At 46.4% G+C, this 236843-nt stretch overlaps 2 protein-coding genes and 2 pseudogenes across 5 annotated transcripts; 3 read left to right on the forward strand and 1 right to left on the reverse strand.

Moving 5' to 3' along the window:
• The first annotated feature begins 6097 nt into the window (after window positions 1-6097).
• LOC134926333 (uncharacterized) lies at window positions 6098-54541 on the forward strand. The gene is made up of 3 exons (XM_063920980.1): window positions 6098-6367; window positions 13558-13677; window positions 51076-54541. Exon 3 carries the CDS (start codon window positions 51085-51087, stop codon window positions 53746-53748), a length of 2664 nt encoding a protein of 887 aa, XP_063777050.1. The 5' UTR covers window positions 6098-6367; window positions 13558-13677; window positions 51076-51084; the 3' UTR covers window positions 53749-54541.
• GUF1 (GTP binding elongation factor GUF1) lies at window positions 51108-229255 on the forward strand. Of its 4 annotated transcripts, XM_063920982.1 has the most exons (19): window positions 51111-51196; window positions 126555-126701; window positions 139694-139998; window positions 140354-140465; window positions 148402-148550; window positions 154365-154445; window positions 156283-156360; window positions 157667-157750; window positions 159641-159705; window positions 167173-167376; window positions 169683-169822; window positions 171148-171271; window positions 172605-172737; window positions 182178-182321; window positions 188400-188533; window positions 191715-191816; window positions 192624-192743; window positions 193764-193800; window positions 220473-229255. In XM_063920982.1, the coding sequence occupies exons 3-19, from the start codon at window positions 139822-139824 to the stop codon at window positions 220608-220610; spliced, it is 2022 nt and encodes a 673-aa protein (XP_063777052.1). In that variant the 5' UTR covers window positions 51111-51196; window positions 126555-126701; window positions 139694-139821; the 3' UTR covers window positions 220611-229255. The 4 variants fall into 4 exon arrangements, with proteins under 4 accessions (XP_063777053.1, XP_063777052.1, XP_063777051.1 ...); XM_063920983.1 differs by lacking the exon at window positions 126555-126701 and having other exon boundaries at window positions 51108-51196; XM_063920981.1 differs by lacking the exons at window positions 51111-51196; window positions 126555-126701 and adding an exon at window positions 132969-133027.
• Window positions 212226-212344, reverse strand: LOC134950700 (5S ribosomal RNA; annotated as a pseudogene).
• On the forward strand, window positions 213858-213976 carry LOC134950711 (5S ribosomal RNA; annotated as a pseudogene).
• Window positions 229256-236843: the final 7588 nt, after the last annotated feature.

Genomic DNA, 236843 nt, shown 5'->3' on the forward strand with positions numbered 1-236843 from the left:
CTCATTGCCTTGTTACATTGCTTACCTGCCTTTAAGTCATCTGAAATAGTGACTCCTAGATCCCTTTCCTCCTCAGTAGTTTCCAGTATAGTGCCATTAATACTGTATTTAGCTTTAGGATTTTTGAGACCCAAGTGCATGATTTTGCATTTTTTGGCATTAAACTGTAATTGTCAAACTCTTGACCATTCCTCTAATCTACCTAGATCCTCAATCATTTGTTTTACCCCACCTGGTGTGTCTACCCTGTTGCATACCTTTGTGTCATCTGCAAAAAGGCATACTTTCCCTTTAATGCCATTTGCAATGTCACCAATAAAGATATTAAAAAGCACTGGTCCAAGTACAGATCCCTGGGGTACTCCACTGGTAACATTTCCCTCCTGTGAATGCACTCCATTTACCACAACTCTCTGTTTTCTATCCTTCAACCAAGATCTTATCCATTCAATAATCCTAATATCCAATCCCAAACTTTCAAGTTTATTTAGCAGTCTGCGATGTGGAACTGTGTCAAAAGCCTTACTAAAGTCTAGATAAGCTATATCCATGGCTCCACCTTTATCCATCACTTTAGTCACACAATCAAAAAAGTCAATAAGATTTGTTTGACATGATCTCCCCCCAGTGAATCCATGCTGTTTGGGATCCAGTAAATTGCCGGATTTGAGATAATCTACAACTCTTTCTTTTAAGAGTGTTTCCATCAATTTCCCTACTACTGATGTAAGACTCACTGGTCTGTAGTTGTTTGCCTCTTCCTTGCTTTCACTTTTGTGCAGTAGGACTACGTTTGCTCTTTTCCAGTCCCCTGGAATTACTCCTGTAGCTAATGACTGGTTGAATAATTCTGTCAATGGTGCTACCAGCACCTCTTTAAGTTCTTTTAGTATCCTTGGATGTATCCCATCTGGCCCCATAGATTTGTCCACTTTCAGCTTTGAGAGTTCTGTTAGGACCTTCTCCTCTGTAAATGTACTTGTTTCATTTTCCTGAATATCCCTGCAACTTAACTGTGGCTCCTTACCCTCTCTTTCAGTAGTAAATACTGAGCAAAAATAATCATTAAGATGATCTGCTATTAAATTGTCTCCTTCAACAAGAATCCCAGTGTCCGTCTTTAGTTTTATAATTCCGCCTTTTGTTTTTCTCCTTTCGCTTATATACCTAAAAAAAGTTTTGCCTCCTTTACCCACTGACTGGGCCATTTTCTCCTCAGCTTGTGCCTTTGCACATCTGATTACCTTCTTTGTCTCCTTCTGTCTAACAAGATATATCTTTTTGTCTTCATTATTTTGTGTCTGCTTATATTTCCTAAAAGCCATCTTTTTTGCTCTCACAATATTTGCTACTTCTTTTGCAAACCACACTGGCTTCCTTTTCCTTGTGTTTTTCCTAACAGTTTTGATACAAAGGTCTGTTGCCTTCAATATTGCACATTTTAATGTTTCCCACCTCTCCTGCACTGTTTCCAAGTTCCTCCACTCTGCCAAAGAATCGCTTACACATTTTCCCATCCCTACAAAATCAGCCTTCCTAAAATCCACCACTTTTGTTTTTGTATGGGACGAGTCAGTCTCTGTCTTAATGCTGAACCATACTGCTTGATGATCACTGGATCCCAGGTTTTCACCCACTTTTAAATGTGCATACAATCCCCCGATTTCTCTCACAGATGTGGTCGAAATCGAAGGCTAGTACCGATAATCTCACAAGTGTATGGGCACCATAAGATGCCTAAGGAGAGCTGCCTGGTTATACCACTCTATATTGGGAAAATGTATGCCCACGTTAGTCTATGGCTGCTGCAATTTAACTAAACTAATTTGTGGCTTTTTATTTCTCCAAATAAAGGTTCAAAATAGTTTGTAAATTTCTAATACATCCCTATTAGCTAGCAATACTGGCAAAGTTTGAAGGGGGTAAAGTAGTCTAGGGAATGCCACCAATTATATTAGACTGGTTCTCCCCAGTGACATTTATAACAAAGTCAAACTGTAAAGAACAATATTATTCCCATTAATCCCACTGCCTTTTTTGGGGGGGGAGGGTGGGGGCACTTTTCAGAGGAATTCCAGGCCTGGGCTGACCAGTCTGGGGCTAGTTTTACGGAACTGCAGGGGGACCTCACGCTGTGTCCACCTGCTATAGCATAAGCTGGTAATTGAAAAACTCTAGGACCCCCCTTTCCAATTTTCCAGTACCAGATCAGGCTGAGATGTCTGGGGCAAGTTATGGTTTGGGGTGAAGGGGGGAAATGGGGACTCACATACAGATCACAGCAGTTTGAACAAGATTAACACATTTGTAATACCCCCACACATACATTTTTTTATATATATACAGGGGTCCCCTGGTTTTATATTGTCCCCTTACATATGGGGAAATACATAGAGCCCATAGAAGAACATGGGCTGTACTTTTGCTGACCCTGTCAGCTCAGGCTGGGAGAGTTTGGTGCCACTTTTGTTAGTCTGCCCCCCTCTTGGTTGGTAACCAGTTTGCCCGGGAAAAGAGGCCCCCTGCTTATTGGGTACCCCAGGTTGTATGGCAGAAGAACCATGGGGCGGGCTGTTGCCGGGGCCTGGGGACCAGTGACCACCAAGGACGGGGGTGGTCTTTCAGAGCCTGACCTTTATTAGGAGCACCCCAGCGTGGGAAAGGGGGGGAAGGAATGGGAATGAGCCTACCTGGGGAGTCCCGCTATGTAGTGCCCCACGGAAAGCAGTACTGCCCAGCCGCCGCAGTGAGGAGCCGCTTACTGGGAGCCAGAAGTCTGTGTGTGCCTGTTGGAGACCACCTGCTGTCCAGCCTCAGGGAGATGAGCCACTCCGGACCGTCCGGAGAGGGGAAGTGAGTGCACAGCTGATCGCCTTGGGAGAGCAGAGGACCTCTGTCAGAGAGAAGAAGAGCTGCTCGCATCGCTGCCTGCCATGGATAGAATGCCGGGGAGAGCCGCCGCTGGGGAGGAGACTGCACTGCCACACCAGAGTGTGAGTGCCAGACCAGCGAGGCTGTGGATGACCCCAGTTCCTAGGATCCAGAGGAGCGACAGCGGGCGGCCAGTGATGGGAGAGCACAGGCACCATGGAAGACGACCCCTGGAGAGAAGACCCCCGACGAGGAGCCCTGGTGACCCTGAAGATGACGGCGCAGACCGGCGGCAGGAGCAGGGAGGAAGACTCTTCACCGGAGCCCAGAGGATCAGCGCCAGCCGGCCAGAGTGGACACCTGGACAGCAGACCCTTGGACAGAGGCGCAGCCCGGTGAGGTGCTCAGCATCCTGGGCAGCGCTGAAGATGCGGAGGTGGCAGAAATGCCGCTGCATGTGGTGAGAACCCTGTAAAGCCTTTCCGCTTCATCACTGCACCTTAGATAACCCTTCTGCTGCCAGAACTCTGTAATCGGGGAAACAAAATATAGTAAAAGGGGTAGGCTCCCCTACAGTAATGCCCATCTGCAGTACTTAGATGGGGGTAGGTACCCCTTGTTAGTATGCAGCTCCCCTTACTTTCCAAGTGCCCCACTCATACAGTGAAGGGCTGTACTCTGCAATCGGGGAATATATATATATTTGTTATTAGGGGTTAGGCTCCCCTTGGGTATTTGTGCCCTATATTAATTATTAAGGTGGTAGGCTCCCCTCACTACAGTGCCTGTCAAAGCTAATATTACTGTGTGCTTATTCCTATTACAAAGGTGGGTTATTATTGACTGTGTTATGCAAGCTTCACCCAGCAGTGCCTGTTAAAGTTAATATACCTGTGTTCTTTTATTACCAAGGCAGATAATTATTGACTGTGTTATGCAAGCTCCACCCAGAAGTGCCTGTTCAAGTTAATATACCTGTGTGCTTGTTGCTATTACAAAGGCGGGTTATTATTGACTGTGTTATACAAGCTCCGCCCAGCAGAGTTGGTCAAAGCTAACATACCTGTGTGCTCATTAACTACAAAGGCGGGTTATTATTGACTATGTTATGCAAGCTCCGCCCAGCAGTGCCTGTTGAAGCTATTATACTTGCCTATTGCTATTGCTGGTTATATGAGACTGAGCTATTATGGAGACAACGCCAGCTTGCTTACTTGTTCCCGCAACTCACTTGCCTACTGTTATTGCTGGTTACACAAGACTGTGCTATTGATAGGATAATGCCAGCTTGCTTACCTGTTCCCGCAACTCACCTACTTACTGTTATTGCTGGTTATAAGAGACTGAGCTATTATAGACACAACGCCAGCTTATACTCAAGTTGTTTTTTTTTTGTGTATGTAAACAAAGAGTTCTCAACACAATTGTTACTTATTCTGTCACTGTCACCTCTAACATATAATAATAATAATAAAATGGAGTTGGATCCTGATCTTTGTATCGTCATTGTGTCTGAGGGGTAAAGCAGGTCTGCCTCTCTGATCTTAACTGAACCTGATATATCTTAGTACCCCACACTTAGTTTAAGTTCCGGCACCGGATTGTGTGCGTTACACATTTTCTCCCTATGAGAAATATACCCCTTTGGGGTAGATAAACTAAGATGTGGGTTTATAGAAGAGGAGATGTTTCCCATAGCAACCAATCAGATTCCAGCTATTATCTTCTAGAAGGTGCTAGATAAAAAAAAGTTGACTTTTATTGATCCCTATGGGCACTTCTAGAAACCTGCAGCTTAGTAAAAAAATCACCTTAGAGTCTGAGGACCTGCTACCCCCTGCAATCAACAGTGTGGGTGCAATATGTCACTGTTTTCGCCTGTATAATGCTTTAAAGTTAGAGAAGTCTGCAAAGGTTTGACTATTTTGATTTTGAAACAGTTATTTTTATTGTAAAAACAAGTCTATAAAGAAACAAGTCCAATGAAGAGACAAATGCAATGAAAACAAGGCCCATGGTCCTGGTAACATAGAGACAATGATGAGCATATATAAAATGTATTCAACAAATTCTCAAATATAAACCCTATAACAAAAAAAGAGAAAGAAGGGGATAGGGGAAGGAAAGGAAACAATAAGAGGGAAGAGAGGCGCAAGGAAGGGGACACCAAACGCTGTAAGGGAGGTCAGAAACCAATTCAGTGGAATATAATCTGGTCAGTAAGAGTACAACATTGAATATTAATGAGTGATAAACCATTCAAGCTTTCACCACTTTTATAATTTTTTAAATCACAAATAAAGTCACCCCCAAAATAAATTGTAAGCATCTTTCATGCTCCCATTCTTTATTGATAACACTATGCTCTGAAAGGGCATGGCATGTGGGGCGGACTAGCCCTGTGCCAGATTCCTATCGGCGGCCCTCCATGTGAGTTTTTGGTACATCCCACCGATCTGTTATTTATTGCAGCGATAAGCAGCAATAAGAAATAATAATTACTGAGTCTAAAACCCAATAAGAAATATTTATGCCCCTAAAATATTTATGCCCCTAGTTGTTTTAAGTGCCTTGGACCCCCAAAGCATTAATTCAGCTGCTGATGCATCCATAATCCCACTAGAAGCGGCTTCAGATATCATTATCCCATATGATTAAAATCGATAAATCCATCTTCCTAGCAAGGATTAAGCAATATAATGCATGGAAAATACCGGTAATATTAAAATAAAACATTATATATATATATATATATATATATATATATATAGGAATGGCTCGGATCGGCACTCTCCATAAAGATACAATAATGCTCTGGTGCCCTCTGGGGCATGCGTCCAGAAGTTTACAACAAATCAATCAGAGGCACTCAGAGACTGGGACAGCCATGAGTCTCTGAGTGCCGCTGATTGATTCGTTGTAAACTTATATATATATATATATATATATATATATAATTTATTTATTTTTACTTTTTTCCCATAGATCCATATTTAGTAATTAGCGTACAAATGCTGTACACTTTGAAAACAGAAAAATCAGTCACAGACTGATAACATCCCTAAAATATTGATTTTATTATAGACACATCTAGAGCCCTCTAATGGCAGAAATATGAATTGCAGGCACCCGATCACTTGCTTATCCCAGTATACTAATAGAACCTCTATCTCCCGAGGAGAACAATTAGTTTTGTAAACGCTGAACAGACATCACTGCGCTGGTAACCGCTGCACAAAGCCGTGGCTGCTGTCTAAGCGACACATCCCCCTAGCAGAGCCAAATGCAGCTTCTCACAGGTCCTTAGCACAAAGACAAACTAGACGCTACCATCTCCCTTTCCTACCGTTCTACGTCACTGCGGCGTTGCCGCTTTAACAACAGCTAGGCCGGAGCAGTGCATGCTGGGTAGTCAGTCCTGCGTGGAATGTTGGGAACTTGTTGTTCTCTGCGTGTTGAGGTGTGGAACTGTGTGAAGCGGGACACGTGAAGGGAGGTGAGTTAGTGTCCAGTACTGTAAGTGCTGCTGCCTGGTGCCATTGTCTGCAGAAGGTGGTGTTGATATCGAGGGGGCTGCCACCCGTGGGTGCAGGAGGTGTGGTTGGTACTGTACCACTGGGTAGAGGAAGTGGGGCTGATACCCGTGGGTGCAGGAGGTGGGGCTGGTACCCGTGGGTGCTGGAAGTGGGCTTCAGCTGCTGCAATGTCATTACTGTGTTACTTTATAGGAGGGAGGTGGGTAGGCAACCTGTGGCACTTCAGCTGCTGTGAAACTTCACACCCAGCGTATCCTGCCACAGTTATGCTGTTATGCATGGTAAAACGGAATACAAGTGTAATCCCAGAGGATGGGATGCTGGCTGTCAGTATCCCAATAGCGACATCCCAACCACCAGAAGGCCGGCAGCAGGGCAAGTGCTATGAGGCCCCTGCGGGCAGGGTGGCTCACTGTGCCCGCCACAGAATCTATTCCCACTCTGAGTGTCGTGGACACCCACGAGTGGGAATAGCCCCTGTGAGCTGGTATTCCGGCTGGCGGGATTCTGGCGTCGGTATCCTGACCGCCGGGATCCCTACAGTCGGCAAATTGATTGCCTCCCGGTAAAACTATGGCAGTGGTTGTTAGGATGTGTAGCTATACAGCGGCTGGAGTACCCCAGGCTGCATACCCCAGCTTTACAGGATGCACTTCAGCTCTACCAGTTTATGGGGGAAATTCAATTGCCGGCGAATCATTTGCTCAACTGAATCTGCACGGCACACGCTGCATTTTACGGTGATAGGATCTCGCACAGCAGTTTTTGCTACTCCATAGGGTAGCATGCACTTTACTGCAAATCGGGCATACGGCCAGCCGGGCGAAGGGTGAGAGAAGGGGTGCCACTGGCAGCATTTAAATCCCATGGCAGCGGGACAATTAAATTCCCCCCAATATGTGTGGTGTTTACCTCCTATGCTCATTCACTTTTCATAAATATGTCTGAGTTACCATGGTGGTGTCTTGCATATCATTAATTGTAATGTGGACAACTTTGTAGAATGATCAGGGGAGCACATTTGGGGTACAGGAGCATTTTGTTTTCTCCTTATGCTCTGTGCATCAAGAAAAGTTCAGCATTTTGTTTTTTTAAATCTGTAAATGCTGAAATGGTTTCTTTTGTGGTAATCATAAAGTTTCTAGTTCTCAATTTGCACTTTGAAATATAAAATACCATGCTGTTGATAGTTCTGGAATAATGTATCACTGTAAACTTCATAATTACTGAGGTTTATTAAGTAAGAAAGTGCAAATAATTGAAATATATTGCAGCCAACTGGACAGTGTGCTTTAAATACTCAACTTTTGATATACATTTGTTTAGGGTGTCTGCTCCCAAAAAAAGCGTTATTCATATTTAGTTGGGTGATGGGGAAGCTTTGGAGGGAGAAGTCAAAATTAGTAATACCCCTTTCACACCGCAAATATATCCCGGGATATTGCCGGGTCGAGCTGCTGTCTAAAAGAACCACTTTTGAATATCCCGGGTCGAGTAACCCTGCATTTCAACCCGGTATAAAAGCAGTGTTATACCCCTTTCACACTGCCAATGCCGGATCCCACCTGGGAATTGGAAACGGGTCCTTCCCGGGTGGGATCCGGCATTGACAGCTGCTGCAAGCTTTCCCGACCCTGCAATATGCCGGGCAGGTTGCCATAACAGCGGGGGGGGGGGCGGAGTCAGTGGTGGAGGCGGAGCTGGGAGATGAGCTCGTCTTCGCGCCGCCTCTCCCTATCTAGTAAACGGGTCCCGGGTCGCATTGACCCGGGAGCCCGCTTACGCAGCCACTGACCCGGTATTCAACCCGGGCATAATACTGCTTTATACCCGGGTTGAATTGCCGGGTAAGGATGCCCCTTTCATACCGCACGCCGACCCGTGTTGTCGGGTCGATACCGGGTTATTTGTGCGGTGTGAAAGGGGTATTATACACGGGTTGGACCCAGGTCAATGTGCACTCTAAAGAGTCCAACCCGGGTTATTCAACCCTGCATTCATGTAAACATGCTGATTGGCTGTTCTTTGTGTGCCTTGATGATGTCATCAGCCTGAGTCCTGCTACACAGGAGAGAACAGAGAGCATTAGAGCTATTAAGAATTAGGGGTGAGGCAGAGATTGCCAGGCAGCTTACTGTATACCTCCCAACTTATTAAAAGCACAAAGAGGGACCTTGGCGCGCGCTAAGTGCACCCAAAAAGGGTGTGTGACCTATATGAAAGGGGTGTGGCCTCGTGGCAAAGCCTCAATCGCGAGTCACACCCCCTTGTACCGTCACTGAGGGGGCATGCCCAGCGCTCTCTAAGCCCATTATCCCTCTGTCACCTGTGCATGCGCACAGCGTCTATTCACCGCTGCTCTGCAAAGCAGAGCAGCAGTGACAGGAGCCTCCCAACTACCCCCCACCCCACCCCCACCGCGGGACACTGCAGCTCTGGGGTGGGACAGTCCCCCCAAAAATCGTGAAAATCGGAACAGTTGGGAGGTAAGTTACTGGAACAGATGCAATTGTGTATAAAAACATAGCTCTGTCAGCCATGATTCCTGCAGTGATGTGAGCTGTCCCCACCCTCTCCTTTTGTCCCCTTCTGACACCTCATCTTTCTGAGCCAAAAAAAGTCCATTTAAAATGACATCCATGGTGTTTTAATTGCTGACCCGGGTTGAGTTAAAAGGAGCCAACCCTGCAATAACCCGGGTTGAAAGTGTAGTGTGAAAGCGTCTGACCCGTGTCCGACCCGGGTCGGACCCAGGTTCAAATTATACCCCTTTCACACCGCACAAATAACCCGGTATCGACCCGGCATATTGCCGGGTCGGCATGCGGTGTGAAACGGGCATTGCCGAAATCGCGGGTCGGCTGACCCGGCAATTCAACCCGGGAATAAAGCAGTGTTATACCCGGGTTGAATACCGGGTCAGTGGCTGTGTAAACGGGCTCCCGGGTCAATGCAACCCGGGACCCGTTTACTAGATGGGGAGAGGCGGCGCGGAGATGAGCTCATCTCCCAGCTCCGCCTTCACCACCGACTCTGCCCCCCCCCCTGCTGTTATGGCAACCCGCCCGGCATATTGCCGGATCGGGAACGCTTGCAGCAGCTGCCAATGCTGGATCCCACCCGGGAAGGACCCGTTTCCAATTCCCAGGTGGGATCCGGCATTGGCAGTGTGAAAGGGGTATAACACTGCTTTTATACCGGGTTGAAATGCAGGGTTACTCGACCCGGGATATTCAAAAGTGGTTCTTTTAGACAGCAGCTCGACCCGGCAATATCCCGGGATATATTTGCGGTGTGAAAGGGGTATTACTCATGACAGTGGTTATTATTTAGGAACAACTATATATAATAATAATAATAATAATAATAATAATTTTATTTATATAGCGCTCTTTCTCCAATAGGACTCGAGGCGCTTAACAGATACATAGCATAATATAGGGGGTAATTCCAAGTTGATCGCAGCAGGAAATTTTTTAGCACTTGGGCAAAACGATGTGCACTGCAGGGGGGCAGATATAACATTTGCAGAGAGAGTTAGATTTGGGTGGGTTATTTTGTTTCTGTGCAGGGTAAATACTGGCTGCTTTATTTTTACACTGCAATTTAGATTGCAGATTGAACACACCCCACCCAAATCTAACTCTCTCTGCACATGTTATATCTGCCTCCCCTTCAGTGCACGTGGTTTTGCCCAACTGCTACCAAAATTCCTGCTGCGATCAACTCAGAATTACCCCCATAGTACAGAAAAGCTTTTCATAAAATACAGAAGCATGTAGGTACTAAAGGGACAATTATGGGAATGCTTGAGTTGAATACCGGGTCAGTGGCTGCGTAAACGGGCTCTCGGGTCGATGCGACCCTGGACTCGTTTACTAGATAGGGAGAGGCGGCGCGGAGATGAGCTCATCTCCCAGTGCCACCTCCGCCCCCCGCTGCTATGGCAACCCGCCTGTCTTATTGCCGGGTCAGGAAAGCCTGCAGCAGCTGCCAATGCCGGATCCCACCCGGGAAGGACCCGTTATCAATTCCCGGGTGGGATCCGGCATTGGCAGTGTGAAAGGGGTAATACGGGGTCGAACCCAGGTTTTGCGGTGTGAAAGGGGTATACAGACACATTGGGGTCGATTCAATTCGGCAACTTATGAATAGCGCCGGGAATTAGCTCCCGACGCTATTCAATTCTGCTGCTAGTTACCTGCAATTGTCGGGAATTCTTCTCTCATCCCCGGGGGGGTGAGAGAAGAAAACCGACAAAAGTGCTGCCGCGCGGCCGGCGCAAGGCTGATTCTGTCGGGAATCAGCATCGCTGCGGGTAGTTAAGTCGGAGAATGCCCGTTCTCCCGACAAAACTACCTGTTAAGTCGGCGAGAATGGGCTTTCGCCGACTTAACTTTAGCTGAATTGAATAGCGTCGGGAGCTAATTCCCAGCCCTATTCATAAGTTGCCAAACTGAATCGACACCATTGTGATGATAAGGATCAAGTGCTGGTTAAATGTTTACTCTTCTGTTTTGTTTTGTTTTGTATTTAGCATACTTAATTTTCCAAGTAGGAAAAAATATTTTCAAAACTGAGATACCTTTTAGTAGGCTAGAAGGGCCACCATCCTTTCATGGTGAATGAAGCTAATTCTGTTTTACATATTCCATACCTTCCTTACCTGGAGTTTTTCTAAAACCTGAAAAGGTGAAGTTTGATTCTCTCTCTTTCCTGCTTGTGACCAGAAACGTGCAGGGGGGAAGTGCTGCCAATATGTGACGGCTATTGAACTACTAGAGTTCTTCTGGTTGGGGTTAGGGGTGATGTTTGGTAGAACATTTTACGTGTATGTGTATATATCACGTTAGAGAAAAAATACGTACCTGCTGTTGCAAAACAATACTATAAGAGGGTTGAGGCAAAGATGGCAACAAATAAATTAAAAATATAGGGGGCTGGGGTTTCAAAGAGAAAATGGTACAAATTAATAAAAAGTTATTAAAAAGTATATAAGGCGGAGGGTTTGACATATATATTATGGTACCAAATCTTTAAAATACCATCTGTAATTGCAGTCTGCATTGCCCGGCTTGTGGTATTTTTCACTCTGCACTGAGCCCATTCTTATTCTTCAGTGATGGGCAGCAGAGCCCCAAATATACTATATATGCCACAAATGTACAATAGTGTAATAAGTACAATAAAGATTATATATAGACCTCCCCTAGTTTATATACACACAGACACATACAGTGCATCCGGAAAGTATTCACAGCGCTTCACTTTTTCCACATTTTGTTATGTTACAGCCTTATTCCAAAATGGAATAAATTCATTTTTTCCCTCAAAATTCTACACACAATGCCCCATAATGACCATGTGAAAAAAAGTTTGCAAATTTTATTAAAATTAAAAAAAAAAAAAAAAAATCACATGTACATAAGTATTCACTGTCTTTGCTTAGTACTTTGTTGATGCACCTTTGGCAGCAATTACAGCCTCAAGTCTTTTTGAATATGATGCCACAAGCTTGGCACACCTATCTTTGGCCAGTTTCGCCCATTGCTCTTTGCAGCATCTCTCAAGCTCCATCAGGTTGGATGGGAAGCGTAGGTGCACAGCCATTTTCAGATCTCTCCAGAGATGTTCAATCGGATTCAAGTCTGGCCTCTGGCTGGGCCACTCAGGGACATTCACAGAGTTGTTCTGAAGCCACTCCTTTCATATATTGGCTGTGTGGTTAGGGTCATTGTCCTGCTAAAAGATGAACCGTCGCCCCAGTCTGAGGTCAAGAGCGCTCTGGAGCAGGTTTTCATCCAGGATGTCTCTGTACATTGCTGCATTAATCTTTCCCTCTATCCTGACAAGTCTCCCAGTTCCTGCCACTAAAAAACATCCCCAAAGCATGATGCTGCCACCACCACGCTTCACTGTAGGGATGGTATTGGCCTGGCGATGAGCGGTGCCTGGTTTCCTCCAAACATGACACCTGGCATTCACACCAAAGAGTTCAATCTTTGTCTCATCAGACCTGAGAATTTTGTTTCTCATGGTCTGAGAGTCCTTCAGGTGCATTTTTGCAAACTCCAGACGGGCTGCCATGTGCTTTTTACAAAGGAGTGGCTTCTGTCTGGCCACTCTACCATACAGGCCTGATTGGTGGATTGCTAAGGTTCTCCTCTCTCCACAGAGGAATGCTGTAGCTCTGACATCGGTCAGGGAGGTGACCATCGGGTTCTTGGTCACCTCCCTGACTAGGGCCCTTCTCTCCCAATCGCTCAGTTTAGATGGCCGGCCAGCTCTAGGAAGAATCCTGGTGGTTCCGAACTTCTTCCATTTACGAATGTTCGAGGCCATTGTGCTCATTGGGACCTTCAAAGCAGCAGATATTTTTCTGTACCCTTCCCCAGATTTGTGCCTCGAGACAATCCTGTCTCGAAGGTCTACAGACAATTCCTTTGACTTCTTGCTTGGTTTGTGCTCAGACATGCACTGTCAAGTGTGGGACCTTTATATAGACAGGTGTGTGCCTTTCCAAATCATGTCCAATTCACTGAATTTACCACAGGTGTACTACAATTAAGCTGTAGGAACATCTCAAGGATAATCAGTGGAAACAGGATGCACCTGAGCTCAATTTTGAGCTTCATGGCAAAGGCTGTGAATACTTATATACATGTGATTTCATAGTGTTTTTTATAATTTGCAAAAATCTCAAAACTTTTCACGTTGTCATTATGGGGCATTGTGTGTAGAATTTTGAGGACAAACATGAATTTATTAGTGATGAGCGGATTCGGTTTTACTCGGTTCTCAAAACCGAATCTTATTGGCTATCCAAAACACGTGACATCAGTGAGCCAATAAGATTCGGTTTTGAGAACCGAGTAAAACCGAGTAAAACCGAATCCGCTCATCACTAGAATTTATTCCATTTTGGAATGAGGCTGTAACATAATTGTAAATGAAGGTGTGGAAAGTGTCACCGAGTGTTGCTTCACATAGCAGCAGTGTCTTAAGATGCACCCGTTTTTTCTTTTTTTTACATTTTCTCTGTTTGTTTTCTTCTGTGACTATTAGCTCGCCACTCCTCACCTGACTTGTAATATTTGGTGGACAGTCTGAACATTAGCACAAGTTATAAGACTTTATTTTCCGTCCACAGAAAGGATATATTTCTGTCAACCACCATATGAAGTCTTCCTTGGAAGAACAAAGGCTGACCATTACTGACTGATCTGTCTCGGCACACATTGGACAGACCGCTTGTTTATTTGGCAGAACGGTAAGTCACTCTCATATGTATATTATCTTTTTAAATAATGTAAACAAATGTATATGAAACCTAAATACATTAGCCTAGCTTACACACATGGGTGTATTTAATGCATAGTGTGTATTGGTTTCCAATGTTTGTGCTGCAAGTTACAAGTTTTAACGCCTAAACCTAAAGTGGTAAATTTTTTTGTTGTATTTTTTTTTTTTGTATCTGCATATATGAGAGAAATGGTTTGATTTGCACGTGATAATTGCACTTTTGTATTATTGCATTATTCATGTACAGATGTGTCCTCATACATCTAGCCTTAAAATGCCATGCAACGTGAGACCCCTGGTTTGAATGAACCAGTCGGTGTAGCGTAGCAAATGATTCTTTAAATTTGCACCTTTTTCACCACAGACAATTCAATTCAGTGAGAGTTTGTCTTCAAATTCCTGACTTTACAAACTCCCGTGCATCACGGGAATTTGATTGTCAGGAATGTGTTTTTTAGTCGGCAGTTCAATTCAGAGAGGGATATTGTAATTAGTCTGACTTAAATATGAATGTCGGGAATTTGCAAACTCTCGGGAATTCAATTGTCAGGAATGTGTTTTTTTGTTTATTTAGTCTGCAATTCACTTCAGGGAGGGATATTGTAATTAGTCTGACTTAAATGTGGAAGGGACAGGGAGGAGACTTATTTTCCCTCCTTTTACTCCCAGGAATGCAATGTTAAGGCAAGACTTTGAAGTAGAAGCCACAACCATTTTGGTACTGACATGAAAGGAATGGTAGCAGCAGTGGGAAGCAGTATATTGTTCTGTGGAAGTGTGGAAAACATCAGTCATCGCTTTATAATGTGACTTAATTGTCGTTGGCACCAGTAGGGTAAGCTTGCTGGCACTATGACAGCCAAAGGCAGGGAATCTCTAATAATCACATGTAACTGGGACTGGTTTAGGGCGGCTTGCTTGGCATCATACATATGGAAGTGTAATGGTTGAAGATCTTGGGCAAATGACTTTAGCCATGTTTTCTTTAGCTTATCACGTGCTATTTTCCATTCCTCCAGAATGTGTTACAGTATTTAGGCACTGGTATGGTATCCTTTTAGGCAGACATGTCCAAACCACTTTTCTCTAACGTCCTAAGTGGATGCTGGGGACTCCGTAAGGACCATGGGGAATAGCGGCTCCGCAGGAGACTGGGCACAAAAGTAAAGCTTTAGAACTACCTGGTGTGCACTGGCTCCTCCCCCCATGACCCTCCTCCAAGCCCCAGTTAGATTTTTGTGCCCGAACGAGAAGGGTGCACACTAGGTGGCTCTCCTGAGCTGCTTAGTGAATAGTTTAGTTTTAGGTTTTTTATGTTCAGTGAGACCTGCTGGCAACAGGCTCACTGCATCGAGGGACTAAGGGGAGAAGAAGCGAACTCACCTGCGTGCAGAGTGGATTGGGCTTCTTAGGCTACTGGACATTCGCTCCAGAGGGACCGATCACAGGCCCAGCCATGGATAGGTCCCAGAGCCGCGCCGCCGGCCCCCTTACAGAGCCAGAAGACAGAAGAGGTCCGGAAAATCGGCGGCAGAAGACGTCCTGTCTTCAACAAGGTAGCGCACAGCACTGCAGCTGTGCGCCATTGCTCTCAGCACACTTCACACTCCGGTCACTGAGGGTGCAGGGCGCTGGGGGGGGGGGCGCCCTGAGACGCAATAAAAACACCTTGGATGGCAAAATAAATGCATCACATATAGCTCCTGGGCTATATGGATGAATTTAACCCCTGCCAGAATACAAGAAAAACGGGAGATAGGCTCCGCCCCCTTCTCGGCGGCCTTATCTCCTCAGCACACTGGCGCCATTTTCCCTCACAGCTCCGTTGGAGGGAAGCTCCCTGGCTCTCCCCTGCAGTCACTACACTACAGAAAGGGTTAAAAAAGAGAGGGGGGGCACTAATTACGTGCAGTATTAAAAATACAGCAGCTATAAGGGGAAAAACACTTATATAAGGTTATCCCTGTATATATATAGCGCTCTGGTGTGTGCTGGCAAACTCTCCCTCTGTCTCCCCAAAGGGCTAGTGGGGTCCTGTCCTCTATCAGAGCATTCCCTGTGTGTGTGCTGTGTGTCGGTACGTTTGTGTCGACATGTATGAGGAGAAAAATGATGTGGAGACGGAGCAGATTGCCTGTAATAGTGATGTCACCCCCTAGGGGGTCGACACCTGAGTGGATGAACTGTTGGAAGGAATTACGTAACAGTGTCAGCTCTGTATAAAAGACAGTGGTTGACATGAGACAGCCGGCTACTCAGCTTGTGCCTGTCCAGACGTCTCATAGGCCGTCAGGGGCTCTAAAGCGCCCGTTACCTCAGATGGCAGATATAGACGCCGACACGGATACTGACTCCAGTGTCGACGGTGAAGAGACAAATGTGACTTCCAGTAGGGCCACACGTTACATGATTGAGGCAATGAAAAATGTTTTACACATTTCTGATAATACGAGTACCACCAAAAAGGGGTATTATGTTCGGTGAGGAAAAACTACCTGTAGTTTTCCTGAATCTGAGAAATTAAATGAGGTGTGTGATGATGCGTGGGTTTCCCCCGATAACAACTGATAATTTCTAAAATGTTATTGGCATTATATCCTTTCCCGCCAGAGGTTAGGGTGCGTTGGGAAACACCCCCTAGGGTGGATAAAGCGCTCACACGCTTGTAAGAACAAGGGCTCTACCCTCTCCTGAGATGGCCGCCCTTAAGGATCCTGCTGATAGAAAGCAGGAGGGTATCCTAAAATGTATTTACACACATACTGGTGTTATACTGCGACCAGCAATCGCCTCAGCCTGGATGTGCAGTGCTGGGTTGGCGTGGTCGGATTCCCTGACTGAAAATATTGATACCCTAGATAGGGACAGTATATTATTGCCTATAGAGCATTTAAAAGATGCATTTCTATATATGCGTGATGCACAGCGGAATATTTGCCGACTGGCATCAAGTCTAAGTGCGTTGTCCATTTCTGCCAGTAGAGGGTTATGGACACGACAGTGGTCAGGTGATGCGGATTCCAAACGGCATTTGGAAGTATTGCCTTATTAAGGGGAGGAGTTATTTGGGGTCGGTCTTTCAGACCTGGTGGCCACGGCAACAGCTGGGAAATCCACGTTTGTACCCCAGGTCGCCTCTCAACATAAGAAGACGCCGTCTTTTCGTAGGCAAGCGGGCAAAAGGTTCCTCATTTCTGCCCCGTGACAGAGGGAGAGGAAAAAGGCTGCAGAAATCAGCCAGTTCCCAGGAACAGAAACCCTCTCCCGCCTCTGCCAAGCCCTCCGTATGACGCTGGGGCTTTACAAGCAGAATCAGGCATGGTGGGGGCCCGTCTCAATGAATTTCAGCGCGCAGTGGGCTCACTCGCAAGTAGACCCCTGGATCCTTCAGGTGATATCTCAGGGGGTACAAATTGGAATTCGAGACGTCTCCCCCTCGCCGTTTTCCTTAAGTCGGCTTGAACGATGTCTCCTTCTGACAGGGAGGCAGTTTTGGAAGCCATTCACAAGCTGTATTCCCAGCAGGTGATAATCAAGGTACCCCTCCTGCAACAGGGAACGGGGTATTATTCCACACTGTTGTGGTACCGAAGTCGGACGGCTCGGTGAGACCGATTCTAAATCTAAAATCTTGAACACTTACATACGGAGGTTCAAATTCAAGATTGAGTCACTCAGAGCAGTGATTGCGAACCTGGAAGAAGGGGACTACATGATGTCTCGGGACATCAAGGATGCTTACCTTCATGTCCCAATTTACCCTTCTCACCAAGGGTACCTCAGGTTTATGGTACAGAACTGTCACTATCAGTTTCAGACGCTGCCGTATGGATGGTCCACGGCACCCCGGGTCTTTACCAAGGTAATGGCCGAAATGATGATACTCCTTCGAAGGAAAGGAATTTTAGTTATCCCTTACTTGGATGATTCCCTGATAAGGGTAAGATCCAGGGAACAGTTGGAGGTCGGTATAGCACTATCTCAGGTAGTGTTGCGGCAGCACGATTGGATTCTCAATATTCCAAAATCGCAGCTGATTCCGACGACTCGTCTTCTGTTCTTAGGGATGATCCTGGACACAGTCCAGAAAAAGGTGTTTCTCCCGGAGGAGAAAGTCAGGGAGTTATCCGAGCTAGTCGGGAACCTCATATAACCGAGCCAAGTCTCAGTACATCAATGAAATGGTTCTGGGAAAAATGGTGGCTTCCTACGAAGCAATCCCATTCGGCAGATTCCACGCAAAAACTTTCCAGTGGGACCTGCTGGACAAATGGTCTGGGTCGCATCTTCAGATGCATCAGCGGATAACCCTGTCACCAAGCACAAGGGTGTCTCTCCTGTGGTGGTTGCAGAGTGCTCATCTTCTAGAGGGCCGCACATTCAGGACTGGGTCCTGGTGACCACGGATGCCAGCCTGCGAGGCTGGGGAGCAGTCACACAGGGAAGGAATTTCCAGAGCTTATGGTCAAGCCTGGAGACATCACTTCACATAAATATCCTGAAGCTAAGGGCCATTTACAATGCTCTAAGCTCAGCAAGACCTCTGCTTCAAGGTCACCCGGAGTTGATCCATTCGGACAACATCACGGCAGTCACCCACGTAAACAGACAGGGTGACACAAGAAGCAGGAGGGCAATGGCAGAAGCTGCAAGGATTCTTCGCTGGGCGGAAAATCATGTGATAGCACTGTCAGCAGTATTCATACCGGGAGTGGACAACTGGGAAGCAGACTTCCTCAGCAGACACGACTTCCACCCGGGAGAGTGGGGACTTCACCCAGAAGTCTTCCACATGTTTCTAAAACTCGACAAGTATTGCGCCAGGTCAAGGGACCCTCAGGCAATAGCTGTAGACGCTCTGGTAACACAGTGGGTGTACCAGTCAGTGTATGTGTTCCCTCCTCTGCCTCTCATACCCAAGGTACTGAGAATTATAAGATGGAGAGGAGTAAGCACTATATTCGTGCTCCGGATTGGCCAAGAAGGACTTGGTAACCGGAACTTCAAGAGATGCTCACGGAGGATCCGGGGCCTCTACCTCTAAGAAGGGACCTGCTCCAGCAAGGACCCTGTCTGTTCCAAGACTTACCGCGGCTGCGGTTGACAGCATGGCGGTTGAACGCCGGATCCTGAAGGAGAAAGGCATTCCGAATGAAGTCATTCCTATCCTGATCAAAGCCAGGAAAGATATAACCGCAAAACATTATCACCGCATTTGGCGAAAATATGTTGCGTGGTGCGAGGCCAGTAAGGCCCCGACGGAGGAATTTTCAACTAGGTCGATTCCTACATTTCCTGCAAACAGGAGTGTCTATGGGCCTGAAATGGGGGTCCATTAAGGTTCAAATTTCGGCCCTGTCAATTTTCTTCCAAAAAGAACTAGCTTCAGTCCCTGAAGTTCAGACGTTTGTGAAAGGGGTACTGTATATACAGCCTCCTTTTGTGCCTCCAGTGGCACCTTGGGATCTAAATGTAGTTTTTGGGTTCCAAAAGTCACATTGGTTTGAACCACTTAAATATGTGGAGTTAAATTATCTCACATGGAAAGTGGTCATGCTGTTGGCCCTGGCCTGGGCCAAGTGCGTGTCAGAATTGGCGGCTTTATCCTGTAAAAGCCCTCATCTGATTTTCCATTCGGACAGGGCGGAATTGAGGACTTGTCCTCAGTTTCTCCCTAAGGTGGTTTTCAGCGTTTCACCTGAATCAACCTATTGTGGTGCCTGCGGCTACTAGGGACTTGGAGGACTCCAAGTTGCTAGACGTTGTCAGAGCCCTGGAAATATAGGTTTCCAGGACGGCTGGAGTCAGAAAATCTGACTCGTTGTTTATTCTGTATGCACCCAACAAGCTGGGTGCTCCTGCTTCTAAGCAGACTATTGCTCGTTGGATTTGTAGTACAATTCAGCTTGCACATTCTGTGGCAGGCCTGCCACAGCCAAAATCTGTAAAAGCCCATTCCACAAGGAAGGTGGGCTCATCTTGGGCGGCTGCCCGAGGGGTCTCGGCTTTACAACTTTGCCGAGCAGCTACTTGGTCAGGAGCAAATACGTTTGTAAAATTCTACAAATTTGATACCCTGGCTGAGGAGGACCTGGAGTTCTCTCATTTGGTGCTGCAGAGTCATCCGCACTCTCCCGCCCGTTTGGGAGCTTTGGTATAATCCCCATGGTCCTTACGGAGTCCCCAGCATCCACTTAGGACGTTAGAGAAAATAAGAATTTACTTACCGATAATTCTATTTCTCGTAGTCCGTAGTGGATGCTGGGCGCCCATCCCAAGTGCGGATTGTCTGCAATACTGGTACATAGTTATTGTTACCAAAAAAAAATCGGGTTATTGCTGTAGTGAGCCATCTTTTCTAGAGGCTCCTCTGTTATCATGCTGTTAACTTGGTTTAGATCACAAGTTATATGGTGTGATTGGTGTGGCTGGTATGAGTCTTACCCGGGATTCAAAATCCTTCCTTATTGTGTACGCTCGTCCGGGCACAGTATCCTAACTGAGGCTTGGAGGAGGGTCATGGGGGGGAGGAGCCAGTGCACACCAGGTAGTTCTAAAGCTTTACTTTTGTGCCCAGTCTCCTGCGGAGCCGCTATTCCCCATGGTCCTTACGGAGTCCCCAGCATCCACTACGGACTACGAGAAATAGAATTATCGGTAAGTAAATTCTTATTTAAACGCTGTCTTTTAATATAGGATTCAACTGTGGGTTGGTCTTTGCATAGTTTTCGGATGTTTTAATTTCTCCGGTCCATTCGTTTTTCTGAAGTATATTTCCAAAGCACCTCATTTGGAAACATTCTAGCTTTGTTAGGTCGTTTTTAAGTATTGCCATTATTCTGAACCATAAAGTAAATTTGTTCTAACTGATATGTTGAATACCCTAATTTTTGTGGCAATGGTAATGTCCTTTTTGGTCCCAGGGGCCTTTTTTCAGAGATGCAAAGGCAGCTGTGGCACAACCTATGCGTCTCGTGATGTCACTTGTAGCGGCTATCTGTTGCCCGTTGATAGTTGAACCCAGGTATTTAAAGGTATCCACTTGTTCGGCAGTAGTATGCATGGGAGGGTGTGTACAGTGAGAAGTAGTGTAGTGTGTGCATGGAGAGGGTGCAGGGTAGCTGCAGTAGTGTTTGCGGGGAGGAGTATGCAGGGTGAGAGGTAGTGTACTGTGTGTGGGGAAGGGAGTGTTGGGGGGATGTATTCATGTGACCGGCATGCCTACCAACAGGGACTATTCCCATTTGTGGGTGTCCACGACACCCATAGAGTGGGAATAGAAGCTGTGGCGACCGCAGGGTGTACTCGCCCCCCGCCGGGATTCTGATGCCGGTATGCTGACCACCGGTCAGCCATTCCACACCTGAGTGTTGGTTGAGAGGTAGGCATGCACAGGTCAAACGTGGATATTTCACTATGCAAATGGGTATGTACCCAACTCCAAATTACTTCCAAAGCTACAAAAATACTGACCTGCAGTACATTTGTCCATGCATATGTGTTTGCCCTTTTCACTTTGGCAATTACCCCTGTGCAAATGTCTTGTGTTCTCATATAGTAAATACTCAGGGGTCTCTGTGCACTAAGAGTAGGTTACTAATATGGTAGCATGAACTGCCGATCAACCGATTGTCCGGCCTAGTGTACTGGGTGTGGGGAGTGGGGTGCAGGGTACTGGCTGTAGTTTAGTGTTTGTGGGGATGGGGGTGCAAGATAGTGTGTGCGGGAAGGGGGGTGCAGTGCAGGGTAGTGACGGATTATGCAGAGAAGGGAGTGAAGTAGTGTATTAGGGGGGTACACACGGAGAGATCAGTGCTTAAATTCTAAGCAACCTGACTAGATTGCTTAGACGTTAAGCACGGATCTCTCCATGTGTACCCCCACAGCTATAGCGATGCGCGGCCCCGCGCTTCACTATCGCCGGAGCTAGATTGAGCCTGCATGCAGGCTCAATCTAGCTCATCACTCATTTCATCGCTGGGTGACATGAGCGCCCCCCTTCCTCACTCAGCACACATCTCTGGGGAAATCTCCTTGTGTGTATGGGGCTGTAGTGTACTGTAGGTGGGGACGGGAGTAGAGATTAGCAGCAGTACTGTAGTGTGTGCAGGGTGAGTGGTGTAGAGTAGCAGCAGTAGTAAAGTCTTTTTCTCTGACATCCTAGTGGATGCTGGGAACTCCGTAAGGACCATGGGGAATAGACGGGCTCCGCAGGAGACTGGGCACTCTAAAAGAAAGATTAGGTACTATCTGGTGTGCACTGGCTCCTCCCTCTATGCCCCTCCTCCAGACCTCAGTTAGAATCTGTGCCCGGCCAGAGCTGGGTGCTCCTAGTGGGCTCTCCTGAGCGTGCTAGAAAAGAAAGTATTTGTTAGGTTTTTTATTTTCAGTGAGATCTGCTGGCAACAGACTCACTGCTACGTGGGACTGAGGGGAGCGAAGCAAACCTACCTGCTTGCAGCTAGCTTGTGCTTCTTGGGCTACTGGACACCATTAGCTCCAGAGGGTTCGAACACAGGGCCTGACCTCGATCGTCCGTTCCCGGAGCCGCGCTGCCGTCCCCCTTGCAGAGCCAGAAGACAGAAGAGAACGACGAAATCGGCGGCAGAAGACTCCTGTCTTCATTAAGGTAGCGCACAGCACCGCAGCTGTGCGCCATTGCTCCCAGCACACTTACACGCTACGGTCACTGTAGGGTGCAGGGCGCTGGGGAGGGGGGGGCGCCCTGGGCAGCAATTATTATACCTTTTGGCACTAAAAATACACATACATACACAGTCTGGCACTGTATATGTGTAAAAAACCCTGCCATTAATGTACACACAACGCGGGACAGAAGCCCGCCGCTGAGGGGGCGGGGCCTTCCTCAGCACACCAGCGCCATTTTCCCTTCACAGCTCCGCTGGAAGCAGCTCCCCAGGCTCTCCCCTGCAGTATCCAGGTGCAAGAAGGGTAAAAAAGAGAGGGGGGGCACATAAATTTAGGCGCAAATAATATAAGTAAGCAGCTATTGGGTAAATCACTTATTATAAGTGTAAATCCCTGTGTTATATAGCGCTGTGGTGTGTGCTGGCATGCTCTCTCTCTGTCTCCCCAAAGGACTTTGTGGGGTCCTGTCCTCAGTCAGAGCATTCCCTGTGTGTGTGCGGTGTGTCAGTACGGCTGTGTCGACATGTTTGATGAGGAGGGTTACGTGGAGGTGGAGCAAGGGCAGATAAGTGTGGTGTTGCCCCCGACAGGGCCGACACCTGATAGGATGGATATGTGGAAGGTCTTAACCGACAGTGTCAACTCCTTACATAAAAGGTTCGATGACGCAGCAGCCTTGGGACATCCGGGGTCTCAGCCCGCGCCTGCCCAGGCGACTCAGAAGCCGTCAGGGGCTCATAAACGCCCGCTAGCTCAGATGGTGGACACAGATGTCGACACGGAGTCTGACTCCAGTGTAGATGAGGATGAGACAAATGTACAGTCTACAAAGGCCATCCGATGCATGATTACTGCAATGAAAGATGTATTGCACATTTCTGACGTTAACCCAGTTACTACCAAGAGGGGTATTATGTTTGGGGAGAAAAAGCAGCCAGTGACTTTTCCCCCATCTGATGAATTAAATGAATTGTGTGAAGAAGCGTGGAGTTCCCCTGATAAGAAACTAGTGATTTCTAAGAGGTTACTGATGGCGTACCCTTTCCCGCCAACGGATAGGTTACGTTGGGAAACATCCCCTAGGGTGGACAAGGCGCTCACACGCTTATCTAAAAGGGTGGCACTGCCGTCTCAGGATACGGCCGCCCTAAAGGAGCCTGCGGATAGAAAGCAGGAAGCTATCCTGAAGTCTGTGTATACAAACTCTGGTACTCTACTGAGACCTGCTATTGCTTCAGCCTGGATGTGTAGTGCTGCAGCAGCATGGACTGATACCCTGTCAGACAACATTGATTCCCTCGACAGGGATACTATTTTGCTAACCCTAGAACATATAAAAGACGTCGTCTTATATATGCGGGATGCCCAGAGGGACATTTGCCTGCTGGCATCTAGAATTAATGCAATGTCCATTTCTGCCAGGAGAGTATTATGGACTCGGCAGTGGACAGGTGATGCTGATTCTAAAAAACACATGGAGGTTTTGCCTTTATAAGGGTGAGGAATTGTTTGGGGACGGTCTCTCGGACCTCGTATCCACAGCAACAGCTGGGAAGTCGACTTTTTTACCTCAGGTTCTCTCACAGCCTAAGAAAGCACCGTATTATCAAATGCAGTCCTTTCGGCCTCAGAAAGGCAAGCGGGTCAGAGGCGCATCCTTTCTGCCCAGAGGCAAGGGTAGAGGAAAGAAGCTGCACCAGGCAGCCAGTTCCCAGGAACAAAAATCCTCCCCTGCTTCCACTAAGTCCACCGCATGACGTTGGGGCTCCACAGGCGGAGCCAGGTGCGGTGGGGGCGCGTCTCCGAAACTTCAGCAACCAGTGGGTTCGCTCACAGGTGGATCTCTGGGCTGTACAAATTGTATCTCAGGGATACAAGCTGGAGTTCGAGGCGACTCCCCCTCGCCGTTACCTCAAATCAGCCTTGCCAGCTTCCCCCAGGGAAAGGGAGGTAGTACTGGCGGCAATTCACAAGCTGTACCTCCAGCAGGTGATCATCAAGGTCCCCCTCCTTCAACAGGGAAGGGGTTACTATTCCACAATGTTTGTGGTACCGAAACCGGACGGTTCAGTGAGACCCATTCTGAATTTAAAATCCTTGAACACTTATATAAAGAAATTAAAGTTCAAAATGGAATCGCTCAGAGCGGTTATTGCAAGCCTGGAAGAGGGGGATTTTATGGTGTCACTGGACATCAAGGATGCTTACTTGCATGTCCCCATTTACCCACCTCCCCAGGAATACCTCAGGTTTGTGGTACAGGACTGTCATTACCAATTCCAGACGTTGACGTTTGGTCTCTCCATGGCACCGAGAATATTTACCAAGGTAATGGCCGAAATGATGATACTCCTTCGGAAGAAGGGAGTTATAATTATCCCGTACTTGGACGATCTCCTCATAAAGGCGAGGTCCAGAGAGCAGTTGTTGGTCAGCGTAGCACTCTCTCAGGAAGTGTTGCAACAGCACGGCTGGATTCTGAATATCCCAAAGTTGCAGCTGATTCCTACGACACGTCTGCTTTTCCTGGGCATGATTCTGGACACAGAACAGAAGAAGGTGTTTCTCCCGGTGGAGAAGGCCCAGGAATTGTCATCTCTGGTCAGGGACCTTCTGAAACCAAAACAGGTGTCGGTGCATCACTGCACGCGAGTCCTAGGAAAGATGGTGGCTTCATACGAAGCAATTCCCTTCGGCAGGTTCCATGCAAGGATCTTTCAGTGGAATCTGTTGGACAAGTGGTCCGGATCGCATCTTCAGATGCATCGGCTGATCAACCTGTCCCCGAGGGCAAGGGTGTCTCTGCTGTGGTGGCTGCAGAGTGCTCATCTTCTCGAGGGCCGCAGGTTCGGCATACAGGACTGGGTCCTTGTGACCACGGATGCAAGCCTCCGAGGATGGGGGGCAGTCACTCAGGGAAGAAACTTCCAAGGGCAGTGGTCAAGTCTGGAGACTTCACTACACATAAATATACTGGAACTAAGGGCCATTTACAACGCCCTGAGTCAAGCAGAGCCCCTGCTTCAAAACCAACCAGTGCTGATTTAGTCAGACAACATCACGGCGGTCGCCCATGTAAACCGCCAGGGCGGCACAAGAAGCAGGATGGCAATGGCAGAAGCCACAAGGATTCTTCGATGGGCGGAGAATCACGTGCTAGCACTGTCAGCAGTGTTCATTCCGGGAGTGGACAACTGGGAAGCAGACTTCCTCAGCAGACACGACCTCCACCCGGGAGAGTGGGGACTTCATCAAGAAGTATTCACACAGATTACAAATCGTTGGGAAATGCCACAGGTGGACATGATGGCGTCCCGCCTCAACAAAAAGCTAAAAAGATATTGCGCCAGGTCAAGGGATCCTCAGGCGATAGCTGTGGACGCACTAGTGACACCGTGGGCGTACCAGTCAGTTTATGCGTTTCCTCCTCTTCCTCTCATACCCAAGGTACTGAGGATAGTAAGAAAGAGAGGAGTAAGAACTATACTCATCGTTCCGGATTGGCCAAGAAGAACTTGGTACCCAGAACTGCAAGAAATTATCTCAGAGGACCCATGGCCTCTGCCTCTCAGACGGGACCTGTTGCAGCAGGGGCCCTGTCTGTTCCAAGACTTACTGCGGCTGCGTTTGACGGCATGGCGGTTGAACGCCGGATCCTAACGGAAAAGGGCATTCCAGATGAAGTGATTCCTACGCTGATAAAAGCTAGGAAGGATGTGACGGCAAAGCATTATCACCGTATATGGCGGAAATATGTTGCTTGGTGTGAGGCCAGGAAGGCCCCAGCAGAGGAATTCCAGCTGGGTCGATTTCTGCACTTCCTACAGTCAGGGGTGACTATGGGCCTAAAATTGGGGTCCATAAAGGTTCAGATTTCGGCCCTATCTATTTTCTTTCAAAAAGAACTGGCTTCACTGCCTGAGGTTCAGACGTTTGTTAAGGGAGTGCTGCATATTCAGCCCCCTTTTGTGCCTCCAGTGGCACCTTGGGATCTTAACGTTGTGTTGGATTTCCTGAAATCCCACTGGTTTGAGCCACTTAAGACCGTGGAGCTAAAGTATCTCACGTGGAAGGTGGTCATGCTGTTGGCCTTAGCTTCAGCAAGGCGTGTGTCAGAATTGGCGGCTTTGTCATGTAAAAGCCCATATCTAATCTTCCATATGGACAGGGCAGAATTGAGGACTCATCCCCAATTTCTCCCAAAGGTGGTATCAGCGTTTCATTTGAACCAACCTATTGTGGTGCCTGCGGCTACTCGGGACTTGGAGGACTCCAAGTTACTTGATGTAGTCAGGGCTTTGAAGATTTATGTAGCCAGGACAGCTGGAGTCAGGAAAACTGACTCGCTATTTATCCTGCATGCACCCAACAAGCTGGGTGCTCCTGCTTCAAAGCAAACTATTGCTCGCTGGATCTGTAGCACGATTCAGCTGGCGCATTCTGCGGCTGGACTGCCGCATCCAAAATCGGCGAAAGCCCATTCCACAAGGAAGGTGGGCTCTTCCTGGGCGGCTGCCCGAGGGGTCTCGGCGTTACAGCTTTGCCGAGCTGCTACTTGGTCGGGATCAAACACATTTGCTAAGTTCTACAAGTTTGATACCCTGGCTGAGGAGGACCTTGAGTTTGCTCATTCGGTGCTGCAGAGTCATCCGCACTCTCCCGCCCGTTTGGGAGCTTTGGTATAATCCCCATGGTCCTTACGGAGTTCCCAACATCCACTAGGACGTCAGAGAAAATAAGAATTTACTCACCAGTAATTCTATTTCTCGTAGTCCGTAGTGGATGCTGGGCGCCCGTCCCAAGTGCGGACTCTCTGCAATACATGTATATAGTTATTGCTTAACTAAAGGGTTATTGTTATGAGCCATCCGTTGAATGAGGCTCAGTTGTTGTTCATACTGTTGACTGGGTATGGTTATCACAAGTTGTACGGTGTGATTGGTGTGGCTGGTATGAGTCTTACCCTGGATTCCAAATCCTTTCCTTGTAGTAGCAATAGAATTAATAGTCACCAGCGCTTTAAAAGAAAATGATAATAATAATAATAATAATAATACTCTGATTAAAAATGCATAAATAAATGAATATAAATTCAGGACGGTAGGTTTAAGTTTAAAAAGTATAGGATAAATTTAATGAAAAATAACATGAAATCACAGGTGCTTAAAAAACATGATTATGAATTAAAATGATCATATGAAAGAACACATCCACATATTTCCTCAACAGAGTCTACTTCATACCCCGGCTAGGACTTCCTCTGGAGTGATATCAATAAACTTGTTTGTTGGAGAATTATTATGGCAATGGAGTAAAGAATAGTCCCTTTTTAAGCATACCAATGCAGGTGTTTCAGGCGGATAGGGAAACCTCCAATTTTCTCCACAGATGAAAATGTCCAGGGAAATGCGGTCCAATTGGTGCCGTATGGGTAGTGATGATAATAAAATCCAGTAGTGTTTGAGGATGGTTTAAGGATGTGTCCTGCAGTCTCTAACTCAACGCGTTTCGCTGGTATTGACACCCAGCTTCTTCAGGAGTGAATGTTAGAGTGCTGTCCTGGGGCTCCTTATAAACCTTGAGCAATCTAATATCATCACAGACACCTGAGAAACTAATTATGCAACAAAAACCTAACCGTCCGAAAATATAAAAATAACACACAGTTCATATAGCAATTGGTCTCACGTGTATACAACAATTTATTTCTAAAAACGAGCAGTAGAAAGGATTGAAAAATACGTTTGATTACAGTGTAATTATCCTCCAGTCCGGTCATGTGACCACACCAGTCACATGATCTAATTGTTGTGAGTGATTGGCCATCATACGTCAGATGACTAGTCTGACGTGGGATGTTAATGTTCATTATTGGTGCGCATGCGTCAGACGTGCGCACTCCCGTATCCACCATAATTGTCCGGCGGCCCCCACCACGACGCGCGGCACGTGACGCCGGAACACGTGATTAGTCACGTGATCGGAGCCAGAGCGCCGCGTCATGGCAACGGGTCGCCAGGAGCAGAGTGAGCACGGACCGCCGCAGCCCGCGCATGCGCACTGGCCCATCTGAGCCGTAATTGTGTAACACATAAATGGAACAGAACAAATTAATTAATAAACAGTATCATCATGGGTCTGCCAATCTGGGATGTAGCTCTGTAGCGATAATTCTCCCATAGTTAAAGCACAAGTCCAAAGTATACTTATGGGGGACAGTGTTCTCCGAGACATGCAGTAAAGTTGATAATTCATTTGCTTACAAAATAACATAGTTATATTTATATATAATATGATGGTCGCTGGAAATAATAATCAGTTTCCCATTGTTGTAAATGACACAGGGGAATCGCACAGTAGAATCAATAAGAGGACAGTTTTATTCATATCAAATGGTCCTGCTGAAGTAGAGAACAAAGATCAGTAATAATATACGAGGGTCATTATTCGTATAGTGTCACCATATATATGAAGAGAGACAGGAGATAGAGGGAGAGATTGTACATTTTTCATTTTCATATTTTTTATATATCATTTGTTATTGTTTTTTATTATTTTTTATATATTTTATTATTTTTTATTATTAATTTTTATTTTTCATTATTTTATATTTGTTTTATTTTATTTTATTTTATTCTTTATTGCTATACGTTTATTATATTACAGAGTTGAGTTCTATTGTCTCATTGAGTCCGTCGGGATGTAAAGAGTTACATTTCAACATCCAAAAAACCTCCCTGTTACATAATTTTCTAAACCGATCACCCCCTCTAACTGTGGGTGCAATATATTCTAAGCACACAATAGAAAGGCTACTGGGGTTATTGGAGTGTACATCATTAAAGTGTCGAGAGACACTATGTGTGGTACAGTTCTTCAAAATATTACGACGGTGTTCCATAAACCTTGTGTGAAGTGGTCTCGTTGTTCTTCCCACATAACATAGGTTACAACCACACTTAAGGAGATAAATTACAAATTTTGAATCACAATTCGTAAACGATGGGAGTATGTATTCTTCATTATTACATGGTAATTATACAGATGTTGTTTTTCTTGGCATATAAGAACACATAGTGCATCTTGCCACATCTGTAGAAACCAGATGGTCTCTGTATCAGCCAACTTGGATTGGGAATTTTGTTATTTATTTTATTCGTTCTTAGATGGCTCGGTGCTAGAATCGTTTTTAATGTTTTGTTTTTCTTGTAAATCACTCGTGCATTGCTTGGTAATAGTTTTCCAAGGATATTATCCTGTCTAAGAACTTTGTAATTGCGAGTAATAATAGCTTTGATTTGTCCCGAGCATCTATTATATTTGCTGATAAAGGCACACTGTCTATCTTCTGTTTCATTTTGTTTTTGGGGGTTTTGAATAGATTTTTGGCCCTTTTGTTTAGTCAAAAGGTCATTTCTGTCCATGCTAGAGACTTCTTTTAGGGCTTGTGCTAAAATAGTTTCAGGGTAATCCCTTATTCTAAATGATTCAATCATCGTGTTAGCTTGTATATGAAAGGTTTCTGTTTCAGTACAATTGCGTCTCAACCTCATTAGTTGGCCCTTTGGAATATTGCGTTTCCAGGGAGCATAATGTGCACTATTGAAGTGCAGATATGAGTCAGTATTCACCGGTTTGGTGTAATTAGAAGTAGTTATCTTATCATTTACAGCTCTAAGGGTCACATCCAGGAAGTCAATACTTTCCTGACTGTAAGTGAAGGTGAAGGATAAATTGTGATGATTAGAGTTAAGAGAAGAAACAAAAGCAGATGCTGAAGAGGAATCCCCATCCCAAATAATAAAAAGATCATCTATATAACGGCCATAGAAAACCAGGTTCGCATCCCAGGTGCTGCCCCACACATGGTGATCTTCAAAGTCACCCATGTATAGGTTTGCATAACTGGGAGCGAACCTGGTCCCCATGGCCGTTCCCATTGTCTGCAGATAATATACATCCAGAAAAAGAAAATAGTTGTGATGAAGAATGAAGGAAATGCAATCCAGTAGAAATTGTCTATGTTCCACACTGAGGTCTCCATCCGAGGACAGACGTTTACGTATGGAATCAATGCCTTTATGGTGAGGAATATGGGTATAGAGTGCCTGGACATCAAGTGTCAAAAATGCATAACCTGATTTCCAGGAAATATTTTGAATTTTGTTGAGAAAATCTGTCGTGTCCCTCAGATGTGACCTCCGTGTGGAAACTAGTGGCTGAAGAAATGAGTCAATGTAATAAGATAGATTGGAGGTGAGTGAATCGATACCAGAAATTATAGGCCGCCCAGGTGGTGATGTGAGTGATATTTGTGAATTTTCGGAAGAAAATAAAAAGTGGGTGTGACAGGAAATGGGGGAAGTAGGAATCTGTATTCCTCCCTGGATATGACCCCCGAGCTGACCGCAGAATCCAGAAGAGTACGGAGTTCTTGTGAAAAGAGCAGGGTGGGATTCGTTCTAAGAGTTGAATAAAACTGAGTATTATGTAATTGTCTATACGCCTCATTAATATAGTCGTCTTGATTCATTATAACTAACCCCCCTCCCTTATCTGCTTCCTTAATGGTGATGGTGGTATCTTGAGTGAGCAGTTTAAGGGCCCTTCTCTCTTGTCGTGATAGATTGGACTGGTGGTGAGTACGTTTCTGTTGTTTCCCAACCAGTTCTTTGAAGTCCTCTAAGGTCATTTTATAAAAGGACTCAATACTACTGCTCTTTGCTGAAATGGGGAAGAACTCAGATTTTAATTTAAATGGGGGTTTGGGTTCCTGTACATTGTAAATCTTTTTATAGGTTGGGGTGGTATCCTCCTCAACGTGATTTTGTTCCCAGAGTTCTTCGAGGGTGGAAAGCATGACGTCATCATTTGAATCTAACACTATAGGTAGAGATTCATCTCCATGGCGCTCGAGATTTCTTTTGGCGAAATATCTCTTGCGACATAGAGCACGGATATAGCGGTTTAGTTCGACATATAGATCAAATATGTTTGGTTCGTCGGTTGGCGAGAATTTTAAACCTTTCTCCAACAGAGATATTTCTGATTGATTCAGAATTCTGTTGGACAGGTTAAAAATAGTTCTCTTACATTTTACGCCAGCTGAGGACCGAACTATACCCTTCTTGGATTTTTTCTGTTCATGCTTTCCTCCTCTCTTACCTCGGGGCTTAAATCCCTGCTTCTTTTTGGGGTGTTTCTCTGGTGATGATAAGGGTCTTTGATCTTTGGACGTGCCCCTAAAAAATCCCTTGTATTGGCATGTTGTGTCTGGATGTCTGTCTGAGCCTCCTCTCTATATTCCCCCCTTCCTTTATGTTGTTGTAATGAGCGGGTGTACTTGTTATCAGAATGATAATAGTCCCTCCTATCTCCTCTCTCAATTCTTGGATCCTCATTATAATGGGGAGAGTCTCTATATCTATTTCTATTGAATGGTTTAATTTTAGACCAGTCTCTCTCTCTGGGTGGTAGTGGTTGTTCTCTAGTTCTTTTTTGTTTTTCTGTATCTTTTCTATAAGATCGTACCATGTCATTCTCATAGTCAAACAGGTCCCGCCTGAACTTTTTTTGTTTTTGTTCCATAATATTCCGTTCGTATCTAATGACCTTTATCATTAACTACCTTATCTCTCTCACTAAAACTGTCCTCTCTATTAAATTTTTCCATTGACTTCTTCAAGACATCAATTTCCTTTTCAATGCTGTGAACTTTAGCAGATCTGTATCTTACAATTAATTTCATTAGTGCAAGTGAACATTCATCCAACAGTCTATCCCATTCAATTTGATAATCTTTGTTATCATGAAAGATAGAAGATTTAAACAAACGGAGGCCTCTTGGTACCATTTTTCCTTTGGGGAATTACCACCCCCTACACCAGCAGCTCTCTGACAGCGCACTCTATCTTTTGTATACTCATTTGTTTCTTTGGTAACCTGTAGTGCTGCAGTCATGAGTTGTTTTACTAATATAAGCGAACGTAATGATAGAAGACAAGCTTATTGGTCTCACATGGATGTATCTAAAACTGAAGAACCTGTGTCCGATAGATCTGACATGATACAGGATTTTCACAAACTGGAGGATCTCTTGAAAGCTGAATCTAGGAACTGGCTTGATAGTACCAATTTACAACAATATGTCGATAAAAAAATGGTACCAAGAGGCCTCCGTTTGTTTAAATCTTCTATCTTTCATGATAACAAAGATTATCAAATTGAATGGGATAGACTGTTGGATGAATGTTCACTTGCACTAATGAAATTAATTGTAAGATACAGATCTGCTAAAGTTCACAGCATTGAAAAGGAAATTGATGTCTTGAAGAAGTCAATGGAAAAATTTAATAGAGAGGACAGTTTTAGTGAGAGAGATAAGGTAGTTAATGATAAGGTCATTAGATACGAACGGAATATTATGGAACAAAAACAAAAAAGTTCAGGCGGGACCTGTTTGACTATGAGAATGACATGGTACGATCTTATAGAAAAGATACAGAAAAACAAAAAAGAACTAGAGAACAACCACTACCACCCAGAGAGAGAGACTGGTCTAAAATTAAACCATTCAATAGAAATAGATATAGAGACTCTCCCCATTATAATGAGGATCCAAGAATTGAGAGAGGAGATAGGAGGGACTATTATCATTCTGATAACAAGTACACCCGCTCATTACAACAACATAAAGGAAGGGGGGAATATAGAGAGGAGGCTCAGACAGACATCCAGACACAACATGCCAATACAAGGGATTTTTTAGGGGCACGTCCAAAGATCAAAGACCCTTATCATCACCAGAGAAACACCCCAAAAAGAAGCAGGGATTTAAGCCCCGAGGTAAGAGAGGAGGAAAGCATGAACAGAAAAAATCCAAGAAGGGTATAGTTCGGTCCTCAGCTGGCGTAAAATGTAAGAGAACTATTTTTAACCTGTCCAACAGAATTCTGAATCAATCAGAAATATCTCTGTTGGAGAAAGGTTTAAAATTCTCGCCAACCGACGAACCAAACATATTTGATCTATATGTCGAACTAAACCGCTATATCCGTGCTCTATGTCGCAAGAGATATTTCGCCAAAAGAAATCTCGAGCGCCATGGAGATGAATCTCTACCTATAGTGTTAGATTCAAATGATGACGTCATGCTTTCCACCCTCGAAGAACTCTGGGAACAAAATCACGTTGAGGAGGATACCACCCCAACCTATAAAAAGATTTACAATGTACAGGAACCCAAACCCCCATTTAAATTAAAATCTGAGTTCTTCCCCATTTCAGCAAAGAGCAGTAGTATTGAGTCCTTTTATAAAATGACCTTAGAGGACTTCAAAGAACTGGTTGGGAAACAACAGAAACGTACTCACCACCAGTCCAATCTATCACGACAAGAGAGAAGGGCCCTTAAACTGCTCACTCAAGATACCACCATCACCATTAAGGAAGCAGATAAGGGAGGGGGGTTAGTTATAATGAATCAAGACGACTATATTAATGAGGCGTATAGACAATGACATAATACTCAGTTTTATTCAACTCTTAGAACGAATCCCACCCTGCTCTTTTCACAAGAACTCCGTACTCTTCTGGATTCTGCGGTCAGCTCGGGGGTCATATCCAGGGAGGAATACAGATTCCTACTTCCCCCATTTCCTGTCACACCCACTTTTTATTTTCTTCCGAAAATTCACAAATATCACTCACATCACCACCTGGGCGGCCTATAATTTCTGGTATCGATTCACTCACCTCCAATCTATCTTATTACATTGACTCATTTCTTCAGCCACTAGTTTCCACACTGAGGTCACATCTGAGGGACACGACAGATTTTCTCAACAAAATTCAAAATATTTCCTGGAAATCAGGTTATGCATTTTTGACACTTGATGTCCAGGCACTCTATACCCATATTCCTCACCATAAAGGCATTGATTCCATACGTAAACGTCTGTCCTCGGATGGAGACCTCAGTGTGGAACATAGACAATTTCTACTGGATTGCATTTCCTTCATTCTTCATCACAACTATTTTCTTTTTCTGGATGTATATTATCTGCAGACAATGGGAACGGCCATGGGGACCAGGTTCGCTCCCAGTTATGCAAACCTATACATGGGTGACTTTGAAGATCACCATGTGTGGGGCAGCACCTGGGATGCGAACCTGGTTTTCTATGGCCGTTATATAGATGATCTTTTTATTATTTGGGATGGGGATTCCTCTTCAGCATCTGCTTTTGTTTCTTCTCTTAACTCTAATCATCACAATTTATCCTTCACCTTCACTTACAGTCAGGAAAGTATTGACTTCCTGGATGTGACCCTTAGAGCTGTAAATGATAAGATAACTACTTCTAATTACACCAAACCGGTGAATACTGACTCATATCTGCACTTCAATAGTGCACATTATGCTCCCTGGAAACGCAATATTCCAAAGGGCCAACTAATGAGGTTGAGACACAATTGTACTGAAACAGAAACCTTTCATATACAAGCTAACACGATGATTGAATCATTTAGAATAAGGGATTACCCTGAAACTATTTTAGCACAAGCCCTAAAAGAAGTCTCTAGCATGGACAGAAATGACCTTTTGACTAAACAAAAGGGCCAAAAATCTATTCAAAACCCCCAAAAACAAAATGAAACAGAAGATAGACAGTGTGCCTTTATCAGCAAATATAATAGATGCTCGGGACAAATCAAAGCTATTATTACTCGCAATTACAAAGTTCTTAGACAGGATAATATCCTTGGAAAACTATTACCAAGCAATGCACGAGTGATTTACAAGAAAAACAAAACATTAAAAACGATTCTAGCACCGAGCCATCTAAGAACGAATAAAATAAATAACAAAATTCCCAATCCAAGTTGGCTGATACAGAGACCATCTGGTTTCTACAGAAGTGGCAAAACAAGATGCACTATGTGTTCTTTCTTATATGCCAAGAAAAACAACATCTGTATAATTACCATGTAATAATGAAGAATACATACTCCCATCGTTTACGAATTGTGATTCAAAATTTGTAATTTATCTCCTTAAGTGTGGTTGTAACCTATGTTATGTGGGAAGAACAACGAGACCACTTCACACAAGGTTTATGGAACACCGTCGTAATATTTTGAAGAACTGTACCACACATAGTGTCTCTCGACACTTTAATGATGTACACTCCAATAACCCCAGTAGCCTTTCTATTGTGTGCTTAGAATATATTGCACCCACAGTTAGAGGGGGTGATCGGTTTAGAAAATTATGTAACAGGGAGGTTTTTTGGATGTTGAAATGTAACTCTTTACATCCCGACGGACTCAATGAGACAATAGAACTCAACTCTGTAATATAATAAACGTATAGCAATAAAGAATAAAATAAAATAAAACAAATATAAAATAATGAAAAAAAAAAAATGAAAAAAAAAATTAATAATAAAAAATAATAAAATATATAAAAAATAATAAAAAACAATAACAAATGATATATAAAAAATATGAAAATGAAAAATGTACAATCTCTCCCTCTATCTCCTGTCTCTCTTCATATATATGGTGACACTATACGAATAATGACCCTCGTATATTATTACTGATCTTTGTTCTCTACTTCAGCAGGACCATTTGATATGAATAAAACTGTCCTCTTATTGATTCTACTGTGCGATTCCCCTGTGTCATTTACAACAATGGGAAACTGATTATTATTTCCAGCGACCATCATATTATATATAAATATAACTATGTTATTTTGTAAGCAAATGAATTATCAACTTTACTGCATGTCTCGGAGAACACTGTCCCCCATAAGTATACTTTGGACTTGTGCTTTAACTATGGGAGAATTATCGCTACAGAGCTACATCCCAGATTGGCAGACCCATGATGATACTGTTTATTAATTAATTTGTTCTGTTCCATTTATGTGTTACACAATTACGGCTCAGATGGGCCAGTGCGCATGCGCGGGCTGCGGCGGTCCGTGCTCACTCTGCTCCTGGCGACCCGTTGCCATGACGCGGCGCTCTGGCTCCGATCACGTGACTAATCACGTGTTCCAGCGTCACGTGCCGCGCGTCGTGGTGGGGGCCGCCGGACAATTATGGTGGATACGGGAGTGCGCACGTCTGACGCATGCGCACCAATAATGAACATTAACATCCCACGTCAGACTAGTCATCTGACGTATGATGGCCAATCACTCACAACAATTAGATCATGTGACTGGTGTGGTCACATGACCGGACTGGAGGATAATTACACTGTAATCAAACGTATTTTTCAATCCTTTTTACTGCTCGTTTTTAGAAATAAAGTGTTGTATACACATGTGAGACCAATTGCTATATGAACTGTGTGTTATTTTTATATTTTCGGACGGTTAGGTTTTTGTTGCATAATTAGTTTCTCAGGTGTCTGTGATGGTATTAGATTGCTCAAGGTTTATAAGGAGCCCCAGGACAGCACTCTAACATTCACTCCTGAAGAAGCTGGGTGTCAATACCAGCGAAACGCGTTGAGTTAGAGACTGCAGGACACATCCTTAAACCATCCTCAAACACTACTGGATTTTATTATCATCACTACCCATACGGCACCAATTGGACCGCATTTCCCTGGACATTTTCATCGGTGGAGAAAATTGGAGGTTTCCCTATCCGCCTGAAACGCCTGCATTGGTATGCTTAAAAAGGGACTATTCTTTACTCCATTGCCATAATAATTCTCCAACAAACAAGTTTATTGATATCACTCCAGAGGAAGTCCTAGCCGGGGTATGAAGTAGACTCTGTTGAGGAAATATGTGGATGTGTTCTTTCATATGATCATTTTAATTCATAATCATGTTTTTTAAGCACCTGTGATTTCATGTTATTTTTCATTAAATTTATCCTATACTTTTTAAACTTAAACCTACCGTCCTGAATTTATATTCATTTATTTATGCATTTTTAATCAGAGTATTATTATTATTATTATTATTATTATTATTATTATTATTATTATTATTATTATTATCATTTTCTTTTAAAGCGCTGGTGACTATTAATTCTATTGCTTCTATATTCCTTTGGGGAATTACCACCCCCTACACCAGCAGCTCTCTGACAGCGCACTCTATCTTTTGTATACTCATTCCTTTCCTTGTAGTGTCAGCTCTTCCGGGCACAGTTTCCCTAACTGAGGTCTGGAGGAGGGGCATAGAGCGAGGAGCCAGTGCACACCAGATAGTACCTAATCTTTCTTTTAGAGTGCCCAGTCTCCTGCGGAGCCTGTCTATTCCCCATGGTCCTTACGGAGTTCCCAGCATCCACTACGGACTACGAGAAATAGAATTACCGGTGAGTAAATTCTTATTTTTTTTATTTTATTTAGTAGCGTAGTGCAGTGGTTTTCCAAACTTTTTTTGTATCACCGAGTATCAGATTTTTTTTTCCACGGCACCGTAAGTCCAAAAGTTTTTTATTTAAAAATTCTGAAAATAATATTAAATTAAGTAAAATGTTTCTCGTACGTCCTAGAGGATGCTGGGGACCACATCAAGACCATGGGGTATAGATGGGATCCGCAGGAGACATGGGCACTCTTAAGACTTTTCATTGGGTGCGAACTGGCTCCTCCCTCTATGCCCCTCCTCCAGACCTCAGTTTTAGAAATGTGCCCAAGCAGACTGGATGCACTCTGAGGAGCTCTACTGAGTTTCTCTGAAAAGACTTATGTTAGGTTTTTTTATTTTCAGGGAGAACTGCTGGCAACAGACTCCCTGCTTCGTGGGACTAAGGGGGCAGAAGGAGCACCAACTTCCTAAAGAGTTTCATGGCTCTGCTTCTGGCTGACAGGACACCATTAGCTCCTGAAGGGAACTGAATGCTAGCCGTGTCTAGATGCTCACTTCCACAGCACGCTGTCACCCCCCTCGCAGAGCTAGAAGTCAGAAGACAGGTGAGTATGAGAAGAATGAGCTTCTATCAAGTAAGTGACGGCTGAGGTACGGCGTGGCTGGCGGGAGCGCAGCGCGCCATTGCTGCCCCCACACACAGGCAATGCAGGGTGCGCGGGGGGGGGGCGCCCTGGGCAGCAAGAAATATACCTCAAACTGGCTGCCTCTGGCTCAGCCCTACACCCGCCAGTATAAATATCATGATGTATGCTGAGTGTTAGGGTGCGCCATTAAGGGGGCGGAGCTTCTTCCTCAGGCAGCCAGCACACTACTCGGCGCCATTTTCTCTCTCTCATCAGGCTGCAGAGAACACGCTGGCCCTCTCCTCCACTTCTGACAAGTACAGGGTGCTATTAAGGGGGGGGGCACAAAGCGATTGTGGTACAATTAATAGTGTGAATTACTGTTTAAAAGCGCTATTTGGCTGTGGGCATTCTGTGCTCACAGGCATAGCATACTGGCGCTGGGATTGTGAACTGGCTGCTCCTATACTGTGTCCCTCTGACAGATTTCACTGTGGGTCTGTCCCCAAATAAGTCCAAGTGTGTCTGTGAGTGTGCTGTACACGTGTGAGGCATGTCTGAGGCAGGGAGTTCCTCCCCGGAGGAAGCCATTTTAGGGACACAGAGTTGTAATGTGGTGGCTACCGGCACACCAAGAGCCTGCATGGGTGAAAGAGATACGTGACAGTATGCATCTGATTAACCGAAGATTAGATAAATCTGAATCTAAGGCTGCATGTTGGAGAAAATCTGTGGAAGATGTGATTTTTCAGGATGCTGTTATTCCATTTGCAGGCGGCCCCTCTGGGTCACATAAGAGACCATTTGCAAATGTTGTAAACACGGATACCGATACGGACTCTGATTCTTGTGTCGACGATAATGACTCCAGAGAGAGAGATCATAAATTGGCTAAAAGTATACAATATATGATTGTGGCTATAAGGGACGTGTTGGAGGTTACAGAAAGCACTCCTGGTACCTCAGGAGAAAGCTTATTTATTTAAGGAAAAGAAATCCAAAGTCACGTTCCCTCCTTCACACGAACTAAATGCTCTTTTTGAAGGAATGTGGGTGAATCCTGATAAGAAATTTCGTATTCCCAAGAGGATTCTGATAGCTTACCCTTTCCCGACTGAGGACAGGAAAAAATGGGAGTCATCCCCTGTGTTAGGCAGTGCGCTCTCCAGGTTGACAAAGAAGGTAATTCTCCCTGCACCTGGCACAGCTTCACTTAAGGAGCCGGCAGACCGCAAAATGGAAACGACATTGAAATCCATTTGTTACCACTATTGCCTGCGCATGGGTGAGTCGCGCTATTGAAAAATGGTCAGAATGCGTGTCATCAGAGATTGCACGATTGATAAAGATGAGATAGTCCTTAAGTTAGGGAATATCAAGGACGCTGCCGCCTACATGCTGGAAGCAATGAAGGATATTGGACTCTTGAGTTTACAAGCCACTACCATGGCAGTATCGGCTAGGCGGGCGCTGTAGATTCGCCAGTGGAACGCAGATGCAGGTTCCAAAAGAAACATTGAGGTGCTCCCATATAAAGGTGAGGTCTTATTTGGCGATGGCCTGAATGAGTTAGTCTCGGCGGCTACCGCAGGTAAGTCGACATTTTTGCCCTCTGCGCCTGCACCGGCAAAAAAGACCTATCACCCACAAATGCAGTCCTTTCGGCCCAATAAATACAAAAAGACGAGAGGTTCCCCCTTCTTTGCTGGTAGGGGAAGAGGAAGGGGAAAGAAGCCCACAGCGGCTCCAGGTTCCCAAGAGCAGAAATCTACCCCTACTTCTGCCAAATCCTCAGCATGACGCTGGAGCTCCCTTGCGGGAGGCCGCTCGGGTGGGGGCACGTCTCAAACTCTTCAGCCAGGGTTGGATTCTGTCTGGCCTGGATCCCTGGGTGTTGCAAATAGTATCCCAGGGATACAAACTGGAGTTTCAAGACGTTCCTCCATGCCGATTTTTCAAATCGACCTTGCCAGTTTCTCCGTCAGAAAGAGAAGCAGTAACAGCGGTAATCCAAAAATTATGTCAAGACCAGGTCATAGTCCTGGTACCGTTCTCACAACAAGGGCGGGGTTTTTATTCAAGCCTTTTTGTTGTTCCGAAGCCGGACGTCTCGGTCAGACCGATCCTAAATCTAAAAGACCTGAATTGCTACCTGAAAAGGTTCAAGTTCAAGATGGAATCACTTCGAGCGGTGATTGCCAGTCTGGAGGAGGGGGACTACTTGGTGTCGGTGGACATAAAGGATGCTTACCTGCATGTTCCCATTTATCCTCCTCACCCGGCTTATCTGAGATTTGCGGTTCAGGATTGCCATTACCAGTTCCAGACGTTACCTTTCGGTCTCTCCACGTCGCCGAGGGTATTCACCAAGGTGATGGCGGAGATGATGGTCCTCCGTCAGAAAGGAGTCAATATAATTCCTTATCTGGGCGATCTCCTGATAAAGGCGAGATCCAGGGAGCAGTTGTTACAAAATATATCACTCTCTCTGTCAATACTCCAACAACACGGGTGGATCATAAATTACCCAAAGTCACAATTGGAACCGACGACAAGGTTGTCTTTTTTCGGGATGATTCTGGACACAGAAGTTCAGAGAGTATTTCTTCCGGTGGAAAAGGCTCTGGAAATCCAGAAAATGGTAAAACAGATATTGAAACCATCAAGTGTGTCGATCCATCAGTGCATTCGGTTGTTGGGGGTAGATAGTGGCGGCCTACGAGGCCATACAGTTTGGCAGGTTCCATGCCAGAGTATTCCAGTGGAACCTGTTGGACAAGTGGTCGGGGTCACACCTACACATGCACCGAAAGATAATCCTGTCGTCAAAAACCAGGATTTCGCTCCTGTGGTGGTTACACAGCTCTCCCTGCTAGAGGGACGCAGGTTCGGGATTCAGGACTGGGTCCTAGTAACCACGGATGCAAGTCTCCGAGGCTGGGGAGCAGTCTCTCAGGAAGGTAACTTCCAGGGACGTTGGTCACATCAAGAAGCCTGCCTTCACATAAATGTGCTAGAGCTAAGAGCCATTTACAACGGCCTTGAACAAGCGGTACATCTTTTTCAAGACCGTCTTGTGCAAATCCAGGCGGACAATGTAACAGCAGTCACGTACATAAGCTGTCAGGGCGGAACGAAAAGCAGAGCGGCAATGGCAGAGGCGACAAAAACCCTCCGCTGTGCAGAAAAACATCTACAGGCTCTGTCGGCAATATTCATTCCGGTAGTAGACAACTGGGAAGCAGACTTCCTCAGCAGACACGATCTCCATCCAGGAGAGTGAGGCCTCCACCAAGAAGTCTTCGCAGAGGTGACAAGTCTTTGGGGAGTTCCTCAAATAGAAATGATGGCGTCTCGCCTCAACAAGAAGCTTCAGAGATACTGTTCTAGGTCGAGAGACCTTCAAGCAGCAGCAGTGGATGCATTGGTGACCCAGTGGGGTTTCCCGTCAGTGTATGTCTTCCCTCCACTTCCGCTGATCCCAAAAGTACTCAGGATTAAAAGAAAAACAAGGGTTCGAGCAATCTTCATTGCCCCAAACTGGCCGAGGAGGGCTTGGTACCCAGATCTTCAGCAGTTGCTCATAGAAGATCCTCGGCCTCTTCCTCCTCAAGAGGACCTGCTGCAGCAGGGGCCATGTGTGTACCAGGACTTATCGCGGCTACGTTTGATAGCATGGCTGTTGAGCGCCGTCTCCTAGCCAGGAAGGGTATTTCCAAGGAAGTCATCCCCAACCTTATTCAGGCCAGAAAAGGAGTAACGTCAAAACATTACCACCATATTTGGAGAAAATATGTGTCTTGGTGTGAATCCAAGAAATCTCCTATGGAAGAGTTTCACTTAGGGCGTTTCCTCCATTTTTTGCAAGATGGTGTGGAGGTGGGCCTCCGATTGGGATCAATCAAGGTTCAAATTTCGGCCTTGTCAGTGTTCTTCCAAAAACAATTGGCCTCTCTTCCAGAGGTTCAGACCTTCATGAAAGGGGTTCTGCACATCCAGCCTCCGTTCGTGCCTCCAGTGGCGCCATGGGACCTTAACGTGGTATTGCAGTTCCTTCAATCGGATTTGTTTGAGCCTCTAAAAAAGATAGAGTTGAAGTTTCTCACTTGGAAAGTGGTGATGCTTTTGGCTTTGGCATCTGCAAGACGGGTGTCTGAATTGGGGGCCTTGTCTCACAAGAGCCCTTACCTGATCTTCCATGAAGATAGGGCAGAGTTGAGAACTCGACAACATTTTCTTCCTAAGGTAGTTTCATCTTTTCACATAAACCAACCTATTGTAGTGCCAGTAATTACTGACACATTCACTGAATCAAAATTTCTAGATGTGGTTAGAGCTTTGAAAACCTATGTTGCTAGAACGGCTCGTATACGGAAAACAGAGGCCCAGTTTGTCCTGTATGCTCACAACAAGATTGGGTGTCATGCTTCCAAGCAGACTATTGCACGGTGGATCAGAAATACGATTCAGCAAGCTCATACTACGGCTGGGTTGCTGTTTCCGACGTCGGTGAAGGCCCATTCCACTAGGAAGGTGGGCTCATCCTGGGCGGCTGCCCGGGGGGTCTCGGCATTACAACTGTGCCGAGCAGCTACTTGGTCGGGGTCAAACACATTTGCTAAGTTCTACAAGTTTGACACCTTGGCCGATGAAGACCTAAAGTTTGGTCAAACGGTGCTGCAGAGTCGTCCGAACTCTCCCGCCCGCACTGGAGCTTTGGTATAAACCCCATGGTCTTGATGCGGTCTCCCGCATCCCCTAGGACGTATGAGAAAATAGGATTTTGATACCTACCGGTAAATCCTTTTCTCCTACTCCGTAGAGGATACTGGGCGCCCGTCCCAGTGCGTACTTTACCTGCAGTTTAGTTATTAGAGTTACACAAGTTGTGTTATCTTAGTTTTTCAGCATGTTGCTTCAATTGTTTCATGCCTGTTGGCATGTGTTATGTTGAAAGCCATGTGTGCGGCATGGTTGGGGGTGTGAGTTAGTATGTATCTCACCACTAGTATTAAAGTTAGTCCTTTCCTCGAAATGTCCGTCTCCCTGGGCACAGTTCCTATAACTGAGGTCTAGAGGAGGGGCATAGAGGGAGGAGCCAGCTCGCACCCAATGAAAAGTCTTAAGAGTGCCCATGTCTCCTGCGGATCCCGTCTATACCCCATGGTCTTGATGTGGTCCCCAGCATCCTCTACGGACTATTAGAAAAGGATTTACCGGTAGGTATCAAAATCCTATTTTTTTCTAAGGGGTAAATTCAATTCAGCACGGATTGAATAGTGCCAGTAGGGGGCTCCCGCAGCTAATCAATTTAGCGCTCCGTAAATCAGAGAATGCCGGTTCTCGCAACTTAAACCCTACAAAACAGAAGGAGAACCAGCATTCTCTGACATAACTGCCCCGCTGCAATGTTGTTTGCGCTGCGGCACAAAACACATCGCTGTCCTATTTGTATAATCATGTACTATACGATAAGATTTGATCTGCGTCGTCTTCAAACTCCAGTCCGGTGCATGCTGTCCTCCAGATGAAATCCTCTATTGCAGCAAGATATGTTAGTTGAAACAACTAAGAAGAGGGAAGGGACAAACCACTTGCTAAACTAGCCAGTGGGAATATAAATATGTTGGATTGAAAAATTAGACCTATTTACAGCATTTCTAATAGCTTAGTATTAAATTCAAAACAAAAATTTGTAAATCCTCGCCCCTTGGGGAGTGAGAGAAAAAAAGGGAGAGTTTAAGTCTAAAATTGTCGGGAATTCGAACTCTCTCCCCACCCTCGAGTTCATTGAATTGTTCTGACCATTATAACCTATAGGGAGAACAAATTGTCAGGAATTGTATATACATCGCCGACTACAACCGAACATCGCCGACTAAACAGTCACATTGGTGAGAATTGAATTAGTGGGAATTCCAATTGTCGACAAAACTTAAGTAAACTAGCGGAATTGGCAACTAGTCATCGAATTGAATTGACCCATAGTGTTGGCCAGTTAGCCTGTTGTGTGATCTGTAAGGTCCTTGATTGTACCTGAGCAAGTTTTCTCTAACGTCCTAGTGGATGCTGGGGACTCCGAAAGGACCATGGGGAATAGCGGCTCCGCAGGAGACTGGGCACAAAAGTAAAAAGCTTTAGGACTACCTGGTGTGCACTGGCTCCTCCCCCTATGACCCTCCTCCAAGCCTCAGTTAGATTTTTGTGCCCGAACGAGACGGGTGCAGGCTAAGGGGCTCTCCTGAGCTGCTTAGTGGAAAAGTTTAAAGTAGGTTTTTTTATTTTCAGTGAGACCTGCTGGCAACAGGCTCACTGCATCGAGGGACTAAGGGGAGAGAAGCGAACTCACCTGCGTGCAGAGTGGATTGGGCTTCTTAGGCTACTGGACATTAGCTCCAGAGGGACGATCACAGGCCCAGCCATGGATGGGTCCCGGAGCCGCGTCACCGGCCCCCTTACAGAGCCAGAAGACTGAAGAGGTCCGGAAAATCGGCGGCAGAAGACGTCCTTTCTTCTATAAGGTAGCGCACAGCACCGCAGCTGTGCGCCATTGCTCTCATGCACACTTCACACTCCGGTCACTGAGGGTGCAGGGCGCTGGGGGGGGCGCCCTGAGACGCAATAAAACACCTTTTTGTTGGCAAAAAAAATACATCACATATAGCTCCTGGGCTATATGGATGCATTTAACCCCTGCCAAATTTCCATAGAAAAGCGGGAGAAAGGCCGCCGTGAAGGGGGCGGAGCCTATCTCCTCAGCACACTGGCGCCATTTTTCCTCACAGCTCCGTTGGAGGAAGGCTCCCTGACTCTCCCCTGCAGTCCTGCACTACAGAAACAGGGTAAAACAAAGAGAGGGGGGCACTAAATTGGCATAGAAATATATACAGCAGCTATATTAGGGAAAAACACTTATATAAGGTTATCCCTGTATATATATAGCGCTCTGGTGTGTGCTGGCAAACTCTCCCTCTGTCTCCCCAAAGGGCTAGTGGGGTCCTGTCCTCTATCAGAGCATTCCCTGTGTGTGTGCTGTGTGTCGGTACGTTGTGTCGACATGTATGAGGAGGAAAATGGTGTGGAGGCGGAGCAATTGCCTGTGTTAGTGATGTCACCCCCTAGGGAGTCGACACCTGACTGGATGGTCTTATGGAAAGATTTACGTGATAGTGTCAGCACTTTACAAAAGACTGTTGACGACATGAGACAGCCGGCAAATCAGTTAATACCTGTACAGGCGTCTCAAACACCGTCAGGGGCTATAAAGCGCCCGTTACCTCAGGTCGATACAGACACAGACACGGTCACTGACTCCAGTGTCGACGGTGAGGAAACAAACGTATTTTCCAGTAGGGCCACACGTTACATGATCACGGTAATGAAGGAGGTTTTGAACATTTCTGATACTACAAGTACCACAAAAAAGGGTATTATGTGGGGTGTGAAAAAACTACCCGTAGTTTTTCCCGAATCAGATGAATTGAATGAGGTGTGTGATGAAGCGTGGGTTTCCCCCGATAAGAAACTGCTAATTTCTAAAAAATTATTGGCATTATACCCTTTCCCGCCAGAGGTTAGGGCGCGTTGGGAAACACCCCCTAGAGTGGATAAGGCGCTCACACGCTTATCAAAACAAGTGGCGTTACCGTCTCCTGATACGGCCGCCCTAAAGGAACCAGCTGATAGAAAGCTGGAAAATATCCTTAAGAGTATATACACACATACTGGTATTATACTACGACCAGCAATCGCCTCAGCCTGGATGTGCAGTGCTGGGATGGCTTGGTCGGATTCCCTGACTGAAAATATTGATACCCTGGACAGGGACAATATATTATTGACTATAGAGCATTTAAAGGATGCATTCCTATATATGCGAGATGCACAGAGAGACATTTGCACTCTGGCATCAAGAGTAAGTGCGATGTCCATTTCTGCCAGAAGAGGATTATGGACGCGACAGTGGTCAGGGGATGCGGATTCCAAACGGCATATGGAAGTATTGCCGTATAAAGGGGAGGAGTTATTTGGGGGCGGTCTATCGGACCTGGTGGCCACGGCAACGGCTGGGAAATCCACCTTTTTACCCCAAGTCACCTCGCAGCAGAAAAAGATACCGTCTTTTCAGGCTCAGTCCTTTCGTCCCCATAAGGGCAAGCGGGCAAAAGGCCACTCATATCTGCCCCGGGGCAGAGGAAGGGGAAAAAAGACTGCAACAGACAGCATCTTCCCACGAACAGAAGCCCTCCCCCGCTTCTGCCAAGTCCTCAGCATGACGCTGGGGCCTTACAAGCGGACTCAGGCACGGTGGGGGCCCGTCTCAAGATTTTCAGAGCGCAGTGGGCTCACTCGCAAGTGGACCCCTGGATCCTGCAGGTAGTATCTCAGGGGTACAAATTGGAATTCGAGACGTCTCCCCCTCGCCGGTTCCTGAAGTCTGCTTTACCAACGTCTACCCCCGACAGGGAGGCGGTATTGGAAGCCATTCACAAGCTGTATTCCCAGCAAGTGATAATCAAGGTACCCCTCCTACAACAGGGAAAGGGGTATTACTCCACGCTGTTTGTGGTACCGAAGCCGGACGGCTCGGTGAGACCCATTTTAAATCTGAAAGCCTTGAACACTTACATAAAAAGGTTCAAGTTCAAGATGGAGTCACTCAGAGCAGTGATAGCGAACCTGGAAGAAGGGGACTACATGGTGTCTCTGGACATCAAGGATGCTTACCTCCATGTCCCAATTTGCCCTTCTCACCAAGGGTACCTCAGGTTTGTGGTACAGAACTGTCACTATCAGTTTCAGACGCTGCCGTTTGGATTGTCCACGGCACCCCGGGTCTTTACCAAGGTAATGGCCGAAATGATGATTCTTCTTCGAAGAAAAGGCGTCTTAATTATCCCTTACTTGGACGATCTCCTGATAAGGGCAAGGTCCAGAGAACAGTTAGAGGTCGGAGTAGCACTATCTCAAATAGTACTACGACAGCACGGATGGATTCTAAATATTCCAAAATCGCAGCTGATTCCGACGACACGTCTGCTGTTCCTAGGGATGATTCTGGACACAGTACAGAAAAAGGTGTTTCTCCCGGAAGAGAAAGCCAAGGAGTTATCCGACCTAGTCAGGAAGCTCCTAAGACCAGGCCAGGTGTCAGTGCATCAGTGCACAAGGGTCCTGGGAAAGATGGTGGCTTCTTACGAAGCGATTCCATTCGGCAGATTCCACGCAAGAACTTTTCAGTTGGATCTGCTAGACAAATGGTCCGGATCGCATCTTCAAATGCATCAGCGGATAACCCTGTCTCCAAGGACAAGGGTGTCTCTCCTGTGGTGGTTACAGAGTGCTCATCTCCTAGAGGGCCGCAGATTCGGCATTCAGGATTGGGTCCTGGTGACCACGGATGCCAGCCTGAGAGGCTGGGGAGCAGTCACACAGGGAAAAAATTTCCAGGGCTTGTGGTCAAGCATGGAAACGTCACTTCACATAAATATCCTGGAACTAAGGGCCATTTACAATGCCCTAAGTCAGGCAAGGCCTCTGCTTCAGGGTCAGCCAGTATTGATCCAGTCGGACAACATCACGGCAGTCGCCCACGTAAACAGACAGGGCGGCACAAGAAGCAGGAGGGCAATGACGGAAGTGGCAAGGATTCTTCGCTGGGCGGAAAATCATGTGATAGCACTGTCAGCAGTGTTCATTCCGGGAGTGGACAACTGGGAAGCAGACTTCCTCAGCAGACACAATCTCCACCCGGGGGAGTGGGGACTTCACCCAGAAGTCTTCCACATGATTGTAAACCGTTAGGAAAAACCAAAGGTGGACATGATGGCGTCTCGCCTCAACAAAAAACTGGACAGATATTGCTCCAGGTCAAGGGACCCTCAGGCAATAGCTGTTGACGCTCTGGTAACACCGTGGGTGTACCGGTCAGTGTACGTGTTCCCTCCTCTTCCTCTCATACCAAAAGTACTGAGAATCATAAGAAGGAGAGGAGTAAAGACTATACTCGTGGCTCCGGATTGGCCAAGAAGGACTTGGTACCCGAAAATTCAAGAGATGCTCACGGAAGAACCGTGGCCTCTACCTCTAAGACAGGACCTGCTCCAGCAGGGACCATGTCTGTTCCAAGACTTACCGCGGCTGCGTTTGACGGCATGGCGGTTGAACGCCGGATTCTGAAGGAAAAAGGCATTCCGGATGAAGTCATCCCTACCCTGATCAAAGCCAGGAAGGATGTAACCGTACAACATTATCACCGTATTTGGCGTAAATATGTTGCGTGGTGCGAGGCCAGGAAGGCCCCTACAGAGGAATTTCAACTGGGTCGATTCCTGCATTTCCTGCAAACAGGACTGTCTATGGGCCTCAAATTAGGGTCCATTAAGGTTCAAATTTCGGCCCTGTCGATATTCTTCCAAAAAGAACTAGCTTCTGTTCCTGAAGTTCAGACGTTTGTCAAGGGAGTACTGCATATACAGCCTCCTTTTGTGCCTCCAGTGGCACCTTGGGATCTCAATGTAGTTTTGGGATTCCTAAAATCACATTGGTTTGAACCACTCACCACTGTGGACTTGAAATATCTCACATGGAAAGTGGTGATGCTGTTAGCCCTGGCTTCAGCCAGGCGTGTATCAGAATTGGCGGCTTTATCTTATAAAAGCCCGTACCTAATTTTTCATACGGACAGGGCAGAATTGAGGACTCGTCCTCAATTTCTACCTAAGGTGGTTTCAGCATTTCACTTAAACCAACCTATTGTGGTGCCTGCGGCTACTAGGGACTTGGAGGATTCCAAGTTGCTGGACGTAGTCAGGGCCCTGAAAATATATGTTTCCAGGACGGCTGGAGTCAGAAAATCTGACTCGCTGTTTATCCTGTATGCACCCAACAAGCTGGGTGCTCCTGCTTCTAAGCAGACGATTGCTCGTTGGATTTGTAGTACAATTCAGCTTGCACATTCTGTGGCAGGCCTGCCACAGCCAAAATCTACAAAAGCCCATTCCACAAGGAAAGTGGGCTCATCTTGGGCGGCTGCCCGAGGGGTCTCGGCTTTACAACTTTGCCGAGCAGCTACTTGGTCAGGGGCAAACACGTTTGCTAAATTCTACAAATTTGATACCCTGGCTGAGGAGGACCTGGAGTTCTCTCATTCGGTGCTGCAGAGTCATCCGCACTCTCCCGCCCGTTTGGGAGCTTTGGTATAATCCCCATGGTCCTTTCGGAGTCCCCAGCATCCACTAGGACGTTAGAGAAAATAAGAATTTACTTACCGATAATTCTATTTCTCATAGTCCGTAGTGGATGCTGGGCGCCCATCCCAAGTGCGGATTGTCTGCATTACTTGTACATAGTTATTGTTACAAAAATCGGGTTTTTGTTGTTGTGAGCCATCTTTTCAGAGGCTCCTTCTGTTATCATATTGTTAACTGGGTTCAGATCACAAGTTGTACGGTGTGATTGGTGTGGCTGGTATGAGTCTTACCCGGGATTCAAAATCCTTCCTTATTGTGTACGCTCGTCCGGGCACAGTATCTTAACTGAGGCTTGGAGGAGGGTCATAGGGGGAGGAGCCAGTGCACACCAGGTAGTCCTAAAGCTTTTTACTTTTGTGCCCAGTCTCCTGCGGAGCCGCTATTCCCCATGGTCCTTTCGGAGTCCCCAGCATCCACTACGGACTATGAGAAATAGAATTATCGGTAAGTAAATTCTTATTATTATTGGTTACTCTACGGCTGGGTACACACTTAATGATGTGTACCCAGCCCGACATCAGTGCCAACAAGACCTGGCATGTGGTAAGTGTATACACGCTTGCCAATGTTGGGTCAGATGGGAGGACTCGCATGACATGCAGCATTCTGCAGCGTGTCATCGCTAGCAACATCCCCCATCAACCCAGCTGCAGGGCCGATGGAGGATGTCGCTAGCGACCCATGGGAGTGCGCACCTCACGGGTACATACTAAATAATGTACCAGATATATCGCTACGATCTGTGGGATTGGACGACATATCGTCTAGTGTGTACCCAGCTTTAGGGTATGATCACTTATCCAAGGCAGGTATTTTAATAATTAAATTATATTGTTTGTGAAAATATTCCGTTCAATTTCGTGTTAAGTGTTAATGTATAAATCTGATAAAATGTTGCTTTTATTTTTTAAGGTGTAATGTTACAAAAAGGTAGGATTTTGACAGGGTGTGATGATTTTCAATAGGCACTGTAAATTTGACGTCTCAGAGTTACGATCTTTTGCTCATGTAACCACTGAACACATGCGTGGCATTCTTACTGCAATGGAAATCAAATATCGTTCAGGAAGTTCTCACAAATGTGTTGCTCTTGTAGATTGTGAGAGTCCCAGACCATCACGATTCCTCCACCATGTTTGACAGTTTGTGTCACAGTGGTTTATGTACTAAGCATCGTCTTGTAACTTCTTAGTATGTATAAGCCTGAAATTTAAAAGCGATGATTTAACAGGCAAAATAAGCTTATATTTAATAAATACACTCAACAGTGTACAAAAAAACCTGTGGTGAACAAAAGTGTTTGGTCTGTAATACCGTGGTCCAGTCCTCAGTAGTCAACTGGCGGTGCTACATTGCCTAGGCAAGCCTTTTTTTTTTTCATTTCTGCAGTATTGCAACCTCATTCTTCTTAAACTGTTTTAGTGGCTGAAGAGACCAACAAAATTTAGATTACCCCGTTAAAGTTACCATTTTGTGTTTTTCTTTTCTAGTAACACGCCATGCCCCCAAAGAAAAAACCGTCTGGTGCAGAATATCGAAAACGTAAGCGAGCAAGAGAGGAGGAAGCACGTAGGCTCTCCAATAACGATAAGAACTGGCTCACAACACCTGGTAATGATGCTGAAAGCTCTAACGTGGAGCCACCACTGCCAAAGATATCTAATATTAAGGAAGAACCTCATGACACCATTGAAACAGATAATGAGGGAATTTCTAATACTAAGCAAGAGATTAAGAAAGAACCTCATGACACCATTGAAACAGATAATGAGGGAATTTCTAATACTAAGCAAGAGATTAAGGAAGAACCTCATGACACCACTGAAACAGATAATGAGGGAATTTCTAATACTAAGCAAGAGATTAAGGAAGACCCTCATGACACCAGTGAAACTGAGGACGAGGGCTCCGATTTAGAAAATGATACAGACAGCACAACTATCCGTGTAGACAATAAAATGTTGGGACTTAAATTTGAAGATCCACAGACATGGCCTAACATAACCGATAAAGTGAGGTGCTATTTAGTAAAACATGGGCCAGAGCAACAAAAAGACGCAAATTTTGCTCTCTCGGCCAATAGTAACGGAAGGCGATTTAGCCGTGATTGGTTTTTTAAAACGCTACCTAATGGTGAAACGATGGAGCGTTCCTGGCTTATATATTCCACAGCACGGAGGGCTATCTTCTGTTTTCCCTGTATGCTTTTTGGAAAGAAATCACCTCTTACTCCAAACATTGCAAATCCTCAGAGAGGCTTCTCTAATTGGAGACATTTAAACCCCAGGCTAGTGGATCATGAAAAGTCTTCTGATCATTTTCAAAATTTTTTAAGTTGGCGGCTTTTGGAGAGGCAATTAACAAAGGGTTCTAGAATTTGCCAAGAATTTGAACCTGAAAAAGAGAAGTGGAACACAATTTTCAAAATACTTCTTGATGCAATTCTTTTCTGTGCCCAAAACAATCATGCTGTTCCTGGTTCATGTGACATTATGGAGGAACCCAATTCAGAAATAGTTTATGGTGTCATGAAACTCATTAGCCATTACAATTTTGAGTTAGCAGAACATATTGCAAAGTGTGAGAAGGACGGTGTTTCCTATTTTCCACCAGCCGTCCTAAATGAATTTGTTAACCTCCTTGGTAACACAGTGAGGAAGGAATTAATTAACAGAGTCAAAGAAGCCAAATACTATTCTATTATTTTCGACAGTTTTCCAGATACCACACACGAATACCAACTGTGTGAAATAATCCGGTATGTCCGGTTCTCTGATGGACAGTGCAGTGTAGAAGAGAGCTTCTTAGATTTTATTGGAATGGACGAGAAGACTAGCAGTGATTTCGCAACTGAAATAGGACTAAAGCTTAGCAAGGATGGATTAGATCCAGGTAATATGCGTGGACAGTGTTATGATAACTCGCCACATATGGCAGGCAAATACAGTAAAGTGCAGGCAAGACTGAAAAAAATGAACAATCTTGCTACAACTGTTCCAGGTTCTGCACGTTCGCTCAGCCAAGAAGTTGTCCATATAGCTAGTTCCCCTCTGGAAATGATAATGTTCTTTGGAGCTGTTCAGAGATTGTTTAATTTATTTGCTGTTTCAACAAGTAGATGGGAAACCTTAAACCGTATTCTCAAAATCACACTGCAAGCTCAGAGTGACACCAGATGGTCATCAGAAGCTTCTGCTGTCAGATCATTAAGTGACCAATTGCCAGGAGTTCTCGATGAACTGTACGAGATATATGAAAATTCAGGTTCATGCCCAGAAGCGGTTTCATGGGCCGATGAACTGATAGATCAAATTAATTTTAAATATGTTTGCTTCCTTATTATGTGGCGTCAAATTTTAAGTAGTGTTGACACTGTGAGCCAAGCTTTGCAACAGAAGGGAGTATCGGTTGATCAAGCTGCAAAACTGATAGGCAGACTTGTGAACGTACTACAACAAATGCGCGAAGAAGGGGTTGATCCTATAATGAAAGAGGCTGCAAATCTTGCTCAGTCCATGGACCTTCCTGTAGAATTTCCTGTTAAGAGGAAAATAACTATTCACAAAAATGAAGCGAAGGATGAAGATTTTGATACGACCAATGAGCAGGATTTCAGAAGACGATTCATTAATCTAATTGATGCTCTGATTGCGCGGTTCAAGTGGCGTTGCGAAATACTTACTGAGATCTCTTCAGACTTTGAGTTCCTTACTGGGCCTGCCCTCTCAAGCATGCCACTAAATGCCCTGAAGAAGTGTGCTTCTGACTTGGCCATAAAGTACTGTAATGATCTCAGTGCTTCTGAAATCGTGGCCGAGATCGAGAGTTTTAAATCTTGTGTGCCTTCCATCATCCCAGATTGCAGCACAGCAACTGCACAGGACATCTTGCAGCAGATACACAAGAGGGACCTGGTTTCTGTATATCCCTCTATTTATATTGCTCTGAGAATTTTCCTTAGTATCCCGGTTACCGTACCGTCTTGTGAAGAGAACATCAGTATTTTCAATTCAGTGGAGGAGTACTTGAGGTCTATGAGCGGACAAGAATGTTATTCAAACATGGCAATTCTCTCTATCGAACACAAATTAACAAGTTCTATTAACTTTGACTCTGTGATAGAAGAGTTTGCAAGTGTGATGGCTAGGAAGGCAATCCTTTAAATTCAACTGTCACGAGGGACCAATGTCTGCGAATCTGCCACATTAGATTGTAAAAGGGGCTCAGTAATAGTTGCAGAATAGCTTGCTAGGGATCCTTGCTAGTTGCAAAGGAAAGTCAAGTCTTGTTCATATGAATATGGAGAGTTGGATTCAATCCAGTGATTCAGGGTGACTCAAGGAGTACTTAATTTGTCCGTTGTCATTGTTCCAGAAGCCTGTTGTTGATATTGCTCTCCCTGCACTTTACCATATTGTAAGGAAAGTCCCTGAAGGACTGTTCTAGCCAGAAGTACCGACTTTCATTACCCAACATTGCTGGGACTTCTCCTCCCTCACTTTTCTCTAATGTACATTTAGTAGTGATTACCCCTGTTCACTACACTTAACCATTTTGTATAAGGAACATAACAGCCCTACTGATTGCTACAAAAGGAACATGACTCACACCAATATGATAGAGTGGCATTGGCACTATTGTGTTGCAGGAGGTATACCTGCCTACTTCTGTTGCATCCCCCCATCAAAGTCACCTGGTGATTGCAGTCTTAAAGTGCATATAGTTAATTATAGTGTGCTAGTGTTATAAACTTGCTCCTGTTATTAATATTTGTAAGCTACTCTTCCTTTATTTCAGTTGTATGCCTTTCTGTTCTTGGCTTTTAGGGACACTATTACAGCTGGCCTCGCTTGTTTGTAGAGAGAGACATTTATATACACTACCTACTTTTAGCCAAGTGTTAGGCCATAGGTTGTCAGGCCTATATTTTAATAAATAAGCGTTATTTCCTTTTAACTCTGTGTGTGTTTCTGAAAGAGTTTTTCCTTTGTAAGGAAGTATGGTGGAGTTTCCACCTAGAACTCCTGAGCAGGGTTGCAAGTAAATAGAGCATACCCTGCTCAAAAGAAGCGTGCATGTAAAAAGATGCATATATTCACCCATATGCAGAATTGTACCCATCACCTGATTCTACTGTACCTGCACATGCAAAAGCTGTTCCTCCAAATAGAAGTGTGTTCTCTCATGCCCAGGTCTGCACAGCCTGCATTTCAGTGGACATGTCCTCACTGAATTTTGCCTAGGCAAGTTCAACCCCAGATCTGTAAAAACCTGTAACCATCTTTGGAAATAAGGAAGAGCTAGTAGGATATAGTAGATTTATCCACAGAGAAATTCTCCAACAGAAAGTATTATTTAACTATTTAATAGGTGTCGCAAGAGAGCCACAGCACTATACAAAGGGAGGCACATAGCACCGTTGCAAAGTACACAGGTCTTCAGACTAAGGGGTCTATTTACTAGCCTCGGATGAAGATAAAGTACCAGGCAATCCGCTCCTAACTGTCATTTCTCTAACGTCCTAGTGGATGCTGGGGACTCCGTCAGGACCATGGGGAATAGCGGCTCCGCAGGAGACAGGGCACAAAAGCAAGCTTTTAGGATCACATGGTGTGTACTGGCTCCTCCCCCTATGACCCTCCTCCAAGCCTCAGTTAGGTTTTTGTGCCCGGCCGAGAAGGGTGCAATCTAGGTGGCTCTCTTAAAGAGTTACTTAGAAAAAGTTTTTAGGTTCTTTATTTTCAGTGAGTCCTGCTGGCAACAGGCTCACTGCATCGAGGGACTTAGGGGAGAGATTTTCAACTCACCTGCGTGCAGGATGGATTGGATTCTTAGGCTACTGGACATAGCTCCAGAGGGAGTCGGAACACAGGGCTCGCCCTGGGGTTCGTCCCGGAGCCGCGCCGCCGACCCCCCTTGCAGACGCTGAAGATGAAGAGGTCCGGAACCAGGCGGCAGAAGACTCTCAGTCTTCATCAGGTAGCGCACAGCACTGCAGCTGTGCGCCATTGTTGTCAGCACACTTCACACAGCGGTCACGGAGGGTGCAGGGCGCTGGAGGGGGGCGCCCTGAGCAGCAATGTATAATACCTGTATGGCGAAAAATACATCACATATAGCCCTTGAGGCTATATGGATGTATTTAACCCCTGCCAGATATCTAAAACTCCGGAGAAGAAGCCCGCCGAAAAGGGGGCGGGGCCTATTCTCCTCAGCACACAGCGCCATTTTCCCTCGCAGAAAGGCTGGTGGGAAGGCTCCCATGCTCTCCCCTGCACTGCACTACAGAAACAGGGTTAAAACAGAGAGGGGGGGCACTGATTTGGCGATATGTATATATATTAAAATGCTATAAGGGAGGAACACTTATATAAAGGTTGTCCCTGGATAATTATAGCGTTTTGGTGTGTGCTGGCAAACTCTCCCTCTGTCTCCCCAAAGGGCTAGTGGGTCCTGTCCTCTATCAGAGCATTCCCTATGTGTGTGCTGTATGTCGGTACGTGTGTGTCGACATGTATGAGGAAAATATTGGTGAGGAGGCGGAGCAAATTGCCTGTATGGTGATGTCACTCTCTAGGGAGTCGACACCGGAATGGATGGCTTATTTATGGAAATTACGTGACAATGTCAACACGCTGCAAGCCGGTTGACGACATGAGAGGGCCGGCGAACAAATTAGTATCTGTCCAGGCGTCTCAAACACCGTCAGGGGCTGTAAAATGCCCATTTACCTCAGTCGGTCGACACAGACCCAGACACGGACACTGATTTCAGTGTCGACGGTGAAGAAACAAACGTATTTTCTTTTAGGGCCACACGTTAAGGGCAATGAAGGAGGTGTTACATATTTCTGATACTCCAAGTACCACAAAAAAGGGTATTATGTGTGAGGTGAAAAAACTACCTGTAGTTTTTCCTGAATCAGATAAATTAAATGAAGTGTGTGATGATGCGTGGGTTTCCCCCGATAGAATATTATTGGCGGTATACCCTTTCCCGCCTGAAGTTAAGGCACGGTGGGAAACACCCCTCAGGGTGGATAAGGCGCTCGCACGCTTATCAGAACAAGTAGCGGTACCATCTACGGATAGGGCCGTACTTAAGGAGCCAGCTGATAGGAGGCTGAAAAATATCCTAAAAAGTATACACACACATGCTGGTGTTATACTGCGACCAGCGATCGCCTCAGCCTGGATGTGCAGAGCTGAGGTGGCTTGGTCGGATTCCCTGACTAAAAATATTGATACCTTTGACAGGGACAGTATTTTATTGACTATAGAGCATTTAAAGGATGCATTTCTATATATGCGAGATGCGCAGAGGGATATTTGCACTCTGGCATCAAGAGTAAATGCGATGTCCATATCTGCAAGAAGATGTTTATGGACACGACAGTGGTCAGGTGATGCAGATTCCAAACGGCACAAAGATGTATTGCCGTATAAAGGGGAGGAGTTATTTGGGGTCGGTCCATGGGACCTGGTGGCCAGGGCAACTGCTGGAAAATCCACAGTTTTTTACCCTAAGTCACATCTCTGCAGAAAAAGACACCGTCTTTTCAGCCTCAGTCCTTTCGTCCCTATAAGAGTCATATCTGCCCAGGGATAGAGGAAAGGGAAGAAGACTGCAGCAGGCAGCCCATTCCCAGGAACAGAAGCCTTCCACCGCTTCTACCAAGTTCTCAGCATGACGCTGGGACCGTACAGGACCCCTGGATCCTACAAGTAGTATCCAAGGGGTACAGATTGGAATGTCGAGAGGTTTCCCCCCTCGCAGGTTCCTGTAGTCTGCTGTACCAATGTCTCCCTCCGACAGGGAGGCAGTATTGAAAACAATTCACAAGCTGTATTCCCAGCAGGTGATAATAAAATTACCCCTCCGACAACAAGGAAAGGGGTATTACTCCACACTATATGGTGGTACTGAAGGCTAGGTGAGACCTATTCTAAATCTGAAAAATTTGAACACTTACAAGGGTTCAAATCCAGATGGAGTCACTCAGAGCAGTGATAGCAAAGAACAAGGGGACTAGATGGTGTCCCGGGACATCAGGGATGCTTACCTCCATGTCCCAAAATTTGCCTTTTCTCACCAAGCGTACCTCAGGTTCGTGGTACAGAACTGTCACTATCAGTTTCAAGACGATGCCGTTGGATTGTCCAAGGCACCCCGGGTCCTTACCAAGGTAATGACCGAAAGGAGGATTCGTCTTCAAAGAAAATGGACGACCTCCTGATAAGAACAAGGTCCAGAGAACAGTTGGAGGTCGGAGTAGCACTATCTCAAGTAGTTCTACGACAGCACGGGTGGATTCTAAATATTCCAAAACCGCAGTTGTTCCGACGACACGTCTGCTGGTCCTAGGGATGATTCTGGACACAGTCCAGGAAAAGGTGTTTCTCCCAGAGGAGAAAGCCAGGGAGTTATCCGAGCTAATCGGGATCCTCCTAAAACCAGGAAAAGTGTCAGTGCATCATTGCACAAGAGTCCTGGTAAAAATGGTGGCTTATTACGAAGCGCTTCCATTCGGCAGATTTCACGCAAGAACTCTTCAGTGGGATCTGCTGGACAAATGGTCCGGATCGCATCTTCAGATGCATCAGCGGATAACCCTATATCCAAGGACAAGGGTGTCTCTCCTGTGGTGATTACAGAGTGCTCATCTTCTAGAGGGCCGCAGATTCGGCATTCAGGATTGGATGCTCGTGACCACGGAGGCCAGCCTGAGAGGCTGGGGAGCAGTCACACAAGGAGTGTGATCAAGTCTGGAGAATTCTCTCCACATAAATATACTGGAGCTAAGAGCAAATTTATAATGCTCTAAGCTTAGCAAGACCTCTGCTTCAAGGTCAGCCGGTATTGATCCAGTGGGATAACATCACGGCAGTCGCCCACGTAAACAGAAAGGGCGGCACAAGAAGCAGGAGGGCAGTGGCAAAACTGCAAGGATTTTTCGCTAGGCGGAAAATCATGTGATAACACTGTCAGCAGTGTTCATTCCGGGAGTGGACGACTGGGAAGCAGACTTCCTCAGCAGGCACGACCTCCACCCGGGAGAGGGGGAACTTCATCGGGAAGTTTTCCGCATGATTGTGAACCGTTGGGAAAGACCAAAGGTGGACATGATGGCGTCCCGCCCGAACAAAAAATGGGACAGGTATTGCGCCAGGTCACGAGACCTTCAGGCGATAGCTGTGGACGTCCTGGTAACACCGTGGGTGTAACAGTCGGTGTATGTGTTCCCTCCTCTGCTTCTCATAACCAAGGTATTGAGAATTATAAGACATAGAGGAGTAAGAACTATACTCGTGGCTCCGGATTGGCCAAGAGGGACTTGGTAACCGGAACTTCAAGAGATGCTCACAGAGGACTAATGGCCTCGGGAGCTAAGAAGGGATTTGCTTTCAGCAAGTACCATGTCTGTTCCAAGAGGAACCGTGGCATCGGCCTTTAAGAAAGGACCTGCTCCAGCAGGGACCTTGTCTGTTCCAAGACTTACCGCGACTGCGTTTGACGGCATGGCGGTTTGAACGCCGGATCCTAAGGGAAAAGGCATTCCGGAAGAGGTCATACCTACCCTGGTCAAAGCCAGGAAGGAGGTGACCGCACAACGTTATCACCACATGTGGTAAAAATATGTTGCGTGGGTGAGGCCAGGAAGGCCCCACGAAAAAATTTCAACTAGGTCGATTTCTGCACTTCCTGCAAACAGGAGTGTCTATGAGCCTAAAATTGGGTCCATTACGGTTCAAGTTTCGGCCCTATAGATTTTCTTCCAGAAAGAATTGGCTTCAGTTCCTGAAGTCCAGACGTTTGTCAAGGGAGTATTGCATATACAGCCCTTGTGTGCCTCCAGTGGCACCGTGGGATCTCAACGTAGTGTTGGGATTCCTCAAATCATATTGGTTTGAACCACTCAAATCTGTGGATTTGAAATATCTCACATGGAAAGTGACCATGCTGTTGGCCCTGGCCTAGGCCAGGCGATTGTCAAAATTGGCGGCTTTGTCTTACAAAAGCCCATATTTGATTTTCCATTCGGACAGGGCATAACTGCGGACTCGTCCCCAGTTTCTTCCTAAGGTGGTGTCAGCGTTTCACCTGAAACAACCTATTGTGGTGCCTGCGGCTACTAGGGACTTGGAGGACTCCAAGTTGCTAGACGTTGTCAGGGCCCTGAAAATATATATATATATATATAATTCCAGGACGGCTGGAGTCAGAAAGTCTGACTTGCTGTTTATATTGTAGGCACCCAAAAAGCTGGGTGCTCCTGCTTCTAAGCAGACTATTGCTCGTTGGATTTGTAGTACAATTCAGCTTGCACATTCTGTGGCAGGCCTGCCACAGCCAAAATCTGTAAATGCCCATTCCACAAGGAAAGTGGGCTCATCTTGGGCGGCTGCCCGAGGGGTCTCGGCTTTACAACTTTGCCGAGCAGCTACTTAGTCAGGGGCAAAACACGTTTGCTAAATTCTAAAAATTTGATACCCTGGCTGAGGAGGACCTGGAGTTCTCTCATTTGGTGCTGCAGAGTCATCCGCGCACTCCCGCCCGTTTGGGAGCTTTGGTATAATCCCCATGGTCCTGACGGAGTCCCCAGCATCCACTAGGACGTTAGAGAAAATAAGATTTTACTTACCGATAAATCTATTTCTCATAGTCCGTAGTGGATGCTGGGCGCCCATCCCAAGTGCGGAGTGTCTGCATTACTTGTACATAGTTATTGTTACAAAAAAAATCGGGTTATTATTGTTGTGAGCCATCTTTTTTAGAGGCTACTTCATTGTTATCATACTGTTAACTGGGTTCAAATCACAAGTTGTACGGTGTGATTGGTGTGGCTGGTATGAGTCTTACCCGGGATTCAAGATCCTTCCTTATTGTGTACGCTCGTCCGGGCACAGTACCTAACTGAGGCTTGGAGGAGGGTCATAGGGGGAGGAGCCAGTACACACCATGTGATCCTAAAAGCTTGCTTTTGTGCCCTGTCTCCTGCGGAGCCGCTATTCCCCATGGTCCTGACGGAGTCCCCAGCATCCACTACGGACTATGAGAAATAGATTTATCGGTAAGTAAAATCTTATTTTTGCAAACAGTCTGTAACATGGCAGTTAGGATCCGATTGGTGCTTTATCTCCGTCGACTTTATCTCCATCCAAGGCTTAGTAAATAGACCCCATACAAGAGCACAAATGATAATGCTCTTACAATTCTATAGGGGGCAGTGGGCAGACACAAAAGAGGAGTGGGAGCAGAGGTTTTTTTTTTTTTTTTTTTTTTTTAGAGAACAGATAGGACAAGGAGTGGTAAGTTTGAGTAAAGCAGAGTTTTGAGGGCACATTTGAATACGAAGCAATACCACCGAGATGTATGATCATCTCGGATGCCAACCTCTCTGGCAATCTCTGCTCTAGCCGCACAGTGCATCAGCCTAGTGCTGATGCGCTGTGTCTCGCCCCCCTGCCGGCTCACTGAACACGTACAAGATCTTTCTATTATCGCGATAACTTACATGCATCCTGGAGACAGCAGCAACAGCAGCCAGGGACAGCGCTGGGCAACAGGTGCAGCTGTTGAAATCGATAGCTGCAGGTGTCAGAAAAGTCCGTGCAACTGACATACATACATTGCCTGCCACATCATTATGCTACCTTTTAGATAGCAACGCCAATATAAACAGGGGCACATAGCGCCCCTGTCACTAAGCACGCAACACCTCTGTTAAACATGGGGAAAATACAACTTCACCCCCATATCGACTGTTTTTATGGTGTGTACACACGGTGAGATTTTTTCTTTCAATTTTGACTATATAGTCAAAATCGCAAGAAAAGTTAGTGCAAATCGCAAGGTGTTATGCCACTTGCGATCCCGATGCGCGGTCCCGCCAGGTCAGTGTCGCAAGAAAAGATAGACTGTGCCGGCAAGTCAATCCTTGCTAGATTGGTGTACTATCTAGTTCATCTCACATGTCAATTAAATCTCACATAAGCCAAAGTCGTAAGCACACATAGTCCACATCTCAAGAAACGTTAGTCAAAATCGGTGGTGCTGGGCTCCGGGGAGTTCAGGGGAAATCGCAAAGTGAAAATCGGGCATAGCAAGGATCTCACCGTGTGTACACACCCTTAGATTTACCTGACAGTGAGTTTCGGACGTTATTTCATCAATGTGTCTTCAAGATTTAATGTGGCATTTTTTTAGAAAAATTTTAAGATGATCAGATGAAACACTAAATGAACCAGATACCACCCCAAAAAAACATTTCTGTGACCTTGGAGTGAAATGTTGAAGCACATGAGGAATGCTTGCCTTATTGTATGGAGGTTTTTTTCTGATGTCAGAAATAAAAAAGGAAAAGTTTGTCCTCTCCACATAGCGACACAGAAAAGAACCCTTTTATATATATATTACTCTTTTTTTCCTTTCCTCTCCTCTCCATAAATTGATAACCTGTCAATTCAAATCCATTTGACCATCTGTTCTAGCACACACATCTCTCCCTCTGGTTTGATAATACTGAAATCAGACCAACTGCCTTCAGGGGATTGGGAATGCACCATACTCTTTCAGCCAACTTAGTTTTGTTTGACTTGAACACGGTAGAGAGGGCCATTTTGGGCCCAAAATGAATAGCCCGTGGGTTGTTGAAAGTCTTGTGGTTTGGCGATTTACAGCAGTAGTTTTAAATAAATACAGGATGAAAGTCCATGGTATTTCCCTTCAACATCCATGCAAGCAAGAACCTAATATGGTAAACCCTTGTAATTGGCTGGCCAGTGAATGGTGTTTCCTGTTAGCCAATCAAGTTAATTGACCTAATAAATGTGTTCACTTATACTCCTTTCACACTGTCAATGCCGGATCCCACCCGGGAATTGATAACGGGTCCTTCCCGAGTGGGATCCGGCATTGGACGCTGCCGCTGGCTTCCCTGACCCGGCAATATGCCGGGCTAGTTGCCATAGCATGGGGGGCGGAGCTGGCAGCGTTTGGGAGCAAATGGTTGATTGTCATTGGCTCTCATCCATTACCACATTTTCATTCCATCCAGCCAGATCTGGCAGATAATCTGCCACATGATTATTTCTCTAACGTCCTAGTGGATGCTGGGGACTCCGAAAGGACCATGGGGAATAGCGGCTCCGCAGGAGACTGGGCACAAAGTAAAAGCTTTAGGACTAGCTGGTGTGCACTGGCTCCTCCCCCTATGACCCTCCTCCAAGCCTCAGTTAAGATTTTGTGCCCGAACGAGAAGGGTGCAATCTAGGTGGCTCTCCTGAGCTGCTTAGAGTAAAAGTTTAAATAGGTTTTTTATTTTCAGTGAGACCTGCTGGCAACAGGCTCACTGCATCGAGGGACTAAGGGGAGAAGAAGCGAACTCACCTGCGTGCAGAGTGGATTGGGCTTCTTAGGCTACTGGACATTAGCTCCAGAGGGACGATCACAGGCCCAGCCATGGATGGGTCCCGGAGCCGCGCCGCCGGCCCCCTTACAGATGCTGAAGCAAGAAGAGGTCCATAAATCCGCGGCAGAAGACTTTCCTGTCTTCATAAGGTAGCGCACAGCACTGCAGCTGTGCGCCATTGCTCTCAGCACACTTCACACTTCGGTCACTGAGGGTGCAGGACGCTGGGGGGGGGTGCCCTGGGAAGCAATGAATTTACCTTATTTGGCAAAAAATACATCACATATAGCTCCTGGGCTATATGGATGTATTTAACCCCTGCCAGTTTTCCAGAAAAAAGCGGGAGAAGAGCCCGCCGTGAAGGGGGCGGGGCCTATCTCCTCAGCACACAGCGCCATTTTTCCCACACAGCTCCGCTGGTAGGAAGGCTCCCAGAATCTCCCCTGCATCCTGCAACTACAGAAACAGGGTAAAAAAGAGAGGGGGGCACTTATTTGGCAAAATAACAGATATAAGCAGCTATAAGGGATAGACACTTATTGTAAGGTTGTCCCTATACATATATAGCGCTCTGGTGTGTGCTGGCAAACTCTCCCTCTGTCTCCCCAAGGGGCTAAGTGGGTCCTGTCCTCTATCAGAGCATTCCCTGTGTGTGTGCTGGGTGTCTGTACGTGTGTGTCGACATGTATGAGGAGGAAAATGATGTGGAGGCGGAGCAATTGCCTATAATGGTGATGTCACCCCCTAGGGAGTCGACACCTGAATGGATGGCCGTAATTAAGGAATTACGTGACAGTGTCGGTACGTTACAGAAAACTGTTGACGACATGAGACAGCCGGCAGCTCAGTTAGTGCCTGTCCAGGCGTCTCAAACACCGTCAGGGGCTATTAAACGCCCGTTACCTCAGTGGGTCGACACGGACCCAGACACAGACACTGACTCCAGTGTCGACGGTGAAGAAACAAACGTATTTTCCAGTAGGGCCACACGTTACATGATCACGGCAATGAAGGAGGTTTTGCACATCTCTGATACTGCAAGTACCACAAAAAGGGGTATTATGTGGGGTGTGAAAAAACTACCCGTAGTTTTTCCTGAATCAGATGAATTGAATGAAGTGTGTGATGAAGCGTGGGTTACCCCCGACAAAAAACTGCTAATTTCTAAAAAATTATTGGCACTATATCCCTTCCCACCAGAGGTTAGGGCTCGTTGGGAAACACCCCCTAGGGTGGATAAGGCGCTCACACGCTTATCAAAACAAGTGGCGTTACCGTCTCCAGAAACGGCCGCCCTTAAGGAGCCAGCAGATAGGAGGCTGGAAAATATCCTTAAAAGTATATACACACATACTGGTGTTATACTGCGACCAGCAATCGCCTCAGCCTGGATGTGCAGTGCTGGGGTGGCTTGGTCGGATTCCCTGACTGAAAATATTGATACCCTGGACAGGGACAATATATTATTGACTATAGAGCATTTAAAGGATGCCTTCCTATATATGCGAGATGCACAGAGAGACATTTGCACTCTGGCATCAAGAGTAAGTGCGATGTCCATTTCTGCCAGAAGAGGATTATGGACGCGACAGTGGTCAGGGGATGCGGATTCCAAACGGCATATGGAAGTATTGCCGTATAAAGGGGAGGAGTTATTTGGGGGCGGTCTATCGGACCTGGTGGCCACGGCAACGGCTGGGAAATCCACCTTTTTACCCCAAGTCACCTCGCAGCAGAAAAAGATACCGCCTTTTCAGGCTCAGTCCTTTCGTCCCCATAAGGGCAAGCGGGCAAAAGGCCACTCATATCTGCCCCGGGGCAGAGGAAGGGGAAAAAGACTGCAACAGACAGCTTCTTCCCACAACCAGAAGCCCTCCCCCGCTTCTGCCAAGTCCTCAGCATGACGCTGGGGCCTTACAAGCGGACTCAGGCACGGTGGGGGCCCGTCTCAAGAATTTCAGCGCGCAGTGGGCTCACTCGCAAGTGGACCCCTGGATCCTGCAGGTAGTATCTCAGGGGTACAAATTGGAATTCGAGACGTCTCCCCCTCGCCGGTTCCTGAAGTCTGCTTTACCAACGTCTACCCCCGACAGGGAGGCGGTATTGGAAGCCATTCACAAGCTGTATTCCCAGCAAGTGATAATCAAGGTACCCCTCCTACAACAGGGAAAGGGGTATTACTCCACGCTGTTTGTGGTACCGAAGCCGGACGGCTCGGTGAGACCCATTTTAAATCTGAAAGCCTTGAACACTTACATAAAAAGGTTCAAGTTCAAGATGGAGTCACTCAGAGCAGTGATAGCGAACCTGGAAGAAGGGGACTACATGGTGTCTCTGGACATCAAGGATGCTTACCTCCATGTCCCAATTTGCCCTTCTCACCAAGGGTACCTCAGGTTTGTGGTACAGAACTGTCACTATCAGTTTCAGACGCTGCCGTTTGGATTGTCCACGGCACCCCGGGTCTTTACCAAGGTAATGGCCGAAATGATGATTCTTCTTCGAAGAAAAGGCGTCTTAATTATCCCTTACTTGGACGATCTCCTGATAAGGGCACGGTCCAGAGAACAGTTAGAGGTCGGAGTAGCACTATCTCAAATAGTACTACGACAGCACGGATGGATTCTAAAACCAGGCCAGGTGTCGGTGCATCAGTGCACAAGGGTCCTGGGAAAGATGGTGGCTTCTTACGAAGCGATTCCATTCGGCAGATTCCACGCAAGAACTTTTCAGTTGGATCTGCTAGACAAATGGTCCGGATCGCATCTTCAAATGCATCAGCGGATAACCCTGTCTCCAAGGACAAGGGTGTCTCTCCTGTGGTGGTTACAGAGTGCTCATCTCCTAGAGGGCCGCAGATTCGGCATTCAGGATTGGGTCCTGGTGACCACGGATGCCAGCCTGAGAGGCTGGGGAGCAGTCACACAGGGAAAAAATTTCCAGGGCTTGTGGTCAAGCATGGAAACGTCACTTCACATAAATATCCTGGAACTAAGGGCCATTTACAATGCCCTAAGTCAGGCAAGGCCTCTGCTTCAGGGTCAGCCAGTATTGATCCAGTCGGACAACATCACGGCAGTCGCCCACGTAAACAGACAGGGCGGCACAAGAAGCAGGAGGGCAATGACGGAAGTGACAAGGATTCTTCGCTGGGCGGAAAATCATGTGATAGCACTGTCAGCAGTGTTCATTCCGGGAGTGGACAACTGGGAAGCAGACTTCCTCAGCAGACACGATCTCCACCCGGGGGAGTGGGGACTTCACACAGAAGTCTTCCACATGATTGTGAACCGTTGGGAAAAACCAAAGGTGGACATGATGGCGTCCCGCCTCAACAAAAAACTGGACAGATATTGCGCCAGGTCAAGGGACCCTCAGGCAATAGCTGTGGACGCTCTGGTAACACAGTGGGTGTACCGGTCAGTGTATGTGTTCCCTCCTCTTCCTCTCATACCAAAAGTACTGAGAATCATAAGAAGGAGAGGAGTAAAGACTATACTCGTGGCTCCGGATTGGCCAAGAAGGACTTGGTACCCGGAAATTCAAGAGATGCTCACGGAAGACCCGTAGCCTCTACCTCTAAGACAGGACCTGCTCCAGCAGGGACCATGTCTGTTCCAAGACTTACCGCGGCTGCGTTTGGCGGTTGAACGCCGGATCCTGAAGGAAAAAGGCATTCCGGATGAAGTCATCCCTACCCTGATCAAAGCCAGGAAGGATGTAACCGTACAACATTATCACCGTATTTGGCGTAAATATGTTGCGTGGTGCGAGGCCAGGAAGGCCCCTACGGAGGAATTTCAACTGGGTCGATTCCTGCATTTCCTGCAAACAGGACTGTCTATGGGCCTCAAATTAGGGTCCATTAAGGTTCAAATTTCGGCCCTGTCGATATTCTTCCAAAAAGAACTAGCTTCTGTTCCTGAAGTTCAGACGTTTGTCAAGGGAGTACTGCATATACAGCCTCCTTTTGTGCCTCCAGTGGCACCTTGGGATCTCAATGTAGTGTTGGGATTCCTAAAATCACATTGGTTTGAACCACTCACCACTGTGGACTTGAAATATCTCACATGGAAAGTGGTAATGCTGTTAGCCCTGGCTTCAGCCAGGCGTGTATCAGAATTGGCGGCTTTATCCTATAAAAGCCCTTACCTAATTTTTCATACGGACAGGGCAGAATTGAGGAATCGTCCTCAATTTCTCCCTAAGGTGGTTTCAGCATTTCACTTAAACCAACCTATTGTGGTGCCTACGGCTACTAGGGACTTGGAGGATTCCAAGTTGCTGGACGTAGTCAGGGCCCTGAAAATATATGTTTCCAGGACGGCTGGAGTCAGAAAATCTGACTCGCTGTTTATCCTGTATGCACCCAACAAGCTGGGTGCTCCTGCTTCTAAGCAGACGATTGCTCGTTGGATTTGTAGTACAATTCAGCTTGCACATTCTGTGGCAGGCCTGCCACAGCCAAAATCTGTAAAAGCCCATTCCACACGGAAAGTGGGCTCATCTTGGGCGGCTGCCCGAGGGGTCTCGGCTTTACAACTTTGCCGAGCAGCTACTTGGTCAGGGGCAAACACGTTTGCTAAATTCTACAAATTTGATACCCTGGCTGAGGAGGACCTGGAGTTCTCTCATTCGGTGCTGCAGAGTCATCCGCACTCTCCCGCCCGTTTGGGAGCTTTGGTATAATCCCCATGGTCCTTTCGGAGTCCCCAGCATCCACTAGGACGTTAGAGAAAATAAGAATTTACTTACCGATAATTCTATTTCTCATAGTCCGTAGTGGATGCTGGGCGCCCATCCCAAGTGCGGATTGTCTGCATTACTTGTACATAGTTATTGTTACAAAAATCGGGTTATTGTTGTTGTGAGCCATCTTTCAGAGGCTCCTTCTGTTATCATGCTGTTAACTGGGTTCAGATCACAAGTTGTACGGTGTGATTGGTGTGGCTGGTATGAGTCTTACCCGGGATTCAAAATCCTTCCTTATTGTGTACGCTCGTTCGGGCACAGTATCCTAACTGAGGCTTGGAGGAGGGTCATAGGGGGAGGAGCCAGTGCACACCAGCTAGTCCTAAAGCTTTTACTTTGTGCCCAGTCTCCTGCGGAGCCGCTATTCCCCATGGTCCTTTCGGAGTCCCCAGCATCCACTACGGACTATGAGAAATAGAATTATCGGTAAGTAAATTCTTATAATAGTGTATACTGAATTTTACACTAAGCAATTGGACTCAATTTTAACAGTTTTCAGTTTATTATGGTGGGTACACACAATGCGATGCGCTCTGAGTGATATCGCATAGTTTTCCCCTCCCGGGCTAGGCTGCTGATATAGTGCATACACACTGTGGTATTGCAAGCGATATTCCACAGTGACGTCATGCCACGGCTGGCCGTCAGATTGAACTGCATATATAGGCGACAGTGGGCATAGTTAACGACCCCCGGGAGCGCGCATCGGCCACCGCTGGCAGCATACACATTGGGCGATATTGTAAATAATATTGCTCAGAAGAGTAAAAATGAACAATATTGTTTACAAAATCGCCTAGTGTGTACGCACCATTAGTCTAATATTACAATTTTCAATATCTTTTACAGAAGACATGGGCCCAAATGTATTAAGCCTTAACAAGAGATAAAGTGGAGATGGATAAAGAGTGATAAATGACCAGCCAATCAGCTCCTGTCATTTTTCAAACACAGCTAGTTACATGGCCGTTAGAAAGCTCATTGGCTGGTCATTTCTCTCTCTTTTTCTGTCACCACTTTGGTGGTCTATTCATGAAGCAGTGAAAAGAGTGGAGAAATGAGCCTATGGAGAAGTTGCTCATGGCAACCAATCAGCTGCTCCGTACAACTGTATAGTATGCAAATTTTTTCTTACGTCCTAGAGGATGCTGGGGACTCCGTAAGGACCATGGGGTATAGACAGGCTCCGCAGGAGACATGGGCACTATAAAGAACTTTAGAATGGGTGTGCACTGGCTCCTCCCTCTATGCCCCTCCTCCAGACCTCAGTTAGATCCTGTGCCCTGGGTGCATTACAGGGGAGCTCTCCTGAGTTTCTCTGAAAAAGAATTTTGTTAGGTTTTTTATTTTCAGGGAGCACTGCTGGCAACAGGCTCCCTGCATCGTGGGACTGAGGAGAGAGAAGCAGACCTACTTAAGTGATAGGCTCTGCTTCTTAGGCTACTGGACACCATTAGCTCCAGAGGGAGTCGGAACGCAGGTCTCCCCTCGCCGTTCGTCCCAGAGCCGCGCCGCCGTCCTCCTCACAGAGCCGGGAGATAGAAGCCGGGTGAGTATAAGAAGAAAAGAAGACTTCTTAGGCGGCAGAAGACTTCAGATCTTCCCTGAGGTAAGCGCGCAGCGATAACGCTGCGCGCCATTGCTCCCACACACAACACACACTAGCAGGCACTGATGGGTGCAGGGCGCAGGGGGGGGCGCCCTGGGCAGCAATAAAAACCTCTAAGTCTGGCATTTATATGTATATGGGCTGCGGAGGCAGTCATTATAAAAATCCCCCGCCAGTTTTATACATTTGAGCGGGACCGAAGCCCGCCGCTGGAGGGGGCGGAGCTTGGTCCCTCAGCACTAACCAGCGCCATTTTCTCCACAGAGAACTGCAGAGAAGCTGGCTCCCCGGTCTCTCCCCTGCTGAACACAGTGACACAGGGCTGAAAAGAGGGGAGGGGGGGGGGGACACTTGTAAGGCGCAGTGAGTGTATTACACAGTTATTTATATATATAAAAGCGCTATATTATCTGGGAAATTGTTTCTAGTGTCAGTTGGCGCTGGGTGTGTGCTGGCATACTCTCTCTGTCTCTCCAAAGGGCCTTATTGGGGAACTGTCTCCTTTATAACTATATCCCTGTGTGTGTGGGGGTGTCGGTACGAGTGTGTCGGCATGTCTGATGCGGAAGGCTCATCTAAGGAGGAGGTGGAGCAGATGATTGGTGTCTCCGTCGACAACGCCGACTCATTGGTTGGACATGTGGAATGTTTTAAATGCAAATGTGACCTTATTACTTACGAGAATGGACAAAGCAGAGTCCAGGGGAAAAGCATGGAGTCAATCCACGGCTTCGACTGGGTCACAGGGCCCTTCTGTATCTCAAAAACGTCCCCTATCCCAAATAGCAGACACTGATACCGACACGGATTCTGACTCCAGTGTCGACTACGATGATGCGAGATTATACCCAAGGGTGGCCAAAAGTATTCATTATATGATTATTGCAATAAAAGATGTTTTGCATATCACAGATGACCCCTCTGTCCCTGACACGAGGGTGCGCATGTATAAGGAAAAGAAACCTGAGGTAACCTTTCCCCCATCTCATGAGCTGAACGAGTTGTTTGAAAAAGCTTGGGAAACTCCAGACAAAAAGCTGCAGATTCCCAAGAGGATTCTTATGGCGTATCCTTAACCTGCACAGGACAGGGTACGTTGGGAATCCTCACCCAGGGTGGACAAGGCTTTAACGCGCCTGTTCAAGAAGGTGGCGCTACCGTCTCCAGACACGGCAGCCCTTAAGGATCCAGCTGATCGCAGACTACTTTAAAATCTATTTATACGCATACGGGTGCTTTACTCAGACCGGCAATAGCATCGGCATGGGTATGTAGCGCAGTTGCAGCTTGGACAGATACCTTGTCAGCTGACCTTGATACCCTAGACAGGGATACCATTTTATTGACCTTAGGTCACATTAAAGACGCAGTCTTATATATGAGGGACGCTCAAAGAGACGTTGGGCTGCTAGGTTCGAGAGCCAACGCCATGGCGATTTCTGCTAGGCGAGCCCTGTGGACCCGCCAATGGACGGGTGATGCCGACTCAAAGAAGCATATGGAGGTTTTACCATACAAAGGTGAAGTTTTATTTGGGGAAGGTCTCGCGGACCTGGTTGCCACAGCTACCGCGGGTAAATCTACCTTTTTGCCTTTTGTTCCCCCACAGCAAAAGAAAACTCCACAATATCAGATGCAGTCCTTTCGGTCGCATAAGTCCAGAAGAGGTCGGGGCTCATCTTTCCTCGCCAGAGGTAAGGGTAGAGGGAAGAGAACACCTGCTCCGGCTAGTTCCCAGGAGCAGAAGTCCTCCCCGGCTTCTACTAAATCCACTGCATGACGCTGGGGCTCCACTGAGGGAGTCCGCACCGGTGGGGGCACGTCTTCGACTCTTCAGCCTGGTCAGGGTTCTGTCAGACGTGGATCCTTAGGCGATGGATATTGTATCCCAAGGCTACAAACTGGAATTCGAAGAGGTGCCCCCTCGCCGATTTTTCAAGTCGGCCTTGCCAGCTTCTCCCCCAGAGAGGGAAGTAGTGTTATCTGCAATTCAAAAGCTGTGTCAACAGCAAGTGGTTGTCAGGGTTCCCCTAGTCCAACAGGGGAAAGGGTACTATTCAACCCTGTTCGTGGTACCGAAGCCGGATGGTTCGGTCAGGCCCATTTTAAATCTAAAATCCCTAAACCTGTACTTGAAAAAGTTCAAATTCAAGATGGAATCGCTCCAGTCTGGAAGGGGGGTATTTTATGGTGTCACTCGACATAAAGGATGCATACCTTCATGTCCCCATATATCCTCCTCATCAGGCGTACCTGAGATTCGCTGTACAGGACTGTCATTACCAGTTTCAGACGTTGCCGTTTGGGCTTTCAACGGCCCCGAGGATTTTCACCAAGGTGATGGCGGAGATGATGGTGCTCCTGCGCAGGCAGGGAGTCACAATTATCCCATACTTGGACGATCTCCTGATAAAAGCAAGATCGAGAGATCAATTGCAGAGGAGCGTGTCGCTCTCCCTGAGAGTGCTACAACACCACGGTTGGATTCTCAATCTGCCAAAGTCACAATTGATTCCAACGACTCGACTGTCATTCCTAGGCATGATTCTGGACACGGATCAGAAGAGGGGTTTTCTCCCGATGGAAAATGCCCGGGACCTCAAGAACATGGTCAGAGACCTGCTAAAACCAAAAAGAGTGTCTGTTCATCAATGCACTCGTGCTCTGGGGAAAATGGTGGCAGCCTACGAGGCCATCCCCTTCGGCAGGTTTCATGCAAGGACATTTCAGTGGGACCTCCTGGACAAGTGGTCAGGGTCCCATCTACAAATACATCAGAAGATAAGCCTGTCCCCCAGGGCCAGGGTGTCTCTCCTGTGGTGGCTGCAAAGTGCTCACCTTCTAGAGGGTCGCAGGTTCGGCATTCAAGACTGGGTTCTGGTGACCACGGACGCGAGCCTCCGAGGATGGGGAGCAGTCACACAAGGAAGAAATTTTCAGGGGCTATGGTCAAGCCAGGAGGCTTGTCTACACATCAACGTCCTGGAGTTGAGGGCCATATACAACGGCCTACGACAAGCGGAGAATCTTCTTCGCGACCTACCGGTTCTGATTCAATCGGACAACGTCACAGCCGTGGCTCATGTAAACCGCCAAGGCGGGACAAGGAGCAGAGTGGCAATGGCGGAAGCCACCAGGATTCTTCGCTGGGCGGAAAATCACGTAAGCGCTCTGTCAGCGGTCTTTATTCCGGGAGTGGACAACTCCTCAGCAGACACGATCTCCATCCAGGAGAGTGGGGACTTCATCAAGAAGTTTTTACAGAGATAACAAGTCTTTGGGGAATGCCTCAACAAGAAGCTTCGGAGGTATTGTGCCAGGTCAAGGGACCCTCAGGCAGTAGCGGTGGACGCCCTGGTGACACCATGGGTGTTTCAGTCGGTCTATGTATTCCCCCCTCTTCCTCTCATCTCAAAAATATTGAGAATCATAAGACAAAAAAGAGTGAAAACAATACTCATTGTTCCAGATTGGCCTCGAAGGGCCTGGTATTCAGAACTTCAGGAGATGCTCACAGAAGATCCGTGGCCTCTTCCTCTCAGGGAGGACCTGTTGCGACAGGGGCCCTGCGTGTTCCAAGACTTACCGCGGTTACGTTTAACGGCATGGCGGTTGAACGCCGAATCCTAGCTGGGAAAGGTATTCCGGAGGAAGTCATCCCTACTCTGATAAAGGCTAGGAAGTAGGTGACGGCGAAACATTATCACCGTATCTGGATGAAGTACGTATCTTGGTGTGAAGCCATGAATGCTCCTACGGAAGATTTCCATCTGGGCCGTTTTCTCCACTTTCTACAGACAGGAGTGGATATGGGCCGAAAATTGGGCACCATTTAAGGTACAGATTTCTGCCCTGTCTATTTTCTTTTAGAAGGAATTGGCTTCTCTCCCAGAAGTCCAGATTTTTGTAAAGGGAGTGCTGCACATCCAGCCTCCTTTTGTGCCCCCAGTGGCACCATGGGACCTTAACGTGGTGTTACGGTTCCTGAAGTCTCACTGGTTTGAACCTCTTCAAACGGTTGAATTAACATTTCTCACTTGGAAGGTGGTCATGTTGTTGGCCTTGGCATCTGCAAGGCGGGTGTCCGAATTGGCGGCCTTGTCTCACAAGAGCACCTATTTGATTTTCCATGCGGATAGAGCAGAGTTGTGGACTCGTCCTCAATTTTTGCCTAAGGTGGTTTCTTCACTTCATATGAACCAACCTATTGTGGTGCCTGTGGCTACGGATGACTTGGAGGATTCCAAGTCCCTGGATGTAGTCAGGGCCTTAAAAATCTATGCAGCCAGGACGGCTCGGGTTAGGAAAACAGAAGCACTGTTGGTCCTGTATGCAGCCAACAAAGTTGGCGCTCCTTCTTCGAAGAAGACTATTGCTCGCTGGATCTGTAACACGATTCAGCAGGCTCATTCTACGGCAGAATTGCCGTTACCAAATTCGGTAAAGGCCCATTCCACTAGGAAGGTGGGCTCTTCTTGGGCGGCTGCCCGAGGCGTCTTGGCTTTACAGCTTTGCCGAGCAGCCACCTGGTCGGGTTCAAACACTTTTGCAAGGTTCTATAAGTTTGATACCCTGGCTGATGAAGACCTTGCGTTTGCTCAGTCGGTGCTGCAGAGTCGTCCTCACTCTCCCGCCAGGTCTGGAGCTTTGGTATAAACCCCACGGTCCTTACGGAGTCCCCAGTATCCTCTAGGACGTAAGAGAAAATAAGATTTTAAACCTAATGGTAAATCTTTTTCTCCTAGTCCGTAGAGGATGCTGGGCGCCCGTCCCAGTGTGGACAAAATCTGCAAGGCTTGTATATAGTTGTTGCTTACATAAGGGTTATGTTACAGTTGAGATCAGTCTTTAGCTGATACTGTTTTGTTCATACGGTTTACTGGTTGCGTATATACCAGGTTATATGGTGTGGGCTGGTATGAATCTTGCCCTTAGGTTAACAAAATCCTTTTCTCGTACTGTCCGTCTCCTCTGGGCACAGTTTCTCTAACTGATGTCTGGAGGAGGGGCATAGAGGGAAGAGCCAGTGCACACCCATTCTAAAGTTCTTTATAGTGCCCATGTCTCCTGCGGAGCCCGTCTATACCCCATGGTCCTTACGGAGACCCCAGCATCCTCTACGGACTAGGAGAAAAAGATTTACCGGTAGGTTTAAAATCTTATTATAAATGTTACTTCAGTGCTGATTGGTTGCATGAATAGCCCTACATCTCTTGTTAAGGCCCAATATTTGGCCCAGTCTTAAGCAAAATTTATTATGCTGGAAATCATCCTTCTCTCTCTCTCTCTCTCTCTCTCTCTCTCTCTCCTCTCGAAACAGGTGAAAACAATAAATCAGTTTTTTGTTTTATATCTCCCCTCTGCATACATACAATTATGGTACAATAACAGCCCTCACAAACTATTGCAGTCATTAGAACAATTAAATAAAATCTCATACAATATGGAGCTCCATAAAATATATAAACACAGTTCAACTGAGTATTCTTTAAAAATGATAAAGCTCCTAGGAATAGTGCCTGCATTTTTATTACTATATAGAGTTAATAATCATTAAAAGTGTGTACTGTAATGGGCCCTACACATTGGCCGACATCACTGCACAATATGAACGAGCTCGTTCATTAATGAACGAGATAACGTTCATATCTTTGAGTGTGGAGGCACCAGCGATGAACGATGCGCGGCCCCGCGCTCGTTCATCGCTGGTGCCCCGTCGGCTGTGCATACAGGCCAATATGGACGATCTCGTCCATATTTGCCTGCAGTTCTATGGAGCCGTGTGACGTGGGGAGTAAAGTTACCCGTCACCGCCGCCGAGTCTGCAGGGCCCATAAGTTGCTTCTCAGAGCTGATGTGTCCCTTTTTCAAATAGTAACAAGTTGTAGATCTTAGCCAGACAGAACTGTTACTTTACAACTTTCCAGGTAATTGGTGCAACAAAAGTATCTTGCTGAGCTCCAAAAGTATCTGTTCTTGACTATAGCGTTAACTCTTGGACTAACTTAGAATAAAGCTGGGTACACACCTTTACAATCGCTAGCTCGTTCTTTCATTTTCGAGCTCTTTATTCTTTGTACTTACATTCGATTATGTTTTGTTGGAAGAAAACTGGTCGAATCGGAGGAGCGGGTGGTCTTCAGTTTGCCGGCTGTCGGGATCCCAGCGCACAGTATATCGGTGCCGGAATCCCGACAGCCGGCATACTGACACTTTTTCTCCCTCTTGGGGGTCCACGAGCCCCCTGGAGGGAGAATAAATAGCGCGCCACCGTGCCCGCAGCGCTCATTTGCTCATTCAGGGCTCATTTGCGCTCGCCACGCTGTCTGTGTGCCGGAGGTCACAATCCTGGCACAGATATGCTGGTCGCCGGGAGCCCGGCCGCCGGCATACCATACTACACCTGGAGGAGCACATCTTCATTGCAGTTTAATTTTCATCCGATTCGACAGGGCCAGGTTGAACCGTAAGTGTATGCACCTTCGACCATTCAAGTGACCGTTCTTACATTTGTACTCCAAGCCAGCTCCGCCTCTCTGGGCGTGCATAATTACATTCAGGAAGCACTGTGTGGGTGACGCTCCTCTTCTTATAACCTTTTGCCTTTTTTTCGTTTGTTCTGCACTGCTTTGCCGCACCACCTAAACTGCAATCCAGGACTTGCTGGCGTGTGTAGTTTTGCAAGTGCCAATGTGCACAAGCATACACCCTTTTAAAACTTTTTCCTCTACATATACTGTATACACCCAAGTGTGTTTCTCTTACGTCCTAGAGGATGCTGGCGACTCCAAAAGGACCATGTGGTATAGACGGGATCTGCAGGAGACATGGGCACACTAAACAGACTTTGACTGGGTGTGAACTGGCTCCTCCCTCTGTGCCCCTCCTCCAGAACTCCGTTAAATTCTGTGCCCACTAGGGGAGCTCTACTGAATTTCTCTGGAAAGACTTTTGTTAGGTTTTTTATTTTCAGGAAGACCTGTTGGCTACAGGCTCCCTGCATCGTGGGACTGAGTGGAGAGAAGTCAGACCTACTTCTTCTTAGTTCAAGGGCTCTGCTTCTTAGGCTACTGGACACCATTAGCTCCAGAGGGTTCGATCACTTGGTGCTAGGCGCTGCTTGTTCCCGGAGCCGCACCGTCACCCCCCTCACAGAAGAAAGAAGCCGGGTGAGTATGAGAAGAACGGAAGCCTTCAGTGACGGCAGAAGACTTCAGTAACGGAGGTACAGCGCAGCGGTCGCGCTGCGCTCCATGCTCCCACACACCAACGGCACTCACAGGGTGCAGGGCGCTGGGGGGGCGCGCCCTGGGCAGCAGTTACTGATGGTCTTTTTATATGGCAAGAGGCACATTCGGTGCACGGGCACCGTATACGATACCCCCGCCAGTATAAAAAATTTCAAATTTGAGCGGGACTACAGCGCGCCGGGAAGGGGCGAGGCTTAGCCGCACAGCTCACCAGCGCCATTTCCTCTCTCCACAGCCGCTGCAGAGACGCTGGGCCGGACCTTCAAGCTCCTTACAAGTAACAAGGAAGCAAAACGGGGGAGCACAGGCAATTTGGTGCCAGCGCCAGCAACATATATTATTTGTATTGTAGTATATGGGCGCTGGGGTGTGAGCTGGCATACTCCCTCTGTGTTCTCTCTACAGACTTCCCTGTGGGTCTGTCCCCCTTTTCTTTGGCCTGTGTGTGTCTGTACTGTGTGTCGACATGTCTGAGGCTGAGTGTTCCTCCCCGGAGGAAGTTACAGGGGGTGCAGAAAAAGGTTTGGGAATGACTTTGTCGGCACAGCCGACTGCTGATTGGGTGAATATGTTGAGTACACTGAATACAAATGTGGCATTATTGTCTAAAGGTGTGTACACACGGTGAGATCCCTGCTATGTTTGATTTTGACTATGCGATTTCCCTTGAACTCCCCCAGAGCCCAGATAGCACAGATTGTACAGATTTTGACTATCTGTGCTTGAGATTTTGTCTATGTACGATTTTGACTAAGTGCCAATTTTGACTATATTTTGTACTAGATTGTACACTAGATAGTCAAGATTGACTTGCCTGCACAGTCTATCTAGCCTTACGATACCGACCCCACGGGAGCGCGCATCGGGATCGAATCTGTATCGCAAGCTGCCTAGCACCATGAGATATGCACTAACTTTTCATAAGATTTTGACTATATAGTCAAAATCTCACAGATTTATCTCACCGTGTGTACACACCCTAAGCGGTTGGATAAATCTGATTCTCAGACACAGACATGGAGGAAATCCATAGAGGAAGCTTTGTCTCAGGTACAGACCACCTCAGGGTCACAAAAACGTTCATTTACCCAAATTACAGATACTGACACAGACTCTGATTCCAGTGTCGATTTCAATGAGGCTGCTATACATCCAAAGGTAGTTAAGAGTATACAGTACATGATTGGGGCTAATAAAGATGTTTTGCATATTTCTGAAGAGGCCCCTGTTCCAGAGACACGGGTTTGTTTGTTTATTTAAAGGGAAAAAACCTTAGGTAAAGTTTCCCCCCTCTCATGAACGGAACTTCATGAAAAAGCTTGGGAGTCGCCGGACAAAAGGTGGCAGATTCCCAAAAGAATTTTTATGGCATATCCTTTCCCCTCTGACGACAGGGAGAAATAGGAGTCATCTCCCAATGTGGACAAGGCTCTATCCCGATTGAAAAAACAAATAGGTAGCAGCCCTGCGCTTACTAGCTGCTGCTAGTTCCTAGAGAATAGAGGTTACACCCAGAAACCTCTGATACCATAGATAATATATAAAAGAAGAACCAGGAACTAGCGCTGCATAGTACACATAAATCTGAAGGTGATCCTTTGTAGCTTCTGTATGATCCACTACTTTGTCCCTCTGTGGAATTACACTTACAGATAATTTCTGACACGTGTGTCTTTATATCTTTTACGTCTGAAACAATGTGCTGTCCCCACACAAATAGAAGTGATACACACTTACAGAATGTTTCTATCTCGCGTGTCCGTAAAGGTATCTTTTACTGCACGAAGATATTCAGTAGTGGAAAGACCCTCAAAAAGACTTCACATGATATATAAGCAGGTGGGACAAACTTACATTAGCTTCCTTTCACGCGTGCCCATAAAGGTATCTTTTATCTGATGTGTCGTCTCAAAGGAGGATTCAGCAAGTTGATTTCCACAAGAGAAAGTATTTATTACATAAAGTTAAAAGAATGAACAATGTCCAAATGGAGGAACCCCGGTATCGGCTGCTGATAGAAGACTTGTTTTCTCACTGGCCGGCTGCAGACAGGTAAGCGAGCAGAAACAAAGTCCGAGTCACCGCGTCCCAGGATTCCACGCTGACAAACGACAGACGGCTTCAACGCGTTTCTGGGAGTTCACTCCCCTTTGTCAAGAAGTGCCGTCCTCCTTACATCACCGAATATTTATACCATCTTTGATTATACAGCTGACGATCATTAGCAATTGTTACATCATAACATAAAAACATCATAAAATAAAAATGTCATACAGGTATATTGGTTATTAACTATGTCATTTTGTATATAAGAAGGAAAGGAACCGGTATTTTCCCTGTTCGTTTCTTAGTAAAATCCTAACCAGCTGTAGGCAAAACGCCCCGTTAATTAAACTGCACAGCTGCTGGTATAGATAAAACCTATCCATATAGACCCACAATAATAACCCTAAAACGGGCAGGGAGCCATTTGCTTATTGTAATAACAGACAGGGTGTATAATATATAATATATTGGTTAAAAATTAAAAAAGAGGAAGGTGCTTGCTGGTCCGATCACATGATCGGCAGAGGTATGTAAAATGTATGAAATAGTTAAAGGGGCGAGGGTGTCAATACCATAAACCTAAATGGGAGTACCAGCATATATCTACCTACGGCAATACACATCATTTTATCTAGTAATCGAAGGGATTTGCTATATCTAATTGATAAAAAGTGTGTATTAAATGATACCAGAGTAGTAAAACCCTATAGGGCAAGGGAGGAAATTAATAAACACCCCAGTTTTAATGGAAAAATCCCTTCGATTACAGCACAACATAATACACTGTACATTCTGTTGAAAATATGAAGATGATATCAAAATTAATACATCATTCAAATTCTCCAACCTTATATATTCCGCCTCTGTGTCTAAAATGGTTCTATTCGATAGATACAAGTTTAGGAAGACTTCCAACTTTTTAGACACAGAGCTCGAGGGGTCACCTTTCAACTTTCTATAAGTTTCTTTACAGGATAGTTGTTTGTTAATCTCTGCATGGTAATCATCTCTGGCACAAAGGAAAGCCATCAGTTCCCTCAGAAGTAATAACCTTATTGTTATAAAGCCAGCGGATAAGGTTGGAGAATCCCTCTATTCCGGTGATTTATGTTCTCCCTAAATTACATAAGAGCATAACTAGTCCCCCCGGACGCCCCATTGTAGCAGGGATAAATTCCATTCTGTCTAATTTGTCAGCCTTTATAGATAACAAACTACAACCACTTGTACTTAGAACAAAATCATATCTTAAGGACACAGGAGCTACTATACAGAAATTAATGGAATTAGAATGGAGTCCGGAGTTTTTCCTCATCACGGCTGATGTAAAATCACTTTACCACTATCATTCAACATCATTTGGGACTAGAAGCCGTTAAATATCATTTGGAGCAGGATAATGAAAATTCACAGGAAAATAACTTCATTATAGATGGAACAACTTTAATTTTAGAAAATAATTTTTTTTGGTATGAGGGGGACTTCTTTCTCCAAACGTCTGGCACAGCTATGGGCACCAGGCTGGCACCAAGCTATGCGAATTTATTCATGTCCCATTGGGAGGACCAGTCAATATGGACAGGCCACCAGTGGGGTGCCAGCCTGGTGCTCTGGGCTCGTTACATAGACAATATCATTTTTGTATGGGACGGCAGTAGGACAGATTTGGACTCCTTCTGTGCCTACTTAAATAATAATAATAATATTAAATTGACCTTCGAGATTAGTAAAGAGAAGGTACACTTTCTAGATCTTACTATTCATTCTGAGGGTGGGAGGTTAATTACTACCAACTATAAAAAACCCACAGACAGTAATGCTTATATAGATCAGAACAGTAATCACCACCTCAATTGGATAAGAGGTATACCTAATAGTCAATTTAGACGATTAAGACGAAATTGTACAACAGACGATTCTTTTGATATGGGTGCAGAACGGATGGAGTCTGATTTTGTAGATAAAGGGTATAATTTAGCCTTGATCCAAAAGGCAAAAATAGAAAATAGAACATTATCCCAGTTAGACATTATTAAAAAAGTGAGGAAAGACAGCAAGACCAATGTTTCCAAAGGTGTTAGTTTTATTAGTAAATTTTCATCTCAACATAAACAGTTTGAGGGCATCATACGGAAACATTGGAACATACTCACTAGAGATCCACTGCTAAAAGGCCAAATCACTGATATCCCAAAGTTTATATATAGAAGGGCGGATAATCTTAAAAACATGTTAGTAAAAAGCTCCTTGGAGGTAGAAAAGAGGCAAACTCGTATAGTATCAAAGGGTTTTTATCGATGCGGTAGCTGCAGCATGTGTAAAAATTGCAAATCCGAAGTGAGTAAGATTACTCATTATAAATCCAACCAAACGAATAAGGTGTTACCAATTAAAGAATTTATCACATGTTGCAGCAAAAATGTTGTGTATTTATTAGAATGCCAATGTGGCACTCAATATGTGGGAAGGACGAGCAGAATGCTCAAAGAACGTATGGGTGAACACTATAGAAATATCAAAAAAGGTATGGAAGGACATAGTGTATCCCTTCATTTTAAGGACAGACATAACTGCAATATAAAAGGGTTAAAAAGTTTCTGTGGAATAACAATTTGTAAGGGTAATTGGAGGACCCACAACATAGAAGCTAATTTAGCCAAGATGGAGATGAAAACCATTTTCGACCTTAGGACATTAACACCTAATGGTCTGAATATGGAATTTGAGACAAAATGGTTTATATAATGCATCCCATATTAATACACCTGTATGGTGTTGTCTTGTCTTTTCCTTTTCCCATTTTATGAGAATTCCATATTGGACTTGAAGAAACATGGTCACCCATCATGGCCTCTTAAAAGGACTGATCCAAATGAAGGAGTATATATACGCTTTGAATGATGTATTAATTTTGATATCATCTTCATATTTTCAACAGAATGTACAGTGTATTATGTTGTGCTGTAATCGAAGGGATTTTTCCATTAAAACTGGGGTGTTTATTAATTTCCTCCCTTGCCCTATAGGGTTTTACTACTCTGGTATCATTTAATACCCACTTTTTATCAATTAGATATAGCAAATCCCTTCGATTACTAGATAAAATGATGTGTATTGCCGTAGGTAGATATATGCTGGTACTCCCATTTAGGTTTATGGTATTGACACCCTCGCCCCTTTAACTATTTCATACATTTTACATACCTCTGCCGATCATGTGATCGGACCAGCAAGCACCTTCCTCTTTTTTAATTTTTTATTTTTAACCAATATATTATATATTATACACCCTGTCTGTTATTACAATAAGCGAATGGCTCCCTGCCCGTTTTAGGGTTATTATTGTGGGTCTATATCGATAGGTTTTATCTATACCAGCAGCTGTGCAGTTTAATTAACTCACAGCTGGTTAGGATTTTACTAAGAAACGAACAGGGAAAATACCGGTTCCTTTCCTTCTTATATACAAAATGACATAGTTAATAACCAATATACCTGTATGACATTTTTATTTTATGATGTTTTTATGTTATGATGTAACAATTGCTAATGACCGTCAGCTGTATAATCAAAGATGGTATAAATATTCGGTGATGTAAGGAGGACGGCACTTCTTGACAAAGGGGAGTGAACTCCCAGAAACGCGTTGAAGCCGTCTGTCGTTTGTCAGCGTGGAATCCTGGGACGCGGTGACTCGGACTTTGTTTCTGCTCGCTTACCTGTCTGCAGCCGGCCAGTGAGAAAACAAGTCTTCTATCAGCAGCCGATACCGGGATTCCTCCGTTTGGACATTGTTCATTCTTTTAACTTTATGTAATAAATACTTTCTCTTGTGGAAATCAACTTGCTGAATCCTCCTTTGAGACGACACATCAGATAAAAGATACCTTTATGGGCACGCGTGAAAGGAAGCTAATGTAAGTTTGTCCCACCTGCTTATATATCATGTGAAGTCTTTTTGAGGGTACTGAATATCTTCGTGCAGTAAAAGATACCTTTACGGACACGCGAGATAGAAACATTCTGTAAGTGTGTATCACTTCTATTTGTGTGGGGACAGCACATTGTTTCAGACGTAAAAGATATAAAGACACACGTGACAGAAATTATCTGTAAGTGTAATTCCACAGAGGGACAAAGTAGTGGATCATACAGAAGCTACAAAGGATCACCTTCAGATTTATGTGTACTATGCAGCGCTAGTTCCTGGTTCTTCTTTTATATATTCTCTATCCCGATTGTCCAAGAAGGTGGCGCTTCCGTCTCCTGACACGGCTGCCCACAAAGATCCGGCGGATCGCAAGCAAGAGACAACATTGAAGGCCATTTTCGTTACTACTGGTGCACTACTCAGACCTGCTGTGGCGTCTGTGTGGGTGAGTAGTGCTATTGCTAAGTGGGCTGATAATTTAGCTTCTGATATGGGTACCCTTGATAAGGATAACATTCTTTTGATTCTTGGTTATATCAAGGATGCTGCAGATTACCTAAAGGATGCGGCGAGGGATATTAGCTTCTTGGGATCCAGAGCCAATGCCGTGGTGGTCTCGGCCAGGAGGGCGCTGTGGATTAATCAATGGAATGCTGATGCTGACTCCAAGAAAGCTATGGAAGCTCTTCCTTTTAAAGGTAGTGTCTTGTTTGGTGATGGCCTTGCTGACCTGGTGTCTACCGCTACTGCGGTTAAGTCGTCTTTTCTTCCTTATGTTCCCACTCAACAGAAAAAGGATCCCCATTATCAGACGCAGTCCTTTCGGCCTAATAAATACAAGAAAGGAAAGGGCTCGTCCTTCCTCGCTTCAAAGGGTAGAGGAAGGGGAAAGAGGTCACCTGCCGTGTCTGGCACCCAGGACCAAAAGTCCTCCCCCGCCTCTACCAAGTCCACCGCATGACGCTGGGGCTCCCCTGCGGGAGTCCGTGCCGGTGGGGGGCCGTCTCCGATTCTTCAGTCAGGTCTGGTTTCAAACGGCCCTGGATCCTTGGGTCTTAGACATAGTGTCCCAAGGGTACAAACTGGAGTTTCAGGAGATGCCCCCCCCCCCCACCGCTTTTTCAAGTCGGCTTTGCCAGTTTCTCTTCTAGAAAGGGTAGTAGTAGAGGCTGCGATACAAAAGCTGTGTCAACAGAGGGTCATTGTGCCGGTTCCCCCGTCCCAATGAGGGGAAGGGTTCTATTCGAGCCTCTTTGTCGTGCCGAAGCCGGACTGCTCGGTCAGACCGATTCTGAACCTAAAATCCTTTAATCCATACTTTGAAAAATTTCAAGTTCAAGATGGAATCTCTTCGAGCTGTGATCTCCAGCCTAGAAGGGGGGGATTTTATGGCATCAGTCGACATAAAGGATGCCTACTTACACGTCCCGATATATCCTCCTCATCAGGCCTTCCTAAGATTTGCGGTGCAGGATTGTCATTACCAATTTCAGACGTTGCCGTTTGGGCTTTCCACGGCCTCGAGGGTTTTCACCAAGGTAATGGTGGAAATGATGGTACTCCTTCGCAAGCAAGGGGTCACAATTATCCCGTACTTGGACGATCTCCTGATAAAGGCGAGATCAAAGGAACGGTTGCTAAGAAATGTGGGACTCTCCCTGTCGGTTCTGCGACATCACGGTTGGATTCTAAATTTGCCAAAGTCTTAGTTGATCCCGACAACTCGGCTGCCCTTCCTGGGCATGATCTTAGACACAGAGCTATGGAGAGTATTTCTTCTGGCGGACAAAGCTCTGGAAATACAGACCATGGTCAAGGAGCTTCTGAGACCGGCAAGAGTGTCGATTCATCAATGCACTCGAGTGCTAGGGAAGATGGTTGCGGCTTACGAAGCCATTCCTTTGGCAGGTTTCATGCCCGGGTGTTTCAGTGGGATCTGCTGAACAAATGGTCCGGGTCTCACCTGCACATGCACCGGAAAATAAGTCTATCTTCCAGGACCAGGATTTCTCTCCTGTGATAGCTGCAAGGTTCTCACCTTCTAGAAGGACACCGATTCGGAATCCAGGACTGGGTCCTGCTGACCACAGATGCAAGTCTCTGAGGCTGGGGCGCAGTCACACAAGGAAAAAGTTTCCAGGGAAAATGGTCAAGCCAGGAATCTTGTCTCCACATAAACGTTCTCGAGTTAAGTGCCATTTACAACGGCTTCCTGCAAGCGAAGAACCTTCTTCAGGGTCTCCCTGTCCTGATCCGGTCAGACAACATAACAGCGGTGGCGTACATAAACCGCCAAGGCGGAACAAGGAGCAGGGAGGCAATGGCGGAGGCCACAAGAATTCTCCGCTGGGCGGAACAGCACGTGAGCGCTCTGTCAGCAGTCTTCCTCCCGGGCGTAAACAACTGGGAAGCAAACTTCCTCAGCAGACACGATCTCCATCCAGGAGAGTGGGCTCTTCATCAAGAGGTACTTGCAGAAGTGACAAGGCGCTGGGGAATTCCTCAGATAGACATGATGGCGTCTCGCCTCAACAAGAAGCTTCTGAAGTATTGTTCCAGGTCGAGCGACCCCCGTGGGTGTTGCAGTCGGTGCATGTGTTCCCTCCGCTTCCTCTCATTCCAAAGGTGTTGAGGATCATAAGACGAACAAGGGTCCAGGCAATACTCATCGTTCCAGATTGGCCACGGAGGGCCTGGTATCCGGATCTTCAGGAATTACTAGTAGAAGATCCTTGGCCGCTTCCTCTGAGAGAGGACCTGTTACTGCAGGGGCCCTGCGTCTTTCCGGACTTACCGCGGCTGCGTTTGACGGCGTATAGGTTGAGCGCCAAATACTAGCTTGGAAAGGTATTCCCGGGGAGGTCATCCCCACTCTCCTTAAGGCTAGGAAGGAGGTCACGGCAAAACATTATCACCATATTTGGAGAAAGTATGTGTCGTGGTGTGAAACCAAAGCAGCTCCTGCGGAGGAGTTTCACTTGGGTCGTTTCCTCCACTTTTTGCAGGCAGGCGTGGATGCAGGCCTGAAATTGGGTTCCATCAAAGTACAGATTTCAGCTTGATCTATTTTCTTTCAAAAAGAATTGGCCGTCCTTCCTGAGGTTCAGACTTTCGTGAAGGGAGTGCTGCATTTCCATCCTCCATTTTAGCCACACGTGGCACCGTGGGATCTTGAAGTGGTGTTACAGTTTCTTATGTCTCACTGGTTTGAACCTTTGCGTAAGGTGGAGTTAAAGTTTTTCACTTGGAAAGTGGTCATGCTTTTGGCTTTGGCGTCTGCCAGACGAGTGTCCGAATTGGCGGCTTTGTCTCACAAGAGCCCATATTTGATTTTTCATGTGGATAGAGCGGAATTGAGGACTCGTCGACAATTTCTGCCGAAGGTGGTTTCTTCGTTTCACATAAATCAACCTATTGTGGTACCTGTGGCTATGGATGCTGTGGCAGTCCCAAAGTCTCTTGATGTAGTAAGAGCTTTGAAAATTTATGTCGCCAGAACGTCTCTTGTTAGGAAAACGGAGGCTCTGTTTGTCCTGTTTGCTTCCAACAAGATTGGAAATCCTGCTTCCAAGCAGACTATTGCACGCTGGATTTGTAATACGATCCAGCATGCTCATTCTTCGGCTGGGCTGCCGTTGCCGAAGTCAGTAAAGGCCCATTCTACCAGAAAGGTGGGCTCTTCTTGGGCGGCTGCCCGAGGGGTCTCGGCACTTCAACTTTGCCGAGCAGCTACGTGGTCGGGTTCAAACACTTTTGTTAAGTTCTATAAGTTTGATACCCTGGCTGAGGAGGACCTCATGTTTGCTCAATTGGTGCTGCAGAGTCGTCCGCACTCTCCCGCCCGGTCTGGAGCTTTGGTATAGACCCCATGGTCCTTTTGGAGTCCCCAGCATCCTCTAGGACGTAAGAGAAAATAGGATTTTAATACCTACCGGTAAATCCTTTTCTCCTAGTCCGTAGAGGATGCTGGGCGCCCATCCCAGTGCGGACTGTTCCTTGCAGTTGTTTTGATACTGGTTATTTTCGGTTATACGAGGTTTGTGTATCAGTTTTATATTCAGCTTTTTGCTGTTAGTTCATACTGTTATCTGGTATTCCTGCTGAGCCAGTTGTACGGTGTGTTTGTGGTGTGAGCTGGTATGTCTCTCGCCCTTAGTTTAACAAAAATCCTTTCCTCGAAATGTCAGTCTCCCCTGGGCACAGTTCCTATAACTGAGGTCTGGAGGAGGGGCATAGAGGGAGGAGCCAGTTCACAACCAGTCAAAGTCTTTTTAGTATGCCCATGTCTCCTGTGGATCCTGTCTATACCCCATGGTCCTTTTGGAGTCCCCAGCATCCTCTACGGAATAGGAGAAAAGGATTTACCGGTAGGTATTAAAATCCTATTTTTTAAAACCAGTTTATCGGGGTTTGTTGGAATGTGTAGTTCCCCAACCTGCTGTGAGGGTATGGGTCATTAGGTCAACCACACTTAGGTCGACAGTCATTAGGTCGACCACTATTGATCGACATGGTCAATAGGTCGACATGAGGTTGTTTTTTTACTTTTTTGGTGTCGTTTTCTTCATAAAGTGACGGGGAACCCCAATTAGTGCACTGTGTCCCCTCGCATGGCTCGCTTCGCTCACCATGCTTCAGGCAAGGTTACTGTTCCCAATCTTAGTCCACGTGGAACGTAAAGTATTAAAAAGTTAAAAAAGAAAATTGCATGTCGACCTTTTTCCATGTCGACCTAGTGACCATGTCGGCCTAATGCATGTCGAACAATAGTGGTCGATCTAATGACCGTATCCCTGCTGTGATATGTAGAAATGCAGTTGATAGTGGACACAAGCATACATCCTTTACCTTAAAGCAGGGCTTGCTGGTATGTGTAGGTCCACCACTGTCTGGGATGTGTAGTAATGCAAGTGCATTATTTTTTTTATATATATATATATATATATATATATATATATATATATATATGTGTGTGTGTGTATATATATATATATATATATATATATATATATATAACCTTTGCCTGCCATATACTATATACTCAGGCAGGCTCGGTTTGGCCTTGTAATCACACCTCCTCCCAGCCCATTATGCTAATTTTAGGTACACCCACTGTGACCGCTGTCTGAAATCGGGAAGTGTGCATGCTTGTACAGTCATTCTCTTGCAATATTACGGCAGTGCAGAATCGAAGGTTGTACATACGATTGTATATGTGTGTACGTGCATATCGGCACTGCGATCAGGACTTCCGAACTGAAGTATGGTTGATCAAACCATTGCATTGAAAGTGTGATTGTACAAGTGTGTACCTAGCTTAACAGTATATGCTGCAGATATCTGTAGAGCTGATTATCCTGTCCCTACGATACTGAAGCTATTACTGCCATTGCTGTGTGCCAGAGATGCCTAGAGAGGACTGCTACTGTAGTTTTTTATGACTAAAGCCGAGTCCACACTTGTCCAATCCCCAGGAGATCAGACTGTTTATACAATCCTTCTGCAGACCTGCTTGCAGATTCTGCAGCCAATCCTCGCTACACATTTTTCAGCAGATCAATCTGTGACCAATTCTGCTGAAAATATTTAATTTGGCTGTTGGAGAAGGGGGATATATTATTGTGGAATGTAATTAATTATAATGTTCAAGCGGGGATAGGGAAAGCCTTTAATTTTTCCTTTAAAAAAAAAAAAAAAACATGCATCCCCCAAAAAAGCATAACCAGCCCGGACTCTTTGAGCCAGCACTGGTCAAAAAATACGGGGAACAAAACATGGGGGGGTTCCCCGTATTTAGTGAACCTGAACCGGGTTCTTGGAGCTGGCCCTGGTTCTGAAATGAAGAAAATGAGTAGGGGTCCCCCATATTTTCAGACCCAGCACCGTTCTCCACTAGCAGAGGAGTAATGCCACAGCTGGGGACACACTTAACGGGGTCCCCTGACTGAAACATCCATCCCCCTAACTAGTCAGCCCAGGCCAGGGATTCCTGCGTAAGTGGAACCCCCCAATAAAGGGGTCCCCCCCCCCCCTCTTCAAGGCACTGAAGCCAGGGCTATCCCTGGCAATACTGGGCTGTGGGTGCCAAGTTGATCCACCAGTTTAAAATAGAATATTGTCTTTTACAGGAAGACTACAGGTCCCAGCAAGCCTCCCCTGCATGCTGGTACTTGGAGAACCATAAGTACCAGCATGCAGGGTATTAAGGGCCCGCTGGTACCTGTAGGCCCCCTGTAAAAGAAATATTAAAATAAAAACAGGACACCGAATATATTCGTATTTTATTATCCAGCACCTTCACCTGGGGGGCGGTGGCCTTTAAGCTCTTTTTCATGGCTGCCGCCTATCCAGAACTTCCCAGGCGTCTTCTTTCTTCTGGAGCTCATCCTCGCTCCTCCGCCGTCAGACTGTCACCCAATGACTCGTGCTGGCTAATATTAGCCAGCACAAGGGGGCGGGGTGATGACGCAGAGAGCCATTTTTTAAATGGGAAGCCACGCTCACTGCCAAACTGCTTTAAAGGTAAAGCCCGCCGCCATGCCCACGCTGCCTCACCTCACTGTACATCAATTCCCACCATCAGCACCGCATCCCGCAGCGGCGGACAGTGCTGGGTTCCCTCCGGATCCCGCACCGTAGCATGCTGATAGGGTGCTGGGCTGCCAGGATTGGAGATCGGTCGTCTGCTCCAGTCTCTGCTGCCTACACACTACAATGGTTGTCGGGACTCCTAGTTTTTAAAAAGGTTTAAAAACCAGGCGACCAGGATCGGGTGTGCTGGTCAGTCAGTGGAGGATACACACTTGTCCAAGGTCGGGCAAACTTGTAGGTCGGGAGTCAGATCTCCCAGTGAATGGATCAGCTTTACTGTAGATATACCTGTAGACTAGTCTTTCATCATAATAAGTGGAGGATCTATAAGCCAGTCTTTGTTGCAGAGGAATGACTGGGACTTTTACTCTCTGTCAGTATGTAGATGAGCGGGTGTTAGCTGAGGCTTTGCGGCTCCTCTAGGGCTAGCTAATTACTTTGCCCATAGTCTAGCAGGATTTGCCTAGACCTCCTCACCATATCCCTCTATCGGTGGCTGGTCTAGGAGGATGTGACTTGTTCTCTTTATTTGCTCACTAGCTGCTCTGAAGCGGAGGCGCCTACAGGCCCGCCTATGCTGCGTCACCGCCTCTGTCTCTCAGTCTCCACCACTGGTGTTACCACTCACCACTGCTATTCACAGGGAACCTCACAGCTACATACCAGGTTCCTCATCTGCCACCATCAACCTTTCACTTCTCTGGTCACCGGGGACACGGCCACCACCCACAGTACAGATCTCACTCCACTAAGATGCCCGCCTCAGCTCACAGCAGTGTTTTTTTTGTTTTTTTTTACCTGCCTGTTAACTGACCCAGTGCACCCTGGGTCCCTCCTATGTGACTCTCACTGGGCCAGCAGTGTCCTGTGCCAGCTGCTGCATGGGATATGTATTTAACACTTTCCCTGCTGTAAGTCACAAAGCCTTCAGCAAGCTGTTTTTTTGTAGTGAGGAAAAGAGCACAAAAGTCCATAACACGTCTGTGGCAGCTCTGATGGGGTGCCACACGTAACCCAGAATAATTTCTAACTCTGGCTAGATGCCCACAGGACACTCATCTTCTGTCCAAGCACCAAGTAACATTCATTCAGTCATCACTGAATAGTGACAAAGATGTGTCTGACTTAGAATTACTCGTAGCTACTCTTAGGCTGGACACACTGTCTGGCAGATGCAACATCGCAAACGATATAACGTCAGTGCATACACACTGTACGCTGTATCATCTGTGACCGCATCCAACACATCCCGGAGCATGCAGGCCTGTCGCATATCTTCTGCTCTCAAGTGCAGAACAAAAGATATGTGACGTTGTATACGACCCGCGGGAGCGTGCATCGTATACAATATCTCCCGTACACACTGTCCGATGTGACTGATATATCCACAGCCAGATTAAGGGGGGATGCAGGGAATACTGTACCCCGCTTCCCCTCTGTAAAGGGGCCCCCCAGCCAGTGCACACTGACATCACTAGTTCTACCTCTTTTGCAGCAGCAGAACCAGGCTACCAGGATGTGAGAAGGACAGTATGCAGTGCAGGCAGAGACACAGGAGTATCCAGTTTCATGAGAAACTAATGGAGCTTTCTGACCAGAGGAGAGATAGCAGAGGGGTGTCAGGGTCCTGTGTAACCTGTAATGAGAGCGTTCACGTCTAGAGAGAGACACACACACAAATCATCCTCCTGAGTCCTGTCCCAGTGTGTTAGTAGTGCTGCTATTGCATTTTTGCAAGATAAATTATAGATTCTCTTTTTCTATGTGTATTTTAAGGTTAAGTTGTATGTGTTCCACTACAGGAAAACAATATAAAATAGTTGTCGCTCTATTAGGTGGAGATATAAACAGTACCTAAACTATTAGTTTAAATCTAATATACACCATTGGTTTATATTTAATATATAAAATCCATACCTTCCTACATGACCCATTCCAGGAGGGACAAATGTCCTTGACCTGGACTTCCCTGGTCATTTATGATTGTAATAATTTTTTATCAATGAAATAGGTCAACACATGTGATGCCAATCATATATTACACGGGAAGTCCAGGTAGAGAAAATGTTGTCCCTCCCACAATGGGTCATGTTGGGAAGTGTACGCAATCTATTGTACACCATCCCCCTCCACCAGGGCCCCCCTGTCTTAAGTGCTCCAGGCCCCCCAAGGCTTAATCCGGACCTGGATATATTGTACGAGCCAGCAGCTCGTACAATCTATCAGCTGCACATCGGACATTGTGCACCCAGCCTAGTTGCACACATTTGCGGGGCATGCATAGTTTGCTAATAAATCACGACCATACTCTGACTTGTGCGCAATTCAGCTTTAGGCCCTGTTTACACAAACATTGATATTACTCCTTGCATGGTTTTGAAAGACACATTTGCAACTAGTGTTTATTTTAAAGTCTCTTTTTAAAGCTTTGCAGGATGCTACATTATTTTGCTTGGTAACCAATATCTCTCTGTTCTCTGATTTTCTTATATCAATGAGCAACTCAACGTTTAAAACTGTAATATTACTTTTTATGTTTTTGGTTAGATAGGACTAAGCAATGAACTTTGCCTCCCCTCTGATAATCTGCCTCACTTTTGCAGCATCAGGTAATCTATCCAGGAAGTTCCCAAACACCAACACAGGAGGGAAGTGACATCCTGAGCACTCACCCAGAAAGAGAGAGGTCCCCCAGTACCCGCCTGCATTCTTCCAAAACTTTCCTTCACTCCCTGTGTAATGAGCGGTTCCTGCTGCATGCCCTCTGCTACCCCTTGTCCCAAACCCAGAAGTCCTTGTATCGCAAAGGACAGCTCTTTTCAGGAGAGCTGTCCTTTGTGATTTTCTAGGTAAATACCAGCGTTATTAATGCTGGTATGTACCCTGTAAGTGGAGGGATGTATCACATCTACAATGCGATGCATAGTACATCCTGCCCTTGGTGAGGTCTGTTCATGGTTTCATTTGTGAAAATTGCTGCCGTTTGAGCACTGAATGGACCTCAACATTGCCTTCTGTGTGCATCTGTCAGTCAGTATATAGACATTCAATAGATGTATTACCAGGGAGAGGATTGTAAAATAGACCAATCCTGTTAGTGTTATGGAGTACAATAGATTAATTACACACCTCCTTATTTCATAGACTGTATGTGTCTCTCACCTGTAGTTGGGGACTGGGTGCCAGTGTGACACTGCTGGAAATTTGTATAAGTACATAAGGTTGACCAGTGATGGAACAATTTAAATGAACCTTTATGTTTTTTTAATTTTTTAGAACCCAGTCTAATATATCCTTTATACTATTCACGTGTTTATGGGGTGCAGGGGCTCATAGACAATTCAATTTGAAGATGAGATATGAGATGAGTGCTGCTGACTGATTGTATTTTTTTATGGTACCGCCCAAAAACCAGCCAAATAATTCCCATCCCCATCTCGGCCGATCTCTGATTTTTTTTTCAGTGCGAGTCATTCACAAGGCAAAATCATTCCTTGTAAATAACTGCCGCTTTTGTGAATACCAAATTGCTTTCTCACAAATATTTAAAATGCTCGCTCTAATATATATTGTAAACGCCTGCACCTCTTATTACCATGTGCCATGAATGTGCGCTATACATAGCAAAACACTGTATCCCATAAGAGAAAACAATACACCCACACATTATCTGAGTTCCAAAGCTCATTGATGTATATATTTGTTATTAAAAGGATATGAATTCAATATATTACAATGTACAGTATACACATAATTACATGATTACAATTTATACAGTAAGCAGTTAATACAAAATACATACAGTTACAGGCCAGCATACAATACCATTATCCTTAAGTTATATAAATTTGTCTCTCCATATCACTCTCTCTCTCTGTAAAATCATGCAGGAACTGGTCTGGCAGCAACTCCATCATCCTCTGGGACAGAACAGCAACTGACCTCCTGTGTGATCAGCAATGTGTTATCTAGTTTTTGGGGGAGGGGACTTTCTCATTCATGATGAGTCACTGGTTTGTGTATATGCTAAACAGGTTCAGCCTTGAAGACATCCAAAGGGGCTGGCCTGAGCTTCCTGTCCACTACCTGTTTGGAATGTCTATTGTTCTAATAAAAGTGATTTTACCTTTCATACATTTAATCATATCTATTTCTTGAAATGTCCTTCAACTTAATAACAAGCATCAAATGAATCTACACATTAAGCTGGTTGCTTAAATACCAAATATGACAGGTGTATCTGGCTTCGTTCAAATAATACACATACATGACATTACTTCATTATATAATTTTAAATCATCATGATGTCTGGCGCTTGGTATTATTATAATTATGTACTGCATGAAATAAGTGTCTAATCCATCTCTGTGGCATGTCCGTGTAAATGCGTGTGTTACCATATATTGCTGTGCTCGCTGCGCGTATTTGCAAGTATAGCGACTCCTAATGTGTGTAGTTTGTATGTTCTTTTTATGTAATTTTTTTTTTACTTCGACACTTTAAAAAAAACGAGACAGCCGGCATCCCGCACCTCCGGCAATCTCGGACGCTATTACATCTCACCTAGATTTTTATTTGGAAACCAATCCTAATTATGGGCCAGAGCAAGCTAGAGCAAGCCACAATCCCCATAGATGCATACTTATTGATTCTTGCTTGTGGGGAATTGTATGTCTGTCACAGTACATCACTATGATATTCCTCTATGCTGCTCAGCCTATGTTGTCCACTCTGGTACACGCCGCTGCCTGGCCTCCTCTCTACCAACTGGCACCAACAGAAAGAGCAGATGGAGCAATATATATAAATATATATATATATATATATATATATATATATATATATACACTGCTCAAAAAAATAAAGGGAACACTAAACACATCCTAGATCTGAATGAATGAAATATTCTTATTAAATACTTTGTTCTTTACATAGTTGAATGTGCTGACAACAAAATCACACATAAATTATCAATGGAAATCAAATTTATTAACCCATGGAGGTCTGGATTTGGAGTCACCGTCAAAATTAAAGTGGAAAAACACACTACAGGCTGATCCAACTTTGATGTAATGTCCTTAAAACAAGTAAAAATGAGGCTCAGTAGTGTGTGTGGCCTCCACGTGCCTGTATTACCTCCCAAAACCCACACAAGTGGCTCAGGTAGTGCAGCTCATCCAGGATGGCACATTAATGCGAGCTGTGGCAAGAAGGTTTGCTGTGTCTGTCAGCGTAGTGTCCAGAGCATGGAGGCGCTACCAGGAGACGTGGAGGAGGCCGTAGGAGGGCAACAACCCAGCAGCAGGACCGCTACCTCCGCCTTTGTGCAAGGAGGAACACTGCCAGAGCCCTGCAAAATGACCTCCAGCAAGCCACAAATGTGCATGTGTCTACTCAAACGATCAGAAACAGACTCCATGAGGGTGGTATGAGGGCCCGACGTCCACAGGTGGGGGTTGTGCTTACAGCCCAACACCGTGCAGGACGTTTGGCATTTGCCAGAGAACACCAAGATTGGCAAATTCGCCACTGGCGCCCTGTGCTCTTCACAGATGAAAGCAGGTTCTCACTGAGCACATGTGACAGACGTGACAGAGTCTGGAGACGCCAAGGAGAACGTTCTGCTGCCTGCAACATCCTCCAGCATGACAGGTTTGGCAGTGAGTCAGTAATGGTGTGGGGTGGAATTTCTTTGGGGGGCCGCACAGCCCTCCATGTGCTCGCCAGAGGTAGCCTGACTGCCATTAGGTACCGAGATGAGATCCTCAGACCCCTTGTGAGACCATATGCTGGTGCGGTTGGCCCTGGGTTCCTCCTAATGCAAGACAATGCTAGACCTCATGTGGCTGGAGTGTGTCAGCAGTTCCTGCAAGATGAAGGCATTGATGCTATGGACTGGCCCGCCCGTTCCCCAGACCTGAATCCAATTGAGCACATCTAGGACATCATGTCTCGCTCCATCCACCAATGCCACGTTGCACCACAGACTGTCCAGGAGTTGGCGGATGCTTTAGTCCAGGTCTGGGAGGAGATCCCTCAGGAGACCATCCGCACCTCATCAGGAGCATGCCCAGGCGTTGTAGGGAGGTCATACAGGCACGTGGAGGCCACACACTACTGAGCCTCTTTTTGACTTGTTTTAAGGATATTACATCAAAGTTGGATCAGCCTGTAGTGTGTTTTTCCACTTTAATTTTGAGGGTTTGATTTCGATTGATAATTTTTGTGTGATTTAGTTGTCAGCACATTCAACTATGTAAAGAACAAAGTATTTAATAGGAATATTTAATTCATTAAGATCTAGGATGTGTTATTTTAGTGTTCCCTTTATTTTTTTGAGCAGTGTATATATATATATATATATATATATATATATATATATATATATATATATATATATATATATATATATATATAGCAGTAGTGCTGGACTTCTGCCCCTATCTACTACCTATACCCCTACTCCAAGTCTTGTTGATTCAAAGGAGCAAGGTGTGTATTAGCAGGGAATGGTGGGGGACATTCTTCTTCTTTTTTTTATTTAAATGATAAAAATAGTGGCATTAATTTATTTTTTCCTTTGTTTATGGGGTTTTTCTGTTAGTCCAAAAAGGTTTTCTTTTCCCTGATAAATGCACACACTGACCCCAACCCTAAAAACCAGAGATAGGGTCAAGAAGAGTCCGTGCACTTCAAATGCCATCATTTCACATAAACCAAAATGATGCATTCATATTCCTACTAGCAATACATGAAGTACAGTACAGTATAAGCTGCTTCAAATACCATTATCCTACATAAGTAATACCATCTTCCTAGTAGAAAATCTAAACTATTTGTAACTATTGTGTTTTATGTTACTTTTTGCATACTGCTATGCATGTTACATATGTAATTAACTTATATTTTTAGATAATAGGTATATATATATATATATATATATATATACAGCATACAGAGTTATAAATACAGCTAATGTAAATGTATCTTACTTTTCCCTATTTAGAAGAGCGGTGTGTGCTGGGCTGGGGAGAGAGGCTGCTGTTGGTGTAATAATGCTATGTACATACTAGTACGATGTGCGCACCATGCGATATTGTATACAATTTCCCAACATATGATATTGGGCACACACATTATACAATGAAACAATACGATAATATGAAATTATATCTTATGGGGATGGAGTTGTTTTTAAGGGAGCACAAACAGAAGGAGGAGGAGGGGGATCCAGGTTGACGTCAACACCCTAAAATCGTATGGTTGTATGTTAACACTACAAAAAAGCTCTCAATATTGCACCATCAAGACTGCATGCAGGTCAGATGTTGGATGTCAAATGCGACCCGCTGGGCCACACATCGGGGGTCATTCCGAGTTGATGGCAAGTAGCAACTTTTTGCTGCTCATGCGATCAACCTGACACCGCCTATGGGGGAGTGTATTTTAGCATAGCAGGGCTGCGATCTCTTGTGCAGCCCTGCTATGCTAAAAAAAAGTTTCAAGTAAAACAAAACCAGGGCTGCAGTTACTCACCCAGTGCGACGGATCCAGCGATGAAGGTCCCGGTCCTTACGTCAGACATCCGCCCACCAAACGGCTGGATCCGCCTGCGTTGGACTCACCTCGCCTGGAAAACGGTGAGTATCCGCCCCGGAATGCCTCCGGCCTGTCCATCTTCTGGCGATTGCCGCTGTGATCACATTTCTCGCTGGCGGCATCGTTGTGCGCAATGCGTCCGCGCATGTGCATTTCTGACCCGTTGGCACTGCAGCAAAGAACCGCTATGTGCGAACAGGTCGGAATGACCCCCATCATATGATAAATCGTGTGTACACACTATGCGGTATCGTATGCAATCATACAATGTCAGCAATATTGTATGCAATAGCTCATAGTGTGTATGCAGCAGATGTGTGGGGGATGTGGGAGGGGTGATCACAGTATAATAAAACTGGGTACACACTTTTATAATCATAACTGAGCAATGCTCTTGTACTGATAATTGAAAGTCCAGATGAACCAATCAAACTTGTGAACTGTGATCCTCATCTCTCAAAACCATCTGCTGTAAAGATTTTACACACTGTACACACTCTACAGATATCTGGCTATGCTGCTATAGGAGCATCGGCAGAGTTATTGGACAGAATGGTTGGTAGTGCGCACACACTTCCAGGTTTGCCCATTGCAATGCAGAAATATTAGGATGGACATAAAACCAAATCAGACGATGTAACCTATTTTGTTGAGATTAAACATCATGGGTGAGTACATACTCTTATATTACCTCCACACTTCCTCTCCAAAGAGGAGATGCAGGTGTCAGCTGTTGGGGGCAGAGTGGACTATGTAAAATGCTGTGAATTGTGCATCTGAGAAGAGTGTGCGCAATCAAAATGATGTGCTGATCATGGAATTCCATCATATAGGTCCCGCTTCTTCCCCACAGGCCGCGTTTGCCAGCATTATTCCCCCCATCCTGGTGCTTCACTAGGAAGTGGGTGGGATGCGGGAGATCCACCATGTCTTCAGGGAGCCCGGGGGACTCTCATGGAAAAGTGGAAGTTTCTTGCAGGTTCCAGGCGAGTAGGTAAGTATGCTTCAACAACTGGTTGTGAATCGTAACTCCTGCAAGACGATTGTATATGTGTGTAACCATCTATATCACCCAAGTTAAACAATAAAATAGTTTAGTTAACAGTATAATTTCTCTGACGTCCTAGTGGATGCTGGGAACTCCGTAAGGACCATGGGGAATAGCGGCTCTGCAGGAGACTGGGCACAACTAAAGAAAGCTTTAGGACTACCTGGTGTGCACTGGCTCCTCCCTCTATGACCCTCCTCCCGACCTCAGTTAGAATTTTGTGCCCGGCCGAGCTGGATGCACACTAGGGGCTCTCCTGAGCTCTTATAAAAGAAAGTTATATTTAGGTTTTTTATTTTCAGTGAGATCTGCTGGCAACAGACTCTCTGCTATGAGGGACTTAGGGGAGAGAAGCGGACCTACCTGCTTGCAGCTAGCTTGGGCTTCTTAGGCTACTGGACACCATTAGCTCCAGAGGGATCGAACACAGGCCCAGCCTCGGTCGTCCGGTCCCGGAGCCGCGCCGCCGTCCCTCTTGCAAAGCCAGAAGCAAGAAGATGTTCCTGAAAATCGGCGGCAGAAGACTTCGGTCTTTATTAAGGTAGCGCACAGCACTGCAGCTGTGCGCCATTGCTCCCCATGCACACCACACACTCCGGTCACTGATGGGTGCAGGGCGCTGGAGGGGGGGGGGGGGGCGCCCTGGGGCTGCAAAAAGAGTACCTTACTGGCAAAATAACACATAATATAGTCATTAAGACTATATATGTGTAAAATCCCCTGCCATATATTCCATAAAAAAGCGGGAGAAGCCCGCCGAGAAAGGGGCGGGGCTATCTCCCTCAGCACACTGGCGCCATTTCCTCTCACAGCTCCGCTGGAAGGACGCTTCCAAGGCTCTCCCCTGCAGTTTCCAGACTTCATAGGGTAAAAAAGAGAGGGGGGGCACTAAATTTAGGCGCAGTATCTGTATATTAATAGCAGCTATAAAGGAAAAATCACTGTATGTATAGTGTGAATCCCTACATTATATATAGCGCTCTGGTGTGTGCTGGCATACTCTCTCTCTGTCTCCCCAAAGGACTTTGTGGGGTTCTGTCCTCAGTCAGAGCATTCCCTGTGTGTGTGCGTGTGTCGGTACGGCTGTGTCGACATGTTTGATGAGGAGGCTTATGTGGAGGCGGAGCAGGTGCCGATAAATGTGATGTCACCCCCTGCGGGGTCGACACCTGAGTGGATGGTTATGTGGAAGGAATTACGCGACAGTGTCAACTCCTTACATAAAAGGTTTGACGACATAGCAGATGTGGGACAGCCGGCTTCTCAGCCTGTGCCTGCCCAGACGTCTCAAAAGCCATCAGGGGCTCTAAAACGCCCGCTACCTCAGATGTCGACACGGATACTGACTCCAGTGTCGACGATGATGAGACTAGTGTACATTCCAATAGAGCCACCCGTTACATGATTACGGCAATGAAAAATGTGTTGCATATTTCTGATATTACCCCAGGTACCACAAAAAAGGGTATTATGTTTGGGGAGAAAAAACTACCAGTGGTTTTTCCCCCATCTGATGAATTAAATGAAGTGTGTGAAGAAGCGTGGGCTTCCCCCGATAAGAAACTGGTAATTTCTAAAAAGTTACTAATGGCGTACCCTTTCCCGCCAGAGGACAGGTCACGTTGGGAGACATCCCCTAGGGTGGATAAAGCGCTCACACGTCTGTCAAAAAAGGTGGCACTACCGTGTCTGGACACGGCCGCCCTAAAGGAGCCTGCAGATAGAAAGCAGGAGGCTATCCTGAAGTCTGTATATACACACTCAGGTATTATACTGAGACCGGCTATTGCTTCAGCATGGATGTGCAGTGCTGCAGCTGCGTGGTCAGATTCCCTGTCGGAAAACATTGATACCCTAGACAGGGACACTATATTGCTAACCATAGAGCATATTAAAGACGCTGTCTTGTACATGAGAGATGCACAGAGGGATATTTGCCGGCTGGCATCTAAAATAAACGCAATGTCCATTTCTGCCAGGAGAGGATTGTAGACTCGGCAGTGGACAGGAGATGCAGATTCTAAAAGGCACATGGAGGTATTGCCTTACAAGGGTGAGGAGTTGTTTGGGGATGGTCTCTCGGACCTCGTTTCCACAGCAACAGCTGGGAAGTCAGCATTTTTACCCCATGTTCCCTCACAGCCAAAGAAAGCACCGTATTATCAGGTACAGTCCTTTCGGCCCCAGAAAGGCAAGCGGGTTAGAGGCGCGTCCTTTCTGCCCAGAGGCAGAGGGAAAAAGCTACAACATACAGCCAATTCCCAGGAACAAAAGTCCTCCCCCGCTTCCTCTAAGTCCACCGCATGACGCTGGGGCTCCACAGGCGGAGCCAGGTACAGTGGGGGCCCGTCTCAAGAACTTCAGCGACCAGTGGGCTCGCTCACAGGTGGATCCCTGGATTCTACAAGTAGTATCTCAGGGGTACAAGCTGGAATTCGAGACGTCTCCCCCTCGCCGTTTCCTCAAATCTGCCTTGCCGACAGCTCCCCCGGACAGGGAGGCAGTGCTGGAGGCGATTCACAAGCTGTATTCTCAGCACGTGATAATCAAGGTACCCCTCCTTCAACAAGGACGGGGTTACTATTCCACAATGTTTGTGGTACCGAAACCGGACGGTTCGGTGAGACCCATTTTACATTTAAAATCCTTGAACACTTATATAATAAGGTTCAAGATGGAATCGCTCAGGGCGGTGATTGCAAGCCTGGACGAGGGGGATTACATGGTATCACTGGATATCAAGGATGCTTACCTGCATGTCCCCATTTACCCTCCTCACCAGGAGTACCTCAGATTTGTGGTACAGGACTGTCATTACCAATTCCAGATGTTGCCGTTTGGTCTGTCTACGGCACCGCGGGTATTTACCAAGGTAATGGCCGAAATGATGATACTCCTTCGGAGAAAGGGAGTTTTAATTATCCCGTACTTGGACGATCTCCTTATAAAGGCGAGGTCCAGGGAACAGTTGTTGATCGGAGTAGCACTAGCTCGGGAAGTGCTACAACAGCACGGCTGGATCCTGAATATTCCAAAGTCGCAGCTGGTTCCTACAACGCGTCTACTGTTCCTGGGGATGGTTCTGGACACAGAACAGAAAAAAGTGTTTCTCCCGGAGGAGAAGGCCAAGGAGTTGTCATCTCTAGTCAGAGACCTCCTAAAACCAAAACAGGTGTCGGTGCACCACTGCACGCTAGTCCTGGGAAAGATGGTGGCTTCTTACGAAGCAATTCTATTCGGAAGGTTCCATGCAAGGATCTTTCAGTGGGATCTGTTGGACAAGTGGTCCGGATCGCATCTTCAGATGCATCGGCTGATAACCCTGTCTCCAAGGACCAGGGTGTCGCTGTTGTGGTGGCTGCAGAGTGCTCATCTTCTAGAGGGCCACATATTCGGCATACAGGACTGGATCCTGGTGACCACGGATGCCAGCCTTTGAGGTTGGGGGGCAGTCACACAGGGAAGAAACTTCCAAGGACTATGGACAAGTCAGGAAACTTCCCTACACATAAATATTCTGGAACTAAGGGCCATTTACAATGCCCTAAGTCAGGCAAGACCCCTGCTTCAACACCAGCCGGTGCTGATCCAGTCAGACAACATCACGGCGGTCGCCCATGTAAACCGTCAGGGCGGCACAAGAAGCAGGATGGCGATGGCAGAAGCCACAAGGATTCTCCGATGGGCGGAAAATCATGTGTTAGCACTATCAGCAGTGTTCATTCCCGGAGTGGACAACTGGGAAGCAGACTTTCTCAGCAGACACGACCTCCACCCGGGAGAGTGGGGACTTCATCCAGAAGTCTTCCAAATGGTTGTACACCGGTGGGAAAGGCCACAGGTGGAGATGATGGCGTCCCACCTCAACAAAAAGCTAAAAAGATATTGCGCCAGGTCAAGGGACCCTCAGGCGATAGCTGTGGACGCTCTGGTAACACAGTGGGTGTACCAGTCGGTGTATGTGTTCCCTCCTCTGCCTCTCATACCCAAGGTACTGAGAATAATAAAAAGGAGAGGAGTAAGAACTATACTCATTGTTCCGGATTGGCCAAGAAGAGCTTGGTACCCAGAACTTCAAGAAATGATCTCAGAGGACCCATGGCTTCTGCCGCTCAGACAGGACCTGCTGCAGCAGGGGCCCTGTCTGTTCCAAGACTTACCGCGGCTGCGTTTAAAGGCATGGCGGTTGAACGCCGGATCCTGAAGGAAAAGGGCATTCCGGAGGAAGTTATCCCTACGCTAATTAAAGCTAGGAAAGAAGTGACCGCAAACCATTATCACCGCATATGGCGGAAATATGTTGCGTGGTGTGAGGCCAGGAAGGCCCCAACGGAAGAATTTCAGCTAGGTCGATTTCTGCACTTCCTACAGTCAGGGGTGACTATGGGCCTAAAATTGGGTTCCATTAAGGTCCAGATTTCGGCTCTATCGATTTTCTTCCAAAAAGAACTGGCTTCACTACCTGAAGTTCAGACATTTGTTAAGGGAGTGCTGCATATTCAGCCCCCTTTTGTGCCCCCAGTGGCACCTTGGGATCTCAACATGGTGTTGGATTTCCTAAAGTCGCATTGGTTTGAACCACTTAAAACCGTGGAACTTAAATATCTCACGTGGAAAGTGGTCATGCTGTTGGCCTTGGCTTCGGCCAGGCGTGTGTCAGAATTGGCGGCTTTGTCTTGTAAAAGCCCTTATCTGATTTTCCATATGGATAGGGCGGAATTGAGGACTCGTCCCTAATTTCTCCCAAAGGTTGTTTCAGCGTTTCATTTGAACCAGCCTATTGTGGTGCCTGCGGCTACTCGTGACTTGGAGGACTCCAAGTTACTGGACGTAGTCCGGGCCCTAAAAATCTGTTTCCAGGACGGCTGGAGTCAGAAAGACTGACTCGCTATTTATCCTGCATGCGCCCAACAAGTTGGGTGCGCCTGCTTCAAAGCAGACTATTGCTCGCTGGATCTGTAGCACGATTCAACTTGCACATTCTGCGGCTGGACTGCCGCATCCAAAATCTGTAAAAGCCCATTCCACGAGGAAGGTGGGCTCTTCTTGGGCGGCTGCCCGAGGGGTCTCGGCTTTACAACTTTGCCGAGCAGCTACTTGGTCGGGGTCAAACACATTTGCTAAATTCTACAAGTTTGATACCCTGGCTGAGGAGGACCTAGAGTTCGCTCATTCGGTGCTGCAGAGTCATCCGCACTCTCCCGCCCGTTTGGGAGCTTTGGTATAATCCCCATGGTCCTTACGGAGTTCCCAGCATCCACTAGGACGTCAGAGAAAATAAGATTTTACTCACCGGTAAATCTATTTCTCTGACGTCCTAGTGGATGCTGGGAACTCCGTAAGGACCATGGGGAATAGCGGCTCTGCAGGAGACTGGGCACAAAAGTAAAGCTTTAGGACTACCTGGTGTGCACTGGCTCCTCCCCCTATGACCCTCCTCCAAGCCTCAGTTAGATTTTTGTGCCCGGCCAAGAAGGGTGCACACTAGGGGCTCTCCTGAGCTTCTTAGTGAAAGTTTAGTTTTAGGTTTTTTATTTTCAGTGAGACCTGCTGGCAACAGGCTCACTGCATCGAGGGACTAAGGGGAGAAGAAGCGAACTCACCTGCGTGCAGAGTGGATTGGGCTTCTTAGGCTACTGGACACCATTAGCTCCAGAGGGACCGAACACAGGCCCAGCCTCGGAGCTCGGTCCCAGAGCCGCGCCGCCGGCCCCCTTACAGAGCCAGAAGCAAGAAGAGGTCCGGAAAATCGGCGGCAGAAGACATCCTGTCTTCACCAAGGTAGCGCACAGCACTGCAGCTGTGCGCCATTGCTCCTCAGCACAATTCACACTTCGGTCACTGAGGGTGCAGGGAGCTAGGGGGGGGCGCCCTGAGCAGCAATAAAAACACCTTGGCTGGCGAAAATACATCACATATAGCCCCCAGGGCTATATGGATGAATTTTAACCCCTGCCAGATTCCACAGAAAAACGGGAGAAAAGGCAGCCGAGAAGGGGGCGGAGCCTATCTCCTCAGCACACTGGCGCCATTTTCTCTCACAGCTCCGTTGGAGGGAAGCTCCCTGGCTCTCCCCTGCAGTTACTACACTACAGAAAGGGGTTAAAAAAGAGAGGGGGGCACTAATTAGGCGCAGTATAACAATACAGCAGCTATAAGGGGAAAAACACTTATATAAGGTTATCCCTGTATATATATATAGCGCTCTGGTGTGTGCTGGCATACTCTCCCTCTGTCTCCCCAAAGGGCTAGTGGGGTCCTGTCCTCTATCAGAGCATTCCCTGTGTGTGTGCTGTGTGTCGGTACGTTGTGTCGACATGTATGAGGAGGAAAATGAGGTGGAGGCGGAGCATTTGCCTGTAACAGAGATGTCACCCCCTAGGGAGTCGACATCTGAGTGGATGAGCTGATGGAAGGAATTATGTGAGTCACCTCTTTACAAAAGATTGATGACATGAGACAGCCGGCGACTCAGCCTGTGCCTGTCCAGGTGTCTCAAAAGCCATCAGGGGCTCTAAAACGCCCGTTACCGCAGATGGCAGATACAGACGCCGACACGGATACTGACTCCAGTGTCGACGATTAAGAGACGAATGTGACTTCCAGTAGGGCCACACGTTACATGATTGAGGCTATGGAAAATGTTTTTACACATTTCTGATAATACCAGTACCACTAAAAAGGGTATTATTTTGGGTGAGAAAAAACTACCTGTAGTTTTTCCTGCATCTGAGGAATTAAATGAAGTGTGTGATGATGCGTGGGTTTCCCCCGATAAAAACTGTTAATTCCTAAAAAGTTATTAGCATCATACCCCTTCCCGCCAGAGGATAGGGCATGTTGGGAAACACCCCCTAGGGTGAATAAAGCGCTCACACGCTTGTCTAAACAGGTGGCACTACCGTCCCCGGATACGGCCGCCCTTAAGGAACCTGCTGACAGAAAGCAGTAAAATATCCTAAAATGTATATACACTCACACGGGTGTGATACTGCGACCAGCAATCGCCTCAGCCTGGATGTGCAGTGCTGGGGTGGCTTGGTCGGATTCCCTGACTGACAATATTGATACCCTAGATAGGGACAGTATATTACTGACTATAGAGCATTTCAAAGATGCATTTCTATATATGCGTGATGCACAGAGGGATATTTGCCGACTGGCATCAAGAGTAAGTGCGCTGTCCATTTCTGCCAGAAGAGGGTTATGGACAACACAGTGGTCAGGTGATGCTGATTCCAAAAGGCATATGGAAGTATCGCCTTATAAAAGGGAGGAGTTATTTGGGGTAGGTCTAACAGACCTGGTGGCCACGGCAACGGCTGGAAAATCCACATTTTTACCCCAGGTAGCCTCTCAACATAAGAAGACGCCGTATTATCAGGCGCAGTCCTTTGGGCCCAATAAGGGCAAGCGGGCAAAAGGCTCCTCATTTCTGCCCCGTGGCAGAGGGAGAGGAAAAAGGCTGCAAACAGCCAGTTCCCAGGAACAGAAGCCCTCTCCCGTTTTCTGCCAAGTCCTCAGCATGACGCTGGGGCTTTACAAGCGGACTCAGGCACGGTGGGGGCCCGTCTCAAAAATTTCAGCGTGCAGTGGGCTCACTCACAGGGGACCCCTGGATCCTTCAGGTGGTATCTCAGGGGTACAAATTGGAATTCGAGACGTCTCCCCTTCGCCGTTTTCCTAAAGTCTGCTTTACCGACGGTATGGGAAGCCATTCACAAGCTGTATTCCCAGCAGGTGATAATCAAGGTACCCCTCCTACAACAGGGAAAGGGGTATTATTCCACGCTGTTTGTGGTACCGAAGCCGGACGGCTCGGTGAGACCTAATTTAAATCTGAAATCCTTGAACACTTACATACAAAGGTTCAAGTTCAAGATGGAGTCACTCAGAGCGGTGATGGCAAACCTGGAAGAAGGGGATTATATGGTGTCTCTGGACATCAAGGATGCTTATCTCCATGTCCCAATTTACCCTTCTCACCAAGGGTACCTCAGGTTTGTGGTACAGAACTGTCACTATCAGTTTCAGACGCTGCCGTTTGGTTTGTCCACGGCACCCCGGGTCTTTACCAAAGTAATGGCCGAAATGATGATACTCCTTCGAAGGAAGGGAGTTTTAATTATCCCTTACTTGGACGATCTCCGGATAAGGGCAAGATCCAGGGAACGGTTGGTAGTCGGGGTAGCACTATCTCAAGTAGTGTTGCGGCAGCACGGTTGGATTCTTAATATTCCAAAATCGCAGCTGATCCCGACGACACGTCTTCTATTCCTAAGGATGATCCTGGACACAGTCCAGAAAAAGGTGTTTCTCCAGGAGGAGAAAGCCAGGGAGTTATCCGAACTAGTCAGAAACTTCCTAAAACCAGGCCAAGTGTCAGTGCAGCAGTGCACAAGGGTCCTGGGAAAAATGGTGGCTTCCTACGAAGCAATTCCATTTGGCAGATTCCACGCAAGAACTTTCCAGTGGGACCTGCTGGAAAAGTGGTCCGGATCGCATCTTCAGATGCATCAGCGGATAACCCTGTCACCAAAGACAAGGGTGTCTCTCCTGTGGTGGTTGCAGAGTGCTCATCTTCTAGAGGGCGCAGATTCGGCATTCAGGACTGGGTCCTGGTGACCACGGATGCCGGCCTGCGAGGCTGGGGAGCAGTCACACAGGGAAGAAATTTCCAGGGCTTGTGGTCAAGCCTGGAGACATCACTTCACATAAATATCTTGGAGCTAAGGGCCATTTACAATGCCCTAAGCCAAGCAAGACCTCTACTTCAAGGTCAGCCGGTGCTGATCCAGTCGGACAACATCACGGCAGTCGCCCACGTAGAGAAGCTGCAAGGATTTTTCGCTGGGCGGAAAATCATGTGATAGCATTGTCAGCAGTGTTCATTCCGGGAGTGGACAACTGGGAAACAGACTTCCTCAGCAGAAGTCTTCCACATGATTGTAAACCGTTGGGAAAAACCAAAGGTGGACATGATGGCGTCCCGCCTAAACAAAAAATTGGACAGGTATTACGCCAGGTCAAGGGACCCTCAGGCAATAGCTGTGGACGCTCTGGTAACACCGTGGGTGTACCAGTCAGTGTATGGGTTCCCTCCTCTTCCTCTCTTACCAAAAGTATTGAGAATTATAAGACGGAGGGGAGTAAGAACTATACTCGTGGCTCCGGATTGGCCAAGAAGGACTTGGTACCCGGAACTTCAAGAGATGCTCACGGAGGACCCGTGGCCTCTACCTCTAAGAAGGGACCTACTCCATCAAGGACCCTATCTATTCCAAGACTTACCGCGGCTGCGTTTGACGGCAGGGCGGTTGAACGCCGGATCCTGAAGGAAAAAGGCATTCCGGATGAAGTCATCCCTACCCTGATCAAAGCCAGGAAGGATGTAACCGCAAAGCATTATCACCGCATTAGGTGAAAATATGTTGCGTGGTGCGAGGCCAGTAAGGCCCCGATGGAGGAATTTCAACTAGGTCGATTCCTGCATTTCCTGCAAACAGGAGTGTCTATGGGCCTAAAATTGGGGTCCATTAAGGTTCAAATTTCGGCCCTGTCAATTTTCTTCCAGAAAGAACTAGCTTCAGTTCCTGAAGTTCAGATGTTTGTAAAAGGGGTACTGCATATACAGTCTCCTTTTGTGCCTCCAGTGGCACCTTGGGATTTCGATGTAGTTTTGGGGTTCCTAAAGTCACAATGGTTTGAACCACTTGAATCTGTGGAGTTAAAATATCTCACATGGAAAGTGGTCATGCTGTTGGCCCTGGCCTAGGCCGGGCGCGTGTCAGAATTGGCGGCTTTATCCTGTAAAAGCCCTGATCTGATCTTCCATTCAGACAGGGCGGAATTGAGGACTCGTCCTCATTTTCTCCCTAAGGTGGTTTCAGCGTTTCATCTGGACCAACCTACTGTGGTACCTGCGGCTACTAGTGACTTGGAGGACTCCAAGTTGTTGGACATAGTCAGGGCCCTGAAAATATATGTTTCCAGGACGGCTGGAGTCAGAAAATCTGACTCGCTGTTTATCCTGTATGCACCCAACAAGCTGGGTGCTCCTGCTTCTAAGCAGACTATTGCTCGTTGGATTTGTAATACAATTCAGCTTGCACATTCTGTGGCAGGCCTGCCACAGCCAAAATCTGTAAAAGCCCATTCCACAAGGAAGGTGGGCTCATCTTGGGCGGCTGCCCGAGGGGTCTCGGCGTTACAACTTTGCCGAGCAGCTATTTGGTCAGGGGCAAACACGTTTGCTAAATTCTACAAATTTGATACCCTGGCTGAGGAGGACCTGGAGTTCTCTCATTCGGTGCTGCAGAGTCATCCGCACTCTCCCGCCCGTTTGGGAGCTTTGGTATAATCCCCATGGTCCTTACGGAGTTCCCAGCATCCACTAGGACGTCAGAGAAAATAAGAATTTACTTACCGATAATTCTATTTCTCGTAGTCCGTAGTGGATGCTGGGCGCCCATCCCAAGTGCGGTGATAAAGCTAAATAATAAGAATTTACTTACCGATAATTCTATTTCTCGTAGTCCGTAGTGGATGCTGGGGACTCCGTCAGGACCATGGGGAATAGCGGCTCCGCAGGAGACAGGGCACAAAAATAAAGCTTTAGGATTAGGTGGTGTGTACTGGCTCCTCCCCCCCATGACCCTCCTCCAAGCCTCAGTTAGGATACTGTGCCCGGACGAGCGTACACAATAAGGAAGGATATTGAATCCCGGGTAAGACTCATACCAGCCACACCAATCACACCGTATAACTTGTGATCTGAACCCAGTTAACAGTATGACAAACGTAGGAGCCTCTGAACAGACGGCTCACAACAATAACAACCCGAATTTGTTTTTAACAATAACTATGTACAAGTATTGCAGACAATCCGCACTTGGGATGGGCGCCCAGCATCCACTACGGACTACGAGAAATAGAATTATCGGTAAGTAAATTCTTATTTTCTCTAACGTCCTAAGTGGATGCTGGGGACTCCGTCAGGACCATGGGGATTATACCAAAGCTCCCAAACGGGCGGGAGAGTGCGGATGACTCTGCAGCACCGAATGAGAGAACTCAAGGTCCTCCTCAGCCAGGGTATCAAATTTGTAGAATTTTGCAAACGTGTTTGCCCCTGACCAAGTAGCAGCTCGGCAGAGTTGTAATGCCGAGACCCCCCGGGCAGCCGCCCAGGATGAGCCCACTTTCCTTGTGGAATGGGCTTTGACAGATTTAGGTTGTGGCAAGCCTGCCACAGAATGTGCAAGTTGAATTTTGCTACAAATCCAACGAGCAATCGTCTGCTTAGAAGCAGGAGCACCCATCTTGTTGGGTGCATACAATATAAACAGTGAGTCAGACTTTCTGACTCCCGCCGTTCTTGAAATATATATTTTTCAATGCCCGGACCACGTCCAACAACTTGGAATCCTCCAAATCGTTAGTAGCCGCAGGCACCACAATAGGCTGGTTCAGGTGAAACGCTGACACCACCTTAGGCAGAAAATGAGGACGCGTCCGCAGTTCTGCCCTGTCCGTATGGAAAATCAGATATGGGCTCTTATATGATAAAGCCGCCAATTCTGATACTCTCCTGGCTGAAGCCAGGGCCAGTAGCATGGTTACTTTCCATGTAAGATACTTCAACTCCACCGATTTGAGCGGCTCAAACCAATGGGATTTGAGAAAATCCAAGACTACATTAAGATCCCACGGTGCCACTGGGGGCACAACCGGGGGCTGTATATGTAGTACTCCTTTTACAAAAGTCTGGACTTCAGGAACTGAAGCCAATTCTTTCTGGAAGAAAATCGACAGGGCCGAAATTTGAACCTTAATGGACCCCAATTTGAGGCCCATAGACAATCCTGTTTGCAGGAAATGTAGGAATCGACCCAGTTGAAATTCCTCCGTGGGGGCCTTCCTGGCCTCACACCACGCAACATATTTTCTCCAAATGCGGTGATAATGTTGTGCAGTCACCTCCTTCCTGGCTTTTACCAGTGTAGGAATGACCTCTTCCGGAATGCCTTTTTCCCTTAGAATTCGGCGTTCAACCGCCATGCCGTCAAACGCAGCCGCGGTAAGTCTTGGAATAGACACGGTCCCTGCTGAAGCAGGTCCCGTCTTAGAGGTAGAGGCCACGGATCCTCCGTGAGCATCTCTTGAAGTTCCGGGTACCAAGTTCTTCTTGGCCAATCCGGAGCCACTAGTATCGTTCTTACTCCCTTTTGCCGTATAATTCTCAGTACTTTTGGTATGAGAGGCAGAGGAGGGAACACATACACTGACTGGAACACCCACGGTGTTACCAGAGCGTCCACAGCTATTGCCTGAGGGTCTCTTGACCTTGCGCAATACCTGTCCAGTTTTTTGTTGAGGCGGGACGCCATCATATCCACCATTGGTTTTTCCCAACGGTTCACAATCATGTGGAAGACTTCTGGATGAAGTCCCCACTCTCCCGGGTGTAGATCGTGTCTGCTGAGGAAGTCTGCTTCCCAGTTGTCCACTCCCGGAATGAATACTGCTGACAGTGCTATCACATGATCTTCCGCCCAGCGAAGAATCCTTGCCGCTTCTGCCATTGCTGTCCTGCTTCTTGTGCCGCCCTGTCTGTTTACGTGGGCGACTGCCGTGATGTTGTCCGACTGGATCAACACCGGCTGACCCTGAAGCAGGGGTTTTGCCAGACTTAGAGCATTGTAAATCGCTCTTAGCTCCAGTATATTTATGTGAAGAGACATCTCCAGGCTTGACCATACTCCCTGGAAGTTTCTTCCCTGTGTGACCGCTCCCCAGCCTCTCAGACTGGCATCCGTGGTCACCAGGACCCAGTCCTGTATGCCGAATCTGCGGCCCTCTAACAGATGAGCACTCTGCAACCACCACAGAAGAGACACCCTTGTCCGTGGCGATAAGGTTATCCGCTGATGCATCTGCAGATGCGATCCGGACCATTTGTCCAGCAGATCCCACTGAAAAGTTCGTGCGTGGAATCTGCCGAATGGAATCGCTTCGTAAGAAGCCACCATCTTTCCCAGGACTCTTGTGCATTGATGCACAGACACTGTCCCTGGTTTTAGGAGGTTCCTGACAAGTTCGGATAACTCCCTGGCTTTCTCCTCCGGAAGAAACACCTTTTTCTGAACCGTGCCCAGAATCATTCCCAGGAACAGCAGACGTGTCGTCGGGGTCAACTGAGATTTTGGAAAATTCAGAATCCACCCGTGTTGTTGCAGCACTAGTTGGGTTAGTGCTACTCCGTCTTCCAGCTGTTCTCTGGACCTTGCCCTTATCAGGAGATCGTCCAAGTAAGGGATAATTAATACGCCTCTTCTTCGCAGAAGAATCATCATTTCGGCCATTACCTTGGTAAAGACCCGAGGTGCCGTGGACAATCCAAACGGCAGCGTCTGAAACTGATAATGACAGTTTTGCACCACGAACCTGAGGTACCCTTGATGTGAAGGGCAAATTGGGACATGCAGGTAAGCATCCTTTATGTCCAGGGACACCATAAAGTCCCCTTCTTCCAGATTCGCTATCACTGCTCTGAGTGACTCCATCTTGAACTTGAATTTTTGTATGTACAGGTTCAAAGATTTCAGATTTAGAATAGGTCTTACCGAGCCGTCCGGCTTCGGTACCACAAATAGCGTGGAGTAATACCCCTTTCCCTGTTGTAGGAGGGGTACCTTGACTATCACCTGCTGAGAAAACAGCTTGTGAATGGCTTCCAATACCGTCGCCCTGTCTGAGGGAGACGTTGGCAAAGCAGTCTTTAGGAACCGGCGAGGGGGAGACTTCTCGAATTCCAACCTGTAACCCTGAGATACTACCTGCAGAATCCAGGGGTCCACCTGTGAGCAAGCCCACTGTGCGCTGAAATTCTTGAGTCGACCCCCCACCGCTCCTGAGTCTGCTTGTAAGGCCCCAGCGTCATGCTGAGGGCTTTGCAGAACCCTGGGAGGGCTTCTGTTCCTGGGCAGGGGCTGCTTGCTGCCCTCTCTTACCCCTTCCTCTGCCCCGAGGCAGATATGACTGTCCTTTTGTCCGCTTGTTCTTATAGGACCGAAAGGACTGCGGCTGAAAAGACAGTGTCTTTTTCTGTTGGGAGGGGGTCTGAGGTAAAAAGGTGGATTTTCCGGCAGTTGCCGTGGCCACCAGATCCGATAGACCGACGCCAAATAATTCCTCCCCTTTATACGGCAATACTTCCATATGTCGTTTGGAATCCGCATCACCTGACCACTATCGCGTCCATAAACTCCTTCTGGCAGATATGGACATCGCATTTACTCTCGATGCCAGAGTGCAAATATCTCTCTGCGCATCTCGCATATAAAGGAAAGCATCCTTTAATTGCTCTATAGTCAATAAAATACTGTCCCTATCCAGGGTATCAATATTTTCAGTCAGGGAATCCAACCAGACGACCCCAGCACTGCACATCCAGGCTGAGGCGATGGCTGGTCGCAGTATAATACCAGTATGTGTGTATATACTTTTTAGGGTAGTTTCCAGTCTCCTATCCGCTGGATCCCTGAGGGCGGCCGTATCAGGAGACGGTAACGCCACTTGTTTTGATAAGCGTGTGAGCGCCTTATCCACCCTAGGGGGTGCTTCCCAGCGCGCCCTAACCTCTGGCGGGAAAGGGTATAATGCTAATAACTTTTTTGAAATTAGCATTTTTCTATCTGGGTTAACCCACGCTTCATCACATACATCATTTAATTCCTCTGATTCAGGAAAAACTACAGGTAGTTTTTTCACCCCCCACATAATACCCCTTTTTGTGGTACTTGCAGTATCAGAGATATGCAAAGCCTCCTTCATTGCCGTGATCATATAACGTGTGGCCCTACTTGAAAATACGTTTGTTTCATCACCGTCGACACTAGATTCAGTGTCTGGGTCTGGGTCTGTGTCGACCGACTGAGGTAAAGGGCGCTTTACAGCCCCTGACGGTGTCTGAGACGCCTGGACAGGTACTAACTGGTTTGCCGGCCGTCTCATGTCGTCAACTGATTTTTGTAATGTGCTGACATTATCACGTAATTCCATAAACAAAGCCATCCATTCCGGTGTCGACTCCCTGGGGGGTGACATCACCATTATCGGCAATTGCTCTGCCTCCACACCAACATCGTCCTCATACATGTCGACACACACGTACCGACACACAGCAGACACACAGGGAATGCTCTTATCGAAGACAGGACCCCACTAGCCCTTTGGGGAGACAGAGGGAGAGTTTGCCAGCACACACCCAAGCGCTATAATATATATGGGAACAACCTTATATAAGTGTTGTTCCTTATAGCAGCTTAAATATATCCAATATATCGCCAAAAAATGCCCCGCCTCTCTGTTTTACCCTGTTTCTGTAGTGCAGTGCAGGGGAGAGTCCTGGGAGCCTTCCTCACAGCGGAGGTGAGCAGGAAAATGGCGCTGTGTGCTGAGGAGAATAAGCCCCGCCCCCTATTTCGGCGGGCTTTCCTCCCGTAGTTTCAGATAACTGGCATGGGTTAAATACATACATATAGCCTCAATGGCTATATGTGATGTATTCTTTTGCCATAAGGTATTAAAATATTGCTGCCCAGGGCGCCCCCAGCAGCGCCCTGCACCCTCCGTGACCGCTTGGTGTGAAGTGTGTGACAACAATGGCGCACAGCTGCAGTGCTGTGCGCTACCTTCATGAAGACTGAAGAGCCTTCTGCCGCCTGTTTCCGGACCTTCAATCTTCAGCATCTGTAAGGGGGGTCGGCGGCGCGGCTCCGGGACGAACCCCAGGGTGAGACCTGTGTTCCGACTCCCTCTGGAGCTAATGGTGTCCAGTAGCCTAAGAAGCCAATCCATCCTGCACGCAGGTGAGTTGAAATTCTCTCGCCTAAGTCCCTCGATGCAGTGAGCCTGTTGCCAGCAGGACTCACTGAAAATAAAAAACCTAAAAAACTTTTTCTAAGCAGCTCTTTAGGAGAGCCACCTAGATTGCACCCTGCTCGGACGGGCACAAAAACCTAACTGAGGCTTGGAGGAGGGTCATAGGGGGAGGAGCCAGTACACACCACCTAATCCTAAAGCTTTATTTTTGTGCCCTGTCTCCTGCGGAGCCGCTATTCCCCATGGTCCTGACGGAGTCCCCAGCATCCACTTAGGACGTTAGAGAAATTTATCTTATATAAAACCCTTTATGAGGTCTAAGAACACTGTACGCTATTTACGTATGGAGTACCGTAAGGGTACGCTCGTTGTGTAACAATCGCTTAGCCGTGGTCGAGACGCTCAAGCGTCACGTTCGCTCACGGCAAAGAGATCACAGGCAGGCACGCTATTGGCTGCCGACTAACGTAATGGTTCACTATAGCGTAACGGACGCTGTATCGGGAGCGGGCTGCTCGAGCGATACAGACGCTCACGAGAATACGCTGTTGGTATCGGGCACACTTATAGGTGAGCGACTACCGTAATGCTACGCTATCAGTGTAGCGGACGCTCGAGACCACGAGGAGATCACGAGCGGCGCAGACGCTCACAATGTTAAACCTTTATATCTAAACCATAAACAATGTAATATGCTGTAAAACCTTTGTGTAGAGATAGGGTGTAGATGCAACCTAGTGTAACCTTATTAACTTAAAAGCTGTTTGAGCGTCACCGACGCTCTGAGAATACTTAGCACTATAAGAAATACACAGATACCGTGCTTAGGGTCCAACGCCTAATATATATATATATATGAATGTTATACTTGCAAAAGAATTAATACAATACAAGTCATACACTACAATATAACATAGACTACCTAACCAGATAACTATACATGAAATACAATACAATACTATTACGTTCAAGGGATTACGAGAGAAAAAGGAGAAGAGAGAGAGAGATATGGCCCATAACAACAAGGAAAGACAATATGATTGCGGAGAAAACTTACGCACAAAGGAAACGATCGCATGCGCCTCTGGACATCCAGCTCCCGATTTTCAGCAATGATAACCGTTGAAGAGTGAGAGCTGGATGTGATCGGCTTGTCTATTTATGCCCCACACACAATACAATTCAATGGTCCCTACAATCTCATTGTTCATTGGACACAGGAATTCCTCCTCGCATTATAACAAAAGGTCATAGGTTGATTCATACAGGTGGGTTGTGACTATTTCCAACAGCTCAGGTGGGAGGGAAACTGGGTTTCCCGCCGCATGGATAATTAAGTGCAAATAATAGTAAATGGACATAAACTTCTTATGTCCATAATTATTCGCACGAGCGATTAATCCGCTTCAAACCAACACCGGAATATTGCTAATTAAATACTCTTCCGATGGATACTAAACACCACTGTATTACTCCTGTCTGACCCTTCGTATCAAACAAAGGGGGATTTCTCTGTTCAAGAACATTCTATATTAACCAAACTTTCAGATTCTATCAAAGGGACCATGATCTACAAAATACATTTATATAGTGAAAATGTGTAACGATTGAGTCGCACGCTACGAACACATGAACTCTACCGTAAATGCACATACCGCGCGCCCGCAACAGCGAGTATGCGCACGCACGGGAGTGCGCACGCATGCGCAGCGCAGACCTGTGTGAGGTGCAAATATGGCAGTGTGCATAGAGATATTTTTCTGACTTTGACAGTCCACCCTTTGGCAGTCAACAATAACTGCCACTTCCTAAAACATTTCAAAAAGAGAAAAATATATGTCAGGGGTTAATACATTTACATGGTTGGGTAGGGGAGGAGAGGAGAAGGTAGGAAAAGGGTATGACCTAGTGAGATAGCAGAAGCATGTGTGTATGAATCCGTGCTTGGGGGTCATGTATCATCGTGCCGTACGTGTTTTAAATCAAGCTTCGAGGTATTGCGAAGTATACATTTGAATTCCTTCTTATCCCGCGGTACGGGTCTGTGGATGGGCTGTCAAACTTTACCGAGCTCTTTTCGGATTTTGGTTGTAACAAAATGGGGAGCACATTTTAGTTGATGATACATGAATGGGGGAATATGTGATTGCTGATATCTGTGCCTGTATTCCCTATACTATGTGTGTAATTACCTGAAGGTTGTAGAGATGAAGAAAAGACATAATTACGGTAAATGCAGTGGTATTCTATGTCAGGTAAATGAACATTTGTCGGTTGAAGTCTTGTTCGGTGTCTGTTGAATGCAGTCTTCTTTGTGCTTTTGCCCATAAGGTGCGAGCAAAAGCTTTGTCAATGTCCATAGATTTACAAAAGTGTTGGGCTAGCGTAATTTTAAAATTTCTAGGGAAACTGGGGATCTATGGCAAAGTTCATCAAATCTCTGTGTATAAGGTTGTCAAAACTTCTTCTTTAATCCATCCGTTGTCTGTATATCGGCTCATCAAATTCCTCGTCCAAGTGGGTCTTTTTACCTTGGAGGAAACGGAAAAACAGGTGAAAGAAACGGACCGTAGAAATCGCATTTTCATCACATCATTGTTTCTACATTTGGGTCATAAATCAAATCCATGGGAATTACAGTTTCCTCACTCCTCAGACTCATTACCCTAGTACGACGATTGCACTTCATTAAAGCCTGACCGCATCTAAATATCAAACCAATTGATATGACAACACCTAAGATACATAGGAGAAACTTCCCAACATCCATTATGACTCCTTGAGCCCATTCTCCTAAACCAGAAAACCAATTTCGCGGGTTCAACCATGACACCCAACCAGTCAGCTCATTACCTACAGCAGCAAGAGTGAGATTGTGTCTCCTGCGAAATTCCCACTTCAGTTGGAGAATATCGTCCATCTTTTGGTCTATGACCTCGACCGGGTCCTCGGTACTATTCGTTATATATGTGCAACATTTCACGCCGTACTGCGTTGCCAGTGTGACACAATATCCACCTGTTACTGCCGTGAGATAATTAAGAATCATTCTATGCTGAACTAGTTCTGTTTTATAAGCTTGAAGTTCTCTTCCAGTATACCTAAACGTGTCATCATACATTTCTGTGATATTGTCTAACAAATTTGCGAGCGCAGATATGTATTTATAATTCAACACTCCTCTGGCGGTGCGAGTGATGTCTAACGCGATTAGAAACTGAATCCCGGTGGATTCATGGATCATGTCAGAGGCCGGATGCTCTGTTCTTTCTATCAGGTGCCGTTTAACTACGTGCTCGTAATGGGTGTGAGTATAAGGAGTTTGGGCAACACGGTGTATGTCTTTCATTTTGTCATGTGATACAGTCATTACTTCAGGCAGTACTTTTCCAATATAACACAATCCTTCAGAGTTTGGGGCAAGCCACTTATACGCCTTTCTCCCGCATATGAAATATGCATCATCGGGGAGGACATATGGGACGGAATAGGACATAACCATATTACACACCTTCCATGTGAAATCTCCTAACCCTAATTCTTCCATCTGCTTAGTACACGTATCAGGTTGTACGATATGTGCACAGTATCCTGGCGATACCTCTCCAACTCTCGTAATCCTATTTCCTAAGGTATACCTATACCGGAAAGATTTTCCTCTACTGGCTATGTGGCGTATAAGCTCTGTATCTGTAGGCATTCTATCTGCTCTATGCGAAAAGGTCATGGTTTGGTTACTCCATGACACTTCCCAATTTCCCGGCTTTCGGGGATTGGAGATGTTAAAACATAATAGGGACCTATCCACATGGTATTGGTGGAGCTTCAAACTAGGAGGGCTGGAGATATTAAACCTCCTGTCCACCGGTCTCCCACCACTTAACTCAAGTACCTCCCCTAACGTTAAAGGAAATGGTACTAGCCCTGATTTGCTATGACCTTGAGGTACTTGAGAGCATACCCAACAATCTGTTTTATTTAACACACTACCCACTAAGGAGTGATAGTCACTCAATGGATGCCGGTCCATATGGATATTAAAACTGGATTGGCACTTCTTAATGCACCCATCCTCAACTACGTTGTCACAGAGCCTACAGATACAGTTTTCCTCAGCTAACAATCCTTCACAATTCCTTCTATGGTCAATGCTATCGGATCGTTTTCTGATACTCGCCTTTGCTTGTTGGTTAAGTTGTTCTTGGAAAACTACGCCTCCATCTCTGTCATCAGAACCCATTCCAGAACCTCTCTCGACCTCCATGGTACTCTCGCCGGAACAGACTGCTCTGATCAACATCATGGTCAACAGGAAAATCCGGATCACAGTCTCTTGGGGCAAGTCCATCTTGTAGGAGGAAACGGAGAAGAATGAGAAGGGGGGAAAAATAATTTGAGGGAGAGGGGATGGGAAGTTGGAGAAAAACAATAAAAGGGAACAGGGGAACGACAACTGCTTTTGGTCTTGTGATTTTCAATGCTCAGGTGCCGCCTCAATCCTCCTGGAACAGACACTCCAGTGATACAACCTCTACCGTCTGTTCCTTATCACGGGACCTCTCTGGATCAGCAACCTTCTTACAGTGGGACGAATGAACCCAAGTCTCTCTCTCAGCAACCTTCAATGCTGTAGTGCTAGTCAATAAGACCTGGTATGGTCCTTCCCATCTGTCAATAAGGCAACCTGAGCATAGAAAATTCCGTATCATTACATAATCCCCAGGTTCAATGTCATGACAATTACTATCTGGTAAATCAGGAATCACCAACTTCAAATTATCATTTTGATTCCTTAGCTGTGTACTCATGTTAATCAAGTACTTTACAGTCACTTCATTGTTACACTTCAAATCATCCTGAGGGTTAATCATAACATGCGGTTGTCGACCAAACAAGATTTCAAAGGGAGACAGATTAAGAGGGGACCTTGGAGTGGTTCTGATGCTGTACAGTACAATGGGTAAAGCTTCTGGCCATGTCAATCCTGTCTCTGCCATCACTTTACTCAGTTTATTTTTAATAGTGCTGTTCACTCTTTCCACTTTCGCACTCGCCTGTGGACGGTATGGAGTGTGCAGCTTGCTATCAATTCCCATCAACTTACACATTCCTTGAAAGACATCACCTGTAAAATGGGTACCCCTATCACTTTCGATAATTCTAGGGATACCATATCTACATACAAATTCCTGCACAATTTTCTTAGCAGTAAACATAGCGGTATTTGTAGCCACAGGAAATGCTTCAACCCAATTTGAGAAAACATCTATACAAACAAGTACATATTTCAAATTTCGACAAGGGGGTAATTGAATGAAGTCAATCTGTATTACCTGGAAAGGGCCGCCGGCAGGTGGGATATGAGATGGTTCTGTAGGTATTGCCTTTCCGATGTTCTTTCTCAAACAGGTAAGGCATGACATTGCTCTTTTACTCGCATGAGATGAAAATCCTGGGGCGCACCAATATGCTCTTACCAATTTGCACATTCCTTCCTTGCCCAGATGAGTCAGCCCGTGAGCTGCCTCAGCTAAACATGGAAGATATGCTCTGGGGGCCACTGGTTTACCGTGTCCATCCGTCCAGAGTCCTGAGGACTCCTGGCCATATCCTTTTGCCTTCCAGACTGCCTTTTCCTGTGTGGAACACAAATTTTGCATCTCACACAACTTCTGTGTGTTGATGGTATTAAATACCATCAGTTGTGTGGTGTCTGTCTGTCTGGGGGTACCGGCTGCTAACTTAGCAGCTTCGTCTGCTCGGCTGTTACCAAGTGATACTGGGTCCTGGCTATATGTGTGTGCTTTACACTTGATAACAGCCACTCTGTCGGGTTCCTGTATCGCTGTTAGAAGCCTTTTTATGTGAGCTGCATGCGCTATCGGTGTACCAGCTGCCGTCATGAAATTTCTGAGGCGCCATAGGGCTCCGAAATCATGGACTACCCCGAATGCGTATCTAGAATCGGTGTAGATATTGGCTGATTTGCCCTTAGCCAATTCACATGCTCTGGTTAGGGCGACCAGTTCAGCAACCTGGGCTGAGTGAGGTGGGCCTAGCGGTTCCGCTTCTATGGTGCCTTGGTCATCTACGACTGCGTATCCAGTACACAAGTCTCCCGAGTCTGACTGTCTGTGACAACTACCGTCCGTGTAGAAAGTTAGATCTACATCTTCCAGTGGATTGTCACTGATGTCAGGCCTTGCGGTAAAATTTTGGGTCAAATATTCCATACAATCATGTGTGTCTTCCTTTGTGTTAAATTCTCCTTCCCCACCACTCTCATCCTCCACCCTTTGTGCCTGTCCAGGCACACCTGGGAGATATGTTGCAGGATTTAATGCACTGCATCTCCTTATGGTGATGTTTACGGGGGCCATTAGTGCCAATTCCCATCTTGTAAACCGCGCTGATGAGACGTGCCTGGTTTGGGCAGAATTTAGCAAGGCTGACACTGCATGTGGTGTATGAATTGTGAGGTTGTGACCTAGCACTACGTCTTCGCTTTTCGTTACTAGCAATGCTATCGCAGCAACGCTTCGCAAGCATGTGGGGAGGGATTGCGCTACCGTGTCTAGCTGAGCGCTGTAGTATGCTACTGGCATCACCGTGCTTTTGGGTTAGGACGCCTGCCGCGCAACCAGCACTTTCTGTTCCGTACAGCTCAAAGGGTTTCCCATAGTCTGGCATACCTAATGCTGGTGCCTGCGTTAGGCACTGTTTAAGTCTCTCAAATGCCATCTCGGACTCGTCTGTATGCGAAATCCGATCAGGTTTGTTTGAGGAAACCATCTCCTGCAAAGGTAACGCTAGAATGGAAAACCCTGGGATCCAGTTACGGCAATACCCACACATTCCTAAAAATGTTCTGATCTGTTGCTGGGTTTGTGGCAGAGTCATGTCTCTAATTGCTTGAATTCTATCAGCGGTCAGGTGTCTCAGTCCTTGTGTTAGACAGTGTCCCAAATATTTTACCGCAGTTTGGCATAATTGCAACTTGTCTTTGGAAACCTTGTGTCCTGTGTCTGAAAGATGAAACAGGAGCTGTTTCGTATCCTTCAGGGATGCTTCCAATGAATCAGAACACAGTAGTAGATCATCCACGTACTGTATTAATACTGATCCACTCTCTGGTTGGAAAGACTGTAAACAATCATGCAAAGCCTGGGAAAAGATACTTGGACTGTCTATGAAACCTTGTGGTAATCGAGTCCATGTGTATTGGACTCCTCTATATGTGAATGCAAACAAATATTGGCTGTCAGGGTGCAGAGGTACCGAAAAGAAAGCGGAGCAGAGGTCAATAACAGTGAAAAATTTCGCAGTGGGCGGGATTTGCATAAGGATGACAGCTGGATTTGGCACTACGGGGAACTGACTCTCAACTATTTTGTTAATCCCCCTTAGATCCTGCACTAGCCTGTAACCCCTCCCCCCACTCTTTTTCACAGGGAAGATGGGACTATTGGCAGTGCTGGACGTTCTTACCAGAATGCCCTGTTGTAGCAAGCGCTCTATTACGGGATACACTCCTAACTCCACCTCTGGCTTCAGAGGGTACTGTGGGATTTTTGGAGCTATCCTACCATCTTTTACTTGTACAATTACCGGAGCTACGTTTGCCATTAATCCAGTGTCCTGTCCGTCTTTAGTCCAAAGTGACTCTGGTATCTGGGATGTCATTTCCTCTACTTGGGATGGAGTCCTATTTGTCATAATAGTATGTGACATTAATTTTGACGGGGAGTCTAACATGTCTCGCACTTCCTGAGCGTGATTCTCAGGTATGTCCAAGAATACACCTTCAGGAGTACAATAAATGACGCACCCCATTTTGCACAATAAGTCTCTTCCCAGGAGATTAGTCGGTGCCGATGCAGCCAGCAAAAAGGAATGCTTGGTATGTAACGGCCCTACTGTAATCTCGGCTGGTTTGCTAACAGGGTAGTGCTGGACTACTCCTGTTACTCCTATGGCTGGAATTGTCTTACCAGTGGTTCTCATGCCCACTGTCGAATTTATCACTGATTTGGCCGCCCCTGTGTCTACAAGAAAGTTTAATGATTTACCAGCTACATTGATTGCAATTTCTGGTTCACTCCCAAGACTTGCAATCAATTTTACTGGCTGCAGATTACAGGTATGGCCACACCCCTATTGGGTATGGTGACCTCCCTGAATCCCGCTGGCAGCAACTACTTGTGAAGGGGTTAAATGGGAACTACCAGTGGCTTGCCAGTCTCTGTTCGGGGGGTATCTTTTTGTTTCCCCTGTATGTGGCTCATAACTCCGTCTCTGTGGACCCTGATCCCAATGTCGTGTGTCGTGTCGTTGTCTAGGGGGTTGATAAGATTTTTGTACATTTCTCGATCTACAGTCTCGTGCAAAGTGTCCCTGTTTGTGACAAAAATAACATGTTACCACATTTGACTTACCCACAGGGTTTGGTGATATTAACACAGGCTGTTTTGTGGTTAGGGCCTGTATACTTACTGACATTAACTTATCACCTTGTGACTCCCTGTGTCTGGTGATATTCCGGTCGTGATCAATAGCAGCCTCTCTCAAAGTAGCCACAGACAGACCTCGCCAACATGGTTGTGTGGTCTGTACCCTAGTCTTTAATGACTCTTTTAAACCATCCATCAGTACCGATACTGCTACTTCTCGATGGTTTATGTTTGTTCTAATGTCCTCTATGCCTGTGTATTTTGCCATTTCTGATAATGCTCTGTGAAAATACTCTGCAGCTGTTTCTGACTCCTTTTGTTTAATGGAGAATATCTTGTTCCATTTAACTACCGCTGGGAAATACTCCTTTAACTGTAAGCTTATTCTTTTTACATTATCTTTGTTGTACACATCTGTAAGAGGTACATCCTGATCTAATCCACAGTCAACTAAAAATTGAGTTGCGTCGACGTTGGAGGGTAAACAAGCTCTTAGCAGTACTTGCCAATCTTTATTATTGGGCTCTAAAGTGTTTCCTAGGTCTCTGATGTATTTTTGGCTAGCAACTAAGTCTTTTCTAGGGTCAGGGAATTCAGACACTATGGTCCTTAATTCCATTCGGGTAAACGGGCTATACATGGCGATGTTCCTAACAGGAGTGACTCCTGAAGTGTCCGTTTTCCCATTTGGCACTACTATTACCTTAACAGGATTAATTCTAACAACATCATTCTGTGTAGATTCTACAGCCTGTGGTGAAATAGTTTCAGCATAGTGTATGGTGCCGTACTTACCCGTTGATACGACCTCACCTATCCCTCCGCTAGGGGCTTTTGTTACTAATCTCGTGGGTGGAGCCGTGCCTACTGTTGTTTCTGATATGGTGGCTGCTAGAGAGAGCGCCGATATTGTTGCCGATTCGTCCTCTTGATCACACTCCTGGGGAAAGTTCAAAACAGGGTACAACTTGCACGGGTTAATACTTGCATTGGTTAATTGGTTAACATTATCTTTAACATTTACACAGTTGCTAAGTGTTTGTTTGTTACACCTTAGTGCGTCATTCTCCGCAACCAATTTCTCTCCTGGTATGTATGGTGGCGGTGGGGCCGTGGCTATCAGTTTCTTGATAGAGCCAGATCCCGCCGCCTGAGCCAATCCTCTCTGTATGTCACCCTCCTGTTGCCACAACTGCAAATAATCATAATGTTGGATTCGCCTCTTTGCTGATTTAATGAGACATATCCTTCTCCTTAAATTCGTTAACACTTCTGGGCTGAAGCTACCTACTCTTGGGAATTTCTCCCCGTCATGTACAGTCATTTTCTCCCATTCATCACATAAAATTTCTGTGTGCCTTCCGTATTTTTCACACATTACGTACCTTGCCGACCCGACTGGTCGGTTTACAGAATCAACCCGAACCGAGGTTGATCGCCCCCTTCCTGAACAACTGGCCCCCATAATTTGCAGGTGTTACGGAACCTTACAAAAAACCAAGATATTCACTATAATAAGAATTTACTTACCGATAATTCTATTTCTCGGAGTCCGTAGTGGATGCTGGGGTTCCTGAAAGGACCATGGGGAATAGCGGCTCCGCAGGAGACAGGGCACAAAAGTAAAGCTTTTACAGGTCAGGTGGTGTGTACTGGCTCCTCCCCCTATGACCCTCCTCCAGACTCCAGTTAGGTACTGTGCCCGGCCGAGAAGGGTGCAATTCTAGGTGGCTCTCATAAAGAGCTGCTTAGACAGTTTAGCTTAGGTTTTTTATTTTACAGTGATTCCTGCTGGCAACAGGATCACTGCAACGAGGGACAGAGGGGAGAAGAAGTGAACTCACCTGCGTGCAGGATGGATTGGCTTCTTGGCTACTGGACATGAAGCTCCAGAGGGACGATCACAGGTACAGCCTGGATGGTCACCGGAGCCGCGCCGCCGGCCCCCTCGCAGATGCTGAAGCAAGAAGAGGTCCAGAATCGGCGGCTGAAGACTCCAGCAGTCTTCTAAGGTAGCGCACAGCACTGCAGCTGTGCGCCATTTTCCTCTCAGCACACTTCACACGGCAGTCACTGAGGGTGCAGGGCGCTGGGGGGGGGGGCGCCCTGGGAGGCAAATGAAAACCTTTTAAAAGGCAAAAAATACCTCACATATAGCCCCCAGAGGCTATATGGAGATATTTACCCCTGCCTAAATGTACTAAATAGCGGGAGACGAGCCCGCCGAAAAAGGGGCGGGGCCTATCTCCTCAGCACACGGCGCCATTTTCTGTCACAGCTCCGCTGGTCAGGACGGCTCCCAGGTCTCTCCCCTGCACTGCACTACAGAAACAGGGTAAAACAGAGAGGGGGGGCATATTAATGGCTATATATTTATATAAAAAGCAGCTATAAGGGAGCACTTAATCATAAGGCTATCCCTGTCATATATAGCGCTTTTTGGTGTGTGCTGGCAGACTCTCCCTCTGTCTCCCCAAAGGGCTAGTGGGTCCTGTCTTCGTATAGAGCATTCCCTGTGTGTCTGCTGTGTGTCGGTACGTGTGTGTCGACATGTATGAGGACGATATTGGTGTGGAGGCGGAGCAATTGCCAAATATGAGGATGTCACCCCCTAGGGAGTCGACACCGGAATGGATGCCTTTATTTGTGGAATTACGGGATAGCGTCAATTCGCTTAAGCAGTCGTTTGCCGACATGAGGCGGCCGGACAATCAATTAGTGCCTGTCCAGGCGCCTCAAGCACCGTCAGGGGCTGTAAAACGCCCTTTGCCTCAGTCGGTCGACACAGACCCAGACACAGGCACTGATTCCAGTGGTGAGGGCGACGAATCAACCGTATTTTCCAGTAGGGCCACACGTTATATGATTTTGGCAATGAAGGAGGCGTTACAATTAGCTGATACTACAGGTACCACTAAACAGGGTATTATGTGGGGTGTGAAAAAACTACCAGTAGTTTTTCCCGAATCAGAAGAATTAAATGACGTGTGTGATGAAGCGTGGGTTGCCCCCGATAAAAAACTGCTAATTTCAAAGAAGTTATTGGCTTTATACCCTTTCCCACCAGAGGTTAGGGAGCGCTGGGAAACACCTCCTAGGGTGGACAAAGCGCTAACACGCTTATCAAAACAAGTGGCGTTACCCTCTCCTGAGACGGCCGCACTTAAAGATCCATCAGATAGGAGGATGGAAAATATCCAAAAAAGTATATACACACATGCAGGTGTTATACTACGACCAGCTATTGCGACTGCCTGGATGTGCAGTGCTGGGGTAGTTTGGTCAGAGTCCCTGATCGAAAATATTGATACCCTGGACAGGGACAATATTTTACTGTCGTTAGAACAAATAAAGGATGCTTTTCTTTATATGCGTGATGCACAGAGAGATATCTGCACACTGGCATCACGGGTAAGTGCTATGTCCATTTCGGCCAGAAGAGCTTTATGGACACGACAGTGGACAGGCGATGCGGATTCAAAACGGCATATGGAAGTTTTGCCGTATAAGGGGGAGGAGTTATTTGGGGTCGGTCTATCGGATTTGGTGGCCACGGCTACGGCCGGGAAATCCACCTTTCTACCTCAAGTCACTCCCCAACAGAAAAAGGCACCGACCTTTCAACCGCAGCCCTTTCGTTCCTTTAAAAACAAGAGAGCAAAGGGCTATTCATATCTGCCACGAGGCAGAGGACGAGGGAAGAGACAGCAACAGGCAGCTCCTTCCCAGGAACAGAAGCCCTCCCCGGCTTCTACAAAAGCCTCAGCATGACGCTGGGGCTTCTCAAGCGGACTCGGGGGCGGTAGGCGGGCGTCTCAAGAATTACAGCGCGCAGTGGGCTCACTCGCAGGTAAATCCCTGGATCCTGCAGATAATATCTCAGCCCGGCATTTCAAGGCTTTTGGACATCCTCTCTCAAGTCTAAGGTACCAGATTGTGGACCATGTGCCTATTTCCAACCGTGGCGGTGACAGACAGAAACGCCTGTCACAACGTGAAATGCGATGGATTGCCTTATTGAACTCTATAGCTCCCCAGGGATTGAATGAAAAATTGACCTGGAGTGTGTTTCTTTAAGCGCTACTATATGAGCCAAGCACAGTATATGCATGCTGTAGACACCAGTATATGCTTTGGTGATTTTTTTGACAGCTGTATACTGCTCCCTTGTTTCCTGATATCGTCATTGCTTTGTATGCATTATATAGCGTGTAGCTACAGATATACATTGATGTATTTATATATAGTTTTTAGACATGATCTCTACATATGACCGTTCAGCTGTTTTTAATATATGCTGCTCACTTACACTGTTGGAAACTCTAGTTTGTTTCCTCTTATCATTTACTTGCACTGTTGTTTCACTTGCTCTGCATTTTTTGTATTTTCCTCTACAGCTCAGTAACAGGAGGCGCCGGGTGTTGTGTGTCTCCGGTAACCTAGCAACGGTGACGTCATTCACAGCCGCCCGATGCTGTGGACGCCGGCGTTTCTCCCGCCCGCCGCAGCCGTCTGACTGAACTGAGGAGGAAAGGGTATTTAAGGTAAGAACTACACATATTATGTTTGTTTTCACCATGTGTCCTTGATAAAAACACCCGCCGCGGTGTTGAAACGTTGGACTCGTCATGCTGCTCACTTTATAAAAGAATTTGTTTTCACATCAAATCCGTGGAGTGCCGCCTGTTTCTGTGGATATAAGGCCTATGGACTGTTTTGGCTTTTACACTGCAAACACCCACACTGTGTATTATCTCAAGGAGGGCACCCCGGTCTATGCTTTAGTATTTTGGAGTGCCAACTATCCCCATTGTATATATATATATATATATACTATCTGCCGATAGATAGATAGATAGATAGATAGATAGATAGATAGATAGATAGATAGATAGATAGAACTAGTTCCAGGGAGATTTTAGCTGACAGCAGAATGTGCAGCACCGCTGAGGGGGCGTGTCATGCTCCACACATGGTTGTATCAATTGCCACTCAGAGTTGTTAGCAGTATAATCCTTGGGGGGGGGGGGGGGGGGTGTATCAGTGAGGCAATTACAGGCTTTTTTCACTAATATATTCTTCCCCCCAACACTACAAGTTTTATAAACCTAAAACCATTGATTAATATCAATGGTTGGCTGGCTGCGGACTATCACTCCCTGAACCCAGTGACCAGTCTGATGGGCTGTCAATTGGGGGAAGCACTGGAGTAGTGGGCTATATACCTGGCCTCGATCTGCTTTGCTAATTGGCTGTGTTGGTGCAGTGCTCAGTTAAATTGCACCGGCTGGCAACTTTCTCTGCCTAAGGGCTGAAACACACTACACGGTTTTTGCAGGCCGGGAAAAAGCCAGACAGCTTTTTCCCGTGCCGGCATTGTAGTTAACAGTGTGAGGGCTACGGTCCCTTCACACTGCACGGCCCCGGCCCGGCTGCCGGGTCTCACCACTGGAAGGTCCGGCGGCCGGGCGGCCGCCGGGCCGTCTTTGGAGCCAGTAAACCATGTGTGTGAAGGGGAGCTTTCACACACACACAACGGTTTCTTCTGCAGCCGTGTCTGATGCTGCGCATGCGCACAGCATCACACACGGCTCAAAGCCGTCCAGTGTGACAGACACTGCCGGTTTCTCCCGGATGGCAAAAAGCCGGACAAAGTTTGTCCGGCTTTTTGCCATCCGGGAAAAACCGGAGTGTGTGTTTCAGCCCTAAGGGGCTGGAGCTGCAGCAGTGCCGGTAGTAATTGATGGCTCCTATCTCAGCTGCTTTCTGGTCAGGCAGTGTGTGGTGGAGGAACATGGGGGAGGATGTGAGCTTGTGGCTGGTGTCAGGAGTAGGGGCTTACAGCTGGTGTTTAGGCTCAGGGAATGGACTTACGGGTGATGTTATGGTTCAGTGTAGCTTCCTTCCAACATGTTTCAGCTTCTCCTAGCTACAATCTTGAAACAATATGCCCAGTCCAGATTCCTGACGGGGCAGAGAGGAATCCTGGGGTCTAAACTTTCTGTGGCAGCGGGAGACTCCCGATTCACTTTAGAGTGCAGATGTGGGAGGGCAAGCAACTATACTAAAATCGTTTGACTTATATGACAGGCAATAAACCAAATACTTTTAATTAAAAAAAAAAAAAAGCCAAGCACTTATGTGAAAACACTTTGTAACATTCATGATATATAATATACATATTTACACACACATAAATACACTTAGGTTATTGGCTGGGATGTACTAAAAATGCGGTAAAACCTCCATTTTCGGAGGGTTTTACCGCATTTTCATATGTACTAAGCCCCGACAGCCGCACATGGTATCGCCATCTTTTGATGGCGATACCCTATAGAAGCCTATGGGCTTCTTAACACCAGCTACCCCAACCCGCCACCTTGCACCGCTGACACCGGCCCCCCTCCCCCCGGCATACCTCTGTTAAGGCATCCTGGCACTGGAAGTCAAGCTCCTCCTCCCCCTAGCAACCCAGCCGTTGGTCCTTCTGGCTGCAGGGAGGAGGAGGCGCCGGGGAAAGCCTGCTGCTGCTTTTCGGCAGTTGAGGAGTGTGAGAGTCCAGGGAGGTGACGGAGACCCCCCGCACATCACCTCACTGGTATCGTGGGGGTCCTCCGTCACCGCATTGTGATGCTAATCGCATGTGTTAGTACATATACGATCAACATCACTGTGAGGGGCATCATTGTATGGTAATACATCCTGCCCAGAAGGTAAACCGTGAAATATAACAGAAGTATGAGGCAGACAACAAGCGTTGGTAATGTTCTATTGGTAAAGATAGCTACTCACTTGTACTGTTTCTTCCCAACCACCTCAGGAAACAACACAGTGCTTCAGGGGCTTTGCTCTGGTGCTCCATGCTGGTTGTTCACGTGGTGTGAATGGCCGTAGCAATATCTGCCACATATGATGAGCGGTCAGCAGCTACCCCTGAACATTATGTAGACAGCTATGCTGTCTGTCTCTGCTGCTGTGGCGAGCGCCGCGGTCGCGATCGCGTCTTTTCTGCTGTCTCTCATCTCAAAATTAAAAAGTCTGTCTCCCCTCTCAGCTTACTTAGCTCCACCTGCTGCCCACCCTCACCAGTCAGCCCGGCCTCTCAGTACAGCCGGCTGACTTTGAGCACTCTCCTGTGCAGCCCCGACCAGCAGCAGCTCAGCCTGACCCCTAATCCCAGCCGCCTGCCTGCTGCACATATGTGCTGGCCCTCTGACACCCTCCTGCTGTTCCACCTTCTGCTCTTCTGCCGGTCAGGTGGGTCACGCTGCGAGGGGGGACAGATCTGCTCGCTGTTTGTTGAAGAAGTCCTTCCCTTTCCTCCCTTTGTGAAGGTGCCGCCCCCGATCATCAGGGCGGGTGGGAGCGAGCGACGCAGCAGGGGAGGAGGGAACATCCCCAGAGTGAATAGAGAGCAGGTGCCATGCATTATTTAATTTTTTTGTTACTCCGTACCGCCCTTCAAGTGCTGGCGCCCATAGGCAGCTGCCTAAAGCTGCCTAATGGTAGCGCCGGCCCTGCATACACTACAATATAACATAGACTACCTAACCAGATAACTATACATGAAATACAATACAATACTATTACGTTCAAGGGATTACGAGAGAAAAAGGAGAAGAGAGAGAGAGATATGGCCCATAACAACAAGGAAAGACAATATGATTGCGGAGAAAACTTACGCACAAAGGAAACGATCGCATGCGCCTCTGGACATCCAGCTCCCGATTTTCAGCAATGATAACCGTTGAAGAGTGAGAGCTGGATGTGATCGGCCTGTCTATTTATGCCCCACACACAATACAATTCAATGGTCCCTACAATCTCATTGTTCATTGGACACAGGAATTCCTCCTCGCATTATAACAAAAGGTCATAGGTTGATTCATACAGGTGGGTTGTGACTATTTCCAACAGCTCAGGTGGGAGGGAAACTGGGTTTCCCGCCGCATGGATAATTAAGTGCAAATAATAGTAAATGGACATAAACTTCTTATGTCCATAATTATTCGCACGAGCGATTAATCCGCTTCAAACCAACACCGGAATATTGCTAATTAAATACTCTTCCGATGGATACTAAACACCACTGTATTACTCCTGTCTGACCCTTCGTATCAAACAAAGGGGGATTTCTCTGTTCAAGAACATTCTATATTAACCAAACTTTCAGATTCTATCAAAGGGACCATGATCTACAAAATACATTATATAGTGAAAATGTGTAACGATTGAGTCGCACGCTACGAACACATGAACTCTACCGTAAATGCACATACCGCGCGCCCGCGGGTGCCCGCAACAGCGAGTATGCGCACGCACGGGAGAGCGCACGCATGCGCAGCGCAGACCTGTGTGAGGTGCAAATATGGCAGTGTGCATAGAGATATTTTTCTGACTTTGACAGCGGATTGTCTGCAATACTTGTACATAGTTATTGTTAACTAAATCGGGTTATTGTTGTTGTGAGCCATCTATCCAGAGGCTCCTCTGTTATCATGCTGTTAACTGGGTTCAGATCACAGGTTGTACGGTGTGATTGGTGTGGCTGGTATGAGTCTTACCCGGGATTCATAAATCCTTCCTTATTGTGTACGCTCGTCCGGGCACAGTATCCTAACTGAGGCTTGGAGGAGGGTCATAGGGGGAGGAGCCAGTGCACACCAGGTAGTCCTAAAGCTTTACTTTTGTGCCCAGTCTCCTGCGGAGCCGCTATTCCCCATGGTCCTTACGGAGTTCCCAGCATCCACTACGGACTACGAGAAATAGAATTATCGGTAAGTAAATTCTTATTTTCTCGTAGTCCGTAGTGGATGCTGGGCGCCCGTCCCAAGTGCGGATTGTCTGCAATACTTGTCTATAGTTATTGTTTAACTAAAGGGTTATTGTTGAGCCATCTGTTGAGAGGCTCAGTTATATATTTCATACTGTTAACTGGGTATAGTATCACGAGTTATACGGTGTGATTGGTGTGGCTGGTATGAGTCTTACCCGGGATTCAAAATCCTTTCCTTATTGTGTCAGCTCTTCCGGGCACAGTATCCTAACTGAGGTCTGGAGGAGGGTCATAGAGGGAGGAGCCAGTGCACACCAGGTAGTCCTAAAGCTTTCTTTAGTTGTGCCCAGTCTCCTGCGGAGCCGCTATTCCCCATGGTCCTTACGGAGTTCCCAGCATCCACTACGGACTACGAGAAATAGATTTACCGGTGAGTAAAATCTTATTTTAAATTACAGATGTCTACTCATACAGCCTCAATGCAGTGTGAAGCACCTGGCGCAAGTGTGCCAAGCGGTATAGTGTGGCGACTTTTTCTTTAAATTTGTCTTGTTTGCACTACAGATGCAGCAAAACACCACTAAATCTGTACTAGACACCGGGCTGTGACTTTAACTGCGCAGGAATAAGTTTTAAGTGCAGATGAAGCACAACAGAACCTGGCATGAAGAAAAAGCCATGACTGCTGCATCGTAGCACTTCGTATATAGGGGGTCATTCCGAGTTGATCGTAGCTGTGCTAAATTTAGCACAGCTACGATCAGGCACTCAGACATGCGGGGGGACGCCCAGCACACGGCTAGTCTGCCCCGCATGTCAGTGCCGCCCCCCCTCCCCCCCCTGCAGAAATGCAAAAGCATCGCATAGTGGCAATGCTTTTGCATCTCAAGAGTTACTCCCGGCCAGCGCAGCTCCTGCGGCTGGTCGGGAGAACCTCTTCGCTGCCTCGGTCGCAGCAGCTGAGTGTGATGTCACGCAGCCACCGCGGCCCGCCCCCCCCCCCCCCCAACGGTCCGGCCACGCCTGCGTTGGCTGGACCGTGCCCCCTAAACGGTGGCCCCCTCCCGTCCAGCGACCGCCTCTGCCTCAGAGGCGCCTCTGCCTTCGGCCATTTGGCATGCGCCGGCGCATGTGCAGTTCCGACCCGATCGCTGCGATAAACTGCAGCGAGCGATCTGGTCTGAATGACCCCCATAGATTCAGTGTCACTCACACACACACACATATACAAGTGTCGCAAATCAGTGCAGTCTAGCTAAAGGGTTCCAGTATGACTGGTCGACCATGTTATGGTCGACAGCCATTAGGCCGACTGCTATTGGTCGACATTGACATGGTCAACATAGACAAATGGTCGACACATAAAAAGGTCGACATGAGGTTAACTTTTTTTTGTGCCGTTTTCTGCGTAAAGTGACGGGTAACCCCAATTAGTGCACCGTGTCCCTTCACATGGCACTCTTCACTCACCATGCTTCGGGCAAGGTGCCTCGCTCCACTACTGCTGCGCTCGGCACAGGTTACTGTTCCCAAACGTAGTCCACGTGGATCATAAAGTATGGAAAAGTTCCACAAAAGATTTTTTTTTAAACTCATGTCGACCATTTTCACGTGTCGACCATGTGTCCATGTCACTGTCGACCAATAGTGGTCGACCTAATGACTGTCGACTATAACATGGTTGACCATACAAACGGATACCTACCTAAAGCTAAAGGCAAAGATGCAAAATCGACCCTTGATGCAAGCCAAGTTACGTGGGAAGACACACTGAGCAGGGCTGTTTGGCGTGTCTGTAACACTAGTGTATGAGGACACATCTGTATCCACAAACAAACCCCACTGAATTATGCAGGAAAATAAGCACCATTTCACTTCCAGCTAAACAGAACATTGCAGCTTCTTAGACCCAGCCATTTCCCTTTGGTTGTGTCTATGTTGCCTGGAAAGGTCCTCTGCACGAAGAGAATCTAGACGCTACCATTTCCCTTTTCAACCTATGTGTGGCATTGCCGCTTTAAGAATATCTGTGAAACAGTGCATGATGGGGGAATTAGCAAGGGGTGTTGGGATGTGTAGGACACATGCAGGAAGGTGAGTTACTGTGTGTTTGGGACTGACTGTGTGTGCGGAGCTGGTTGAGGATGTGGTGCTGAGATCCAGCTGCTACAATGTAACTACTATGTTACCTTATACAGGATGTATCTCAGCTCTCCCGGCTCGTGTGCACTGTGCAGTGCTTATTGTCTGCTGTGCTCACTACGTGGGATAGCTCTGCCTGCATAATGCATTGCCGCCTAGTAACTTTGTAAATACATCCAAGGAGGTTATTTATGACACAGGAGAAGTTGTTGGCAGTTTTATTCTTACACTCTGTATATCAAGAAAATCAATCTAATCACTGTTATTTTCACTAGAAAAATGATTAAATTAATGGGCTTCATCATGAAATTTATACCCCTTTTCCATTTACCCGTGTTTTTTCCTAGTGGAAACGCCCCCCCCCCCCCTGCAAATTCCAGTATCAAGTGATCCAGGAATCCTACCTGGGTAGCTTGCCGGGTTGAACACGTTTTCAACCCGGTAAGCTGTGTAGTGTAAACGGAAGCCGTGTCGATGCGACACGGCTCCCGTTCACAGTGTATGGAAGGGCGGTGCTGGGAGATCATGTGATCTCCCAGCGCCGCCCCTGCCGCATCAGCTTCACCAACCTGGCAATATGGTTGGTTCTATATCGGAGGGGCTGAAGGGACCTTGTGACGTATTGAGGGGAGGAGCTACGTCGCCAGGGGGAGGAGCTACGGGCGAACAGGGTACCCGAAAAGTACCCTCGCCACGCTTCGGGCACGGTGGCTCGCTCCGCTCCGCTTCGCTCACCACCTAATTACTAAAGGTAATAGTTGGTGGCGTGGACAGTAGAGGAACTATCCCGCTGTCGTAGCTCCTCCCCCTTGTGTCGTAACTCCTCCCCCAAATGGAAAAGGTCCCTTAGCCCACTTGATTCTAGCATCTACCCTGGCAATATGCCAGGTTGGTGAGCTCTAGTGTAGAAGAGGGCTCTAGCACGGGTCGCAGCCGTGTCAGGCTCCTGGCTGCGACCCGTGCTATAAGTGGAAAAGGGGTATTATAGAGTCCAACATTATTCTCACTAATTTATAGTATACCATGCTGTTTGTGGTGCTAGAATTTAGCTCTCTTAACCAGTTTTTCTCAAACTCACTCCTCAGGACCCCCCTGACTGTTCATGTTTTCCACACCACCTGTGGATCTTTTAAAATGTGACAGTAAGTAGAACAGGGGGAGATGCACTAAGGCAGCAGTGATAAAAGTGGAGAAGTGAGCCAGTGGAGAAGTTGCCCATGGCAACCAATCAGCTGCTTTGTATACTTCAATAGTATGCAAATTATAAATGTTACGTCAATGATGATTGATTGCCATGGGCAACTTCTCCACTGACTCACTTCTCCACATTTATCACTGCTTAGTACATCTCCCCCTTAAGCTGTTAGGGGTCCTAATGACAAAGTTTGAGAAATACTGCTCTAACCTTTATAATTACGTATGGGGGATATATATCAAAGCTTGGTGAGAGAGCTAAAATACCAACCAATCAGATCCTAAATTACATTTTTCAACACAACCTGTAAAATGACAGGAGCTAATTGGTTGGTACTTTATCTCTCTCCACTTTCTTTGCCAAGCTTTGATACATACCCTGCCATGGTTTTTTGAGGGGCAGATGTACTAATGTTGGGTACAAACCCGCTGATGCGCCCACAATATATCGGCTATTGAGTTGAACATCCGATATATTGGCCAGTGTGTATTTATTTATTTATTTATTACCAGTATATTACTATATAGCGGACACATATTCCACAGCGCTGTACAGAGAATATTTGCCCGTTCACAGCAGACCCTGCCCTAGTGGAGCTTACAATCTATATTCCCTATCACATGTACATACAGACACATTCACGCTAGGGTTAATTTTTGTTGGGAGCCAATTAACCTACCAGTATGTTTTTGGATTGTGGAAGGAAACCGGAGTACCCGGAGGAAACCCACGCAAGTACGGGGAGAATATACAAACTCCACACATGGTGGGAATCGAACCCATGACCTCAGTGCTGTGAGGCAGTAATGCTAACCATTACACCATCTTACACCCAACTTAAGCTGTGGAGACAGATAAAGTACCAACCGACCAGCTCCTGTCATTTTTCAAACACAGTCTATAACATGGCAGTTAGGAGCTGTTTGGCTGGTTCTTTATCTCTCTTCACTTTATCTCTTGAAGGCTTAGTACATCTGCCAACTGGCTATTTTGATTTAAATACTGTATCCTAACTCATACCTCCCAACTGTCCCGATTTTCGCGGGACAGTCCCGTTTTTTGGGGACTGTCCCGCTGTCCCACCCGCGGGCCGCAGTGTCCCGCGGTGGGGGGGGGGGGCAGTTGGGAGTCTCTGTCACCCGCTGCCCTGCTTAGTGCAGACAGAGGGAGAGGAGGCATGCCAGCGGCTCACAGAGCGCTGGGCATGCCCCCTCAGTGACGAAAACGGGGGCGTGACTCGCGATCGCAGGTCCTCCCGCGAAACCACGCCCCTTTTCGTAGGCCACGCCCCCTTTTCGAGTGTCCCACTTCCCCGAAGAAGAAAGTTGGGAGGTATGCTAACTTGATAGACAATAATCAAATCAAAACTACACTCTCATATCATCAGGGGTCAGTGACACCTGGTGCAGTGAAAAGCCCACAAATGTGCGCCTGAAATGCCCTGCATTCCCGAAGATGCTGGGTTTCTCCCCGCAGACTCATCTGGCTGCGCTGCCGTCTCCTACACTGTGACAGTCATTTGGTGACACCTGGGTGCTGCCCCCCCGCTGATGCGCCCACAATATATCGGCTATTGAGTTGAACATCCGATATATTGGCCAGTGTGTATTTATTTATTTATTTATTACCAGTATATTACTATATAGCGGACACATATTCCACAGCGCTGTACAGAGAATATTTGCCCGTTCACAGCAGACCCTGCCCTAGTGGAGCTTACAATCTATATTCCCTATCACATGTACATACAGACACATTCACGCTAGGGTTAATTTTTGTTGGGAGCCAATTAACCTACCAGTATGTTTTTGGATTGTGGAAGGAAACCGGAGTACCCGGAGGAAACCCACGCAAGTACGGGGAGAATATACAAACTCCACACATGGTGGGAATCGAACCCATGACCTCAGTGCTGTGAGGCAGTAATGCTAACCATTACACCATCTTACACCCAACTTAAGCTGTGGAGACAGATAAAGTACCAACCGACCAGTTGGGAGTCTCTGTCACCCGCTGCCCTGCTTAGTGCAGACAGAGGGAGAGGAGGCATGCCAGCGGCTCACAGAGCGCTGGGCATGCCCCCTCAGTGACGAAAACGGGGGCGTGACTCGCGATCGCAGGTCCTCCCGCGAAACCACGCCCCTTTTCGTAGGCCACGCCCCCTTTTCGAGTGTCCCACTTCCCCGAAGAAGAAAGTTGGGAGGTATGCTAACTTGATAGACAATAATCAAATCAAAACTACACTCTCATATCATCAGGGGTCAGTGACACCTGGTGCAGTGAAAAGCCCACAAATGTGCGCCTGAAATGCCCTGCATTCCCGAAGATGCTGGGTTTCTCCCCGCAGACTCATCTGGCTGCGCTGCCGTCTCCTACACTGTGACAGTCATTTGGTGACACCTGGGTGCTGCCCCCCCCCCCCCCCCCCCCCCCTTCCCCTAGTGACGCCACTGTATTTTACTATAGTTAGCAGAATAGTTTTGCTATTTGCATAAGGTTTAAAAAACATATAAGCTCTCTACAACCCAAACAGTATTTTTTCTTCATTGGTTGGATGATGGGGGCAGGTATAGACAATGGTAAAAAATATGTATTTGCTTGTTTTCCCTGCTCCTCCCGCTCACTGGGGGTAATTCAGAACTGATCGTAGCAGCAAATTTGTTAGCAGTTGGGCAAAACCATGTACACTGCAGGGGAGGCAGATATAACATTTGCAGAGAGAGTTAGATTTGGGTGGGTTATTTTGTTTCTGTGCAGGGTAAATACTGGCTGCTTTATTTTTACACTGCAATTTAGATTTCAGTTTGAACACACCCCACCCAAAGCTAACGCTCTCTGCACATGTTATATCTGCCCCCCTGCAGTGCACATGGTTTTGCCCAACTGCTAACAAACTGTCTGCTATGATCAGGTCTGAATTACCCCCCACTGTGTCCTGGATCCTCTCTGCAACAAGGAGCCTGCTGTGGCAGCATAGTGACTGCACTGTTCTATTTACCGTGGCTTCAGACTTCTATTGCTGCTCAGATGTCGCTGATGAGTGTTTGTCAGGATATTATGTAGACGCATGGTAACCACAAGCTCTGGCCACTTCATGGATGACAGATTGTTTATTTATTTTTTGTTAATATTTGTTTTAAACTCCTCTGCTCAAACAGGAGGAAATGTTTTCCAGATGAAGATACTATTTAGATGTTGTAAGGGTCACTATCCCATCTTGCTAACTGAAACTCATTTTGGAACTTAAGGATTCCATACCTGGCGACTTTCTCGATGGGATTGTGTGCTGTGCAGAGTAGTGATGACCATCGATAACTGTATCCATAGACGATGGTTTTAAATCGTCAGTAGAAGCCTATCAATAGTTTAGCCAGCAATGCATGGGTACCACACCATTGATGCAAAAAATAATTCCCATCAATGTTTGCAAATCTTTCATGGTCAATGACCATCCCTAGTGCAGTTCTGTAGACAGAATACATATGTTTTACCGATAGCTGGGATCCCGGCTGTCATGATCCCGGCCACCGGTATGCCGGAAGCTGGGCAAGCGCTAGAAAGCCCCTTGCGGGCCCGCTGTGCTTGCCACGCTGCGGGCACGGTGGCTGGTTGTACTCGCCACAGGTTATATTCTCCCTCTATGGGTGTCGTGGACAATAGAGGGATAAAAGCCTTTGGCGCCGGTATTCCGGCGCCGGCATTTCACCATCTGTCGGGATTCTGGCCTTGGCAAAGTGACCGACAGGATACCTACAGGTGGTCTAGTGATCCCCTCCCCTGTATACAGCTAGTGCCAGTGTGCACTGATAATGGTGACGTTAGCTCCTACAAACAGTTGACTTGAGCCAGTGCAGTCCATAGTTACCTACCCTCCCTCATTTTGCAGGAGACTCCCTGAAATAGTAGCAATCTCCCTGACTCCCTCAATAGTCCAGCAATCTCCCTGATTTTACCTTTCCCCCATTATATAGCTTTTACATTCTCGGGGAGGGGGGAATCAGAGATATATATACACTCAAATGGCATCATCAGTGCCACTTCCCTGTATTGGTTATAAGGCACAATGATCCCTATGGCGACATGCATTTTAAATAAGGTTTCTCATGGCCACTTACAGTATATGTGTATACAGTATACTAACTGTGAGGCTCATTTACATTTGCATATAAGTAGTTTTCATGACCCGCCTCTCAGATGTAGCAGAAGTAGGCAAGTATGGTGCAGTCTCATAGATGCGCGCAAGTCGGCATATGGGATAATATCTGCAATTAGTTCCCTGCATTCAGCTGACTTGCATGTAACTCTGACCTGACCCCTCTATCTCTGGAAATATCCAGACATGTTGGAGCCCTACATAAATATACGTATAGTTGCCAACATTTGAAGTTATTTTCCAATAACATCGCAGCATGTCACGTGCAATGTGGTTTCTGTGCACTCCAGTCCCCATCATTATATGCTCACTGAACATGTCTATCATCTAATTATGTTTAATATAAAGTTGTAAAGCACTGATCATAGTGAGTATTGTGCCCAGCAGCGTTTCTAGAGAGGAGGGGCCCGTGTGCAGACTCCGTGTGTGGGCCCCCTCCTCTCCTGTAGCCGTCACCGCCGCTGCTAGCGCTCTCAGTGCTGAGACTCTGGCACTGCAGCGCATGTGCAGGACTCCGTATAATTGCAGTCGCGCCATTTCTCCGGAGCCTGCGCATGCGCTGTAGACTCTGGCACTGTGCCAGAGTCTCTAGCGCTCAGTGCGCAAGCAGCGGGGGTGACGGCTACGGGAGAGGAGGGGGCCCACACACAGTCACCGATGGACACCAGAAAGGTAAGTATAGAAGAAATGGGTGCAGTGTGTACCCAGGGGCCCGTGTGCACCGCACACACTGCACCCATTATAGATACGCCAGTGATTGTGCCATGTATAGAGCATATTAGGAAAAGTACTATATATCTGATCAGTATTGAAAACATAGGGACATTTCCAGAGCTGGAAAGGGGGAAAGCTTCCAAATGTAGGGATTTTAGATTTAGGGGTCTATTCAATGCATGTCGGACTCTTTCCGACGGAAAGGATCCGACAATGCAGTATTCAATTTGCGGGCAAATCCAACTGGTTTTGCCCATTTTCGACAATGCCAATCCGACTTTTTTTAAAGTCTGATTGACATTGTCGGAAACGGGACTAAAACTTGACCGATTTGGCCGCAAATCTGACAAAACACATGGATCCGCGGATAAACCGCTGATCCACGTGTTTTCTGACAAGTCCGAAAAACGGCAGCTGCATTGGATAGGTTGAATCATGATTCGAACTAAAAAAGTCGGAAACTGCCGTCTTTCCGACTAGATGTCAGTTCCGACTTTAATTGAATAGATTGATTTGATTTATTTATTGATTTTATTTATTTTTTCCTTCTACACAGCTGTGCATGGAAATTATGGAGTATACGTGAAATAAAAAGCAGAGTTCCCAACACAGGACTGAGCGGCATATATGAGGCCTCATTAGGAATACTACAAAGCTGATTGTGGACACACTGGACTGTCTGAGATGTTTGCCTTAAACCCACAGCACACGGCTAAGTGTTTGCACCTATGGAAGCGTACATTCTATAGACCTTTGTCCACCCGGAAGTGGCTCGGGGCAGCTCTGTGTGGATGCTCCTGTGTATTACGAATTATACATCCGGTGACTCGATCACAGACTGTGCAGTTTAGCTCTAAAAAGGTGAAGATAAACTTACCTTAAATTAGAAGGAACCATCAGTTATAGCATAGGTTCTCAAACTCGGTCCTCAGGACCCCACACAGTGCATGTTTTGCAGGTAACCCAGCAGGTGTACAGTTGTATTAATTACTCACTGACACATTTTAAAAGGTCCAAAGGTGGAATTATTTCACTTGTGATTCTGTGAGGAGACCTGCAAAACATGCACTGTGTGGGGTCCTGAGGACCGAGTTTGAGAACCTGTGAGTTATACTGTATAAATGTGACATGTTAAAATGTTTCCACTTACATAAAATTTCATGACATTGTAAAAATGAAGATTGACTTGTTTTGACACTTGTGTTATCTATTTCAGGAAAGAATTGACATGTCTGAATATGATGTAGATTATATTAGGAATTTTAGCATAATAGCACATGTGGATCATGGGAAAAGTACTCTCGCTGACAGACTTCTTGAAATAACAGGTAGGGAAACATCTGCTAATAATGATTTCAATTGTTCCTGTACAGATGTGACCTCATACATCATAGCTGCGGTCGTGTCAGACAGCCCCTCTTAGCCCACAAGGGGCCTAATTCAGAGTTGATCGTAGCCGTGCAAAATTTTGCACGCTACGTTTATTTACTCTGACATGCGGGGGGACGCCCAGCACGGGGCTAGTCCACCCCGCATGTCAGCCCCCCTCCTCCCGCACAAGTAGAAAGGCATCGCACAGCGGCACTGCTTTTGTACTTTACAAGTAGCGCCCTACCTGTGCAGCTCCTGTGCACTGGCAAGGAGCTACTTGTCACATCCCGGGTCACAGCGGCTGCATGTGACTTCACGGCCAAACGCCACCGTCCCGCCTCCTCCCGCGATTGATGGGCTAAGATGCCGATAGCATCTCTAGCATGCGCCTGCGCACAGTTCGGACCTGATCACCCGCTGTGCGAAAACGCACAGCAGCGATCAGGTCTGAATTAGGCCCCAGGTCCCGTGAGACCCTGCTAGCGTCTGGCACCTTTTTTGATGAAAATTCGTCTTAGTCGCAATTGCGGCAAATTAGCACACACAACCCGTTCTTGGCAAGGATGATCGCGGGCACATCCACAGTCAAGCTGTAGTGTGGTGCGTCCTGGATAGCTTGTTTAAATAAACAAAAAGAGGAAACGCACTGTGTAGGAATAGCCCTAATAATATATTCAGTTAGTGTTACCAAATAAGTTCTTATTAAAATATAACCTTTAATAATATTTAATAAAACAACTGCAAAATATAAAATAGCTCTTTAAAACTGCCCCAAAAGTACAAGAACCAATTAGTGTCATGAAGTGCAAGAATCCAGTGGGTACATCCACTGAGCTGCGGTTTCCTTAGTATTGTTTTAAATTTACTGCCTGACTTCTTAACTTGCAATAACATATGTGATACGACCACAGCCAGGAGTGCGTTACCTGGCCTGGTCATATCACATATGTCTGTGCTGCCCGACTGTGTTCCCCCTCTGTATGGAGAAAATCTGTTCTGCACAAGTGCCGAACGGACTTCCTCCTGCTGTACCGGCCCCCTTGGGAGTGAAGTAGCAGTCTCTGTCCGCTGTCATCACCCCCAGAATGCCTTGCAAGATACCTGGGAAGGGGGGTGTCACTAAATAGTGGGGGCCCACTGACATCTGTCTTTTGAAAGTTGGGAACATCTCCCCCTGGAGAGAGAGAGAGAGAGGGTGCCAACCAATCAGCTCCTAATTGTAATTTCTCTGACGTCCTAGTGGATGCTGGGAACTCCGTAAGGACCATGGGGAATAGACGGGCTCCGCAGGAGACTGGGCACTCTAAAAGAAAGATTAGGTACTATCTGGTGTGCACTGGCTCCTCCCTCTATGCCCCTCCTCCAGACCTCAGTTAGATTTCTGTGCCCGGCCGAGCTGGATGCACACTAGGGGCTCTCCTGAGCTCCTAGAAAGAAAGTATATGTTAGTTTTTTTATTTTACAGTGAGACCTGCTGGCAACAGGCTCACTGCAACGAGGGACTAAGGGGAGAAGAAGCGAACCTACCTGCTTGCAGCTAGCTTGGGCTTCTTAGGCTACTGGACACCATTAGCTCCAGAGGGATCGACCGCAGGACCCGTCCTTGGTGTTCGTTCCCGGAGCCGCGCCGCCGTCCCCCTTACAGAGCCAGAAGCATGAAGATGGTCCGGAAAATCGGCGGCAGAAGACTTCAGTCTTCACCAACGTAGCGCACAGCACTGCAGCTGTGCGCCATTGCTCCTCATACACACTTCACACTCCGGTCACTGAGGGTGCAGGGCGCTGGGGGGGTGCGCCCTGAGCAGCAATAAAAACACCTTGGCTGGCAAAATAATCACAATATATAGCCCCAGAGGCTATATATGTGATAATTACCCCTGCCAGAATCCATAAAAAAGCGTGAGAAAAGTCCGCGAAAAAGGGGCGGAGCTATCTCCCTCGGCACACTGGCGCCATTTTCTCTTCACAGTGTAGCTGGAAGACAGCTCCCCAGGCTCTCCCCTGTAGTTTTCAGGCTCAAAGGGTTAAAAAGAGAGGGGGGGGCACTAAATTTAGGCGCAATATTGTTTATACAAGCAGCTATTGGGGAAAATTCACTCAGTGATAGTGTTTATCCCTACATTATATAGCGCTCTGGTGTGTGCTGGCATACTCTCTCTCTGTCTCCCCAAAGGGCTGTGTGGGGTCCTGTCCTCAGTCAGAGCATTCCCTGTGTGTGTGCGGTATGTCGGTACGGCTGTGTCGACATGTTTGATGAGGAGGCTTATGTGGAGGCGGAGCAGATGCCGATAAATGGGATGTCGCCCCCTGTGGGCCGACACCAGAGTGGATGGATAGGTGGAAGGTATTAACCGACAGTGTCAACTCCTTACATAAAAGGCTGGATGACGTAACAGCTATGGGACAGCCGGCTTCTCAGCCCGTGCCTGCCCAGGCGTCTCAAAGGCCATCAGGGGCTCAAAAACGCCCGCTCCCTCAGATGGCAGACACAGATGTCGACACGGAGTCTGACTCCAGTGTCGACGAGGTTGAGACATATACACAATCCACTAGGAACATCCGTTACATGATCCCGGCAATAAAAAATGTGTTACACATTTCTGACATTAACCCAAGTACCACTAAAAAAGGGTTTTATGTGTGGGGAGAAAAAGCAGGCAGTGTTTTGTTCCCCCATCAAATGAGTGAATGAAGTGTGAAAAAGCGTGGGTTCCCCCGATAAGAAACTGGTAATTTCTAAAAAGTTACTGATGGCGTACCCTTTCCCGCCAGAGGATAAGTTACGCTGGGAGATATCCCCTAGGGTGGATAAGGCGCTCACACGTTTGTCAAAAAAGGTGGCACTGCCGTCTTAGGATACGGCCACTTTGAAGGTACCTGCTGATAAATAGCAGGAGGCTAGCCTGAAGTCTGTATTTACACACTCAGGTACTAGACTGAGACCTGCAGATAGTGCTGCTGCAGCGTGGTCTGTAACCCTGTCAAACAGGGATACTATTTGGCGAACATAAGACGTCGTCTTATATATGAGGGATGCACAGAGGGATATTTTGCCGGCTGGCATCCAGAATTAATGCAATGTCCATTCTGTCAGGAGGGTATTAGAGACCCGACACTGGACAGGTGATGCTGACTTTAAAAGGCACATAGAGCCTTATAAGGGTGAGGAATTGTTTGGGGATGGTCTCTGGGACCTCGTATCCACAGCAACAGCTGGGAAGAAATTTTTTTACCTCAGGTTTCCTCACAGCCTAAGAAAAGCACTGTATTATCAGGTACAGTCCTTTCGGCTTCAGAAAAGCAAGCGGGTCAAAGGCGCTTCCTTTCTGCACAGAGACGAGGGAAGAGGGAAAAAGCTGCACCAGTCAGCCAGTTCCCAGAATCAAAATTCTTCCCCCGCTTCCTCCGAGTCCACCGCATGACGCGGGGGCTCCACAGGCGTAGCCAGGTACGGTGGGGGGCCGCCTCAAAAATTTCAGCGATCAGTGGGCTCGCTCACAGGTGGATCCCTGGATCCTTCAAGTAGTATCTCAGGGGTACAAGCTGGAATTCGAGGCGTCTCCCCCCCGCCGTTTCCTCAAATCTGCCTTGCCGACAACTCCCTCAGGCAGGGAGGCTGTGCTAGAGGCAATTCACAAGCTGTATTCCCAGCAGGTGATAGTCAAGGTGCCCCTACTTCAACAAGGACGGGGTTACTATTCCACACTGTTTGTGGTACCAAAACCGGACGGTTCGGTGAGACCCGTTTTTAAATTTTAAATCCTTGAACACATACATAAAAAAATTCAAGTTCAAGATGGAATCGCTCAGGGCGGTTATTGCAAGCCTGGAGGAGGGGGATTACATGGTATCCCTGGACATCAAGGATGCTTACCTACATGTCCCCATTTACCATCCTCACCAGGAGTACCTCAGATTTGTGGTACAGGATTGCCATTACCAATTCCAAACACTGCCGTTTGGACTGTCCACGGCACCGAGGGTCTTTACCAAGGTAATGGCAGAAATGATGATACTCCTTCGAAAAAAGGGAGTTTTAATTATCCCATACTTGGACGATCTCCTTATAAAGGCGAGGTCCAAGGAGCAGTTGTTGGTCGGAGTAGCACTATCTCGGGAAGTGCTACAACAGCACGGATGGATTCTATACATTCCAAAGTCACAGCTGGTTCCTACCACACGCCTACTGTTCCTGGGGATGGTTCTGGACACAGAACAGAAAAAAGTGTTTCTCCCTCAGGAGAAAGCCAAGGAGCTGTCATCTCTAGTCAGAGACCTCCTGAAACCAAAACAGGTATCGGTGCATCACTGCACACGAGTCCTGGGAAAAATGGTAGCTTCTTACGAAGCAAAATTCCATTCGGCAGGTTCCATACAAGAACCTTTTAGTGGGACCTCTTGGACAAGTGGTCGGGATCGCATCTTCAGATGCATCGGCTGATACCCTGGTCCTTGGAGACAGGGTTATCTCTACTGTGGTGGCTGCAGAGTGCTCATCTTCAAGAGGGCCGCAGATTCGGCATACAGGACTGGGTCCTGGTAACCACGGATGCCAGCCTTCGAGGCTGGGGGGCAGTCACACAGGGAAGAAATTTCCAAGGACTTTGGTCAAGTCAGGAGTCGTCCCTACACATAAATATTCTGGAACTGAGGGCCATTTACAATGCCCTAAGTCTGGCAAGGCCTCTGCTTCAAAACCAGCCGGTACTGATCCAATCAGACAACATCACGGCAGTCGCCCATGTAAACCGACAGGGCGGCACAAGAAGCAGGATGGCGATGGCAGAAGCCACAAGGATTCTCCGATGGGCGGAAAATCACGTCTTAGCACTGTCAGCAGTGTTCATTCCGGGAGTGGACAACTGGGAAGCAGACTTCCTCAGCAGACACGACCGACACCCGGGAGAGTGGGGACTTCATCCAGAAGTCTTCCAAATGTTGGTAAACCGTTGGGAAAGGCCACAGGTGGACATGATGGCGTCCCGCCTAAACAAAAAAATAGATATTGCGCCAGGTCAAGGGACCCTCAGGCAATAGCTGTGGACGCTCTAGTGACACCGTGGGTGTACCAGTCAGTTTATGTATTCCCTCCTCTGCCTCTCATACCAAAGGTACTGAGAATAATAAGAAAACGAGGAGTAAGAACGATACTCGTGGTTCCGGATGGGCCAAGAAGAGCTTGGTACCCAGAACTTCAAGAAATAATATCAGAGGACCCATGGCCTCTACCGCTCAGACAGGATCTGCTACAGCAGGGGCCCTGTCTGTTCCAAGACTTACCGCGGCTGCGTTGGACGGCATGGCGGTTGAATTCCGGATCCTAAAGCAAAAGGGCATTCCGGAGGAAGTCATTCCTACGCTGATAAAAGCCAGGAAAGAAGTAACTGCAAACCAGTGCTACATATTCAGTGCTACATATTCAGCCCCCTTTTGTGCCTCCTGTGGCACCGTGGGATCTCAACGTGGTGTTGAGTTTCCTGAAATCACATTGGTTTGAGCCACTTAAAACTGTGGATCTGAAATATCTCACGTGGAAAGTGGTCATGTTATTGGCCTTGGCTTCGGCCAGGCGTGTGTCAGAATTGGCGGCTTTGTCATGTAAAAGCCCTTATCTGATTTTCCATATGGATAGGGCAGAATTGAGGACTCGTCCCCAGTTTCTCTCTAAGGTGGTATCAGCTTTTCACTTGAACCAACCTATTGTAGTGCCTGCGGCTACTAGGGACTTGGAAGATTCCAAGTTACTGGACGTAGTCAGGGCCTTAAAAATTTATTTTTCCAGGACGGCTGGAGTCAGGAAAACTGACTCGTTTTTTATCCTGTATGCACCCAACAAAATAGGTGCCCCTGCTTCTAAGCAGACTATTGCTCGCTGGATTTGTAGCACAATTCAGCTGGCGCATTCTGCGGCTGGATTGCCGCATCCTAAATCAGTAAAAGCCCATTCCACAAGGAAGGTGGGCTCATCTTGGGCGGCTGCCCGAGGGGTCTCGGCTTTACAACTTTGCCGAGCTGCAACTTGGTCAGGGGCAAACACGTTTGCAAAATTCTACAAATTTGATACCCTGGCTGAGGAGGACCTTGCGTTCTCTCATTCGGTGCTGCAGAGTCATCCGCACTCTCCCGCCCGTTTGGGAGCTTTGGTATAATCCCCATGGTCCTTACGGAGTTCCCAGCATCCACTAGGACGTCAGAGAAAATAAGATTTTACTCACCGGTAAATCTATTTCTCGTAGTACGTAGTGGATGCTGGGCGCCCATCCCAAGTGCGGATTGTCTGCAATACTTATATATAGTTATTGCCTAACTAAAGGGTTATTGTTGAGCCATCTGTTGAGAGGCTCAGTTATATTTCATACTGTTAACTGGGTATAGTATCACGAGTTATACGGTGTGGCTGGTATGAGTCTTACCCGGGATTCAAAATCCTTCCTTATTGTGTCAGCTCTTCCGGGCACAGTATCCTAACTGAGGTCTGGAGGAGGGGCATAGAGGGAGGAGCCAGTGCACACCAGATAGTACCTAATCTTTCTTTTAGAGTGCCCAGTCTCCTGCGGAGCCCGTCTATTCCCCATGGTCCTTACGGATTTCCCAGCATCCACTACGGACTACGAGAAATAGATTTACCGGTGAGTAAAATCTTATTTTTTCAAATAGAGCCTGTAACATGACAGTTAGGAGCTGATTGGCTAGTACTTTCTCTTTCTGTTTTGGAGATGTAAGAATCCATGGAGAGAGCAAAAGTACCAGCCAATCAGCTCCTAACTGCTATGTTAGAGGATGCGGAACTGGTTGGCTGGTACTTTTATCTCTCTCCAAGGCTTAGTACATCTGCCCCTTAAGGTTTGCTAAATCTCCCCCAGGGCCTATGAGTTCGTCACACCTCAATGGTGACAACGATGTTGGCCAGTGATGGTAACTAGCATCCAGTCTAAAGGTGTGTACACGCAGTCATTTAGCCTTGCGATTTTGACTATACTGTATAGTAAAAAAACGCAAGGATTGCAAATCGCACACAGTTAGGCAGCTGCGATAGCGATGCGCACTCCCGCAGGGGTCGGTATCGCAAGGAAAGATAGACGTGCAGGCAAGTCAATCTTGACTATATTGTATACTATCTAGTACAAAGTTTAGTCAAAATCATACATAGACAAAATCGAAGGTACAGATAGTCAAAATCGGTGCTTCTGGGGGAGTTCAGGGGAAATCGAATACGACGAATAGTCAAAATCAAAGATAGTCAATATCTCATTGTGTGTATGCATCATAAGGGCTATATTTTCAAAAGTGCGAATTTTTAGAAGTGGAGATGTTGCCCATAGCAACCAATCAGATTGTACTTTTCATTTATCTACCTTCTAGAAGATAATAGCTAGAATCTGATTGTTTGCTATGGGCAATATCTCCACTTCTAAAAACCCACATTTTAGTAAATGTACCCCTAAGAGACCAGGGGAGACCAAAACTGTAGCTGGGGGGAGCTGGTTCTGAAAATACAAAAGAGAGGAGATGCTTGTTAAAGAAATTCCTAGTTCCAGTACTCTGGCTACACAAGATAATGTGAGCTGACAGCACCTATTATATGTAGTGATGTTTATTCCTAATGCTGACATACACAGATTAACCACAGGTGACTGAGCATTTCAGGCGATGAGTATGCTGAGTTTCTGGGAGGCCATGATCTGTCTTCATGCATGTGATTATGTGAAGACAGGGCCAATGTCATCATGTAAGGCTGGGAATGGAGATGACCAAGAAGTCCTGATCTATGAGCTATATACTGTAAGGAGCAGGACAGAGCAGTGGTGCGAGACCGCTGTTAGATTAATGTGGAGAGATTGTGTACTATATCCATAACCACATTCATGCATGCATCTTGTTCCTGTCTCTCAGGCTGTATTCCGAAAGCATCCTCCAATAAGCAAGTGCTGGATAAGCTGCAGGTAGAGAGAGAGCGAGGAATCACAGTGAAGGCTCAGACTGCATCACTTTTTTACACTTTTGAAGGAAAAAGATATCTCCTAAACCTAATTGATACACCGGTAAGTTTATTACTATGCGGGTTTTGCTTCTTGTCATTTGTATTTTTGGAATTGTAAGCTATCAGATATTGCTGGAATTCGTACACGTATTAAAGTTATTGTCCAGAAACAGATAGTCGAGTACGGGGGAGATGAATCAAGCCTTCTGAAGATTGGAGATGTTGCCCATAGCAACCAATCAGTTGTATCTATTTATAGACTGCACTTGATAAATGCTATCTGGAAGATTATTGGTTGTCATGGGCAACTTCTCCACTTGCCCTTTTCTCCACTCTTTAGAAGGCTTAATACATCTCCCCCCTATAGTATGTGTAGAAATCCCAGAAACATAGCGTAAATAATTCCTGCTGTTCAGTGGTTGTCATCTAAAAAGACATAATGGGCGGTATTCAAATGATATATCACGCCCAATGTCCTTTCTAAAGTGATCCCCGTTATCGCGCCCATTGTAATCAGGTTTAGCTGCATAAAGGGTTGGGCGCTCTCGTTACCCCAGGGGTAGCGAGCTGAAATGATTCTACCACACCCATTAGCAGTAACAGAACGGGTGTGGAAAGGGGTGAAAGGAATTGAATTCCGCCCATTGGGTCTATGTACTAAGCCTTGGAGAGCGATAAAGTGGAGATAGATAAAGTACCAACCAATCAGCTATTGACTGTCATGGGTGCGAATGCACCTCTCCACCACCATAAATGCTGGATTGGGCTCATATTGGCTGATTAGTAGTTTATCTCTCTTCACTTTATCACTCTCCAAGGCTGTGTACATCTGACCTCTAGGCTAATTTGTTGTATGTTACATGGCAGAAATTAGACTCTATGGTGACTGGAGGCATGGCTTCATGGACACTACACAAAATGGTAAAAATCACAGCCCACAGTGGAAATATATTAAGGTTAATAGCCAGACTATGCACCTATTAAGTACCCAAGTTGCTTGGAGCATCAGAATTGCTTCTTGACTATTTTTTTCATGTCTATACTTATACATAGACTTACAGATGTATGTGCAGGCTTCCCATTCCCCAGTTGTGCATGAATCAGTCTTTATTTCTGACAAATAAATAGCAACTCCAAAGTGTAATTTCCCTTAGAAAAAGCTAATCAGGCGCAATTGATAGATGAATCTGGATAAGAGAAATTGTTTCTAAAAAAAGACAAGCAGCTCCCAGATAAATATTCTGTACTTATTCACAATAAACAACTAGATAAAGTAGAGAGCGCTCTCTACTTTATCTAGTTGTTTATTTCTGACAAGCCAGGGTTCCCTGCAGTATAAAGTAACTTGTATTATATACTGCTGCTGCTCTTTTGCTATATTTGAGTGAAGGGTTATGTTTTTCAAAGTTGTGACCAATCAAATGCAATCATTAGTATCTTAATTTCATCACTATCAACCTTTACACTTGCTCGAAAGTCAGAGCTAACGTAGCACAGACCTGTTCAGCCTGTAGAGATGCTCAGTGGTGCTGCCATAGAACACGCTTAGCTATCAGGCTGCTTCCGACCTGGCACCCATGTCCTGAAGCGGGTGACTGTGGGCCCAACATGGGGCATAGAATTGCCCTGTTACCACCCTTAAGATCACCACTAAGCACACTCTTCTATTACGCTTGGCCCACCCTTCTCTTTATCTTCTAGCATGCACTGAAGTGATAAAAGTCATGGGATAGATGTCTAGTATCGTGAAGGAGCTCTTCTAGCCTACCAAAGCACAGCAACTTGACATGGCATCGATTCCAGAAGTGGACAGAAGACCTCTGGAGAGCTGTGGACCCATGCTATCTGGATAGCTTCCCATGGCTCCCTGATATCTGGAGGTGCAGGATCTTGGGTGTGAATGGACCTCTCCACCACGTCCCATAAATGCTGGATTGGGCTCATATTGGGCAAACTTTGTGGCCAAACCATTTGTCGGAATGCTCCAGAATGCTCCTCAAACCAATTCTGGACAACTTGAGACCAATGACATTTTACATTATCCTGCTGGAATATTCCATTGTTGTGGGGGTACATGAAGTCCATAAGGGCTGCAAATGGTCACCAAACACTGCAACGTAGCAGTTACCCCTATGGTACCACCACCAGCATGCACGGTTCTTTGTTGACAACTGGGGTCCATGGCCTCATGGTGTCACTGACCTGTGTTGGGAGTGTTGAGAACTCGGGGGTTCTTCCGATGATCGGGAAGAGGAACCACAGCTGAGCCGGAGCAGGGATGGCCGGATGTAGGTTTTCCTCATGCAGAACTTAGCTGTTGTAACCGACGTATAATGCTAAAGAATTAGTTGTGGCCAAGGCTTGGGGGCGATGCTGAAGTACACAGAAGAATGAAGAATTTGTGAGCGATGTTGAAGAAATGAATGAAGATTTGAGAACGATGTTAAAGCACACTGAAGAATGAAGAACTTGTGAGCGATGCCGAAGAGATGAATGAAGATTTGAGAACGATGTTAAAGCACACTGAAGAATGAAGAACTTGTGAGCGATGCTGAAGAGATGAATGAAGATTTGAGATTCAGTGTAACTCTGGAAGTTTGGGAGGCATTCCACTTAGGGATACCCTGTAATACTGGAAGCACAAGAGGTGTCCCTCTGAGAGATACACTGCAACGCTGGTAACGCAGAGAATGTCCTACTGAAAGATACACTGTAACGCTGGTAGCACAGGGAAGGTTCCACTGAGTGATACACTGTAACGCTGGTAGCACAGGAAAGGTTCCACTGAGTGATACACTGTAACGCTGGTAGCACAGGAAAGGTTCCACTGAGTGATACACTGTAACGCTGGTAGCACAGGAAAGGTTCCACTGAGTGATACACTGTAACGCTGGTAGCACAGGGAAGGTTCCACTGAGTGATACACTGTAACGCTGGTAGCACAGGGAAGGTTCCACTGAGTGATACACTGTAATGCTGGTAGCACAGGGAATGTCCCACTGAAAGATACTCTGTAACGCTGGAACACAGGAGACGTTCAGCTTGGGAACACGCTGAACGCTGCTAGCACTGGTGATCATTGGAAAGACGATACTCAGGCGCTGGGGCTCTGTACGGCGTCTGCCTTTGAACTTCCCGCCTTCTCCCGATTGGCGGAAGGGGCCGATGACGTCACCCGCTCACCACGCTCTTGTGGATGCCGGGCGCAATGGCGGCGCCCACACCCCGGGAACCGGCCGGAAGCAGCGCCAGCAAGACGCGACGACCCGGAGCCCACCGGGGGCGACGACCGCCGAGAGACCCAGCGCACCCGGAGCGGTAAGCGTGGCAACCGCAGCGCCGCGAGTGTGACACATGGGGTCTGCATCCCATCCGAACCCTTTCATCAGCCCAAAATAGCCGGAACCGTGCAAAAAACTGTAACCAGGCGCTAATATATCATTACCATATTTGGATGGTTGTATTGCTGGTAATGAATTTCCTATACAAAAAATGTTACAATATGTGTATAAACCAGCTGCAGGAGAAAACTTGACTTGGGGTAAGTCAAGTCAAAAAGAACCGGCACTTTACAGTCCCCGGTAACACTAGAACAACAAACTAATACCCTCCTGCGCTATAAATGTTATGATATGGCTCAGAGTTCAATGAAAAACAAATAAATAAATTATTATATTATGTATATTTTTTATTATTTAATAATATATATGTAGAATACACTTCAGACCGGCCAAATAAAAATCATTTACAAATATCTTGCCTGACTGTAGGAGGTGGATCTTAGATAAACTTCTGTGCACAGAATAGAATAAAAAATATATAAAAATAAAAATGAAAAATTAATGAAAAATCAGTCCATATATTGGATAAAAAATTACCAGCTAAATTCACACCCATGTAGTAGGTAGCATATTCATATGTTGTTATGTATTGGGTATCCTCAATACGTTACCACTTGGCAAAGAAGACAATGTTGTGCAAGAAAACAGCTCCACGCTGGAGCCTTACGTGTAGCTTGCACCGATGGTTGTCATACGGGAAAGTTCAATGACATGTGAGACGGTCTCGGGCTGCGGGAACGGCGCTTCGCTGGCGCCTGCTATGCTGATATTTTACCCGACTTTCAGGCTCTGTGAGTTCACGTCTCCAAGTGCCGTATGCAGACACCTCTGTCACGGTTGTGATGTCCCGTTCTCCGTTACCTCCACAGAAAAATGCTGCTGAATGGAGGTCTGTTGTAGGGGTGTAATTGAGCTGGTATACGGGTCCAAAGATCTGCTTCTCAAATAAATAAAATAGCCGGAACCGTGTCTCAACGGACTACTCCACATGTTGGCAGTTATCCAAGATCCAATTAGCGACGCCATGAACCCAGGTTAGGTTCTGTGTCCAGTGTCATAGTGTTAACAGGGGAACTCTTGCGGGTCTTCTGCGCCCATATCCTATGGAAGCTAAAGAACGCTGCACTGACCTGCTGTATACGCGTATGGTACCTCCTGCATTGAATGTGGATGTGATTTGTGCCAATGTCGCTTGTCTGTTACCAAGGACAATTCTGGCCATCAACGCTGTTCATGATCATTAAGCACCCATGGTCAGCCACTGCGCTGTCCACGATGGTTGGTAATGCCTTCCATGAGGTACTCACAGTACACACGTGACACCATAGATTGATGAATGTTGAATGTCTGCACAACTTCGGAAATGGAATGTCCAATCTGTCAGGCACTCACTCTCATTCTCTGTACAAACTCAGATAATTCACATCGCCTTGTTATGAGCAGCCTAGCCAGTGTTCAAACTGACTCATGAGATGTCAGATTACAACCGATGCAAGTCTGGGCATTTCCAAAATGTCACAGTATGTGGTGCCACCTACCATGACCTTTACATACTGCTATCCCATGACTTTTGGCACTTCAGTGTAATGCTCTTTAATCTGTTTTTCTTCATAGAATTTCTCCAAGTAATGGGGCTTGCTTTATATGTAACAGTAAATAAATGAACTGCATTAATGTTTCCTGTAAAACGGATACAACTGGCAAATACAACTTTGATATCACTGCACGGGTGGTCTTCTGTATGCCGAATGTCGGGATCCCGGCGCACAGTATACCGGCGCCGGAATCCCGACACCCGGCATACCGACAACTATTCTCCCTCGTGGGGGTCCACGACCCCCCTGGAGGTAGAATAAAATAGTCCGCCGTGCCTGCAGCGTGGCGAGCGCAGCGAGCCCGCAAGGGGCTCCTTTGCGCTCGCCACGCTGTCGGTATGCCGGCAGTCGGGCTCCCGGCGCCGGTATGCTGGTCGCCGGGAGCCCGAGCGCCGGCATACCGTACTACACCCCACTGCACTTGTGGGAAACATACAATGGTGATTTGTAAATTCTCTGTTTCCTACAATATTCCTATATAGTTCATATATTGAGTTTCTGACTTCCTATAGCATATACGCCATATATTCAGTTGTATACATGACTCCCGTCTTTGTACAGCATGTCCCTACTATGACATATTTCTGGTCTATAAGCCAGCGACCCCCTTTGCCTGCCTCATGAATGCTCTGTTCGTTAATGTACTGTTTTGTTGTGCTTTGGTACAATCTTAGCTATATTTTAGTATGAATAGTTATAACTAGTAAAAAAAAAAGGAAGGTATACAGCAGCGCTGGCTTACACAATAACTTGGAAAGACTAAGCAATCTTTACTCTGGGGATCTGACCAGCCCCAATACCAGCTGCCATTGACAATGCACTTAAAATGTATTTATTCTCTAAGTTTAAAAAAATGGAACTACTGAATAAGTTGTAATGCTTTTTAGCCAATATTCAGTTCTTACCATATGACCTAATGTGTTGTTTATTTTCCTGTAGGGTCATGTAGATTTTAGCTATGAAGTTTCAAGGTCCCTATCTGCTTGTCAAGGTGTCCTGCTGGTGGTTGATGCAAATGAGGTAATTTTAATGCAACTTCCATGTTTAAATACTGTATGTCTTCAATCACACATGTGAGGACCAAACATAGCTTTTTGTTAATACTGCAGGGCACCTGTGATGTTTTATCTTAGAGGTGTATGGCATGCACTCTTCAAGCTTAAAGAACATACCTCCCAAGTGTCCTTTCAGTGAGGACAAAGTCCTGAGTGAGCAGTGCACTCACCCAAAACCAGAACCGGGACAGTTGCCAGACTGCCCCACTTCTCCTACCTGGTATAGCAGATTTCACTATCTGCTGGTCTTGTCTGGTTTCTGGAGTTGACTGTACATGCTGCATGGAAACTTAGCAAAGATTCAACCTTCTAGACCAACCTCGTCTGAACCATCACCAGCATTAAATCAACAGCACCCATGTTTAATCAATAGGCCTCCCTGCTGACCTTGCACAACACGTGACACCCACTCACAACCTCTTCTACCCACCGCCCCCGAATAAGCAGTATGGCCAAGCATGGCTGGTTTTCCTATTAAAATTACATTACTCTCCCATAATATCCTAAGCATATGCACCGCTATTGTAGAATAGAAACTGTCAGGCATACCGCGCTCATGCATATACACTCAATGTTGCATTGCACCCAACTGTCGCTGATTACCAGCACTTTAGAACATACTTACAATATCAAATTCAATCAAAGTAAATAATGTTTCCATTAAGCCATGGTTAAATTAACTGTGTCTGTTAACCAATGTGGGGGGGAATTCAATTATAGGCAGATAACTTCACCCAGCCAAATCAGAGTGGCAACAGACGCAATTTGCATAGAATTGCAAGCAGTTTGTGCAAATTCGGAATTTGGTCAGTCGGGCAAGTGGTGCGAGATGTGGTGCTGTTGTTGGCGTTCAAATGCCACAGCAACTCGCACTCTTCGCCTGCAATTGAATTCTCCCCTAAGAGTGACATGATTTCACACTCAAAAACAAAAGTATCAATTGGATACAAGTCTCTAGAAAAGGTATCCTTGTGTAAGCTCCATACATATATTACAATACATCTCCCAATTTTGATTGCATCGCAATTTCGGCTTCATCGTAGAAATTAGGGTAGCCTCCTGCCGGCGCAGCTTAGCTGCGTCCGCAGGAGACCTGCCACCATCTTTCCGATTGCAGCAGCTGCATATGACATCACGCAGCCACCGCGATTATGCCCACGTCATGGCTCTGCCCCCACAACGCTTCGTCTCCGCCTAGGAAACGCCTAGCAAACGAAGCGTTGCCGCCCCCACCTCTGCACCCCGTGAACGCCTCTGCCTGATTGCCAGGCAGAGGCAATCGCATTTTCTGCGGGCCCTCACAGAAAATGCGGATGCATGCACAGGACGGGTGCTGCGCATGCACCCGCATCTTTTTTTGTAATTTTTGTGGTTGGATCGCGTTCTGCCATCCAACCTGAATCCGTACCAGAATCCATTAAAACAATAAGGCAGGATAAGCAATTGTTAAATTCTGCAGAAGAAAATGGGGAAATAAGTTGTGAGGAGAATGGCTGTGCGCATTTGGTAAGCCACCTGTTCTGTTACATAGCATTTTGCAAAATAAATTGGATATTTCTTGAGCTGAGAAAAAAATTATCTTACTAGGAAATACACCTGAAATAACAAAGAGTAAAATGCTATTTTTATATGAATCCTAGGACGGCAATCACATAAACTGTGCAGCGCTTTTGAAATTATTACTGAATTACAGTAGTTTAAAACACTTGAGGGCAAGTTATTTACCGTTTCACCTGGTTTGATGCATCAGTGCATTTTTATATTTCAATATTTGAGTATATCTCATTTTTCTTTTCCTGCAGGGTATTCAGGCACAGACGGTGGCAAACTTCTTTCTCGCCTTTGAAGCGCAGCTTTCAATTATTCCTGTCATAAACAAGGTAAAGAGCTTACACAACCGTACCCATGATCAAACTAATACTTCAGTCTAGTAGCAGTGGATAAAGCCATAAACACCACCTGGATTCATGTACTTTCTATTAAGTGTAACTCTGAGCAGGCTATCATTAAGTTAAGTTTAATACATACTGCAGCTCTTTCGTTTACATGATCCCCTCCCCACCCCCCACACACACTCTCATTTCTAGACATAGGTTACAAGTTGCATATGCATAAATAGGGTATCTTGATGGAGCATCTAGGAATAAGTCAAGTATCCACAGCTTCATTTTATAGACATAATTAGAATTTCTGAAAATGTTGCAGTAATCTTCCACTAAACTTAATACAGTTTTACCAACCGATTGGCAGATTCAAGAAGATATATCTTATCAAGTGATTTAAGAGCACCCTGGCCAATTGCACATACTAGATGTTTGCACGTTCGCACGTAGTCAATACGTGGACAATAGTTGCATTAAAACTGGCAGGGACTTCGGGAGAGATGTACTAAGCCTTGGAGAGAAATTAATAGAGTGCCAACCAATCCACTCCAAACTGTCATTTTTCAAACACTGGGGTAGATGTACTATAATGGAACATATCGTGCCACTATAGTTCTTTCTGCTTCGCGTCCTTACCATGGTGAAGCAGGAAGGTGCATCAACGAGATGTAAGCAAATCTCATTTGCTGGAGCAGGGGAGAGCCGGCTCCAGGGTCATGCATGAGATCTCGCTACTCACATGAGATCTCACATGAAGCCTAGAGCTGGCACCCGCCACAGCCAGGACTGTCCCTGCTGTGGAGATAGGACATCGACACCTGCAGCTGTCGAAACCGATAGCTGCAGGTCTGACCGTTCATACATTGGCATGCATATCAGCGTGCTATATTTTAGATTGCAGCACCGATATCTGTCACTCAGCGTGCACCGCCGCTGTAATTCATGGAGGAGAAGCGGTATCAGTGCACATGGCAGTTAGGAGCTGATTGGCTGGTACTTAACCTTCATCCACTATATCTATCTCCAAGGCTTAGAACATCTTCCCTTTCATCTGTTAATAGGTTTCCCTGGGATGCATCAGATGTCTATTTCTTCTGTTTTGTCTGGCCAGAATTTATGTGCGTGCTTAGACTCTGCAGAATTCTCTTCTTTCATCCCTTATTTGGGAATTGTTTAGGGATGGACTTGCTATAAAATAACTGCATTCATTTTTTAGGTTTTTTTTAAGCCGTTTGCCGCAATGATCTTTTCATACCAAGATATTTGTAATGTTGAGTAACCTGTATCCTGTTTTGTTTTGTAGATCGATTTAAAGAATGCAGACCCTGAGAGAGTGGAGAAGCAAATTGAAAAGATGTTCGACATTCCAGCCAGTGATTGCATTAGGGTGTGTATGCAATCCACCAATAGAGATAATTATTTGCGGACTGTTGTATGTTTATGCTACACATAAGTACTTATAGGATACCCATATGCATAGTAATTTGGTTGGTCAATTTGGTTGTTTACAACTAAAATCGCAGAATCAGGATACAGAAATGGAATAACTCGGTTAATAGTACAGGTTCTGTCCAAATGGGGGTACAGATATGTCCTCATACATCTTTGCTGCAGTCACTCCAAACAGCCCCTTTTGGCACACCTCCTCGTGTATTCTGGTCACATTGTGTAGTGAATAAGATGCATTTTTGGCAATTGGACACCCAACGTTAGCAGAGTTCCACAGGACCTGGCGGCTCACTCACACCAGGCATCTTGCGCTGCATAGCATATTGAGGCTAGATGTATTTGAACACATCTGTATATGTAATGTGTTCCAAGATTACGGTAGCATCATTAATGTGGGGAGTTTGGCGCTAAATTTAAAGTGACAATCAGTTATAAGGATAAACCAGCCATGTAACTGAATGGCACTTTACATTAGAGGGGGTACACTGAGAGATCTGTGCTTAAAGTCTAAGCAATCTGACTAGATTGCTTCAAAATAAACACAGATCTCTCTGTGTGTAGGATGCCGGCGACAGCCATGCGCGATCGCGTCGCAATCGCCAGCTCTAGATTTGGCATGCATGCAAATCTAGTGAGATTGCTCATTTCACCGCTGGGTGAAATGAGCGCCCCCCTCGCTCAGCACACATTGCGCTGTGCTAAGCGGGGAGAGATGTGTGCTGAGTGTTCTGTGACAGATCACTCAGCACACGTCTCCCCCGTGTGTACGGGGCTTTAGTGGCAAACTCCCCCAAAATCCACTGGTTCTGTAATCTCTGAACCTATTCCTTTGGACAATTTTCTTTCTTGGTTTATTCTAAGCATCCTGATCTGGGCCTTTATAAGGATCTTAAGTCATTTGAAAAGTGTAACGCATGCTTGGTGTACCCTCTTACTGGCCCATCACTGAACATAGCATTCAGGCTTTTGTATTTTTGTGTTTTTTATTTGTATGTTGTTGGCTAAGTATCAAGGGGGTTATTCAGAGTCCATAGCAGTTTTTGCTATTTTAGCAAAAACTGCTACTGATAAAATGGCATGCTGGGGCTGCCCAGCGATGTGTTCACAAATTGAATTGAAATAGCATCACAGAATCAGGAATTAGAGAGAGACACAGGCTGCGTGTGCAGGCGGTCCGGCCTATCACAGGAAAAGCAGACTTCATTGGGCTGCCCCGAAAACGCCCATGACACGCCTGCTTTTCCTGCTATCGCGATGCGACCGCAATTCCCCATTGCCGGAGCTAGTGTACAGGTTCCTTCACGCACGGCAACTGCGATGCGATCGCATTCACTGCGAACGCCTCTACCTGATAGGTAGAGGCGTTCGCAGGACACACAGGGGCGGCGACAGACCACTGCGGGAGCGGCGCAGGGAACACTGGGGCGGGGTGGCTGTGTTTTCAGGGCAGCTTCACCGATAGGAAAAATAGCGTCTGACCGCCTGCATACCCAGCCTAGCTGCGGGTGCAGGGGGCCGTCCGCAATTGCTGCAACCGCAACCGCAATGTAAAGCTTGCCCTGCGATGGGCAGCCCCAGCATGCTACAGAAGCGATTGCAGAGTCTGCTTTTTAGTAGAATCTGCAATACTTACTGAATAGGGTCATTGTGTAATAGGTTTATTTAAAAACCAGATTTCTACATTTCAGGTATGACACTTTGTGCTCTGTTGTCTGTACATGATGTTCTGTATGTGCCTTATGGAAACGTAATGTATTATATTATATGGTTTGTTGGGGATTGGATCCTGTAGAAAAAATGCTATTGCATCTTTTCTTTTATCCTTTAGATCTCTGCAAAATTTGGAACAAATGTGGAAACAGTTCTTCAAGAAGTTGTTAGAAAACTCCCACCGTGAGTACAGATTCCTGTACAGGTGGAACGTATTCTATATGCAGTGGTGAAAGGGCCCCTGTGTAAAATCAGAGCTGTGGGCTGTTTGATAGATTCCCATTATACACCTACTATACCACACACACACACACACATCATGCCCACCTCATCCACAGACACTTTGGCCTGTATTCAATAGCTGTCGGGTCCTTTCCGACGACATTGAATAGGTCGGAACTCCTATCGACCTCAATCTGTCGGAAACTGACGTCTTTCCGTCATTTGCCTGTCCTGACTGCCTCTCTGGCTGCTCTGTGAAATCTGTCATACCTTTTCTTATCTCCTGTAAAACTTTTTTCCATATCTGCCTTCCTTGTCTATTTCCACTTTCTTCCTCCTTGTGAACATGGGAACCGCAGCATGGCCTATATGGTAGCATTTCTGGTTCTGAGACCCTATAGGTGAGATGTGCAGTGCTGTCTTATCAGAAATGGGTGATATAAATATACCTGACTGAGGGTCACAGCTAGGCTTTCAGATCCTGGGCTTACATGTGGTTGCTCATACTGCTGCTTGTATTGTTGTGCCACTGTTATGTGTTCGCACTTTGCTTATTTAAATTAGTCTCTCTGTAAGTGCTAGGGAACACCACTGGCCTGTCACAGCTGTCAGAGGAATTTACATATATATCAGCTAATTGTGCAGCTTCTCCAGCAAGCAAATCACTACCAACACAAGTTACCTGCAGCTGGGATACTAACCATTAGGGGCTCATTTGCACACCAAACCAGAGGCGTAACTAGGGTTTTTGGAGCCCAGGGCAAGATCAATAATGGCGCCCCCCCCCCCCCCCACACACACACACACACACACACAAAAAAAAAAAATTTTTTATAAAAATAATAAATACATAAAATGATAATAATAAAAAAAAAAATACAAAAGGAAAGTATGTGCAGACGTCACCGGTGTCACTGCATACAAAGATGTCAGGGTGTGTATGTACAGATGTAGGTGCAGTGGTCGAAGTTGAATTTTTGAAGGCGGAATGAAAGAGTGCAGATAGCAATTATGCGCGCGCCTGCTCCGGAAAAGGGGCGCGGTCACTCAAAAGGGGCATGTCCTTCAGTGTAGTAGGACCCCTTATACTATCTAGTACTGGTGCCCCTTTCACATTATAGCACACGGTATGAGCCGAAATTCACATTATAGCACACTGTATGTCCGAAATTCACATTACCCCACACGGCATGAGCCGAAATTCACATTATGGCACACAGTATGAGCCGAAATTCACATTACCCCACACGGCATGAGCCGAAATTCACATTATGGCACACAGTATGAGCCGAAATTCACATTACCCCACATGGTATGAGCCGAAATTCACATTATAGCACACGGTATGAGCCAAAATTCACGTTACAGTACATGATATGAGCCAAAATTCCCATTATAGAGTTAGGGGATCCTACCCCCAGAATTAACATGGCCTGTGGGGCACTATGATGAGGGGAGCCAACCCCCTTAATAGACTAATTGCAGAGTTTAACAGCGGAAGGGCTGCAGCAGTTTCTCACCCCAAGCTGCGGCGCTTCTGCCACCTCCGACACTCCACATCTTCGGCACCACCCGGGATGCAGAGCACCGCACCAGGTATGCACCCTTTTCAGTGTGGTCTGCTGCGCTCCAAAGGGGTTCTTGTTTCATGCTGCAGGATCCCGATGTGCGCCTTCCTCCCCGCTGTTACTGTCACGGTAAGCATTAGTATCGTTTACCGCAGAGGCCATTTTCTGAGGCATATGTGTTAAACCTCAGGAACTGAGATGCCCTTCTCACCATACAGCTGTGTGGCCGAGCCGGGCGGGGGGACAGCCAGCAGCATGCCGGATATCAGCAGCAGAGGGTGCGGGCTGTACATACTTGAGGCAGCTGGATATTCAACAGTGCTGAAAGCCTCCGGAGCCCGCACCCCCGGAGCTGCAGTACACCGGCAGAGGACACCCATCCCCCGAACCCTGCGTAGCCCAAAGCCGGAGATCAGCAGCATGTTGAACGCGGAAGCAGAAGCTGCTTATTGCCGGTCAACATACTGCTGATCTCCGGCTTTGGGCTCCGCACGTGCCTTACAGCCCCCACCCTCGGCTGCTGATATCCGGCATGCTGCCCCTGCTGCTGGCTTTCCACCCGCCCGGCTCGCCCACCCAGCTGGATGGTGAGTGAGAAGGGCATCTCGGTGCCCGTGGTTTAATACATATCTCTCTTCGGTAAATGGCCATTAGTACATCCCACACACACTGATTACACACACACAGACTGGCCACCCCCAAATCCTACACACACCCACTCAGACTACACACACACATTCTCATACTTTCCTCTCCCCCACACACACACTGGACTGCAAAAATTTACACACACAAACACTGTTCCACACACACACACAATTAACACACACTCACACTGTCCCACACACACAATTAACACACTCGCACACTGTCCCACACACCAGTGGCGTGCGGTGAGGTCAGTGGCGTGCGGTGAGGCACTACAGCCATAATGTCTGCCGAATCCTGCCGATGACCCCTACCGCCACCGAGCCAATGCCCGCCACTGCCTCTGAGCCGATGCCCGCTGCCACCACCAATGGCTTACAAACTCGCCCACCATCAACTGACCCAGCCCTCCGCCACTAATTTGCAACTCAGTCCAAAGCCGCCAATGCCCGCTGCATGCTTGCTCATCATACTTGTGATATATTGTACATTTTTATAGAAAAAAATAATAATTTGTGTTTGGGACTGGGAAGGCAGTGGGAGGAGGACATGAATGCAATTTTGTTGTCCAGGGCTTCCATTAACTTAATGGAGAAGGGTCTGAATGGGTTAAAAATGTAAAAAAAACTGCGTGAGGTCCCCCCTCCTAAGTATAACCAGCCTCGGGCTCTTTGAGCCGGTCCTGGTTGTTTAAATACTGGGAAAAAATTGGACAGGGGTTAGACAACCAGCATCGGGCTCTTAGTCCGGTCCTGGTTCCAAAAATACGGGGGACAAAAGATGTAGGGGTCCCCCCGTATTTTTAAAACCAGCACCGGGCTCCACTAGCCAGGGACATAATGCCACAGCCGGGGGACACATTTATGTAGGTCCCTGCGGCCGTGGCATTATCCCCCCAACTAGTCACCACTGGCCGGGGTTCCCTGGAGTGGGGACCCCTTAAATCAAGGGGTCACCCCCCCTCCAGGCACCCAAGGGCCAGGGGTGAAGCCCGAGGCTGTCCCCCCCCATCCGTGGGCTGTGGATGGGAGGCTGATAGCCATGTAAGTAAAAAAAGAATATTGTTTTTTGTTGTGGAACTACAAGGCCCAGAAAGCCTCCCCCGCTTGCTGGTACTTGGAGAACCTCAAGTACCAACATGCAGGGAAATAACGGGCCCGCCGGTACCTGTAGTTCTACAACAGAAAAAATACCCAAATAAAAACACAACTCACACACCGTGACAGTAAAAATGTATTAAAACACACTGACACACTCACACATACTTACCTTTATCCCACGCCGGTCACTTCCACTTGTCCAGTAGAATCCAGTAGGGGAATCTGTAAAAATGAGAGACAGATTACTTGCCTACATCCCACGCCGGTCACGTCCACTTGTCCAGTAGAATCCAATAGGGGCACCTGTAAAAATGAGAGACAGATTACTTACCTACATCCCACGCCGGTCACGTCCACTTGTCCAGTAGAATCCAATAGGGGTACCTGTAAAAATGAGAGACAGATTACTTACCTACATCCCACGCCGGTCACGTCCACTTGTCCAGTAGAATCCAGTAGGGGAATCTGTAAAAATGAGAGACAGATTACTTACCTACATCCCACGCCGGTCACGTCCACTTGTCCAGTAGAATCCAATAGGGGTACCTGTAAAAATGAGAGACAGATTACTTACCTACATCCCACGCCGGTCATGTCCACTTGTCCAGTAGAATCCAGTAGGGGAATCTGTAAAAATGAGAGACAGATTACTTACCTACATCCCACGCCGGTCACGTCCACTTGTCCAGTAGAATCCAATAGGGGCACCTGTAAAAATGAGAGACAGATTACTTACCTACATCCCACGCCGGTCACGTCCACTTGTCCAGTAGAATCCAATAGGGGCACCTGTAAAAATGAGAGACAGATTACTTACCTACATCCCACGCCGGTCACGTCCACTTGTCCAGTAGAATCCAATAGGGGTACCTGTGAAAATGAGAGAGAGATTACTTACCTACATCCCACGCCGGTCACGTCCACTTGTCCAGTAGAATCCAATAGGGGCACCTGTAAAAATGAGAGACAGATTACTTACCTACATCCCACGCCGGTCACGTCCACTCGTCCAGTAGAATCCAATAGGGGTACATCTAAAAATGAAAATGATACTTACAAACTTCAATCCACAGGAGGAGAGAGAGAGAGAGAGAGAGAGAGGGGGGGGGGGGGGGGGAGAGAGACTAACCTGCTGCTGCTGCTGGGGAGACCGGCACACACTGCAGGGCCACGACGGGAGGATGAAGCCGGCGGAGGAGGGGGAGAGCCGCACACCGCCGCTCCTGTCAGCGGACGGGGCGCACACTACAGACGCCAATAACCGCCGGGACAATTAACACACACACAATTAACACACACGCACACACACACACACAATTAACACACACGCACGCTGTCCCACACACACAAATAACACACACTCACACTGTCCCACACACACACAATTAACACACACTCACACTGTCCCACACACACCCACACAATTAACACACATTCACACTGTCCCACACACACAAATTAACACACTCACACTGTCCCACACACACAATTAACACACACACACAATTAACACACATTCACACTGTCCCACACACACACACAATTAACACACGCACACTGTCCCACACACACACACAATTAACACACGCACGCTGTCCCACAACCACAAATAACACACACGCACACTGTCCCACACACACACAATTAACACGCACGCACGCTGTCCCACACACACACACAATTAACACACACGCACGCTGTCCCACACACACAAATAACACACACTCACTGTCCCACACACACACAATTAACACACCCACACAATTAACACACATTCACACTGTCCCACACACACACACACACACACACACACACACACACACACACACACACACACACACAATTAACACACTCACACTGTACCACACACACAATTAACACACACAATTAACACACATTCACACTGTAACACACATTCACACTGTCCCACACACACACAATTACCACACTCACACTGTCACACAATTAACACACACTCACACACAATTAACAAACACACACTGTCCTGCACCCCCCTCTCCTGACAGAAAAAAAATATAAACAGAATTGAAAAGCCCGCTCACCAGTGAAGGCCGCGCGTGCGCACCTCCGAGGTCGCGCGCACCTCCCAGGTCGCGCGCGATCGCGTACAGTTATACAGTACAGTGTGCAGGGAGGAAGGGGGGGGGGGGGTGAGGGGAGGCTCCTGGCTGCCGCTGCCTGTCCAGTGTGACAGGCACAGCAGCCGGGGACGAGACAGGGAGAGCGCCGCAGGTAGCGCCGGCGGAATCCCTGTCGCATGGGGTGAGCGGGCCGTGCCGGTGGCGCCCCCTCTGTTGGGGCTTCCACGGCGCCCAGGGCACGTGCCCTGCTCGCCCCGTGCTAGATACGCCTCTGCACCAAACGTACAGTATGCAGGAAAGACGTGAAAGAAACCATGACTACTGGTACAGTATATGCTTGGCTGCATCCAACAGCATAGGGGTGTGAGTGGTAGCATTACTTTATATTGGACACAATGTAATAGTGTCATGGAGTGTAATACACTAGAGTCCATATGTGTTTAGGTAGACAATAACCATGGTGACTTTCATACACCACAATGTTGACTGTTATGATGTTAAAATGTTAACAATGTATCGACAATCACAAAATTTCGACAGGTGAAAAGTCAGAATGTCGACATTAGGATGAGGCTGCTGGCGGGAGAGTTATACTGCGTATGGGGGGTAGGGTTAGGTAGTAGAGGGAGGTAAAGGTGTAGGTAGGGGTTAGAAATAGTGAAGAAAAACCAGAATGACTGAGGATCGGAGGTAGGTAGGCCAATCCCCGGGATTCTGGCCTAAAAATGCTGGAATTTGAATCCCCGGATTGGAGCCTCCAATCCCGGGATTCACTGGATTAGGTGTCAGTTTTGCTGGGCAGCGCTGAGCACTATAGTACAGCATTGCCCGGCTGTGCTGCCCGGTTGGCAGCGGGGTATTTAAAGCTGACCGCGTCGGCAACATTTCAAATGTAGTGCCGGCCACCAGCCAATTCTGACTGGCTGGCAGCCAGCGCTACATTTGAAATGCCAACGGCGCGGTCCGTGTGTGTCCATGCCTGCTTGACTAATAGTAAGTATTGCTACCTACACCCACCCTCCCTCCTCCCTACGTCCTCCCTCCCACGCTGCTCCCTACATCCTCCTAATCGGAGATCTGACCCGGTAGTGACGGTGACATGACCACTGGGGCCCGGAAGACACTGCTGCAGTCGCCAGGAGCAGGTAAGTCACCACTAGGCTGCCAGGGACTATATGTCAACATTGTAATATATTGACATTTCATCACTGTCTACATGATGAATATTGGCATGGTCAGCGCTGACATTATAACCATGTCGACGTGTCGAATGTCGTTATTATGGCTGTCAATCTATCATACATCAAACTGAGTGACTTAATATAATAGAAGAGCTCTAGTGCTAATGATCAGAATGCTTTAAGGACTGTCAGCTGGATGGGTCAGTGAGCAGTCAGCCAATCAGAAGCGGCATAGTATTGCACTAACTGCCCATTACACAAAAGAGTTACGCCCCCCGGAAAGGCAGATCTGTGGATGCAGTCACATGTAATCATGGGGCAGATTTATTAAGCTCGGTGAAGTGATAAAGTGAAAGGTGATAAAGCACCAGCCAATCAGAACCTAACTACCATGTCACAGGCTGGGTTTGAAAAATGACAGTTAGGAGCTGACTGGCTGATCCTTTATCTCCTTCCAATTTATCACTTCACTTAGCTTAATAAATCTGCCCCCATGTCCTCAATCTCTTTCTTGCCTGCTGTGGAGGGGACCCAACCTTAATACTTACATACTGATCTTTGTTCTGTTGTGTGCACTCACAGTACAGAAATGTGTATATTATGCCAAACAAATTGTCATATCACCTACTCTAACCTTACTGAGCATCTCCTGAGTGCCAGGCTCCCAGACATCTGTCCTACTACACCCTTGTGAAGAGAAAACAAGCTCATTGTAAAAACCGTTGCATACTTGTGTAATGACCTGTACGTTTCAGTTCATTTATTTTGTTACAGAGGAGGGGAGGTTGTCACATATAAAATAACTGGCATTATGGTCTTTGTGTTTCAGACCTAAAGTAGAAAGAGGTGGTCCCTTTAAAGCCCTGCTCTTTGACTCCATGTTCGATCACTACAGAGGTGTTGTAGCCAGTATTGCCATCTTTGGTGGGGAAGTGTGCAAAGGCAACAAAATTGTGTCTGTTCACACTGGCAAGAGCTATGACGTCAATGAGGTTGGCATCCTGACTCCTGAAGAAATGCCAACTGATAAATTGTAAGTATCATATTTCCTGGTGGCCACTATGGTTTGCGGTAGTAAAACAAAAATACAAACAAAAAACCTAATAATATAAAAGAAAATGAACTGTTTAGTGAGGTATCTTGCCCAATAGCGGAGCCTCAGAGGCTGATTTATGAGGGCTGTGGTGCTGACATTGCACCCAATTCCAGCCTCAGCTTCCAGTGTGCAGAACCAGTAGAGACAGCTTTATTGCAGGAGACATCTCACCACATGGAACATTGATAGTAACCTGAGTCATGTTTTGCCATTATGACAATTGTGAGCTGACAACAAGATATTGGGGGTAATTCCAAGTTGATCGCAGCAGGAAATTTTTTAGCAGTTGGGCAAAACCATGTGCACTGCAGGGGAGGCAGATATACCATTTGCAGAGAGAGTTAGATTTGGGTGGGTTATTTTGTTTCTGTGCAGGGTAAATACTGGCTGCTTTTTTTTTACACTGCAATTTAGATTGCAGATTTAACTCACCACACCCAAATCTAAAGCCCAGTACCCACGGGCCGATGCTGGAGAGATGTGTGCTGAGCGAACCGCTCAGCACACATCTCTCCTGCCGCTCAGCACAGCGCAATCTGTGCTGAACGTGCGGGGGGAGACGGGGGGGCCGCTCACTTCACCCAGCGGGTGAAGTGAGCGACCCGCTAGATTGGCCTGCATGTAGGCCAATCTAGCAGCAGCGATAGCGATGTGCGGGGCCGCGCATCGCTATCGCCGAGGGGGCTACACACGGAGCGATCATGCTGATATTCTAAGCAATCTAGTCAGATTGCTTAGAATATCGCTCCGTGAGTACCCCCCTTAACTCTCTCTGCACATGTTATATCTGCCTCCCCTGCAGTGCACATGGTTTTGCCCAACTGCTGACAAAGTTCCTGCTGCGATCAACTCAGAATTACCCCCATTGTTCAATACAGTCTGCTTTATCTGTGTCTTAAGCTGGATACATACTATGAAGGACATGTACTAAGCAGTGATAAAAGTGGAGACGTTGCCCATGTCAGCCAATCAGCTGCTCTGTATACTTTTATATTATGCAAATTATAAATGTTACATCAATGCTGATTGGTTGTCATGGGCAACTTCTCCACTGGCTCACTTCTCCACTTAGTACATGTCCCCCTAAGTGGTATATCGGCCATTCATTTGAACGGTTGATGTATCACGAGCGTGTCAGCAGGTGTCTATTCTGATATGTTTGTGAACGACGTTATATAGACATATCGTGTCGGCCCTGTAGCACAGCCGATGGCCGATATACCTACAAATACTGTATATCGGCACATCTGTCTATGTGTGCAGCCGATCTGTTGGCCAGGTGTGTACCCTGCTTAGCAAGTGGAAACCTTAAGCACGCACTGTCATTTGGAATTTGGTTTTTGTGTTACAGACCTGGGCCAATATTCCAGTTTGTGCTTAGATAAAAAATAATCTAAATAAGTGACATTAATGCTGTGAGATTTCTGTGATAAATATGGTCACAGTTACACTTGCAGGCCACTAGGTGGTGGTATGATAACTGAAAAAATTGAAACTATAAATAAAACAAATGGATGCTGTTGTTAATTTAGGCTATAAGAAATGACTGTTGTTATTTCATGAAATAATTGCTATGGGGAGTTTTACATAGATTTACTAAAACTGGATCTGTTACATTTTCACTTTGTACCTAGTGCAGTATTTAAGTGTAAACAGACCATTTTCAAGCTTCACCTCTCTGGAGAGTGCAGATAATCAGCGTGCTCTATACGCAGGTGTGGTGCCTGAGAGTCGCCCACATATTACTCTATCTCACTCCCGTACAGCTGCCCTATTGCTCCGCTGCCACATGGCGGTGCTCATGATGTAGGAACATGAGGTAAGGGAGGTCCCTGGGAGTGAAGAGCTATATACGGGAAGTCTCCTAGAGTTACCATTTGCATATAGGGCACAATGTTTTTCAGTAGTCTCCACCATGTGAAGGATGTGCCTCCACACAGCTGTGACATCAGTCATAGTGCTCCAAAAGCCTTGGCATGACTGACATGCAGCAGTCATTTGGGGGCAATGACAGAGGGACGCCATAGTCAATGGCTGCGTGGTTTTTGCTTGGGTTACTCAGATGTCCAATGACTACGCCGAGGAGCAGATCACAGAATTGCATAATTTAGCTCAGCCCACACCTCTTTCATTCTCCGCTAATAACTGTAAAAATGTTTTAGCTACACTGTCTTTCTCCTCCGCAAATACTCAAGAGACAGAAATGCTTGGCAAGTTATTATATATGTATTTATTTCTTTCAGATGTGCTGGGCAGGTAGGTTACCTGGTCGCTGGAATGAAAGCAGTACAGGAAGCACAAATAGGTGACACATTCCATCTATACAAGCAGCCTGTGGAGCCACTGCCAGGATTCAAGGATGCAAAGCCTATGGTATTTGCGGGTAAGATAAATTAGCCTGTGCTTCTAGCCCTTCACTTCTTCTGCTTACTTCCCCGAGAACAAAATAAAAGCTGTTTTAGAAAAATCTCCACCAATATCCCTTTTACCTGCGAAGCAACACTGAAGTCCAGGGCCCCATAGCATCATGATGGGCATGGAGAGAACCCTTCGGCCCCTGAGGCCTCGCTCTGCTCTGTGAGACTTAAAGCATTACCTTGGCTTTGCTGTGCATGCCTAGAAGAGAAGTGCGGATCGGAGGGGGAGGTGCTTCTCTAGCTGATAGACTTCCTCACCACAGGACCCATAGCAACCGCATGGCCTGCTCCAGACACTGCCTTCGACCTTGGCTAGGGTAAAATAAAACAATCGGGAATACGAATGCATTAGAACTCTGTACTCCACACACACCTTGCTGCAATGTGGGTTGGAAGCACTTGCTAAGTGTTCATAGAGGAGAAATCCAGGAAGCAAGCATGGGAGGCGTGATGATGTGACATGCATTCCCACCCTCCTGGTGTGTTTCACGTCATCATCATGCAGGGGGACCTTGATGATGCATTCAGAACATCAGACCTCATCCACCGTGTCCTTGCGCAGTGGAAGCTGGGCCATAATGTTGCAAATAGTCATCACCCCATTCCATTCACAAGACAAGCTGGATCCAGGTTTAGGGGAGTCTTGGACTCCCCAAAATTAGTGCGTCTTCCGGACAGTCCAGGAGAGTTTGCAAGTATGTCCTGAGCACAGATATCTTATACAAGTACATTATTTATTTACAGTAAAATGCAGTGATCTCATTAAGTTTAGTTAGCAGCACATCGTGTTTCAGTGTTGACAAACATAACCATATAAAAATCATTGCTTACTGAGGTATTTATCAATGATTCTAAATATAGAACAGCAAGTCGGCGGCACTCAGAATAATACAAGGTGAACTTTCAATTTGTCATGATTCTAAATATAAAAAAAGTTGTTATGACTTTTCTTTTCCCTTCCCATAGTTTGCTTGTATTTAGCAGAAGCGTAGTAATGATGTAAACAGAAAACCCGTCCTTAGAAGATAAACCAGTCAGCTCCCAGCCTTGAGATGTTGACAAGTTTTTGCCACATTGTCAGAAAATGTTGGTTTGCTGAAATAAGGGGATTGATAATGCCATGCGATGATGAATAATTCATGTCATGTTTCTTCTCATTTTGTCTTTGAAGTTTGTTTTCTTGTGGCTAAGTGACGTTCTGTGATACATATTTAAATGATAAAGTTTGAACCAGACAATTCATATTATGGTTTTCATAACCTTTTATATGTTATGTTTTGTTTTGTTTAAGGTATGTTTCCAGTCGACCAGTCGGAGTACAGCAATTTGAAAAATGCTCTAGATAAGCTGACCTTGAATGATTCCAGTGTCTCTGTCAGCCGGGACAGTAGCGCTGCACTGGGGGCTGGCTGGAGGTGAGTCTTCAGCTGCTTATTTCCTGCATCCATTCTTATCTAACTGTATTATACATTATTTCAGCACTCTTGGGGGGAGATTCAAATGTTTGAAAAGTCGGTTGGGTGTCTGTTTTTTCCTATTAGATAGGAAAAAACAGACTCCCAACTGACTTTTCAAACATTTGAATCTCCCCCTTGGAATGTTATGGTAATCTGTTTGTGTTTTATAGTGATACACCTATAAATTTGTATAATTGGCCACACATTCTTTATTACTGTTTTTTTAATGGACTATCCTTAACCTGCAGTCAGTGGATGTGGGGGGCTTTTTATTACCAAGAGCAAAGTTGCAGCCGCATTGTGCAAATGAAGCTTTGGACCTGCTTTGTGCAAGTACAATGGGGGTCATTCCGAGTTGCTCGCTAGCTGTCGTTGTTCGCTGCGTAGCGATCAGTGGAAAAAAAGTCTAATCTGCGTTTGCACCGCAATGCGCACGCGTGACGTACGGGTACAAAGAGCATCGTGGTTTTGCACAGGTTCTAGCGACGCTTTCAGTTGCACAGCCGATCGCAAGGAGATTGACAGGAAGAGGGCATTTCTGGGTGTCAACTGACCGTTTTCTGGGAGTGTTTGGAAAAACGCAGGCGTGGCCGGGCGTTTGCTGTGCGGGTATCTGAGGTCATTACCGTGTCACTCGTCGCAGCAATCATCGCACAGGATAAGTAACTACAGGGCTGGTCTTGTTTTGCTCAAAATGTGTTTGCAGCCGCACTCCTGCAAAGCGAAAATACACTCCCCCGTGGGCGGCGACTATGCGTTTGCACGGCTGCTAAAAACTGCTAGAGAGCGATCAACTCGCTCAACCAGTATGCCTAGATTTCATGCAAGGTGCCTAGGATTACAGAACAAGCAGCAGAGATGTGCACATATTGCAAAGTTCAACACACGCCCACAGTTGCCTCTATTAGACACAGTCCAATGATGAAAGTAAGCCATAAATGGATCTAGGATAGGTATGCACTAAGAACACTGATGGCCCATCTAGCATACAAAACCGAGGTTCTGTGACCCTAAATTACCTCGCTTCTAATCACTGCATCCTGCAGAATTTCTGTGCACCAGCCACGGAAAGCCATAGCTACCATTTACCAAAGATATTTCAATGTTTTATTTAAAACAAAATAAACTTTCCCAGACCTGTAGCACTGGCAGTATACGGATTTAAAAAGGTAACAATTTCTGGAATATTGCACTGATTTATTTAAGCTGTTCCAGTATTCAGTGTACTTTTCTCTTCCCTCTGTGCTTACATTGAGTGTGTAAATAAAGCATAATAATAATGTATACACAGGTTGGGCTTTCTTGGCCTCTTACACATGGAGGTCTTTAACCAGCGGCTGGAGCAAGAATACAACGCGTCTGTCATAATGACGGCACCTACAGTCCCATACAGAGCTGTGCTGTCTTCACAGAAACTGATAAAGGTAAGTAGTGTGTACAGACGTCTTTATATGGTGCCCTTCCACACACAAGAGTGAATATACCATAAGAGATCTGCCTGCAAAGTGACGCATCCCTGCACAGCCCACAATTCAGGCAGCAGGCCCTCGCTAAGCTTAACCCAAACGTCCTTACCACCCAGTTACACTCCTTCAGCTGCAAATGGAGAGGACTCTAAAACGCTAGTACGTACACTCGGCCCTGTAGCATTCTGTACAGGAAAATGGAAGATCCATCTGCAAAACTGACGTGCATTCAACTCTGGCCTCAATGTGACTCATGCCCCTGGGATGTCACTTGTTACATTGGGAATATATAGGTTACACTGAAATGTATATTCGTTACTAGCTGCAGTATTTGTCACAGTACGCTTAGGCTGGGTACACAATCGCCAATATGTTGTTCGTATAGACGACATTTTGGCTGGACCATTGGCTTGTGTTTCTGCGAGCAACGTTAACTGGCATATCAGGCCGATGGCAATATATCATGCGTATGTACATCTGCATGTGTGTGTGGGAGACCCGCCAACTTAACAATATTTGCCCGCAGAATCCATTGAATATGATGTCACAAGTGTTTGGGCATAGTCAGATGGGTCTGCTGGCCAGACGATTGGTAAGTGGGTATCAGGGGTGCATTAAGAGAGGCAGGGGCCCATGTGCAGTCTCTGTCTGGGCCCCCGCCTTCTAGCTGGCAGCTCAGTAGACTCTGGGCACCAAGGTTACTAGGAGACCCTAGCACTGTGCCAATCTAGGGCACATGTGCAGGTCTCCGAGAAAATGGCGCGGTGGCCATTTTCCCAGTGTTTTTTCTACTGTGCAAGCGCAAATGGCCACTGCGCTATTTTCATGTGATTTGTGCTGTACTGCTGCAGCCAACACAGGGCTCTGGAGGGCACATTTTGCACCCATTATACATACTCTACTAAACCAATTGTTAGATGCGTTGACCAAGTGTGTACCCAGCTTTACATAGCAACTTCTTGTAAAGATTAAAGGAAAAGGGGGTGCGGGGGAGGAGCAAACTGTACCCAATTCTAGAGTGAGATACTCTGTGTATATTTGTAGAAACAGCAGGGGCCGGATGTAATGGCTTATGAGATGGCTGGAGCTCCGAGACTCCGGCTGAACTCGTAAGTTTTTTTTTTTAAAGCAGCAAACGTTTACAAGGCAAAACCAAGCAGGTTTACCCTTGTAAATGTTTGCTGCTTTAAAAAAAACATACAAGTTCGACCGTAGTCTCGGAGCTCCGGCCATCTCACAAGCCATTACATCCAGCCACAAATGTTGCTGCGTTCATGACGGTAACAAACGATTTCTGATTGCTTCAGCAAGCTAATTTTGTTTCCTGTTCTTTTGTCTGTTTTTGTTTGTTTGTAAATTGAGCAATTACAGAAAATATCCTGTAGCACCAATTTCCTACCTACACAATGCAGTTACATAAAGAGAGGCAGTTACCGACGGCTTCCTTTTATTGTATTAGCAAGCCCACGCAAATACAAAGCAATATGGGAACAGATTAAAAAGTTTTGCAGAAAAATATCAGACTTCATTCTAAAAAAAAATAAATAGAAAAAGAAATGGAATACTAACATGAATAAAATGATGAATTTTTAACAAATCTCATGTCTTGTTCGCCATACTGCTGTCACTGGTCTCTGATAACACTCCGACCTCAGGCATCTCTTCTCTGTCATTCCGAGTTTTTTGCTAGCTGCATTCGTTCGCTGCGCAAAAAAGTCACTTCTGCGCATGCGTATGCAGCGCAATGCGCACGTACGTCGTGCTATTACAACAAACTATGTAGTTTCACACAGGGCTAGCGAAGCTTTTCAGTCGCACTGGTTGCCGCAGTGTGATTGACATGAAGTGGGCGTTTCTGGGGGGCAACTGACGGTTTTCAGGGTGTGTTCGAAAAAACGCAGGCGTGGCTGGGCGAACGCAGGGCGTGTTCGTGACGTCAAAATAGGAACTGAACAGTCTGAAGTCATTTCAAGCGCTGAGTACGTATTGAGCTAATCTAAAACTGCACAAAAAGACTTTGCCGCCGCTCTGCGATTCTTTTGTTCGCACTTCTGCTAAGCTAAAATACACTCCCAGTGGGAGGCGGCATAGCATTTACACGGCTGCTAAAAACAGCTAGCGAGCGCACAACTCGGAATGACCACCATAGTATCCTCATTCAACAGCTAATTGCTTGTCCACATGGGATGTTTTAGTGACCTCGTTTTGAATTCCATATGAAATATAAATGGAAGAGAGCAACAAGTGATAGGCTGCAGGCAGAAAGATCACTGATCCCTACACCTATAGCCTAGTATGTGGTACACGTAGGCAGACGCACTTTTCTTCCATTTTGGCTGTCATGTTTTGTAATTGCTGCTCTCATTTAAACAGTATTTATAAAGCCCAGAGAACACACCTAATGGTGCATTTTCCTAAATCAAAAACTGTCTTAACGTTTTTCGATCAGTAAGATACGCACAAACGCAGGGTTTCTGGAGGGGAGTTTCCAAATGTTTGATTTTAGAATTGTCAGAGCCCATGTTTGATGCATAGGGGTATATTCAATGGAGAGGATCTGATACATCAGTATTCAATAGCGGGACGTTTCCGCTCGTTTCGCCTCGCACTCTGACCATTCATTTCCGCCCTTTCATGGGCGAAAATGAATGGTCGAAAATGGACTGTTTTCGACTGCGGCAGGGTCGAAAACACATGGATTCTGGTCATCCATGTGTTTTTCGATTTGTCGGAAGTTCCGACAGGGCAGAAAAACGGCACTTCAATTGAATATTGAAGTGTCGGAAAGTTCCAATTATCGGCAGAAAGTGCTGTCTTTCTGCCCTGTCATAACTTCCAACTGTAATTAAATATACCTAATAATAAGCATGTATTAAGCTATAGTCTGCCCAAAACAAAGTGCAGTTTATGTAATACAGTACTTTAGACACATGTAGGCCCAATGTTCACAGTAAAGCCGCTTACCAGATTCTATCTCTGGTGTGATGATTGAGCTTTCAGAGCCACAGACACACACACAGCAGACTTGGTAGGAAAATCTGTGCAGCAGCTCATTCCACCCCCCTTTATACAGCATGTAGTGACCGCTGGCCAGGTTGAGGGGAAGGGGGGTTTCCGGGCAACTGGAACTACTAGCATTGGTGATGATGCACCAGTGGAAATTATACACATGCAGAGGATTACATATGACCGCTCTGCCTCTAATGCTGGGTACACACTAAATGATGGCACATTGCTCCATCCGTACACACTGCACGATGCAGTGGATAATGGCACAATGTATTGTTGCTAACCACATTTAAAATGTATGCCGTCGATCCCTGGTTCATCCTATTGGGCACGCAGCATGCCAGACAGGACGACACAGGGAACAACCCACATATCGTCCGATTAATCGCCTAATGTGTATCCGGCTTAAGTAACTTCTCAGCTGCAGATAATGTTAAGTAAACTGTTACAAAATGTATCTAACTCGCAATTTTAAAGCATAGATTTAAATGGTTTCTAACTTTGGAACGAAAAATCTTTTATTTTAATTCTTCATAAGGAATGTGGTGGCTCATTATATTTTTATCCAGAGACTATCCTTTTAGAACCGTATGTTTGATTTTTATTTATTTCTCTTACGTCCTAGAGGATGCTGGGGACTCCGTAAGGACCATGGGGTATAGACGGGCACCGCAGGAGATATGGGCACTCTAAAGAACTTTTAGTATGGGTGTGCACTGGCTCCTCCCTCTATGCCCCTCCTCCAGACCTCAGTTAGATTCTGTGCCCAGAGGAGAATGGGTGCTCTACAGGGGAGCTCTGCTGAGTTTCTCTGATAAAATAATTTTGTTAGGTTTTTTATTTTCAGGGAGCACTGCTGGCAACAGGCTCCCTGCATCGTGGGACTGAGGGGAGAGAAGCAGACCTACTTAAATGATAGGCTCTGCTTCTTAGGCTACTGGACACCATTAGCTCCAGAGGGATCGGACGCAGGTCTCCCCCTGCCGTTCTTCTTAGAGCCGCGCCGCCGTCCTCCTCGCAGAGCCGGAAGATAGAAGCCGGGTGAGTATAATGAAGAAAGAAGACTACTAAGGCGGCAGAAGACTTCAGATCTTCACTGAGGTAAGCCATTGCTCCCACAAGTTACACACACGGCAGGCACTGATGGGTGCAGGGTGCAGGGGGGGCGCCCTGGGCAGCAATATATGCTTCTATTTTTGGCATGTTAGATACATATGGGCTGCGGTGTCAGTGGATATGTTCATCCCCCGCCATTGTTTGTGAATTTGAGCAGGACCGAAGCCTGCCACTAGAGGGGGCGGAGCTTGGTCGCACAGCACTGACCAGCGCCATTTTCTCCACAGTGTGCTGAAGAGAAGCTGTCTCCCCGGACTCTCCCCTGCAGGACGGTGATACAGGGCTGAAAAAGAGGGGGGCACTTTTTGGCGCAGTAAGTGTATTACACGATTTACTTAATATAAAAGCGCTAAATCTGGGAATTGGTTCCAGTGTCAGTTGGCGCTGGGTGTGTGCTGGCATACTCTCTCTCTGTCTCTCCAAAGGGCCTTGTTGGGGAACTGTCCCCTTATAGATATATCCCTGTGTGTGTGTGTGTGTGAGGGTGTCGGTACGCGTGTGTCGACATGTCTGAAGCGGAAGGCTCATCCAAGGAGGAGGTGGAGCAGATGATTGTGGTGTCTCCGTCGGCAACGCCGACTCATGATTGGTATGATGTGGAATATTTTAAATGCTAATGTGACCTTATTACATAAGAGAATGGACAAAGCTGAGTCCAAGGAAACAGCAGGGAGTCAAACCGCGGATGTGACTGGGTCACAGGGCCCGTCAGGGTCTCAAAAGCGTCCCCTATCACAAATAGTAGACACTGATACCGACACGGATTCTGACTCCTAAGGTGGCCAAAAGTATTCATTATATGATTATGGCAATAAAAGATGTTTTACATATCACAGATGACCCCTCTGTCCCTGACACGAGGGTGCGCATGTTTAAGGAAAAGAAACCTGAGGTAACGTTTCCTCCATCTCATGAACTGAACAAATTATTTGAAAAAGCTTGGGAAACTCCAGACAAAAAACTGCAGATTCCCAAGAGGATCCTTATGGCGTATCCTTTCCCTGCAAAGGACAGGGTACGTTGGGAATCCTCGCCCAGGGTGGACAAGGCATTAACGCGTCTGTCCAAGAAAGTGGTGCTACCATCTCCTGACACCGCGGCCCTTAAGGATCCTGCGGATCGTAGACAGGAGACTACCTTAAAGTCTATTTATGCACATACAGGGGCATTACTCAGACCGGCAATAGCATCGGCATGGGTCTGTAGCACTGTTGCAGCATGGACAGATAACTTGTTGGCTGACATGGATACCCTGGACAAGGATACCGTTGTCCTGACTTTGGGCCACATTAAGGACGCAGTCTTGTATATGAGAGACGCTCAAAGAGACGTGGGACTGCTTGGCTCCAGAGCCAACGCCATGGCAGTTTCGGCAAGGCTCTGTGGACCCGCCAATGGTCGGGTGATGCCGACTCAAAAAAGCATATGGAGGTTTTACCTTACAAGGGTGAAGTTTTGTTTGGGGACGGTCTCGTGGACCTGGTTTCCACAGCTACCGTGGGTAAATCCTACTTTTTTGCCTTTTGTTCCCCCACAGCAAAAGAAAACCCCACAATATCAGATGCAGTCCTTTCGGTCGCATAAGTCCAGAAGAGGTCGGGGCTCCTCTTTCCTCGCCAGAGGTAAGGGTAGAGGTAAGAGAACATCTGCTTCGGCTAGTTCCCAGGAGCAGAAGTCCTCCCCGGCTTCTGCTAAATCCACCGCATGACGCTGGGGCTCCACGGAGGGAGTCCGCACCGGTGGGGGCACGTCTTCGACTCTTCAGCCAGGTCTGGGTCCTATCAGGCGTGGATCCTTGGGCGTTGGAAATTGTATCCCAAGGTTACAAACTGGAGTTCGAAGAGGTGCCCCCTCGCCGATTTCTCAAGTCGGCCTTGCCAACCTCTCCCCCGGAGAGGGAAGTGGTATTAGCTGCAATTCAAAAGCTGTGTCAACAGAAAGTGATTGTCAAGGTTCCCCTAGGCCAACAGGGCAAAGGGTACTATTCAACAATGTTTGTGGTCCCGAAGCCGGATGGTTCGGTCAGACCAATTTTGAATCTAAAATCACTAAACCTATACTTGAAAAAGTTCAAATTCAAGATGGAATCACTCCGGACTGTGATATCCAGTCTGGAAGCAGGGGATTTTATGGTGTCGCTGGACGTGAAGGATGCCTACCTTCATGTCCCCATATTTCCTCTTCATCAAGAATACCTGCGTTTCGTGGTACAGGACTGTCATTACCAGTTTCAGACGTTGCCGTTTGGGCTTTCCACGGCCCCGAGGATTTTCACCAAGGTAATGGCGGAAATGATGGTGCTCCTGCGCAAGCAGGGTGTCACAATTATCCCGTACTTGGACGATCTCCTGATAAAGGCGAGATCAAGGGATCAATTGCTGAAAAGCGTGTCACTCTCCCTGAGAGTGTTACATCAACACGATTGGATTCTCAATCTGCCAAAGTCACAGTTGCTTCCAACGACTCGACTATCATTCCTAGGCATGATTCTGGACACGGAACAAAAGAGGGCTTTTCTACCAATAGAAAAAGCCCAGGACATCCAGAACATGGTCAGGGACCTGCTAAAACCAAAAAGAGTGTCTGTTCATTAATGCTCTCGAGTTCTGGGAAAAATGGTGGCAGCCTACGAGGCCATTCCCTTCGGCAGGTTCCATGCGAGGACGTTTCAGTGGGACCTTCTCGACAAATGGTCAGGGTCCCATCTACACCTTCATCGAAAGATAAGCCTGTCCCCCAGGGCCAGGGTGTCTCTGCTGTGGTGGCTGCAGAGTACTCACCTTCTAGAGGGTCGCAGGTTCGACATTCAAGACTGGGTTCTGGTGACCACGGACGCGAACCTCCGAGGATGGGGAGCAGTCACAAAAGGAAGAAATTTTCAGGGGGTATGGTCAAGCCAGGAGGCTTGTCTTACACATCAACGTACTGGAATTGAGGGCCATATACAACGGCCTACGACAAGCGGAGTATCTTCTTCGCGACCTACCGGTTCTGATCCAATCAGACAACATCACAGCAGTGGCTCATGTAAACCGCCAAGGCGGGACAAGGAGCAGAGTGGCGATGGCGGAAGCCATCAGAATTCTGCGCTGGACAGAAAATCACGTAAGCGTTCTGTCAGTAGTCTTCATACCGGGGGTGGACAACTGGGAAGCAGACTTCCTCAGCAGACACGATCTCCATCCAGGAGAGTGGGGACTTCATCAAGAGGTCTTTGCAGAGATAGCAAGTCTTTGGGGACTTCCTCAAATAGACATGATGGCGTCACGCCTCAACAAAAAGCTTCGGAGATATTGTGCCAGGTCAAGGGACCCTCAGGCAGTAGCGGTAGACGCCCTAGTGACACCATGTCGGTCTATGTGTTCCCTCCTCTACCTCTCATCTCAAAAGTGTTGAGAATCATAAGACGAAACAGAGTACAAGCAATACTCGTGGTTCCAGATTGGCCTCGAAGGGCCTGGTATTCGGATCTTCAGGAAATGCTCACAGAAGATCCGTGGCCTCTTCCTCTCAGGGAGGACCTGTTACAGCAGGGGCCTTGCATGTTCCAAGACTTACCGCGGTTGCGTTTGACGGCATGGCGGTCGAACACCGAATCCTAGCAGAGAGAGGTATTCCGGAGGAAGTTATCCCTACTCTGATAAAGGCTAGGAAGGAGGTAACGGTGAAGCATTATCACCGTATCTGGAGGAAGTATGTATCTTGGTGTGAAATCAAGAATGCTCCTACGGAAGGTTTTCATCTGGGCTGTTTTCTCCACTTCCTACAGACGGGAGTGGATATGGGCCTAAATTTAGGCTCCATTAAGGTACAGATTTCGGCCCTATCTATATTTTTTCAAAAGGAATTGGCTTCTCTCCCTGAAGTTCAAACTTTCGTGAAGGGAGTGCTGCACATCCAGCCTCCTTTTGTGCCACCAGTGGCACCATGGGACCTTAACGTGGTGTTACAGTTCCTTAAATCACAATGGTTTGAACCTCTTCAAACGGTGGAATTAAAATTTCTCACCTGGAAGGTGGTTATGTTATTAGCCTTGGCATCTGCTCGGCGGGTGTCGGAGTTGGCGGCCTTATCTCACAAGAGCCCCTACTTGATTTTTCATGTGGATAGAGCAGAATTGAGGACTCGTCCTCAATTTCTGCCTAAGGTGGTCTCTTCTTTTCATTTGAACCAACCTATTGTGGTACCTGTGGCTACGGGTGACTTGGAGGATTCCAAGTCCATGGATGTGGTCAGGGCCTTAAAAATCTACGTAGCCAGGACGGCTAGGGTTAGGAAAACAGAGGCTCTGTTTGTCCTGTGTGCAGCCAACAAGATTGGCGCGCCTGCTTCTAAATAGACTATTGCTCGCTGGATCTGTAACACTATTCAGCAGGCTCATTCTACGGCTGGATTGCCGGTACCAAATTCGGTAAAGGTCCATTCCACTAGGAAGGCGTCTCGGCATTGCAGTTGTGCTGAGCTGCTACTTGGTCGGGTTCAAACACTTTTGCAAAATTCTACAAGTTTGATACCCTGGCTGATGAGGACCTCGCGTTTGCTCAATCAGTGCTGCAGAGTCATCCGCACTTTCCCGCCCGGTTTGGAGCTTTGGTATAAACCCCATGGTCCTTACGGAGTCCCCAGCATCCTCTAGGACGTAAGAGAAAATAAGATTTTAAACCTACCGGTAAATCTTTTTCTCCTAGTTCGTAGAGGATGCTGGGCGCCCGTCCCAGTGCGGACTAAATCTGCAAGACTTGTATATAGTTGTTGCTTACATAAGGGTTATGTTACACTTGGAATCGGTCTTTGACTGATACTGTTTTTTCATTCACACTGTTAACTAGTTGCGTATATTCTAAGTTATATGGTATGATTGGTGTGGGCTGGTATGAATCTTGCCCTTAGATTTACAAAATCCTTTCCTCATATTGTCCATCTCCTCTGGGCACAGTTTCTCTAACTGAGGTCTGGAGGAGGGTCATAGAGGGAGGAGCCAGTGCACACCCATACTAAAAGTTCTTTAGAGTGCCCATATCTCCTGCGGAGCCCGTCTATACCCCATGGTCCTTACGGAGTCCCCAGCATCCTCTACGGACTATTAGAAAAAGATTTACCGGTAGGTTTAAAATCTTATTTTTTTTAGCTTGATTTTTGCTTATGTAACTGTAATACTTGGCTGAAATAAGCTACATATTTCCTGTAGTGACAACAGGCTCTGATCTTCCATTCAGTTATTTAAGCATCATAAAGCTTCATGTGATCCCTGTTGCTTTGCTGATTTTGTGTAGGAATATGGAGCACAAGAGATAACCATTGTAAACCCAACTGCATTTCCTGATAAAACTGTGGCATCGGCATATCTTGAGCCTATGATACTGGGTACAATTATTTCACCGGATGAACACCTTGGAAAAATAATGTCTCTCTGTCAGGTCAGTAACAATTTTTAATTCTGCTATATTTTAAAAACTGTATAACATTCTTAGGACAGAGTGTCACGAGATAGGAATAATCGGTACTGGTTTGGGTTGCTGATATATTTAAGGGAGGTTCTAGTACAGGGAAAGTTGTGTTTACAACTAGTTTCCTGTATTCTAATATAGCAGAGCAGCTGTGAACAGGTTCCATGGAGGGCATCATATTTAAAAGACACATTTAGCATAAAGGAACCATATGGGGGCAATCCATCCCTTTGGAAGAGTTGGACATGTCCCAGACTTCCTCCCACCCCCAGCAAAGTGTGACCTTGTCCTCTTCTCGGTATCCGGTCTATAGATTTACACAAAAAAGCTCTACAGTCAATAGGTCGGCCACTAATGGTCAACAAGCATTAGGTCAAAAGGTCGACATGGTCACAATGTTGACAGGGTCAAAAGGTCGACACATTTTTTTTTTTTAGGGTTTGTTAAATTTTTACAACTTTTGCTGCATTTACTATCCATGTCACAAACTATCACCATTAGTAACCTTGTGGCGAGCAAAGTGGATTTAAAAATATTGGGGTAAAAAATGTTTAAAAACACAAAACAACACCCAATTTAAAAAAATAAAAAAAATTCTCTATCATCCATAGACGAGGTCCAAAGGAGCCGGTGCACATTAAATGTCTTCACTGGGTGTGCTGGCTCCTCCGCTCTATGCTCCCTCCCACAGGCAGTTTAGAAAAAAAAGTGCCCCAGGAGAGGATGCACATCTCTGCAGCACCAGAGAGTTTTCTTCAATTTCTTTTAAACTTTTAATATTTTCGGTATGCTGTTTGGGAAACAGCATACCTGCACCGTGGCAGTTAGGGGGGGACGGTCACCGGCCTTGCAAGGTGTCAGAGCTGCTTCCCCCCTGCAGGACTACCATCCTGAGAGGTTGTTTGTTCAATGGATGCGAGTCTGAGGATGGGGAGCTGTCACCCAAGGGGCACAGTTCCATGGCAGGTGGTCAGCCCATGAAGCCCTCCTTTCGATCAACATTCTGGAACTTCGGGCGATCTACAGTGCTCTGCTTCAGGCCTCTCCTCTGCTCATGGATCACGCAATCCAAGGTTCAGTTGGATCATTTCGGGTGTGGACAACTGGGAAGCGGACTTCCTGAGTCATCATGATCTCCACCCGTGGTAGTGGGGACTCCACCATCAGGTGTTCCAGCAGATCATCCACCGGTGGGGCTGCCCACGGATAGACATGATGGCTTCTCGACTCGACAAGAACCAGGGACTCGACAAGAACTCACGAACCAGGGACCCTCAGTCGAGGGCAGTAGATGCACTGACGTCGCCTTGGCCTTACCGGCTGGTCTACCTGTTTCCTCCTATTCCGTTGCTCCCGAGGGTGCTCAAGCGAATCAGAAATCAGGGAGTCCAGGCAATTCTGATTGTCCCGGATTGGCCTCGGAGGGTGTGGTACACGGATCTTCTGGACGTGTCCGTCGAAGACCCTTGGCCTCTACCGCTAAGAAGCAATCTTCAACAAGGACCGTTTGTTTACCCAGACTTACGGCAACTTCGTTTGATGGCATGGAGGTTGAGCGGAACAGCCTAGCTCACAAGGGCATTCCAAAATGGTTATTGCTACCATTGTTCAGGCCAGGAAGCCTGTGACGTTAAAACACTATCATCATATCTGGAGAAGATGGGTCTCTTGGTGTGAGGAATGCACGTATCCACCTGCAGAGTTCCAATTGGGACGTTTCCCCAAGGCTGGTGTGGATAAGGGCTTGCGTCTGTTTCCATTAAGGTCCAGATTTCATCTCTCTATTTTCTTCCAGAAGAAATTGGCACTGTTGCCAGAAGTTCAGACCTTCTTGCAAGGGGTACTCCACATACAACCTCCTTTTGTGCTGCCTATGGCGCCCTGGGATTTGAATGTGGTGTTGGAATTTCTACAGTCCTCCTGGTTTGAGCCTCTGATGACGGTAGAAGACAAGTACCTCACGTGGAAGATGGTGATGTTACTGGTCCTGGCTTCTGCTAGACGTGTATCAGAATTGGGGGCCTTATCGTGTAAAAGTCCCTACTTGGTCTTTTATGAGGACAGAACGGAGCTCAGGACTAGGCAGCAGTTCCTGTCGAAGGTTGTCTCTGCATTTCACCTGAATCAACCTATTGTGGTTCCGTCCAGTTGTGACACTTCTGCTCCTCCGGAATCATTGGATGCTGTTCGAGCCTTGAAGATCTATGTCAAGTGAACGGCTCGGATCAGAAAGACGGATTCCTTGTTCGTGCTCTATGATGCACAGAAAAAGGGTTGTCCTGCTTCGAAGCAGTCCATTGCTCGTTAGCTTAGAAACATAGAAACATAGAATTTGTCAGCAGATAAGAACCACTTGGCCCATCTAGTCTGCCCCTTTTTTTTTTTCCTTACATTATTTTTATCTCTAACTTTATTTGATCCTATTTCTTTGTAAGGATATCCTTATGTCTATCCCATGCATGTTTAAATTGCTCTACTGTCTTAGCCTCTACCACCTCTGATGGGAGGCTATTCCACTTGTCCACTACCCTTTCTGCGAAATAATTTTTCCGCAAATTTCCCCTGAACCTCCCCCCCCCCCCCCCCCCCTCCAGTCTCAGTGCATGTCCTCGTGTCCTATTGCTTCTCTTCATTTGGAGAATGTTTCCCTCCTGGACTTTGTGAAAACCCTTGATATATTTGAAAGTTTCTATCATGTCCCCCCTTTCCCTTCTCTGCTCCAAACTATATACATATTGAGATTTCTTAGTCTTTCTGGGTATGTTTTGTGATGTAGGCCATGCACCATTTTAGTTGCCCTCCTTTGTACAGTTTCTAATGTATTAATATCCTTTTGAAGATATGGCCTCCAGAACTGAATACAGTATTCTAGATGAGGCCGTACCAATGACCTATACAGTGGCATTATTACTTCTTTCTTTCTGCTGCTGATTTCCTCTCCCAATGCAGCCAAGCATCTGACTAGCCTTCCTCATTGCCTTGTTACATTGCTTACCTGCCTTTAAGTCATCTGAAATAGTGACTCCTAGATCCCTTTCCTTCTCAGTAGTTTCCAGTATAGTGCCATTAATACTATATTTAGCTTTTGGATTTTTGAGACCCAAGTGCATGATTTTGCATTTTTTGGCATTAAACTGTAATTGCCACACTCTTGACCATTGCTCTAGTCTACCTAGATCCTCAATCATTTGTTTTACCCCACCTGGTGTGTCTACCCTGTTGCATACCTTTTTGTGTCATCTGCGAAAAGGCATACTTTCCCTTTAATGCCATTTGCAATGTCACCAATAAAGATATTAAAAAGCACTGGTCCAAGTACAGATCCCTGGGGTACTCCACTGGTAACATTTCCCTCCTGTGAATGCACTCCATTTACCACAACTCTCTGTTTTCTATCCTTCAACCAAGATCTTATCCATTCAATAATCCTAATATCCAATCCCAAACTTTCAAGTTTATTTAGCAGTCTGCGATGTGGAACAGTGTTAAAAGCCTTACTAAAGTCTAGATAAGCTATATCCATGGCTCCACCTTTATCCATCACTTTAGTCACACAATCAAAAAAGTCAATAAGATTTGTTTGACATGATCTCCCCCCAGTGAATCCATGCTGTTTGGGATCCTGTAAATTGCCGGATTTGAGATAATCTACAACTCTTTCTTTTAAGAGTGTTTTCCATCAATTTCCCTACTACTGATGTAAGACTCACTGGTCTGTAGTTGTTTGCCTCTTCCTTGCTTCCACTTTTGTGCAGTGGGACTACGTTTGCTCTTTTCCAGTCCTCTGGAATTACTCCTGTAGCTAATGACTGGTTGAATAATTCTGTCAATGGTGCTACCAGCACCTCTTTAAGTTCTTTTAGTATCCTTGGATGTATCCCATCTGGCCCCATAGATTTGTCCACTTTCAGCTTAGGCTTACTATCCAATAGGCCTATGTGTCGGCAGCCTTACCTGTTCCTAAGTCTCTGAAAGCCCACTCTACAAGATCTGTGGGCTCTTCCTGGGCGGCTGGCCAAGGAGTCTCGGCCTTGCAACTATGCCGAGCTGCTACCTGGTCGGGGAAGAACACCTTTGTGAAGTTCTACAAATTTGATACCCTGGTCAAAGAGGATACCCAGTTTGGGCAGCCGGTGCTGCAGTAGTCTCCGCACATTCCCGCCCATTCTGGAAGCTTTGGGACGTCCCCATCGTACTAGATTCCCCCAATATCCCTTATGGATGCTAGAGAAAATAGGATTTTAATTACCTACCGGTAAATCCTTTTCTCGTAGTCCACAAGGTATATTGGGCGCCCGCCTCAATGTATTGACTTTTCTGGAGGTTCTCGGTTATGTGGTTACCTGTTCAGCTGTTGCTATTATTGTTACCAGCCGTTGATGGTTGTTATATGTTCGTGGTGTGCTGGTATTAAATCTCACCACTCTTTGTTATCATGTTCCTTCTCTCATATATGTCCTCTCTCCTTCGGGCACTGTTTTACCTATAACTGCCTGTGGGAGGGGGCATAGAGGGGAGGAGCCAGCACACCCAGTGAAATTTAAAGTGCACCGGCTCCTTTGGACCCTGTCTATTCCTCATCGTACTAGATTCCCCCAATATTCCTTATGAACTACGAAAAAAAGGATTTACCGGTAGGTAATTAAAATCCTATTTTTTTGTGTCGACCTTTTGACTGTCGACCTGCTACTGTTGACCTAATGACTGTCTATCTCCTATAACAAAACACCTTTTCTCATGCGCACTCTTTTATAACTAGAAGCCCAGTGCAAGCTTTGGTTCTGAGTCGCACATTTCGTGTGCACAACTTTGTTAGATTGTGTTCTTCTTCCTCTCCGCCAACTTCAATACCCTAATTACGTCGGCAGATATTTGAACATCATTTCACAGAGGCACCTTCCGCAGAAATATTTTTGTGACCATTTCTTTTGAACCTTTATCATCAGGGACACATTTAAACTAACCAGCTACAACAAGCATAATATCTGTCTGCTGCTTGTGTTTCAAAATACCTGTACTGCTGTTTTAATACTAACATAGGTTGAGTATCCCTTATCCAAAACGCTTGGGACCAGAGGTATTTTGGATATCGGATTTTTCCGTATTTTGGAATAATTGCATACCATAATGAGATATCATGGTGATGGAACCCAAGTCCAAGCACAGAATACATTTATGTTTCATATACACCTTATACACACAGCCTGAAGGTCATTTAATACAATATTTTTAATAACTTTGTGTATTAAACAAAGTTTGTGTACATTGAGCCACAGAAAACAAAGGTTTCACTATCTCACTCTCACTCAAAAAAGTCCGTATTTCGGAATATTCCGTATTTCGGAATATTTGGATATGGGATACTCAACCTGTAATGTAATGTACAGATTCACTCAGTTGGGCCTAATCACCCACACAAAGATGCAGTAGTTTGCACTTATATTTGTTCTCTACCAGCTGAATCAAAGTGAACTTCCTACTTTCCTGATGGGGAGAGAGTACAGATGGCCACCGCATCGAATGATGTCAGAATTCTGGTGATGGTTATACCATGCGCAGAAGCAGTCAGGGCTTTGTCCATGCTGTCAGGTATCGGAAAGCCACAATCTGATGGAAAAAGTACTTCCATCGATGGTTGAGAGAGAGCTAGAGATGGCAGGGGCAGAGAGCGAGAATGGGGAAGAGGGACAGAGAAAGGAGGAAGAGGGTTGAGATAGATAAGAAGAGAGTGGTTGAGATGAGAGGAAGAGATAAGATGCCCTGTATGAGACTGCAGATCTCGGTTCAAACCTCTTCTAGTGAATAGTCCAAACCAGTGATCTGCTTTTACAGTTTGTATATGCAACCCCTTTAAGTTTATTGGGGATTATCTGTATTTCAACAAAGCAAACACCATATTCACTAGTATATTATGACTGTAAATAAAATCGTATTGTAAACATAAACCTAAATCACAAATGTAAATTGCTTTTGCAAAATTCAAAAATGTTTTTTTTTTTAGTCTTATGATGTAATTAAGTCATTTATGCAATCTTTTTCTTTCCTCAGTCCCGACGAGCGGAACACAAAAGTTTGATATATATTGATGATCACAGAATCATGTTAAAATATCTGTTTCCTTTAAATGAAGTCGTGGTGGATTTTTATGATAATCTAAAATCTCTCTCTTCTGGATATGCAAGGCAAGTCCTACAGATGCTTTTCAGACACCAGTCTGCTGTATAATGTAGACACTGTGTAATAAAGGGATTTGATTTAGGATATGTAATTTCATTTCATTTGCACACTAAAATGTTACATGGAAAGATAATTTGTTTTAAGGATTGAGTCTGTTTTAAAGTTCCACAAACTGTTTACTTACCCTCTACAAATATTTTAATTCCTAACCGAAAATGTGCAGAAAAGCAAAATGTATTTCATTATGTAGAATGGGTTGTTTGGTCTACTAAATGGTGTTTAAAATGCTCTGTGCACTAGATAGTGTGTGCAGGGCTACTTTGAGACGCTAGTGCTCTTAGGGAACATATCACATTAGTGGTGCTTGGGTTGAAGCAAAATCCCCAAATTTAGGACCTCATTCAAAAAGGATTGCAAATTCTGCTTATTTGCAATCCTTTTAATCGCATGCTGGGGGCCGCCCATCACAGGGCAACGCCGTCCAGTATGCTACCCAACCACCTCCCCCCTGTGACCACGCTGAAATTGCGGTCGCATCGCAATTTCAACGTAATCGCAGAATTAGATACCTCTTGATGGCGCAACCTGGCTACGACCACAGAAAGCCCGCCGCCAGCTTTGTGATCGCAGCGGCTGTGACGTCATGCAGCTGCCCCGATCACGCCCACGCCATGCCTCCCATTCATCTGCCACCATTTCCTAGACGCCGCCCACGCAACACTCCGTCTCTGCCTAGGAAACTGAGCGTTGCCGCCCCGCAAACGCCTCTGTCTGTCAATCAGGACGGGCCCTGCGCATGCGCCCACATCCTCTTTGTAATTTTTCTGGTTGGAACGCCTTTTGCGATCCAGGTTTAAAGCTATTCATGCTTCAAGCACAGGTGACTTCATTAGTACATCAGTCAGTTTGATACCTTTTTGTGCACAAGCGTAGATATCCTTAAAACCTAGACTATTAGGGTGCCTCGAGGGCCGAGTTTGGTCAATCCTGGGATAAAGTACAGTAAAGTGGACCTTGCAACTGAGCCAATAAGGTATTTTCTTATGATGTAGTAAAACCTCATTCAGGATGGATTTAGCTGCATTCGCTCCTGCGTCTGTTGCCATAGTCACACCTGCAAGTATATGCAAATACAATTACAGGTTGAGTATCCCATATCCAAATATTCCGAAATACGGAATATTCCGAAATACTGACTTTTTTGAGTGAGATAGTGAAACCTTTGTTTTTTGATGGCTCAAAGTACACAAACTTTGTTTAATACACAAAGTTATTAAAAATATAGTATTAAATGACCCTCAGGCTGTGTGTATAAGGTGTATATGAAACATAAATGAATTGTGTGAATGTAGACACACTTTGTTTAATGCACAAAGTTATAAAAAATATTGGCTAAAATTGCCATCAGGCTGTGTGTATATGGTGTATATGTAACATAAATGCATTCTGTGCATAGATTTAGGTCCCATCGCCATGATATCTCATTATGGTATGCAATTATTCCAAAATACGGAAAAATCCGATATCCAAAATACCTCTGGTCCCAAGCATTTTGGATAAGGGAGACTCAACCTGTATCAGTTTTTTCCCCAATGTACAGACGTGCATCGTCTGAGGCGCCCGCTTTCAGCATCTCCGCACGCTGTAATTCCCCCGGTGTTTCTTTAGACACCATTATCAGCACTTGCACCAGCCCTATGGCAGGTGCAGTGTTTGTCTGTCTGACCATCGCCTCCTTTGGCTGCAGCTGTGTGTCCTGGAACCCAGCCACTATCATTGACTTGCCCGTGATACTCCCATTACAATGCCTCTATACGTTCACTTAGGCCAACGCATGTGTCATAGGCCTATCTAGAAATTGTTCTGCATGCCCAGTTGAAAAAAAAAAAAAGCTCAATTACATGAACATAGGCATTGCGTGTGTTTTTGTTAGCTGTTATGCTATCATACCCCGTATTATGCAGATTGTTAGTATCTGATATCTCCCTTTTTATATATTTTTTTCGTCCATGAAGATAATGAATGTGCATGGCTCCAAGCGCCCCTGAAAGTCTTTGGGTCTTTTTACTTTGTGCAGTGAAAGGGTATTATTAGCACACTGTATGTCCCAACGTCACCCCAACAATTGGGACAATGTGTGTGTACTGCTGCGCACTAAAACTTCAGAAGCAGACAGTCTCCCGCAGCGCCCCTTCCTTTCCCTAAAAAGGTTGCATGCATTCTCTCAATATGGTGAGTGGAACATACCTTCCACCAGGGCAGGTGGAAGGTAGAGGCACTCGGGCCCGTGCCTCCCCTGACGTTTCTAGCTTCTTCTTTTTTTTTAAATGAAGCTGCTGCTGTCTCCGTCATATCTGATAGAGCGGACGGGCACTAGGAATAGCCACGGCTCCCACAGCCAGTCTGCATGTTTGGGGTAGTGGTGCCGGGTGCTCAGCTACTATGTATATTAGAAATGGTACTCTTATACTTTGGCATTATGTGTAAGGGTCACTACTACTACTCTGTGGCATTTTGTGTATGGGGCGCTACCACTGCTTTGCAACATGATGTGTAAGGGACACTGCTACTCTGGCATTATGTGTAAGTGGCACTACTACTACTCTGGCATTATGTGTAAAGGGCACTGCTAAACCATGGTATTGTGTGCAAGGGGCACTGCTACTTCTCTGGCATTATGTGTAAGGGACACTACTACTACTACTCTGGAATTATGTGTAAGGAGCACTAATAGTACTCTGTGGCATTGTGTATGGGGCACTACTACTACTCTGGCATTATGTGTAAGGGGCACTTCTACTCTGGCATTATGTGAAAGGGGCTCTGCTACTACTCTGGCATTACATGTAAGGGGCACGGCTACTACTCGGTGGCATTATGTATATGGGGCTCTACTACTACTACTACTACTACTACTCTGGCATTTTGTGTAAGGGGTACTGCTACTACTCTGTTGCATTATGTGTATGGGGCTAGTATACTTTGGCATAATGTGCAAGGATCACTACTACTGCTCTGTGGTATTATGTGTAAGGGGCACTACTGATACAGTAAACAAGGCCATAATACCACAGAGTATGTAACCCCTGCCCCCAGTGTGACAAAAATGAGGGGCCTTGCTCACAAGGATGCCAAATGTAAGTGTAAATATCAGTCCCGTGTATCATACTTTTTGTGTTTCATTAGCTTTGACTATGAAGATGCAGGTTACCAAGCCGCAGATCTGATCAAAATGGACATTTTACTAAATGGGTGTGCTGTTGAAGAATTGGTGACTATCGCAAATAGGTAAGCGATACGAGTAGAGAATTGGTGCATCCACAAGAAAGATAACACATACAACAGTATACCCATCACTTGTAAATGACTGTTCCTTAACAGCACAGTTTGTTTATACTTTTTTATATCAGTGGATATAATTTGTGATTACAAAGGATTGCAAGTAAACAGTGATATTCATAAAATTTTACATAAATCTGCGTAATGTTAGTTTAACCTCAATAAAAGTAAGTTACTTCTATAGAGTTCTGTGGGAAACGCTCTCCCTCCCCCATTTCTGCAAGTTGGGTCTTAAAAAATAAAAAAAATAAAAAATAAAAAACATCTTTCCATTCCGTGGTCTACTGCAAGTTACTAGTAGATTCAATACCCTTTTTGAAATGACCATCAAAGCAAGTCTTATTCTTCAGCCCTGTTATTTTGGAATACCATTTTTCATATTGTAGCATGCCAAATGCATAACCTGCAAACAGTTAAGCATGTTTATTACTATTACAAGGTACAGATGGGAACATGCTACATCTGGATAAACGTCCTGATCTGGCAGTAACAAAGTAAGGTGGATGTGCCAGATCCATTGTATTTTAATAGTAGCTTGGCAAAGTTGAGGGAGACCACCCCTCCTTTACAGCACTGAGTCAGGTGCTACATCTAAAAAGACTTTACTCGAAACTTCCCGCCAAAGAATGAAATAGTCCAGATTTCAAAGGCTCTGTTACGTAGCAGGTACTGGTTCCCTAACAATCTGTTTCTGTATCTGTATGTAATAGGAAATACTGTATAAACAGATGAGGTTGCAACATTTTTCTCATTTAGGGAAAAGGCGTATGAAGTTGGTAAAGCGATCTGTGAAAAGCTACGAGATGCTATACCAAGGCAACTGTTTGAAATAGCTGTTCAGGCAGCTATCGGTAGCAAGATAATAGCGAGAGAAACGTAAGTAGTGTTGCAGTACAATCTGTGTTGCTAACGGCATATTCTGTCTGCTCCCCTACACAGGACATCACACAAGTATGTGTGCCTATTAGCAATACTATAAACAGAAGAGGCGAGGGATTCCTTTCTAGAAAATATATATATATATATATATATATATATATATATATATATATATATATATATTTTTTTTTTTTTTTTAAGACACTAAAATGTGCAGCAATTCTAGAGTCCTAACTACTATATGTACATAAAGGGCGGTATTCAATTCTTTTCACCACCTTCCACACCCGTTCTGTTTCTGCTGACGGGCATGGTATAATCATTTCAGCTCGCTCCCCCAGGGTAGCGAGTTCGCCCAACTCTCTACGAAGCTAAACCTGATTACTCTGGGTGCGATAACAGGGATCTCTTTAGAAAGGAGATTGGGCATGATATCTCATTTGAATACCGTCCAAAGAATGGTAGTTAGCAAAATGTGTTTCCTATGAGAAAAGCCAAACAATTTTAAAATAAAGTGAAGATTTAATAAACCTGTTATGAACAGATTTGCAGTAGTGTGGTGTGGATTTGAGAGACAATTGCTAGATAGTTTCTCATTCATTCTTCTGGGGGGCAGTATCCGGATGTTAGGTTGACATGAGTTTAAAAAAAAAACAAAAAAAAACTTTTTCATACTTTACCATCCACGTGGACTATGATTGGGGACGCGGTGCACTAATTGGGGTTCCTGGTAATGTTACAGAGAAAACAACACCAAAAAGATTATAAAAACTCATGTCGACCTTTTAACTATATTGACATTTTTCCCATGTCACCCAATAGTGGTCGACCTATTGATTGTCTATCTTCTCCAGGTCGTCCTTTGTGTGTAGAGGGTGACAATTTGTTTGTGTTTTTCCCTATTAAAATTAAATTGTCATCCCTGTTTAATATGGATGTATATTTATTGTGAGTATTTATATATAGCACTAGAATATGCTGCAGCACTTTTCAAATTATGTATTTGTTTTTCTCCAGAATTAAAGCCTATAGGAAGAATGTCTTGGCCAAATGTGTAAGTACAACTTTTAAATATATTATGTCATACTTGTAAAATAAAATCTAACTTCAGTTGAAAGAGCCGTTTTATTATGCCCTATTATGGAATATGCCACTTGTATTTTTAACAAAACATTTCAAGCAATGTGAAGTTTGTTTTTTCCATCTTATTATAAGGTTTTCTTAGCTAGGGATGATTGTAAGAAGCGTGACATTCTCCATAAATTTTTTCTAAAAAAATGTCTCTAAGCCTATTAAATATTAAAACACTGTGTGGCAGTATTGTAGAATACATTCTAAAAGAAACTTTTCTTTCCACTTTTAAAAAGTTATATTCCCACCTTTTATGTCTTGGATGCATGCCAGTGATTGCAAAGTAAAATACAATTATAAATGTATTTTTTCTCTTGAATTTTCCTGGATGCAATTCATTTGAAAGAATGGTTAAAAAAAACAAAAAACTTTTTGAATGCCCACAAACAAAATAGGATTTTTAATACCTATCAGTAAATCCTTTTCTCATAGTCCATAAGGAATATCGGGGGAAACTAGTACGATTGGGGTATAGACGGGGTCCAAAGGAGCCAGTGCACTTTAAATTTCTTCAACTGGGTGTGGTGGCTCCTCCCCTCTATGCCCCCTCCCACAGACATTTATAGGTAAAAACGTGCCTGAAGGAGAAAGGACATATGCGAGAGAAGGAACATGATAACAGAAAAGGTGGTGAGATTTACACACCAGCACACCACTAACATACAACAACTAGCAACGGCTGGTAGTAACAACAGCAGCAGCAACAGCTGCACAGGTAACTATAGAATAAGAACCTGTAGAAAAATCCACGCACTGAGGCGGGCGCCCACTATCCCTTATGGACTACGAGAAAAGGATTTACCGGTAGGTATTAAAATCCTATTTTCTCTAGCTTCTATAAGGGATTTTAGTACGATGGGGACGACCCAAAGCTTCCATAACTGGCGGAAATGTGCAGAGACTGCTGCAGCACCGCCTGCCAAAACTGGGTATCCTCTTTGGCCAGGGTTTCAAATTTCTAGAACTTCACAAAAGTGTTCTTCCCCAACCAGATAGCAGCTCGGCATAGTTGCAAGGCTGAGACTCCACGGACAGCCGCCCAGGAAGAGCCCACAGATCTTGTAGAGTGGGCCTTTAGAGACTTAGGAACAGGTAAGGCTGCCGACACATAGGCCTGTTGGATAGTAAGCCTAATCCAACAAGCAATGGACTGCTTTGAAGCAGGGCAACCCTTCTTCTGCGCATCATAGAGCACGAACAAGGAATCCGTCTTTCTGACCCGAGCTGTATGCCTGACATAGATCTTCAAGGCGCGCACAGCATCCAATGCTTCCGGAGGAGCAGAAGCGTCAGAACTGGACGGAACCACAATAGGCTGATTTAGATGAAACACAGAGACAACCTTCGTCAGGAACTGCTGTCTAGTCCGGAGCTCCGGTCTGTCCTTGTAAAAGACCAAGTACGGACATATACACGATAAGGCCCCCAATTCTGAAACATGTCGAGCAGAAGCCAGGGCCAGTAACATCACCGTCTTCCACATGAGCTACTTGTCGTCTACTGTCATCAGAGGTTCAAACCAGGAGGACTGTAGAATTCCAACACTACATCCAAATCCCAGGATGCCGTAGGCAGCACAAAAGCAGGTTGTATGTGGAGTACCCCTTGCAAGAAGGTCTGAACTTCAGGCAACACTGCCAATTTCTTCTGGAAGAAAATGGAGAGGGCTGAAATCTGGACCTTAATGGAACCCAGACGTAAGCCCTTATCCACACCAGCCTGCAGGAAACATAGGAAACGTCCCAAGTGAAATACTGCAGGCGGATAGGTGCGTTCCTTGCACCAAGAGACATATCTCCTACAGATATGATGATAGTGTTTTGAGGTCACAGGTTTCCTGTCCTGAACCATGGTAGCAATAATCCTTTTGAAAAAGCGCTTGTGAGCTAGGATGGTCCGCTCAACCTCCATGCCGTCAAACGAAGTCGCCGTAAGTCCGGGTAGACGAACGGTCCTTGTTCTGAGTGATAGAGGCCAAGGGTTTTCAACTGACATATCCAGAAGATCTGCGTCCCACGCCCTCCGAGGCCAATCCGGGGCAATCAGAATTGCCTGGACACCCTGATGCCTGATTCACTTTAGCACCCTTGGGAGCAATGGAATCAGAGGAAATAGGTAGACCGGCCGGTACGGCCAAGGCGACGCCAGTGTGTGAGGGTCCCTGGTCCGCGAACAGTACCAGGGAAGTTTCTTGTTGAGCCAAGAAGCCATCATGTCTATTTGTGGGCAATCCCACTGGTCGATCTGTTGGAACACCAGACGGTGGAGCCCCCACTCCACCTGGGTGGAGATTGTGACGCCTCCCAGTTGTCCACACCCGTAATGAAGATTGCTGACATTGCTCTTGCATTTCTTTCCGCTCAGAGGAGTATTTTTGACACCTCTCGCAAGCAGGCTCTGCTTTGTGTTCCTTCTTGACGATTGATATACGCCACTGCCGTGGTGTTGTCCTACTGTACCAGGATCGCGTGATCCCTGAGCAGAGGAGAGGCCAGAAGCAGAGCATTGTAGATCGCCCGAAGTTCCAGACTGTTGATCGGAAGGAGGGCCTCGTGGGCTGGCCACCTGCCCTGGAACTGCGCCCCTTGGGTGACAGCGCTCCATCCCCATAGACTTGCATCCGTCATGAGGAGGGTCCAATCCTGAATCCCGAAACTCCGGCCCTCCAGGAGATTCGAGGACTGTAGCCACCACAGGAGGGAAATCCTGGCCTGAGGTGACAGCTGAATCATCCAGTGCATCTGGAGATACGATCCGGACCACTTGCTCAGGAGATCCAATTGAAATGTCCTGGCATAGAACCTCCCATTGTGCATCGACTCGTATGAGGCAACCATTTTTCCCAGCAATCTTATGCAAAGATGGATGGACACTCGAGTAGGCCGGAGCACCATGCGGACCATCTCCTGAAGTGTTTTCGCCTTGTCCTCGGGTAGAAACACCTTCTGGGCCCCAGTATCCAGCAACATCCCCAGGAACAGGAGCCTCTGAGTTGGCTCCAGGTGGGACTTATGCAAATTGAGGACCCACCCATGGTGCGAAAGAAGATGGATGGTGCGGTCGATTTGGAGCAACAAAAGCTCCCTTGATCATAGCTTTATCAGAAGATCGTCCAGGTAAGGGACCACATTGACCCCCTGGACCCGGAGTTGGAACATCATCTCCATCACTTTTGTGGATACCCTCAGGGCTGTGGACAGGCCAAAGGGTAGTGCCTGGAATTGGAAGTGATTGTCCAGGAGGGCAAACTGCAGGTACGCCTGATGAGGCGGCCAAATCGAAATATGGAGATGGGCATCCTTGATATCCAAGGAGACCATAAATTCCTGGTTGTCCAGGCCTGCAATCACTGCTCGCAGGGACTCTATCTTGAGCATGAACACCTTCAATTAAGGATTCAAGGATTTTAGATTCAAAATGGGTCTAACCGAACCGTCCGGTTTCGGCACCACAAAGAGGTTTGCGTAACACCCTGCGTTGCGGTAGTGGAACTGAACAATGAGGCGGGACTGAACCAACTTTCGGATTGCCTGTTGCAACGTAACTTGCATATCCTCCAAAGCTGGTAAGCTTGATCTGAAAAATCATTGAGGCGGAGGACTGTCGAACTCCAGCCTGTAGCCCAGAGAAACGAGATCTCTGACCCAGGCATCCTGATAGGAGGTCTCCCAGATGCGGCTGAAGTGGCGCAGTCGAGCTCCCACCTCGAGATCCCCTCAAGGTGGTTCGGCACCGTCATGCTGAGGCCTCAGTGGAAGCAGAACCAGTGGACTGTTCCTGAGAACTGGTGCTTGCAGGTTTTCTGGACTTACCTCTGGTGCCTCTAGCCGCATTGGAAGCACCTCTGGCCTTAGATTGAAATCTGTATGACCGAAAGGACTGGACAGACAGCCCCGGATAGGAGCGTCAAGCCGGCGGGGCCCCAGAGGGGAGAAACGTGGATTTCCCAGCCATAACTTTGGAAATCCAGGTATCCAATTCGACCCAAAAAAGCCATTCCGCAGGAAAGGGGAGGGATTCCACAGTATGTTTGGATTCTGTGTCCATAATCTACTGACGCAACCACAAGGCCCTGCGCGCCGACACTGCCATGGTAGAAGTCCGAGCATTAATGTTCCCCATCTCCTTGAGCGAATCACAGAGGACACGGGAAGTGTCCTGAATATGCTTCAGGATGGTTACCATAGTAACTAAGGGCATATCCCCTGAGAGGCCCCCCTGAATTTGAGTGGCCCAAGAATGAATAGCATGGGTCATCCAGCAACCCGCAGTGACCGGTCTTTGTGATATACTGACTGCTGTGTATATAGATTTTAGGGTAGTCTCAATCTTCCTATCCCCTGTATCCTTCATGGTAAAGGAGCCTGAGGCGAGCAGCACCGTCTTTTTAGACAGGCGAGATACTGAGACATCCACCCCAGGGGGTTCCTCACAAAATTTTCGACCTTCAGGAACAAAAGGGGAAAGTGCGCAAAAACTTTTTGGACACTTGGAATTATTTGTCTGTATTTTTCCAGGCCTGTTTGAATAAGTCAACTAACGCCGTAGAATCAGGGAAACTGACATTGGGCTTGTTTTGTACAAAGAAAAACGACTGCTGTGACGCAGCGTCCTCTAGAGGGAGCTGTAACACATCCCTTATAGCCAAAATGAGAGGTTCAATACCCTGAGCAGCATCGGGATCCCCAATAACTGGGTCCAGGTCATCCCCGTCATCCTGTACTCTGAATCAGATAGAATAGCAGGTAAACCACGCTTCTGGGTACCTGCATGAGAGAGGGGGGGGGGGGGGGGGGGCTGTGCATCTGCAACAGCTTGTTGTTGTAGCTGAGTTTTCTGCACATTAGCATTGAGCTGGGATGACATATCTGACATCATAGTTTTTAGAGACCCTAACCAGTGGGGCTCTGGACCCTCTCCTCCAGCCCCTTCACGGATTTGTAAAGATTGACTGCATTGTTGACAGGAAACAGAGTCATTATATAAGGGAGAGAATCTAGTGTGACATACATTGCATAGCTTATGTTTACCCATATTCACAGTAAGCACAATAACATACACACAGACAGTTATAATGCAAGCCTGCCCTACTGTATGTGAGATAAAACAGAGAGAGAGAACACCAGCACACCGTGAGCTGCACAGCCCCAGTGAGACTGTCAGCTCCCTATTACACAGTAAACACTAACAATTATTGGCCCTCCTTCTGAGTTGTTCGCTCGCTAGCTGCTTTTAGCAGCCGTGCAAACACTAAGCCGCCGCCCTCTGGGAGTGTATCTTAGCTTAGCAGAAGTGAGAACTAAAGGATTGCAGCGCTGCAGTTTCTGAGCAGCTCCAGACCTACTCCTAGCTTGCGATCACTTCAGACTGTTTCATTCCTGTTTTGACATCACAAACTGGCCCTGCGTTTCCCCAGGCACGCCTGCGTTTGTATCTGTCACACCTGCATTTTTCCACACACTCCCCGAAAACGGTCAGTTACCTCCCAGAAACACCCACTTCCTGTCAATCACTCTGCGGCCAGCAGTGCAACTGAAAAGCGTCGCTAGACCTTGTGTGAAACTGCATCGACTTTTATGAAAGTACATTGCGCCGCAAGGCCGCTTTTTTACCTAATCGCTGCGAACGAAAACAGCTAGCGAACAACTCGGAATGACCCCCATTGTCCTAGACAGGATCAGGACAGTGTACACAAGCGGCTCACCCCCTTTGCTAAACCCTGTACCAGATTTCCAGCGTGTCTGAGAATCAGGAAGCACTGTGTGTGCTGTCTGTGTTGCAGTTACAAGAGGAAGGCACCAAAACGCCTCAGGTCCTGCTGTGAGCTCCGCCGCCTCCTATGGCGCCGGAGTTACATTCATAGATTATACTGGCAAAAGTCTCCTTTTAAGCTTAAAACATCACACAAATGCTAGTCAAGCCCTTTTGTGCCCATTCTACATGGGGGATCTTGGGGGGACCCCCCGGGAGGGTCCCGTACGCCGCGCACGTGGTCAGGCGCACTTTGGACCGGGGACCCCCCCTAGCGGGGCCCCCAGTTTGTACACACCACCGATGTCACCTTCAGGCAACGTTAGTGCCGTGCGGCGTGCTGCGGATGTGACAGCCAAGGCGCAGTGCCCCTTCAGGACGGTGGTCCTGCAGCGGGGAAGCAGCTCTGCACCTCGTAAGGCCGGTGACCGCCCCTCCTCCCCCTTCCCCAACTCCCACGGTGCAGGTGTGCTGTTGCTCAGACAGCATACCAAAAATAATAAAAGATTTAAAAGAAATTGAAGAAAACTCTCTGGAGCTGCAGAGATGTGCATCCTCTCCTGGGGGTACTTTTTTCTAAAACTGCCTGTGGGAGGGGGCATAGAGGGGAGGAGCCAGCACACCCAGTTAAGAAATTTAAAGTGCACTGGATCCTTTGGACCCCATCTATACCCCATTGTACTAGTTTCCCCCAATCTCCCTTGTGGATGCTAGAGAAAAGCATGTTTCCTTAGACCACGCATGTCCAAACTGCGGCCCTCCAGCTGTTGTGAAACTACATAACCCAGCATGCCCTGACACAGTTTTGCTGTCAGAGAATGCTAAAGCTGTGTCAGGGCATGCTGGGATGTGTAGTTTCTCAACAGCTGGCGGGCCGCAGTTTGGACATGCCTGCCTTAGACATAAGGATTTCAACAAATAAATGTTTGTGTTAATTTTCTAAGGTTTGCGTGCAAATGGAGAATATATAGCTAATTGTTATATTGCCACAACAAAACCAAACAAAACTTTCATACGTTACACATCAGGTTCACTTCAATTAGAAACAATGCAAAGTATCAGTCCATTCCAGCACAATGTACGGGAGATGTGTAGTGCACACAAAAGTCAAATGCATGGTAGCTTTTTAATATGCACCTCTTTTGATGCTGCATAGCAAAATACCATTGCTGGCATTCCAATGCTGTCACAATGGCAAATTTAGGGCATAGCTCCTAATTTAATCAACCCTATTGGCTTTTGTTTTTCATATGGTTTGCATGTGAAGTGGATGAAAAATGCAGCTCTATCATTTTAATTACTGGGTTTGTCCGTCACTCTAGTACAGTGGTCAGGGAACAGGGGTAAATTACCCCAAATGGGGTAAAAATTAAATTTCTGGGGGTAATGGACGGTCGCGCTGCCGAGACACAGCCCCGTCCAGCACCGAACGGCCCGCGATGTGACGTGCTGACGTCCCACCGCCCTCCCTTCTGCCCGCCCTGCGCTGTGTTCCTGGCCGCAATGTGTTGTGCTGACAGCACACCGCGCTTCCTCATGCCCACCCGTCCTCCTACGCTGGCCCGCCAACCCACACACAGAACTTGAAGTGTTCTGTGGCTGACCGCTGACGGAGTTCCGCAGGATCAGACAGTGGCCCACATAACAGTGGGAAATTCCCACTGACATTACTGAGGTGACGATGTGACCATCTGTCTCCTAAAAGTCATGTCCCCTCCCTACCCCCCTCATCCATCTTTCTTACATTCATTCTGGTGTTTTAGGGAGAAAGTGTTAATTAACCCATTCATTGCCAAAAAAATAATTGGCGGGGAAGGGGGGGGGGGGGGGGGGAATGATATATATACAGTGTGTATGTGTGTGTGTATATATATATATATATATATATATATCAAACACGGGGACTCAGATGAACACTTTTGGTGTTTATTTTAAACAGCAGGTCACCACATAGCAAGTTAAATCCATATGCAGCCAGTATTACAGTCAGTAGCATACAGGCACTCAGCATAGCAGACTCTTGATAGGCTCCAGTGGTCCCTAGTCTAACCCACACAACCCGGCCTATCACTTGGGTAGCTATGACACCGTCAAGTGCTGCTGATTACACACCTGGGATTCTGCTACTGCTTCCAAAACCTGGTCTGGATCCTCCACATGCTGTCTCTGCCACTATATATATATATATATATATAATATAAACATATATATATATATATATAATATAAACAATAGATACGATAGGCGCACAGATAATACTAAAAAGCACACGTGGTGCACGTAATGAGTGAAAGAAATAGTAAAAAAATAACTAAGAAAAAGTGATAAATATCTAGGTGTTAATCAAAAATGACACTTCCCATATAACAATGAGTGGCAGCAACCTTATTCAATGTGAGATGCGCTTGGATGCACATATAAAAAGTAAATTAGATAGTGAAGAAAAGGGCGCCTCCTAGTGTCTTAGATATATAGGGGTATATTCAATTAGCAGTGATAACGGACTTTTCACGTGAAAAGTCCGGTTTTCGGGTGAAAAAACTGACTTTTCACGTGAAACGCAATTACAGCCTATTCAATTTTCCGTGAAAACTTATCGGTGATCATTTTTTCACTAATTTCACTTCACCTACTCTGAGCAGGTGAAAAGTTGGGAAAAGTCACTATTTTAAGGTAAAAATGTTTGGATATTGTCCAGAACTCCTGGGACACCCCCCTTAATGACTAATTAGGCACGTTGAAGTTTTTAATTATTTTTAATTGGCCAATAATGACATGTCATTTTTGGGGTGAAAAAGTTCAAAGTGATGGAAATTGGGGTTCAAGGTATGGGACAGGTATATTGGGGTGCTTTATGAGTGGGACAGGTGTTTTTAGGCATGCAGATGGGAGTAATCGGTCTGTTTCCACTTTTTTTTTTAAAGTACCCTAAAATGACCCAAATATATACTTATACCCATTTTCATGTACCCCAAATTTAATGAGAGCATTTATTTTGCTCAAAAAAAATTGCTTTCTATCATTTTTTTGCATTTTTCAAAAAAATGCATATAACAGCCATTTCACACAATTTAAGTCCCCAAAAACTCTCTAATGTGATCTCTAACACACTTCTCTTCTGTTTTCCTATGTTAGTTTAGCATTTTTTGGGGTACAAGCTGATTTCCCCATTTTCACCTGCACTTTTCACCGCAAGAATTTTCACGTGAAACCCGTTTGGAATTGAATAGGTCGAAAAACGGAGCGTTTTCGCGTCAATTTTCGTCCGATTGCCGCGAAAAATTTTCGGGTGAAAAATTGCCGCGAATTTGCGGATAATTGAATACCCTAGATAGTGTGAACCCAGTATTGATGAATGGACACTACTTATCTGATATAGTCTTTCTTCGGTCATATGACCAATACGGGTGTGATATAAAAAGATAAAACAAACATAACATATAACAAGATAAAACATGTTTAAAAGCTTATCTGTCCATATAGAGTCCCTGAACCTCTATATGGACAGATAAGCGTTTAAATTTTTTTTTTTATCTTGTACGTTTGCATTTTTACCACTTTCGAAACTTATTGGAGACAGGATGTATCCGAATTTCTATGTGGACAGATAAGCTTAAATTGTTTTCTATCTTGTATGCTTGCATTTTTACCATTGTTTTTATTTGTTGTATTAAAACTGTGTAAAAACCTTTGATATCCCTGGCTGTGGATGACATCATTTAGGACAAGCTTGTCCTTAGGTTTTTCATATACAACTAATTTTATTAGTAACAGTGGTATGAAAACTGTACGCGCTATGTTATGTTTGTTTTATCTTTTTATATCACACCCATATTGGTCATATGACCGAAGAAAGACTGTATCAGATAAGCAGTTTGCATTCATCAATACTGGGTTCACACTATATATCTAAGACACTAGGAGGTGCCCTTTTCTTCACTATCAAATAAATAAATATATATAATGTATGTAGGAAATCACATTGTATGATTTTAAAAAATGTATTTGTATATTGTTGCAGAAAATAAATATTTGGACAATCAAAAAGTTTAACTCAATACTTTGTAATATAACCACAGATGGCAATTACAGAGGTCAAACATTTCCTGTAGTTCTTGACCAGGTTTGCACACACTGTAGCAGGTATTTTGGCCCACTCCATGCAGATCTTCTCTAGATCTGTCATGTTTTGGGGCTGTCGCCGGGCAACACGGACTTTCAACTCCCTCCACAGATTTTCGATTGGGTTGAAATGCAGGACCGTGAAATACTTCTTACGGAGCCACTCCTTAGTTGCCCGGGCAGTGTGTTTGGGGAAGACCCAGCCACGTTCCATCTTCAATGCTCTTACTGAGGGAAAGAGGATTTTGCCCAAAATCTCACGATATATGGCCCCATTCATCCTCTCCTTAATATGACACAAAATATACTCGGCGCCTGATCCTTCTCTTACTGGCAGACGTAAATCTGGGACTGGGCTGCAGCTTCCTGATAAGGGATTATTGCAAAACCCCTTTAGCAAGCAAATTCACAATAATTAAAACCAAGGTTTTAATAGGAAGCGCTGTCCAGTCACATTAATTTAAAAATATATATTTATTTATTTTTTTTAAAAAGAAGCATATATGGCCATATATTTTACATAAATAACAAATAATATGATATGATCAACAGTATAATAACCAATGTTAGAGTAGCATAAAAAGTCCAATTGTTAGTCAGTTAGTAAGGGCATGCAATCTTGCTCATAATTGATATAGTCATCCATTCGTTTTTAACATGTTAGTCCATTAGTAAGTGGATCCAATGTATTCAATTGTTGCTTTTGCAGAAATCACTGGTAAATTTAACTCATACCTCCCGTGTATGGCAATTTTCAGGGGCTATTGCAAGATAGAGACCAATGTTCAGTTGATGATAGACAACTAAAAGAAAGCTTTAGACTACTGGTGTGCACTGGCTCCTCCCACTTTGACCCTCCTCCAGACTTCAGTTAGGACACTGTGCCCGGAGGAGCTGACACAATAAGGAAGGATTTTGAATCCCGGGTAAGACTCATACCAGCCACACCAATCACACCGTATAACTCGTGATACAATACCCAGTTAACAGTATGATAACAACTAAGCCTCTCAACAGATGGCTCAACAATAACCCTTTAGTTAAACAATAACTATATACAAGTATTGCAGACAATCCGCACTTGGGATGGGCGCCCAGCATCCACTACGGACTACGAGAAATAGAATTACCGGTGAGTAAATTCTTATTTTCTCTGACGTCCTAAGTGGATGCTGGGACTCCGTAAGGACCATGGGGATTATACCAAAGCTCCCAAACGGGCGGGAGAGTGCGGATGACTCTGCAGCACCGAATGGGCAAACTCAAGGTCCTCCTCAGCCAGGGAGTCAAACTTGTAGAATTTAGCAAATGTGTTTTGACCCCGACCAAGTAGCTGCTCGGCAAAGTTGTAGAGCCGAGACCCCTCGGGCAGCCTTCCTCGTGGAATGGGCTTTCACTGATTTAGGATGCGGCAGTCCAGCCGCAGAATGTGCAAGCTGAATCGTACTACAGATCCAGCGAGCAATAGTCTGCTTTGAAGCAGGTGCACCCAACTTGTTGGGCGCATACAGGATAAATAGCAAGTCAGTCTTTCTGACTCCAGCTGTCCTGGAAACATAAATTTTTAGGGCCCTGACTACGTCCAACAACTTGGAAGCCTCCAAGTCTTTAGTAGCCGCAGGCACCACGATAGGTTGGTTCAGATGAAAGGCTGATACCACCTTAGGGAGAAATTGGGGACGAGTCCTCAATTCTGCCCTATCCATATGGAAAATCAGATAAGGGCTTTTACATGACAAAGCCGCCAATTCTGATACACGCCTGGCCGAAGCCAAGGCCAACAACATGACCACTTTCCACGTGAGATATTTCAATTCCACGGTCTTAAGTGGCTCAAACCAATGTGGCTTTAGGAAATCCAACACCACGTTGAGATCCCAAGGTGCCACTGGAGGCACAAAAGGGGGCTGGATATGCAGCACTCCCTTAACAAAAGTTTGAACTTCAGGTAGTGAAGCCAGTTCTCTCTGGAAGAAAATTGATAGATCCGAAATCTGGACCTTAATGGAACCCAATTTTAGGCCCATAGTCACCCCTGACTGTAGGAAGTGCAGGAAACGGCCCAGCTGAAATTCTTCCGTTGGGGCCTTCCTGGCCTCACACCACGCAATATATTTTCGCCATATGCGGTGATAATGGTTTGCGGTTACTTCTTTCCTAGCTTAAATCAGCGTAGGAATGACTTCCTCCGGAATGCCCTTTTCCTTCAGGATCCGGTGTTCAACCGCCATGCCGTCAAACGCAGCCGCGGTAAGTCTTGGAACAGACAGGGCCCCTGCTGCAGCAGGTCCTGTCTGAGCGGCAGAGGCCATGGGTCCTCTGAGATCATTTCTTGAAGTTCCGGGTACCAAGCTCTTCTTGGCCAATCCGGAACAATGAGTATAGTTCTTAATCCTCTTCTCCTTATTATCCTCAGTACCTTTGGTATGAGAGGAAGAGGAGGGAACACATAAACCGACCGGTACACCCACGGTGTCACTAGAGCGTCCACAGCTATCGCCTGCGGGTCTCTTGACCTGGCGCAATACTTTTCTAGCTTTTTGTTTAGGCGGGACGCCATCATGTCCACCTGTGGCCTTTCCCAACGGTTTACAATCAGTTGGAAGACTTCTGGATGAAGTCTCCACTCTCCCGGGTGGAGGTCGTGCCTGCTGAGGAAGTCTGCTTCCCAGTTGTCCACTCCCGGAATGAACACTGCTGACAGTGCTAACACGTGATTTTCCGCCCATCGGAGAATCCTTGTGGCTTCTGCCATCGCCGTCCTGCTTCTCGTGCCGCCCTGTCGGTTTACATGGGCGACCGCCGTGATGTTGTCTGACTGGATCAGTACCGGCTGGTTTTGAAGCAGGGGTTTTGCCTGACTTAGGGCATTGTAAATGGCCCTTAGTTCCAGAATATTTATGTGCAGGGAAGTCTCCTGACTTGACCATAGTCCTTGGAAGTTTCTTCCCTGTGTGACTGCCCCCCAGCCTCGAAGGCTGGCATCCGTGGTCACCAGGACCCAGTCCTGTATGCCGAATCTGCGGCCCTCTTGAAGATGAGCACTCTGCAGCCACCACAGCAGAGACACCCTTGTCCTTGGAGACAGTGTTATCAGCCGATGTATCTGAAGATGCGATCCGGACCACTTGTCCAACAGGTCCCACTGAAAGGTTCTTGCATGGAACCTGCCGAATGGAATTGCTTCGTAGGAAGCTACCATCTTTCCCAGGATCCGCGTGCAGTGATGTACCGACACCTGTTTTGGTTTTAGGAGGCCTCTGACTAGAGATGACAGCTCCTTGGCCTTCTCCTCCGGGAGAAACACTTTTTTCTGTTCTGTGTCCAGAACCATCCCCAGGAACAGTAGACGTGTCGTAGGGACCAGCTGTGACTTTGGAATATTTAGAATCCAGCCATGCTGTTGTAGCACCTCCCGAGATAGTGCTACCCCGACCAACAACTGCTCCCTGGACCTCGCCTTTATCAGGAGATCGTCCAAGTACGGGATAATTAAAACTCCCTTCTTTCGAAGGAGTATCATCATTTCGGCCATTACCTTGGTAAAGACCCTCGGAGCCGTGGATAGACCGAACGGCAACGTCTGGAATTGGTAATGACAATCCTGTACCACAAATCTGAGGTACTCCTGGTGAGGATGGTAAATGGGGACATGCAGGTAAGCATCCTTGATGTCCAGTGATACCATGTAATCCCCCTCGTCCAGGCTTGCAATAACCGCCCTGAGCGATTCCATCTTGAACTTGAATTTTTTTATATATGTGTTCAAGGATTTCAAATTTAAAATGGGTCTCACCGAACCGTCCGGTTTCGGTACCACAAACATTGTGGAATAGTAACCCCATCCTTGTTGAAGTAGGGGCACCTTTACTATCACATGTTGTGAATACAGCTTGTGAATTGCCTGTAACACTGCCTCCCTGCCTGAGGGAGTGGTTGGTAAGGCAGATTTGAGGAAACGGCGGGGGGGAGACGTCTCGAATTCCAGCTTGTACCCCTGAGATACTACTTGAAATATCCAGGGATCCACCCGTGAGCGAGCCCACTGATTGCTGAAATATTTGAGACGGGCCCCCACCGTACCTGGCTCCGCCTGTGGAGCCCCAGCGTCATGCTGTGGACTTAGAGGAAGCGGGGGAGGACTTTTGCTCCTGTGAACTGGCTGTATGCTGCAGCTTTTTCCCTCTGCCTCTGGGCAGAAAGGACGCGCCCTTAACCCGCTTGCCCCTATTGGGCCGAAAGGACTGTACCTGATAATACGGTGCTTTCTTTGGCTGTGAGGGAACATGGGGTGAAAATGTAGACTTCCCAGCTGTTGCTGTGGAAACGAGGTCCGAGATACCATCCCCGAACTCCTCACCCTTATAAGGCAGAACTTCCATGTGCCTTTTAGAATCTGCATCTCCTGTCCACTGCCGAGTCCATAACCCTTTCCTGGCAGAAATGGACATTGCACTAATTTTTGATGCCAGCCGGCAAATATCCCTCTGTGCATCCCTCATATATAAAAGTGCGTCTTTAATATGATCTACGGTTAGCAATATAGTGTCCCTGTCTAGGGTATCAATATTTTCCGACAGGGAATCTGACCACGCAGCTGCAGCACTGCACATCCATGCTGAAGCAATAGCTGGTCTCAGTATAACACCTGTGTGTGTGTGTGTATATATAGATTTCAGGATAGCCTCCTGCTTTCTATCAGCAGATTCCTTCAGGGCGGCCGTATCCGGAGACGGTAGTGCCACCTTCTATGACAAGCGTGTGAGCGCTTTATCCACCCTAGGGGATGTTTCCCAACGTGCCCTATCCTCTGGCGGGAAAGGGTACGCCATTAGTAACCTCTTAGAAATTACCAGTTTCTTATCAGGGGAAGCCCACGCTTCTTCACACACTTCATTTAACTCCTCAGATGGAGGAAAAGCTACTGGTAGTTTTTTCTCTCCAAACATAATACCCTTTTTTGTGGTACCTGGGGTAACATCAGAAATGTGCAACACATTTTTCATTGCCTCAATCATGTAACGTGTGGCCCTACTGGAAGTTACATTAGTCTCATCGTCGTCGACACTGGAGTCAGTATCCGTGTCGACATCTGTGTCTGCCATCTGAGGTAGCGGGCGTTTTAGAGCCCCTGATGGCTTTTGAGACGCCTGGGCAGGCACAGGATGAGAAGCCGGCTGTCCCACATTTGGTATGTCGTCAAACCTTTTATGCAAGGAGTCGACACTGTCGCGTAATTCCTTCCACAGCACCATCCACTCAGGTGTCGACCCCGCAGGGGGTGACATCACATTTATCGGCATCTGCTCCGCCTCCACATAAGCCTCCTCATCAAACATGTCGACACAGCCGTACCGACACACCGCATACACACAGGGAATGCTCTGACAGAGGACAGGACCCCACAAAGCCCTTTGGGGAGACAGAGAGTATGCCAGCACACACCAGAGCGCTATATAACACAGGGATCCCACTATAAATGAGTGTTTTCCCTTATAGCTGCTTATTTTATATATACTGCGCCTAAATTTAGTGCCCCCCTCTCTTTTTTACCCTTATGTAGCTTGACAACTTCAGGGGAGAGCCAGGGAGCGTCCTTCCAGTGGAGCTGTGAGGGAAAAATGGCGCCAGTGTGCTGAGGGAGATGGCCCCGCCCCTTTTCCGGCGGACTTCTCCCGCTTTTTCTGGAATTCTGGCAGGGGTATTTTTACACCTATATGGCCTTCCTGACTATATATGGTGTAGATTTGCCAGCCAAGGTGTCTTATATTGCCCTCAGGGCGCCCCCCCCCACACCCCCCAGCGCCCTGCACCCATCAGTGACCGGAGTGTGAGGTGTGCATGAGGAGCAATGGCGCACAGCTGCAGTGCTGTGCGCTACCTTGTTGAAGACAGAAGTCTTCTGGCGCCGATTTTCCGGAACACTTCTTGCTTCTGGCTCTGTAAGAGGGCCGGCGGCGCGGCTCCGGGAACGAACACCAAGGTCGGGTCCTGCGGTCGATCCCTCTGGAGCTAATGGTGTCCAGTAGCCTAAGAAGCCCAAACTACCACCAGTTAGGTAGGTTCGCTTCTTCTCCCCTTAGTCCCTCGCTGCAGTGAGTCTGTTGCCAGCAGATCTCACTGTAAAATAAAAAACCTAAAATATACTTTCTTTCTAGGAGCTCAGGAGAGCCCCTAGTGTGCATCCAGCTCAGCCGGGCACAAGATTCTAACTGAAGTCTGGAGGAGGGTCATAGTGGGAGGAGCCAGTGCACACCAGTAGTCTAAAGCTTTCTTTTAGTTGTGCCCAGTCTCCTGCGGAGCCGCTATTCCCCATGGTCCTTACGGAGTCCCAGCATCCACTTAGGACGTCAGAGAAATAATAAATATATATTTTTAAATTAATGTGACTGGACAGCGCTTCCTATTAAAAATAAGAATTTACTTACCTATAATTCTATTTCTCATAGTCCGTAGTGGATGCTGGGACTTCCGTAAGGACCATGGGGAATAGCGGCTCCGCAGGAGACTGGGCACAAAAAGTAAAAGCTTTAGACTAGCTGGTGTGCACTGGCTCCTCCCCCTATGACCCTCCTCCAAGCCTCAGTTAGGATACTGTGCCCGGACGAGCGTACATAATAAGGAAGGATTTTGAATCCCGGGTAAGACTCATACCAGCCACACCAATCACACTGTACAACCTGTGATCTGAACCCAGTTAACAGTATGATAAACGTAGGAGCCTCTGAAAAGATGGCTCACAACAATAAACAACCCGATTTTTTGTAACAATAACTATATACAAGTATTGCAGACAATCCGCACTTGGGATGGGCGCCCAGCATCCACTACGGACTATGAGAAATAGAATTATCGGTAAGTAAATTCTTATTTTCTCTGACGTCCTAGTGGATGCTGGGACTTCCGTAAGGACCATGGGGATTATACCAAAGCTCCCAAACGGGCGGGAGAGTGCGGATGACTCTGCAGCACCGAATGAGAGAACTCCAGGTCCTCCTCAGCCAGGGTATCGAATTTGTAAAATTTTGCAAACGTGTTTGCCCCTGACCAAGTAGCTGCTCGGCAAAGTTGTAAAGCCGAGACCCCTCGGGCAGCCGCCCAAGATGAGCCCACTTTTCTTGTGGAATGGGCTTTAACAGATTTTGGCTGTGGCAGTCCTGCCACAGAATGTGCAAGCTGAATTGTACTACAAATCCAACGAGCAATCGTCTGCTTAGAAGCAGGAGCACCCAGCTTGTTGGGTGCATACAGGATAAACAGCGAGTCAGATTTTCTGACTCCAGCCGTCCTGGAAACATATATTTTCAGGGCCCTGACTATGTCCAACAACTTGGAGTCCTCCAAGTCCCTAGTAGCCGCAGGCACCACAATAGGTTGGTTCATGTGAAACGCTGAAACCACCTTAGGGAGAAATTGAGGACGAGTCCTCAATTCTGCCCTGTCTGAATGAAAAATTAGGTAAGGGCTTTTATATGACAAAGCCGCCATTTCTGAGACACGCCTGGCTGACGCCAGAGCTAACAGCATGACCACCTTCCATGTGAGATATTTTAATTCCACAGTGGTGAGTGGTTCAAACCAATGTGATTTTAGGAACCCTAAAACTACATTGAGATCCCAAGGTGCCACTGGTGGCACAAAAGGAGGTTGTATATGCAGTACCCCCTTGACAAATGTCTGAACTTCAGGCAATGAATCAGAAAAGACAAAAGGTTTGATTCCGCACTAGTCAGGTTCAATTGTTATACCAGAGATTTTATAAGTATACAGGGGAGAATATCCCTCTTAATTAATTCTGCCTGGTGGTGCACCCAGAGTCAGGGAGTATATGTAGAAAAGGAAAATTGCAGAAGACTCTTGTGTGGGTGCACTCTTGTTAGTTATGTAGTATTCTAGCTAAGTATAAAATTCATTTTTATTAGATATTCATTTAAAATAAATCCACACTCTCATATTCCACCACCGTTTGTTACAAACACCAAAAACTGAGGGCCATTGTTTAGTTTTTTTATATATATTTTAGTTTACATAGGTTTTTCTAAAATTATTGGAAAAATTGTAAATGTTCTGGTTAGTCTATCAGTATTGACTATTAGGGAGATGTAGACACTAGGATTCTACACCCGACCCTCTCCAACCAGCACAAGCTAGGCTTGTTTTAATGGGACCTTGAAGGGTCAAGGAATTAGTGAGCGGACCGGTGTCACACATATATAACTCAGGTGAGCTACATGTGTGTAGAGTGAGACGGTGTTTGTGTATGATGCTTGGAGATTGTATATACCAAGCTTTTATGATATCCTAGAGATTGGGATATTGTAAATTTGTACAAAGTAGGATCCGGAGAAGGGTCGAAAGGAGGAGGGAGGGAAAGGAAAGGAATGAGAGGGGAAGGAGTGGAGAAAAATTGGAAAAACAGAGGAGAGAGAGAGAATGTGGTGATCCTGCTGTTGGTTTGCGGTCGAGATGGGTCACAAATTACAACACCGGGTATTCTCTGGGGGTCCCCCTCACAGGTACTGACCCAGCCCACCACCGTTTTGCTTCCAAGATCGGGCGAGATCGGGCTCTTTCGATGGGGTATGGTAGTAATTGGACACCAATTGTCAACTCACCAATGAGAGTGCACCTAATAAAGATTTAACGAAAGGCAAATGGCAGATCTACTGTCTATGTTAGGCACAGGATTGCCCTGTGGATCATAGATGAGAGTCTGCGGATATAGGAAGAAGTAAAGTTACACAGGATCAAAGGTAGGGCTAAGGCAGATATATATCCCAGTCTTTATGCAAATGCTGTCATCTGGTAGTATGTTACAGACACACCCTAGCCATTCTAAATAATGTCTCAAAATTTCTTATGAGTATACATTAATTGAAATGTGCAATATTGCAGTAGACTACATGTACTGCTGTTGGTTCACACCAATTTAAGATCCCTCCAAAGAAAAAAGGGAGGGAGAAAAGGGGAAGAGAAAGGGGGGGAAGATAAATTTTTTGGAAACAGATGTAAATTACACAGTACACCTTTCTTCATGAATAATAGCAAGCACACAGATAATGATGGATACACATGTGCACCACTGTTCTCATGTGCAAATAGATATCTCACATGTAAAGAATGTGCAGGGCTAATCAAATAATATATAGGTATTTAAATGTACAAGCCCACACCTATACAAGGTATAATAGTTATTATTGATATTACAAATGATGTGAGAATCGGATAAATCAAAGGGATACCGGTCCCTGCCCAGGTCCCTGGGTCAGTTAGAGGTTATCGGGGTCTGTATGATACTCCTAGTGTCCCTGGTCTCAGGATCAGTGGAGAAAGTTCCTGGTCCCAGATTAGGTGGAGGAAAACGCGTTTCACCCGTCCTGCGGGCTTGTTCACTTCCAGAGTGTTATTCTGAGTGACAGGTCTGGTTTAAATAACCGTTTGGTCCAAAGCCAGCCAATCGCTTTAGTCTGTTAATTGATTCTCACATCATTTGTAATATCAATAATAACTATTATACCTTGTATAGGTGTGGGCTTGTACATTTAAATACCTATATATTATTTGATTAGCCCTGCACATTCTTTACATGTGAGATATCTATTTGCACATGAGAACAGTGGTGCACATGTGTATCCATCATTATCTGTGTGCTTGCTATTATTCATGAAGAAAGGTGTACTGTGTAATTTACATCTGTTTCCAAAAAATGTATCTTCCCCCCCCCTTTCTCTTCCCCTTTTCTCCCTCCCTTTTTTCTTTGGAGGGATCTTAAATTGGTGTGAACCAACAGCAGTACATGTAGTCTACTGCAATATTGCACATTTCAATTAATGTATACTCATAAGAAATTTTGAGACATTATTTAGAATGGCTAGGGTGTGTCTGTAACATACTACCAGATGACAGCATTTGCATAAAGACTGGGATATATATCTGCCTTAGCCCTACCTTTGATCCTGTGTAACTTTACTTCTTCCTATATCCGCAGACTCTCATCTATGATCCACAGGGCAATCCTGTGCCTAACATAGACAGTAGATCTGCCATTTGCCTTTCGTTAAATCTTTATTAGGTGCACTCTCATTGGTGAGTTGACAATTGGTGTCCAATTACTACCATACCCCATCGAAAGAGCCCGATCTCGCCCGATCTTGGAAGCAAAACGGTGGTGGGCTGGGTCAGTACCTGTGAGGGGGACCCCCAGAGAATACCCGGTGTTGTAATTTGTGACCCATCTCGACCGCAAACCAACAGCAGGATCACCACATTCTCTCTCTCTCTCCTCTGTTTTTCCAATTTTTCTCCACTCCTTCCCCTCTCATTCCTTTCCTTTCCCTCCCTCCTCCTTTCGACCCTTCTCCGGATCCTACTTTGTACAAATTTACAATATCCCAATCTCTAGGATATCATAAAAGCTTGGTATATACAATCTCCAAGCATCATACACAAACACCGTCTCACTCTACACACATGTAGCTCACCTGAGTTATATATGTGTGACACCGGTCCGCTCACTAATTCCTTGACCCTTCAAGGTCCCATTAAAACAAGCCTAGCTTGTGCTGGTTGGAGAGGGTCGGGTGTAGAATCCTAGTGTCTACATCTCCCTAATAGTCAATACTGATAGACTAACCAGAACATTTACAATTTTTCCAATAATTTTAGAAAAACCTATGTAAACTAAAATATATATAAAAAAACTAAACAATGGCCCTCAGTTTTTGGTGTTTGTAACAAACGGTGGTGGAATATGAGAGTGTGGATTTATTTTAAATGAATATCTAATAAAAATGAATTTTATACTTAGCTAGAATACTACATAACTAACAAGAGTGCACCCACACAAGAGTCTTCTGCAATTTTCCTTTTCTTCAGGCAATGAAGCCAGTTCTTTCTAGAAGAAGATCGACAGGGCCGAAATTTGAACCTTAATGGATCCTAATTTTAGGCCCATAGACAGTCCTGCTTGCAGGAAACGACCCAGTTGAAATTCCTCTGTGGGGGCCTTCTTAGCCTCACACCAGGAAACATATTTTCGCCAAATGCGGTGATAATGTTTCGCAGTTACATCCTTCCTGGCTTTTATCAGGGTAGGGATGACTTCATCTGGAATGCCTTTTTCCATCAGGATCCGGCGTTCAACCGCCATGCCGTCAAACGCAGCCGCGGTAAGTCTTGGAACAGACAAAGTCCCTGCTGGAGCAGGTCCTTTCTTAGAGGTAGAGGCCACGGGTCCTCCGTGAGCATCTCTTGCAGTTCCGGGTACCAAGTTCTTCTTGGCCAATCCGGAGCCACGAGTATAGTCTTCACTCCTCTCCTTCTTATGATTCTCAGTACTTTTGGAATGAGAGGCAGAGGAGGGAACACATACACCGACTGGTACACCCACGGTGTTACCAGAGCGTCCACCGCTATTGCCTGAGGGTCCCTTGACCTGGCGCAATATCTGTCCAGTTTTTTGTTGAGACGGGACGCCATCATGTCCACCTTTGGTTTTTCCCAACGGTTTACAATCACTTGAAAGACTTCTGGGTGAAGTCCCCACTCCCGCGGGTGGAGGTCGTGTCTGCTGAGGAAGTCTGCTTCCCAGTTGTCCACTCCCGGAATGAACACTGCTGACAGTGCCACCACATGATTTTCCGCCCAGCGAAGAATCCTTGCAGCTTCTGCCATTGCCCTCCTGCTTCTTGTGCCGCCCTGTCTGTTGACGTGGGCGACTGCCGTGATGTTGTCCGATTGGATCAATACCGACTGACCCTGAAGCAGAGGCCTTGCTTGACTTAGGGCATTGTAAATGGCCCTTCGTTCCAGGATATTTATGTGAAGAGACGTTTCCATGCTTGACCACAAGCCCTGGAAATTTCTTCCCTGTGTGACTGCTCCCCAGCCTCTCAGGCTGGCATCGGTGGTCACCAGCATCCAATCCTGAATGCCGAATCTGCGGCCCTCTACAAGATGAGCACTCTGTAACCACCACAGGAGAGACACCCTTGTCCTTGGAGATAGGGTTTTCCGCTGATGCATCTGAAGATGCGATCCAGACCATTTGTCCAGCAGATCCCACTGAAAAGTTCTTGCATGGAATCTTCCGAATGGAATCGCTTCGTAAGAAGCCACCATTTTTCCCAGGACTCTCGTGCATTGATGCACTGACACTTGGCCTGGTTTTAGGAGTTTCCTGACTAGCTCGGATAACTCCCTGGCCTTCTCCTCCGGGAGAAACACCTTTTTCTGGACTGTGTCCAGAATCATCCCCAGGAACAGTAGACGTGTTGTTGGAATCAGCTGTGATTTTGGGATATTTAGGATCCACCCGTGCTGACGTAGCACTACCTGAGATAGTGCTACTCCGACCTCTAACTGTTCCCTGGACCTTGCCCTTATCAGGAGATCGTCCAAGTAAGGGATAATTAAGACGCCTTTTCTTCGAAGAAGAATCATCATTTCGGCCATTACCTTGGTAAAGACCCGTGGTGCCGTGGACAATCCATGACTCCATCTTGAATTTGAACCTTTTTATGTAAGTGTTCAAGGATTTTAGATTTAAAATTGGTCTCACCGAGCCGTCCGGCTTCGGTACCACAAACAGCGTGGAATAATACCCCTTTCCCTGTTGTAGGAGGGGTACCTTGATTATCACCTGCTGGGAATACAGCTTGTGAATAGCTTCCACTACCGCCTCCCTGTCGGAGGGAGACGTTGGTAGAGCAGACTTCAGGAACCGGCGAGGGGGAGAAGTCTCGAATTCCAATTTGTACCCCTGTGATACTACCTGCAGGATCCAGGGGTCCACTTGCGAGTGAGCCCACTGCGCGCTGAAATTCTTGAGACGGCCCCCCACCGTGCCTGAGTCCGCTTGTAAGGCCCCAGCGTCATGCTGAAGACTTGGCAGAAGCGGGGGAGGGCTTCTGCTCCTGGGAAGAGGCTGCCTGGTGCAGTCTTTTTCCCCTTCCTCTGCCCCGGGGGAGAAATGAGTGGCCTTTTGCCCGCTTGCCCTTATGGGAACGAAAGGACTGAGTTTGAAAAGACGGTGTCTTTTTCTGCTGAGAGGTGACCTGGGGTAAAAAGGTGGATTTTCCAGCCGTTGCTGTGGCCACCAGGTCCGATAGACCGACCCCAAATAACTCCTCCCCTTTATACGGCAATACTTCCATATGTCGTTTGGAATCCGCATCACCTGACCACTGTCGCGTCCATAACGCTCTTCTGGCAGAAATGGACATCGCACTCACTCTAGATGCCAGGGTGCAAATATCCCTCTGTGCATCTCGCATATATAGTAATGCATCCTTTAAATGCTCTATAGTTAATAATATACTGTCCCTATCCAGGGTATCAATATTTTCAGTCAGGGAATCCGACCAAGCCACTCCAGCACTGCACATCCAGGCTGAGGCGATTGCTGGTCGCAGTATAACACCAGTATGTGTGTATATACCTTTTAGGATATTTTCCAGCCTTCTATCAGCTGGTTCCTTAAGGGCGGCCGTATCGGGAGACGGTAACGCCACTTGTTTTGATAAGCGCGTGAGCGCCTTATCTACCCTAGGGGGTGTTTCCCAACGCGCCCTAACCTCTGGCGGGAAAGGGTATAGTGCCAATAATTTATTAGAAATCAGCAGTTTTTTATCGGGGGGAAACCACGCTTCATCACACACCTCATTTAATTAATCTGATTCAGGAAAAACTACTGGTAGTTTTTTCACACCCCACATAATACCCTTTTTTGTGGTACTTGTAGTGTCAGAAATATTCATTGCCGTGATCATGTAACGTGTGGCCCTACTGGACATTACGTTTGTCTCCTCACCGTCGACACTGGATTCAGTATCCGTGTCTGGGTCTGTGTCGACCATCTGAGGTAACGGGCGTTTTAGCGCCCCCGACGGTGTCTGAGACGCCTGAACAGGCACTAATTGATTTGCCGGCTGTCTCATGTCGTCAACAGTTTTTTGCAAAGTGCTGACACTGTCACGTAATTCTTTAAATACGACCATCCAGTCAGGTGTCGACTCCCTAGGGGGTGACATCACTAACACAGGCAATTGCTCTGCTTCCACATCATTTTCCTCCTCATACATGTCGACACAATCGTACCGACACCCAGCACACACACAGGGAATGCTCTGAAAGAGGACAGGACCCCACGAGCCCTTTGGGGAGACAGAGGGAGAGTTTGCCAGCACACACCAGAGCGCTATATATATACAGGGATAACCTTATGTAAGTGTTACTCCCTTTATAGCTGCTGTTTTATATTAGCTGCCAATAGTGCCCCCTCTCTCTTGTTTTACCCTGATTCTGTAGCAGGACTGCAGGGGAGAGTCTGGGAGCCTTCCTTCCAGCGGAACTGTGAGGGAAAATGGCGCTTGTGTGCTGAGGAGATAGGCTCCGCCCCTTCACGGCGGCCTTTTCTCCCGCTTTTTTTAGGAAAACTGGCAGGGGTGAAATGCATCCATATAGCCCAGGAGCTATATGTGATGTATTTCTTTAGCCATATAAGGTTTAAACATGTTTTATTGCGTCTCAGGGCGCTCCCCCCCAGCGCCCTGCACCCTCAGTGACCGGAGTGTGAAGTGTGCTGAGAGCAATGGCGCACAGCTGCAGTGCTGTGCGCTACCTTATCTGAAGACAGGAACGTCTTCTGCCGCCGATTTCTCCGGACCTCTTCGCTCTTCTGGCTCTGTAAGGGGGCCGGCGGCGCGGCTCCGGGACCCATCCAGGCTGAACCTGTGATCGTCCCTCTGGAGCTAATGTCCAGTAGCCAAGAAGCCCAATCCACTCTGCACGCAGGTGAGTTCGCTTCTTCTCCCCTTAGTCCCACGATGCAGTGAGCCTGTTGCCAGCAGGACTCACTGAAAATAAAAAACCTATTTAAACTTTTACTTCTAAGCAGCTCAGGAGAGCCACCTAGCATGCACCCTTCTCGTTCGGGCACAAAAATCTAACTGAGGCTTGGAGGAGGGTCATAGGGGGAGGAGCCAGTGCACACCAGCTAGTCTAAAGCTTTTACTTTTTGTGCCCAGTCTCCTGCGGAGCCGCTATTCCCCATGGTCCTTACGGAAGTCCCAGCATCCACTAGGACGTCAGAGAAACCTTGGTTTTAATTATTGTTTATCTCCTTAATATGGACCAGTCATCCTGTCCCCTTTGCAGAAAAGCAGCCCCAAAGCATGATGTGTCCAGCCCCATGCTTCACAGTGGGTATGGTGTTCTTGGGATGCCATTCATCATTCTCCTCCCTCCAAACACGGTGAGGGGATTTTATACCAAAAAGTTTAATTTTGCTCTCATCTGACCACATGACATTCTCCCAATCCTCCTTTGGATCATCCAGGTGGTCACTGGCAAACTTTATACGGGCCTGGACATGTGCTGGCTTAAGCAGGGGGACCTTTCGGGCGCTGCAGGATTTCAATCCATGACGACGTAGTGTGTTACTAATGGTAACCTTTGTAACTGTGGTCCCAGCTTTCTTGAGATCATTGACCAGCTCCCCTTGTGTAGTTCTGGGCTGATTCCTCACCGTTCTCAAGATCATTGATACCTTACAAGGTGAGATCTTGCATGGAGCCCTAGGTCGAGGGAGATTGTCAGTGATCTAGTATTTCTTCCATTTTTTTATAATTGCGCCAACAGTTGATCTCTTCTCACCAAGCTACTTGCCTATTGTCGAGTAGCTCATCCCAGCCTTGTGCAGCTCTACAATTTTGTCCCTGGTGTCCTTAGACAGCTCTCTGGTCTTGGCCATGGTGGAGAGGTAGCAGTCTGACTGTTTGAGGGTGTGGACAGGTGTCTTTTATACAGATAACCAGTTGTGGCGTACAGAAGAGCTTCTTAAAGAAGTAGTAACAGGTCTGTGAGAGCCAGAAATCTTGCTGCTTGGTAGGTGTCCAAATATTTATTTTCCACAAGAATATACAAGTAAATTGTTTGCATGATTTTTAATGTGACTTCCTAGTTTTTTGTTTTTTTTCTTCAGATTCTGTCTCTCACAGTTGAAGTGTACCTATGATGGAAATTACAGACCTCGCTCCTCTTTTTAAGTGGGTCAACTTGCACAATCGGTGACTGTCCAAATACTTTTTTGCCCTACTGTATATATATATATATATATATATACACTCACACAGTCAGTATCTCAGAAATCCCATATAAATAGTGATAACCAGTATAAATGCACAATAATATATGATTTCCTTCTTTTCAAGTTAAGGGGGTAATGTCGGCGTATCTAAATATATTTTGGGGTAAAAGGTAAAAAAGTTTCCTGACACCTGCTCTAGTATTTAACTAGAACTCCCACTTTTTACCTGTACTAAAACCTGTCTGCAAACATAGAGAAAGGATAGATGCCCGCATGGCTGGACGAGAGACTCCAACCGCTCATAATGGAAAAGCGTAGCTAATGTGACACCTGATTTCCAATTGTAAAGCGCAACAGAATATGCTGCGCTATATAAGAAACTGTTAATAAATAATTGGAGAACAGATACAGAGCATGCACCAATGTCCTAGTAGTTTGTGTATATCGTTACATGAGCCATGATCGCTCCCATTCATACTGTCAGAGCCTTTGAACTTTCAGTTGAGTACAGGGTTACCAGAAACTTCACCAATGGGTTTCATGGGGGTGACTTGCTAAAGAGGAAGGCTGTCAAGTAATGTTTAACACATTTATGTGCTTATCTTATCTAGCTAAACTGTATCATCTTGTTGCAGTATGGTGGTGACATCTCAAGAAAAATGAAGTTGCTGAAGCGGCAAGCTGAAGGGAAGAAGAAGATGCGGAGAATCGGCAATGTGGAAGTGCCTAAAGACGCATTTATCAGTGTGTTAAAGAGACAGCCGGACAAGTGACACCAGAAAGTGACTGCTATCACATTTCTTCACTATCGGAGGACAATCTGAACCTTGTCCCAATGGCTTTGTCTGCAGAGCATCCTTAAGTGTTGGGATCAAAGAAGGAGGAAGAAACATTGCCTACCCAATTTTGATGATTTGTTCCTAATGTTTTTTCTGAGCAAATGGATGATATTTAATTTACCTCAACAACAATGGCTGTTTCCTGCCAGGGACTTATGATGGAAAATAAGATATTCAGTGCTGAATGACTTCTGCACAGTGTTTGCTAGATATTTATTTAATAATAAAGTGAGGCAGAAATTGCATGCTTTCCCGTTGTATAGGGCAGGCTATGGAACGGTTCACACATAAACGGGAAAGACCCTCATCCTTTCTAATTAAGAATTGGGAAAGCGGCAAGACATAAATTAGATAAACAGTAGATGTTAGCTGATGGATATATATTTTAGATGTCATTTTCAAGGTTATGTTATGCTAAACAGGAGCATAATGTAAACATGCAGCTTGAAGTTGTGAATGCATCCCATTAAAAATATTGTGTGTGTGTGTGTATGTATATATATATATATATATATATATACACACACACACACACCCTATCTCAGAGATGTACCTAGTTTATAAAGCAGCTGCTGTATGAAAATATGCTAATACCGCAGGAGGTGTCTTATGACCCTTGGGTTACTCAAGATGGCCACTGTAATCATGCAGCAGAGGCCAGGAAATCTGTCACCAGACACAAACCCTGGCTTGAGCAGGCCTATAAAGTGGGGCCAACACACTGGCCTTACCCGCCCCCATATGGCCACATCAATCATGCTGCGGATTAGGGGGCACTGCAACCATCGTCATCTCCAGTGATCTGCACATGCTAATCCTGCGCAGTTCAGTAACCATCTGAGATGTATGCAGGACCTGATCAGGCCCATAGTGCCTAATTATCATTTAATGCCCCCCTCATCTGCCAAGATGTTATTATGACCTTTTAATATTAGGCACCACAGGGTGAATGCAGTGCCGTACAAGGGTTAACCAAAAACGTACACCGTATAAATACAAACATTGCAATAAAACCGCACACAGAGTGACAAGTACAGGAAAAAGGGTAGGACATCTCGCTGTAACTAGAGTCAGCAGGCCATGGTGAGTCACAGAAGGCACAACAGCTCGCAATGATCCTGTACCCAACATATGGGCGAGCAGAGAGAAACAGGGTAGCAAAGGGGGGAGGAGGAGACAAAAGACAAGGAGCATTGGTGTTAAGGATAGTGCAGGACAGGAGAAGGAACAAGGGGGACCAGGGCCCTTCCTGAGAGCTACATTCTAAAGGGATGGGATAGACAGAGGATGAACTGGTTAGGAGACAAGATGGGTAGGAGAAGGAGTTAGGATAAGGACAGATAGGCTTTAGTTAAGCTAGGGACAGTTGAAGAAAGTCTGACTTGGTGAGGGACAGTATTCCAGAGGAGAGGGAAACAGGAGAAATCTTGGATGCAGGCATCGGAAGAGTAACCAGAGTAGATGTGAAGTGTCTGTAGGAACTAGTTTAAACTGGATTCCGAGGGCTGTAGGTAACCAGTATAAGAGGTTGCAGAGAGAAAGAGGCAAATACTGTGTGGCGAGGGAGAAAACGAGTTGTGGGAGGCAGCGGTAGAGACTGAGAATGATGAGTTGGAGAGGTACCAGGAGATCCAAGAGAAGACAGTCATGGAGCATATGAAAGAATAGAATATGGTCACTAGTGTCAAAGGCGGTAAACAGATTAAGGAGGATGAGCATATGGAAGTCCACCTGAGATTCAGTGTTTAGAATGTCATTGGTGATCATTGTGAGAAAATTTTCAGTTTAGTAGTGGTGTGGGATACTGAATAGGTTTGAGAAGAAAAATCCTTTCATGGAACTTGAAGGCAAAGGGGAGGAGAGAGTAACGGCTGAGCATGAGTTTAAGGACATGGTGGTCTATTTATTGGAGAGAAAGTAAAGTGCAGAGAGATAAAGTACCAGCCAATCAGCTCCTAACTGCCATGTTACTGGCCGTGTTTGAAAAATGACCGCTGGTTGCTGGTATTTTATCTCTCAACACTTTCTCTCTCTCTCCAATGCTTAGTAAATAGACCCCATGGTGAGACAAGGACATGTTTTAAGGAGATATGATTCCTGAACTGTATGACGTAGAAGGCTAGATTCACGTCAGATTAATGGGCAAAAGTTATGTCTAGGAAGTGCAGGAAACGGCCCAGCTGAAATTCTTCCGTTGGGGCCTTCCTGGCCTCACACCACGCAATATATTTTCGCCATATGCGGTGATAATGGTTTGCGGTTACTTCTTTCCTAGCTTAAATCAGCGTAGGAATGACTTCCTCCGGAATGCCCTTTTCCTTCAGGATCCGGTGTTCAACCGCCATGCCGTCAAACGCAGCCGCGGTAAGTCTTGGAACAGACAGGGCCCCTGCTGCAGCAGGTCCTGTCTGAGCGGCAGAGGCCATGGGTCCTCTGAGATCATTTCTTGAAGTTCCGGGTACCAAGCTCTTCTTGGCCAATCCGGAACAATGAGTATAGTTCTTAATCCTCTTCTCCTTATTATCCTCAGTACCTTTGGTATGAGAGGAAGAGGAGGGAACACATAAACCGACCGGTACACCCACGGTGTCACTAGAGCGTCCACAGCTATCGCCTGCGGGTCTCTTGACCTGGCGCAATACTTTTCTAGCTTTTTGTTTAGGCGGGACGCCATCATGTCCACCTGTGGCCTTTCCCAACGGTTTACAATCAGTTGGAAGACTTCTGGATGAAGTCTCCACTCTCCCGGGTGGAGGTCGTGCCTGCTGAGGAAGTCTGCTTCCCAGTTGTCCACTCCCGGAATGAACACTGCTGACAGTGCTAACACGTGATTTTCCGCCCATCGGAGAATCCTTGTGGCTTCTGCCATCGCCGTCCTGCTTCTCGTGCCGCCCTGTCGGTTTACATGGGCGACCGCCGTGATGTTGTCTGACTGGATCAGTACCGGCTGGTTTTGAAGCAGGGGTTTTGCCTGACTTAGGGCATTGTAAATGGCCCTTAGTTCCAGAATATTTATGTGCAGGGAAGTCTCCTGACTTGACCATAGTCCTTGGAAGTTTCTTCCCTGTGTGACTGCCCCCCAGCCTCGAAGGCTGGCATCCGTGGTCACCAGGACCCAGTCCTGTATGCCGAATCTGCGGCCCTCTTGAAGATGAGCACTCTGCAGCCACCACAGCAGAGACACCCTTGTCCTTGGAGACAGGGTTATCAGCCGATGTATCTGAAGATGCGATCCGGACCACTTGTCCAACAGGTCCCACTGAAAGGTTCTTGCATGGAACCTGCCGAATGGAATTGCTTCGTAGGAAGCTACCATCTTTCCCAGGATCCGCGTGCAGTGATGTACCGACACCTGTTTTGGTTTTAGGAGGCCTCTGACTAGAGATGACAGCTCCTTGGCCTTCTCCTCCGGGAGAAACACTTTTTTCTGTTCTGTGTCCAGAACCATCCCCAGGAACAGTAGACGTGTCGTAGGGACCAGCTGTGACTTTGGAATATTTAGAATCCAGCCGTGCTGTTGTAGCACCTCCCGAGATAGTGCTACCCCGACCAACAACTGCTCCCTGGACCTCGCCTTTACCAGGAGATCGTCCAAGTACGGGATAATTAAAACTCCCTTCTTTCGAAGGAGTATCATCATTTCGGCCATTACCTTGGTAAAGACCCTCGGAGCCGTGGATAGACCGAACGGCAACGTCTGGAATTGGTAATGACAATCCTGTACCACAAATCTGAGGTACTCCTGGTGAGGATGGTAAATGGGGACATGCAGGTAAGCATCCTTGATGTCCAGTGATACCATGTAATCCCCCTCGTCCAGGCTTGCAATAACCGCCCTGAGCGATTCCATCTTGAACTTGAATTTTTTTATATATGTGTTCAAGGATTTCAAATTTAAAATGGGTCTCACCGAACCGTCTGGTTTCGGTACCACAAACATTGTGGAATAGTAACCCCGTCCTTGTTGAAGTAGGGGCACCTTTACTATCACATGTTGTGAATACAGCTTGTGAATTGCCTGTAACACTGCCTCCCTGCCTGAGGGAGTGGTTGGTAAGGCAGATTTGAGGAAACGGCGGGGGGGAGACGTCTCGAATTCCAGCTTGTACCCCTGAGATACTACTTGAAATATCCAAGTGTCCACCCGTGAGCGAGCCCACTGATTGCTGAAATATTTGAGACGGGCCCCCACCGTACCTGGCTCCGCCTGTGGAGCCCCAGCGTCATGCTGTGGACTTAGAGGAAGCGGAGGAGGACTTTTGCTCCTGTGAACTGGCTGTATGCTGCAGCTTTTTCCCTCTGCCTCTGGGCAGAAAGGACGCGCCCTTAACCCGCTTGCCCCTATTGGGCCGAAAGGACTGTACCTGATAATACGGTGCTTTCTTTGGCTGTGAGGGAACATGGGGTAAAAATGTAGACTTCCCAGCTGTTGCTGTGGAAACGAGGTCCGAGATACCATCCCCGAACAACTCCTCACCCTTATAAGGCAGAACTTCCATGTGCCTTTTAGAATCTGCATCTCCTGTCCACTGCCGAGTCCATAACCCTCTCCTGGCAGAAATGGACATTGCACTAATTTTTGATGCCAGCCGACAAATATCCCTCTGTGCATCCCTCATATATAAAAGTGCGTCTTTAATATGCTCTACCAGTCTAGGGTATCAATATTTTCCGACAGGGAATCTGACCACGCAGCTGCAGCACTGCACATCCATGCTGAAGCAATAGCTGGTCTCAGTATAACACCTGTGTGTGTGTGTGTATATATAGATTTCAGGATAGCCTCCTGCTTTCTATCAGCGGATTCCTTCAGGGCGGCCGTATCCGGAGACGGTAGTGCCACCTTCTTTGACAAGCGTGTGAGCGCTTTATCCACCCTAGGGGATGTTTCCCAACGTGCCCTATCCTCTGGCGGGAAAGGGTACGCCATTAGTAACCTCTTAGAAATTACCAGTTTCTTATCAGGGGAAGCCCACGCTTCTTCACACACTTCATTTAACTCCTCAGATGGAGGAAAAGCTACTGGTAGTTTTTTCTCTCCAAACATAATACCCTTTTTTGTGGTACCTGGGGTAACATCAGAAATGTGCAACACATTTTTCATTGCCTCAATCATGTAACGTGTGGCCCTACTGGAAGTTACATTAGTCTCATCGTCGTCGACACTGGAGTCAGTATCCGTGTCGACATCTGTGTCTGCCATCTGAGGTAGCGGGCGTTTTAGAGCCCCTGATGGGTTTTGAGACGCCTGGGCAGGCACAGGCTGAGAAGCCGGCTGTCCCACATTTGGTATGTTGTCAAACCTTTTATGCAAGGAGTCGACACTGTCGCGTAATTCCTTCCACAGCACCATCCACTCAGGTGTCGACCCCGCAGGGGGTGACATCACATTTATCGGCATCTGCTCCGCCTCCACATAAGCCTCCTCATCAAACATGTCGACACAGCCGTACCGACACACCGCATACACACAGGGAATGCTCTGACAGAGGACAGGACCCCACAAAGCCCTTTGGGGAGACAGAGAGAGAGTATGCCAGCACACACCAGAGCGCTATATAACACAGGGATCCCACTATAAATGAGTGTTTTCCCTTATAGCTGCTTATTTTATATATACTGCGCCTAAATTTAGTGCCCCCCCTCTCTTTTTTACCCTTATGTAGCTTGACAACTTCAGGGGAGAGCCAGGGAGCGTCCTTCCAGCGGAGCTGTGAGGGAAAAATGGCGCCAGTGTGCTGAGGGAGATAGCCCCGCCCCTTTTCCGGCGGACTTCTCCCGCTTTTTCTGGAATTCTGGCAGGGGTATTTTTACACCTATATAGCCTTTCTGACTATATATGGTGTAGATTTGCCAGCCAAGGTGTCTTTTATATTGCCCTCAAGGCGCCCCCCCCCCAGCGCCCTGCACCTATCAGTGACCGGAGTGTGAGGTGTGCATGAGGAGCAATGGCGCACAGCTGCAGTGCTGTGCGCTACCTTGTTGAAGACAGAAGTCTTCTGCCGCCGATTTTCCGGAACACTTCTTGCTTCTGGCTCTGTAAGGGGGCCGGCGGCGCGGCTCCGGGAACGAACACCAAGGTCGGGTCCTGCGGTCGATCCCTCTGGAGCTAATGGTGTCCAGTAGCCTAAGAAGCCCAAACTACCACCAGTTAGGTAGGTTCGCTTCTTCTCCCCTTAGTCCCTCGCTGCAGTGAGTCTGTTGCCAGCAGATCTCACTGTAAAATAAAAAGTATATTTTAGGTTTTCTTTCTAGGAGCTCAGGAGAGCCCCTAGTGTGCATCCAGCTCAGCCGGGCACAAGATTCTAACTGAAGTCTGGAGGAGGGTCATAGTGGGAGGAGCCAGTGCACACCAGTAGTCTAAAGCTTTCTTTTAGTTGTGCCCAGTCTCCTGCGGAGCTGCTATTCCCCATGGTCCTTATGGAGTCCCAGCATCCACTTAGGACGTCAGAGAATAAATATATATTTTTAAATTAATGTGTCTGGACAGCGCTTCCTATTAAAACCTTGGTTTTAATTATTGTTTATCTTCTTAATATGGACCAGTCATCCTGTCCCCTTTGCAGAAAAGCAGCCCCAAAGCATGATGTGTCCAGCCCCATGCTTCACAGTGGGTATGGTGTTCTTGGGATGCCATTCATCATTCTCCTCCCTCCAAACACGGTGAGGGGATTTTATACCAAAAAGTTTAATTTTGCTCTCATCTGACCACATGACATTCTCCCAATCCTCCTTTGGATCATCCAGGTGGTCACTGGCAAACTTTATACGGGCCTGGACATGTGCTGGCTTAAGCAGGGGGACCTTTCGGGCGCTGCAGGATTTCAATCCATGACGACGTAGTGTGTTACTAATGGTAACCTTTGTAACTGTGGTCCCAGCTTTCTTGAGATCATTGACCAGCTCCCCCTGTGTAGTTCTGGGCTGATTCCTCACCGTTCTCAAGATCATTGATACCTTACAAGGTGAGATCTTGCATGGAGCCCTAGGTCGAGGGAGATTGTCAGTGATCTAGTATTTCTTCCATTTTTTTATAATTGCGCCAACAGTTGATCTCTTCTCACCAAGCTACTTGCCTATTGTCGAGTAGCTCATCCCAGCCTTGTGCAGCTCTACAATTTTGTCCCTGGTGTCCTTAGACAGCTCTCTGGTCTTGGCCATGGTGGAGAGGTAGCAGTCTGACTGTTTGAGGGTGTGGACAGGTGTCTTTTATACAGATAACCAGTTGTGGAGTATAGAAGAGCTTCTTAAAGAAGTAGTAACAGGTCTGTGAGAGCCAGAAATCTTGCTGCTTGGTAGGTGTCCAAATATTTATTTTCCACAAGAATATACAAGTAAATTGTTTAAAAATCATGCAATGTGATTTCCTAGTTTTGTTTTTTTTCAGATTCTGTCTCTCACCGTTGAAGTGTACCTATGATGGAAATTACAGACCTCGCTCCTCTTTTTAAGTGGGTCAACTTGCACAATCGGTGACTGTCCAAATACTTTTTTGCCCTACTGTGTGTATGTATATATATATATATATATATATATATATATATACACTCACACAGTCAGTATCTCAGAAATCCCATATAAATAGTGATAACCAGTATAAATGCACAATAATATATGATTTCCTTCTTTTCAAGTTAAGGGGGTAATGTCGGCGTATCTAAATATATTTTGGGGTAAAAGGTAAAAAAGTTTCCTGACACCTGCTCTAGTATTTAACTAGAACTCCCACTTTTTACCTGTACTAAAACCTGTCCGCAAACATGGAGAAAGGATAGATGCCCGCATGGCTGGACGAGAGACTCCAACCGCTCATAATGGAAAAGCGTAGCTAATGTGACACCTGATTTCCAATTGTAAAGCGCAACGGAATATGCTGCGCTATATAAGAAACGGTTAATAAATAATTGGAGAACAGATACAGAGCATGCACCAATGTCCTAGTAGTTTGTGTATATCGTTCCATGAGCCATGATCGCTCCCATTCATACTGTCAGAGCCTTTGAACTGTCAGTTGAGTACAGGGTTACCAGAAACTTCACCAATGGGTTTCATGGGGGTGACTTGCTAAAGAGGAAGGCTGTCAAGTAATGTTTAACACATTTATGTGCAAATCTTATCTAGCTAAACTGTATCATCTTGTTGCAGTATGGTGGTGACGTCTCAAGAAAAATGAAGTTGCTGAAGCGGCAAGCTGAAGGGAAGAAGAAGATGCGGAGAATCGGCAATGTGGAAGTGCCTAAAGACGCATTTATCAGTGTGTTAAAGAGACAGCCGGACAAGTGACACCAGAAAGTGACTGCTATCACATTTCTTCACTATCGGAGGACAATCTGAACCTTGTCCCAATGGCTTTGTCTGCAGAGCATCCTTAAGTGTTGGGATCAAAGAAGGAGGAAGAAACATTGCCTACCCAATTCCTAATGTTTTTTCTGAGCAAATGGATGATATTTAATTTACCTCAACAACAATGGCTGTTTCCTGCCAGGGACTTATGATGGAAAATAAGATATTCAGTGCTGAATGACTTCTGCACAGTGTTTGCTAGATATTTATTTAATAATAAAGTGAGGCAGAAATTGTATGCTTTTCCGTTGTATAGGGCAGGCTATGGAACGGTTCACACATAAACGGGAAAGACCCTCATCCTTTCTAATTAAGAATTGGGAAAGCGGCAAGACATAAATTAGATAAATAGTAGATGTTAGCTGATGGATATATATTTTAGATGTCATTTTCAAGGTTATGTTATGCTAAACAGGAGCATAATGTAAACATGCAGCTTGAAGTTGTGAATGCATCCCATTAAAAATATTGTGTGTGTGTATATATATATATATATATATATATATATATACACACACACTATCTCAGAGATGTACGTAGTTTATAAAGCAGCTGCTGTATGAAAATATGCTAATACCGCAGGAGGTGTCTTATGACCCTTGGGTTACTCAAGATGGCCACTGTAATCATGCAGCAGAGGCCAGGAAATCTGTCACCAGACACAAACCCTGGCTTGAGCAGGCCTATAAAGTGGGGCCAACACACTGGCCTTACCCGCCCCCATATGGCCACATCAATCATGCTGCGGATTAGGGGGCACTGCAACCATCGTCATCTCCAGTGATCTGCACATGCTAATCCTGCGCAGTTCAGTAACCATCTGAGATGTATGCAGGACCTGATCAGGCCCATAGTGCCTAATTATCATTTAATGCCCCCCTCATCTGCCAAGATGTTATTATGACCTTTTAATATTAGGCACCACAGGGTGAATGCAGTGCCGTACAAGGGTTAACCAAAAACGTACACCGTATAAATACAAACATTGCAATAAAACCGCACACAGAGTGACAAGTACAGGAAAAAGGGTAGGACATCTCGCTGTAACTAGAGTCAGCAGGCCATGGTGAGTCACAGAAGGCACAACAGCTCGCAATGATCCTGTACCCAACATATGGGCGAGCAGAGAGAAACAGGGTAGCAAAGGGGGGAGGAGGAGACAAAAGACAAGGAGCATTGGTGTTAAGGATAGTGCAGGACAGGAGAAGGAACAAGGGGGACCAGGGCCCTTCCTGAGAGCTACATTCTAAAGGGATGGGATAGACAGAGGATGAACTGGTTAGGAGACAAGATGGGTAGGAGAAGGAGTTAGGATAAGGACAGATAGGCTTTAGTTAAGCTAGGGACAGTTGAAGAAAGTCTGACTTGGTGAGGGACAGTATTCCAGAGGAGAGGGAAACAGGAGAAATCTTGGATGCAGGCATCGGAAGAGTAACCAGAGTAGATGTGAAGTGTCTGTAGGAACTAGTTTAAACTGGATTCCGAGGGCTGTAGGTAACCAGTATAAGAGGTTGCAGAGAGAAAGAGGCAAATACTGTGTGGCGAGGGAGAAAACGAGTTGTGGGAGGCAGCGGTAGAGACTGAGAATGATGAGTTGGAGAGGTACCAGGAGATCCAAGAGAAGACAGTCATGGAGCATATGAAAGAATAGAATATGGTCACTAGTGTCAAAGGCGGTAAACAGATTAAGGAGGATGAGCATATGGAAGTCCACCTGAGATTCAGTGTTTAGAATGTCATTGGTGATCATTGTGAGAACATTTTCAGTTTAGTAGTGGTGTGGGATACTGAATAGGTTTGAGAAGAAAAATCCTTTCATGGAACTTGACGGCAAAGGGGAGGAGAGAGTAACGGCTGAGCATGAGTTTAAGGACATGGTGGTCTATTTATTGGAGAGAAAGTAAAGTGCAGAGAGATAAAGTACCAGCCAATCAGCTCCTAACTGCCATGTTACTGGCCGTGTTTGAAAAATGACAGCTGGTTGCTGGTATTTTATCTCTCAACACTTTCTCTCTCTCTCTCCAATGCTTAGTAAATAGACCCCATGGTGAGACAAGGACATGTTTTAAGGAGGTATGATTCCTGAACTGTATGACGTAGAAGGCTAGATTCACGTCAGATTAATGGGCAAAAGTTATGTCAAGGAAATAAAAAGGCAGGCTAAAATTTGAAGCAAACAAAACTCATACAGATGAATTGGGTCAGTTCGACATCACTGGTATTTAAATATAAAGAAAGCTGTGTGCATGTGTTTTGTGCTAGACAATTCACATGGGAAACACCTGGGTTTGGAGAACCAATTTTTCTATGTTTGCTCCCACTCAAGTCAAAAGCAAGCCACGTTGCATAAAGCGTTCACTGTGAGAAATAGGCGATTGTTACTGCTCAACCTGTAACGTGGCCTGACAGGCTGTTTGAAAGACATCATTTAAAAAGATGTAAGCGTGGGAGAATGTGCCTATTTGGCTGTAAAGCACCATTATGGAAGTCAATTTCATAGCACAATTGAATTTGGGATTAACATAGCAACTCGATCTGCATAAAGGCACCTACTGTAGATTACTGCTGGGACTCATAACTGGTGCAGCAAGATGACTCCAAATTTTTAGAGGAGCACAAGGGAGGGGAGACTGTCAGGTGCTCCCGGCGAAGAATAGGTCCATCTGCCTCATTTATGTTAAGCAGTGCAGAAACACCAATTCATTTTCAGGGACAATTCTTGCTATAAACATTTTATTCCTTTTTTGCAAAAAGACTAACTGCACCAACTGAGGGTGTCATTCTATTACATTTGAGACAACAGTTTGCAAACACTAACCACTGCCAGAGGGTATTTGCCCTGATGAAAACCGTTTGGGTACTCCTGATCTCTTTGGTTATGGGAACTAGGGTAACAACCCCAGTGGTTTCAGGATAATGCTCAGGAATCCCTAATATATCAGATAAATAAGGCAAATGCTGCATGCAATTTGAAACTAACTAAACAATACATACTTTCCAAAACACTTATTTTTTTTTAATGAAGTGGTGAATATGAGTTATATGGTAAGACCTTACCCTTGTTAAAACTGTTACTGCGAGGTACACTGGGCTCCACAAGTCTGGACAATGGGGTGTAGAGTAGGATCTTGATCCGAGGCACCAACAGGCTCAAAGCTTTGACTGTTCCAAGAATGCACAGCACCGCCTCCTCTATAACCCCGCCTCCCAGCACAGGAGCTCAGTTTAGTTAACCAGCCCAATGCAGTAGCAGGAAAAGAGACGACAATGGTTAGTAGCCACATACACCACACTCTCATGACAGGAGAAGTGTTAGCTTCTTTGGGTTGATATGGCATTAGCCGCTAACACTTCTCCTGTCATGAGAGTGTGGTGTATGTGGCTACTAACCATTGTCGTCTCTTTTCCTGCTACTGCATTGGGCTGGTTAACTAAACTGAGCTCCTGTGCTGGGAGGCGGGGTTATAGAGGAGGCGGTGCTGTGCATTCTTGGAATAGTCAAAGCTTTGAGCCTGTTGGTGCCTCGGATCAAGATCCTACTCTACACCCCATTGTCCAGACTTGTGGAGCCCAGTGTACCTCGCAGAAACAGTTTTAACAAGGGTAAGTTCTTACCATAAAACTCGTTTTCTGCTGCGGGGTACACTGGGCTCCACAAGTCTGGACAATGGGGATGTCCTAAAGCAGTTCCTTATGGGAGGGGACGCACTGTAGCGGGCACAAGAACCCGGCGTCCAAAGGAAGCATCCTGGGAAGCGGCAGTATCGAAGGCATAGAACCTTATGAACGTGTTCCCGGAGGACCACGTAGCCGCCTTGCACAATTGGTCAAGGGTCGCACCACGTTGGGCCGCCCAAGAAGGTCCAACAGACCGAGTAGAATGGGCCGTAATGTGAACAGGAGCTGACAGACCAGCCTTCACATAAGCATGGGCAATCACCATTCTAATCCACCTGGCCAGGGTCTGCTTGTGAGCAGGCCAGCCACGTTTGTGAAATCCAACCAAAACAAAGAGAGAATCAGACTTTCGAATAGAAGCAGTTCTCTTCACATAGATACGGAGAGCCCGTACCACATCCAAAGACCGCTCTTTGGGAGACAAATCAGGAGAGACAAAAGCTGGAACCATAATCTCCTGATTAAGGTGGAACGAAGAAACCACCTTAGGTAAATATCCGGGACGAGTCCTAAGAACCGCCCGGTCACAGTGAAAAATCCGATATGGGGAACTATAAGACAAGGCACCCAAATCCGACACTCTTCTAGCAGAGGCAATAGCCAGCAAGAACACCACCTTAAGGGAAAGCCACTTAAGGTCAGCTTGAGCCAAGAGGTTCAAATGGAGGCTCCTGCAACGCCTCCAAAATCACCGACAAGTCCCAAGGAGCCACAGGCGGGACATAGGGAGGTTGGATACGCAACACACCCTGAGTGAAAGTATGAACATCAGGTAAAGTCGCAATATTTCTCTGAAACCACACCGACAAGGCAGAAATATGAACCTTGAGGGAGGCCAGACGCAGGCCTAAATCTAGGCCCTGCTGTAGAAAAGCCAAAAGTTTGGATGTACTAAACTTGGAAGCGTCATAATGGTAAGATGCGCACCAAACAAAGTAGGAATGCCAGACCCGATGGTAAATCCGAGCAGAGGCCGGTTTCCGGGCCCGCAACATACTTTTAATGACCTCTTCAGAAAAACCCTTAGCTCTTAAGATGGAAGCTTCAAGAGCCACGCCGTCAAAGACAGCCGGGCTAGGTCCTGGTAGACACAGGGGCCCTGAACGAGGAGGTCTGGGCGTTGTGGAAGTAGAAGTGGATGCTCTGACGATAGGCCTTGCAGGTCTGAGAACCAGTGACGTCTGGGCCACGCCGGAGCTATGAGAAGCAGATTTCCTTTTTCTTGCTTGAACTTCCGAATTACCCTGGGCAAGAGTGACACCGGAGGGAACACGTACGGCAGCCGAAACCTCCACGGCACTGCCAGCGCATCCACGAATGCTGCTTGAGGATCCCTTGTCCTTGCTCCAAAGACCGGAACCTTGTGATTGTGTCGAGACGCCATCAGAGCCACATCTGGAAGACCCCACCTTTCCACGAGGAGTTGAAACACTTTTGGATGGAGGCCCCACTCGCCGGCATGCACGTCCTGACGACTGAGAAAGTCCGCTTCCCAATTCAGGACTCCCGGAATGAATATTGCCGATATTGCCGGTAGATGGCGTTCTGCCCAATGTTGAATCCGTGAGGCTTCCTTCATTGCCAAACGGCTTCGAGTGCCGCCTTGATGATTTATGTAAGCCACTGTGGTGGCGTTGTCCGACTGTACTTGAACAGGACGGTTCTGAATCAAATGCTGGGCTAGGTTCAACGCATTGAAGACCGCCCGCAATTCCAGAATGTTGATCGAGAGGAGAGATTCCTCCTTGGTCCACCGACCCTGCAAGGAGTGCTGCTCCAGCACCGCGCCCCAACCTCTTAGACTGGCATCTGTCGTCAACAGGACCCAGTTGGATATCCAGAAGGGACGGCCTCTACACAATTGTCGGTCCAGGAGCCACCAGAGCAGCGACAGACGGACCTCCGGAGTGAAAGAGATCATGTGAGACCTGATCCGCTGAGGCAGGCCGTCCCACTTGGCTAGAATCAGCTTCTGGAGGGGGCGAGAATGGAATTGAGCATACTCCACCATGTCGAATGCTGACACCATGAGGCCCAGCACCTGCATTGCCGAATGTATCGACACTTGTGGACGAGAAAGGAAGCAACGAATCCTGTCCTGAAGTTTCAGGACTTTCTCCTGAGACAAGAACAACCTCTGGTTGTGAGTGTCCAACAGCGCTCCCAGATGCACCATGCTCTGAGCAGGGACCAGGGAGAATTTCTTCCAGTTGATGAGCCACCCGTGGGCTTGTAGAAACCGGACCGTCATATCCAGATGACGCAGGAGAAGATCTGTGGAATTTGCCAGGATTAACAAATCATCCAGATACGGCAGTATCCTGACTCCTTGACGGCAGAGTACCACCGTCATCACCACCATAACTTTGGTGAAGACTCGCGGAGCCGTTGTTAAACCAATAGGTAACGCCCGAAACTGGTAATGGAGGTTGCCAATAGTGAACCTCAGGTATTGTTGATGTGACACTGCTATAGGAATATGCAGGTTAGCATCCTGTATGCCCAGGGAGACCATGTAGTCCCCAGGTTCCAAGGACAGAACTATAGAGCGAAGAATTCCATGCGGAACTTGGAAACCTTCACAAATTTGTTTAGTGCCTTGAGGTTGAGAATGGGCCGGGAGGACCCATTCGGTTTCGGGACTAGAAACAGCGGAGAATAGTACCCCCGGCCCCTCTGCGCAAGAGGCACCTGTACTACGACTCCTGTATCCAGGAGGGTCTGTACCACCGAATGCAGAGTGTTTGCCTTTGTCTGGTCCAACGGGACGTCTGTCTGGCAAAATCGATGAGGGGGTCGGTTTTTGAAGGCTATGGCGTAACCTCGAGTGACGACTTCCCGTACCCAGGCATCTGAAGTGGTCTTCAACCATTCCTGGGTAAACCCTAGAAGCCGATCCCCCAGGGGGAGGCCCGCCCCGTCATGCGGCAGGCTTATCGGTCTTGGCTGCTGCCTGACAGACAGCCCAGGCTCTTTTGGGCTTCGGCTTACCAGGTTTGGAAGTGCGGGCCTGCTTATGGTACGCCTGACCTTTTGCTTTACCTGAAGGACGAAAGGGGCGAAAGGACGTGCCTTTGGCCTTCGACACAGAAGGAGCTGTATTAGGCAGACAGGCAGTTTTGGCAGTAGCCAAGTCAGCAACTATCTTATTTAAGTCCTCCCCAAACAGAACATCCCCCTTGAAAGGGAGTACCTCCAGGGTTTTTCTAGAGTCCAGATCCACAGACCAGGATCTCAGCCACAATATGCGAGCCAGGACTGACGTAGTAGAGGCCTTGGCTGCTAGGATACCGGCATCAGAAGCCGCCTCTTTAATATAGCGAGAAGCTGTGACAATATATGACAAGCATTGTCTAGCATGGTCAGAGGAGATTTCAGCCTCTAACTCCAAGGCCCATGCTTCAATAGCCTCTGCCGCCCATGTAGCTGCAATAGTGGGCCTTTGTGCAGCACCCGTGAGGGTGTAAATCGCTTTTAGACAACCCTCGACACGTTTATCCGTAGGCTCTTTTAGAGACGTGACGGTAGTGACAGGTAGAACTGAGGAAACCACCATCCCAGCCACATGTGAGTCTACTGGAGGAGGCGTTTCCCAATTCTTAGACAGCTCTGGCGCGGGCGCGAGGGGATAGCGAGCCAGCATCTTCTTTTGAGGCACAAACTTCGTACCCGGGCTTTGCCAGGGTTCCTGACGTATATCCACTAGGTGGTCAGAGTGAGGTAAAACTTGTTTAATCACCTTCTGACGCTTGAACCGATCTGCTTAGGAGGAACGGATGGCTCGGGATCATCCGTAATCTGCAGAATTAACTTAATAGCCTCCAAAAGATCAGGAACATCCACATGTTAACTACCCTCCCCATCAGCCGTATCTGAGTCAGAACCTGTGGGGTCAGTGTATGTGCTGTCTTCATCAGACGAGGTGTCAGTGACAGCAGTGGATTGTGAGGAGACAAGCGCTCGCTTAGAGGACCTCTTGGACTTAGGCGAGCGTTGGTCAGACTTTTTAGTAGTCAGGGACTGGTTCAACTTATTTAATTGAGCAGATAAATCGTCCGCCCACGGCGGGTTAGCTGCAGGGACCACATACGGTTGTACCGGCATTGGGGGTCCCATAGGGGGTGTTAGTTTATGAACTAGCGTATG

Source organism: Pseudophryne corroboree, chromosome 1 (assembly GCF_028390025.1).
Source record: "Pseudophryne corroboree isolate aPseCor3 chromosome 1, aPseCor3.hap2, whole genome shotgun sequence".
Lineage (NCBI taxonomy): Eukaryota > Metazoa > Chordata > Amphibia > Anura > Myobatrachidae > Pseudophryne > Pseudophryne corroboree.

Coding starts and splice junctions, on each gene's coding strand:
- LOC134926333 (XM_063920980.1), top strand. CDS start 51,085: ATGCCCCCAAAGAAAAAACCGTCTGGTGCAGAATATCGAAAACGTAAG.
- GUF1 (XM_063920983.1), top strand. CDS start 139,822: ATGTTTGCCTTAAACCCACAGCACACGGCTAAGTGTTTGCACCTATGG. Junction 167,377..169,682: donor GAAATGCCAACTGATAAATT/GTAAGTATCATA, acceptor TATTTCTTTCAG/ATGTGCTGGGCAGGTAGGTT. Junction 172,738..182,177: donor CTTCACAGAAACTGATAAAG/GTAAGTAGTGTG, acceptor GATTTTGTGTAG/GAATATGGAGCACAAGAGAT.